The sequence below is a fragment of the Nelumbo nucifera genome, chromosome 3, assembly GCF_055504915.1.
Source record: "Nelumbo nucifera cultivar China Antique chromosome 3, China Antique-T2T, whole genome shotgun sequence".
In the NCBI taxonomy this organism is placed as follows: domain Eukaryota; kingdom Viridiplantae; phylum Streptophyta; class Magnoliopsida; order Proteales; family Nelumbonaceae; genus Nelumbo; species Nelumbo nucifera.
In genome coordinates, this window is record NC_142651.1 from 9525771 (window position 1) to 9813782 (window position 288012).

Consider the following 288012-nt stretch of genomic DNA (forward strand, 5'->3'; position numbering starts at 1 on the left):
CTTTCGGCTCTGAGAAATGGAGAAGAGGGTGAATGTTGTAGGTTCGAAATGAAGAAGAAGACGATGAAAAAAACCATTGGTTTTCATGAAGTTATTAGCCTATTAACTTCCACCATATGCGAATGAAGAAGTCCATAAGAATAAACACAAAGACAAAGATGGTTGTTATTCTTGTTCAGAAGTCAGAACCATTGCTTTTCATGAGAGTTCTGTTTTACTAGGAATCAGGAATGCAACATCCTTGACCTTGATCATACACCCATATTTTCTTAGAAAATTTGATGGAGGGAAATGATATTGGGTGTAAGAATGGTGATTCAAGGTCACCCCCCTCTTGCAAAACCCAAAGCATGACCATTGAAAAGTGTTACTTGTATTCGCTTGAATTCATTGGTTACAAGTTCTTCCGGTACGTATCAGAAAATCAAATTCAAATAGTATGCTTGGCTTGTTTAATTAAAGAATTTGACTATGATATCCTAAAAGTTTGTGACCAATGGACCTGTATCAAAAACATATTAACCAATCAGTGGTATTTATCAAAATTGACGGGTGGGTTTAATTAATGCTCTTCCCGTATCATGTGTTTCTGGTATCTCCCTTAATTAAATCGAATTCAAATACAGAAATTTTGAATCAGGGGTTCAATTATAATGTTGGAAAGATAAAAAGTTATAACCAATCAATTAGGTGGATCTTTATAAAAATCATCGGAAGAGTTTGATTGATCAAAACATGTCCTTCTGTCATCATAGATTTTTCTTATGTTGTAATTTGGATATACCCCTATGCGAATTGGATTCCTTCCGCCATTTCCCTTCTCATATTCCCATATTCAACTAACTGGTATGTATATGGTGGCTGCAGGCGTGATGGTAATATATATGAGAGTTTGCCCAATCGCCATTGTTCTCTTCTAATTCTATATCATGTGTAAAGACTAAAAAGTGACTGTTGACCATTTTAACTTTTGACAGATGAAATTTTTTGTTCTTGTTTGGAAATAATTCTGATTCTGGTATGAGGATTCTCATGGTGATGGCGGTGGTTGTTTGAATTTCCTTTTTCCCGTCTTCAGTCTTCCTGTCTTTTGACCTTGATACTTTTTAGCCTCAAACAGGACCAATGATAATATTGCATGCATATTCCTAACCGTGCCTTGTCCCCTACCAAAATATTCTTGGATGAACAGGAATCACCCACCCCATCAACCGTCTGTGTTGCATGGTCGAGCGATCGATCCACTGTCTGAATTTAGAACTTCAGAGATCCCTAACAGAACAATTCATCAATGGAAGAATATGCTGGCAACTCGTAGAGGTTGAGACTGAGAGAGTCCTTCAATGGGAAAGCTGTAATGTCTCATATGCATGTTCGGATCACCTGGCCAACAAAACACGTTCCAACCCTGTACCAACATGATTTTTACACCACACATCTCATACACGGCAGGTTCCAGTCTCATGGTGAGATGTGCAGTGTTAGATAACATTGGTAGAGGGTTGGAACGAGTTTTGTTGGCAGAAAATCTTAATTCCTTGTATGCATGACCAGGTTTCTTTGCTTGTTGTTTGTTTATTTATTTCCAAATGAATTCGAGCTAATTGTTTCCCACATTTTTTGATACTCTGTTTTTTTTTTTTTTCAGAATTAAATCAATTCTAGGGCAAATCTCTTAAATTTTCCTGAAATTGACTTATTCTACCCCTACTATTTACAAATTATCTTAAAGTAGTCCTAAATTTTTTCACAATTGATTAAATTCTCCCCTACCATCATCATCCGTTAAAATTCCATCACATGACGTTATGTGATGAATAATTTTTTAAAACCCAATATTAACCTTTTTATGGTCAATTATGCCTTTCTTTATTCTTCAAAGTTTTAAAATAAAACTGACTCTTGCTCAAACGAGGGATGCATGTGGACCCAATTATAGAAGCCTCAAACGAGGGATTTGTAGACTTGCCCTTGAGCACAACAATAAATCTAATTACTTCTCCGGATTTTGTTTTAGAGGATTGATGCTACTGCCAAGTTGTTTTGTATGTGGACTTGCATCTCTGTTGTACAACACTCTTATGCCATCTGGGCCAAATATGGAAGGGTTTCTTTTCATCACCCTTATTTCTTAATCCCCACTTCCAAACCTGACCCAAATCAGATACCAAACTGATCTAAAGTCCCATGCTTTAGATTTCCGATAAAAATTTCAACGTCTCTACCAAAACTGTTACTAGATTTTTTATATTAGTCTATGCAAGGAAAACTTTTGATATATTTTTTTTATAAACTCCATTATATTCAGAACTTTTGAGAGGGGGAGGATGTTTTATTTTAAAAATTTAAAGAAAAATGATGAATAAAATAGTTTTTTTTCCATTTTTCCGTTAACCCGTGTACTGTTGAGAGGGGGAGGATGTATTCAGTTATCAGAAAATTTAAAAGTATTTTAAGACGATAGCTGGCAGGAGCATGTGGAATGGAATTTAATCATGATGTCAGCAACTTTTCTTTTATTTGTTGATGGATTGGAGGATAAGGTATCCAAAAAAGTTTTTACTTTTTTTGTTTTTCTTTTTATTTGATTCAAAATAAAACTTAAAAAGGTTTCCAAAAAGTTCAACTTCAAACTTTGAAGGTCGAATCTTATAGGACCCACATAAGTCAAAAGAGAGTTGTTGACATTCTCCAGCTGGGTCAAAAACCCTCTTGCTTTCTCTCACAAATGACAAAATTAATCAATGAAAGGAAGCGACGAGTGCATTAGTTCACAACTCATCACATACAAAGCAAAACAATAACGAGGCACGTAATTAATCTCATTCAAATATCATCATCGTCATACAAATACAATACAACCACCACTGAACTGGATTGTACCATTCAAAGGAAAGCCATACTTGGTTCAACACTTGCACGAATGTTCATGCCTCATGATGTTATAGAATTAATACAAACACATCTGTTGGAGGTTGGAGATTATCTATCTAGTTACATGCATGCTCACTTGACCTTCTCTCTTCTTATCTGCTTCAAGTCATGGGTATATTTATTTTCCTTTGAAGTTGGAGATTAATTATTGATGAAACCAAGCTAGTAATAATCCACACTGCTGACTGCTGAGCTTAGTCAAGCATTTTACCACTCACTGTTAATAATTTTGTGTGTAATAAATAACCATATGATTTTAGCCATCCAATACATTCAAGTTTTCATCAAACATTATGTCTTGTGTGGTAAAGGCCCGAGATTCTTCTTGGCAAATTAAATGGGCCCCCTCACAGGGACTTAGATTGCTGGATGTCACTTATTCCATGGTAGAAGATAAGCCCAATAAACGTAACACCCAATGGGGGAATCACCTCAACCCTCAAGTTATAAAAGCCTCAGTTCCTTACTACGCCAAATATTGTCTATAAATACCCTCTCACGACCCTCCTCATTCAGCAGCAGATCCTCCAGTTTTCAGTTTTTAAATTTGCCTCTCTTGTGCGCATCAAAGTTAATAGCAGCTGCCATGGACAATAGAATTGAATCTTCTGAAACTCTAAGGTACTCTCTCTCTCTCTCTCTCGTATAATCTTCTGGGGTTTTATATATATACTCATACTCTCATAAATTAAAATGAGTGTTTGAAAAAAAAAAAAAACAGAGAAAAACTTACCCAAAGACTACCTTATTGCTACCTGCAGGAACAAGTGTGGTGCATGCTTCAGACAGTTTAACAAAGTGGAGCACTTGGTGGATCACATGAGGACCTCATATCACTCGGTTCATGAGCCCATGTGTGGAATCTGTAGAAAGCATTGCCGCTCTTTCGAATCATTAAGGGAGCATCTTATAGGTTGGTATCGATCGAGCATCAACCCAACCCAAACTAAACCAAATGCTACTACGACAACTTCTATCTTGAACTGGCCATGCATTAAGTTAACCTTTTTTTCTTTATATATGCTCACCTACGAGACACGACGACGCACTTACGCTTAGTTGCTTTTGAAGGCCCACTGCCAAAGGTGGAATGTGCAAGAATATTTGGCGTCAGAGGATGCAACATCTGCTTAACCATTCTCGACACCCCTAATTCTCTTAGGGCTCACCGAGGAGCATGCCAACTCTCCCGAGTGTCTCCCGTAAGCGCTGCTCTCGATCTATCTACCTCTGCAAATTAATTAATTAAGCATGAAAGCAGTAACTTATATTAATTCTATATATACAATAAAATAATTAATAATAATATATCTTCTGTTTCTGCTTCCAGCAGGGTTTGCTTTCTCGAATGTCCAACTTGGGAATAAAAGACGATCTTCTCAAAGTGGATGGTGGAAGGATAAGAGGTCCACAAGTAGTTGCACTAGGTTGCAAAATGGTTGGTGGTGGCCGTGATGGCTCACTGGATCTCTGTGCTAGAGTTTGCCTCATTGATCAAGATGAAAACATCATCTTCCATTCTTATGTGAAACCACAGATTCCTGTCACCAACTACAGGTATTTTTTGTTTGTTCAGATTTTAATTTTGATATATTATTAATTTATGAACCATCATATCATATCTCAATGCCATTGATGAAGCTCAAGCTTAATTATATACAAGCAAGAAAAACAATAACTACGTACGTACTGTAGGTATGAAACTACCGGCATCCGCCCAGAACATCTGAGAGATGCAATGCCACTGAAGCAAGTGCAAAGGAAGGTTCAAGACTTCCTGTGCAATGGCGAACCAATGTGGAAGATTCGTTCCAGAAGTGGGAAAGCAAGGATTCTTGTAGGCCATGGCTTGGATCATGAACTTGAGCGCTTAGGAATCGAGTATCCTGCACACATGATCAGGTATATATAGCTGATGATGAAGTTGTAACAGTTAATCCAATGCTCAAGAACAACTAACAAACGTTCGTTAATAATCTGATGTTTGTATGCTCAGGGATACAGCCAAATACCCTCCCCTGATGAAAACAAGCAAGCTCAGCAACTCACTCAAGTACCTTACTCAAGCATATCTTGGGCAAGTATTCTATGGTCTATACAGAAAACAAGAGCTATATTATCGCTCTAAGCATTTAATTTTAGTTTATAGATCAAAAGCTTGAACCTTGGAACGCTATTTATGTATGTAACACGTTTGACAGGTATGATATCCAAACTGGAATACAAGACCCGTATGAGGATTGTGTGGCTACGATGAGACTTTACATGAGAATGAAATCAAAAGTTCACCAGATGGAAGAGTACCCGCTTGCTACGGATGCACAAAATCGCAACAACTTCGCTGTTTGGAGGCAGAACGAGCTCGAGAGGATGACACCTGATGAGCTATTGGCCATATCAAGGTCCGACTACTACTGCTGGTGCTTGGATTCCATTAATGTGCCAGAACAGTGAGCACCTCTGCTTGTTTATCCGATGCGTCATAAGAAACAATATAATAAGATATGGGTAGGTATATTATATTAAAGTTTTATATATATATATATATATATATATATATATATAGAAGGTATCAGAAAGGTTATGTTGATAATAAACCTAATAATTAATGTGCTTTAAGCAGGTGTGTATTGAGTTTCTATGAAGAGTTAGATAATTGATTATTGATCTAAAAATGTCATGTCCTAGCTAGCCAGCATTCTCACTTTCGTTTACATGAAGTTAATATAAATTGACAAGCTTATATTATAAGGAGAAAATCGTGCAGATTATGATCCTGGAAACTGATGGATGGCAAACCGGTAGCTTATGATCAATGAAGTAATAGCACTGGTAGCTTACAATCTAATGGTCATGACATAACTCTCATAAGAGATAAAAAACAACATTAAACCATATATATAGGAGACAACCAAACCCGATACAAACCCACATTAATCTATTGCCATAAATTTGGATATGGGGTGTGCTACATGCATGATGCATCATGTTTTTTACCGGTCCGATCTGTTTAATGCCATATTCATTATTAAATTATCGGCACTTAAATCATTTTTTTAATATTTGTATCCGTGTCCTTTTTCTCTATCTTTGCCCTTTTAAATTCCTTCAACTGTAACAATCACTTTTTCTTATGGGTATTGGTGATTGTCTTCTATGCACATGACTAAACCATCTATCTACTTTCTCTCATTTGAATCTCATCACACAATTTATACAATAACCTACTATTCTCCCCGTAACACTGGATCAGTCACCACTCACTGATTTGGAACATCATATGAGCAAATTAATATAAAATTAAACGACAGAGGCAGTTTATTAGTTACTTCATTCTTTGAATTATATAGTACTTTCTCGTTAGACTATGCTATAGTAGTGTGCCCTTTGGTGCTTGTCTTTGCTTTATCAATCCCTACCCGAACCCATAGCAGCCTAGTCTGGTCTGGTATTTAGAGAGAGAGAGAGCGAGAGAGAGAAACCTTTCGGGGTTTTTTTTTTTTATTTTTTATTTTGGTGGTAAACATCATATTTTTAAGGATAAATTCCTTGTACTTAGGGGGTGGTAAGAGTAATTAGCCCCTCAAATTTGTTTTGTGACGAAGACTGTCCATTCAAGATTCTATAAGTGGACACCAATATCAAAATGATGAAAGTAACCATATTAAAAAACAAATTATTTCAAGGCATTGATGAACTGATCATTCTGCGTTTTCAAGATGAATTTAAAGCTTAGAGAAACATGTGTGGAGGTTTAGAAAAACTAGGTCAAAGGGCAAAATGCTGTCTGTAATTTAGTCCATTTCTAAATCCAATTCACCAGACCCGTACAACAGGTCCATCAAGAAAGGGTTCGGAGTTCAGACGGGGTGAATCTCAGGACCCCACCTTTCGTCTCTCTCTCAAAAAAAAAAAAGGTAATCAAATATATCATTTCGACGACAAGAATAAAGAAAAATACTGTTTAAGCAAGACTTTCTGCCCATCCCCTTAGGCCAAAGCCCATCAGGTATGAAGTTTGGACAAGCATAGGCCCACTTATACTTTATACTGAAATTTAATTAATTATAATGTGAGATACGGAAATTTAACACTTGATATCAAATAGACTCTAATGTCATCTCAAAGAATCATTCAACCTATAGAGGTCTCTGGATACAAGTATTTATTCCCTAACACTCATGTATGAGATGCAATAAAAAAAAATCCAAATGCAAATTTTGGCATTATTGAAATAGAGTAGGATAGTGTAGATACAAATTTTCAAACACTGCACTGTACATATTTAAGCATCTAGAGGCCTCTTACATGTTTAGGTAGTGCTTTTAATTTTAATAGAGTGGGATAATGGTAGTGACATCCCGAAAATTGCTTCCTTTAATCATGGGATTGGATGTATGACCACCTTACCGGTAGCTCTGCCAGTCTCAATGTAGGAAAACGCTTCTACAACTTGGGAGAATGGGAACGGGCCTTTGGGATCAATAACGGGTTTCACCTTCCCACTCTCAAAATATGGGTTTAATTTCTTCAGCACAGACCCATTGGAAGTGACCACAAATCTGAAACCAGGCGGAGTCACAGCACCTGTTAGCACCACCACACTCCCCCCTTCTTTTACTGCCTTCACTGATTTATCGCCTTGTCCTGTTTTTTTTTTTTTTCAAAACAAAGAAAATGAATCCACCCTCTTAGTCAAATATAAGAATCAAAATCGGAATAATACAAAAACGAAAGGCTGAATGAATTCAATATGGAATCTACATGCCAAAAATTGATCGGATTGGATAACATTGGCAATTTAATTTGTAGATGTAATTCATTAATCTTTTATTTCTTCTGCCTCTTGGCTTCTTTTTTTCCTTTTCTAAACGCACAGAAGGCTTTGCTTCACATGATAGAGTACTCGCGGAACTCATCCGACCCTTGCATGCAGCATGTTCAAATACCCTATTAATGCATTCACATTGGAATATTCCAAAAATATTCTCTTTTTTCATATTTGTTTTGAGGGAAAGAGGGGGATGGGATGAGAAAAAGATGGGATGCAAGATCCCAAAATCAAGGATTCGGAGAAAATCATTTGAAGGGATGTGCCTTATTCTTCTTCAACTAGAATAAGGCGACGAACCTCCTTATCACAGACCAGCGGTGACAGCAACGACAGCGAACAGTCCCCTTCCTTTCAACAGTGGCGGCGAACCAGCGATGAACAGTCTCCTTACCACGGACCAGCGGCGACGGCGACGACAGCGAACAGTCTCCATTCCTTTTGACAGCGGCAACAAACCAGATACTATTCATTGCCTTCCCTGATCGAACAGAGGAGGCGGCGGTGGAACAATCCTTCACTGTTTTCTTCACTGTGCGGCGACAACAAACCAGATCTGTTTCTTTCTCAGATCGCCGTCTTCTTCACCCCTTTGCATTTCCCTCTTTCTCTGGTCGCCACTGCAACTCTCGGCAGCAGCGATCTGCCTTCTCAGCACTCCCATCTCTCTCGGTACTTTTCCTTCTATTTTCCCATATAAACCAAACAATGGAAAGATCAATTTTTACACCATCCCATTTCATCCCATCCCATCCAAATCTTCTTACAAACCAAATGGAGCCTTACAAAACTTGGATGTTTTCCCATTTCCTGTATTTTACTGAAAATATTGACTTAAAGGCTAAGCAAGCTTCCCCAGAAAGGAGAAGCTTCATCTAGATATATCTAGGGTCCATTTGGTTCCCTGTGCATGGAAACAGAATTGGAATGGGCCATTCCCATTCCAACCATTTGTTTGGTTGGAATCAAGGTTCAAAATTTGGATATGTATTGGCTGATACATTTCGTATTGGGGGCTTCCCGATATGCCCTACAGGGGGTGTTTCGGGGTTTAACCTAGTTCAGGGGGTAGACGGGCCTTAAATCGCCCCTCAGAACCAGGTTTAAAAAAACTAAAAAAGATAGGAGAAATGAGCTTCATGGAGGCCAATATGCCCCTACTGGGTATATCATCCGTATCGATATTTTGAACCTTTTTGGAATGAGAATCCCCCAAATGGGGAATAGCCATTGTAGTCTCCCCTAGGCCCGAGTCAAGAGAAGTAAATAACTCATGACAAGAAACACTCAAAATCTTAATATTAATAAAATATTATTAAATTAATAATAAGACAATAATAAAAAAATAATTAATGATAAAATAATAAAATATTAATATAATATAATTAAATTAATAATAAAATACTAACATATTAACTATTAAATAATAATAAATTAATTTTAAAATAATAAAACAAAAATAATAGAATAGTAATAAACTAATAAGAAAATAATAAAATATTCATAAATTAATGCTAAATATTAAGATATAAGTTATTAAATATTAATAAAATAATAATTATATATTCACAAAAATATTAATAAAATAATAAATAGACTAATACAAAATTGAAAATTCAGTTGATTCTGATCCTCTCAGAGAAATATACAAAAGAAAATGGCATTTAGAAGCTTACCGACTGCATCAAATACCACATCAAATTTCTCCGGTAAATCTTCAAAGTTTTCTTTGGTATAGTCAATAGCCAAATCTGCACCCAAGCTCTTCAACAGCTCAAGTTTTCCTGTGCTGGATGTAGCTGCAACTTTTGAGGCACCAAATACCTGCTTTGCTAGCTGACAAACAAATATAAAGGGGAAATAAGTATGGATCGTTGAATCCACACAATCATCTAAATATTCAATGACGGTGAGAAAGAGAGTGAAGAAATTACCTGGATTACCAGAGTTCCAACTCCACCAGCACCACCCAATACAAGAATAGATTTCCCAGCAGAAAATCCAGATCTTTCAAGACCTTCATATGCAGTTTCAACAGCAAGGGGAAGGCTAGCAGCCTGAGCAAAATCCAGATTCTTGGGTTTTGGTGCTAAGAGTTTCTCCTCAACAGCAGTATATTCTGCAAAAGAGCCGAACTGTTTAGGGTTTTCCAGAGCCTTCTCATTGATATTCCCATATACTTCATCCCCCTCCTTTAGGCTCTGCACTTGGCTGCCCGCCTTTACCACTATACCAGCAACATCATAACCTGGAACAGTCTACACCGAAAACCCATTCAAAAGATGAAGATAAAATGATCAAAGAGATTTGAGAAATATTTCAGGATTCAGTAGATATACCGTGAAATAGGAATAGAAAGCAGAGAAGTTAAACATGTAAGTAAATTGAGGAGAACCCACATTTAGTTTTCAACCCCTAGTAGTCATGTACTCATGGTGTCCTACGAGAGCTGGAACCGCAAAATTAACAAACATAATTCACATTATTAGGTGAAACCATACTGCTTTGCTTTTACTCTGTAGTTTGAACGAAAAACAAATATTTGCATTTTGCAGATATCATAGCAACAAATTAGCATTCATTTAACAGCTGTCACGAAAATTAATAAATTCTTCAAAAAGCAAAAGAGTTGTCAGAAAAAATAAAATAAAATAAAAAGTCCTTTTCGCGATTTGATTTGTTCAAACCTCAAACCCAGGAGAACTATGTTTTTCAATTTTCATCATTAACAGCTTTAAAACGTCAATTCCAGAATGTGTAGTTCAAGAAACCAAATAAATACAGGACCAGCTTGCAATAACATCTAGATAGAATACCAGTAAAATCCTCTTGTGCAATAGAATTTTTTTGAACCCCAATTAAGAACACTTATATAACGCTCAATAGTGAGAAATCCCAAGGGTGAAGTTACAGATGATAAGAATTTAGAGAAACAAAAGACAAAATGGGATATAGAAAGAACTCACAGGCAGAGGGGAATCGGTTGCCTTGAATTTCCCCTGTCTTCTCTTGCCATCAACCGGGTTAAGAGCCGCAGCAACAACCTTGATCAAAACCTGGTCCTCCTTAACATCAGGCACGGAAACTTTTGGATCAAATTTAAGAACATCGACACCTCCATATTCCCCGTAAACCCAAGCCTTCATTTCAGAGGGTGTGGGAGAAATCGTAGAGGTCTCTACGGAAGCAGGGGCAGCTTGGGAATTAGCAGAGACTCTGAGAGGAAGAGGAGAAGAGTTCCTTCGAAGACGGGTAGTCGAACTTGTTTTGATATCTGCTGCTGCTGCCAATGTAGAAGAGAAAGAGAGGAAAGATCTAATGTGATGGGGTGGCAGCGGCGGCCTTGAGGTGGATGAGAGAGGGTGGTAGTGAGCGGCCGTAAATTGGGTTGTGGTGGTAAGAAGAGCTTCCATTACCTGCACCTGCTTATCTTCTCCCGCCCTTCTCAACTTCTCAGCTTCTTACTCTCATACAAGCGTTGATAAGCTTAGCGCATTTCACTTTATTATCGTGGCTGCGAGATGCGCACACGTGTGCATGCCTCGGATGCAACCACGTGTAATCAGGAAAGAGAACCATTGGCTAGTTGTTCGTACGGAAATGTTCCGGAACAAGAATTTCCACACGAACAGAAATAAACAAGAATAATGCCAAACGGGACCTAAAGCACAATCGTGCATTGGATTGGGAACATCTCACGGTCTTACCACAAAGAATAAGGGGAATTCGGATTGGTTGAAGGTGATTTTTTCGGCTGTGTAACCAATGATAACACCCCCATTTTATTGGAATCGGATATAATAGGCACACGTAAATAACTGTCAAAAGTAGTTTTTAATTTTTTCAAGTTAGGTTGGGAGTACTAAAAAGATATGGTGTAGAAAGAATTTTGATCAATCAAAACTCACTTATGAATCTTGATAAATAACACCTTATTTGTTATCATGTTTATGATTTCAATTGATTGTTAAATCGTTTTTCGGATATTATATCTTTTTCATAACATAGTTGAACCTATATATTTCAAAGGACAAGTGTCAAAAAAATTTGCAAGTGTAATGGGGTGGAAGAATTTGTTGGCAGGTAAACAAATTTTTGGAGTTAGATGGGCGGTTAATAATGGGGAGGAGATAGACATTTGGGGTGACCCATGCGTTCCAAAGATAAATGGTTATCATATTATTGGAAAAATGAGGTGACTAATCATATCCGTACCCAATATTGCCTCAAGGTTAAAAGCATTCGTCCAGGCAATCACAATTGGGAAGATGGGCTATCTTGGGACCCAGATCCAAAATGATAAATTTACTTTCAAATCTGCATACCATGTAGCCATTAGTATGTGTGAGAATAGAGAATTTGAAAATAGCTTAGATGACACGTTTAAAAAAGTGTTGGAAATGTATATGGAACTTATAATGGAAATCTTCAAGGTAGAGGCATTGGAGAAGATGGGTCTTGAAATGGAGCTGAAAAAAGAATGAGTTAAAGACTTTTTAAACCTCTCCTGATATTGTCGATTGGACTTAGTCCTCCCCTCTTAAGTTTATAAACTGTCATGTCTAATGGATAAAGAAAAATGACTAATATATCCCAAGTTAAATTTGAGATTAAATTGATTTTAATTAATTAAAAAAAAAAACCCATCATCTTCGACCTTAGAACAATGAGAACTTGATTGCTGATGGAGCTGCATCTATCCATCCACTAATCCACCTATCTTCCTACCTGTAAATTAGTTAAAACTAATCTGAAATCATAAATCTAAGCGCAAAAGGGTACATTTGGCGTTCACATTTGTTTTTATATATTTTAAAAAAACTGTTTGCAAAAAAAAAAAAAAAAAACATATATTTTTTGTTATAAATAAGACCCTTCTCTAAGGTTGCCTTTTTCTTGGTGAGGGGAGGTTTCTGTCCATATATAAGACACAACCAAATAAGCAAAGAAGTAATAAAGGGAAAAACTGGATTTTTTTTAAATGAAAGCACACATGATGTTATGTACTAAATAAATATGGATGGAGTGTTAATAGATGGGAGGGTTTTGTCTGCTGATGTCATCCAAGAGGGGGAGGTCAAGTACGAATGACAGAGGGTGGGTTCTGGGCAGCGATCATATTCCCGTCCCCGACCCCAATTTGAAATTAACCCCGTCCCTAATTCCGATCTTCACTAGGGATAAAAGTTATGTTTCATCCCTGATCCCCAAAGGAGATGGGCTTCCCGCAGGGACTAGACTTTCTGAAATTTATTAATTAATAGTATTTAAAAAAATAAATTTATTTAAAATAAAAAATAAATTTAAAATATAAATAATATTTTAAATATATTTTGATTATATAGTATAATAATTTAATAATATCATATGTATAATATATTTAATATAAATAATATTTAACACATAATTGGGGTCATGGCAGAGCAGGTACTTCATTCCACATCTCTGACCCCAACCCCAGTTGGGAATTCCTATCAATCTCATCCCTGACCCCATCTCATCGGGTCAGGGAGGTCGGGTATCCAAAGGGAATGAGAAAATTGCCATCCTAGGTCTAAATTCAATTTAAAAAGTGAGGGAATGTTTCAGTATTTAAGTCAAATATCAGAGGAGACTTATGTTTTTACCATTCAACCATTCATGCTCTTTTATTCTGTGATGTTGTAGCTAGAGCAATTTGGTTTGGTAGTGATTTTACATTTTAGTTTAAAAGCTGATGTTTCTGATTATAATATTTCCTCTGTGTATTGGCTTGCTGAATCTTGTGATTATTTAAAGGCAAATTCCTTAGATCCTTCTTTTGATTTCTAATGTTTTTTAATTTATTTTGTGGTCCATTTGTAATACTAGAAATGAAATATACGAGTTCAAATTAGCCCCCAACAACACCCCACAGTATATCCCCATATTAGGAACATCTCCCAATAATAATATAAAAAATGATGAAGTATCATCAGATATTCCCAATACACAGTGGGTATGTGTTATGGGACGTTGTGGAAAATTATCTTGTGGGGGCTGATTTCAACTCGAAATATGCTACTCTAAAGCTAATTTAGATTTGAGGTCTGCATTAAGTTGTATACATAGTTCGATTCAGAATCTAGTAAGCGGGTTCCGGCAAGGGACATCAGGAAAGCTGTGTCCAAGCCATTATCAAGTGATAAAAAATAGTTGCCATTGGCGGTCTCCGGAACCGGGTTGGGTCAAACTTCTAAGTAAATTCTGATGCAGGCTTTCCGTTTTCGGTATGGTGCCGTGGTGATTTACGATTCGAATGGTCTTCTAGTAACTGCATGTAGGAGTGAGCAAATGATTCATTCGATTAAAAATTAAATTGAACAAATCGAAATTTTTAAAATCAAAATTTTAAATGAAAAATCGAATTAAAACCAAAATAATCAAAACCGAAATTGTAGTTTGGTTTTTTATTATTTCAGTTCAAATCAATGCTATACATGATAGTGTGCGATCTGGATGCTCCTAGTTGTAGGGCAGTTCGAACGCTTGTCGTTAAGTAGATCGCTCGAACTGCAGGGAAATGGAGGTATCAAAGAACCCAAGGTGACTAACCCGACGAGCTCGCTCCGATGCTTAAGCCAGTAATAGTATATGCGAGCTGAGAGTTTGAGAACAAGGAGAGCTACAATGCACTAAATCGCGCGTACCTTCTGAGGTTGGAGGTAAGGCCTTTATATAGACATTGTTTGGCGTGGGTATCACACAGCGTGTTTGGGAAGACGTACTTAATTGCTCTGAAGTCCTAGGAGGTAGTCGTGCACATAGGCCAATCTTTGCGCCCTACTCGGTTTCCTCCAAAACATTCGGTGTGATAGATGACTTCCGAGAGACCTGGGAGTGATGGGATGCATGCAGAATTCGTCGGCGAGCACGTCTCGCAGGTCGCCACCTGGACCTCAATCAGGTCGGTAAGCCCTCGAGGGAGGTCGCTCCTCACGTCGAGATCACCTCGACCGGTACTGACGAGGTACCACAGGTTGGCCCTGGACGAAGTGCTGCTATCCGCCCTGAGTTGTGGACGAGGTCGCTAGCTAGGTTTCCACCAAGCCGGTGGAGGAGGCAGGTCGCCAGGCAGGTCATCAGGTCGGCGGTGGAGGTAGGTCGCCAGGTCGGTGGTGGAGGCAAGTCGCCAAGTCCGCAACAGAGGCAGGTTGCTAGGTCGGCGGCGGAGGCAGGTTGCTAGGTCAGCAACAGAGGCAGGTCGCCAGGTCAGCGGTGGAGGCATGTCGCCAGGTCACTAGGTCGGCGATGGGGGCAGGTCGCCAAGTCACCAGGGGCCAGTTGTGACTCCATCATTTTGGCTAAGGCAAGTTATCACCTAGGTGGTTCTGGGGTGTCACCCAATTGTTTCGAAATGCCATGTGTCATGATGTCAGTGGAGGGCCAAATCTGCCCTCATCAATTGCCCCCCACTCTCGAGCTGAGATCAACTTAGCGAATGGAGTAGATTTTTGCTTCATTGTAGGTCCTTTGGCTTGTTACCAACATATTTCGAGGTCGGCTTAGGGATCCTTGATGCAGAAAGTGGTTTGGCTTCCACCATGCGATATGTGTGTCGATGTTGGAATTTAAATAGCGGGTCAGTGACATGGCTGCACTGTGTCAGTCCTTTAAGGTGTTGGTCGTCTACTCCTACAATAAGCCACAAGGAGCTCAACCTGCGGGGGCAGCTTTACTAACTGTAGGTTGCCATATCACATTGGAACCTTGAAAGGCTCAAACCGCAAGGGCGATTGTAGTCCTTTGGCTGCCGGCTTCTGCGGGAGCCACGGAGGGCTCGACCTGTAGGGGCAAATAGGACTGACAAGGCTCGTCCAGGCTGATTACGCTCTAATCGCCTCCTTGGCATAGGCAGACAAGTCCTAATCGCCTCCTCGGCATAGGAAGACAAGTCCTAGTCGCCTCTTCGGCATGGGCAGATAAGTCTTAAATGCCTCCCCGGTATAAGCGCGACAAGTTCCAATCGCCTCTTCCGCTTGGGCAAGTAAGTAGCCCGTGCATGGACAAATCGGGTACATACCCTACAGTGTCCATCCACCTCGGCATATAGCAATACTGGGTTATTCCTGCTTGGAGTCCAACTCGTTAGCTTGACACTTCGAGATAGAGAAGAACAACAACTGAGCTCAGAGGCTCGGGACATACACTATGTAGGGGAGTCCAAGAAAAGAGGCAAGAAGTATCAATCGTCCCGGGGCTCTTCGCCCCTAGTAGCAATGTTGGTGGGTTGATCAGTCTCCATGAGATCGTTGGCAGCGTCGGCGGCACCACCTCCCTCATCCCCTTCCATAGTCTCCTCGCCGAAGAGGTCGTCGCTCTCCTCCTCCTTGGAGTCAGGGTCCTTAGCTACCTCGAGGGCCATCTCCTCGGTGATCTCTAATGTGGTAATAGCGCTGAGGTCAAGGTGAGGAAACTCACATCAGGTCAACCACCTGCTAAGTTTGAAGCCTTTGAGGTAGCCCGTCGTCCCGGTCGCGAAAAACAACTCGCATTGTTCCACCGAAGACTTATACTCCTCGACGGCCTTAATCTTTGCCTCCTCCATCGAGCAAAGCAGGATGTCAGTTCGCTCCTTCACCAGCTCCTCGAGGTTCTAGACCTCTCTCTTAAGGGTTGCCTTGTGCTCCTTCAGCTCCTCCTTCTCCACCATCAGAACTACCAATAATTCTTTATGAGCTCGTGCATCCCTCAATAATTTGTTGTTCTCACTGTGAACTAGGTTCAAATCGATTCCTCGGCTTCGAGAGCCCGCTTCAAATTCATCTCGGACTGGTAGACCGGAGCGTGGGTCGAAGAGTTCACCTGACAAGAGGAGAAACGAGATATAAGTACTGAGAAAAAATCTAAGTACAAAAAGGTTGAAGGTTGGTTACATACCACCATGCAGTGTGTCACCGCTTTTTCTCCGAACTGCACAGCCGGTAGCTCGGCCCACCGAGTAACCTCTTCAGGGAAGACCGCGTTTTTGCTCTTGAGGAGACCAAGCTTCGGGCTCAAGACACTTCGAGCTGTGACGTCGCTGCTCGATGGGATGGCCTCCTGAGCTGGTTGGGCCTCGGAGGATGTAGTTTCCTTTGGCAATTGGTGTGGGGAAGCCCTATCCTGATCCTCCTTGACTAGGTCGATTACCGGGGGATGTTCGGTGTCAGATGGAGGTTCGGAAGAGGTGGCACCAACGCCCGAAGTGGGAACCTCCTCTTGAATATGGGCCTTCTTGGAGGCTCTCTTTTCTTCTTGCACTTCAGCATTCCTTTGAAGAGCTCGTCAACAAAGAAGTCAACCATGATAACTGTAGCAAAGCAACAAATAGAGTCAGAGAAAATGTCATCGAAGCAAAACAAAATAAGAGAAAGAATACAATAGTTAGCAACCTACCGAGAGGACTTAGGCCGGCCTGCACGAGCTTCTCTTCGGTCACAAAGTTCTCAAACTTCAAGCCTAGCTTCGCCCAAGCCCGGACTTCCTCCCACACCTTTTTATCTAGCCTAACATCGGGGTCCTGGATGGCAGGTCTCCAGTGAGTTGGAAAAGGCCATCCTTTCGTGTTACAAACTACAAAATAACGCCTCTTCCAGGCCGGGACTTTGTTGAGGAGCTCGTGTAACAACTTGTACCCGGGGCGTGGAGACATGTAGTAAATATGCTTGTGCTCGGGTAGAACACAGGCATAATTCTTTTTGATGGAAAGGATCGAGGAAAAAATGTCGAGGACAAGAGGTCGATTATAGTCATGAAAAAGGGAGATGGTACCTACAATATTACGAATGGAGGTCGGGTGGAGCTGGTCGATGGCGATGTCAAAAAATTTGATGATCTCGAATATGAAAGGGTAGAGTGGAAAACGAAGGCCAGGTATGAGTTGTTCCTCGAAGACCACGATCTCGTCGTAACCGTGATCCCAAGGAAATTGGCCCAAGGGGATAATATAAACGAGATCGTTAGGAAGTCTATAGCGATCAACCAAGGATAGGATCCTGTCCACTGTCATTGTAAACAAACCGAAGCTGTCTGGCAGGCGACCTCGATGTGAGGAGGCCGATTTGCTAGAAGCTTCTCGCTCTCGCTGAGGTGAGACTACCTCAGACGGATTGGGGTCCTCATCCTGTGCCAAAGTGCCCACCTTAGCAAGATGAAGCCCCGCAGTCTGTGCTAAGGTACCCACCTCGGCCCCAGCGGACTCACTGCTCCCATCTAGAAGCTATCTAAACTAAGGCTAGACATATGAATAAAAAATGAACAAGCGAACTCGAAGTAAAGAGGGACAGAATAAGGCGAACTCACCGAAAGACAAAAGAAGAAGTGAAGTACCTCGGATACAAGACGCGAGCTGAAGAACGGATGTGCGACCTCAACTCTCGAATGCACTTTGAAGGACGAAGGAAAGGGGACCTGGGTCCCCCCTATTTATAGCCACCATATCCAGGAACTGATGGTTTAGATTGATGTGATCCTACGGCTCTCATGAAAACCGATTGCACTCCCTTCAAGGAAAGATTTTGGTTGAGCGCGATTTTTTGCGTCCATGGAGTTTATAAACCGCGCCGAGTCCGCGCGTCCCCGACACGCGATCTGGTTTCTCCCACTGACCCGCATGGGTTACATCGGTCCGACCAAAAAACCGGGAGGTGAACCAAGAAGAAATCGAGCCAACCTACTTGCGCAGGCCATGGACTCCCTGCACCGGGGTTGCGACCCCTGGCACGGGGAGTGGGGGGCAATTGATAAGGGGTAAGTTGGCTCGACCTAACAACCGAAGTACATGTTGACGCGATCAACCACTAGGATGACAACTCAGCAAGGGAGCCTTGCCAACAACTCGGGAGCTCGGGACCTTGAGCACCTCGTCATAAAGGCACCTCGGTACCTGATCCAATTCAGAGCCAAAGAACCGAGGTGCAAGATTGGGACCAAGGAACTGAAGCACCACGTAATCGACTCTAGAAGCTTCTCCAACGGACTCCGAATTCCCCGGGTTTACGGCATTCATTAACAAGGCTCATCCTCACTCTGCCCAAATCGAAGAGAATTGATAAACCTTATCAACTGGTGCATTACTCTCCTTCGAAAACAGAACGAATCTTATCTACACAGCTTGGAGATCCTGGAGCCTTTTCGTAGGATTCACGACTATTCAACTATATAAGGGCATCAATCCTCAAAGCAAAGGTACGCGCAATTATTTGCTCACTAGCACTCTAGCATTCAAGTATTCAGCTCACATCCATAATATTGTACTGACTTAAGTATCAGAGCGACCTCGCCGGGTTAGCCACGCTGGTTTCTCTGATCTATTATCCTGTAGGTTGGTCTAGCTCGTCACGCAACTGGTGTTCAGATCATCTTCCAGTTAGGAGGATCCAGATCGCACTCCATCAATACATATTTTAATATATATTGTATATAAAAATATGGTTTCGACTATGATATGGAAAAGATATGATATCTGGAAAACTTCTGACCAATCAATTGGAATCATAAATGTGGTAGCCAATCAAGTGTTATTTATCAAAATTCATGGGTGAGTTTTGATTGGTCAAAACTCCTCCCATACCATATCTTTTCTACATCATAGATTTTAATACATAATATATTATACAATGTATATAATAAATAATATATTTTAATACATAATATAATATATTTTATACATATTATATATATTATATATTAATATATCATAGATAATAAAGTCTCAGTTTTTTTGGTTAACCAAATTTCTAAACCTGAAAACCAAAATTTTACAAAACCGAAATAATCAAAAACTGAAAAACAAAAACCGAAATTTTCGGTTCAATTTTTTGGTTTTAACCAAATAATGCTCACCCCTAACTGCATGTCTTTATTTTGATGAAAGGTCTCCTTTTGCTTAAAAAGTTAAAAAAATATATAAAAAGAGAAAGAAAAACGTAGTAGTAGAAAAGTTATTTTGGAATCGGATGAAAAGTCATTCTTTGATCTTGATTAATGGGCACTAAAAATAGAGTGGAAGACTGACCAACCTAAGGATTCTATTTTCTTAATGAAGGATATTCAGCATTTGTGTCAAGACTTTGAAGTCAGATTCTCCAAAGAGATGGAAACTGTGGAGTATGAAGTTATAGGTCAAGGATTTTCAAGGCATGCTGACATTTTATTTGATCCTCCAGTCTGGTTGATAATAAACCGTCTAAAAGTTGATAGTTTAAATTGTTCTTCGTGTCTTGTTTGTTCGGGTTTAAATGTTGGTAGTTAGTGTTTGGTTTGATCTATTAGTTGTGCTGTGTGTCTTTTTAGTCGGTGTTTTGTATTGTTAGGGGCCACTTCTACGTTGTTGCCAGTAACCGTGCTCTTGGGTAGTGAATCACTAAGTTCACTACTGAATCTGAACTTTACAAGTAACAATTGGTTCCCAAATCAGAAATAATTAGGATAAATTGTTTCCATATGGCAGCAACTGACCAAGTATATACATACTGACACTGTTGGAGACTAAAATAAAAACAACTCTGTCCTCTCTATCTTTATGCGTGGGTGTATGTGTGTTGCGTGTACAAAGAAAAAACTTGGAATTTCTCTCGCATTAGCACTGAATGCGAATTTTTTTTTTTACTTTTCCAACATTTTCTCTAAAGCCAGAGAAATGGCAAAAAAAAACATGTAGAAGAGAGATACTGGATAAATATATAAATGGAAGATGACAGGGCTAGTGACATTTTTTAAGTGGAGTAGCGAATACAGAGGTAATAGCCGGAGATGAGGGAACTGAAAGCGAAGGCGATAAATGCAAGGAAAGACATCCCGATGGAAGCACTTGCCATCTCTGTGAACTCGTCTTTCCCCCAGTTGGATTGCCAATCATCTACCCGAGTCGCCGCCGATGATGATGCCGATATCAGAAGATATGTCAATATCTGCCCATTTACAAAACAGACTACCCATCTTCAGTTCATCTTCTACATGGGGTGGGGGCTTTGATCAATTATCTTCCAAAGTTTTCCCTTTCTTCCTTCCCGGGTGTCTGTCATCGGTCTTAGGAACCAGGATGGGAGCCCAATAGCCCAAATCTTCCACTTGTCCCGATTCAGGAACCAAAGAGGGGATGGGTCCTCCATCCTCCACTTCCACTAATCCTAATAGGTAGGGATTTAAAAGGATCCAATTCCATCATGAGATGGGTCCCAACTCTCAAAACTAGGCAGTAGCAAGTCAGATCATAGGCCCCCAGATCCATCCACTTTGCAAAAAGCCACACGTTTAAATGGAACCACCCTGATGATTACTGTGTATTGCATTAGCTGAATTAGATAGCTGTGGGACCAAATCATTTTGTTCCATGCCAGTCGTAAAATACAATGACAGATTAAGTGGTTGTGGGCCATATGGGCCATATATACACTTTTATCTTTACGACTGTGTTGGAGCCAAATGATTGTTCCCACACCTAAGTAAAACAGGAGTGCTATCTATCAAATTCAGTGAATCCTTTGTAACAGGCCCAAAAGATTCTCAAATTTTCCCTCAGGTACCCGGCCCACAGCCGCTCCTCACAGAACGTACCTCACAGCCTGTATTGGGAATATCTCCGTCCTTTGTGTTATTATTCACAGTAGGATGAAGTTATGAGGTGCGTTATGTGAGGAACAGATTCTAATTCACAGCCCACGGCCTTTTAAAGGAGTCGAAAGATCTGCTCCTCACAAATGAGCGTTTCATTGAGAACATCTCCCATGAATAATAATTAATAAGAGCAGATCGGTCTATTTTAAAGGGTCACCATTCGTCAGCATGGCCAAATGGAGATCGGGTTCGATCAGGGCAAGCCCGTGCTCACACCGTCACGGCCTCTTGCAACCTTGCATTTGCATGGGAATACCTCTGACCGAAGCAATAAAATAATAATAATTAAATCACAAAATTAATTAATATCACATTAATAATAAGAATCGCAATTATCAAAATTAGTAAAAAAAAACACTTGCCTGATCCATGGAGAAGTCAAAGAAACAGCGGAGTGGAAGAGGGATGACATGTTTAGCGGTGATCATGTGGTAGGAGAGTGTGCACGCCTGAAACCCAGCATACACAAATGCAATCACGGTCACGGATATGCAATACCTGCCATCGCCCATCAGTACATCAGATTAGATTATCAAATCATTCACTCACATGTGAGGAAGGGTTACTATAAGGCAGTGTTTGGTTTGAAAGAAAAAGGATAGAGAAATAAAAGGAAAGATAACTATAGGTCATAGGTTTCTTTACCTTTTCTTTCGAAACAAACACAGCCTAAATAAATAAAAATTCATGCAAAACAAAACTATTAACGTATAAAGTACTTGTATAACAAATAAACCAATAATAATAAATTAGGATCGTAGGTCAACATGTGGTTGGCTCACAGAAAAGGTCTCCTGTTGGCTGTAGCCTGTAGCGAAGACTTGGGATCGAATCCCGCCTTCGTCAGGGGTTTTGATTATGTTACTTAGAAGAACAAAGAACATTTGGGGGAGTAGTTTCAGCAGAAACGAACAGCGAAGCTCAACAAAAACGAGTTTGAGAAGTTCGACCTGTATTCCTTGTATCTGTCGAAGGAATCACCGGCCCAACCTTGCGTCTTGTCGGCGGCCATGACCGAAAATGACACCAAGCAGAACAGGGCCGCACATACCCTAAACCCTAATTCCGCCCTCTTCACCATCACTTCCCTCCTCGACCTCCGAAGAATGGATGACAACGCCCTCGATCGCCTCTCACCTCCTTCTTCAACGTTTCGCCCGTCTCCTCCCGAATCCACCTTCGTCGCCACCGATAACTCTTCCCGGATAGACCGGTTCACCACGATCACAGGAGAAGGGGATTTCACCGTCGCCGATGAAGGCACGTTGTCCGCCGGCGGCGAGACCGGTTTTTTCTCTTCTCTAGGAGTGGGAGACCGAAGCGGAGAGTAGCGCTCGACGGCGACGATCGCCTTGGATGGAGACTTCTCTGATTGATTATCTTGGGGTGGGCTTTCTGGAGGTGGGTTGTATTTTTCTTCTGGCGGTGACCGGTGTGGTGAAGAAGCCATCTCAATGTGGTTTGGAGATGATTGCTTTTGTATTTCCTCTCCCTTTATTCTCTCTCTCACTCTCTCTAAGTCTCTAAGCAAGCAAGGGAGGAGGAGGGAGGGAGGGAGGTAGCGTATGTTTGAAAAGTTGGAGCTTGGGAAGTACCGAAGTAGTAAGATAAAAATTTATGTAAGTCGCTGCGGGTGGGTCCTGGGTCCACACCACCACAGACATAGACAGAGAGAGAAATAGAAACACCAGAGGAGGGTGTCAAAGATTCTGTGTCTCGTAACACATAATAAAAAAAGAAGGAAGAGGAGGAGGAAAAAAAGAAGAGGAGGAAGCATCATCTGAGATTACCTAACAAATTACGTGTTATGCAAGAAAAAGATAGAGAGAGAACAAAATGCCCACTTTTCTGTATGTTATTAGTGTAAAGCCGCCACTCACTTCCTCATTCCTCTCTTTCCTTATTGCCTTTTTCATGGACACATTAATTTAATTGGAAAATTGTCAAAAATTCATCATCACAACTTTTTAAAATGTCCAAAACTCATCATATCATTAATTTGACATTAAAGAGGTTAATAGCTGTTAATATATTACCATTTTAATCTTTATAGAAAAATATAAAATATATATATATATTTTAATATTTAGATATGAGAAAAAGGAAAAAGTTTAAAAAATATTTTCAAATATAAAATATATAAAAACACAGAAATTAGAAAATATAAAAAATTATAGAAATTGCACACAAAATAAAAAAAATATATATTTTCAAATTATAGAAACTATAGAAATTGAAAAACAAAATTAGAAAATAAAAATTATAGAAAAAACACCAAAAATTATAGAAAAACACAGAAATTGTCAATAAATAGAAAAAGATACAGAAAATTTTATAGATTGTAGAAAATAGAAATTATAATAAAGCACTAAAATGTAAAAAAAAAAAGAAAATTAAAAAATGAAAAAAACCTTTTCCTTTAACTCACCATTCAAAAGTGATTTGGTCATAAAAATTGTTATTTATGCTAACATGGACACCTAAATTAAAAAACATTATCGGTGTACTAACAGAAGATGAATTTTAGAAAATAAAAACTTAATGATATGATGAATTTTAGACATTTTAAAAAGTTATGATGAATTTAAGAGAAATACTAAAAACTTATGATGAGTTTTAGACATTTTCCCTAATTAATTAAACTAGTTGTAACAGTATAAGTTGTTTTGAAGCCTAGACAAAGCCCAATTTTGGTTAACTGCTACCACCACGTAGGTGAGCCATGAGGCGGGTACTGCGGGTGGATCTGTCTCACACTCACAGATTCCACTTTACTGATTAAATTATTATCAAACATAAGATTTGAAATTGACGCGTGGACTTTAACAGTGACCTACTTACCACCCAAGGAACTAGTCAACCATAAAGAAAAACCCAATCCAGCCATCCAGGTGCGAGTTCTCTCTGTGATTTTTGTTAACAATCGGTAAAACCCGATTAACAACACGTTCAAACTTAACTTGCACAGTAAGTAGCAATCGTACAGCATACATATACTTCAATGAAGAAACAAAAAGACTTGCATGATGAAAAAGCGCTTTATTGAAGATTTCTTTGTTGAAGGGCTTTTAGATTCTTGATTTTGCGTCTCCCTTGGTTTCATTCCTTACTTTAACCTTTTTTCTCGAATCAATTTGTCTTTTTTTGGTTCGAATTCGATATCTCAATTCTCAAATCAATTCCAATTCATGTTCCTCCAAGGCCCAAGCCACCACCTCTTCCAAAGCAAACAAAAGAAAAATGGGGATTGGGGAGGGAATAGATAGCCAACCCAGCTCACATCACATGCTGGCTGCAGCTGAAATTTTAAAGAAACAACTGAAAAAAGCGGGAGCTTCTTTAGTTTTAGATTAGAATCATTCGATTAGATGCACTCGTTGGTACAAGTTCACGGCAAAGCCGGCAGTTGCATAGTCAGCTACAAAGCTAGCTAGAGAGTACACAACACAAAGAGGAAACAAGCCACATACGTGATAAAGAATTAACACATGTTATGTAAGTTTTAAAACAGACTAATAAGACTATTATTACTTCCATTTTGTCACTCTGTGGTTTATCAGCCGCAACATAATATACACCTCAGTAATTGCATGCAACAACACTATTAAACAGCACTGTATCGTAAACAGCCATTTAATTGCTACCCTCAAAACCCTGCTGCATAACATCTTCTATCCTATATACACGGATACCCTCTTGCATCCAAATTCTAAAGGGATTAAATGCATTTCCCCAATAGCACTCTCAGGTCAAAACAACTGACTTCATTCTGGAAGTTTCAGCCGGTTGAACAACACAAGGAAGCTTTGCTGTGGAACAACATAAAGGAATCCAAGGTCTGCACCTCTGGCATACGGCTCCATGCCCTGAGTATATATATACATATATAATCAACAGCTAGTTAATATTACAAAAATAAAGCCACTAAAATTAAAAAAAAAAAACACAAAAAGAAAGCAGAACAAACAAAAAACCTGATTCTAACTCATTTTGTGGATAGGTACTTGAAAAAGAAAAAACAAAAGCAGAAACGAACAAACCAAAAAAGTTCAACTCATTGTGGATGGTTACTGAGGCAAGATATGTGAATGTGAATTGTGGATGGTTATTTCATTTGCATTCATTTTCTCCCATGAGAAGACTATACCTCCTCTCTCATCCAAGCCCCCAATAAATGGACCATCAATCAGCCGAGCAATACTCTTCATGAGTTCGTCATGAAAGGTGAATTCCAATTGGCCTAATCATCTAATTGCATCGGTGAGACTCAACCATAAAGCAACAATCATGAAATTCAGAAGATAACTTTACCCTGCCACTAAGTTGGAGAAGTTCACCGTCAACCCATTGTGGATTCTTAAATCCAAATTCTGCTATTCTACCTTGACCTTTGTAACTTGCAACCTGAACAAGAGATCTTTCCAATCAGTTGCCATCAGAATATGCCTAAGCACTGATAGTTTCCCTACATAATCAAACTCACAAGAATTGATCATTCAAACGGATGGAGCACAGTTAATAGAGTCACATCTGATATTGAACTCCACATGCCATGGCTACCTGAATCCCAGCTTTCATCTAAAAAGAAATGAAAGACTGCTAGGGAATCTGGAAAACCATATTGAAATACACAAACCAAAATCTCCTATTTTAAAAATATAATTGGCCCATGCAGAGAAATCTACAGGAATATCATAATGCCTGCTTCAGACTGCTGCAGAACAAATTTGGGTAGGGGGAAAAAGAAGCAAGAACAGGAATTACCACTCCAAGTTCATCTGGATACATCCCACTGTTGGGGATACGACTCCCTTTACCAATTTTTGCCCGAAAAGTTACCTGTTACAAGAAATACATATTTGACTAAACAATATAAATGCATGTATATCGATGTAAAACAAATACGATGAAGTTAAATTCTACAAACCTGACCAGCAGGAACGTTCAAATCCCCTGTCAGCTTTACTGCCTCAACATACTCAAAAAACTCCACATCTGACCTTTTGTCTGTGTCATCCACCCCATTCCAGTCACCAAATTTACGCCTCAACTGTACCACCTCAGTGCCGTAAGGGCCAAAGGCCCCAACATAAAGGCCTGCATTTCAACCAAGCATTCTCATCCTCACAGAAATTGGTAGTTGTTTACATAGGAATCCCTGGTTATATTTGTTTTCACTCTTAAGGGACAGATAATATGGAGAAACAAGTTTACCATCAAATGGATCCAAATCATTTCTAGGGGTGGTGATCCAAGTGAAAATTGTAGTTCCAGATAGTCTATTTCGTTTCTGAGCCTGACTTACAGCTAGCTTTACAATTTCGCGCACATCTCTAGAAACCTAAAAGAGTTAGCAACCAGTCAATTTATTTTCAAGAAAATATTCATAAGACAACAAGTTTGCACCTAGATCATGATTGAATTTCCTTGAAATGTAGAATACAATAAAATTCGAAAAGGAAGCAACAATATCTCCTCATAAGAATAGTGTTCTCAATTATATATAACAACTAGTTTCCAGATGGTGACGGACCAGTGGCAGATGTGAGGTCTGGATATGGTGGTGCTCCAACAGATGGTTGTGAGGACAAAGGAAACATCTATTTGGATATTCAGGTTGTTACTCGTTAGTATGCTTAGAGGGTTCAATTTGCCTGCAGCAAGGGCATCAAGAACCTAATTGCAGCAGTAGATTTGGCCTCAATCACCATAGTGATTAATAGCAAAGCTGATGGATCATGGTGTTATTGGGTCTAAAAGCCTCACAAGTCACAAGGCATCATATTTCAGAGGCTGATGCTACTTGGAGGGAGGAAAACAATATGAAGATTTAATATCTTCCTTTATCTAGTAGGTTACAAGTTTTTAATGTATTCCCACTCCCAAAACTCTCTGACACACCCTGCACCTGTTTGTGAAAGCAGCATTGAACAGCTTGTATATCCAAGAATGTCAATATTTCCTTTTAACAATATACATACTCAAATTTACCTATAGAAAGATCTTAAACTTGTACATGGTCAACAAATGAACGAAATAAAAAGTTGATGTGGAATAGAATTTTTTATTTGATAATTGATATGGAATAGAATATTTTTTGCAAGCAACACCCTTCTAACCTTTAATAATTTCCAAAACTACATTGATAGAAAAATTAGGATGCAAAACTATCAGAAATGGACCATTCAAAATGTCAAATAATATCAGTTCTATATCAAAATAAAAGTATAAACTTCATCTTAACTCACCTTTGAAGGAACCTTGTCTACACCCCAAAATTCCTTAGCAACATCAAGAGGCATGAGCTCAGAAACACCATTAGTTGCAATAGCTGCAACTCTGACCCTAGACACTTTACGTTCTCCAATGTCAGAATCCTCACTTCTCCTTGGAACATGTAGTACAAATGAATCCTTTTCAATATCCTTTATTTCAGCTGGGAATCGCATAAACCCATCCTCAGAAGGGGTATCCTCATTGTTATGTAACAACCCACCAATAAAAACCTTCATGGCCATATTGTTTTCCTCTTCCCTTGTGTTGGTATCTCCTCCAGGAGCAACCCCCTCGTGATGAATTTCACCCAGGTCAACTTTGTCTGCAGAATTATCAGCAGATCCTGCCTTCTCATTGTCCTCCTGCATTGGCTGCTCCACACTGTCACTACCCTCTACTATCTCCTCTGGAACATTAATGTTCATGACTTTGACTTTTAATCCTGGAATTTTGTCTTTAAGAAAATCTATAACACTTTCTATCCCTTCTTCACTAGCATCCTTAACATTGTTTGCACTCTTTTCGAGTTTCTCTACCTCATCCTCTTCATCCACTGAAATATCTTCTGCAGAAGAGTCGGTGGCAGAAGTGGTTGGACCATTTGATGATTTTGATGTCGACAATGTAGAATTTGATGGCCTTTCTTTGGCTCGCTGCAAGCATACTACCTGAAAGAGATTCAATATCAAAAGCAGTAGGTATAAATTGCAATAGAAAACCTAGATTACCTGACAAAAAGGCCATATGATGTCTACTGACATGAAATTAGGAGGTAATAACATGCCCATAAGGCAGCATAAAACAACTGATGAATACCACTTAAGTAGCCTCTTACCAGTTACTTTAGTCACCATACAAAACAATGCAATAAATTAAATTTTTTACAATATAATATATTATTAATTTTCTGTCTTTATTTTTTGGTGGTGGAGAGGGGCGATATTTTACTCTTCACATGAGAGCAATGTTCTATGATACTGTAGTGAGAATGGGCCAAATAGGCCTTAGTGTTCTTTATTTCTTTTAAGTAGTATTTAAAAGTTATGTTTCTTAGTTATAGGCCTTAGTTATGGGCCTTATGGGCCTTCTTTTATTTTCTTTAACTATTTCTTTAGTTCTGGCCGCCCCATTAAGGGCATCCAAGTAATTGTACTCAGACTTAGAATTATTAATAAAAGTGATGAAAGGGGGCTAGAGAGAGAGGTTCAAATTCTTTTCTCTCTTCCCTTCTTTTCTTCTTCCACGACCTATTGCTGAAACTTCTTTCTCTTTCTCTCTTTTCTTCTTTTCTTGCATTATCTGAATTACTGTAAGTGTAATTTTCAACTGATACACCATTACAGCAAGTCCTTAAAGCCTACTTAATGGTTATTATAGAATTCTCCAAAATGATAACCGACATCCCACCTTATGTTTTATGTCTTGTTGGCATCATTTGACACACAGACATAACAAATGCATATGAAGGGTGCCACACAAAACCTATGGAACCAACCAATTGAAAAAAAACAAAGAAGTTATACATGTACCAGCTAAGTCCATTAGGACAGCCACTGCTGGTTCTCTGTTTGCAAGAGTGAGCCTAGTCAAATTTAGTATTTATCCAGTCAGCTAGAGACAAAAACAGATTCTATATCATCAAAACAGACTTCCTTGTGTCTCAAGCAAAGCTTTAATTAAATATGGCAAATACATATATTACCTGCATAATGTATGTATTATTGGAATCTTTGACAACAAAGATTTCGAACAATGGAGTCCCAGGAGTTGCGGTGACCAACTGCCTGAAACAAACAAATGTTACTGATGTTCAATGGTAAGTAAGAAATTAGATAGAAACATTTAAATTAACCTCCACCTTGGACTGTAACTCCTTGCCACAAATCTGCCTACACCAGGGGATATTTGTACTAATTTTCCAAAGGGATCATCAGAATCCTTTGAACAACCCACCCACCACCCTACCTGTAAATGAAGAGAAAAAGGACATTAATAAGTCATACCAAAAGCTTCATCTAGAGATATTCATTATTGTGATTTTCTGATTACAATGTACTATAGTCGAATTGAGCTGCATCTTTGTACTTAGCAAGTTAAAGATTGTCCACTCAAACATCTTGTCGTGGCTGCATGTATGAGCATGTGGCAGCCAACAGAGTAGGAGCTAACAAAAAAAACAACAAAACCAATTCAAAAACAGAAACTCCTGTAATGCTTAATTCGCCAGTTTTCCACAACCAGTTCGTTGAAAAGTTCCTCTTGAAAACACCAGTTCAACATACCATGTTACCAACTCAGCATATAATCAGATATACATGCTATTGCTAACATGTCCATGCTATTGAATTCTACATTTTCAAAGTTTTCTCAGCACAAGAACACTAACTAGTTAATAAAGGCCATTACCCAATGTTGGTTCCAGACTTCCAGCTACTGGGGTCTAGGGAGGGATAGACTGAACACAGTCCTAACCTTTGACATTTCTTGTACAAGCTACAAAGTGGTCACTCTCAGACTCGAACCTACTTTCTCACACTTGCTAACATGAGATTTTACCATTACACCAAGTAATGGAGATCACATACAGGTAAAGAAACAAGTGCCAAAAGCTAGCATGCATCAGCATTTCCTAAGCTCCAGAACATGCATACAATGCAAGCAAGCATCTGAGTAGCTTCAGTTAGTTTAGTGTCAATTCCAGGCCAACTAACATTAAATAGACACTTCAAAATGTGTATTGCACATCCATATTGGACATAGTATACTGGAAAACTTTATCAGGCACTTCTTGTGTGCCCAAGTTTGCCCTGTTGGTCATGTAAGAAAGAGACGATATTTAAGTTCTTTGTTTATAGGATTACAAGATATAATGACTAGAAAAATTACCAGACCACTTCCTGTGAGTTTACATAATACTGATGCATCACGGTAACGCTCTTCATCAATCGCATTCTGTCAATCAACAGAATCGTAAGATTAAATCTTAAAATATCATGCTAATTCATACATAATGCAACTAGTTCAATCAATGAGCTAACCTTCAATTGTAACATAATTTCAGCTATAGCATCCTTAGATGTTGCCTCAGCAATAGCTGCTTTCAGTTTTGCAGCTTCCTCAAAGTCTTCTTTCTCAATTGCATCTTCTAGTTGAAACTATAAGAAAAAAATTACTGTTGAGAATATGTGGAAAGAGATAAATTTTGGTATAGGAATTTATGCACCCCTATAAGTATGTTAAAAGTATCAAAATAACTCATTCATGCATGTGCAGATTATTTCATGGCAAATAGATAAAAGATCACCTTTTCCATAAACAAATATCATATTTTTCTTTAAACCAGAAAACCAGCATCAAACACTGAATCAGTGTTGCCAAAAACTGATCAAAATGTTTTATAATTCACATAATCATAATCAACCTATAGGGAAAATAGAATAAGTCTGTCCCTTTAATCAGCAGAAAGGTTAGTATTTAGTCTAAATTTTACAAACTTGAAGTATGCTGCAAGGCTGCAAAGACCATGGAAATGGAGAGGGCAAATTAGTGTAGAATGTCATATATATATAGGGCAGTAAGGGAGTGCAATAGAAATGGAGTGTTATTTAATCAGATCCTTGTACTCCCCTCAAGAATGTAAAGCATGTAGAAATGGAATCCAAAGTGAAGATAACTTCTCGATAGAAATGTTGCAACAAATAAATGAGTGTGACAGAGAGATCAGTTTTTTTATCATGTTTCACTGAAAATTTTGAGCAATAGAGAGATGCACGCTGATACATCAATGAAATTATTACTTAAGGTAGTTGAACCCAACAGACTTAGGCTTGAACACACAGTTGATCTGCCCTTTTGATTTCAACAGCATCAAGTTTGCCAATATTCTCATAACCCATGTGTGCACGGAGACCATGAAATTATTGCACCATTTTAGGTCTAGTGGTGTTAGAATTGATGGCGCCTGGCTGCACTAAGGAAAAACTTTAGCAACGGAAAGGACAGGGTTTACACATTAGGGCAGAACTCTGGGGAGCCAGTTTTGATGGGAGCTCTCTTGGAAGTCTGGGACTGCCAACATTGGTGGAATGTCCTCAAAGCCTAATGAATGTGGATATGATGAATGATGATGGACCTTAGTGTTGCAGATTCCACCAAAAACAAAGTTCTTTCCCTCTTAAAGGTACATGGATAGCCAACTAGCCAAGAGAGCAAGATTTGCTTATTTTTCAAACAGATTTGTTTATTTAGCAGTTCAGGGAATTTGACTAATTCTACAAGATCAAGCCTAAAGTTGGGAAGGGAATCATAGGATTTGGAACAGTATCTTAAATCTTAATGAAATAAGGAAAGTTTCAATCTCTGTTCCTACTCAAATCAGATGGATCCTCAGAAATGGACAGTATGATAGATGGTCTTGCTAGATTCTGGGAAGAGGGATATTTTATGGTGAAAGCTCTTTATCTTAGTTTTGTTTGGGGGAGGGAGATGCCATTGCACATTTATACATCCTTTGTTTAGATGTTAATGTATTTCTCCTTACCTTACAGAAAGAAAAGAAATTGAAAAAAGGGAAAAAATCTCTTAGAATCTAAATGCTTCACAGCTGAACTACACACCTATTAAGAATGTGGTCAAGCCTTTTATAACTCTCCTCTTTTTCCTTTCTTCTTGTTCATGGAGAAACTATGACAAGAAAAAGCTGTGCTCACATGGTGCAAGCCCCTCAGAATTGACCTCTATAGACTATAGCTTGAACACAAAATTTGACTTTGTAAATTGGTGAAAAGGGGCTACAATGGGCCTTGGTAGTTGTAGCGTTCTATCCAAGATATTAGATCCTTAGTTAGGTAGCACTCTCTTTATTTATTTAATTTTTTGTACAATAGCTTATCCCTGACCTTGCAGGAACCTGTCTCTCTTTTTCAAATAAATTCTTGAATAAGTATACTTGTATAAAGAGTTTGCCTGCGTTGGCTTTCAGACTTTATTAAGGATGACCTGCTCGTAGTCTAGTGTTTTTTGCTTTTTTTTTTGTTTTTCCAGTTTTTTCTTTCTTGTTTTGTTTGGTAGCTGGCTTTTAGCTTGTTTTTTTCTTTCGCAGTCCGTCTTTCCCTGTTGTGTCTTTGTTTCAAATAAATTCTTGAATAAGTATACTTGTATAAAGAGTTTGCCTGCGTTGGCTTTCAGACTTTATTAAGGATGACCTGCTCGTAGTCTAGTGTTTTTTGCTTTTTTTTTGTTTTTCCAGTTTTTTCTTTCTTGTTTTGTTTGGTAGCTGGCTTTTAGCTTGTTTTTTTCTTTCGCAGTCCGTCTTTCCCTGTTGTGTCTTTGTTTCTGTTTCTTTCTTAATACAATCAGTTGATTACCCAAAAAAAAACTATGATACTGGAAATGCATCATGTTTAAAAATCAGATAACCAATCAACCGGTATCATAAAAGTGGTAAATGGTAACCAATTAGCAGGTATTCATCAAAATTCACCCCAGGGGGTTGATTGGTCAAAGTTCTTCGACACCATACCTTTTCAGCATCATAGATGTTGCCTTGTTTACATAAATAATGTCTTAGTGACAATTCACCACATTGTAAAATATAATCCATGTTTTACTCCACAATCTATGCCTATAAATTTGAATTGAGAAACAATTGCATTGCATGCTTATTTTCCTTCAGCATCATGTAAAAGATGTACTTTTCTCTTAGGCTCTTTCAACATGCACTCTATGTTCTGCCAATTCTTTATCTATGTCAATGAGTACCGGAACTCTGCATTTATCCCCATAGATGTTCCGGAACTCTGCATTTATCCCCATAGATGTTCCGGAACTCTGCATTACATTATTTATTATTTACAAGGGTATCCTTTGACACAAGAAAAAGCACTAGCATTGATGCTTTTAGATTGCAAACGACAAAAATAAGCTTAATCAAGTAGCACCATAATTCATAAGCTGGAACTAAATTCCCCAATTGCAGTTAGGGACCCATTGGAGGAAAAATGCAGAAACCACACACAAATAAATAAATATATAAACAAACAAAAGAAAAATCCTAATAGACGAAATGAGAGGCCTAAGGAACTTCAAAACTAAAAACCTAGATGACAGAATTAAGGAATAAGAAAAGAATTAGATTATATTATTCATTTCGATGCACTCAGTAGAGGGTAAAAGGTGCCAAAAAGCAAAGCAAAGACAGTACGAGTAAAAACATTTAATGAAACAACAGAATAAGCAAGAAAATGGGAACCTTGAGAAGCGATGAAAAATTATCGGCCTGTTCGACTTCTGAAAAATGACGACTCCAGCGATTCCAATCCCAGTCCAAAGAGTTGCTGCAACGGCAAGAAAGGCTAGAATTCTTTACACTTCTCCACATGTATTTGTTGAGAATCGAACCCGCAAAGTTCAGATTACTCCCTTTGTTCACCACAGAATCAAAACATGAGCAAAATTGACGTGGCGGGACTGCGTTTCGCAGGCCCCATGCGTTAGCAACCGCCATTTGTATTCCTCCCTCAGCCTCTCCCTCTCCCACTGTTTGTCCCTTATACGATAATTTGAATGGATAGAGTTAGTGAGGTGGGGATATGGAATGGACCAAATGACTGGATGGCGCGTGTAGAACTGCAGAGAAAATTTTAACTTCTAAAAGGACTACTGGATTGGAATATCTACTAAAAGAATATCACTATTTTGTCTTGTGATTGGAATTACATACAAATACAAGCGTAACTTACTAGTTACGTATAACGCGGAAGACAGTTTGCAACTTTGCACTTTGCAGTAGGGTTTCTAAGAGAAGATACAAAGGATACCCCGAGAAAGAGAGAGAGAGAGGGAGCCCACCAGTGTACATCCTCTCACCCCTCGTTGCCGCGGACAGGGGAGTGGAGAGATTGTTCTTCCTTCTTGTCCATCGGAATCGAGCATCAGAGTGAAGTTGCTTCAAGGCATCAACGGCTAGACTAGAGAAGTAGAGATGAATCCTCGCTGACATTATTGGTGGAAGAAACCATTGGACTTGTCTCCATCATTTACCTTGGGTTTTAGCGCCTAAAATATCAACCTCAACCTACACTGAAGACTTCTTTTCTCCAGTTCTTCAAGCGCGGCTCTATTAAGTTTCGAATCCCCTGCAATCGGTAAGATCTATAACCTAGCAGCATCAGTCTCAAACCTGGAAGGTTCTATTAGGGTAACTGTCACAAGCTTCGATTAGGAGCTTGACCTCTCAGAATCTTGCCCCATTGACCACTCCAAGTTCTTATTGGATTTAAGATCACTGTTCTTGTTGCCAACCACAACCAACGACAATAAGTGAAGGAGTCAAGGAGAGGAGGAAACTCCTAACTTGATTGCGAAGGAAAGGAGATAATAACCGTCCACAACACACAATGGCAACGCAGTACAGTATCAAGCTCGCTATTAGTCTGATTTCTTCTCACTTTGGTGATCTCGTTGCTAAAGTATGTGAGTGCCTCCTGCGAAAAGGATCCCTAACCTTAGCAGACATAACTCGATTCACCGAACTCCCTCAAGCTCAAGTCAAGAATTGCCTACTCGTCTTAATCCAACACAATTGTGTTCAGGCTTTTTCTATCCAGATTGAAGGTGGCGTTGGAGCTGCACCTAAGGTAATTACTCAGTACACTGCAATTTTTGATAACATTCTTCACAGAATGAGGTTCCCTAAATTCTTGACAATTGTATCTGAAGAACTGGACAAAGAGTGCGAAGAGATTCTTGAAGGTTTGTTTCAACATGGTCGACTTACTTTGGAACAAATTATATTGCGAGCAGTATCAAACCAAAATGAAGGAAATTCTACTGTTCAGGATGCTGTACGAGAAAGCTTTGTTAGAATTGTTAGTTCCCATTATGTGGAACGTTGTCCAGCTTCTGAGCCTTTTCTTGCCCCACCAGATGAAGAGGAAAATCCTACCAAAAAACGGGCCAAGAGTGCTAGGTTGGCTGAGGAAATAGAAACTTTAGAAAAACGAGCTATATCAGCCGCGGCTCCCTTAGAATCAGAAAGATTTGCAGTTATAACAGATACTGGAACTGATGTGAAATCTGGAGATAGATCAGGGAGCCGTTTTCTTGATACAGCAATTGGAGAAAAGCGCAAGCATGAGGCTTTGGAGATGGATCGAGAAACTATGGCTACAATTTGTGAGAAAGAAGTTCTTTGGCGTGCTAATTTTGAGGCATTTATACGTCGTTTAAGGCATAAGGCTTGTGTTGCAAATGTCAGAGCAAGGATGGATGATGGGGCTTGCACTGTCTTAAATGCAATGCTGGAGGCAACAAGAAATGCAGAGAGCAGAATTAAAACAGAGAATTCAGTTCCCTTGTCAATGGATGCTATTTTAGCAGAGGTGATGAAAAGTGAAGGAGGCCGTAGTATGACTGTAGAACGTGTTAGAGCTGCCCTTGGACAATTGGGCTGTCGCTCCAGTCCAAGAGGAGCAGAAGATTCTCACAGTGTTGATTTGAGGAACATTATTGAAATTGCTCAAAATGATGAAATGGAATCAATTGTTCTGAAAAGATACGGGAGGGATGCCTATAGGATTTTCAGGTTACTATCCAAGACTGGCCGCCTGGTTGAGACTGACAAGATTTCAGATATCACATTTGTAGACAAGAAGGAAGCACCCAAGATTCTTTATAATCTGTGGAAGGATAATTACTTGCATATGGAGAAACTAACTTCACAAGGATCCAAGCAATCGGACTTTTTGTTGTGGAAAGTGAACAGAAGCTCTCTTTGGAAACAAATTTTAGATGAAATGTGCCATGCTGCTTTAAATTTGAGTCAACGACTAGCTTACGAGTTTGAACAAGAACATGAGATTTTGCAACTGCCAAGGGAGAAAAGAGTTGGAGCTCAAGGGAAAAGATTTGAACGCATAAGAAAAGTTAAGGTAATTTTGGAATCATCCCTTATGAAGCTTGACGATGCTATCATGCTCTTCCATGACTTTTGAATGTGCAACTCATATCAATGTTAGCTTAGTTGTTTATTTTTTTTCACTTTGTGTAGAAAATTACAGGTATGCTTGATCTAACACTTTGAACTATGGAATACATAGAATTGATTTCATGTTTAAATCTAACCAAAGATTAACACCAAAAAAAGAACATGAAGATGATAATATCTTTTATTATATATGCCCACACTCCACAGAAATGGTTTTTTTAAATCCACTCAGAATTTCAGATCTGTTTCACCATGAACTACTTGTCTGCCAAAAAAAAATTAATAAATAACTGTTAACTTAGTCAATGACCTGATGACCTGACCAATTGAATCGTTGTTCTTTGAATCATTTGACCTGGTCAATGGATCATGGGTTAGACATTAATTTTCTTATCTTTTGTTTTTCATATTTGTTATTAGTTCATTAATTAAAAAAAAAAGATTTCACACCTTCGTCTAATATGATGAATATATAATATTATATATATGCTTACTTTTTCTACAAATTTTCCGTAGTTATCTATAATATTTTTTTCCTTTTACCCATTTTTATATTTATTATTTAATTGTGAATGCACCCTTGTGTACATTCTAACCAGTAACCACACGGTAGCACTGGCCAAGTGGCCAGAGCGTATGCCCAGTAAACTTCCCATCCCATTCACGTGCACCTGTCTGGAAGCAGAAATTTTCCCAATTGAACTGAATTAATTATTGGCCAAGAAAGGATCTAATAGTAGTATATTAGCTCTCAACCTATAATCAGTATGTTGATTATTTGGAAATGGGTTTGCTAGCCGGGTCGTTTAGTAAACTCTAACTCGAACATCGCAAGAAATCTTCCACTTGCAAGTTAGTCTGAAGCTCGAAAATCACTTGAGACACATTAGATTAGATATGTTCAAGCATCCCAAACCAGGAATGCAGTCGAAAAGGCCCGATTTTCAGAAATGTTTACTTAGTCAAGCTTACCCTACATGTGTTAATGTGTGTTGTAACCAATAATAATTGGGATTGTTTAAGCTTGTTTTGATGTGATTGATAACAAAAAAAAAATGATGTGAAATAGCTAAGATAACGTTAGTTCATACTTAAAAGAACGTCATTTCATATTCAATATAAAAACAATGTTCTATAAAATAACTTGAGATGAAAAAGTTTGAATGTCTGTTACTAGTTGGGTAGTAAAACTCCTATACAAGATGGTGCATGGACTGAGGTGGACAAGAGATTAATATGTGCCTGATCCAAAGGGTCCTCTACCTGATGGACAATCTGAATTGGCCAATGGTTTGTCCTTGCGACAAACAGGTGGACTCATGTCCCACGTAGGGATGCAAACAGATTGGATTGGATCCGATCCAAATCAGGATATATCTGAATCCGATCCGATACTGTTAAGAGCCGATCTGATTCGATTGGATCTCACAAGTATTGTTTTGAATTCGAATCCAATGAAGAAGTTGGATTTTTGGATATGATCCAATCTGATTTAGATTTCTTAAAAATTAATAAATTATTAAAAGAAAAATAAAATATAATAATTTAGAAAAATAAAAACAAAAACAAAAAATACAAGTATCTTTTCAACTATTTTTAACATATATATACATATTTTTATAAAAAAAATAATTAATATAACAAATTTACAAAAATGCAATATAAATAATATATTTATAAATAAATAAATAGCATATATATCAGATCGAATAGGGGTGATTTGAATCTGATCGGATTGGATTCGAATCCAATCAAAAAGTTGGATATTTCTGATCTGGTCCGATCCGATTTGTTTTCTTTAAATTTTATAAATTATTAAAAGAAAAATAAGATATACCAATTTAAATAAAGAAAAACAAAAAATACAAGTTTTTTAATTATTTTCATCATATATATACATGTTTTTATAAAAAATAAATAATATAACAAATTTACAAAAATACAATATAAATAAATAAATAAGATATATATGTATTATATGTTTATATAAATAAATATATAACATATATATTGGATAGAGGGTAATCCAAATTCGGTCCGATTTCTGATTGGATCCTATTATCCGATCCAAAGATCCAAACTAAGGTGATCTGAACTTGACCAAATAGGATCGGATTAAATCATGATCCGATTCATTTGCACCCCTACAAGAGAGATCCAAATCCGACAAAATAGAATTGGATCTCGAATCCCGATCCATTTGCACCTCTAGTCCCACCCTCGTATAATAATCCACCATTTAAAATGCCCCAAAACCATATATTGGATTTTAACTATTTAATTATCCTAATATGTTTAGGAGATTGAAGAAAATAACTATTTAACATTCTCAAATGTCCCTGATAACATTAACACTAGTAATAATTGTCTCAAGAAAGGTTCAAAATTTTGTCACCTATCAACCGATATATATTGTATTGGTAGATCACTGACGCAAAATACAGGTGTTTCGGGCATTAGACCTATTTCAGTGGGTAGACAGACGTAAAACCTACCCCCTGACCTATTTTTGAAAAACAAAACAAAAAAAAAGGTAAGCAGATGATACTACTGATACACCCCTTGCACCTTATCAGGATATATATTAATGCTTTGAACCTTGGTCTCAACTCAAGGGAAGTTGATAAACCGAATATAACCCAGGCAAGCAGGAGTTCCAAAGACTTTCTACTGTTGGAGTGAACATGGATTGACCATGGATGAATTGTTTCCGTTTGAAGAATGTTTATGTTCTCAATTATATTTTTTCAATCTGAATCCTAATGCTCAGCTTGGCAAGAGTACAAATACAAATATTTACAGTGCAAAACATGTATTTTGTATTTCTAAACCTTGTTTCTTGATGCCTCCTATATTAGAAACAAGTGGTTCAAAACTGTAAAACCAACACATTTGTATATCACATAATATGATAATAGCAGCACATCATGAAAAACTTGGGGGTATCATTGTAATATGCCAAAATGCATACATATATAGTCAGTTGGGGTCTTAATTGGTTTGGAATAAATAACCAAACCAATTCCAATACACTTATTAGGAAATGCATTATGAGCCCCAGACCCTATGTAATTATGTCAGCTCTTCAATGGGTCTGCACATCCCATCGAGGCATTGACAGGCCTAAGAAGAAGAAAATCCTGGCTCGGCCTATTACAACTTCAGATTAAACTCCATCCATTAGTTCAAATGAAAACCATATAAAAGGTGTCCACAAACAAAAGTATAAATTCATCATAGCTCAAGCTCGGTTTTGAGGAACAAAAGGCGCAACTCTTTTACTCAATATCAAGGGTCAGTACAACATTAGCATATGATTGGCAAAACTTTCTTTAAATTTTCTTTGTGGGCCTGACTTTAGAACCCAGAAAACACAAGGCTGTATTGAAAGGAGGATTTAAAAGTGAGGTTGGGGTGAATGAACAGTGCATTCCATTGATGGTTCTGGGCCAGCTGGGACCTCTGTGCTAGAAGGATCCTGAATTACCACTGATAGTGCTCCATTTTCAGCACCTTCCAAGGCAATGGTATCACTGCCTGCCACAGCATTCTCTGTGCGGATTGGGCGCAAAAGGCCCTGCAACCTCAGTAGATAGCTCTGGCCAGGAGGCTGAGCTCGCATATAGCGTGTTGTAGTCACAACACTAGCAGAGGCATGACCAGAATCAGGACGAAGGTTGGATAGAGCACTGAGATCAAGGTTAGGGAAGACAGAGCAACGGCAGCGCGGGCACTTCACATTCAACCGAAGCCACTCGTCAATGCATTCCACATGGAAATTGTGCGCACAAGGGAGTCCACGAACCTGCAACATTTCTATTTAAGGGACTTGGAGCTCAAGAGTCTTAATGTTCTAGAAGGAAGTTTGGTGTCAACAAAATCCAGGTATTACAGTCATGTCCTTTTCTACAATTTACAAAATGGTGTCATCGTATGATGCAACCCAAAAAAACAGCATTTTTATGGTAGAAAGCATGAAAAAGACTGCTTTAATGGTCCAGCGATACAAAAGTTGGTTAGAGAATTCTTGATGAATAGTTTTTTGCTTCTGCAAAAGGATCACCTATTGGATGGACCAGATCAACAAAAATGTCCACCATGGTTATTGCAGATATTAAGGAACAATCCAAATCAGAAAACACATGGTGCGTTAAACTATATTGCTGCACAGAAAAAACCATCTCTATTGTTGAAGAAAAGAAAACAAAAAAAATGAGAAGATTTTGTTCCAGATGATTCATCGGAATATTCTCAAAATATAAAAACAACGAGATGTTGAATCATATGTTACAATCTCCATGGTATGGATGAGAGGTCATATGGATGATGATAGTATAAAAAGGAATATTTACCTCATTCCCAACACGGAACTCTTCAAGGCAGATGGGACATTCACTGCAATCAGTTGGGACAGCCTTTAGCCTGAACTTGGGCAGTTCCTGAATGAGTGCCTCCACTGCTTCTCTCTGTGGAATCAACAATAACAACCACAGACTCAGAATTGGCAATAAAAACAAATACAAATTTGGAACAAGAATTTAGGGCATCTTGAAGGTAGGGCATCTTGTCAGAGTATTGTTTGCACTACATGAGAAGCTTAGGGCACACAATCTTGTCTCATGATTGACTAGCGATAAACATCAATTAGACAGATCAACCTGAACCAATCAAGCCAAGCTCAGACAAACTTTGGCATGTTATGGCTTGGCTCGACTAAAATACTACTAGGTTCAAGTTCGATTCGAACTCTATTTTCCGGTTTGAGCTCAATTCTATTAAATATTCAATGAGCTCAAGTTCAGCTCGAAAATGAATATATTTTATGTGAAAATATATTTTACATAAAAATATTTTCTCATAATATCTATTATAAAAATATATTTTTAAGTCTATAATATATATTAGTATCAATCTTAATTGAGCCAGGTTCATGAGCTCTCAAGCCGAACTTTTTATTGGTCGAGCGCAAGTTTGAATAACTAATCGAGCTTACCTTGAGATTTGAACTTGATTATAATCAAACTCGAATCAAGTCTAATCGAACTTGAGCCTGAACTATTCGATTAGAACTCAATTCAATTGCAACCCTACCCTATTATAAAGGATGTGGAACAGGCCCTTGTTCTAAAAGGTAAATTCTAGGCCTCATTAGTGAGAGGATAACAATCAGAGTATCAGACTAGGATCAGGTCCATAAGGACCCAATCTGACGATGTAATATACTAATATCTTCAAAGAATATACCACTAGGGCTGCCAATGGGTCGGGTATGACCTGATGGACCCAAACTGATTGGACCGGTTCTAGTTCCAGGTCCTGATATAGTGTCCCAATTATTATCGGTTCGGAACTGGTTCCACCCAGTCCCAAACCGATTCAGACCTGACCCAAGATATATACATACAATATATAATATATTAAATAAAATATATATAATATATATAATGTATATAATATTTAGTATATATGTATATATTATTTATTATAATCAGGTCTGTCGGGCCAGACCCGATTGTCCTGAGAACCGATCCGTTCAGTTCTGGGTCTAAAGATTACAGACCTTATCGGATCAGGTTCGGTTCCGGGTCCACAATATTTCATGTCTGGTCGGTTCTGGTTCTAGCTGGTTCCAAACCAGACCCAACCCGTTGACAGCCCTATGTACCGTAGCTATTCGAGCCGGCTCGCGAGCCTCATGACATGAGCTGAGCTTTATTAGGCTTGAGCTCGGCTCGTGGCCACCCCTAGGCAACATCCTCTTCAATCTCTCCCTTGTTATGAACTGTCAAACCAAAATCAGGACAGACCCAATAAGTCCCATTAATAATAGGACTGATTCTGGGCTGGTTACTCACAGACCCTATAGGGTCATAGTTGGGATTGGATCCACCAATTTCCGTATAAGGTTAGGACCGTGTCTACCTCGATGTAACCCAGACCCAACACATTGACAGGTCTAAATTGTGATGCATAAAGATGTTTGTTGGAAGCCACTATATCAGATTTAGCTCTGCCAGTATCAAAATGAGTTTCTGCAATAATTTGAAATCAGAGCCATTATGCTTTAAGCTTGAAATCAGCAGCACATAAAGTCTGGTAATAACTACCACACCCAAAGTGATAACCATGGAAAAAAACAACATGCCTGAGGTGCAGTTAAGTAAAGTCCAGGATGATATGCAGCAGTGTCTTGGCCCATCCCTCTCATCTCTTGACCAGCAGCTTCAAATGCCCAATCAGGTACTCGGATCATGTCAACCAAAACCTTAAATGAGGAATGAAATTTCAATATAGTAATTTAAGCAAATAAATAAGAAGAAAGGACTAATGATCATTCTGTGATAGTTAAAATCAAATAAAGGTGTTTAAGTCTGGTATTCATCAAGTTGAAATTTAATTATGACAGTGCATCTGGAGAGGAGCACCTTGCATGGATGTTCTGTATCATGTAGAATGCAAAAAATATGGTTATTAGAAGACCTTGATTGACCAGTTACTCAACTTTTAAGATGGCCCACAATACCAAGGGAAACTTTAACTTAAATCAAAAGTGATGAATTTGGTGGCAGATGATTTGCTAATTCTGGAATTCTTGGTATGGTGATAGCTCCTTTGATACTTAGTTCTTCTTTCTTTGGAAGGGAGTTCTGATTTCCTTAAATTTTTTACACAGTTGCACACCCTCATTTATACATCATCTTTCTCACATTAATGCTACGCAATCTTTTTACCTTTTCCAAGGAGATATCTTGTAGGGGGTGTGCAACTTGGATGGAATTGGATTGACATCTATTAAATTTTGAAAGGGCATGAGACCAACTCAATGCAGTTGAAATTCTTCAATCAGGACAAAGTTCACTCTCCTTATAAGTAATTAAGAATCCAAACCAGGGAATTTGAAACCTTACACCATATTCTGAAATTGGAATTCCTTGTTGAGCACGTTGCAAGTGTGCCTGCCTTCGGGTCAGCCACTGCAAAATAAAATCAAACATTAGATTCCCACTAATTTTTCCTCCTCCATGATGCATGGGCTAAATCAGCTTCTTCTCATCATCATGCAAGTCTCATTAAAAAGAAAAAGAAGAGTAAATGGACTTTCAAGAGAAATAACCTACTAAGCATAGTCTATTCAGTACTTTTTTTTTATAAATCTATTCAGTACTTGTTTCTAAATAAGAATATTCTTATTTTTAGTATTTCTTAATTTTTTTTATTTTTAGCTTTCAGAACTTCATTAAATGTATAGAAAAATGAATATTTACAAGTATACAAAGTATTCCACAGAAGTTCAGGATGGCATCTGCCACAAAACCCAATTTGTTGTTATTTACATGCTTTCATACATGCAAATTGCCTCAAAACAGCTTCACTCTGCTCACCCCTTTCTGGCTAGCACATCAGCCAAACTATTTGCTGATCTTTGAATCCCAGAGAGAAGGGTTCCCATCTCCCTTGCAAGGCATCTAATCTCCCTCATAATGTGTCAATATTGCCATTGTCCTTCACTATTCTTTTTTATCCAGCCTATCACCACCTTTGAGTCCCCTTTTGTGAACTATTAGGTTTTTAATCCATCCATAATCTCCTAATCATGTAAGATGACATTGTGCATGTATATTTCCATTCAAGCAAGGGTATGTCACCACTAAAATTGAGAATATTTTTTAGCATATAGACATCAAACAAATTCCTTTCAATGGATAATTGTCTACAAATTTCAGTATTTGTTTTCATTGATATTGATAACAAAATGTTTTTTTATGTAGTACCAGAAAGATATAGGATTTGGTATAAGAATTTCTTTGAGTAAACATCAGCAGACAGAGAAGGGAGAACTAACCTTTCCAGTGGACATGCAAGCAATGCAGATGAGTCCACAGTAGCTGAAAAGCAACCATATAAGAAAACCCCATTTTTGGCCTTCTTCAGGCAACTGCAAGCATTTAAAAGAAATGGTTAATATAAAAGAAAAAAAAAATCACATGAGAATTATTTTCTCCCAGAAATAGGTACATAAATCGGTAACTTACACAGCTTCTTGCGCTTGTGAACCACAGAGTCCCAATCACAGTCCAAGCCCAAAGAAAAGGATAAAGCAACAGGGAAAGAATCGAAAGAACCACAATCCTTCCACAGAAGCGAGCATATCTTTGCTGCCAGCCAAAATCCCTGCATTATGTAAAACAGAGGAAGGAAGAAGGAACAATCTTATTATATGTAATCCAGGCTTAATACATATTATAGAAACAAATATGTTTATTGTGTGTGTGTGTGTATCTGGCTGACTAACTGACTACCTTGGAAAAACAGCAACAGCACCCTAGAAGATTTTTAAGTTTAATCAACTCTACTATTGTTTTTTAAGTGTTCATTTATCTTTTTTTTTGACAAAAAAGAGGAACTATTAACTTTTTTATAACTTGCTAAAGTTTTTTTTATTAATATTATAACTTGTTAAATTTTGTGATGCAGACAGAGTTTGGAACTCTGTCTTTATCCAACAACTTTTTAATCATTAACCATTCTTGCCCATCAGAAAATAAAATAAAATAACGTATCTACATATATAGGAAGGCCTAATTATCAGTGCCAACGGAACAAGATCAGTCAACAATACAGAAATTTTGCTGGTAAACAAATTATATTCGCAGATAAAACTTCATGGAGATTCTCCATACTGACTCTTGTCACCCAAAACGATATCAAAAAAAGGTTCCAGACTCGTACAGGGCAAATTAAAACAGCAATTGCAGAAACGTGGAGGACAGCAATGTTGAGCAGGAATAGAGGTTGAAGCTTCGCATATCTATCACAGGCAATCAGGTGGTAGATTTCACTACTAATCAAGGGCATAGGATTCAAGAAAGTCGGGAGGAGATAGGACCCAACCTCAACCTTTAACCAAATCTCAGTTAATAACCAGGGATGCACTACCCCCAGGTTTGATAGCAACTTCTTTCCTTCTTTATCCAAAAGAAAAAAATGGAGGTTGTGCCCACCTGAACCCCACACCCCCACCCATCTTCCTACATCAATCCTCAGTCATAGTCTTGCAATGGACTCAAGAAAGAAATGTTCATCCAGACAATAGAGCCATCTGGAATAAAAACCTTGCAATTATCACTTTTATCTTCCTACATCAATCCTCAGCTAGCTGCAAATTGCTTCACCTGGAATAAAAACCTTGCAATTATCACTTCACTAACAGTTGGAAAGTCACTCAAAATTTTGAATGGCATAAAAGCAGTGCCATGCTAAACAAAATAACAGCATCCCCTTCAGGGGAATCTCTATTTCCCTCAGACGAAATCCTTTCCTAAGCTATGAGTTCGTCCATAGTCAATGCACATTTATCATATAAAACATGTTATTTCTTGGCACATGAAACACCTTATGATGCACAATCCAACTCATGCTTTATATGGCACATGAAACACCTCCATGTGCACGTTATTTTTTGTTCACTTTTATCTAATTCCCTGCTGGTTGGTGAAATAGCATTCAGATGAAATCATTACAAATAAATAAATGAAAGGCGTTAACTACAATATCACTAAAGACATTGGATATTGACCAATACACTTATCGTGTCTCAAACTTCATAACCAACTTGTAAGGAGTTTAAGTTAGGATCCTTACAAACCCATTCCAGCGGCAAGGCCATTGTCTACGAACATCAACAACCGGAATACAAAGACAGTCGTATAGTCAACCTAACGCAATGGACAAAGAAAGGTAGCGGAACAGTTTTCTTCTACGACACAAATGTACAAACTTGAAAATAATGGTAAAGATGTCTTGTTTAATAAAGGAAGCTTACCACAATCCATATATGCAACGGGTATGTACAAAGATGATAACGCTTCCAATTAATAGAAACAATGATTCTAGCAGTCAATTTGTCAAAGACTACAACAAAACTTAAGGAGATCTACTTCAAATTACAAGTCGCAGAAAGTCAAGACTTCCCGTAACATGAAAAATTACTGGAACTACTATCAAGGATACACACTTGTCGCGAGCATTGACAAGAAAAACCCATCGTACCTGCAAAAGGAAAACCAACATTGGACATCAAGATAAAGCCCCATGTCAGAAGTGAAGAGGAATAACTTAAAAAAAAAAAATACTGGGAGATAATTTTGAGCAAATGGTTCTCCATTTCCAACAAATATTCGAACTTGCCACTTGAAATCGACGCCCCTCATAGCCATCAAATACGAACAACATCTAAATCCCTAACGCGCTTCAAGATATTGTAAATCAGAGGAACAAACCAAGCATTGAAGCATTCGAAAATCGTTTTCCACCAAAATCAATGCTTCATTTCAATAAAATCAAACAAACGTAGATAGATGGGCTCATAGAAAGATGAATATGAAAGAGAAGGATGAAGAAAGACAGCAGAAAATAAATAAATAAGAAATAAAAGACGATAAAATATTGGAGCGAAGGATTCTGTTCGGACTTCGGAGACAACGAGTAGACAAAGTGACTAGTAGATTGCTAACAGCGAAGTGAAGCAGAGAAGTCTTTTATACGAGTCGGGACTCGGAAGGTTGAAGCTTGAGGGCCCGTTCACCGTTACTTGACGGCGTTATGTCCGGCTCTGGACTTCTTTTTTACGAGCAAGAGTACGGCAGCAAGTGGAGACCACGTAAGATTAATTGCTGACGTGCTGGATTTTGAGCTCATTGAGTGGGGCTTATTAGGCTCGTTAATTAATGAGTACTCGAAAACGACCTATGCTTACCACGTGTCAACTTGTATTGCTTTACAGGAATGATCTAGTGTAAACAATCCTACTTATTATGATAAACGCAACTCAATCTCTTGTAAGCAATATGAATAGTCGTCGATTGTGCGTCAACTTGTATTTTCATCGTTCATTCATTATTTGACTAATGACTGTACGGAAAAGTGGGTGTACCGAACTGAAGCACGATCAGTGTTGTCAAACAGGGGATATGCTATCATTAATGCATCGAATTCGGATCCGATATAAGTCTGAAGTTAAGCATAGTTCGGCAAGAATATTAGTATGCTAGGAATCAGTGTTGTGAACATAGTTGGATTGACCTCAATCACACTTTGATTAGATGCAGAAACTTAGGTCGAATAATGTCATGTCAGGACTAAATGTCACAAAAGGAAATACACCACAAGATCTCCTGAAAGTAAAAACTCTGCATAAACTCTGAAATCATAACCATGGAACATTTTTCTTTGAATTAACATACATGTATGGAGACATTTTCAATGTACGTCTGAATATTGTGTAGACGGTGTTTTTTGTTTGGAAAAGATCTGGATTATAGAAAAATGTGATATTTGAGGAATTTTGATTTCATTATTATGCCTTTTTTGTCATCATAATCAAACCAATACCATGAAAACTTGTAACCAATGAATCGGATCATAAAAGTGGTAACCAATGAGGTTGTTGATGTAGCGCAATCCGGCTGTTCTTTACAGGAGATGATTTGGCTACCAACAACGATGGGCTCGATGAACTTGCAAGAGATGAACCAGAGAACCCGGGATTGTTTATCCAGCGGGGTTTTTTTTATGCTTAAGTTAGCACTTAGTTTGCGAGCTGAAAATGATATTAGATTGTGAGAGAGCTAGAGAGCAGAGGTTACGTCTCTCTCCACCCCTAGGGGGTGAGGGCTTTATATACCGAAGACCTCGCGGGTTTGGTGGAGTAATTCCTGGATCCCCGCTGTGATAGGATCTGTTTCCATGTTAGTTGGGGATAATGCCACCAACCGGTAAGGTTGCCATTTCCGCCTTAATCGGGGAGTGGGTGAAATCCTAACCGTTACAAGGCATGATCCCACAAGACATGGGGTACGGTGATGAGATCTCCGAGGTTTCCATGCGGTGGTCGGTCAGCATTGCTTGAGCTCGTGCTCTTTAGATCCGACCTGATACGAATGCCGAAGTGCCTTGGGACCGAGGTGGTCCTGATGTGACCTTGCACCGAGGTATACTCGTCCCGAGGTAGAATTGTCCCAAGGTGGTCTGGTTATCCGAGCTTGATCCGTTGCGGACTTATCGTGTCAGGCTGAGCTGCTATCCTACTAGTTAGGTCGCTAGTTCGGCATAAAGGTTGGTCACTAGGCCAGTGCCTGTGCTAGGTCGTCAGTTCGGGATACCATCATCTTGGCTAAGTTGTTGCCTAAGTGATTCTAGGTGTCACCCAGTTGTTCCAAGGTGTCATGTGTCACAATATCATTGGAGGGTCAAATTCGCCCTCATCAGTTGTATTTATCAAAATTCACAAAGGTGTTTTCATTGGTCCAACCTATTTTGAGTATCGTGTCTTTCTTTCTGGTATCATAGATTTAATTTCCTCCTTTTTAATTTACAATTTGACAATAAACTTATATATTTCTTAAATAATATATTTGTAACATCTTTGTCTTATTATGATATTATCTATTTAATTCTATACTATAACATCCTACTCAATTATTACCTTGTTATGAATTACCAAATTATGGTATTAGAAAAAAAATGTTACATTGAGTTATATCTTGATTATCAATCTTAAACAACATGTACCCTAATTTACACTTCTACTTATTATTTTTATTGTTGTTGATGCTTCTAACGTATTTGTCCATAAATTTAAATGTGCATCTAATCATTTATTAGTTTCATCAAATTATAACAATATTATTAACGGGCAACATGCACAATGGGCCCTCCTATTTGTGTACCGATCAATTCGTCTATGATCAACACAAATAAATAAGCACTAAGTGCTGAACAACCAAACTTGATTTCAAGTTCTCTTTTAGCCTACATTCATAACATGTCATATACATGAAACTTCAAAACAGTGCAACACCATTCATTTCTATTTAGTGCCACATCCACTGTTAAGTTGTTGACACTTAAATCATTTAATGCAACTTCAACCCTTGGCTTTTTTCGCATACTCCCAACCCCTTCTAACCTCATTCAACTTGCAAATTAAAACAAAAAAAAAAAGTTCCAATTTTACTTCACTCTTTTAAAAGTTCAATTCAAATAGTGATTCAACTACCGTAAGCTATAGATCGTCCAAGTTGGAATAAGTTGATCATCTAATATTGAAAAAGTCAACCTACAAAGAAATTAAAGGGGTGGACAAAGAGGAAGGTGCACATGAGGTTCACTAAGAGCTTGTAGTTACGTGGGCTTGAACCCACATCTCTCCATATTTGGAATCATGTTGAGTGACCATCTTCATGCTAATGCCATGGTTAAACATCACGTCATTATTCATGTGACTGCAAAAATCTATATTATATAGAAAGACATGATTCGGAAGGGGTATGAATTTTATAAATAACCACCTGATTGATTATCAGTTTTTAAGATACGATTGATTGATAATGCGTGTGTTTTGTTTCGTGGGCATTTCGTGATAAACTATGCCATGTCATTGTCAAATCAGCATTTTTTCCATCATATTAATTTGTATGCATTGATATTCATGAAATTGGGTTTTGATTTATGTATGTACTAATTGTTGGGGGAAGTTTCTTTTTAATGTTTCCCCCAACGGTTGAGCGTTTATTCACTGATCCGCTGATGTGGTGCATAATAGTGCCTGATGATGCCTAATTGTCTATAAATAGTTTATCAAATACTTTTATCAATTTTGAAGACAAATCAAGTACAAATGTTTATTTAATAAACGAAAGCTACCAAATAATTGTCTAAAACTCACCATGAGTTTTCAACATTTATCTTAAAACTCATCACAACTTTTCAAAATGTTTAAAACTCATCATGTCACTAACTTGACATGAAACAGACTAACGGGTGTTAATATATTACCATTTTAACCTTCATAGAAAAAATAAAGTATATACAAAATAAATTAACGGGTGTTAATATATTACCATTTTAATATTTAGACATGAAAAAAGGAAAAAGTTCAAAAAAATATTTTTCAAATATAAAATACATAAAAACATAGAAATTACAAAAAATATAAAAATTATAAAAATTACAAACAAAATAAAAAATTATTTTTAAATTATAGAAACTATAGAAAATGAAAAAAAAGTAAAAAATAAAAAATTGTAGAAAAAACACAAAAAATTATAGAAAAACATAGAAATTGCAAATAAATAACAAAAAAAACAGGAAAGTTTATAGATTATAGAAAATAGAAAAATGTAAAAAAAAACATAAATTATAAACAATATTGAAAATCATAACAAAACACTAAAAAAAGCAAAAGAAAAAACAGGAAAATTAAAAACTGAAACAGACCATTTTTCCTCTAACTAACCATTCGAGGGTAATTTGGTCATGAAATTTGTTATTTATGCTAACATGGACACCTCTGTTAAGAAGCATTAACGGTGCATTAACAGAAGGTGAATTTTGGAAAATAAAAACTTACTAACATGGTGAATTTTAGACATTTTGAAAATCTGTGATGAGTTTAAGAAAAACTTTAAAAACTCATGGTAAGTTTTAGACAATTTCCGTTATTAAAACTGAATTGTACAGTAACCCTGTTTATGACCAAGCGTATGTATTAACTAAGGTTTATCAAAAAGCATTTAAATCTCCCTTATCAAAATAAGATACCCGTTATATTAATTTGACAGAATTATGAAATAAATGCAGTTTTATCCTTTGAGTTTTAAAATGAACTATTGAATGTGAGAAATCAGTACAAAAAGCATTGTAATTGGTGAATGTGAGAAATTTTAAAAATGAACCATTGAATGTGAGAAATCAGTACGTAAAAAGCATTGTAATCAGTACGAAAACACACATGCATGCTGCATGCATGACAACAAAAACAGGTAAATATGTAGCGTCAAATTTTCAATATCTTATTTAATTAGTTTTATACATGAGTATGCTCTGAAAGCGCCTGCGATTAAATAAATGAAAACCCATAAGTGAGACATGAAGTTTTGTGATGGATGGATGGAGCCTGTGAGATTAGTGATTTCAGTGAAGACCAAGGTTTGGAGGTATAGGAGATCGCTGTGCATGTCGGCATATGCTGTGGAAGTGGAAGCTAATTTCGTAAATGAGGAGTTTAGTGGCACAAGCGCAGTTGGTTTTGGGGTGGCAAGAAAGTGATGAAATCCCAGTTGCAACAATCGGTAGTGTTTGTTGTTGGATTTTAATCTCATTAAATATGAAATTTAATAGGGTTTGATTGGTTAATTATATGAAAAAAATACACCTTCACATGTATTTTGATAAATATTTTATACATAAAAATCAGTTTTCAACTTGTTTTACATTGAAAATTTGTTAAATTAAGTTTTGAGTTTTTAAATAAGAGTTTATTTACACTTCTTAGAAATATAAGAAGAATATGGAGGCTTGCTATCGTGCAACGCGCATGCGTGCATGTATATGACACAATGAGGCGCACTTTGCTCACACCTACGTGGTAGTCGGTATAAGGCAACTTTGACTTTTGATGCAAGGTTGACCATTGATGTTTCACCTGTCACGATTCGATCGGGTGTGATCAAGAGGTACTATTTAAAGTTAATAATCATTACTATTAATTACCTTTTAGCAGTCAAATTTGTGATTTTTCAAAAAATTTTTTTCTGAACCATCACATTCCTCTACTCTATAACTCTTCATAAATTATTCAAGGAGTGAATCAAGCAAATTAACACAAGTTTTTAAAAAATCATTATTGTTTCTCTTAATTCAACCTCTTACTGTCTTACAAAAAGTTTATTCAAAAACTTCAACTTTGTTAGTTGCAGATTTTCGCTCAAGTATTTGTTATATCTTCTAAACAAATTTATCTATAACCCAACAGAAAACTCAGTAAAACTGAGTGGGGCAAATAATGTTCTAAAGATAATATCTTAAGACATGCTTCAGATCTTATCCTCTAAGTTTCCATAACCCCATTTCCTAACTGTTAGGATTCCAAGAAGCCAGTCAATTGGTTGGAACGTTCATCTCATGTAACATAAGGGAAGGCTTATGGTGGCTTTTCGTCCCTGATCGTGTTATGTTGATGCCTGATGGTGTGTATCTTATCACAGATCTTGGATATCTTGTTTAATACAGCAACGAAAATTAAATCCTTTATTCCTTGTTTCAATATTTTTAAGTTTTCAAGATATAAGTCCAAAGTGTAGACTTAGAATTAGAAGAACCCAATTTTGATACTGCTTGAAGTACGTAGATGACCACCAAAGAAACCTTCCACTCATTTTTTACATTTTTTCCTTGTTTCATAAGAAATAACCAAGATCGTCACACGGAACAAGCTAAATCTGTTAGAGAGGAAACACATGAGTTTGCCTCTTTATCTTTAATCTTCCAAATGAATAAGTAATTATATTGCAAGTGAGTTTGTTTAAATTTTAGTTGAATACGTGAACAGGAAGTTCAAATTTATTTTTTTTGTCTTTTTTATTTAAAAAGAATTGTTTTTTTTTTCAATCATCAAAGGGTAAAATTGAGTATTTGAACTAATATTATAAGGTAAACATGATATTACATGCAAATGAAATTATTTGTCCACTGGCATCGTTTTATAGGGCAAGGTTTTAAAAAATAGCTTGAAAATGAAACCATTTTAACAATCAATTTTTAGGTCAATGGTCAACCATCCGAATTTAATAGTTTAAAATTATAGTGGATGTTTAAGTTCTCTTATAAACTAGAGGAGAGCTTTACAAATTTCAAGAGAGTTTTAACAGCTGAAATGGTTGAACTGAAAAACTCAAATTTTAGGAATTCCAAGAGTTGAGATGGCTGAACTGAAAAAGTTTATTGCTTGGTCATATAGTGTATAAGGCATGGCTTTCAAAACTGGACCGGATGGTCGGACTGGAAAAACTGGGAACCAATTAGCTGATCAGTTCCATTTTTCTCCAAAACTGGATTTTTGCCAAAAAAAATGTTGAATTGGTCAATAAATCATTGACCCGAACGGTTAAACCATTTAAACTATTCAACGTTTTTGACTGTTTTTTATTATTTTTTTCAAAACGGGCCAACTATTCGACTTAGAAATTGGACCCTTGACCGGTTTATTGTCCAAATCGATTTTAAAAACCTTGGTATAAGGTTTTAAGGAGGCTGCTAGCTCCTTAAATGTTGAAGCTGAAGTTTTTTTTTTTTTTCATTTTTTGGTAAAAAGAAAGATTAATATTGGTCAACATAGTTCAAGTCTTTCAGAGCCAGCTCATGGGTCCGGTCCGGGCTGATCTGAAAATAGACACCACTTTCTGATAAACCTCTCTACTGAAGTTGGATACATTACTATACTTTTAAATATTACTATTTTATGCATTAAAGCACAAAGAATAAAAAGTTATAGTTCAGCAACTTCAACTTATCGTCTTTTACCCTATATATGATTAACTGAATGTTTTTGCTATTCAGCAGGCTGTGAATTAATCAACCAATAACAACACTTCACACTGATCATAAAAATACATTACCCCATAATCATTCAACATCTCATTTATTTGAATTCGGATTAGCTGAACACTTTAGCCGCGGGCTGGCTGAGTTCCACATCCCACTGAACAGTTAAGTCGTTCAGTTACGTTCAGTTATAATATTGGCGTAGAACCACATCATTAATTCCACAGCCAGATGAACAGCTAAAAGTTGCTTTATTTATTTTATCACAGAATTATAACGAAAGAATCAGTTTAGTGATGTAATACCTACCCTACCTAGGGCTCTAGCCGCAGATGAAATCATGCAATTGTAAAATACCAAAAAAAAATCATGCAATTGTGCTATTTCATGACTTCCTTTCTCTCTGCGCTTCATCCGTTTTTATCTTTGACAGCACCAATCCAGATAAAATCATCATCATTACTGCGACGACTTGTCCTTTTATTACTGCAAACATGCCGGTATATTTCCAGAGTTTGATAAAAAGTCAATCTAGACCTATCGTCTTTGGCCTAAAATCATCAAATCGGAATATTTTGCATCTTAGATTTTCACAGGAAGTATCGACGGTTTGTAACTAAAAATATAAGAATACTATCGGTAGGATAACCATACCTTATCATCAGCTGCTCCATGATAACGACAGTATTTGAGTTGTTTTGAGGTTTGACACGAGCAAAGTCTTCAACTGATCATCTCCTAACCAAGCAATCTCGGATTCATGGGTCACGACTGTCTGGAGGCTGGAGCCGTTTCGCGCGCGTAGAAGACCGAAGAAAGGGGAAAAACAAAAGAAAACAGATAAAGAAAAGAAGAAAAAAGAAAAGAGATTTAAATCATGAAAAGAAAATAAAGAAGCAGAGAAGGATCCCCCCAGAAATTTGCCAATCGGACATCACAAAGAAAGTTCTCGCGGAGGAACACTAATACTACTCAAAGCCCGCTGTTCACGTTTCCACATTTACTTGTTCCAGAGGGTTTGAATCATCTAAGTTCATATCGATCTGCAAGTTCCATGAACCTCGTGCTTAACATCTACCTCGGTTTCAATCGTTTTTATCTCATATTACTGGACTTGGTAGAGCTGCCTTAATGAAGCTGAATCCCTTCGTTTTCTAGTAATGGCAGATTACAGAGGAAGCACTAAGGGCCAATTAGTTTACACTCAAGAGACTCGATCCCAGTGGAACCCTGCGATGGAGAACGGAATCGGAGGCTTAGTTAACAGGTTCTCGAGATTGGGTGTCGACGATTCTTCGATGGAACACTTGGTACAGATCATGAAGGCAGTTCAAGCCGCTGAGGACACCATCAAGCAACAGGTTAACTTGTCGATTTTTCGACGATTTCTATTAGCTCGTCGCCATTTTCTTTTTAAATTTCCCCATTTTTAAAGTCCATTTCTACATGAGGGTTGTGATGCTCTCCCACCCCCCAAATGAAGGTTGACTTTAAAGCGTTATTGAAAACTGAGCTCTATTTATAAGGCTTGCTCTGTCTTATTTTGTACATATTTGGTTTGCTTAACGTTCAAGACTATCCTGAATTATCTGCAGTTGGGTGTAATTCTTGCTTTTGCAGTTCAATAATAGCCTGGGCAATTTAGTATACTTGTTATGGTAGGTTAAGCAAGCAAATGTTCTTAATTGTACAGTGAACCCTGCATGCAATCGTCAGTTTGGATAGATATTTGAAAGATAATAAGTTTTTTGTTTTTTTTTTTTTTCATTTAGGATGTGTTTGATTCGAAAGAAAAAAATGGGAAATGAAGGGGAGGGTTTATATAAATTTCCTTACCTTTTTTTTTTTTAATACCAAACACAGTAATTTTATACCAAACACAAGGCAAATAGGATTGTAATGGAATTGGATTTCGATCGGATTACTGAAAACTTGCATCCAAATCTGATTGGGTTTGAAAACTTCAGATTTGAATTCTAATTCTAATGGACTCGGATCGGATTCGGATTTAATCCGACTCTGCTTTAATTTTTTTAAATACAAAAAAAAAATTGTAACTAAAAATTCACAGTGAAAGGACAGTTGCTCTTACTTTGTGTTAATGTACAAGAAGAAGTGATTTGGGTCCCTTTGTTAGCTAACTCATTTTGGTTGACTCCCTTGCCCGTGAAGGCATAGATTGATAGATAGACAGGAATTAAGGTGGGGTCAATACTCGTTGGGATAAAACTGATAATGTTATGGGTTGGGGCTCTTGATGGAGCTGGATCAAAATTTTCTGCTTTGTTTTATTTCCTCTACTTATAAATTTTACAATGTTTGCATCCATGGTGTAGACATTGTACGTGTCTTTAATATCAATAAAATTTCATCTCTTACTGATAAAAAAAATCTTGGCACCCATCCAAATGTTTTTTTTTTTTTTAATTTTTAAATTTCTTTCCTTTTCACATATTTTCTGTTTGAATCTGCTTATATTGAAGATAGATGGATATTAAAAAATGGAGTTAAAGGGCACAACACGTAAATTAAATGATGAGGCAAGTTTGGTCATTGAGTCAAAATGACAATGGTAGTTAATTGTTTCTACTGTTGCTATAGTAGTCCGAACCAGTAAGGAGAAGAAGAAAGAGAAGGAGAAGAAGAAGAAGAGGAGAAGAAGAAGATGAAAGAACTGTCGAACCTGATAGCTAAACCCTATCAGTCGACCTCTTAATAGTGATTAGGCTCTAATTAAATGTACAAGGACTAAACTGCCCCTACTTAAGTATGGGATAGAGAACCTCTAATAAGACTGCCACATAAGCTCATAACTTAACCAAGGTGAGTTGACTAATCTACCCTTATTCGGCTAACTCTAACACTCCCCCTCAAGCTGGAGAATATATGTCATATAATCCCAGCTTGTTACATATATAGTTCACTTTCCCTGAGCTTAAGGCTTTTGTAAACAAATCTGCCCACTGATCACCTGAGCCTACATGTTCTGTGCTTATCTCTCCAGTAAGAACCTTCTCCCTCACAAAGTGGCAATCAATCTCTATGTGCTTTGTTCTCTCATGAAAAACAGGGTTGGATGAAATATGGAGCGCAGCTTGATTGTCACAGTACAACTTCATAGGTTTATCCATGTGGAACCCGATTTCTTGTAGGAGATTCCTCAACCACACTAATTCACATGTAGTGTGTGCCATGGCTCTGTACTCGGCTTCAACACTGCTTCTAGCCACAACCGTCTGCTTTTTACTCTTCCACGTCACAAGATTTCCTCCAAGAAATGTGCAGTAACCTGTAGTAGATCTTCTATCAGACACAGAGCCCGCCCAATCTGCATCCGTGTACCCAACTACTTCAAGTTTTCCTCCTGGTTTATACAATAGCCCATGGCCCAGAGCTCCCTTCAGATATCTTACAATTCTAAGAACTGCATCCCAGTGAGATATACAAGGGTTCTGCATAAATTGGCTCACCACACTGACTGCAAAGGAGATGTCTGGTCTCGTGATAGTCAAATAGTTCAGCTTCCCCACTAGTCGTCTATACCTTCCAGGATCATCAAATATTTCCCCTATATCACTGCTCAACTTAACATTTGGTTCCATAGGAGTCTCAGCCGGTTTTGCACCTAACAGTCCTGTTTCGTCCAATAGATCGAGAACATATTTTCTTTGGCACAGGTTTACACCTTGTCTTGATCTAGCAACTTCTATACCCAAGAAATACTTCAATGTCCTAAGGTCTTTTGTTTGAAAATGATTTTGCAGAAAGACCTTTAGTTTGTCGATCCCCAATTTGTCACTGCCAGTTATGACAATATCATCCACATAGACCACTAATAAAATCTTTCCAGCTTTTGAGTCATAGCTGAACACTGAGTGATCAACCTAGCATTGTTTCATTCCAAAATTCTTCACCACTTTACTAAACTTCCCGAACCAAGCATGAGGCGATTGTTTCAACCCATAAATTGTCTTTTTCAGTCTGCACACCTTACTAGCCTCCCCCTGAGCAACAAACCCAGGTGGTTGCTCCATATATACCTCCTCTATAAGGTCACTGTGAAGGAAGGCATTTTTTATGTCAAGTTGAAATAGGGGCCAATCATACATAACTACCAGGGAAATTAACACACGGACAAAGCTAATCTTAGCCACTGGAGAGAAGGTCTCCATATAGTCCACTCCATACAACTGTGAATAACCTTTAGCAACAAGTCTGGCTTTCAGACGCTCCACACTACCATCTGGGAAGTATTTAACAGTATACACCCATTTACAACCCACAACATGCTTACCAGGAGGAAGAGTAGTGAGCTCCCACGTGTGAGTATGCTTAGCAGAGAGTTCCTCCTCCATTGCCTGCCTCCACCCAGGTGAGCTAAGAGCCTCTTGGACATTGTTAGGTATGGAAATAGATGACAATAGTGAAACAAACTGGCGATGTGAGGCGGAAAGGCGAGATACTGAAACAAAATTGGAAATGGGATGGAGAGTAGAACTACGTTTACCTTTCCGTAAGGCAATGGGTAGATCAAGTCCTGAGGGTTCAGCAACAGGAGCAACGACAGGATCCGCGGACAAGGTAGAAGCTGGAGGAGGGGCTGGTGTCGTTCGACGTGTATACACTGGATGAGGTGACGAGTCAACTCCAACAGGAACACCCGGAACGGGATCATTGACCGGAAGAGGAAGAGGAAGTAAAGGTGGAGATGAAGATGCTTTAGTTCCTGAGAAGAAGGGAACAAACTCAAAAAAGGTGACATCAGGACAGACATAGCACTTCCGAGTAATGGGATTGTAACACTTGTACCCTTTTTGAGTCCGAGAGTAGCCAAGAAAGATACACTTAATGGAGCGTGCATCCAACTTGTCTATTCCAGGACTCAGATTGTGAACAAAGCACACACAACCAAAGATACGAGGTGTTAATGGAAAGGGAGACAAGGTGGGGAACAAGATAGAGAAGGGAGACCGACCATGAAGAATAAAGGAGGGCATCCGATTAATGAGGAAACACGCAGTAAGTACAACATCACTCCAAAACCGTTTAGAACACTCATATGATGAAGAATAGACTGAGCCGTTTCAAGGAGATGACGGTTCTTCCGTTCAGCCCCCCATTTTGTTGAGGAGTCACATGAAGTTTGATGAATGATGCCATGCTGTTCTAAGAAAGGAAGTAAGAAAATATTCACGACCATTATCTGAATGAAGAACTTTGATTGGAATACCAAATTGTGTACGTATTTCAGCATGGAATTTTTGAAAAGTAGAAAATAATTCACTCATTTCTTTCATTAAATAAATCCACGTCATTCTTGAACAATCATCAATAAAAGTGACAAAATACTTGTAACCATTATAAGACTCTATTTTGATCAGGCCCCAAACATCTGAATGAACCAAAGCAAAAGGACTCAACATATGACTTTCAACTCTAGGACTGAAGGAAACACGACGATGTTTCCCAAACTGACACGACTCACACTGTAACACTGACAAATGACTCAAAGACGGAACTAGTATCTTGAGTGCCTTGAGAGAAGGATGTCACAGTTGACAATGCCACTATAGAGGAGTGAGTGAAGTCTGAAGTGCAACTGACGATCCACCACTGTCAAGATAATACAATCCACCACCTTCATGCCCCCCACCAATCTTCTTCCCCGTCTTGAGATCCTGAAAAACACAAGAGGAAGGGAAAAAAGTAACAGAACAGTTAAGAATCTTGGTTAATTTACTAACAGACATAAGATTGAATGGAAACTTAGGGACATATAGAACAGATGATAAAGAAAGAGAAGCCATGTCAACATTGCCAACACCACAAATGGGAGAGGAGGAACCATTGGCAAGGGTAACAGTTTGAGATGTGGAAGTTTCAGAGAGAGAAGAGAACACACCTGGAGTCCCGGTCATGTGATCAGAGGCTCCAGAGCAATAATCCAAGGAGAGGTTTTAGATGACAGGCAAGCTATACTTGAGTGGGCAAGAGTAGCAGTAGTGTGCTGTGAAGTGGACTGAAGGAACCGCTCATACTCATCACGCGGTACACTCACCATCTCCCTTCCGGAAATAGATGTAGATGTGGAAGGAGTTAGGTCTGCCTGTTGATTATCACTGACATCAACCCCACCAGCAACAGCATGATTGGCCCATTTAGAGGGAGGGCGGCCATGGATATCATAACAAAAATTTATCGAATGTCCTTCCCTGCCATAGTGGGTACACTTCCTTGTACAGCTGCCTTTTTCTTTGCCACGGCCTCCCCTGAGTCACGACCACCACCACGGCCAAATATGGAACCACCACGACCTCCTCGGGAGGCATGTCCTCCCCCTTTTGTACCACGTCCACCTCCTCTGGCTGTCACAAAAACTGATCTATCAGACTGTGTGGGATTCTTTGTCTGTCCCAAAGAAATCCTGCGAAGCCGAGCAAACACTTCCTCAAGTGTAGGAAGGGTAGAGCCCCCCAATATTTGGGCCCTAACTGGTTCATACTCTAATTTCAACCCCACTAAGAACCTTGTGACATCTAGTTGTTGCAGACCAAAGTACTCAATGATAGACATTGAGTTCATTTCTGAGGTTCTTCATACTGGCATAGTACTCTTCTAGGGTTTTATTTCCTTGTTGCTGACCAAAGTACTCCTGATAGAGCTGATATACCCTTGTAGTATTATCTTGCCCAGAATACAGCTTCTTGGCATGTTCCCATATGTCCTTAGCTATATCTAAGAACATGAAGTTGGCACTTATTTTGGGTTCCATACTGTTCCATAGCCATGTCATGATTTGAGCATCCTCCTGTTCCCAATCATCAAACCCTGGAGAGTCAGCCGGTGGTTTATCTTCTTTCACATGCTTCACTTTTCTCTTTGCCTTGAGAAAAACTTCCACCGACTTGGCCCATGGAACATAGTTCTCACCATTCAGTTTAATTGAGGTCATCTGTACACCTAGATAGTCAGAGGAAACCACCACACTAGGTTTCTGATCACTACAGCCATCTCCCATTGCTGCCATGATACTCTTTCAATGCTGCCTCTAATCTGACTTCCCAATCACCAACTAAGTGCTGCTGTCAAGAGTTTGATGTTCCAGAACCTACAGCAGCCCCTAAACACAATGATAGATACACACGCTTTTGTTCTTATCCACACCACTACTGATTTCACAAAAAAACACAGACTACACCGACATTAATTCAGCACTTACTAACCACATGCAAGCTCTCTTACAACTACTCAACAGAGTTTGTGCATCACAAGCACCACCACACAGCCATAGCTGTCACACAATACAGACCTGCTTTAACGCTTTTAAGAGGGCACCACAAGACCAACAAGAACTCAACTAGTACCATTGCATTACATCTTGCACCATTCGGCCACCTACAGTAGCCCCTACACCATTCGGCCACCAGCAGCAGCCCTTACACCATTTGGTCACTGTAAACACAGCCTGTTCTTGGAAATTTTCCAAGAACCAGGGCAACAACCAACCCAGAAATACCAACAGCACAAAGAGAAGAGATAACCAACCTTCGTTTGAGAGCTTCAGCCAACCATTCACTGCTGAAGTTGTTTTCTTAGGAAAGGAGGTTCTGCGCACCAGAAAAAAAAAAGAAGAGCTGAGATGTTTCAGGCCTGGGACGAACCACTTTTCTCCATTGACAGCCCAGAGAAGAAAAGGAGAGAACTGAAGCACGAACTGAAGTTGTCACAAACTGAAACAGGTCACGAACCTTGCTCTGATACCATGTTTCTACTGTTGCTACAGTAGTCCGAACCAGTAAGGAGAAGAAGAAAGAGAAGGAGAAGAAGAAGAAGATGAAAGAACTGTCGAACCTGATAGCTAAACCCTATCAGTCGACCTCTTAATAGTGATTAGGCTCTAATTAAATGTACAAGGACTAAACTGCCCCTACTTAAGTATGGGACAGAGAACCTCTAATAAGACTGCCACATAAGCTCATAACTTAACCAAGGTGAGTTGACTAATCTACCCTTATTCGGCTAACTCTAACATTAATAAATCAGCCACCATCACGATCACGAGTGAAACCTAGCATCACTAGGAGATGCACTTCCTAGGTTTCCTTGGAGTGACATTGAAGATAAATAGTAAGCAAGTACGTGAAATCAATTGCCTTTTCATTGCCCAAACTAATCAGCTAAGTTGATCTCTAGTTGCCCGATAGAGTCCATGACATTGATAAATTGCTGATAGTCATTGGGGGGAGGGGGGTCTTGTGATGAGTGAGCTGGTTTAGGGTTCTCAGTTGGTGGAACAGATGTGTCGTTTGGTAATATCAACAGTGATTCCATCTTCATGGGCCTTGTCTGCCTTCTACTTATTTCTCTAGGAAATTCTATCTAATAAACTCCTTTTTTTTCTTTCTTTTCTCTTGGTGGTAACATTTTACTTTATTACTGGGGAAAATAAGTGCATTTGCAAAGGAGAAGAAGCCTTGTCACATAAACCTAGACACTTCACCATACATGAATAAAGAATCCAGAAATAAGTACAAAAGTTATTGCATCATGGAAGGTCCCTGAAAAAGCTTCAGTTTCCAAACTCCTTCACTTGCTAAGAAGTCAAGGGTTGACTGATCTAAGGACACAGTCGAAAAAAATTTCATTTTGGCTGCTAAATATCTAGCCAACTTGATACAATAAATACCAAGCCACTCAGAACACATTTTCATTTTTTTTTATTGGAAACGGTAACTTCATTAAATGACTTTAAAAATAACTTTCCAGATTTAAGTACAGCTGTCAACCCCTAAGTAGGTGTTGAGCCCCCAGTAATCTTTCTTACAAAACTGCCCAGAACATACTCTCCCTCACAGTCCCTTGTTTAGCCAACGTGTCAGCTAAACCATTAGCTGATCTCCTTGTCCATTTGAAGCATGCACCGATCTCCCTTGTTATATTGTGGATTTCCCTTATGGGTTGTCTATAAATCCAGGCTCCCAACTTACCAGATTGCAGCCACTCAATCAACAATTTGGAGTCTCCCTCAATCTCAATTTGGTGTAACCCCAACACATTTTCATTCATCATATGCCAACTTGAGAATTATCCTTTCACCTTCTGTTTTTACTAACATAACTTCATTCTTTTTATGGATCCCCCAAGAGAGAAAGGTTCTGCCTTTTTTTTTTATTTGAAGAAGAAAGAAAAAATACTTTTTTGTTTTTGTTTCACGATCTCATCATATTCTCTTGCTCCCTCCCGAAAAATAAAAAAGACATTTTTTGTTTATTTTTTAACTAGTAAAACTTTTTATAGATGAAAAATATTTCATGTCTGCATTACCAGATTATATACGTTTGCAACTAAATAATATTGTATACCTGTATCTGAATTTTATTTTAAAACTATCTTCATCGTAGAAACACCATTTTAAAACTATCTTCATTGTGTAAGTGATTGATTTGTAGCTAATTTGTTGGTCAAGTGGTTGGATATAGTTTCTCTGTTTGCCAAATAACCTCACCAATCTTTTTATATTGGTAATCATTGTTCTGTAGTTTGAATTTGTGAACTATTGCATTACTTGTATAACCACTGATATGCTTTCACTGTATGTAATTGAAGTTAATCTTCTTTTGGTAAATCATTCTAAGTTTAATCATGTATTCATGCTGTAGCTTTTATATATGTTTGTGTTGCTTGTGGTGACTATCATCAGTTATATTGCATCACATTTTTTGTAGGTGGAAGAGAATAACCGCTTGAGGAATGAACTTCAAAAGAGGGACCAAGAACTAGAAAAATATGTAAGTGCAATTGTTATTTTCTGATTGCTATAGAGGAATTAATATTTGACTGCAATTTAACTTACAGTTTAGAATATATGCAAGTCCCTTTTCAATAGTAAAAAATTGAACTTACACTAATGAAAGGAAGATAATTACAAGCATCAATATTGAGAGAGCACTTGCACAAACAAAAAGTGTCTCTTTAGAAGCATACTTTGTTTTGGATGGAGCAAGAACATACTTAATGTAAAACTCGTAAATTAATGAGAACATTTCATTGTGTGACTAACTTTTTCTTTCCCTGAAGTTATATTTTAATAAATCCTAGTTGTGTCATTTTATCAGAAACCAGATGATTCAACAGTTATTGGACCTCATTCAGAGAGAGGCAAGCATATCCATGGACCTTATAGAGCATGTCAATCATTTACTTCTGAAATGAGCCAAGAAGGTATGAGTAGACGGATAGATAATTTACCTCATTTTATTCACAGGGCACTCTAGCTCTCCATCAAAATTTAATGGCAAAAACTGAGGATCATGCCTCACAAAATCATGCAGAAAGTCAACATTACTCCGAGGGCAGCAAGGTAAATGGAAATTTGAAGGCACTTCCTAGGGGGCAGGCAGCTGTAGATAATGCTGGCTTCTCTCAATTTTCCCAATTAGATTCAAGATCCTTTTCTCCAAGCAGGTATCTTCACATCAGATATGTAAAAAGCATCACTTGAGTATTCCCTATTGCTCACATTATATTGGAAAACTAGCTAATATGACCACATACAACTTTGTTTATTAGATTTTCTTGTTTAATGCGTATGATAGGTACCAAAGAGAAGGTGAATTTGACACCGAATATGGCTCAGCTGGACGAGGGCTAATGTCAAATAACTCAAACAGTGTCTGGAAGCAGGTTTTATTTATTAGTTGTTTGTATGAAATAAACAACAGAAATTTCATGTAGTGATGCTTGATAGACGGAGGTCTACATTTGCCACAGGACCTCATTCTTAAGGTTCGGGAGCATGAAGAAGAGATCTTGCAGCTGAGGAAACATCTTTCTGAATATTCTATCAAGGTGAGAAGACATACTTAATTTTTTACTATTGCCTAGGTTGGTGTATCTTTCATATTGCTTGGTTCCATGTTAACTTGGCCAAGGTACATTTCACTGACAGGAAGCAGAAATTCACAAAGAGAAGAATATACTGGAAAAGCGCATTGCTTATATGCGTTTGGTAGGTGAAATTGCTTTAGCTTGCTTAGTTTCTGGTTAATTTATTGGCAATTTCTTAAACTGAATGCTTTCAACCAGGCATTTGATCAACAACAGCAGGACCTTGTTGATGCTGCATCAAAAGCTATCTCTTATAGGCAAGATATAATTGAGGAGAACATACGTCTTACATATGCATTGCAGGTATTATTTTTTGTGTTACTTTTATATTTTTACTTTAGTTTTATTATTGTTTTGGTGTTATCAGCATGATGTTTTCTCTCTTTGTATTCCACTTAAATAAATGAAGCTACATTTTTTTGAAAGAATTAGTAGCAAGAGAACTTTGTAACAAATAGGTGCTTACAAGGGGGAACAATAGTTCACCTTCAGTTGGAAGGCATCCTAGAGCAATAGGTTCACCTCCTTGTTGTGAATTTAAGATTCCTTCTCTCCAGCCAAATTTGTGCTGGTCTAATGTTATCTTGATACCTGTATAACGATTTCCTATTGTAAATTTCATATCTAATACTGTATCCATACGTGCCTTTACCACCTAAAATTCAAGCCTTTTGGAGGGGGCTGAGTGAGCTCATTACGGTATTAGCAGAGACAACCAACAGTGTCAAGACGGTGACGACCGGTGGAAAATGATCAATGAGAGGTTCGGTTGGCACAAACCCCATTTAGGGGAGATGAGACACTGTGGAAATTACCCTAGGAAGGCATATTACCAGAAGTCAAAACCCTTTGGCAGCAATGGGGGAAGAAGATACAGGGAAGGGGAAAATCAAATAGTGGAATCCTTTGCAGAGAAAGCAAAGCTCTGGAATGGACGAAAGAGGGAGAAGCCACAGTAAAAGTTGGAAGGAAAAACTTTTTTGTTGAAGTAAACAGGGAGGGAGAAGAAAAGAGGAAGAAGTTCCTGAAAGCATGCCTGGTAGGCTCGGTGGAGACATCTTACTCGGTTCCAAAACTACAACAGTGGGCGGCGAGAAAATGGAACATAGCTTTTGGGGTAAGAGTAAGGATATTATACGGGAAAAACTTCCTATTTATCTTCCCCTATGAGGCAGAGACACTCAGGGTATGGAAAACAGGGGCGAAAAATGGTGAAGGTTCTGTGATGCACTTAGTTCCATGGGAGGTGTACTCTGAGGGGCAAGGAAAACCACTCAATGACGGTGATGAATATCGGGTGAAAATATTTGGCCTTCCCTTACAGTTTTGGAGTGAAGCAGTGGTTAGGTAAATAGGAGAGTTATGTGGAGGGTATGTAGAAATGGACAACTCACAGGAGGCAAAAGAAACGACAGAATGAGTGAGGTTTAAAGCAAAGTGGAAGGGCTACCCACCGGCGACAACAAACATCTTAGAAGAAAGCGAGATGGTGGTGGTAACCCTGTGACCGGAGATACCTCCAAAATGCTGCAGAAAGACGAAGGATGCAAGGCAAGCGTTATTAGTGGAGAAACGTCTGATCCACTTGGCCTTGGCAGGTTCAGACATCGATTCGGAAGTAAGCCAAAAAATGAAGGGGAAAGTGGTGACTAGAGAGGAAGGAAGAAGCTTAACCGGTGCCGGAGAAGAGGGTGAGCTCAGGGAGACGGAGAGGGCAGTTGCGGGTGAGGTACAGGGGCACACGATGATAGCTGAAATCACTGACGTCAAAAAGGAAAGAGTGAGCAAAAAGAAAAGTCAGATAGAAAATCTGATCTGTAGAATGTTAGAGGGCAGGTAGACTAAAATTAATATACCCATTCAAAATTTGAATTTTGAAGAGTTGTGTGAGAAGTTAGTGGGGTGTTGTTGTGAAAAGTTGGAGCGATCTGGACCGTAGAAGAGGGGGGAGTAGGTCGAGGCGGTGTAGGAGAAGACACGATAGATCACTAATGTCACCACCAGAGTCCCTGGACACTAGTATTTTAAACCCAGAGGGTTTAGAGGAGGCCCAACACGTAGCTTCAAACATGGAGGAAACAAGGGCTACTCCAGCGCCGAATACAAATTGTGGGAAAACCAACCAACGGACTGGCTTGGTTGAACTGGTTTCAATCTGTTAGTGTCGACAGTACAGGGGTATTTTGGTCTTTTGGTTTATCTAGTTGAAAGTGAAAGGTCTTCTTTGTTCAAGTTTAAGTTATGTGTCCCATCACTTATAAGGGACAATACTGTCTTTTTGTAACTTAACCTATTCACTATAAATACAAAGTGGGTTGACTAGAGTGAGTAACTTTTCCACAATAGCCAAACCCTTCTTCCCTTTCTCTTCTTCTTCTTCTTCTTCTCCTCATACTTCAGGTCTGAACTGAATAAGATTGATTTACATGGTATCAGAGCGAACGTAACAAGTTCAGATCTTCTCGTTTTTTTTTTTCTGGTTTACCCAGTTTTTTTTATCGCCCTCTTTTCTAGGGTTTCACAGATTTCTCAAGAATTACTGGGAGATTAGGGGAAAGGCTGCAAAGGAGTGATCGTTTTTCTCTGTAGGAGGCCTTCATGCCTCTAGTGTGTGGTGCAGTGGTTGTTTGTGGTGATTGGTTGGAAGCTCTCTATTCGATGGTACAAAGAGAGCAGGTTCTGGTGGAACAGTGTTCAGTTGAGTACAGGTTGGTTCTGCAGTGTGCAGTGCAGGTGTTTGATTTAATGGTTGAGTGATTACAGCTCTTGTATTAGGTGTGTGATTGGTTCTGTAGTGTGCAGTGTAGGTGTTTGATTTAATGGCTGAGTGATTACAACTCTTGTATTAGGTGTGTGATGTGTATTTGGAGAAGTCGGTGGTGCTGAAAGTGAGTGGGGTAGATGTGTGATGTGTATTTTGAGAAGTTGGTGGTGTTGAAAGTGAGTTAGGGTTTTGTGGTGGTGCATGAAGTTGTGCTGAATATTCGAAGGTGAATAATTTGTTTATAACAGTGATTTCTTTGTGAAGTAAGGTGAATTAGTTAAGATGGCATCGACTGGAGATGGGAATGACAATAAAACAGGTGTTATGATTTCTCCAGATTACCTAAATGTTCAAATGACATCTATTAAGTTGAATGGTGAGAACTATGTGCCATGGGCAAAATCTGTGGAGGTATTTTTAAAAGTCAAGAAAAAGGTAAAACATGTGAGAGAGGAGAAGCCCTCCTCTGATTCTCTAGGGTTCAGTGATTGGGAACAGGAGGATGCACAAATCATGACCTGGTTGTGGAATAGCATGGAACCTAAAATCAGTGAATTTTATGTTCCTAGATACAACTAAAGAAATCTGGGACCATGCTAATAAACTTTACTCCAGCCAAGATAATACTACTAGGGTATATTAGCTGTACCAAGAGTACTTTAATCTGAAGCAAGGTAACCAAAGCTTGGAGGAATACTATGCAAGCATGAGGAATATCAGAAATGAGCTTAATGTATATCATCCTCTGACTCTGGATGTTCAGGTTCAACAACAATAATGAGAGCAGCTTGATGTGACAAGGTTCCTAGTGGGTCTGAAGGCTGAATATGAACCTGTTTGGGCACAAATATTGGGGGGTTCAGCTCTTCCCTCCCTTGAAGAAGTGTTTGCCCATCTTTGGGGGGTTCTTCTTTCTCGGACAGATCTGGTTTTGTGGTGACTAGAGGGGGAAGTCGTGGAAATAGAGGTGGAGGTGGTGGTCGTGGGTTTCCAAGAAACCGAGGTAGTTCTATGTTTTAATCGGTCTGGTGGCTGCAGTGGTGGTTGAGAGTTAGGGGGGGGGGGTCGTGGTAGAGGAAGGAGTAATGCAACTAGAAAATGCACATACTGTGGATAAGAGGGCATGCTATTAATTTCTACTATGATTTACATGGTCCACCCAACACTTGGGGTAACCATGCTGTGACTGGTGGCAGTGGTACAGTTTGTGAAAATCAACAAATTGATCAAACTCCCTCCACATCTACTGGTGCTTTTGGGAAGGAGATGGTGAGTGTACCATGTGAGGCATATGAGAAGTTCCTTCAGACATCATATCAGTAGAACCCAACTACTCTTGCCTAATCAGGTATGGCTTGCTTGGCTTCCAAACCTTCACACTGGATCATTGGCTCTGGAGCCTCGGATCATATGTCTGGGACTCCAAATGTATTTTCTTCTCTTTCTCAATCTTCCACATCCCAAACAGTTACCCTTGCTAATGGGTCTCCATCTCCCATTTGTGGTGTTGGTGATGTTAATCTTACCTCCTTATCTTTATCATTTGTTTTATATGTTCCCAAGTTCCCGTTTAACCTTACGTCTGTTAGTAGATTAACCAAGTCACTTAACTATTCTATAACCTCCATCCCTCTTCTTGTGTGTTTAAAGATCTCAAGACTGCGATGAAGATTGGTGGAGGGCATGGGGCAGGTGGACTGTATTACCTTGATGGTGGTGGCCCGCCAATAGCATTTCAGTCGTCTCTTACTCCTCTTCAATGCACTTTAGACTTGGTCATCCATCTCTCAAGGCTTTAAAGTTGCTGGTTCCATCCTTAAGTCATCTTTCCTCATTGGATTGTGAGTCGTGTCAGCTTGGGAAACACCATAGTCTCTTTTAGTCCAAGAGTTGATAGTCGTGTTTTGAGTCCTTTTTCCTTAGTTCATTCTGATGTTTGGGGTCCAAATAGAGTAATGTCCTATAATGGTTATAAGCATTTTGTAATTTTTGTTGATGACTTTTCAAGGATGACATGGCTCTATCTTGTGAAAGATCGCAGTGAATTGTTCTCCATTTTTCAAAAATTTCATGCTGAAATTCATAATGTTTAGACCTTGATCTATGGTTGTACCTCCTTTAGACCTTGATCTTCCTATTGCTTTGCGGAAAGGTAAACGTAGTTGTACATCTCATCCTATCTCTCACTATGTTTCAGTTGCTCACCTTTCTACTTCCCATTGCCATTTTATCTCCTTGCTATCCTCTGTTTCCACTGCCAAAACTGTCCAGGAAGCCCTTACCTCTCCAGGGTGGTGACAAGCTATGGAAGAGGGATTGTCTGCTTTATAGCACAATAACACGTGGGAACTTACTATTCTCCCTCCTGGTAAGCATGTTGTTGGATGTAAGTGGGCCTACACAGTGAAGTACCTTCCTAATGGCAGTGTGGAACGATTAAAGGCCAGGTTAGTGGCGAAGGGCTATTCTCAGTTGTATGGTGGGGACTATATGGAGACATTTTCTCCTTTGGCTAAAATTAGCTCAGTACGGGTATTGATTTCATTAGCAACAATGTATGAATGGCCTCTCTTGCAACTTGACATCAAGAATGCCTTCCTGCATGGTGATTTAGTTGAGGAAGTCTATATGGAGCAACCACCAGGGTTTGTTGCTCAGGGGGAGGATGGCAAGGTTTGTCGACTTAAAAAGGCAATTTATGGGCTGAAACAATCTCCACGTGCATGGTTTGGTAGATTCAGTGAAGTTGTGAAGAAATTTGGGATGAAACAGTGTCAGGTAGATCATTCCGTGTTCAGCCATGACTCAAAAGATGGGAAAATCTTGCTAGTGGTGTATGTGGATGATATTGTCATAATTGGGAGTGACAGTAATGGGATTGACAGGTTGAAGAACTTCCTTCATGATCAATTCAATACAAAAGATCTGGGTAAGCTGAAGTACTTCCTGGGAATAGAAGTTGCAAGGTCAAGGCATGGAATCAACCTATGTCAAAGGAAATATGTCATTGACCTACTTGAAGAAACAGGGCTGTTAGGTGCTAAACCAGCTGAGGCACCTATGGAACCAAATGCTAAGTTGAGTGTGGATGCTGGTGAGGAATTTGATGACCTTAGAAGGTATAGGAGATTGGTGGGAAAACTGAACTATTTGACTATCACACGGCTAGATATATCATTTGCTGTAAGTATGGTGATGCAGGTGAGGAATTTGATGACCTTAGAAGGTACAGGAGATTGGTGGGAAAACTGAACTATTTGACTATCACACGTCCAGATATATCATTTGCTGTAAGTATGGTGAATCAGTTTATGCAACATCCTCGGATTCCTCATTGGGAAGCAGTTTTAAGAATTGTTAGGTATCTGAAGGGTGCTCCAGGTCGTGGTCTACTATACAAGAGTGGAGGAACTCTTGAGATAGAAGGATATACAGATGCTGATTGGGCTGGTTCTGTATTAGGTAGGAGATCAATTACATGATATTGTACTTTCCTTGGTGGCAATCTAGTACCTTGGAAAAGCAAGAAACAAACAGTGGTGGCAAGGAGCAGTGCTGAAGTTGAGTACAAGGCTATGGCTCATACTACATGTGAACTAGTATGGTTGAATAATTTGCTACAAGAGATGGGATTCTCAGTTGACAAACCCATGAGACTATGCCGTGATAACCAAGTTGCTATACACATCTCTTCTAATCCAGTCTTCCATGAGAGGACAAAGCATATTAAAGTTGATTGCCATTTTGTAAGAGAAAAAATGATTAGTGGAGTGATAACTACATCTCATGTAAGCTCAGGAAACCAGTGGGCAGATCTCTTTACAAAGGGACTGTCTCGGGGCAGAGTAGGTTACATATGTGACAAACTGTATACTCTCCAGCTTGAGGGGGAGTGTTAGTGTCGACAATACAGGGGTATTTTGGTCCTTTTGGTTTATCTAGTTGAAAGTGAAAGGTCTTCTTTGTTCAAGTTTAAGTTATGTGTCCCATCACTTATAAGGGACAATACTGTCTTTTTTGTAACTTTACCTATTCACTATAAATACAAAGTGGGTCAGCTAGAGTGAGTAACTTTTTCACAATAGCCGAACCCTTCTTCTTCTTCTTCTTCTTCTTCTTCTTCTTCTTCTTCTTCTTATTCTTCTCCTCCTCCTCCTCCTCCTCCTCCTCATACTTCAGGTCTGAACTGAATAAGATTGATTTACACAATCCAAGCTGGAGCTCGAGAAAAGATAACCGGTGAATGGTCGCATTTCAGGAGGGAGATAACTTTGGACAACAGTGCAAAGAGTAGTAGCAGTAAAGGAAATATAGGGGAGGTCCAGGGGGAGAAAGGGGAAGGTGAGAAAAGGAAAGCATGAGCTCAGGAGGGACCAGGGTATCACCAAAGGATGGAGTCGTCCAAAGGTGGAGCCCTAATTACCGTGAGCAAGAGAAAGGGAAGAAGGGTTCGACTATTGTGGAAAAGTTACTCACTTTAGCCGGCCCACTTTGTATTTATAGTGAATGGGTTAAGTTACAAAAAGAAATTGTTATCCCTCATAAGTGATGGGACACAACTTAAACTTGAACAAAGAAGTCCTTTCACTTTCAACTAGATAAACCAAAAGACCAAAATACCCTGTATTGTCGAAACTAACAGATTCCTAGAAGGACTAAGAAATTTTTGAAATTTCGCCCAGCCATCTAGCATGGTTCGGCCATCCATATGATGGATCCTAACCCTTCCAACAGCTACCCCAATTGATACGAGTCACAAGATTTCTACTTCTAATGGAGAATTGTTGAAGGATATGAGAGTGTTTTAGAGGTTGCTAGAGAAACTACTATATCTATGTATGACTCGCCCTGACATTGCATATGCTGTTAGTAGCATTAGTCAGTTCATGCATGCCCCTAGAGATATACATATGGCAGCAACAGAGAGGATTTTATGTTACTTGAAGAGTACTCCAAGGAAATGTATTCTTTTTGCCAAGCATGGCCACATGAAACTGGAAGCATATAAAGATGTTGATTGGGCAGGTAACATTGATGATAGGAGGTCAACTTTGGGGTACTGTAGTATGGTTGTAGGTAATATTGTTTCTTGGAGGAGCAAGAAACAATTAGTGGCTGCTAGATCTTTAGCTGAGCCAGAATACAGAGCTATGGCTCATGGAGTTTCTAAGTTGCTTTGGCTTCGGTCCCTGATGGAGGAATTGGGTGTTGAGTATGACATGCCACTGATGCTATATTGTGATAATTAGGCTGCCATTAACATTGCCCACAACCCTGTACAACATGATAGAACGAAGTATATTGAGGTTGATAGGCATTTCATCAGAGAAAGAGTGGCTTCTGGAGAAGTTTGTCTACCTTTCATTGCATCTGAAGAACAGTTAGCTGATATTCTTACCATAGGAGTCTCCAAGGCGAAGCTACAACATGATACAAGCAAGTTGGGCATGATTGACATCTATGCTTAGCTTGAGGGGGAGTGTAGAGAAGATGGGCCGAATGTCCCATAACCCACAATTGTGCTTTATATTTTTTATGTTCTGTTATGTTAATGGGCCTTTTCTTATGGGCCTGTTAGCATTAGTTTTCTCTTGTTTTAATTAGCTAGCCGCCCCACTAAGGGCTTACTTGTAATTTTCTGATAATTAGTGATTAATCATTTTAATTAAAAGGATCAGGGAAGGGAGAGAGTGTACGATCAATTCATCTCTTTCATCCTTTTCTCTTCCATCGTTCTCTTCCTCTTCTTCTCCTCTTTGCTGTCTTTTTGCTTCTTCCTCCCTTTTTAATCAGATATCATTTTCTTTATTTGGGACTGTTTTTCTTCTCTAACTAAAGAGAACCTGGTTAATAGAGGCATAGAAGTGGCAGATTTGGCTTGCCCCTTATGCAATGCCATTATGGAGTCGTCCAGACATCTGCTGATCCATTGTGAGTTTTCTCACTGGATTTGGTTAAAAATGTTGGGTTTATTTGGGGTAACATGTCTACCAGAGGATATGAGGGGATTAATAGAGGCGTGGTATCTTGGAGGCTTAAGCAGGGCTGGAAAGGTCGCTTGGAGTATCACCTGCAGCAGTATTCTGGGTTGTATGGAATGAGAGGAATAGCAGAATGTTTGAAGGAAATCAGCACTCAAAGGAAGAAATTCTGAGCAAAATATTGGGAACGGTTCATTCTTGGCTGGCTGTCCATCCTCTATTTAGATCCAGACATGTTAGCTCTTTTTTTGAGTTTGATCTTCCTTTTGTAAGGAATGGATAAGTCTTTTTGGAGCTTTGTTTGGGTGTTATGTGCAAATCTGTACATCCTCTGTTCAGTTTTTCATTGTACAGGGGTTTCTTTGTATAAGCTTTTTGAGTAATGAAATACTTTACCTTACAGTTTCAAAAAAAAGTTTTACTATGGCAATACAACACATTGATGCAAGTTCAACCTACAGATATAATTTAAGATTCTCCCTTTAAACCAAAGCCTTGATTTTGTAATAGCATCCAACTTAGATGTTTGATGATGTTGAAAAATCTACCTGGACCTGTTGTTCATTCTTCAAGTCCTGGAAATTATATTGATTACAAAAAACATCCTGGAAAGAGAGTGTAGACCTGGATTTTCAATGGTACATCAAACAATATGACATGAAATAAAGTTTTGGAGTAGGCAATATTTATGAATGGGAGCTATCAGAAAAAAAAAATGGAAAGAACAACATATTTATGAACGGGATATGAGGATAGAGCTGACAGATGATCTTCAGGCTTCAACCTGGAAGCCAATCCAAGTTCCTTCTTGAAGTTTTTTGAGACAGGCAAAATGGATGACCCTTCTCTTGATCTTTTGGATTCTTTTTAAGTGCCAAGTAAGAATCAATATGAAGCATAACTGTATTGATTTTTTCTAATACCAAACATTTTCTAATGCGACATATAAAGAACCCTCATTTAGAGCTTGTCCTAGGGATCAGGGAGATTGTTACTTAAATAAGGAGTTTCTGGGGTCTGATTTATCTTGGATGGGAACTTGGAGGTTGTATTGAGCTTTTCTGTATGGTGTTGCCATGCCACGAGTAGCTGCAAGATCCTTTACAGTTCCTTTTTGTTCCATTTCTTTACTCCCCTCTGCTCTTTTTTCCCTTCTTTTTGTGTTGTTTATTTTCTCAGTGCGTACTTTAATTTTCACCCTGATTACATTTTTGTTATCGACAAAAAGAAATGGATAACAAATATGGGCGTATACAATTGACTAGTTGAGGATAATGATCCAGTGGTTTCTTGCAAGGCATATCAAATCAAAGAGGGGTAGTAATGTGGGTGTGGAATAAGAAAAAGAAGAAAGGGAGTGAGGGAATGATCTATGATCTAAGTAATTCCCTGGAGAAATCAGAGAATTTTGGTATGGTGCCTAAACTGAGGTCTGAAAATTGATTTCTTCCCAAAACTTGGTCTCATAGAGGTAGTTTCATGAATTTGGTAAATTTCAGATTTGAGTTGATTTTTGAATTTTGATGTTATTACTAGGTGTTGATCTATAAAGAGGCAAAACCATTTAGCGTTTTTACCCAATAGACCACCTTAATTGAAATGATATCCATGATAACTTCCTCGGTTCTTGTCTTCTCATTGGGGACCTTTCGATTTTTCCCTTCCCAAAGTTTTTCAGAAGACTACTGCCCTTGTCCATCTCTATAGAATTTCCCCTCTCCTTTTTGTTGGAGATCTTTCCCTTCTAAAAGACTTCCCACTTCAGTTGGGGGAGCTCACCTGCAATCAAAAAGAGAAAAGAACCAGTCCCAAATGCTAGATGCAAACAGGCAGGTGGTTCATAGATGGTAAGCAAAAGCTTTTTTGTATTGAGTCCTTGGTGCCATCTCATCACCAGTGACCAGTCTGTATGCTATGCTGTTTTATTTTAATAAAAATTCGCTGTTATTATAAAAAAAAAAGATGGTAAGCAAATTTTCTGCTTGCATTACAAAGGTCTGGGAACAAACATCAATTCATCATTTTTTTTGTAGGATTTTGTTAGTGTTAATCTTGAAATGTATTACCAAAATGTATTGCCTCCCAGCATAAATCTTTTTTTTTAGGTGGCACAATGATGTATGACTCATAGGGGGTCCTACAAATTTCCCTTTGGATCTGGTGGTGGGTACAGTGATGTGGCGAAGAAGGGGTTTTGGGTGATCGAGGATGAAGAATAGGTATGGAGAATCAAGTAGATAGCTTGCTTTCCACCGGAGAATGAGAAAGAAAATGAAATGGAGAAGAATTTCAGTTCAAAAAAAGGAGAAGAATTTCAGTTGTAGTAAACAGCAGAGAGATAGACCCACTAAACCAGAATTTTGTGGGGGAGAAGAAAAAATTTTTTTGAAGAATAAAAAAAATATTAAAACAAAAAGAGAAACAACAGGGAGGTGATAAGATATTACTGAGAGAAGACAAGCAAGTCTCAAAGACCCATTTAGACCCCAAATACACAGCTAAGGCAACCCAAAAATCCCCAAACCAAATCCTACTTGAGAAACATAGAAAACCCCAAATCCACGTTGAATCAGGGTCTCCACCAATTCAACGTTTGAGAATTTACTCCTCTTCCCTGACTTCAAGGATGACTTTTCGCTCTTCAAATGGAAAAACAGAAATCGAACACTTGAGCGCAAGTTTTTCCATTATGCTCTCCAGTATCCTCCCCCCACTCTATTACCTCTGTAGCTGCAGAAAGAACCAGCCTCTGTCTCCATTCTTCTTTTTCCATGTTTAAAAACAATTTTTGTCCGCCATTTGAACTAGCTAAAGTCAGTTCCGAGCATGTACTCACCGAATTTTCTCCCTTTGAAAACTTTCTAGAAAGGTGCGATTCATGTGTTTCTTTCTTTACATCACAATAAAACTTTTTTGTCTTCTGTAACCTTTCCTCTTGTCTTGTCAGCATCTCCTGTAAGCTATCAGCAAAAACCTTCCAACCTCTTCTCTCCCTGCCCTCCGGAATGCAAATCAAAAATTTTTTATAATCCCCAATGACCTCTGTAATGGAAATAAACCATCCTTTCACGTTTCTTCTCATCTCCACTTCATATGTCCTCCCCTGTATATCGAAAGAACTTTTCCAACCTGTAGGTAACCCATAGAAATGACCAGAATTTATTAAACCAACCTTATTTCTTCAAATCAACTATTTTAAATTTCAATTGCAATGACTGTATTTATAGACTGAACATATGAACTCAGATGTTGCTTCATGGGGTCCAATTTGGATAAGGAAACTGACCAAAATCAATTTCTAGTTGCTTTGAAACTAAGACAAATCTGTAGGTAACCCATAGGGACACTCAATGAGGACTCTTAACTCCTAAAGAACCCCAGTAATACCTTCTAATCCTACTAAAAATAAATTAATGTAAAGACGCCAGAATAGTGATTTTATAGTAATCCTACTAAAACTAATATTTTATAGTAATAACAGGAATTATTATAACAGCAGGTCCAAAAGTTACCATAAATAGTAATTTCAATATATCGATAACATTATGGAAAACTTAAACCCATATTTATAAGATGTCTACAACTAGAAAATAAAATTTAAAAACTCAAAAATGCCAACATCCTTATCACTCAAAAATTCTGAAATTGGAGTAGGAATTGGAAAATTAATTTGTTTTTCCATATATTCTTTCCTTTCTTCCATATCTACATTAGACAGGCCCACTCAAAATTTCTTTTCTCTTCTTATAGGGATTTATTCTCTAAGGATTTATTTGTTGATTATGTAATAAATTGGATTGTGATATTTTCCCTGGTGAGGTTATCACTATATTGGATTTTGAGGTAAGAGGGTGTTCTTTTCATTGTTCTGATATAGCTTAGGTGCCATAGTAGTTCTACTGATGGTAAATTTACTTGTAAGTCAGTGAAGCTTGACTGAATGCATGGGCTTGGAGTTAAGTTTCATTTTGTAATGCATTGGGTTATGTTATCAAGCTAAATCAAAATTTGAGGTTCACCATCTGGTTTCTCAGGCTGCACAGCAAGAAAAATCAACATTCGTATCATCTTTATTGCCTCTTCTGGCAGAGTATTCTCTACAGCCATCAGTGCCTGATGCCCAAGCCATTGTTAGTAATCTTAAGGTTCGTAACTTCGTTTATATTGCCTTTCAAATATAAGGAATAGATACTTCTTAACGCCTTTCTTGTTTTATTTTATATTGGTTTGGTTTGAATGCCTTTTAATGCTAGTTTTATCATTGATTTCTCCCTTCTTTAAATTCATAAATATTTTAGATTGATTATTGTCCTAATCTTTTAATACTTCTGGGGTAGATGTACAATAGTTATTTGGAAAATGCTTCTGATAATTTTTGCAAATGCCTTTGATCATTGCATGCTTTACCTTTCTCTCTGTATTTTTCTTGGTTAGTTCTCTTCTTTGTACAAGTGGCTTACAAGTTTTTTTCATTCTCCTGATAGGAGGAATACATATGATTTTACTTTTGTGTCAAGGATCAGATTAAATAATTCTTTAGAGAGTTATCATAGAAAAATGACAATCTTTGGAATTTGGAAAAATATAAAAAATGTGGGCTATGTTTTATTACTTCCATTGACAAATCTCCTTTGATCATTCTTGTTGATAAGAAGTGTTCTTAAATGTCAATCAAACCACCACTACATTCAGACTCTTGATGTGGCATCGGTGGAAAAAATTTATTTATTTTTTGATGGGAAACAGTAACTTTCATTAAAATTTAAGGAAGTCTAGTACAACTGTCACCTTCATAATCAAGGTGACCCCTCAATCATAAAGTAGATTACAAACACGCCCAGAAGAGGTTTCATTAAAATTTATGTGAAGTGCATTTACTCTTATGGGCTTTCTTTGTGTAGGTACTATTTAAACATCTTCAGGAGAAGCTTGTTGTTACTGAGGTATGTTTGAGAGATGTACCATGGTGTTGGAACCTTCCTGATTTTCATTTATAATCGTGTGGAAATGGCCCTTCTGTTTTGGACCGTTTACCTATTTTGAGTTGGGATATTTACCATGAAAATAGATGGTTAGACACAGAGCTTTTGATATTCTTTTGCATTTGTATTCATGTCATAGGCAAAATTAAGTGAATCTCAGTATCAGCTAGCACCATGGCATTCTGATGCATTGAGCCACTCAATTTTTCCTCTGAAGTCACCAGCTCATTCCATTGGTGCAGCACTGACTACTTCAGTATGATCATTGTCTTTATGCAGTTTCTTCTTCTCTGTCATTATTGTTTCATTAAACTCCTTTGTTTCTGTGTCAGAAAAAAAATGGGCTTGAACTGGTGCCTCAGCCAACATATTCTTATGGCCAAGCACTGGTTTCTTCTCCTTCCAATGCTCAGATTACCACAGACTGGGACCCTTTGGCACATCATATCCATCCTTCTACTTCTGGTGGTGCCACTACAAAAAGTATGGATCCTGATAAATTGGTCAGGTCTTCACCATCCACAAGCAGGTCAGTTGTCTAAATATCACTAATTTGGAGTAATATATGCAGTGTACAACCTTCTCCTTCTGTTACTTGATCAGTTTTTTACATGGCCCTATTGGTCAGTGACATATTTATGAATTATGTTCTTAGGTTGTATGCTTGTAAAGCAAATATATGAAATATTTTTTTTACTATTCTACAAGAAGCATCCACATCTGCAGGAGATGATAAATAGACTTTGTTCCTTAACCAATGAACTGGCTTTTCATTGTTTGAGGTTGCAAAGAGATTAAGTATCACTTTTTAAAATATTGTCAACCTTCCTCAGGTCATCCTTCAGAGGTGCTGCTTTTATTTCCTTACTGTGTTTGGATTTGTATACAAAAATGGGTGGTTTTGGAAAACAATCCATAGGGAACTTTGGAAGAGACATTTATAAGGATGCTTGAGGATAAAGTGCCCATTCAATCATATCAAGGTTAAGGTGCTTAATTGGGATTTCATAAGAAATTTAAGGGTATTAACCACTGATGATGTCATACATGTTTTTAGGGTTGGGAGGAATTTGTTATTTGATTTTCTCCTTGGTGCTTGTGTCCAACTTGGAATGGATATCCCCTAGAATCAAACTGTTGAGCTTACATTTGTTTTTTTTTTACAAGGTGCTTGCTACTAACCACTGAACTCTGCCAGAGACATCACTATGTTTTTAACAAGGATATCATACATGTTGGTGTCTGACAAAGTGGTATAATTTGTTTTCCATGGAAACTTCAGAAAAAATGGAATAAGTTTCTTGATGAAGTGTTAGTCTGGGCCATGCAATGCCCAAAATGTTTTATTTTATTTAAACTGAGATGCATGACATGGGTTCAAATTTTTTCTTCACTGTTGTGCCAATTGGTGGAAAATTCTACTTCTGCCAGAGTCGGTCTTCTTTGTGGTTCTGTCCCAGTCACATTGCAGTCTATGCCCGAAAGGCCATTCAATTTGGATTGCTTGAGCTACAATGCTGTCTATCCGAAAGAACAAAAATATAAATTCTTCAGACTAGGATAGATAAAGAGAGAAGAGAAGAAGAGCTACATACATTTGTTGGAAATTAATGGATGAAACCATAGTGCGGTAAATAAAATTATCTCAGAATGAAAACATTCTGTCATACAAAAAATTCCCTACACAGAACAAACATAAACACCAAATAAAAAATAAATTAAAAAAAAAAAGAAACCAGAACCTTGATGTTGGGAATTGCAACCATTAGTATTTTCCAGTTATATTTTAAATATTTTCCTAATTAAAAATTGATTGTGACTTGTAGTAATGTTCTGAGTTTGACTTTGGATAGACTCATGCTTGAGGATATTCCATTGTCTTTGGATTGGTCTAGAATTTGATGGTTTGTGTGATCTTGTTGTTCTCATACATTCTACAATCTTCTATATAATTTGCATATCTCCTTTGTCAACAGTAGGGTAATCATGGCATTCTTGCGTAGTTGTATTCTGATTTGAAAAGGTCCTTTTTTATATTTTCCTTTCCTTTTTATTTCAAGAATATGATATGTTTGTGACATTTATTGGGGCAATAGCCAATAGGTATTTCTGGTGATGTTTGTTCTTCCATGTCAAAAATGGCTGGTGGCTCACCCAGAGTTTGAAGATTTGGGAGGTCTTCTGGTTATGATTTCTGTCGTACCTTATATACTGGAACTAATGCTGAATAGTGGTCTTTTTTTGCTTTCTTTTCTTGTTAGTGAAATCTCGTCATCTTGTCTTGGAACATTCCTTTTCCTTATAGTGAAATTCTTCCTTGTGATAAAAAAATAGGGGCATAAGGTATGCAGAATGTAGTGAAAGAAAATAAATCCACAATGAGTAAAAAATGAAGGTAATATTAAAGTTGCTTATTTCCTGTCTTCATGGGCATTTCAAAATTATGATTCTCTGTGACTGAAAAGAAAGACTTAAATTGCAAAACTGGTCACTCATCAAAAAAAAAAAAAAAAAAACGTGAAACTAGTTAATTGCATGAGTTATTGGTTTATGATGCATATTTGGTTATAATGTTTGTGTCTAATTACTAGTAGTGTTTTTTAAATTTATATTTTTTGGTAATTGTTTGTCTTGTGAATTAGCAGGTTGTATTTTCTCTTGAATGTTGATATTATTGGTAGTTTGTCTTTGATAATTGGCTAAAGATTTGGTTTTCCTGTTTGATGCATATTTTAGGGATATTGCTTTATAATTAAAATTAACATTATCTAATTTTAATGAAAATATGGCCTGGTGTAAAAGTAACAAAAAACTCACTGACTGCATCATTTTTTTTTGATAGGAAACGGTAACTTTCATTAGATAAAACCAGAGGAACAACTGTTGCCTTCTAAAGTAAAAGGTGACCCCTGTATAACAAATAACTTACAACACTGCACAAAACAAAACCTCCCGATTCACCCCTTGTTTTGCTAGGTTGTCAGCTACTTGCTGACTGCATCATCACAACTAACAAGTTATGTCTCATATTGGAAAAACATATGGACCAATAAATGAAAAAAAAAATTTGGGAAGGGAGTTGCAACCTATGATGCCCAGGTATCTGTACAAGGGTGTTGTATCCAAGGTTTAAAATGTCGATCAGTGGAAATGTCGGTTATCCAAATATAAGAAACATGTTGGAGATGTTGGAAATATTGTAAAATTATAGATAGGGTGGAAACATTATAAAATATGCAAAATATAGAATGATATTTTATGAAATGATAAAAGAAGCATAGGAACACCTTTTTAAATTATTACTCCAAATCATTAAACAAAGCTAAGAAACTAAGGTTATAGAAATCAACACTTGGGCTAAAACTTTGGAGTAGATTACTAATAACAAATGGTGGTGTTTTTCATCTAAGGTTGTGAACCATAGAGAAGGTAGGAAGGTTAACTAAGTAAAGCGGTTGATAAAGATCTAAGATAGCAGACTCTAAGGAAAAAGATGGAGAGGTTTGTGGAAGCTTCAAGGTGGAAGAGAAGTCTAAAGGTTGAAACTAAAGACATTTTATTCGAAGAAATGAGGATATGAGGACTTCCAAGTTTAAAGATAAGGGAGGCAAAGAGAGCTACGGTCCTGTTGGAAGGAGCTGGAGTGATGGAATGGCTGAAGAATTTTGTAAAGGAAGCAAGTTCGAAGGGTAAGCAAGCAAACTAGAGGAGTTTGATTTAGAAGGAAGGAGAAGGTATGTGGTAGAATGCAAAAGTGTAGAGAGACTGGGCCGAATGGGCCCTAGCCCATTTCTATCTTATTGATTAGTTCTTTTTGTTATTTGCTCTTAATGGGCCTTTAATTCTCTTTATGTTTTCTAAGTATGCTGCTGAGGTGGATGCCCACTTAAGGGCAGACTTGTAATTTATGTAATCTTAGTAAGATTAATAAAAGATTAGAGAGGAGAAAGAGGAGATTATCGAACTCCTTCTTTCTCCCTTCTCCCTTCTTGTTGTCTTCTTCTTCTCTTCCTCTTCTGCTTTAATTTGAAATATTTTTACTATTTTTTATTGGTCTGAATCACATCTTGGTATCGGAGCAGGTCTTCTTTCTCTTTTATTTTTTCTTTTCTTTTCCCACACACCTTTCAATTAGAAGAGTGTATAGAGAGATAAGTTTCTGATTATTCAAAGAACATGAGTCAAAATCTGGTTGTAGATTGCCAAGAAAGTGGGGCTGTTGATTTTTTTTGCCCAAAACCCTAGCCGACTAGAGAGTTTTCAGTTACAGGTTAAAGAGACTGTTTGGGTGTGGCGCTCAAGGCTTGGAAGGTTCCTTTTGATCTCCAAAAGTGGGCAGTTGCAGTTGGAAGAGGTTTGGGAAGCTCTGGTTGGAGTAGCTACTTCTCTCTTTCTCCCCGGAGGCCAGGTATAGTGAAACCCTAGTTTTGGGATTTTTAAGTGTTGGATTGACCTTAGTTAGGTCTATAAAGCTTGAAAGCCTTGTTTTTTTTTTTGTTTGATCATTGGAGCAATCTGAAGCGAGATGAAGCAGATCCCAGTGTCGGGGGTTGGTTCCATAAATTCCATTTTGACAGGCATGACTACAATCAAACTTGATGGAACAAATTATTTAACTTGGGTACAATCTATAAAGATTCATGTCTGTAGTAGAGGTAAACTAGGGTTTCTCACGAGTAGTAAGGAGAAATTGAAAGAGACTAATCCTACATATGAGAAATGGATGCAGGATAGCTACACAGTTATTGGATGGTTTGGCAAATTCTATGCAGCCCCACATAAGTCAACATTATCTTTGGATGACTTCAGCCAAGGAGATATAAAAAATCTGAAACAGGGGGAGAAGAGTGTAGCTGTCTACTACTCAATGTTGAAGTCACTGTGGCAGGAGATTGATGTTATGGAAGCAGTTGTATGGGAAAGCACCAAGGATGCAAAGACATTCAGGAAATTTGTGGAAAGAAACAGGGTGTTTGAGTTTCTTACATTATAGGACTCTACCTTGAACTAGTAGCAGTGAAGGTAGAATTTGAGAGATATGGGAGGTTAATTAATCACTTGGAGACTACTGTTGCAACTTCCTCCTCAGGCAATACCTCTTCATCTGCACTTGCCCATTAAGGTATTTGTGCTTTTGCAAATCATGCTACAGCCTCAGGTAATCATAGAATTCCTTGGATTATAGATTCTAGTGCATTAGACCATATGACCAGCATATCTAACCTTTTTTGTTCATACCAGCTCCTCTCTGGTAGAGAGAAGAGTTTCCTTGCTGATGGGTCTCTTGCTCGCATCTCTGGCAAAGGGAATATTAGAGCCTCTGACTCCCTTGTTTTGCCCTCTGTCCTTCATGTTCCCAAACTTAACACTAACCTTTTATCTATTAGTAGCTTAACTAAATCAATGAATTGCAGCGTAACCTTCTTTCCTTCTCATTGTGTTTTTCAGGACCTGAAAACTCAGAGGATGATTGGGAGTAGCCCTGAGGTGAATGGAATATATTTGTTGGATATCTCTGATCGAAGTCCTGGACCACCTGGTGGAGTCTATCTCATCAGTGGAAAGCAATGGAAAGTTGGCATGCTCGCTAGAACGTTGCAACCCGAGGTCAAAGAAACCCCATGCGACGGTCAAGGTGTTGTCCTCTGAAGATTTGGAGACATCAAGCGATGAAGAGTGTTGCAGATTCCTTCAAGTCTTCCAACATAGGCAGTGTAGATGAGGTCTAGACGCTGAATCTATTTGAAGACAAGAGCTTCCATACTGAGTTACTGTTCATAGAAGAAAGTAAGGATGCACAAGCGATCCAAGAATAGGTCGCTACTACAAATGGACTGTTGACAGATGTTATTGTATGTACTGTACACAGATTTAGTGCCCGCAGGGGTATTTTTGTAATTTCTATACCACTTGTGTTGTACGGCCAGTATAGTATAAATATAAATGCTTCACTCGCATGAAGCAAGTTCTTTTGAGGCATTAAGTCCGCCAGCCTCTTCTCTCTTCTTCCTTCTTCTCTTCCTCTTCTTTCTCTTGCTCAACATGGTATCAGAGCGGAACCGTCCAGGTCTGGAAAACAACCACCTGAGGTCACTATATTCCTGATGTTCAAAGGCAAGGAAGAGAAATCATTCTCCAGTGCTGCGGTTAGTCTCCAATGCTGAGTAGAATCAGCTTGACTGTTCAACTTCCTAGCGCAGAAAAGGGTTCTACTCGAAGTTTTTTTTTTTTCATCCTCCAGCCCAGGTGCTGGTATCTGTAGTTGCTCGGCTGAGAAGACTGTAGAAAACTATCACCTGATGTACGAAGAAGGGTTCTGGCTTGCAGAGAAGATGGTGTCCAAGAGTGTACTGCCTATCCACTATTCGGGCGACCTGGTACTCAACTGAAGTTTTTTTTATTGCTCTCTTCGATGGACTGTTAATGCCCTAAAATCTGAGTAGGGTGACTGTTCAGCTACATTTTTTTTTTCTCTTCTCTTGTGTGTTACTGCTATTCAGCTACTCTAAGTAACTGTTGATGCCCTAAACACTCAGCGACTTTTCGGCTGCCCTGAAATTGGTATCAGCCGATTAGGTGTGTGGTGAACTACCACTTTGTATTTCTGTTCCTACTGAGAAGTTGCATGAAAGTTGTAAAACTGTAGGTCATTCAGACCTGGTTACACTGCAAGTGCAGTGTTCGTATGTTGTTCTGTGGACTCCTACAAACTGTAGGTCATACAAACTAGTACTGCAGCTGCAGTGTTTGTGCTTGGTTCTCTGTGAAACTGAAAATCAGCAAGTGCCTAGTTGTGGACTGTAGCAGCTCTGTAAGGCAGTGTACCTTGGGTTTTGTGTACTCCTAAACCTGGAATCATGAATAGTGAAGATTCAGCCACATCCGGAATCTCCACAATGCTGAATGGAACGAGTGTTCGTATGTTGTTCTGTGGACTCCTACAAACTGTAGGTCATACAAACTAGTACTGCAGCTGCAGTGTTTGTGCTTGGTTCTCTGTGAAATTGAAAATCAGCAAGTGCCTAGTTGTGGACTGTAGCAGCTCTGTAAGGCAGTGTGCCTTGGGTTTTGTGTACTCCTAAACCTGGAATCATGAATAGTGAAGATTCAGCCACATCCGGAATCTCCACAATGCTGAACGGAATGAGTGGGGGCAGTGACCTATCCTTCCCTATGGCTGTTGTTCCTCTTGATGGGTTAAATAACCTAGAGTGGTCAAGAGGGATCAAGTTATACATAACTGCAAGGGGAAAAATAGGCTATATAAATGGAAGAATCAAAGAACCACCTTCTGGAAATGCTGAACATGATAGATGGAATCAGGAGAATAGTATGGTTATGTCGTGGCTCTTGATCTCCATGCAACCACAAATAAGGAAGAACTTCATGTGGGTTGAAACTGCAAATGAGATCTGGGAACAGGCAAAATCCACATATTCTGAACTACGACACTATGCCAAGATCTATCAACTGCAAGCAGCATCATCTACTTGTCAACAGGGGGAGAGAAGTTTATCAGTTTATTACTCTGACTTGACCTCTGTTTGGAAGGAGTTGGACCATTACCAGAATATTGATTGGAAGTGTGATGAAGATGCCAAATTGTATAAGAAACTCGTCTCACAGCAAAGAGTGTTTGCCTTTTTGCATGGTCTCAATCCTATCTATGAATCCATCAGAGTACAAATTCTCAGTTCTAAGGATCTTCCATCAATTCAGGAGGTCTATGCTCTTATCCAGTCTAAAGAGAGCAGGAGAAACTTGATGAACAGCACCGGAGGGGATGCAATTGTGTTGGCGGCAAAAGGGGGTGCCTCTACTAGTGGTGGATCTTCTTCCAAGAGAGGGGATCTTTAGAAGAAAACAGAAGATAAGGAGAAATTGTGGTGCACTAACTGTCAGAAGCCCCGGCACACCAAAGATACTTGTTGGGATCTTCATGGGAAACCAAAATGGGCTCAAGATCTGCCTAAGAAGCAAGGCTCGGATGTAATTAAAAGGCCCGGGCAACAAGGTACCAAGAAACACCACATGGCCAACATGGTTACCCAGGAGAATCAGCCCTCCACTTCTACTATGACTCAAACACCACATGGCCAACATAGCTACTCTGGATCTGACCCAAGGGAGGATATTGTAAACTCCTTCCGTGACCATCTAGAGCTTTATGGTAGAACAATTCGCCAGATGGATGCTCCTCCCACAACCTCATTTGCATCCACGTCAGGTAATCCTGCCACAGCTTTCCATGTTGCTTCTCACAACCTTGACTCTCCATGGATCATTGATTCCGGAGCGTCAAAACACATGACTGGTATGTCCTCTTACTTTCAAACTTATCACCCTCTTTCTGGAAGAGATAAAGTGAGACTAGCTGATGGATCATACACTTCCATAGCTGGTCAGGGAACTCTCTCTCTTCCTCTTGGCCTTACACTTTCTGATGTTCTTCATGTTCCAAAATTTCCTATGAATTTGTTCTCAGTCAGTAGTGTTACAAATTCCTTAAACTGTTCTGTGACATTTTTCCCTTCCTATTGTGTGATTCAGGATCTGGCCTCGGGGAGGACGATTGGTAGGGGACGTATGGTTGATGGACTCTATATGCTGGAGAATATGGCTGGCCTTCATGTTACAGAGTCTATGAGTCAGTTCAGAAAGAGTAAAATGTATTTGTGGCATTGTCGCCTGGGTCATTTGTCTTTTGAGTCCTTGAAAGTTGTTTTTCCAGAACTGTGTAAGTCGGTGTCTGTTTCTGATTTCTCTTGTCAAACGTGTCAGTTAAGCAAGCATTGTAAAACTCATTTTCTTCAAAAAAATAGTAAATCTAAGTTTCCTTTTCACATTGTGCATTCTGATGTGCAGGGCCCTGTTACTTTACCTTCTGAGAGTGGCTACAAGTATTTCATTACTTTCATTGACGATTATTCCAGATACACTTGGGTATACCCAATGCGAACCCGTGAGGAAGTATAAAAAATTATCCAAGATTTTTAGCGGATGATCTTCACCCAATTTCAGACCGAGATACAAATATTTCAGTCAGACAATGCAAAAGAGTTTTTTCATAGTGACCTCACGGAGTTCTTTGCATCACATGGCTCACTTCATCGGAGCTCTTGTGCCCGCACGCCACAACAAAATGGTGTGGCTGAACGGAAGAACCGACACCTCCTTGAAGTGGCACGGGGTTTACTACTTCATATGAATGTTCCCAAACGATTTTGGCTTGAGGTTGTTCTTTGTTCTACATACCTCATTAACTGAATGCCCTCTCGTTGGTTAGAGTACAAAGCCCCGCATCAGCTTCTCTTCCCTAAGGCCCCTCTTCTTTCTATCCCTCCTCGTGTTTTTGGTTGTCGGTGCTTTGTCCAAAACCTATCTCCCACTCGGGGGAAATTGGACTCTCGTGCTATCCCGTGCATATTTCTTGGCTACTCATTCTCTCAGAAAGGGTATCGTTGCTTTGATCCTGTTTCTCGGAGATTCTATGTCTCCATGGATGCTACCTTCTTTGAAGATGAGCCCTTCTTTCCTGTTTCTCCTCAGGGGGAGTGTAGGCATGAGGAGAAACTGGTTCAGCTTCCTCCTCTTCCTAATACTTCTCCTTTTCCCCCTTCTCTTCCTGATCCTCCACCTTTCTGTGTTTTTTCTCGTCGTCGTAAAGGCCAACCAAGTTCAAGAGCTGTGGAGAATCCAGAAGCTGTACCTCAAGTGCCATCAAACTCCTCGGGGGAAGATCATACTCACTCAGGTAACTTGACTCCCAATGATGGTCCTGACCTCTCTGTTGCTAATGATCTTGACCTTCCTATTGCCTACAGGAAAGGTGTTAGGTTGTGCACCACTAAACACCCTATTTCCAACTTTGTTTCCTATGAGAACATTTCACCTTCATTTCGTGCCTTCCTTACCTCCATTGACAGTATCCCTATTCCCAAGAATGTGGTAGAAGCTCTCTCAGTACCAGAATGGACAAATGCCATGAAGGAAGAAATTGATGCTCTTCATAAGAATGACACGTGGGAACTTGTTGATCTCCCTAAGGGAAAGGATCCAGTTGGATGTAAATGGGTGTTCACTGTTAAGCATGGGGCTGATGGAACCGTGGAGAGGTATAAAGCTCGTTTAGTGGCAAAGGGGTTTACTCAAGTATATGGAGTTGATTATGCAGAAACCTTTGCCCCTGTTGCCAAAATGAACTCTATTAGAGTACTTTTCTCTCTTGTTGCTAATCTGAATTGGGATCTACATCAGCTCGACATCAAGAATGCCTTCTTGAATGGTGACCTTGAAGAGGAAGTTTATATGGTTCAACCCCCCAGTTTTCTACCTCAAGGAAATGAACAGAAAGTGTGCAAGTTAAAGAAGTCTTTATATGGGCTGAAGCAATCACCAAGAGCTTGGTTCAACAGATTTCATACTGCATTTCAACAGAGGGGATACAAGCAATGTCAGTTAGATCACACACTATTTGTGAAAAGGGGAGAAGGTAAAATGGCTGCCCTAATAGTATATGTGGATGACATAATTGTTACTGGTGACTAGAAGGATGAAATTCAAAATTTGAAGGGTTTCCTTGCCACTCAGTTTGAAGTGAAAGATCTAGGACCTGCCAAATACTTCCTTGGAATTAAGGTTGCCCGATCAAGAAAGGGTATCTTTATCTCTCAAAGGAAATATGTCCTAGACTTGCTTAAGGACACTGGAAAGATTGGGGTTAAGCTAGTTGACTCTCCCATTGACCCCAACCATAAGTTAAGTGACAGCCAAGGTGAACCTCTTAAAGATGTGAAGCAATTTCAAAGGCTTGTAGGGAGATTGTTGTACCTCTCTATGACCCGTCCAGACATAGCATATGCTGTTGGTGTCCTCAGCCAGTTCATGCATGCACCTAGGACCACTCATCTTGAAGCAGCAGAGAGGATACTGCGGTATCTTAAGAAGTTCCCTAGTGCTGGCTTGTTATTCCAGAAGCATGGACATTTGAGAGTTGAAATTTATACAGATGCGGATTGGGCTAGATCTCAAAGTGACAGAAGGTCTACTAGTGGTTACTGCACCTTTGTAGGAGGGAACCTTGTTACTTGGAGGAGTAAGAAGCAAACGGTGGTGGCTAGATCCAGTGCTGAAGCTGAGTACCGTGCAATGGCACACAGAGTAGCCGAAGGTATGTGGATAAAGAATCTGTTGGGTGAGTTGGGTTTTCCAGTGGACAAACCCATGACTCTACTCTGTGATAACAAGGCAGCTATAAGTATTGCTGCTAACCCGGTACTACATGATAGAACAAAAAACATTGAAGTTGACAAGCACTTTATCAGAGAGAAAGTCATCACAGGCGAAGTATGCACTCCATATATCAGCTCTGAAGACCAACTAGCAGACATCTTTACAAAAGGGCTAAACCATTCCAGACATCAAGATCTCTGTGACAAGTTGGGCATGATTGATACTATGCTCCAACTTGAGGGGGAGTGTTGATAGATGTTATTGTATGTACTGTACACAGATTTAGTGCCCGCAGGGGTATTTTTGTAATTTCTATACCGCTTGTGTTGTACGGCCAGTATAATATAAATACAAATGCTTCACTCACATGAAGCAAGTTCTTTTGAGGCATTAAGTCCGCCAGCCTCTTCTCTCTTCTTCCTTCTTCCTTCTTCTTCTTCCTTCTTCTCTTCCTCTTCTTTCTCTTGCTCAACATGGACCAAGTCCATCTGAGAAGGTGATGACAATTGGTGCCGAGGCTAATCAGGTCGTCTCTCCCAACCAGGGAAAATCCAAGCCTGAGATGCAGCATATTCAGGAACTTAGTAAGGGATTGTTAACTCCAACAAATCAGAAAAACACAGAACCAGCAGGGAGGAAGGAGAACAAGGAAGGTCTCTCTGATTACTTAAGCATTACAGACCCTTGAACTACTGACCAACAGCTCCCCTTAGGGGAAAAGGTTGTTGTACCTGAACCTGTCTTACAATCTCCCAGTCCTGAGACGACCCTGGATCCTCTATTACCAGGTATGCTAGTCAATTTGTTTTGTGCTATTGATGGTGCTCTTGTGCCTGTTACAGATGCATCTGTGCCACTGCCATTCTCCCAGCTAACTAATCGTGCAGAATCCCGTGGGTCTGTGAAGAAAGGTGTGGAAGTAGTGAGAGAAGTGGAAGAGAGGGTAGGGGTAAGAGAGGAGACTGATAGGATTTATCTGATCTGCTCTGAGCTCGAGGAACATAAGAAGAAAGAGCTGGAATCGGAAGAATGGGATGAGTTTTTTTTTTTTTTTTTCATCAATAGGAAGAATGGGATAAGTTGAGATCAGAAGTGGAGAGACAAAAGAAAGATTGAATAAAAGAAGAAAAAGAGAAAAGATAAAGGTATTCTATAGGAAGAATGAAGAAAAAAAGAAAAAGAGAAAAAAGAAGAGATCATAAGTGGAGTGATTGAAGTTAGACATTGAGGGTGACTAGAGTTTAGTGGCAGGGGTGAAAGGAGGAAAATTTGTCAAAGCAGAATTATGAAGTTAATTAGTTCGAATGTTAGAGGCCCGGGGAGTGCAAGGAAAAGAAGAGTTATAAAAGACCTACTTCGAAGGGAGAACCTAGATATTGTCTTGATACAAGAAACAACAATTTTAGAAGTGGATAAGATTTTGGATCAGAAGTATCTGGGGTTCAGGAGGAATTAGGTGATCTTGTAGTCCTTGTGGGGCCTCATAGGTAATTGTTTCAATGTGATAAGGTTCTCAAATGAGTCTAGTAATCCAAACCAGCAAGTGACCTCTAGTATGAGGAAGTTCAATGATTTCATACTCTTGTGAATTGAAGGGATTCCCTCTCTTATAGACTAGGTTCACTTGGTCCAATCTACAAGAAGTTCCCCATTGCTCAAAATTGGATAGGTTTATGTTTAATGAAGAATGGGAAAACCATGATGAGAACCTAGTATCTAGAACCTTACCTAGAGTCACATCAGATCACTTCCCTATCAAGCTAGGCCCTAAAACCTTTTTAAGTGGCACCACCCCGTTTCGTTTTGAGAACATGTGGCTCACCCACCTAGATTTTGTAAGGAAAGTAGAAACATGGTGGAAGGAGGACTTGGGTGATGTAAGGTTAAAAGGTGTAAAGTTTCATAAGAAGTTGAAGAGGTTGAGGGGAAAATCAAAGAGTGGAATAGGGATTAATTTGGAAGACTAGAGGAGAAAAAGCTCAATCTTGTGTCCACCAAGAGGAATTAGATAAGAAGGAAGCACAGGGGACTATTGTTGTTGAGGAGCGATCCATGAGGTGCAATTTAAAGAGAGTTGGAAGAAACCTTATTAAGGGAAGAGATCAATTGGAGACAAAAAATCTAGATGCAAGTGGTTAAAAGAAGGGGGCGGTAATACAAAATATTTTCATGCTCTGGCAAATGGGAGAAAGAGGAAGAACTATGTGGCTAAATTGGAGATAACCAACCAGAGTGAGATTGCTAGGAGATTTGTAGACCACTTTAAATCCATCTATGGAAGACCTTTGATTGATAGAGTGGTTATGGAGGACCTTGATTGGACTTGCCTGGAATCTGAAGAAGCTTGCTAGATGGAAAGGATTTTTGAAGAAGAGATAAGAAAGGCATTTTTCTCGATGAACAAATCTAAAGCCCCTGGGCCAGATGGTTTCACTATGGCCTTCTATTAGGATTGTTAGGAAATTGTGAAACATGATCTAGTTGAGGTATTCATCGAATTTTCGGAAAAGGGTTTCATTAGTCCAAGGATAAACACTACCTTTTTAGCTCTTGTCCCATAAAAGCCCGATGCTTGCCACCCTAAGGACTTTAGACCGATCAGCTTAGTGACCAGATTGTACAAGATTATTGCTAAGGTCCTTTCCACAAGGCTAAAAACAGTTCTTCCTACATTAATCAGTCAACAACAAGGGACTTTTGTAAAAGGGAGAAAAATAGCTGACCAAATCCTCATTGTGAATGAGTGTGTAAAAGAAATGAAAAGATCTAGGAAAAAAAGTTTTTTATGTAAGCTAGACCTTGAGAAAGCTTATGATCTGGTGGATTGGGTTTCTTAATTGAGGTAATAAAATCATGTGGATTTGAGGAGAGATGGTGTAATTGGATCTTTGGATGTATTAAAACTTGTCGTTATTCGGTTTTGGTCATTGGGATTGTGAGAGACTTCTTTCCATCTCGTAGAGGGTTGAGGTAGGGAGACCCCCTTTCACCTTTCTCTTTACCCTAGCTACGGATGTCTTGAGTATAATGATTCATAAGGCTGAAAAGGAGAATAAAATTAGTGGTTGGAAGGTTGGAAGGGATAGGTTATTTATTTCTCACTTACAGTTTACAAATGATATTATAATATTCTGTGAAGGAGGAGATCAACTTTTGGTGAGGAATTTGAAGGACTTGCTTAGGAATTTTGGACTTGACTCCAATCTTAAAATTAATCTTGAGAAGAGTTGTATTGCAAGACTTAATATGGAAGAAGGAGACCTTATAGCTATTGCCAATGTCCTAGATTGCTCCATTTCAAGGTGGCCTTTGGCCTACTTAGGGCTTCTTCTAGGTGCAAATCCTAGAGAAAGTAGGTTTTTGAATCCAATCTTTGAGAGGTGTACCAAGAGATTAGCAACCTGGAAAAGGAATTACATCTCACTTGGGGTAGGATTACTCTGATTAAGTCTACTCTGGCCAATTTTCCAATCTACCGCTTGTCGGTCTTTAGGATCCCTAAAAAGGAAATAAATAAGATAGAGAAACTGATGAGAGATTTTTGTGGGAATTGGGAGAAGGTAAAAAAGACCACTTGGTTAATTGAGAGACTGAGTAGAAATCTAGAGGCGGGAGGACTAGGAATTGGGAATGTGGATAAAATGAATTTGGCATTGCTAGGGAAATGATTATGGAGATGGCCATGGGAATAGGACAGACTCTGGCTCAAGGTGGTAGCCAGTATTCATGGTAGGTTGAGGAATGACTGGGATGCAAGTGTTTCGAACCGGGCTACATTAGCATCTCTGTGGATGGCAATTCATGGCATTTTGCCCACTCTTCTCCAATTTGTTAGGTATGATGCTTGTTCAGGGGATACTATTAAATTTTGGGAGGATATCTGGATTGGATCTCATCCTCTAAAGGATCTCTTCCCATCCCTATACTCAGTTTTTTTGTACAAAAATGAATGTATCTCTAAGGCTTTCTGGGTTTGCTTCAAATACTTCAACATGTGTGTTTTGATCCTGATAAGTCAGACAAGCGTGTTTGGGCCCTCATCTTAAGGGTCTGTTTTCTTGTGCTTCCTTTTTCAAGTCTCTTTGTGATTCTTTGCCCTCTACTTTGGTTCCTTTGAGAGAGTTCGGGTGCAAACCTATACCCCCTAAAGTGCTTTTTGTTGGGAAGTAATTCATGGGAACATTAAATACTTTGGAAATGCTATAGAAGAGGAGACTTGATACTCCAAACTGGTGTTTTTTGTGTAGATCTGATAACGAGAATTGCTATCACTTACTGATTTCTTGCTCTTTTGTTGCAGATATATGGAATTGTTTTTTTTTTCTTTGTTTGGGTGCAGGTGGTCCTTACAAACGGAGGTTTACTTGCTGTTTGATCCTTCTATGTTTACATGACCAAAAAAGTGGGGAAGAATAATGTGGAAGTGTGCTAGAGAAGCCTTGGTTTGGACCATTTGGGAAGAGAGGAATGCAAGAATCTTCTCTGATAAGGTAAGAAGCAAGGAAGAGATAAAGGATTGTGTGATGGTTAGAGTGATCCATTGGATCAAATCTTTGGACCTGTTTTCTCAAATTTCTCCTGACGGCTTATGGAGGAACTGGGAATGTGTTGCAAGAAGCTCTTCTAGAAAGGAAAGAATGAATGTTGCATGGCATCCCCCACCTCAGGACTATGTAAAACTGAATTTTGATGGTCGTAGCAGGGGGAATCTAGGACCTGCTGGTATAGGGGGTTGTGAGAGACATGGAAGGCAAATTAATAACCTTGTTTTCTGGTCCACTGGGGTATGGGGATTCTCTCAAGGCAGAATTGCTTGCAGCCTTACAAGGAGCACAGATTGCAAATGAGCTGAACATAACCAATTTGGTGATTGAAGGGGACTCAAAATTGGTGGTGGGTTGGTTAAAGGATCTAGAATCTGTGATATGGTGCTACAGGGATGAATTAAAAAGGTTTTTATTGATCACCGAGAATATGAATTTGAGGATACAATGGGTGAGGAGATCGGCAAACGGATTAGCTGATACTCTAGCCAAGCAAGGGGTGAATGGACAATCTTTGTTTTGGGCTCACTTGTAATTTTTCTGTTTTGTTTATAAAGAGGTAGCATCTCGTGCCTCTCTAAGGGATGATTGTAATGATTATATTTTTCAGAATTAATAAAATCTAACTTCACTTATCAAAAAAAAAAAAAGAACTAAGGTTATAGACAAAAGAATATGTTCTGATGTTTCCCTGTAAACCTTAAGATCCAGAGCTTCGTGATAAAATGAGTTAAAGCAAAATTTTGACTCATAGAAAATGTAAACTTTTGTTATAATACCATCTCTTGGACTCCCCATAGTACCAGTAGTGTTCATTGGGGAATATGTTGATTCTAGTAAAATTTCATTTCACTACCCATGGAAGTGCAAATGGAAATATGTCGTGGAAACTATCTCTTGTACTCTACATAGTGCTAATAGTGTTCATTGGGGAAATGTCAATTCTGATAAAATTTTGTGTTGCTACCCATGGAAATGGAAATATGTCGTGGAAATATTAGGGAAATTAGGGACATTTTGAACCATGGTTGTTTCGTGTTAGATACTTCAATTTTTAGTTCAAATTTTGGGAGAGGATTTTGTTTGAATTAGCAAGAAGATATTGTTCAATATTTTGCTCTTGTTCTGCTTTTGGTCTAGTGACACTGAGGTTTTTACACAATTATTGGCCCTCTTACTTTGATTTCCTATATGTTAGTTTCTTTAATTTTATAAAGTCAAGACTGCATCTTCTCTTTTAATAGGGCAGGATCACCTTATACTATTTCTAATATGCATGATTTTCATGAAATTGTAATGGGTTTCTATACTGATTGGTGCTAGCTTCTAGCTTCTGTTCCAAATAAACTTTAATGACAGTATACTATGGTTATTCCAGTGGTTTTATGACATGTCTTGCCAGACTAAAAGCTTCTGATGTAACTCCAGGAATTCTGCAATCCTAGATGCAGCTGTGCAATTTACTGCTGCTCATGGTGATTCTCAAAGTACACGTTTTAGTGAAGCGACCACCCATTTTGTTAGTAGCAATGAGATGGTTGATTCAGATGCAGTTAGGCACCAAAATGAGAGAGAAACTTCAGCTCATTGGGGATCTGGAAACTCTGCTTACTTGACTCCCACACTTGATGATCCAAACTCCTCATTTTCACCCTATTTACCTGCAGTACTTGAGGAACCTTCTTCCTCATTTTCTGAAGGTAGCTAATTGGTTCAACTTTCATTTTAAGTTATATTTATGCATTGCTATCTCATGTTCATTTCACATTAACTATCAAACACATTGCAGCTGCAGATGATGACCCTTTACCAGCTGTAGAAGGCCTTCAGATCTCAGGTGACGCTTTTCCAGGCCGAAAACTTCAGGCATGTGGATACTCCATTAATGGGACAACCAGTTGTAATTTTGAGGTACTGTTTTTTTTTTTTTTTTGAATTGTTGCTGTTATTTCATTCCTTGGATTTTATTAATTAGGTTATTGATTATTGGAAATACAATTAATGTGCTTTAAATGCCTCTTTTAGTGAAGTTTTATTGACTTTCAGTTATAATTTGTGTATACTCTTTCCTTTGGCTATACCAGTGGATACGCCATATGGAAGATGGATCTGTAAACTACATTGAGGGTAATACCTCCCCATCGTGTCCTCTATTCTCCTTCCCATGTAGTCTTTTCTGGCTTTTTTTCTTTGTCCTTGTATGGCATCTCATCTCTAAAGACTTTTTGGCTACAGGGGCAAAGAAACCTACCTACTTAGTTACTGCTGATGATGTTGATTGCTACCTTGCTATTGAAGTCCAACCTCTGGATGACAGAAAACGCAAGGTAGTTCTTGTTCAAGTACCAGACTAGACTGTCCCATCTAATTGTTCTTTGCTAGAAATTTTTTCCAGTTTTTCTATTTCTGTAGCTCACATTGTATACAGAAGCATATTTTGTATTATTTACTTTTAATTTTGGGACACGGTTCCCTTTATCATGGTATTGATTGAAAATTTCCTTCAACTTTGAGCATGAACATCTCATTCCCATAGTTATGAGGTTGTCTATTGCAAAGATGGAGTTTTCTGCCCAAAGACATGTTTCAAGACAGAGTTTGTATGACAATCTAACTAGATGCAATTTAATCTACCAAAGCTCTGGAGAATTAAAAGAAGACAAGGATGAGAAGAAAATTGTTGAATTCTAGGTCCGGTGTGTTAATCAGGGATTCTCAGTAAGAACAATAAATTTATATACAGAAGACCTTGGACATTATGTGGCTCTGGATCTTCACTAATCTTGATAGTCAAGGGAAGTTCGTATGGCGATATGGGCTTACTTCAGTCCTTTGGAGCATTTGGAGTTGTTAAGCATAAGATATTAGCTAGATGGTGCCAACTGGCTCAGTTGGTAGGGTCTCTGGCTGGTTGTAGTGGAGACTTGGGATGAAATCCTGCTGTCACCAAGGTTGGGGGGTTATGGTGGGGAGCTGAGCTACCCCTGTTGTGTGGCTCCATGAAGCCAAAAAAATAAAAAATAAAAAACATAATATATTAGTTCATTCAGTTTCATTCTGTTCATCATTAACCTATTCAAGTTTTTGCTTTTTTTTTGAGAAGAGATAGAGTATGATGTATATGTATATTTATACATAATACAGAAATCTTAGTTGTGTTTGTACACATGCATACAGGTTTCTCAATTTATTCTAAGTAATTTTCTTCTTTTATCCAGGGTGAAATTGTAAAGGTCTTTGCAAATGAGCAACGAAAGATAACTGGTGGTAAGCCAGCCAATTTGTTATTTGTATAGATTTTACAACAAAAATGTTTACTTATTTTTTATTATGTCAAATGTATGATTGTTTTCCCTTAAAACCATCATATTCAAAACAGGGCCTCAATTTATTCATTGACTGAATAGTGAAGTTGTAGCAAATAGCACAAATCATTCCATGGGCATCAAGACCCATGTTTTCTAGGGAAGTATTTTGGAAATGTTGATCTGCACACTTTGAATTTTATAAGATATTGTGGGGAATTGTAAGTTGAATTCGTATGAAAATTGTAAACTGTTATACTGTGATTTAAAAGGCGTGCCAAGGCGCACAGGTGAGGTACATTTCAGGGCCTGCACCTCGTCTAGGCTCAGGTGCAGCCCCTTTACAAAGGTGTGTGCCTTGCACGTAGGCATGCACTTGGTACAACTTGCACCTGCCCAGGCATGCACCTTTTTATTATTATTTTTTTGTGCCTTTTGTGTTTTTTAAGCATGGTGGCTGGGCCAGGGGCTTCACCCCCCAGACCCCTAACGAAGCCACTTCCCCCTATTCGCTAATGTTGTTCATTCATTCATTCATTCACCCTAATAAAAGATATTTTTAAAAGATAAATAAAATTATAAAATCAATTTTTTCTAGGGATTAAGAATTTAAGACCCTAAGATGGATTTGTTTGAGCTTGCCTCAAGGGGCTTGGACCACTTGGTACAAAGGCAGCTCTTAGAATTAGGAATGAAAGATGCTAATATTGGTTATTGGAAATAATGCAATTGGGAAAGATATATAGAAGTTGAAAGTTTAACATGCTTGAATATGTTTTATATGCTATTTTTTATTTTATATTTGCATTTTTCACTTTAAAAATGTCTTATATGTTATGTTTATGTATTTTAATTTGAGCTAATAGGCTTTCTAAATCATCTAGTTTAAAATTAAAGGTTGATTTTTTAATTAATACTATTTTTAATGTTTTTTTAATTTATTTTGATTTTTTACATTTTTTTTTATTTTTTTTTAGATTTTGTGTTTTTCTTAAAAAAAAATAGGTGCATGCCTTGCCTTGCGCCTTGGGTGCAAAATGTCCTTTGCGCTTTCTTTTGTGCCTTGTGCTTTTAAAACACTGCTGTCATAGTATTCAACAACATATTAGGATAAGCATTAATGCAAAATTTAAGTGAATATGTTTCTTTAACCATCATATTAGGTAAGAAAAGGACATAGAGGCTTTTTGATCAGTAGATGTAAAAGGATTATTAATTAATGTAACCGTTAATGTACCTGGCAGTTGTGTGATGGTCAGCCTCAGCTAACCCTCATTATAGGTTTTCAGTATTGATTACAATTCCCCAAAACATCTTGTTCCTTGCTACCCCCCGTTAGTCAGTCCATTTGCTAGAATGTTAGCAGATCTAGGTACCCACCTTACGACTAACCTGGATTCTTCACCAATTCTTTTGCTTCTATTCTGATATCTGTGTTGCCAAGGATCCTCATTACTTCCTAACTATCCTGTTCTTATTTTAGACTTTTAGAGTTCCCTTCAATAATCAGATATCTGTAGCTCATAAGTTTAGACCTTTTCAAACCTATTAGCACAGCCATAAGTTCTTCCCTTATTGAATCCCCCACATTAACAGGTCTAAAATAGATAACCAGAAAGTATCCCAAGTGATTTCTGGTCACTCTCCCTACTCATGATGGTCCAGGGTTACCTTGGCTGAAATAATCAATGTTCAGCTTTAAGAGAGGGAACTGTGGTGGGCACCAATCGGCAAGCATTCTCATCTGGTCAGAGCAGAACCAGCCACTTCTCTCCAATTATTTATTATGTCATCTGTTGTATAAAGCTCCGTGGTTTTAACCCAGTGTTCCACCTTGACAGAGATATTATTAATGATGTTTATAAATCCCTTTGCCTTATTGTTAAAAAATTGAGCATTCCTTTCTTCCCAAGCATACAGAGGAATTGCCACCATCCTTACACATCTCATAATTCTAGCTCTTTTCCTTGGGTGGAAAAAAAAAAAAAAAAAACAATCCTCAAATATGTTTTTTTCATAAGGAGGCCAAAAAATTCTCCCAAATAGCAGACATGAAGTTGCAGGAGATTTGCAGATGAAAAGAATTTTCGCTATTGGCTTTGCACAAGAGGCACGTATCAAGGTCAGGTGAAAGACACCAGAAAGGTCTTTTCCATTATAACATCTCACATTTGTTTATGTTATTATGAAAAACCTCCAACAGAATGCTTGAATCATTGGTGGTACTAGTCCTCTCCAGATGGCATTAGCGGGAAGACTTCAGGGGGTTGTGTGGTACCATTGGTGTTTCAAGTGTAAAAGCTGCCACATCATCACCACATAGGCGTTTTGAGTTTAATGGTCCATTTTCTGTTTTGTTGGAGACTGTTTTAAGTTATAACAATCCTAAAACAATAAATGAAATTCTGTGCTAGGAGGTGTTTCAAGAAACATCAATTTGATTTTTCCTCCTCTGGAAGCAAAGTGTCAATGCCCAGACTGATGTGGCACTGATGTGGTGTTGACAGGGATGAAAAACACACATTTCTCTCCAAACAGGATTTGAGTACAAATAATGGTGTTTGTGTTTCAAGTTTCAACTCAAAACATTGCAGATTGAAACACCAATGGGCAATGGCACCAAGCACAACTTAAAATTAAGAAAAGGACATAAAATTAGAAGAGATATTACAAGTAAAGTTGCATTTATGTAACTCAATTATGTTAGTCCTTTTATTATGGTTTCTTTGTGTAACTGGTTATCAGTGATATATTTGTAATTTTTCCTCTTGTTCCCAACAGCTAATATATAAGATAGTGGGGGCACAGATGAGTCTCATAACTGCTGTACTACTGTTTTTATCTTTTTTTTTTTTTTTTTTTTTTTGATATGCAACTGCTGTTTTATCATGCACAGTTATGAGGAGATATATGATAAAGTTCAAGCTGAGGGCAAGCTTGTGTATTAGGACATGTCATATTGTTAACTGCTTGTAATTTATGATTTTTTTAATCATTTAATGGATGAATTCCTTTCTTTGTTGCTAATATATATATATATATATATATATATATGTATATATATATATATTGTTGAAGATTAATTAGTTTTATGCTATTTTTCTGAGTAGATTTTTATGTTAGTTGTTAGATAGGAGGTGGGGACCACAGTAGTTATGTGAGTCCAAGTTTTATTATGTTTCTGAGTGTTATATATGCTGTTTTATGTTTTGCCGCCCTATAAGGGCATAGTTGTCTTTGTACTGTTCTATTATTTTAGTATAAATAATAAGTGAAGGGGGCGGCCAGATTTTTTGCTCTCTTTTCTTTTCAACTTCTCTTCTTCTCCTTCTCTCTTCCTTCTCTCTTCAAGAAACTACTTTCTTTCATATTTTTTAATTCAGCAGATTCCCACTTGGTATCAGAGCATCGGCTAGGGTTTCTTGAAGAATTCTCATGCAGCCCTAGATTAGCCGATTGCATGAAGTAGTAAAGGGCTGATCGATCTGCTATAGATTGCCTAGTTCTTGGAGTTTTTGGTGGGATCTAGACATCAGGAAGGTGATCTACTGTTTGGCATCAAAATCAGGAAGAACTGGAGTACGGGGAAGAGTTTTAGAAAAGTTGGACTCTTTGTTTTTGATCTGATCTTGGGCACCCAGGTATTGTTAGTTTTCTTTTGATTTTCTGAAGAGGGCGGTTTGGTTTCTGAAATTTTCTAGGCCTCCTGGAGTGATCGATTCACTTTTCTCTCTGTTGGGAGGCGTGGGGAGGAGAGAGATTTCCCTCCAGCTAGGGTTTTCTTCTTTCGGAAGGGTTGGTTTCTGTGTGTGTGGTATTAAATTATTTTTTGAAGGTCTTCAATCTATTTTTTTCTTACTGTTGAACTGTTTGAAGTAAAATGGAGAGTTGGAATACCGAGATGAAATCTACCGGTACTGTGGGACTGGGTGTTGGAGATATTAGTGATATTTTTTGGTATGTGATCATTACTACAGTAAAACTTGATGGTACAAATTATTTGGAGTGGACACAATCAGCTAAGATGGCTATTGGTGCCCGTGGAAAATTAGGGTATCTCACTGGGGAGGAGAAGAAACCTGATACAAACTCTTCCCGATGGGTGCAAGAGAATTACATGGTAATGTCCTGGCTGTGTAATTCTATGTTACTTCATATTGCAAAAAAATTCCTATGGGCTAATACTGCTAAGGAGATTTGGGATGGAGTGACTGAAACCTACTCTCATAAGCAAAATGAAGCCAGAGCCCATCAGTTAAGAAATCAGGTGATAAGTATGAAACAGGGAGAAAAACCTCTTGCTATGTATTTCTCCATGCTGAAAACCCTATGGCAGGAAATAGATCACTTAGAAACTGTGGTATGGGAAAGTGTAAATGATGCAACAACTTATCATAGACTGGTAGAGAGGAATAGGGTTTTTGAGTTCTTGGCAGGGCTGAACCCTGAATTTGACATTACTAGGCAGCATATTCTTTCTAGGGAGGGTGTGACACTCTCTCAGGCCTATGCTTTTGTCTCTGGAGAGGAGAGTAGGAGGAATGTAATGCTAAGACAGCCTGGGATTGACCAGTCGACTATGGTTGGTACAACAAAACCTAAGCCGAATGGAGACAGGGGGAGTAGTGAGACTAGAAGGGAAGATAAGGACTTGGTGTGTGATTATTGCAAGAAGCCTAAGCATACCAGGGACACTTGTTGGAAGCTTCATCCAAATCTTATGCCTGCTCGAATAAGAAACAAGAAGGGAAATGCAAATGTAGCCACTACAGGAGACTCTTCAGCCCCTCTCTCCCAAATTGATTGGGTCCATTGCAATAGCAGCAGTGAGAACAAAATTGGAGAGGTTTGGACAGCTTATGAGTAAGAAAGGTTCACCCAGCTCTAGCCTTCCAGATGGACAGCAGAATGCAGGAGCCAACTACACCACAAATTTTGCATCCACTTCAGGTAAGGAGGGACCTCCCTAGATTATAGACTCAGGAGCATCTGAGCATATGACTAATGCCCCTACCATTTTCAGTTCCTATCAGTTGTGCTCTGGTAGAAATAGAGTCTCTACAGTAGATGGTTCACATATGCCCATTGCTGGGAAGGGGACAGTTAGAGTGACCAATGATATAACTCTATCTTCTGTTTTACATGTCCCTAGACTTCAAACCAACCTACTGTCTGTTAGTTCTTTGACAAAAAATTTGAATTTTTCTGTGACCTTTCTTCCTGGTAATTGTGTTTTGCAGGATCTGTAGTCAAAGAAGATGATTGGGAGTGGTCGTGAGGTGAATGGAGTTTGCCTTTTGGATGAGATTCCGAGACATCAGGGCCATCATGTTAGCAGCAATAGTAGTAGTGGGTCAGAGTCAGTGAACCAGATTATGCTTTGGCACAATCGCTTGGGACATCTTTCTTTTAGTTCTTTGAAATGTCTTTTTCCAAAGTTGTTTGAGTCTGTTCAATTATCTACTTTGGAGTGTGAGAGTTGTCAGTTAGGAAAGCATTGTAGACAATCTTTTAAACCAAGTAATAAAAGAAGTACTTTTGCTTTTAATATTGTTCACACTGATGTATGGGGGCCATATCAAATCCCTTCCATGGGAGGATTTTGTTATTTTCTCTTGTTTGTGGATGATTATACACGATATTCTTGGATATATTTGATGAGATCACGTGATGAGGTTCCTAACTTAGTACGACAATTCCACCAGATGGTTCTCACACAATTTGGAGTGAGAACTAAGGCTTTTAGATCAGATAATGCCAGAGAGTACTTTGAGAAGGACCTAACCACGTATCTCTTAGAACATGGTGTAGTTCATCAGAGCAGGTGTGCATATACAGCGCAACAGAATGGAGTTGCTGAGAGGAAAAACAAACACATTTGTGGAGGTGGCAAGGAGTCTTATGGTGTGTGCTTCAGTTCCTGTGCAGTTTTGGGGAGATGCAGTTCTTATAGCCATACATGTGATTAACCGTGTTCCTTTATGGACTTTGGAGTTTAAGGTGCCATTTAGCCTTCTTTTTCCAGATGGAGAGATATTTCATATACCTCTAAGGGTTTTTGGTTGTGTTTCTTGTGTTCACATTCTTGGCCCCCATCGCAAGAAATTGGATCCTAAGGCCAAGAAATGTGTTTTTCTTGGGTATGCTCAGAACCAAAAGGGGTATTGTTGTTATGACCCAGTGTCGAGGAGCGATTTGTCACTATGGATGTTACCTTTTTTGAATCCACATTCTTCTTCTCGAGTGGTTCTCCTCAGGGGGACAGTTTTGGAGAGGAGAACTCACAATCTGTTCCTCTGCCTGTTTTTGTGGTGCCTCCATCAATTCAGCCAACATCTACATCAGTTCAGCCAACACCTGCACCTCCAGTTTCATTACCTGAGGCACTACGGGCAACCTCACAACAATATCAGCGCCGGCAGATGATGTTGACTCCACACATCCTCGACCCACACCACTCTCTGTCAGTCCTTCTGAAACTCCAGATTCGGCAGATATAGTTCCAAGTATTCCTCTTGAGCCTATTATGTTTTCTGATGATAATGTTTCTGTCCCTAACACCATTGTTGCAGCTGATCCCACTAACCTTGATCTTCCCATTGCATTTCGTAAGGGGAAGAGAAAGTGTACAACCCACTGCATTTCACACCATCTTTCCTACAGTGCCTCATCACCCTCCTACCGTGCTTTTCTTTCTTCCCTGGATTTTGTGTCTATACCCAGGAATGTTATTGAGGCTCTCTCCAAACCTGAGTGGAAAACAGCCATGCAAGATGAGATGGATGCTTTGGTCAAAAACCAAACTTGGGAAATAGTTGATCTCCCCCCAGACAAGGAGACAGTCGGATGTTGATGGGTATTCAGAGTGAAGTATAAGGCCGATGGCAAGATAGAAAGGTACAAGGCAAGGTTGGTAGCAAAAGGGTATACTCAGACCTATGGTGTTGATTATCTGGAAACCTTTGCACCAGTAGCTAAGATGAGTTCAGTTCGTATCCTTTTATCTCTAGCAGCCACCTATTCATGGCCCTTGTTCCAGCTTGATGTCAAAAATGCTTTCCTCAATGGTGACTTACAGGAGGAGGTATATATGGACATTCCAGCAGGCTTTTATGAAAATGTTGGTAAAGGAAAGGTGTGCAGACTCAGAAAATCTCTGTATGGACTGAAACAGTCACCTAGGGCTTGGTTTGACAGGTTCAGAGGGGCACTCATCCGTTTTGGATACACACAGACACAGCCTGATCACACCCTCTTTGTGAAGAGGAGAGATGCTTTGGTGTCAATTCTGATTGTGTATGTGGATGATATAGTGGTAACAGGAAATGATCTGGAGGAGATTGATGATCTCAAAAAATCATTGTAGCAAGAATTTGAGATCAAAGATCTTGGTGAGCTCAAATACTTCTTAGGGATTGAAGTTGCAAGATTCAAGCATGGGATCTTCATTTCACAGAGAAAGTATGTACTTGACCTACTGTGAGAGACTGGGAAGCTGGGGAGCAAACCAGTAGACACTCCTATTGATCCAAATCACAGAATTAATGGTGTGGATGGTGAATTGGTAAAGGATGTGGGGAGATATCAAATAATGGTGGGCTGACTGCTGTATTTGTGTATGACACGACCAGATATTTCTTATGCTATCAGTGTTGTGAGTCAGTACATGCATGCACCTCGGGTTCAGCACTGGGAAGCTATTGAGAGAATACTTGCATATCTGAAAAAGCACCCTGGCAGAGGCATTCTTTTCTCAAATCATGAGAATCTGAAGCTAGAATCCTATACAGATGCAGATTGGGCAAGATGCTTAGATGACAGGATGTCTACATCCGGAGTGTGTACCTTTGTAGGTGGAAACTTGATCCGGAAGAGTAAGAAGCAAGCGGTTGTGGCAAGGTCAAGTGCAGAGGCTGAGTATAGATCCATGGCTCATGGTGTCTCAAAACTTCTTTGGGTTAGATCTCTTTTGAGTGAGATTGGGGTGAAAGCAGAGGAACCAATTCAGCATTATAGGACAAAACACATTGAAGTTGATAGACACTTTATAAGAGAAAGGGTAACAACCGGAGAAGTTTGTTTGCCTTATGTCTCTTCAGAGTTGCAGTTGGCTGATGTTCTCACTAAAGGGGTGGCAAGGAACAAGTTTGAACGTGATCTACGCAAGTTGGGAATGTGACATTTACTCCCAACTTGAGGGGGAGTGTTGAAGATTAATTAGTTTTATGTTGTTTTTCTGAGTAGATGTTTTATGTTAGTTGTTAGATAGGAGGTGGGGACCACAGTAGTTTTGTGAGTCCAAATTTTATTATGTATTTGAGTGTTATATATGTTGTTTTATGTTTTGCTGCCCTATAAGGGCATAGTTGTCTTTGTACTGTTCTATTATTTTAGTATAAATAATAAGTGAAGGGGGCGGCCAGATTTTTTGCTCTCTCTTCTTTTCAACTTCTCTTCTTCTCCTTCTCTCTTCAAGAACCTACTTTCTTTCATATTTTTTAATTTAGCAGATTCCTACTTATATATATATATATATTGAGTTTTTAATTTTTTTCCCTTTTATTTGCAGATTCTGAGATGAAAAATCAGGTAGAAAAGACCCTTTATAGTGGGCATGCTTCTTATGAAGTTATTTTATTGGTATGATTGCTGTAGAAAGCACCTTAAGTTCTTCCTTTGACTTTTCCTTTTCTATTTTTGTTTCTTCTTTTGTTAATGGAAATGCAATCCCTCCCCCCACCCCCCTCAAAAAAAGGCCATTGCTAGTGGGGAATTTAATGGACTAACGTTATAATGTTTTTTTTTTTTTGATAAATGACTAATGTTATAATGTTATAATGTTTTTTTTCATAGTTTGAACATCATGATGTCTGGGAGCCTGCTATTTTGGCTCTTAAGAAGGAAGGGTTTAGTATCAAGTGCAAAGGAAATCGGAGCGGTGTTTTCACAGAGAAGTTTCTACAAAGCACACTTGTATGGTTCTCTACTATTTTTTTTTTTATTTGTTTTAAGTATGGAAATTTAAGATTTACTGTATAGAGTTTTTGAGGATATCCAAATAATCTGCTGCAAAAGAACTTTCTCTTTATCTTGTTAACCTTTCTTTTTCAATGAATAGCTATAAATTGCATTGTAGAAATATGAATGTCTAATGTCTTTAAGATGTACACAAGTGGACAATGTCTCTCCAGAAAGCAAAGAATTGCCTTACAAGCATCTCTATTAATCACAAAATGAATCTCCTTTAACCCTTAAATAAGTTCTCCCAACCGAGATTGCTGAACTCCATTGGGGCAATGTGACACTGTTAGCAGTGATGTTGTTACTATTCTAGTGGTACATTGGGCATACAAGATACCAGTTCGGGGCATGTCAGTGATTCAGGCATAGGTGGACTTTCATGGGACTTACAGGGGAGATATTGGTACTATTCTTTGGCCCAATTGGTGGCAACAGATCTGTCAAAATGGAGATTATGACATTAGTACTGAGTCTTAGATTGACTTTCTTGTTGAGATATGATAGGAAAGGATCAAAATTTCACAATGTATTGGCCTGATAGTATATGTCGATATACTCTAAATAAGGGTCTTTTGGGGTTTTCGACTAGTTTCAGGGGCTAGGCAGGCATAAGACCGATCCCTAACCAATTTTGGGAAAGAACTAAAAAAAAGCTATGATCAGTTGAAACACTTGATATGCAGGTTTGTGCATATCGGGTGTATCGATACTTTGAACCTTGATGATAGGGTCAAGATGGAGGGAGATTCCTAGGTAATTAATGGATGGATAGCAGACTATTCTGATGGCCCATGACATTAGGGGACATTCATGGCTTGGTGACTAGAGCTAGAGTTAGGAATGTTGTATTGGGTGTCTTCAATTCTTTGGTAATTTTTTAATTGTTTTGTACCTTTTTGTGTTTCTTTTCTATAGTTAAATGAAATATATTTGTTTACAAGCGAGAGATATCAAAGAAGGAGAAGAGGAGAGGAGAAAGAGAGAAAAGGAAGAGAGAAGAGAGACAAAGAAAATGGATTCAAACTTGTAGCTGGCAGCTCCAGCTTTATCTTTTATATTAGGGTGACCCAACTAATAATAAAATGAAAAGGAAATTACAAGAATGCCCCTGCGGCACTAAAGAACAAAAAAAACATAAATAAAACGCCTCAGAGAAGTGGCTAACTGATTCCAACACTCCCCCTCAAGTTGGGACATAGATATCAATCATGCCCAATTTGTCACATAAATCATTGTGCCGCGGATGATATAATCCCTTGGTAAAGATGTCTGCAAGTTGATATGTGGAACTGACATATGGAGTGCACACTTCCCCATTTATAATTTTCTCCCTAATAAAGTGCTTGTCAACCTCAATATGTTTAGTTCTACCATGGAGCACTGGGTTGGCAGCAATGTTGATAGCAGCTTTGTTATCACAATACAAGGATATGGGACCATCAATAGGAAATCCCAACTCATTTAACAAGTTCTTTATCCACATAACTTCAGCCACTCCATGGGACATTGCTCTATATTCAGCTTCAGCACTAGACCTTGCCACAACATTTTGTTTCTTGCTTCTCCACGTGACTAGGTTTCCTCCCACAAAGGTGCAATACCCACTAGTAGATTTTTTGTCATCAACTGATTCGGTCCAATCAGCATCTGTATACACCTCAACCTTCAAGTGACCATTCTTTTGGAAAAGTAAACCAGCCCCTGGCAACTTCTTCAGATACCTAAGAATTCTATCGGCTGCCTCTAAGTGAGTAGTCTTAGGAGCATGCATGAATTGACTAAGGATACCCACAACATAAGCAATGCTTGGTCGTGTCATAGACAAATGTAATAGTCTACCCACAAGTCTCTAGAATTGTTTCACATCGGTGATAGTCTCACCTTGACAATCACCTAATCTTTGGTTTGGATCAATGGGGGAGTCAACAGGCTTGACTCCAAGCTTTCCTATATCCTGTAATAAATCTAGGGTGTATTTTCTTTGAGAAATGAAGATCTCCTTTTTCGAACGCGCCACTTCAATTCCAAGAAAATACTTCAAGGGACCTAGATCCTTCACCTCAAATTGAGTGGCTAGGAACTCCTTTAGTCTCTGAATTTCCACCTTCTTGTCACCTATGATCACTATGTCATCAACATACACTATCAAGGCTGTAATTTTCCCTTCTCCCTTTTTCACAAATAGTGTATGATTAGTCTGAAACTGTTTATAACCAATTTGCTGTACAACTTAGGTGAAACTTGTTGAACCAGGATCTCGGTGACTGTTTTAGTCCGTACAAGGACTTCTGTAACCTGCACACCTTTTCTTTTTGATCTTGCGCATAGAAGCCAGGAGGTTGCACCATGTACACTTCTTCAAGATCACCATTCAAGAAGGCATTTTTAATATCTAACTAGTGGAGATCCCAATCAAGGTTAGTAGCAAGAGAAAAGAGAACTCTGATAGAATTCATCTTAGCAATCAAGGTTCACCACCAACCGAGCTTTGTACTTTTCTACTGTACCATCAGCCTTGTGCTTTACTGTAAAAACCCACTTACACCCTACCGGTTCCTTTCCCACAGGGAGATCCAGTAATTCCAATGTACCATTTTTATGTAAGGCATCCATCTCTTCTTTCATTGCATCTGTCCATTCAGGTACTGAAAGAGCTTCTGTCACATTTTTGGGGATAGGAATACTATCAATGGAGGAGAGAAAAGCACGAAAGGAGGATGAGATGTTTTCATATAAGACAAAGTGGGAGATAGGATGTTTGGTGGTACAAGACCTAACTCCCTTCCTTTGTGCAATAGGGATGTCAAGGTCATTGGTAGAGGAAGAATCAATAGCAATAGGATCAGGAATGTCAATGGGAATAATAGTACCTAGTGGAATGTGATCTATCCCTGGTGAATCTAATGATGTTGGTCGTATAGTTTCAAGTTGCTCAACAGCTTTTGAACCCGGATGGTCCTTGCAGCGATGGAGAAAGACACGAAATGGAGGAGGGTCAGGTAGAGGAGGTAGTACTTGAAATTATTTCTCCTCCACCCTATTATCCCCCTGAGGAGAAATCGGGAAGAAGGAATCACCCTAAAAAAAAGGCACATCCATAAAAACCTAGTATTTTCGAGAGACGGGATCAAAACAACGGTAACCCTTTTGAGAAGAAGGATATCCCAAGAAAACACAAGGAAGAGCACGAGGGTCAAGTTTACCATGGGTAGGAGACAAGTTTTGAACAAAACAACGGCAACCAAATACACAAATGGGAATAGAAAAGAGGGGAACTTTGGGGAATAGGAGCTGATGAGGGGCCTTGTACCCTAACACCCGAGATGGCATACGGTTGATGAGATAGGTAGCATATAACACAGCATCCAACCAAAAACGTTTTGGAATACTCATATGGATGAGTAACCCACGAGCCACTTCAAGTAGATGGCGGTTTTATTCTTTCTGCAACACCATTTTGTTGAGGAGTTTTGGCACAAGAGCTATGATGGATAGACCCACACGAAACAAAGAACTCTGTGAGATCACTGTGGAAGTTGTTAAAATAATTTAGTTGCTGACGTTAGGGTCTGTTTGGCTAATTAAAGTGTTTTTTATTTCGTTTTTCTTTCTATTATGTCTGTTATTGTACTCAGGGGCACAATGGTCTTTTCCCTTGTTATTTCTACCGCCCTATATATATTAAAATAAAGGTTAGCGCCGCCAGCACTGTTATATTGCAAAATCCTTCTTTCTTCTCTCCTCTCTTCTCTTCTCTTCCTCTTATTTCTGGCCGGCTATACTATCAAGAGAAGCAAACTGGGCATGATAGATATATTCAGCCCAACTTAAGGGGGAGTGTTGTAAGGCTTATTTAATTGTTACTTTATAGTTGTTGTTAGTAGGTTGTCCTCTTAAGATACTGTCAGTTAGTTATTTTTCCTTTTTTCCTTATTAGTTTGTTTCTAGGGTGTGCCGTCAGGGGCATACTTGTAATTTCTATTCTTTTTTATTAAGTTAATATAAATAGTGAACTGGCGGCAGGCAGAGATGGTTTTTCTTTTTCTCTCAATCGTATCTCCATTTCATTCTCTTTCTCTCTCTCTCGTCTCCCACTCTCCATGAATGATTACACTCACAAAAGGTGTTGCAAAGAACAAACTGAAGCATGATCTACGCAAGTTGGGAATGTGTGACATTTACTCCCAACTTGAGGGGGAGTGTTGAGTTGGGCCTAGTTGTTTTTTATACTTATTTTAAGCTATTTAGTTAGGAAGTTATTGGGCTTTAGGCCCATTAGTTTATGTTTTTAAGTTGTGACTGTTCAGCTACATTAGTAGCCGCCCTACTAAGGGCATCCTTGTAATATCTCATCCTTTAAGTATAAATATAATGAAGGGTTGGCGGCTAGGGTTAATTCAAGAATCCTGGTTGACTTCCTACTCTTTTCTTCTCTACTACTGAAATCTTTATCTTCCTCCCCTTTTCCTTTCACAAGAAATTCCACTAAATCTACAATCAGTGATTTCTACTGTAACATTAGTAAACATGATTGACAAAACTGCCCTTCTATTAATAAATGTAAATAGTACAAAAATGCCCATCTACAATGTCACACTATTGGTTTTAGAGCATACGACCAGCATTTTCACGGCCATAGGAGCTTGTATATGCCGAGAATCTGTGAAGTTCATGATAGACCTTTTTGTTGATATTGATAACCATTTCAGACTTTTTTAAATCCCCACTTTTCTGCTGTGATGAGATTTGATATTTTGCACACACACACACACACAAAACTTGGTACAACTAAAGCCCAAAAAATAGATTGCGTTCCACCTCTCCAACAGACAAAAATCTCGATATTGCTTTCCTTCAGAAATTGTGTTTTCTTTGCTTCCATATGCTTTAACATATTGTAAATGGATACTGAAGTTGCACACATTCATTGATCTCCCTATGTAAGATTAAGATTTTGAACTGTAGACACCAAAGAATCTCCGTCTTTTTTATCAATGCAATAGCTAACCTTGATGTGTTTGGAGCTGAGCCAGTAAAGTCTGGGTTGTAAGTTATTGTTAATACAAAACGTACAAACAAATGGTTTTCATAGGATGTTATCCCATTTCTACAATATTGGTATCAGGGCATCCCAAGACAACTGATCTATATTCTTGAACTCTTTCAAAATGGTGGACCAGTCCAAAAGAATATTTGAAGTTGTTTTTCTTTCTAAGTGGGTTATATCAAATGTTTTACTGTGGGCTAGGTGCAAATTCTCAGTTCCTTGCTCATTGTCTCGCACCCTACATAGGTATTTTATGGATAATATGGTTAGATGGAGTTTCGCATTTCCATACCTGCAGGAATGACAAAGAAAAGGTGGACTGACTTGTTAAAGACAACATGACGGTTGTTCGTAATGGAGATCTTACCTCATATTTTTCTTTCTTATAACTTGTTTCTTTATATTAGCAAGTAAAGAAGAGTTCCTTGTGTATCTTTTATTTCCTAGATGTCATTATGCACAGGGCAAGAACTGTAACTAGTCTGTTTTGATGATTTGAATAATATGCCAATGGGGTCATGAAAGTTGTCACATTCTTTAGTGTTGCATCAAATGATCTTTCATCTCATCTGTGCCCCCAGCTTGTTATATGATGTACTTTTTCTAGATAAAAAGGTAATCGCTTCAACATCTGGAGAAGTTTCAGTAGGATGTTTTGAGACTTTGTAATGTGTGGAGAGTCTAGATCACTAGAAACTATTGAGCATTGACTTCTTGTTTGAGGAAGATGGGCTATAAGTTGTTTACTAATGGGATTTTTTAATTTATCTAGTTTTTCTAGGTAGAGATAGAATTTATCTATAAATAATGGAGTGCCATACACAATATGTAACCCACATGTATATATTTTTTGCAGGTTACAATTCCTGTTGAACATGCCACTGCATTTTCAATACTTGGTTCTGGTGGGACTGAATATGTTTTACAAACAAATGATGATAGTAGCTCGTAAGTGTCACTTGACTGTTGAACCAGTAGATTGGTATCTTTGATTAAGACTCAACTCACAATGGCTAAGAAAAGAGTAGAGGGAACTTCCCAGATCTGAACTTATAATGAATTTTAAATTACTTTTATGAGGCTGAAAGTCAAGGAATTGGATTAGATTAGTAGAATAGCCCTCAGATATTCTATTAGGCCTCATCAAAATAAGTCCCATAAAGGAGTCCTTCCTGGAATCCAGTACATCAGTTTTGGATATCTCTGTGCCAGAAGTTACAGGTAGTTAATGTTTACTGCATGAAGACTATATAGCTGTACATTTGGCTTTCATTTACAGAATTGGTTCTGATGAATTTTGTGATTCTAAGAATCACTATTAAATTTGAATTTTATGAAAAATTTTGGAACTAATTCTTTTTCTGGGCATTATTGATAAAAAAAGTCTCTTTCTGGGCTCAAAAGTCATTCTAAGAGTTAATTCTTTGAAGCTAAAAAACTGAGCTTAAAAAAAAAAAATATTTGGCTTGGAACTCATTCTTCAAACAGTAATTCCTTGGAGCAGAATTGCAACCAAACATAGCCTACTCAGATACAAAAAAAAAGGTTTTTACCAACGTTTTCAAACCGCCATTGACCCAGATGGTTGGACCGTTTGGCCCGGGAACCGTCCAGGCAACCAGTTCTGTTTTACCCCAAACCTGGTCCCTGGCCAAAAACCGTTGAATTGGTCAATGATCCGTTGACCCGGGCGGTCGAACTGTTGACCCGTTCAATGGTTTTTGGCCATTTTTTGTTTTAATTTTTATTTTTTTGTTGGAACGGGCCGTCCGTTTGAACTGGATGGTCGAACTATTGACCTGGAAACCAGTGGCCAAAGCGGTTCCGGATCTGGGTTGGTTTTTACATTCATGTCATATCTGGCAGATTTTTTATTGGTAACTGTTAACTTTATTGCTCAATGAAAAAGAATAGGTTACTTAGAATATGCCTGGTATCCTGAAGTATGGTCTAGCAGTGTTTAAACCAGCCCAATATGCTTTAGTCTCAAATATTATGAACTTCCTTGGTTCCTCCATGAGAAGCAATCCCCCAAAAGAGTTATTCCCCTTTTGCCCCTTCTCTTTCTAGCCTATCAGCCATACAAGTGACTGATCTGTGTGTCCATAGGAAGATTACTCCTACCTCCTTGGATGATCTCCTTACTTCCCTAGCAGCATGTTATATAGCTGTGGATCTTACACTCTGCTAAGAGACTTCAATTTTCAATATAAATTCCATATGAATGCCATATCCCTCTGTGTGTCTGCAGTATCTAGGTTACATAGATGTCTTTGTTATATCAACATTTCTCCAACACAAGGGAAGGACTAATTTTAATAATTCTTTGAGATATGTTGCTTTATTATCTATTTCCACAGTGGTTTGTAAGAGTGATGCCTATTCAGTATTCTATGAGGAATTATCTTGAGTTTTTTGTCTTCTCTTTTTTCTGCAGGTTAAGAGATACCATTGTATATATCATGAGATTGTTCATCAAGCGGGTATAACTTTAACGTACAATTATAAATTTCATCATTATGTACACTTAGAATGCTGATATTACTACATATTTTGCATATAATGTTGATGCTTATCTATCGGCTAAAGAGTTTAGCTTCTTTGCAATCCATCTAAAATGAGAGAGGTCTGCAGAAAGCATAAAACAAAAAAAAAAACAAAAAAAACAAAACAAAAAGCAAAGAGAGGTATGTAGACATCTCCTGGATCTCATTCAGCAGATGAGCAAATCTCCAAGGGCCCCAACCCCCAATCATGGTTGGAAACCCATCTAATCGCATTCCTAGAGGAGGAAGATTTATACTATTTATGAACATATTATTTATAGTAATTCCCATTATTACTATCTATAGTAAAATTATGACTTACTATTCATGGTAAAAACCAGATTTCATAACAGGAACCCCAAGAGTAGGAAGATTTAGAATAGGGAGATCAAAACTAGGGGAAGATCAAAGGAACCAAGGGAACTAACAAAAATTAAATGAAAACTGACTAGAAAATAGAAGAAGAAAGAACAAACAGCAAAAGAAGCTAACAGTTCACTACTGATCGTAATCAACTTCAGATTTGATCATTCTCTATCTTGTTTATCTAGTTCAAAGAGGAGAAAGTAGAGAGAAAGGAAATTGAACTTATCTGGGCATTAGCCCTTTCATTCATACACACAACCCAGTTCCTTCAGGACCCATTCAAATTTTGACAAAATCCCAACCTGATCCCGCCCAAGTTGCACCCCTAGTTTATTTAGAGATTATACTGGAGATATCATGCTTATCTACTTAGATCCAGCATCAGAGTGTTTATGCGTTAGCTGGGCCCAAAGGAATCTCTTTGAGGGAAGACCTTGCTCATCTCTAGGGATCAAACTGGTGTATTCTTCTGTTGGGGTTTCTGGAATGGTTTAATACTGAAAAGAGGTTACCAATTGGTGATTGGCCAGATCTCATCAATGGTAGATAGCTCTTAATCTCCTTGATATCTGATAAGAGAAGCAATGCCTTCATTCATCTTACATTTCTTGAGAAATGGTACAGTATTAAATTAGCTAAAATAACATGTACAACAAGTTGATGTACACAGGGATTATACAACCGCTGCCCATGCAACCTTATAACCCCTAAATGCAGCATTACAAAAATATTATCATATAAAAAAGGAGTTGTAATTTTTATCTTTAAACAACTTGTTTGCAGCAAGATGGGAAAACATTTTTCCCATTATTTTCTGAAACACTGTCTGCAGAACTTTTTTTGTTCTTGAATGTCCTTGCATTTATCTCCTCCCAGATGCACCAAAAGACCGCTGCAGGAGTGATATTCCATGCCAATTTTCCCCTCTTAGATAAATCTCCAACTCTCCAACCCTTTACAAAATCCACCACTGATTCTGGGCAGCAGCTTGTCACTTCAAATAAGTCCTAGATTTGACCATATTTCAAAAGAAAAGCTGAAATGCAGCAAAAGGTGATTTACTGATTCTATTTACTCCTCATAGAGTGAACGGATGTGCTTATAGACATTTATTGGATGTAAACGAGGAGTTGAAAGAGGGGGAGAAAAGATAAATGGTAAACTTTCATTTAGTGCATGTTTGGCTGCAGAGATAAGGGAGGAACTGACATGGATGAGCATGACCAGGATTCAGTTGACCATGGGGGAGGGAATTTAAAGAAAAAAAAAAGAATAATATTTTACAGATGGTATGTCCCTTGCTTCCCCATGGTACCGGTCTTATCAATTATAAAGGCTACCTTGCAGCCAGATATACATTATTCTCACAATGATAAAGTGCATCTATTTCCATATATTGGTAAGAAATCTTTAAGCTGCACCATGTAATTTTTTATAAGCAATTTTTACCATGTAAATTAAACAGATGTTGGTTTACTTACTGTGCTATTTGTGGAACCAGGCATTAGATAACCAACATGTTGTTTGCACATTGCCATATGACTTTGTTTCAATGTAAGAAGGGGCGGAAAAATATATACTTTGAAATGTTTTAGTTAAGTTGCCCCTTTTGCGGTAAAAACTCTGTTTCTGCTCCTATTAGATTGAATCAATTAACCTATAAATACTGTCAAGTAATGGAGTACATTTCAGTGTGTTCAGCCTTCACGGCTATCTGGAGCATAATCATATTGGATAAGCTACTGTCATCATTAGGGATCTAGTTACTGTCTTTAGCTTTACCCTGACCATTTGAAAAGTATAGTTACAAAGACTGGCATTTGTCACAGGCTGGTGAGAAAAGGAAAGGGAGGAAGAAGGTTCTTTTCTTCAACAATTAGGCAACAACAGCTATAAAAAAAACAAGTAAGGAACATTTCTTTTTTCTTCTTTTCATCCTTTCCTTCTTTCTAGCTATAGGGCGTTTGTTGTAAAGAGTGTAATTACATAGTTGTGCATGTTATATGAGTTTACAGTTGTAGATTTTTCTTCTACAAGAGTAGCTATACATGATTTGTAAGAACCAAAGGAAATTTTTCATGAAAAAGGGAATCAAAGTTTTGTTCAAGCTATTCTACGTATTTCGCCATATTAGTCTTTCTCCTCTACGTTTGCACACCATGTCACAACTGCTACTAAACCCACAATTCATTTCACAGCGGTAAAGAAGACGTTTGGGACCGGTGCATTTCACAACCGTTCTGTTTTACTAGTGGGCCCCGATTCACAAGTGATTTGTTTCATCTGTTTTTTTGAGAAATACAAAGAAAACGGGATATAAGCTGGCTGGATGTTTGAAATGATTTGATTTAATATTATAATATATTTATAATGACAACTGTTTGACATCTAAAAAAAATTGTCAGCTTTTTCAAATTTAAATGTGCCATGTTACCAGGTGATTTAGGATCACTCTCCATTAAAGAAACAAAAATTTGGTATTTCAAGAAACTCTTTTCTTGAATCCCAAAGCTAATTATTACAAAAACATTTTCTTAAAAAACAAGGCTATTAATTGCCATTTTTTATCAATTCTATTTATTTGCTGATGTGGCACGTATGACACATCAGCAGAAATGGACTACACCTGTCTATGAATTGCAGTTTTGCCTTCATTTCTAAGGGTATTTTAACACATTTTCCCCTAAAAATTAATAATTACAAGGAAAACAATTGATATTGATCGAGTTAGTGCCAAAATCGGAGGGTCCTTTAAGTAATTGAGGCATGTTATTTTCCAGGCAATATCCAATTTCGACTTTCAACGAGATTAGCATGCATTTCATTGGATGGGCAGCTCGGATTGTCCTCAGGTAGACCGTAGACGCTATTAGGGCCCTGATGAACCGGATATTTGAAGTCAGTACTACTCAATCACGCATCTTAGCCTTTACTGTCCCACTTAATTTTGCAATCATTGCCTAGGGCTGTTTTAGGTTCACTGACTAACCGGCCTAATGCTGCAATCATTGCCTAGGCCTGGTTCACGTGGGGTTCTTACTGTGAGATTGGATCTGCTCTTCACATGCATATCCTACCATTCATTGGGAACATCTCCCATACTTAAAATTATTAAATATGAGGAACAGATGTGCATGTGAGGAACAGATCCCGTTCCTCTTACTATACTATTCGGTATCTTATCTCCACAGTTGGGTAGCAGCTCAGAATTGAGACTAATTTAGGGTGGACATGGTATTAGTAGTTCAAATCAGAATTCCGAGGTGGAATGAAGTCTAAAATTCCCATTTCAGGTTAACCGACTAACCAGCCTAGTTTGTTGACAATGAGAAACATAAAGGCAACTGGATTTGCTCTTCACAAAGTGATCCTCACACCAACCACAGTATTTTCAACCTTATATTGGGAATATATCCCTTGCATGTCATTCATGGGAAGAAGTTTTTAATGCACCGCTGCAATGTGTTGTAAGATTGGTGTGAGATGCACTTTATGAGGAGCTAATTCGATTTCAACACAAAGGGCCATCAACGCAGCATGAGTTGTGAGGATGGTTGAGGACCTTGTGGTTGTGACGCACGTTATGGTATTTACTAAAGCCTAGCTGATCTGGTTCTGCCGCTTAGAAGCACTCGAGATAAGCTATTGAAAGAAGCTGAACCCAACAGCCCTCTAAATAACTATCAAAAAAAAAAAAAAACAGCCTTCTAAATCAAGGTTCAAAATATCAATAGGCTCGATATGCCGGTAGAGGCATATCGAGCAATATTGATTGTTTTTTTTTAGTTTTTTTTTTAATCTGGTTCAGAGGGGCTGGTTTAAGGTTTGTCCACCCTCTGAACCGGTCAAAACCCCGATACACCCTCTATAGGGGCATATCGGGAAGTTTCCAATATGATACGTATTGGCTAGTATCGACTGATACATGTCGATTTTTTGAACCTTGCTCTAAGTAGCTATAGAAAATACAGCCCTCTAAATGACCGACTGACCACAAATTTGTGCTATCTGGATTTTTCATCAAACATTCTAGGGGGTGTTTTTTTTAGGATTTTGAGAGGGGAGAAAGCTGGTCAATGGGATTGTAACCAAGAATCCATTGTTCTTTTTTCAGATTTATGTGGGAACCAGAGAAAATTTATTTTCCTAGGTATCACTTACTTCCCTTCTCCCAAGTGGATAAATAACTTTTCCACCTGTAAAATAGTTGCCAACACTTGGATGAGATAAAAGTGCCCCCCCTTTTTAATAATGAATTTTTTGACTAAAATAATCATTGTCTTATTTACATGGAAAATAAAAGAAAATAAATAAACACACTTATCTGGGTAAGTGTTTCTCAAGTAAATAACCGAAAAGTGAACAAAACCCTTAAAAAATCAACAAACAGCTTATATGTTGTTTGTGTTGGGCCATCTCCCCAAAAGCCGCTGCCTTTCAGCCCCTCCTGAACGGTGTCCATGCTCCACTCCACCCATCTTGTGATAGATTGATAGATGTGATATGAACAATCTTTGTATTATTGTTGAGATCTTTACGTTGTTTAAATCACTAATCAGTAGAATGAATGTCTTTAACAGACTCTGATACTCTGGTATCACTGTATGAGTAACCCACTGGTAATGCAAATCGGGCGGAACTTTTAAGATTAAGAAGCGAACCAAATACCCTACGTACCCAATCCAAAGAGGATAATAATCGATCTATGAACCAATTGCAAGTCAGCCGAATCTGAGCAATGTGAGTCTCATAGTCGTAGCAAGGATCAAGGGATTTATATGCCAACTCTTTAATGGTATTGGACCTATTGGTAGCTTACGTAGAGGCACAAAGGAATCTACCTTCTCGGCCATTCCTCTGGCATGTCTAATCAATCAAACCTTGCAGGTTGCAACAGTGCAACTTGACCATAAAATGCTCCTCACGTGCAATTTGAAGTCAGCCTAGATTGATGGTTTGGGGACCAAACACACTTATTTGGTTAGACATGATTTAATGGTAAAAATGCTTGGTTTTCACATAAGTACGTTAGGTCCGAATCACATCACGTGCACATAGTTTTGTTTTTACATGAAGAATTTAAATAGAGTTAATCATTTGTGTTAGTGATTAACGAAAATCAATAATTATAGTTATTTCATTTGAACGGACCATGGTTGAACCGGCCAGTTAGAGATATAAAAATCAGATCAGACTGGTTGATTCTATCAATGTTAAGTTTATTGTTTAAACCATTCTAACCATTTGATTGTGTTCAGATTCCAGCTAATTCAGGTCATGAGCCATATTTGTGCCAAACTCTACCTAGAATTTATTACAGCAATGGATTTTAAGTTGAGTTTATGCTAGCATAAATAGTTTCAGTTAATAATTATTTCCAGTTATTAACCAGAATTTTATGTAGAAAAAATCTATGGTACTAGTTGGTTGGTTGGTTAGTTGTAAGTTTTTTCAGTATAATGTCTTTCCAATGTTAGAGTCAAACCCTTTTATGCATTAATTATAAATTGAGAATTAATTATGCTAATTATGAGTTAACCAGTTATTTGAATTACCCATGGTTTTCAAAATTGGACTGGACCGGACAGTCGGACCAAAATCAGAATTTTTCCAAAAACTGTTGATTTTGGTCAATAAACCGCTGACCCGAACAGTTAATCATTCAAATGGTTTTGACCATTTTTTATTTTTTTTATTTTCTTGTCAGAATGGGCTGACCATTCAATTTGAATGGTTAGACTATTTGACCCGGAAACCAGACCCCTGACCGATTTATTTTCCGAGTCAATTTTACAAACCTTAGAATTACCAACCGATAAGTGGCTCAATTGGTACGGTCATTGGCTCGTTTGAGTAGAAAGTATAAACCCGTTGCCACTAGGGGTTGGTGGTTATGGCTATAAGGGTTTCTTAATAATATGCAAACTATAAGGTAAATTAAAAAAAAAAAAAAGCATCATTTGAATTTAAATGAAAGGCCAACAGGAATTGATGAGGCAAATTACACTTGGATCTTTTAGCTATTAATCCCCTAGATAATCATAACCCAACTCATTTGAATCGACCCAATAAGTGATTCAACCTATTTTTCAAACCGCTCTGTAAATAGGCAGGTTTGGCTTATTGGATATGCCAAGGTGGTCTTAAAAAGGAAAATTAGAGGATCCAGACTTCACCAAGAAGCCCACTTTGACAATAAGAATAAATCTACTAAGAGGTCTTTCCCAATGTAGGTGGTATGTTTTCAAGATAATAAAAAACCTTTTCTTTTCTTTTTTTGTTGTTGTTGTCTGTTTTATTTTTAGAAGTGGGTCTCACATGTTACACCAAGTAATAAGTAAAATAGATAAAAAATGACTTCTTTGATACGTATCGATATGGTTGTTCCAAGTCCCAAATTCGTCTTACATTGGAAAAACTTGGCTGTTTGAGAAAAAAAAAAAAAAAAAACAGTCTGAGCTGTTTTGAATCTTCACTCAATTCTTTGCTTGTCTTTTTTTGCTAAAAGAATATTGGTAATAAGCATCAGTTTTTTATCTTATTGATATATTAAATACAAAAAATAATAATAATAATAATAATGAATATATTCCCTCTTTTATTTTATAGGTTTAAAATAAACCCCTCTTTAAACGGCCACCCAATGAAGTTTCTCGCTTGTCCTATTAAAAGCTGTGATTTCCACAAACTAAAACGGACTCTTATTATTGACATTTAAAATTTTTATTAGTCAAGACTTGAACATGTTCAGTATCTCTTGATTTCTACATATAATTGTCCGTCAATCCATCATATCGTTTTTTTTCAAGGGTCATCTAATAAAGCACTCCCTATATGCTGCATGTATTGAATCTAATATTCTTCTCTCTCTTATTTAATTTTGGCAACTTTAATATCACTTTTAATAACATATCATTAAAGGCAAATTAAATATCATATCTAAGATAATATTCAAATTCAAATTTGAATTTGAATTTGACATACCATTAAATTTGTCTATTAAAAATCAAAAATAAATAGGGGATAAAAAGGATTATGCCATACCCTAAGTGTTTGGTATATTAATATGTATTTTAATTCTTAATTAAACTCTCTTTTTAATGGAAGATTGTCAATGAAAGATAAAATTTATTATTAAAATATATAATAATAAATATCAATATTTAGAGAATTGGACAAGGCAACAACCTAGAAAAGAGAGAGGTTCACATTTTAGAGCTTCAATCATGCGCAAATGTGTGTATATATATTAGATTATACTATTCAAAATATATAATTATATTCTTTTATGACATATATTTTTTAGTTTTCACTTTTATATTAAGAATTAAGATTTAAGGCTAAAAAGGACATCTTTTTAGCAAAAAAAAAAAAATAGTGGGGTAAAGCGCCTATCTCGAAAAGTTACCCAAAATAAGAAAAGAAAAAGATCACCCCAATTGGACATCTGAGTGCAAAGTTATGACCTTAGAAATTTGCATTTATGTACCCAAAAAATTCAAAAAAAAAAAAAAGCTTGTTTTCTAAAATTGGTTCACCACTTTTTCAGTTCAATTGGTAGGGTCAATAGTTTTAAGGGAAAATTCCTGATTAGTACCATGTACTTTAGTTCGAGTGACAATTTGGTCCCCAAACTTTAAAATGTGACAATTCAGTACCCAAACTTTCAAAATAGACACATTTAAGAGTTGGGAGACTATAACTAGACAACCTCCAAAATTCAAGGTAATGATCAGGAATTTTCCCTTTAATTTAAGATGGGCCGATGGCAATAAATCAAGGGCTTTGATTTATAGGGTGTTTGGTTCCGTTTATGTTTATTTAGTAAACGTTTTGTACTTGTATGACTGCAAAAATCGAGAAACACATTTAATGAGGGTGTTTATGACACATAGGCGCCATTAGGCACCACATCAACAAAATGCCAATAAATGCCTAACCGTTTTAGGAAGCTCCAAAATGAAGCTTGTTGAAACAGGAGAGGCGCACAGAAATCGAAGTTTACTTTTGAAAACTTCGATACACACAAATAGGGTTGTTCACAGGTCGGGTTGGGTCGATTTACTGAGATTTTTTCAACCGACCCAACCTGGTCAGGTTACCTGAAATTGAAACCGAAACCGACCCTGTGTTAAGCAAAACCAACCTGGTCGGTTTGAGTCAGGTTGGGTCGGTTTCGGCTCTAAGTTCAACCATGGTAATAAAATTGGTAGATTAGAGAAAAAAGACTGAAATTTGATGTAAAAATTGACACATAATTCTACTAGAGAAAGAAGACTGAAATTGGTAGAGGGCGAACCAAGTTAGAATATAAGTTATCAAGAAAATAGAAAGTCAAACTGTATTAGAGAAAGAATACTGAAATTTGTATATTTCAATAAACCTTATAATCTAAGTAAAAAAGGACACCTAATTCTAATTGTAATTGGTTGCCTATTTGGTGTAAAAGACCATAAAAACTAGGATCATTTGATTATTTTCTTTAAACTTTTACAAAAAAATTCATTGTCTAGTTGTCTTACAATACTTGCCATTAGTGTCATTCCTAACTAGAAGACTAGAAATTAAGTTAGGTTGTAACTAGGATGGAGACAACTTAGTTAATTAGGAACTAATTAGGTTGTAAATACTAACTAGGAACTAACTACTAACAAATATGTCTGTTCGGTTCAGGTCGGTTTCGGTTTTCATAACCTGAACCATCAATTTGGTCGAATTGGGTCTTCTTATGAACAACCCTATACACAAATGCAATTAATGAGACATTTGTTGATGGGGCACCTATGTGTTACTCTCAATAAGCGTTTACTCAATAAACGTAAACGAAACCAAACATATACTTAATTATTTCAAATGTAGGTTGATTCATCAAGAGTAGGGCATTCACGGCTTTTTTTTTATGGCTACACAAGCCAAAGGCATTCACAGTTTAATGCATAGCTAATAGCATATTTGAATCGGGTAAAATGAGGTTGTACTATAGCAACTTTTTAGGCGATGTTCAGCACCGTGAATATCTTGTGGACCACGGGATTTGGCTGGGTGCGGATGGGACTGGTCCACACCAATATAGCATGGATAGGTCCCGTCTACATCCCAATATATCGTTAATGGAAAAAACTCGTGGATACGCTCCATCCATCGTTTATTTTTTATCCCATGCTTCAAGGAGCAGGGGTCAAAAAGGTTGTGTGGTCTAAGATAGACTACATATACACAGAGATACACCTTCAGTTTTATCTATGAAATTCCTGTAGTTGCATTTCGGTTGTATGATCTAAAATATGAATTATTTTACTTAATTTTTATAACTTTGTAATGGTTTTATCAATAAAATAATATTTTTAAATATTAAAAATATATTTTTTATTTTTTAATTATTTTACTATTTTTTATAAAAAAAATAATATTTATTGCAAGGTTTTTAAGACCGACCCAGAGAATGAACCGGTTAGGGGTCCAGTTCCTGGGTCGAATGGTCGGTCTGTTTTGACAAAAATAAGAAATAAAAAAATGGTCAAAACCGTTGAACAGTTCAAATGGTTCAACCATTCGGGTCAGTGGTTTGTTGACCAAATCAACATTTTTTTTTTTTGCAATTTTTTGATTTTGGAGAAAAACAGAACCGATCACCTGGTTCCTGGTTTTTCTCGTCCAACTATCCGGTCTGGTCCGATTTTGAAAATCATGATTTATTGGTTAATAACTTAATATTAATTCATTGATACATTTTTTTAAAATATTATCATATAAAATACAAAAATTATATATTTATGATTAAATATATATATATCATTATATATAAGATACATAGAATCAAAAAATTATGATATTAACTAGTCCAAACCATCCATATTACAGAATATGCCAATGTAAGTATTCACGGTCAAAACTGCTGTGGACCGTGATACCCACTAATTTTTCATACACATTACAAAACGCCCCTTGCTCATCGACCGGGTGTTAGAATTTCGCGTCGGAGCATTTCACAAGTGTTCCAAATTTCCGTTTCTGCACGTTTTAGTTTTTATCTCTGTATTGTTGCCAAGTGTGCTATTGCTAACCATCAGATCCAATCAAGCTCCCTACTGAGCAAGTTCGACGATGTATCACGTTAAAACCGTGTCGGGGCAACCAAAAACGTCGACTGTCGAGTCTCCTCAGGGTCACCTTTCAGATATTTGGGAAGCCATATCCTACAGTGATACGTCTTGTCCACTTTTTTTTTTCTTTTGTATTTTCCTTTATTTTTTCTTCTGGTAGATAAGATAAGATTGTCAAAGTCAGTGACACGTCCTGTCCGAATAAAACAAAAAAGAAAAGTGGAGAAGAAATTGTATTATAACTCTCCTCCTCCACGGATATGGCCGCCGCTGCCGCTCTGATCGAATCTAACAACACAAGTCAATCAAATGAGGTCAGGTGTTGACTCCACGCACCAATCATACGCGACGATTTGCAGCGTTGGACAAAATGCTGTGAGCACAATTTACATCCAAGTATTTACGTGTAAGGCTTTAGTTTAGTTACACGTTGGTCATGGACTCATGGGAACTGGTGAATAATTAGTTAAATTACCCCTAATTTCGCGTATTAATAAAATACAAGATATTAATGGTGATTGGATGGATTAAAGATAATAGAATAAATACGTAGAAGAAGACAACAGATAGAAGAATTATTCACAATTTTTTTCTTATTAGTTTCTTTTTGAATGTATCCAATGTCCTAAACCCCGCCTGTGCCTGTGCTATACTACAAATGCTATAAATTATAGAGAGAAGAAATGGGATCATATATGGCCATTACATACCACAGCTGCAACCGTGTTTTCTGAGTGAGACGTTTTTAAAAGCAAAAGCAGAGAGAAATGGCGATGAGGAGGGCTGCTGCTTCCGCGCTTCGAACCGTCTCTGCTTCTCGGTTTTCGGCCACATCGCCTCTTCACAGATACCTCCATGTATGTACTTCACTGTTCCTTGATTTTGTTCTCCTTATTGTTACTTTGAGTCCCGTTTTCACCATTCAAGCATCCATTTTTAACTCTCAGCTCTTTTTGTCTTTCTATCTCTTCCTCATCGCATGCCTACCAAGTGGAAACATCCAGATGATGTTTCGCATCGATGCCAATTCCTTACAGCCGATCGGCACATTAACCCAAAAGACCAGATTTTTATAATGTTCCTCGTATATTTGTCTATTAAAATATGTTTTTCATATTTTATTAATTTTTAATTTCTGAGTTTATTAAGTGCTAATAATCCGATTATGAAATCTCACTCACTCCGGCGGACGGATCAACTGCTGAAAGTCCACCACGAGGCGATCTCTTAGGAAAGCTGTAGGTTTGAAATTAAAGGTCTGGGTTTCTGATTACATATAGTACAACTCAACAATCAGCAAATTGAATGTATCTTAGTAATGCCTACTGATGGCCAGCCGCTGCAAGTGGCCCTCTGTTTCTCTGAGCGCCCTTGTGTTGCTTAACGTTAACGCCATGTAATCCAGTCGAAGCGATATATTCTTATTTCTGTCCATATTCATCCCGTCCAAACATAACCCCACCCCCCCAAAACAAAAGCCGGAAAACGCTCTCGGTGTCCGGGACGGGACTCCCAGTAGGTAAACGCAGGTAATTAAATCGTTGTTACTGATTTGGCCAGGTAACAACTAAAATACGAACTCAACTGAAGAAGAAGAAGAAGAAACCTTGAGGACCTGTGATATATGACTATATGAGTTCTCCTGGCCTAGGGCTTAATAAAGAAGAAATCCGGACTGTCCAATGAACTGGTTAGAGCATCAAATGGTAGGATTTAGAAGAGGAACTAAAATGCGTGACTATTTAGCTCCTCCCGTATATATAGAAGAGGAACAGGATCATCATCACATAATTGGTCCCACATAAGAGATTCAATGTTCAGAAAACTAGCATGACTGACTGAACTATTTTTAACCATGTGATTTATATTGCAGTTCTAGAAATGTAATAGGGTTTCTTCCCACCGTCCAAATCATCACATCAAATTTGTCAATTGCAATCGTTCAATCAGGTGGACTTTTGGTTTGGTGTGACCCGTTTAATGGTGGGTCCTGATCCTCAACAAAAAGCCATTGATTTTAAACCAACTTTTTTTTTTTTTTTTTTTTTTAACATCATTGTACCACTTGCAATCTTTCAAACTAATGCATTTTGAAGGGCTTCTTCCTCCCGGATTTCATGTGATATGGTAATTTTACATCTCTCCTAGTATTTTTAGTATTTCTTATGCACCCCCGTGTTATCTAAACCATTTGCATTTATACCCCCCATTATACTAATAATACAATTATGAAGGTTTCAACTTTTGCTCTTGGTTCAGTCATCAGTCGTCTTAGATGATGATAAACAACCAATTCCTTATTATACGTACATCAGCACAAATGATTGGCACATTTTCCCTTGTTGGAGATGCCCAAGGCATATATTCTCCCTCTGGTAGTAAAGATTAAATAACCTCTAGCCTAAGCTGGGCCAAATGAAAGACTTGCTAATTCTCTTTGTATATTTTTTTTAGTATGTGTTCTTTTAGTAAGCATCTTTGTTGTGTATGCATGTGTGTGTTTGTATTTGTGATGTGGCAAGGAATTGACTGTTTTGCTCTTAGGTTTTTCCCCGCTAAGGCATCGGCTTCCATGAAACTAATTCATTCTGTCTTGTGTGTTTTCTTGATCCTCTTCTACTTCCTATTGCTACACAGGCTTCTCCTGGGAGCAAGAAGATTGTTGGGGTGTTCTACAAGGCTAATGAGTATGCCTCGATGAATCCCAATTTCGTAGGTTGTGTGGAGGGATCCTTGGGCATACGCGATTGGCTGGAATCACAAGGCCATCAATACATTGTAACAGATGATAAAGAAGGTCCTGATTGTGGTCAGTAGCATCATCCTTATCTGGCTTATGTTCCCACGGATTGGAATTTGGAAAATTTTATTTAGTAGAATGAAGCTGTAGTACAATCACATATCACCTTCGCTGTGATCAAACAATAAACGATCTTTTTCATGGCACATCAAACATTATAATAGCTTTAGCTACTTGTGACATTGTCTAGCCAATGCTTGGCCCATACTCTGTTTTAACACAACCAGGCAAGTATGGTGATGTCTGACCTGTTACCAAACTATCAGCTGTAAGCAATGCCTTAGATTCTAACTACATGTTGTATTGGCATTTCATAGCTTCTAATGGCATGCTATATTGGTTTGTGTAATTAATGACAGCATTGGTATTTCATAGCTTCTAGTATCTCTAGCCTCATGTTCAGGTTTTCGCAAATTAGGATATTAAATTATTAGTTGAGCTTTCTATTGATGAATGGCTTGGTTACTTGATCTCTATTATCTTCTTTTCTTCCTTTTTCTTTTTCAGTATAGAGGAGGTTTATGTGGAACCACATTAGGCCCGGTTTGGAAAGAGTACAAATACAAATATGTGGAGTGCGAAACCTTGTATTTTGTATTATTTTGTGTATGCATTTGCATTGTGCATACTTGTATTTGTACTTCCAAACTGAGCCTTAGCGAAAGTGAAGCAAGCAGAGAATGTTAAAAAAATCAATAAACAACAGGGAGGCACATGGTGGATTTAATTGAGATTTCAAGTGTGCTTACTTTACCTGAAAATTTCCTCAGTCCTTTTAGCTTTTTACAGATTCCTGAATCTGGCCATGGTATTTAGAATGTTAGGGACCTTTTCAGGATAATTTTAGCCACAGAGTTCTCTGCTTGTGTTCAGCAGGAAGCACATGGTGGATTCTGAACATGATCCATGTGAACTACTGCTATAAGACAGTTCAGTTGGGGGTAGAATTCTATTGTTCTATGATAATCTAAATGTGATTACTTGTTGCATGTTTTTTTTTTTTTTTGCTTATTATTGGTCATTAATATATTTTTCAACTAACAACTGGACTATTTGTTTTGTTTTGGATGTGTATTTTTTGTATGCAGAACTTGAAAAACATATTCCTGATCTTCATGTCCTAATAACAACGCCCTTTCACCCAGCCTATGTTACGGAAGAAAGGATCAAGAAGGCCAAGAATTTACAACTTCTTCTCACAGCTGGAATTGGCTCTGATCATATTGATTTGAAAGCTGCAGCTGCTGCCGGATTAACTGTTGCTGAGGTCACTGGAAGTAATGTAGTATCAGTTGCAGAAGATGAGCTCATGAGAATCCTCATTCTTGTGCGGAATTTCTTACCTGGTTATCATCAAGTTATTAATGGGGAATGGAATGTGGCTGGCATTTCTCATAGAGCTTATGACCTTGAGGGCAAGACAGTGGGAACCGTTGGTGCTGGACGTATTGGCAGGCTTTTGCTCCAACGTTTGAAGCCCTTCAACTGCAATCTTCTTTACCATGACAGAATCAAGATGGATCCAGAGTTGGAAAATCAGATTGGGGCCAAGTTTGAAGAGGATCTTGATGCAATGCTTCCAAAGTGTGACATAATTGTTATCAATACACCTCTTACAGAGAAAACAAGGTATGGACATCATCTTATGCCTGTCCTTTCCTCGGCAAATATGCCGGTTTTCTTTTGTGTTTGGTTGCATTCACTTGTGGGCAATGGATAGACTTTTGAAACCTTGCATAGCAGAATAAGCAGATATCATAGAGCATTTCTGCTCACAATCTGCCTAGTGGCCTTGGTTTGGTGTGCTTCTTGACTTGATTTACATGAAGAAATAGGCAAATAGCTTATTGGATTTTGCCGTTTGCATGATTCTGATGTTCCTTTTGTAAAAGAAAAGAAAATGCAGTAACATTTTTTTGTTATGTAATAAAAAAAATTATTAAAAATAAGAATGAAGGTATAAGGTATACAACAAATTATGATATAGTCTTCAACAATTTGCAGTATACTATATCTACACCAAAACAACAGACCAGATAAACACAATGACCATTCTCTTTAAAGAGCTAAAGTCTTTAAAAACCAAATCCTAATCCATGACCAGACTACTGGCAACTGCAGAAAGTCTCGGAAGATTTATCTTCACCTTTGAAAATATGATGATTCTTCTATTTCTAAATGTATCAACAGATAATACTTGGAACCATAGTCCACAAGATAGCACCCCTAGAGCCAACTGCTGCAGAAGGCAAGACTAGAGAACCTCTACTACTGAGTAGTGAGAAGACAAACATTGCAGAACAAAATGATGAAGTTTTCTCAGAGGAGCTGTGTTGGTCCCAGCTATGGAGTCTTGGGAGGGGTAGACTGGACATGGTCCTAACCTTAGGCATGTTTTTGCACAAAGTGACTGGTCTCTGACTTAAACCTTTGTTCTCATGCTTGCCAGTCGGGATTTTTCCATTATGCCAGGCAATGGCCCCTACAGCACCTTTTTAGATTATTAATATGACATCTTTGTTAATTGAATGGTTCACTGCAAGAAGAAAAGCAGTTACATGTCTAAAAGCATACTTCTGTTTTGCACTATTGTGTTAGTGAAAATTTGTAATTGCAATTAGATTTTTTATGATAAAGAGCTTGTCCCTTGTTTATGTGAAGAACAACGGTTTAGATACTGTGGTTCCAGGAATAGCCAATGTTTGAGTTTAAGAACTTACTTGGTTTGTGATCACTCGTTACTTTTTAGTAATGTATAAACCATTAATATCACAAGCAACATATATATTTCTGGTATGCTTATTGGCTGAACTTACTCTGGTTTGTGATCTTATGTTTCAGAGGGATGTTTGACAAGGATAGGATCTCAAAGATGAAAAGAGGTGTCCTGATTGTGAATAATGCTCGAGGGGCAATAATGGACACCCAAGCAGTTGTTGATGGGTGCTCCAGTGGGCATATAGCAGGTAACTCTTGGTTGTACATGTAATGTGGAAAGAAGCTTATGGTCATAAACGACTTAGTAAAGCAAGCTTGCCTATCAAAAAGAAAAAACTTGGTGAAGCAAGCAAAAAAAAATGATAATAAGCCTTTTTTAAAGATATCCTCCTGTTCTCCAATTCGAAGTTGTCACTAATTTTGTTACTGTTCACCACAGGTCTGGAGAAGGGAGGGATAAAACTAGAATTAAGGACTCTTATGATGTTATTTTTGGGGGGCTTATATCTCTTATACTGGCTATCAAGTAAATGGCACCAGGATGTCATAATAACATAAGAAATGTTATCATGTGTTTTCTTGTAGTAATTAACAGTCTGAATCAATTTTCTAAATTTTAGGCTACAGTGGTGATGTGTGGTATCCACAACCAGCACCCAAAGATCATCCATGGCGATACATGCCGAACCAGGCAATGACACCTCATATTTCTGGTACCACCATTGATGCTCAGGTATCTACTCTGGAATCTTTCCCATTTGCTTATCTATTGGGGAGTTTTATTTTTCCCCTGTTTCATTGCATTGTTCTGATTTAAAGTAAATGGAAAATGGTACAGCTACGGTACGCAGCTGGAGTGAAGGACATGCTGGACAGGTACTTCATGGGAGAAGCCTTTCCCCCACAAAATTACATTGTCAATGAGGGAAAGCTTGCAAGCCAGTACCTCTGATTCTACTCTTCCATAAATATTTAGAAAGCCTTACTGGCTAGTTGGTGGATGCAGCTCCCAGTTCCCACCGACCTGGGATGGGATTGAATACCGTCTTCATCTTTTTCCATCTCCCCACCCCCAAGTTTACCTATCAAAATAGTAGTGGGATCTCTATCATGCAAATAAAAGCAATTCTGCAATAACAGAGTGGATATGTTGGAAGGTTCCGTCTCTTTCTCTTTTCTTCCCATTTCCTGAATTCAGTATGTGAGGGTTGAGAGAATTTCATCATTTGTAGTCGATAAATGAGCCATATGGAAATACTAAAGAACTATGATGGGTTTTAATTTATAAGAGCATTTTCCCTCGAGGATTTGATAATTTACCGTGAGACTGATTTTCTTAAGTCTCAGTTTTATACTTTACATATTTGTATATTTGTACTCCTTCCAAACTGAGCCTAGCAAAAATGCGTGATAGAACAAGGGAAACTTTAATACTTTTGCTCCAACCAGATTACCATAGTAGTATAGAGTTCTTTCAAAATGCGGATAAAGAGTGAAAGATGAACAGTCACTGATAGATTGAGTTTGTGCTTGATAGATTGAGTTCTTCAATAGTGCTTAGCTTCGAAGGGGGCTCCACCTTCCCAGGCAGCCCAAGCATCTGCTTGATTAATAGTATAGAAATTGAGTTCGTAAGCTTTAACATCCAAAACACGACCTAAGGCTCAGTTTGGAAGGAGTACAAGTACAAATATGTACAGTGCAAATATATATAAAATAATACAAAATATAAGATTTTGCACTCTATAAATTTGTATTTGTACTCCTTCCAAATTGAGCCTAAGTGATTAGGAGCAATACACGCAATAGTGCACTGCCCATAATTAATGCAAAAAGCATCAAAGTTTATTTTAATAGTACCAGGGATTGGAGGTTTCCAGTTCTTTAGGCTCAGTTTGAAAAGAATATAAAAGCAAATTTGTAGATTGCAAATACATACAAAATAATACAAAATACAAAGTTTTACACTTTACAAATTTGCATTTGTATTCCTTTCAAACTGAGCCTTACTACCAGGGGTGGAGCCAGGGGGCACCCACCCTCCCCCCTATGGCCCAAAAATCCCCACTACTCCATATAAATTTCCCCTTGCCCACTCCCCACCAACAATGGGTTGGCACCCCTTAATTATTCTTCCCCCTCCCCCCAATCCACCAAACGTTTTTGGCCCCCTCATAAATGCCCTTTGCATTTTTTTTTTGGTCGGGGGGGGGGGGGGGGGGGGGGACTTCTGATTTATATTCTTCCATAGAGCCCATAAAATGAAAGCCAATTTTTCTCTCACCAAAAGTTTTTTGCTTTCTTTATTTTTACCTATCCTAGTCCACCAGTCAAGTTTTGGTCATTGTCATTTGGATCCTCGAGAGGCGCATTACTGATTGTTCAAATTTGAATAGTGTGGGAGCAGTTTTTAAAAGATGTGAATGTATCTTCCCCACCATAAAAGTTACATGAGCTATCAATGTCAAAGCCTCTTTCACTAAGCTAGTTTTTATGTAAGGAGCTTGTTTATGAGAAATTAGTTTTAATTTTGGAAGGGCATTTAATGTTCTAAATAATTTCTAACCACCTCGATTGAATTTGGATTTCTTTTTTTGTTCAAAAAAGATATCTAAAAAATGTTCACCATACTAACATGACACATCAGCACACAACAAAAAGATAAGCTTCAGCACGGGATACATATAATAATACTTAGACCTACTACACTTAACTAGTAAATATATATATACATTTTTATGTGGCAGTTTCTCTAAGACAAAATTATTTATAATTCATGGACAATTTCTCAACAGTTATAAATAGACAGTTTCTAAAATGAGAGTAAATGACATATATGTCCTATTTATGTCTATTATATATTTAGATGAGGGGATAGAAAATGTCCAATAAAAATTTCAAAAAAAAGGGGTGTTCACTCCTTTATAGATAGTATAAATATAAATTTTCGCTCCTGCCCACAATAACTCTGCCCATACCTATCCACAATATATTATCTTTCTTGAGTTGGGAACATCTCCCCCTACATAATACTATACAGAAGATGAAATATTTTTCATGTGTGACAACGTGAACAGAGTTCTCGTAGGCATGAGATCCGGACTCGTTACGGAAATGGTGTGACGATGGATTTTGTGTTCGGACAAAATCCGAATTCTGTATTCTAGTAATAATAGCCAATGAACCACCTGCACGCACCAGGCATTTCATGATTGCCCTTATTGTCAGATTCTGGAGAATTCAAACGTAATAAAGTTTGGATCTGCCTCCCTCCCACATGACACTGCAGCCGCACATCGTGAGAATCATTGTGTGCCCGTTTGGAAGGGCTGAAGTGTAATGGCGTTTGGGCGTTTGGCTTTCTAGGATGGGCCAAGCAACCTGTAAGTTATGTTTGGTGAAAGTTTCCAAGAGCCCAAATCCGCCGTCAGGCGTCGGTCAGTAATCTTTGAATTACTTATGCCGTTCAACTAGCTTGCCAAATCTTCAGTTCAGCCTTTCCAAACGGGCCATGTATGTGTATACCCAGTGGGCTGAAGCCATTCATAAGCGCCCATGTGAGGCAAAAGGGAATAGGGCTGTCAATGGGTTGGGTCAGACCTGTTAGACCCGATGGAATCAGACCGATTGAGGCGGTTCTGGTTCCAGAATTTGTCCCGATGGGTCGGTTCTGGTTCTTAAAAATTTCCAACTATTATCGGGTTGGAACCAGGTCCACATTGTCTCGAATAGATTTTAACCCAACCCAACCCCTATATATACTATTAAATATATATTATATACATCAATACAGTTATTATTCTTTTTATTAGTTTCCTTTTTAGCAGGTTTTTTTATTGTTTTTAGCAGGGCTTTCATTGCATTTTAGGTTTTTACAGGGTTTTTATTGCATTTTTAGCAAGGGTATTATTAGCATATATATCAAAATCGGGTTGGACCCAATTGTCTCAAGAATCGATCGATTTGGTTCTGGGTCTAGAATTACATACCCTATAGGGTCTATGTTGGTTCTGGGACCGGTTCTACCTGGTTTTGACCCAAAACCGATCCATTGACAGCCCTTAAAAGGATGTAATTGAACCTCGGAGAGAGTTCAGATTTACTGATAATGAACAATTGTATCAAGGTTTTTAAAATAGGACCGGACAAGGAATCATTTTGGATCCAGTTTCTAGGTCGAATGGTCCAACTTTTTGGACCAAATAGACAGTCCACTTTGACAAGAAAAATATTTTAAAAAAGTAAAAAAAAAAACAAAAACTATTATTCATGTTGATAGTTTGATTGCCCGGGTCAGCAGTTCATTGACAAAATCAATAGTTATTAGCCAAAAAACGGTTTTAGAGTGAAACGAAATTAATCAGGTGACCAATTTCCAAATTTTCTGATCTAGTCCAATTTTAAAAACAGTGATACTTATGTCCCCAACTTTCATTTAGTCATTTACGATAGAGAATTACCCGTACTTAGGCCCTTTTTTGTTTGTCGGTATTTAGTGGGAGATAAATTGGTCAGTTGGTAAGTTGACTATGATCCCTGTGTGTATTTGTCATTATGTTTGGTCCAATGGTAACCAAAGACACTGGACAGTAATAGTTACCCGGAGTCCCGAATAATGCAAGGTGAGTAAGCAACCTATTCGTGCACCGACAATTCTCTCTCTACTTGGGGTAACTTGTACTGCACAAGTACAATTGTTTGAATAAACATACTTTTTAGGTAAGTAAAAAATGAACATGCCTTACACATATTCAGGACTTGTAATATTGCAAGTATTATACTCAATTATTTTTCGAGTTGGGCTTAGAGTTTTTAAATAAGTCTGACCCAAGCCTATAATGTAATTAATAATAAAAATTATGTATTATTATGTACATCTGGCTTTGGGCTTTATTATATTAGGATAGGGGTTGGGGTTGAGATTGGATATTTTCTATTATAAGTAGGAAGCCTGACTCGACCTCGATGCATGAACATGTTTATTTGTCCATAAGACTATAATCCCCCATCTTAGGTGTAGACGGGATTCGATCCCAAGTCTTTGCCAAAATCATTAGGAGACCTTATCAACCAGCTGATTGGCACCTTGGATCGTTAACTTGGGTGTTTGATATCTTGGTATTTATTGTATGATTCAATTTCAGTGGCATATCAGTATCATATAGGCAATTATGTTTGAATCTTGCTTGATTGGCTGGTCAGGTATAAGCATTTTGTTCTTCTTCTCAAGTTATGTGAAAATCACTTTGAAATGGAGCATCATTTTAAAGTTTCCATTGTATTGTTGTGTTTATGTTTGCCTTGTGCTTATGTGTAATAAAAGAGAAAATACAATTGTTGCATGGCACCTTGTGTCCAAACTTTGTTTTTGGGTTATGTTAAAAACACTTCGAGATGGGGGGAGGGGGGAGGCCTTATCTCCCAAACCCATAATTTACATTCTAAATGTAATTATATAGTGCAAATACAAAATTTAAAAATGTAATATGCAAATTTTTGAGAGAGTAGAAATATAAACTGTACACCGCAAATAGACGTTCCCAAACTAAACCAAGAGAACGAAGGAGAATCGTACGAGGTAAAGTACCTTCTATCTTGTTAGTTGGTCACTTGGTCTTAACAAAATTCAAAACTGAGAAAATGCTATCCATGGAAATAGAATGCTCGAAAATAAAACTATATGATATATAATTGGTGAACTCTCTTCTTTATTTTCAGAAAAAAAAAATCATATTTTTAATGTTGGAGAATAGGGCTGCAAATGGTACCCGATTATCAGAATTCAAATCTGAGTTCAATCCTATTAAGGCTGCTTTGAATTCGATTTGTATCGAATATGGACCCACCCCTATCTAATCTCATATAATCTAATCCGATCTGATTCAATTTAAGTATATATGTTCATAGGGAAATGCGTTTATCTTGGCAAACAAACTTTCAATGTTTTTGTACACTTAGTGAGCGTTCTTTTTTTGGATTTTGAGAGGGGGAATGTTGGTCAATGAAGTTTTGGTTTCCATTGACCAAGAATTAGGGGTGATCATGGGCCAGGCTTTGCACTTATGATAAGGGCTATAGCTTAGGCCCGGGCCGGGTCTGATTCCGGGTCAATGTCACTCATATGCAAAATATTACATATCTACATATTAAATGACATAACATGCATATAAACTTATTTTATACATTATATAATATAAATTATACATGTCATATTATAATATTTATATATAAAACATATAATATAATATAAAATAACATGTATACATATCGATACATTATACACAAAATGTGTAAGTTTAAATATATACAGGTCGAGCCAGGGCCGGGCCTAAATACAAAACCCAGGCCCAAGCCCAAGCCCAAGCCAGGCTTGAACACAAAACCCAAGCCCAAGCCCGGAATTTCCGGATCGGGCTGAAATGATCACCCCTACTAAGAATCCCATGTTCACTTTTCATATTAATGTGGGGACCAGGGAAAGTTTATTTTCCTAGGTATCACGAGTACCCAGGTAAGTGATACCCATCTCCTAGGTGGGTAAATAATTTTCCCACTTGGGAGAAAAGTTGCTAACACTTGAATGGGATATAATAATACTCCTTTTAATAATGGATTTTTATGACTAAAATGATCATTACCTTATCCTTATTACATGAGAAATAAAAGAAAATAGGTAAATGCACTTACCCGGATAAGCGTTTCCCAGGAAAAACTTACACAGGTAGTTGCATTTACCCGGGTAAATAACTTACCGAAAACCGGATTCAGTCAGTGTAAGGCATGTTCAAACAGCCTTTATAGCCTTGCATCGAGAATATCTCCCATAAAATAAAATAAAGTACAAAATTTCAAAGGTATTCCCAATGCAAGGCTGTAAGAGTTGTTCAAATGGGTCTTGCACTAACTGAAGCCCATCTTGGTAAAGAGAGGGGTGAGAGGGCAAGAGTGATTATGGATGCGGTTCCTAGGGGTGCAAGTCGAGTGGGTTGGGCTGGGTTTATGGTCAACCCAGGCCCGACCCTAAAATTTGGGCTTAAGGCCCGAGCGTGGCCCGATCCAGAGGTCAAGCCGGATTTTTCCAACCTGAGCCCAACCCGCCCTGTAATTTGATGTACTCGGGTTGGGCTCGGGCCCGAGCTGGGTTCCGGTTAGTCAATGAACCCACTCTAAAATTATACATATATAAATGCATTTATGCAAATACATATACATATATTTATGTATGCAAAATATCTATACAAATGTTATGGGAAAATCTATAATACGGAAAAGATATGATATGGAAAGAGTTTTGACCAATCAAAACCCACCCATGATTTTTGATAAATAACACCATGTTCTCTACCACATTTATGACTCTGGTTTATTTGTCATTTATTTTTCCGATACCATATCTTTTTCATATCATAGTCGAACCCTAGATGTTATATATATATGGTATCGGAAAAATATATGTATAAATGTATATAATTGACCGGGCTCGGGCTACCTAAGGACTAGGCCCGAAAAATAAAAAACATGGTTTCTTGGGCCCAAGCGTAGCCTGAGGACCGAAAATGTAAGCCTAGCCCGTGTAAAATTCCGGGTTAAGCTGGTTCGGGCTCAAGCTAGGCCCGCCCAAATTGCACCCCTAGCGGTTCCACAAGATGGGTACTCAAGTCAAGGGAACCTAATATCCTTAGAAATCCTCATTTACTGAGTCCGGATTTGAAGGGATGAGAGATCCATCGTATGGACGCCCAAATCTTGTGGAATAAGGTGGGCGAATTTCAAAAAATTTCTCTCCCTTCAACTGGGAATCGCATTCCCCATTTAGAAAATCATATTTTCAAGGATCATTCTTGAACCATAAACTGAACCAGATCTGAACTAAAAGGAGTAAGAGAGGATTATACCTGATACGAAGAAATAGTATCCCCCAACGAAGGTGTTCACGCCCAAGGAAGGATCCAAAGACTGCTCCCACTGAAGATGGCGCAGTGCAGGATGGAGTAGAATCAGTAGTATTCTTCTCCAAGAATTATGTCCTTCGCAAGAAACAACAGGATGGCACGTGAGCACAGCTTCCTATCAATTCTTTCTCAAATAACTGATGTCAAGATTGAATCTTGACTTCTCCCACAACTGGAGATCGAACTGGATGTCTGGCGGCTGTAGGAAGGAGGCGGCAAGAAAGATCTTTGCAGGGATTGCAGAAATCTTTCTTCTCTAGTTTCAGCTCTAAAGAGGATTTGATTATGTGATTCTGCTAAAGGCTGCCGCCCCCTCCTTCTTTTGTAAACCCAAAGGATCAGCTCCTAATCCAATTAGGAGCTGCTTATCCAAGTCATATTTGAATCAATCTTCTCTTTAGGTGATAAGGATAAACCCTTATCTTATCTATAGATTAGATCAGCCTTCTCCTAATCTCATTAGGAGGTTTCTAGATCTGAATATGAATCTGGACTCTCTGAGTGGATAGGGTCTTAACCCTATCCTATCTGCTAATCCATCTCAGAATTCGCCCATATTTAACTTATTAAATAAGTCCAGTTCGAAATGGGCTTTAGGCCCATTAAGCTTATGTGCTCACTTAACCTTCCTAACTGCTGCCCAGTTGGGCTTCCTTGTATGGCGTGGGACCCAAGCATTGATCTACACATCCGCCACATGGGTTCAGCCCAGCCTTTGTTATAAGGCCTGGCCGAATACACTGTTATGGACAGTGCACCCCCTGAAACCCATCAAATGAGCTCTATGGGCCCAACACTTGCCCTAAGTGGTCCCTGAGACAAGCCACCTTATAACACCCAGGGACTGTGGGCAGATGCAAAATTAGCCCATCAGGTATTATCCTCAATGGTCTTACACTTAACCTCTCAGCCCATAATGATCATACACTGCCCGACAAGAGAGGACCTCTCCCTCGGCTGTAAGGAACAATGTTGCACTTTCTACTTATATGGATCCCGGGAATTAAAACATTCTTGCAAACATTTTAGAAACCATAATATATATACTTTTATATCTCATATAAAATATACTTTGCAAAACAAATCTCAACGATTGAAATCGATTGCCGGTAGTCTTGGTTTCCATCAGTGAGAGTGCATCCCCGATCATTACCTTTGTCCGACAAAGGGGTTGATCCTGTCACTATGATCACCCACTTAGATGAATTCTCAGACTGTCCCAACATACCCAGGTTTTGACCCTCGCTAAGGATCTCATTGATTGGTACATCAAAGATAGCCCAATCCGACACCTAGTGCAGTATCATAATCGAGTCTAGGGGTCGGGTGTAACTTTCCAGTTTTGCCCATCAATCTCCAAGGTCCAGGGCAATATTGGAAATTTGGTCCAGTTCAAAGATTCAATTAATCCTACATTGTATGTGCCTAGGGTCTCACCCTGGCAGCTGAGACAGGCCACCCCGACCGACTTGGTGGCACCACAGTGTCAGCCTTGTCATGATAGATCTCCCCAGACCGACCCACTGGCTATGAACATTCTAAACTAACACGAGTCTCATTAAGTGTCTAGTTTAAGGGTATTACACAGAAACATACCAAGGGAACATGAATCAAATATGCACTTTTATTCATTTACAATAAACTCATAAAGTACATAATTTTGATTGAAGCTAAGGGCATACAAAACTGTCTAACAAGATTTGCTCTTCACAAAGTGTGGCTCAGACCTCACAGCATGCCCTAGTTGCACATCGGGAACATCTCCCATACTTGTATTTATTATTCATGGGGAGATGTTTCCAAATGCAGGGTGGATGTGGATGTGGCTGTGAATTCAGTGTGAGGCGCTTTCGATGAGGAGCAGATCCCAATTCTCATTTACCCCCACCCTTTTCATACAGATAATTTTTAATTCATTTTTTTAATAAATGTAATATTAAAGACTTCTAATTCATTTTATTAATAATATATAATATTTTGATCATTTATTTATACTATTTAATACATTATAATCCAAATTCGATTTGAATCTGCTGGACATGATTCTATATCCAATTTGATTCATCCGTTTGCAACTCTATTGGAGGAGACCGGAGATGGAGAGAGCACAAAACTGAAAACTAGGTTCGACTATGATATGGAAAAAATATGATATCTGAAAATTTTCTGACCAATCAATTGGAATCATATTTTTTCAGGTATTATTTATCAATCTGTGTTATTTATCAAAATTCATGAATAGGTTTTAATTGGTCAAAACTCTTCCCATACCATATCTTTTCCACATGATAGATTTTTCCCTGAAAACTGTTACTACGTGTCTGGCCTTTTTATTTGTCTGTTACTGGTAGTAGTAGATCCGGACTACCTTGGAAAGAACTCTGGCAGACTATGCAACAACGTCCACATGTACGACTGGGATTACTTCATGAATGGTCATAGATCGACGGTCATGAACGCCTTAAACTTAATTCTAAAGTGAAGTTCGACGGTGGCTTCCTATTCAAACAAACTACACAGCACCAACTAAGATCTTTCTCAGTCGCTGCTCTGCGTTTGTTTGTTGCCTCTGCAATTAAGGTGATTCTGAATTCTATCTCTTCATTTTCCTTTTTTTTTATTTTTTTATTCTTGGACTCTTTCGACTGGATTAAGAAGAATGTTCAATGTTCATTTCCTTCGATTTGAAAACTAGGTTTTTTTATCATCATTTATGGACCGAAAACTCAATTTCTACTTTTTTTCTTCCATGTTTTCTGACCAACGTAATGCGAATGTTTTTGTTGCTTTTTTCCTTGTGGAATTAGGGTTTTGATTTGGTATTTAGGGTTTATTTTGTTAGGTTGCACTTCTAGTGATTTGCTTCGATTATTTATTTATTCATTCTCTGTCCCAAACTGAGAACCTGATGGATCGGTATGAAGATAATAAATACCCAATAAGATTAGAGGTTGTGCTGCCAAAACACGCCCAAAAAAATGATAAAAAGGAAACGTAGAAGAAAAAGAAGTGGCTATTGGAAGTTCATGCGAAGTATGGAATTCTTTTCCACGTTTAAACTCGTTCCTTTCTGATCCGGAAATTTTTATTTTGTAAATCCACTGTATCACGTCTGATTATTTTCTTCTTGTTTTAAATTTTGAATCTGTTGATTCCAAAATGTTTTGTCCCTGCCCCCTTGATGTTGCACGTGTTGGGGTTTTAAGGTTATTCTGTTTGAAAAGTTTTCTGATTTTGGCACTTCGAGGTTGTTTTGCAAATGGCTGAGGCAAAACCAGGAATGAGGAAACCAGTGTTCATCAAGGTTGATCAGCTTCGTCCAGGAACTAGTGGACACACTCTTACTGTAAAGGTGGTGAGCTCGAAGATGGTATTGCAGAAAGGCCGGCCTGATGGGCCTCAAGTACGTCAGATGCGCATTGCAGAATGCTTGGTTGGTGATGAGACTGGAATGATAATCTTTACAGCCAGAAATGACCAAGGTTTGGTTTTCTATAATTGATTATACTATGCATTGGTGTTTCCATGGTTATATACTTATATCTAGTAATTGCCCATTATATTGCATGCATATGCCATATAGAAGTCTAGGTTGGTGTTTCTAGAGGTGCTCAAGGCCTCAAGCTTTAAGTCTCAAGACTCATGGTATGCCCGGAAGGTATCTGAAAATATCCAAACAGTTCTATAGATAATAAGCATATAAAATATGAAAAAACATTGAGTATGATAAGTAATAAACGAAAAGAAACATATTAATAATTGATCTGGGTAAACACCACATTTGCATGGACTCTCCTGAGTGGACGATGTGTCTGTATTGGATAGACACTCCATGGTTTCTTGGGGACACTTTTACATGATATTTCCTTCCAATCTCCAAGCTTATTTGACATAATAAATGAACATATGATGTACAAGATGAATTCCATTTCTTTTTTATATCAAACATTAATTGGTAACAAAGACAACGCTTCTTACAGGTATAAAATGTCTGAGCCCAATCCATGTTTTCTCATTGTGCCCAGTCAAACTCTTTTACATGTGTCAGATTCTGATTACCATTTCCATGTCCATGCAACACTAGTAAAGACGAAAGAAACTTAGATAATGAGGGAATACAAATAAATAGACAGGTATTTCTAGCAAAAAATACAGCCAAATAAATTATGTCCATTCCACTTTATTGAATTCTATCACACTCCATCAAAAGGTGTGGAAATTCAACGCTTCCAGTTTTGGAAGGAACTATTTATCCCCATTATCGTTTGATTTGAACACGTTTTTTGCCTTAAGCATGCTTACTGGCCCATTTGCACATAAAGAAGATTTGTTTCCATGCTCATGAGCAATTTCTAGTTTCTTGTTTGTATATGGGTTTTACTTGGTTTGAAGTTTTTTGTTGCAATGACTAGTTCATGTAATGAAGGTGCTAGATAGCTAGCTAGTTAGCTAGTTAGCTGGTTGTAGTGGGGACCTAGGATGAGTCCTGCCTTCACCAATGTTGGGGGTTCTAGGGGTTTCAGGGTTTGGGGGATGGATATGCCCATTGTGTAGTCCATTTTCCCACCAGAAAAAGGATACAATAATTTTGGTCCACATTCAAGCCCAAAACGATGATCAATGATGGATTCTCGACCTGCATGCGACATGAGCTTAATTTACTTAACCCTGAATCTCAGGATCTCACACTTATGGCTATACTAACATAATAGTTGATAGTTGATACACAAACAAGCCCAACCATAGCTAATAATTAGCTACAAATAGAGATAAGGGTGGCAAACTGGCAATTAGGCAGGTTTCGGACTTTGGATAGAGATGCAACCTATTCATCTAACCTGCTAACTCATTAAGAACCCATTTAAATAAAATTAAATGGGTAGACCCCCAACCAAAACTTGCCTTGACTCAATCCAACCCGCCCATTCCATTAACCTTGTAATGATTAAGGGATGTGCTTTGGGTCATTGTGGTCTTACACTAGTGGTGATCATGGGCCGGCTGAGGCCAAGCTTAGCTTCTACAATAAGGGGCACAGTTTGGGCTAATGCCTGGACCAGCCCGCACCCCAGCTCTTAAATAAGATCCCAGACATACATTATTAACACTAAGTCCCAGTTTCAAATGACTATAAATATTGTATAGATACATAACAAACACATAATAATTTATGTCAAGTGTAAACTACTGAATATGTGGAAAATAGAAGAAGAATTAAACCAGTGTTGTAAGATTTGAACCAGATTGAATGGTTGAACTGGTGACCCGGTGACCTTTTTGGGTCCTGAATAAATGATGATTTTCACTGTTTGAATGGGCTTACCACCTGGTTAATCTGGTTAATCAATAAAACTAAGACCAATGAGCATTTTGGTTTATGTTTTGCCTGAATTTTATTACAGCGATTTAAATGTGCATGTATATCTAGGAAATCAATATAAATTATATTGATAATGAAAAATATTAATTTTACATTTTATATGAAGGTGCTGCAAAAGTTAAATAACTTATTATGGCATGACATAGTGGTAAGAATGGTTGCCTTTCATGTAAGTGTTATGGATCAAATCACTTCATATTTCATATGATTTTTTACATGTTGAGTTAAATGTATTGCATTAGTGGGTGTTAGTTGTTTTAGTTATCTATGGCAATGAACTGGGTATTAGTAGTTTGGGTTAATTATTAACTATTAGCAATTATCACGTTTTGAGTATTATGGCTAGAGTTAATTAGTACTTGGAATTAATTACATGTTGAGTTAATGTGTTATTTGAATTTAAATGGAGGGACAATGGGAATTAATGAGATAATGGAAGGTAGAGTTAATTACGGATTTGAGAATTAAGAGAGAGAGAGAGAGAGAGGGAGGGTTAAAGCCTGTCCAATGGGTGATTCAACCCATTTTTAACCTGCTTAGTAAATGGGTGGGTTAGAAATTGTCACCCCTAGATAGAGATAATGCTCGACTAGTTCTTTCCAAATTTCTTCCACGCTTTTTGATGTGGTTTGGAAAAGGAACCTGACATGTTGTAGTGCCTCTAGTAGGTGGCATCACTTTCTTCTGTTCCTTGTTAACTATGATGTAATGTTCATGTGAGCATTTTTACATTCTCTTTTTCAAGTTACAGAGCAAGAGTGTGGCCTTGCGGGGATATTTTGTTCCAATTTTCATCCTGATGACTCTATTAAGTGGATTTTTCCTGCAATGTCTCGTCCTCTTTGTCTCTTGTTACTTGAGTTGTTTTGATTGGTTATGCCATAAGTCTACAAGTTAGATGATAATTCAAGAGGAATTGGAGATTCATTATACTGAAATTCTGAATTTGCAGAATCACCTGGAATGGGTTATTATCATGTCCTTGTATTTTATCCATGGGTTAAAACTGTGAACAGCATTTTAATTATTAAGATTTCCCAATTGATATTCATCATCATCTAAGTCTAAGCTTTGTCCCAACTATATGGGGTTGGCTACATGAATCCTGTTTGGCCATTCTGTCCTGTTTAGTACCTGTATCCATTCTGTCCCAACTATATTGGGGTTGGTTGCATGAGGCATGAACCTGACCATTGGTTGTGAGGCATCAAGGTTGGCTTTTGATATGATGTTCTGGATTGTGATTGCTGAAAACTACTCACCGAGCTTCACCCTTTGTTGGCAGATAGAGAACGAAGTTGTCTCAAAAGAGATCCTTCTTGGTCATTGGAAATGCCCTACGTTTGTCAATGAGCTTTTCTTGTCAATTTCTTTTTGTATACAGATCTAAAATGCTGCTGCTCATGAAGTAGTAGGCAAGGATTATAGAATGCTGAAAATGTGGTTAGATGAACTCCAAAGTTGTTGGCTTCTTTCTTGAATAGATATCTAGAAAGTCAGAGCGGTGTAAGGCGGTAGGATTTTAGGATTCGTGCTTGGTCTATCTTCTTGTTTTGTATTTATGCTTTAATGGAAGTTTGAGTTAGAAAAAAGGCAACCATTGATTTAGTAGCCTCCACCCAGTTAAGACGCGAGGTTGTAAAGTGCAAAGTTAGGTTAAGGAGTCGTGTTTTGGTCAAGCTATGCCCTAGCTGGGTTCCTACCAAGGTTTAAAATTTCGATATGATACACCCGATACGGGGTGTATCGTATTATATCTTTGAAAAAATAGATACAGGATACGCATGGAAATTGGACGTTTCGTCTTTTTTCATGCGTATCGGACCCATATCGGGGGCGTAGTGGGGGTGCATCGGTACGTATCGACGAAAAAGAATAGACCAAAAACTAAAAAAATTAAAGGGGGAAAGCAAGCTTCTTTTCCCCGAAATAAGCCTTCTTTCACCCCGAAATGATTCTAAAACTCCAAACTTCATTCCTAGAGTGCTAGATTTGCAAAAGTTTGCAAGAAACTAGTGTGAATCGTTAATTTTTTAAAGATTTTTCAAAATTTGAAAAAATATGACAAAAGTAGGTAAATTTTTTCAAATTTTTATAATATCTTGTGATTTCTTTTTTTATTGAATGTTTAAATTTTTGTTGGACTACATTTTTTACATTCAAAATCACAATTTTTTTTGGGCTATCAGTATATTTATGGAAATTTCATGAAGATATTTGGGGAAAATATAAATTAACAAAAATTTTGAAAATGTAATTTTTTCTCTGCCTGTAAAGACTAAATATGTTTTAGATCTATGGATTTATCTATCATATCCATAGAGCAATTGAAATCTCTTCTTTAATACTTTTTTGATTTTTTATATTTTTAGAATTAAAAAACAAATAATAATTAATTATATTTTATCATTTGATCACAACAATTGAATATATTATAATTCTATGGATGATCTATCATATCCATAGAGCAATTGAAATTTCTTCTTTAATACTTTTTTGATTTTTTATATTTTTAGAATTAAAAAATAAATAATAATTAATTATATTTTATTATTTGATCACAACAATTGAATATATTATAATTCTATGGATGATCTATCATATCCATAGACCAATTGAAATTTCTTCTTTAATAACTATTTTTTTTATATTTTTTAGAATAAAAAATAATTAATGAATTAATTATATTTTATCATTTGATCACAATGATTGAATATGTTATAATTCTGTGGATAATCTATCATATCCACAAAGCAATTGAAATTTCTTCTTTAGCAACTATTTTTTGAATATATTATATAATGTTTATTTATTTTTTATTACTTTTGGAAATGTCTACTAAAAAGTAATTATTCAAATAATAAATATTATTAATTATATTTTCACATAGAAGTTGTGCCAATGCATGTTTTATGGTTGGATAGGAGAGTTGGGTTTTCCTATCCCATAAAACATTAAAACTTAAGAATTATAATTTATAAATTATAGTTAGTCATAGGATTTTTAATAAAATTATAATTAGCTACAATATATTTCTTCATAAAACCATTAAAATATATTAATTTAATGTATATACACCTCATTGAGGTTATATATGTAGTGTTGTTGATGTATTTTTATGATTTATTAAAGTATTTATAGTGTTTCCAAGTGTATCTATGCGTATCTTAGTTTTCTCTGATACGCGTGTGTATCCAAGGTGTATCCCGATACGTCTCTTAAAATTGCCTTTCCGATACACTTGGCATTTCCGATACTTAGAATCTTGGTTCCTACATCAATGCATGAAATGGTTGGTCATGGTTCAAACCAATCAGTTGAGTTACCTTGTTGACATTCCTCAAACTTTAAGTTAGAATTATGATGTGTGTGTTATCACACACATAAGCCTTTAGCATCTACATAGCCCTGAAAAGAGAATCTGAACTCTGAACTCATTTTTGTTTCTTCAATTCATTAGCTCAGGAGAGTGTATTTGACTATGAGATAAGCTTACCAATGAGGTCTTTTTATTTTTACTGTTTGTAAATGTTGCATAGATTAAGAAGGATTGTTGTATTAGAGTTTCAAAACCAATGTGTGGCTTGAGAAAGGTTGTTATATTAATAATCACGTTGTATTAATTCTTTCTGTCACAAGTGAATGAGGTTCTGGGCTCATTTATGCATATTCTTGTTTTAGTAGGGTGAACTATGTCAAACAATGGAGTTCTGGGAAAAAAAAGCTGATTTAAGGTTAGGGTTGATATCAATTTGGTGAGCTTGTAACTGGTCATGTAGGTATTGCTAAACCATTCAAGTCGCATTGATGTCAAACAAATATTGAAAAAATTAGTTCCGAGTTAGAAAGACCAAATATAATCATTAGAATGTAGAAAGACGAGCATTCTTGCAGATTAATTGTGAAAAAGTCATATTTTAAACTTTTTTTTTTCCTTTGAAACTTGAGATACATCTCTGGCCATCTTTTTTTTTTTTGATCAATAACACCATCTTTAGGGAATATGGATACAAAAGGGGAGATAAAATAACTTAGCTCCCCAAAAACAAAAAAACAAAGGGAATGCAAAGAAGAAAGATTAAAAACTAGCCCAAAAAACAGACTCCCTATTCACTCCTTGCTTGGCCAACCCATCCGCAAATGAGTTGGCACTCCTCTTCACCCAACTGTACTGAATCTCAATGTCCCTACTGTTGAAGTTTGACCTGCCATAGAATTCTGTCTTGTTCGTTGACTGTAGAGTAAAGTAGACAGCAAGAAGTAGGAGAGGAAAGAAGAAAAGAGAGAAGAGAGAAAAGAGAGAAAGGCTGGTTCGAATTAGGGAAAAAAGTTAATCCCTTGATTCGGCAAGACCTATTATTATATTATTGACTTATTGAAAAAGACTTGAGTGCCCTTCTTTAAGTAAGAGGCACTCGAACTAACATAACAGTACACATCAGCATTCTCAACAAGTACAAAGACTGAAATACCCCTTCACTAACACCACTAACACTCCCCCTCAAGCTGGTGAGTATATATCATATAATCCCAGCTTGTTACATATGTAGTCCACTCTCCCCCGACTCAAGCCTTTTGTAAACAAGTCTGCCCACTGGTTTCCCGTACTAACATATGCAGTTTCTATCACCCCATTCAGCACCTTCTCTCTCACAAAATGACAGTCAACTTCGATGTGCTTGGTTCTTTCATGAAACACTGGATTGGAAGAGATATGAACCGCTGCCTGATTGTCACAGTAGAGCTTCATTGGAGTACTGATGTCATATCCTATCTCCTGTAGAAGGTTCCTCAGCCACACTAGTTCACAAGCAGTATGTGCCATGGCCCTATATTCCGCTTCTGCACTGCTTCTTGCCACAACTGTTTGCTTCTTACTTTTCCATGTTACCAGGTTACCTCCCAGAAAGGTGCAATAGCCTGTGGTAGATCGTCTATCAGACATAGAACCTGCCCAATCAGCATCGGTGTATCCTTCTACTACCAGTTTTCCACCACTTCTGTACAGCAAACCACGACCAGGAGCTCCTTTCAGATACCTCACAATCCTTAGCACTGCATTCCAATGTGGGACCAAAGGTTTCTGCATGAACTGACTCACCACACTAACCGCAAATGAAATATCTGGCCGAGTAATGGTTAGATAGTTTAGTTTGCCTACAAGTCGTCGGTATCTTCCAGGCTCTTCAAACACTTCACCTATATCACTGCTCAGCCTCGTATTTGTTTCTATAGGTGTCTCAGCCGGTTTAGTACCCAACAATCCTGTTTCTTCCAGTAAATCAAGCACATATTTCCTCTGGCACAAATTAATGCCATGCTTAGATCTTGCTACCTCTATGCCCAAAAAGTATTTCAACTTGCCAAGGTCCTTTGTCTGAAAGTGTTCCTGTAGGAATGCCTTCAATCTGTCAATGCCCATTTTATCATTCCCAGTCACAACGATATCATCCACATACACCACCAATATTATTTTACCTGCCGAAGAGTCAAGACTGAAGACAGAGTGATCAACTTGGCACTGTTTCAGACCAAACTTCTTGACCACCTCACTGAACCTACCAAACCATGCTCGAGGGGACTGTTTAAGTCCATAAATAGCCTTCTTAAGTCTACATACCTTACCATCCTCCCCCTGAGCAACAAACCCAGGTGGTTGCTCCATGTAGACCTCCTCGAGCAAATCCCCATGCAAAAAGGCATTTTTGATATCGAGCTGATGGAGAGGCCAACCAGACATAGCTGCAAGAGAGATGACGACACGAACTGACCCTATCTTAGCAACCGGGGAGAACGTCTCCGTGTAGTCAATGCCATAGGTTTGGGAGTACCCTTTGGCAACCAGCCGCGCCTTCAGGCGCTCAACACGACCATCTGGCAAGTACTTAACACTATACACCCACTTACAACCGACAGCCTGCTTCCCAGGAGGAAGAGCGGTGAGATCCCAAGTGTGATTATGATGCAAAGCAGAGAGCTCTTCTTCCATAGCACGGCACCACTCTGGAGAGGTAAGGGCTTCCTGGACATCCTTAGGAACAACCACGGAGGATAACAAAGATATGAACTGGCGATGGGAAGCGGAGAGGTGGGTAAGTGAAACAAAATTGGAAATAGGGTGAAGGGTGCAAGTACGCTTACCTTTCCGTAAGGCAATAGGAAGATCTAGGTCGGAGGCTGGTGTCGAAGCTGGAGCTGGATCTGTCGACGGTGATGAAGCTGGAGGAGCTGCAGCCGGTACACGTGGGCGATGTGTATACACGTGACGGATGGGTGGACGGTCAACCAATGGTGGCACCGGAGGCAAGGACGTAGGCATGATTGGAACCAAAGGAGGTGGATCAGCCACAGGAAGAGGAAGAGGAGGTGGTGATGTGGGGGAAGCAGCAGCACCGGACCCCACGAAGAACGGAGTAGACTCAAAGAATGTAACATCAGCACATACCAAGGAACGACGAGAACTAGGATGATAACACTTGTACCCTTTCTGAGTTCGGGAATAACCAAGGAAGATACACTTCATGGAACGTGCATCTAACTTGTCAGTCCCGGGACTCAGATTATGAACGAAGCAGACACACCCAAATACCCGAGGAGAAAGCGGAAACGGAGACATGTTGGGGAATAAGACACTAAAAGGAGAACGACCATCAAGGATAGACGTGGGCATCCGATTAATTAAGAAACAAGAGGTGAGCATTGCATCGCTCCAAAAAGTTTTGGGAACATTCATGTGGTGCATGAGGGAGCGTGCCGTTTCTACAAGATGGCGGTTCTTTCTCTCAGCAACCCCATTTTGTTGCGGAGTATAGGTACATGAAGTTTGGTGTATAATGCCATGTTGGTCCAAGTATTCTCGAAAAGATGAAGACAAGTATTCACGACCATTATCAGAACGGAAAATTTTGATGTGAACACCAAATTGATTATGGATCTCAGCATAAAATTTCTGGAAGATGGAAAATAATTCACTTCTTTCTTTCATTAAATAGAGCCACGTCATTCTTGAACAGTCATCAACAAAAATAACAAAATATCGGTATCCATTATATGACATCACTTTATAAGGACCCCAAACATCTGAATGAATTAAAGAAAAAAGACTCGACACACGGTTATCGACCCTAGAACGAAAGGGAACACGATGGTGTTTCCCAAATTGACAAGACTCACAATCTAAAACAGAAAGTTGACTCAATGAAGGGACTAAGGACTGCAACACTTTCAGCGAAGGATGACCAAATCTACAGTGCCACTGGAGAGGAGAAATGGATGACTGAAGAGCCGTTGACGTTCGTCCACCACCATCAAGATAATACAGTCCACCGGCTTCATGCCCTCCACCAATCTTCATCCCCGTCTTGAGATCCTGAAAAACACACATAGAAGGGTAAAAAGTGATGGAGCACTTAAGTGACTTGGTCAGCTTACTAACAGACATAAGATTAAATGGAAGCTTAGGTACATATAAAACAGAGGATAGGGATACAGGGTCTAGGTCAACATTACCAACACCACAGATAGATGACGTGGAGCCATTAGCAAGGGTAACAGATTGTGATGTTGAGCAATGAGTGAGAGATGAAAACACACCTGGAGTTCCCGTCATGTGATCGGAGGCTCCAGAGTCAATAATCCAGGGGTTGGGTGTGGATGCCAAACAAGCCATACCTGAGTGTGCAAAGGAAGCTGTGTTCTGCTGCGACTTGGATTGAACAAACCTCTCATACTCATCACGAGGAACACTCACCATCTCCTTGCCTGGACCATCTGAGGGAGTAGAAGGCATCGGGTCAGCTGACCGTTTCTCCTGTGTAGGGCTGAAACTGGTGTCACTAGTCATGGCATGGTTGGCCCACGTCGAGGGAGGACCATGTAAGTCATAGCAGTAGTTAATGGTATGTCCATCCAAACCACAGTGAGTACACTTCCGTGGACCCGAGCCACGTCCTCTACCACGAGCTCCCCCTGAATCTCTGCCTCCAGTACGACCACCACCACGGATATGTGTAGATCCACCACTACCACTCCTGCCAGGCTGGGTTCCTCGAGTCCCACTTCTGCCACCTCGGCCTCTTGACACTGCAAATGCTGATTTATCGGAGACATTAGAGTCCATAGATCCAATGGAAGCCCTCCGAAGACGAGCAAACACCTCCTCTAAAGATGGAAGAGCAGATCCCCCTAGTATCTGGGCTCGTACTGGTTCATACTCAGACTTCAGCCCCACCAGAAACCGTGTTACATCAAGCTGCTCTCGCTGTTGCTGTTGAACTTTGACATCTGAAGTGAGAGGATGATAGACATTTAACTCATTACGGATATTCCTCACATTGGCATAGTACTCCTCAAGGCTCTGATTTCCCTGTTGCAGATTGAAGTATTCCTGATACAGTTGATATACCCTAGTGGTATTATCCTGACCTGAATACAGTTTCTTGGCATGATCCCACACCTCTTTGGCTGTGTCAAGAAACATGAAGTTCACACTGATTTTGGGTTCCATACTGTTCCACAACCATGTAATGATCTGTGCATCTTCCTGTTCCCAGTCTTCATACTCCTGAGAATTAGCGGGGGGTTTCTCCTCTCTTATATGCTTCACTTTCTTCTTCGCCTTCAGAAAAACCTCTACAGACTTGGCCCAAGGGACATAATTCTCTCCATTCAGTTTAATGGAGGTCATTTGGACATTCAGGTAGTCAGTAGATATCATGACACTAGGTTTACTATCACTGTTATCTGCCATTGCCGAACTCCCTTAATTCTGAGCACTGAATTAGGAGCACTACACACTGCACACTACACACAGACACTTCATCGAAATCTGCACACTGATTTCAACAGCTGAGAACTGCAACACCACAAACCCTACTCACCGAAGTCTGTACACTGATTTCAGCAGTATTAAATGTTGAAAACTACAACACCACAACCCCTACTCACCGAGGTCTACACACTGATTTCAGCGATATCAAAAGCTGAAAACCACACTTGTAACACCACCAACATTAATCCACAACTATAGGAAGCTTCACCATTAAGTAGACACTATTGCCATTCGAATCACACACAAACCAGAATAAACCCTAGCATAAACCCTAGCATACTGCAATCTAAAAACCCATCATGCGAACTGTACTACACCTCTCATGTATTCCATAACAAAAAAAATATATAAAAAAAACTTTACCTCATCGCCTGAAGGCCAACCATACGAAGGGCTGAGACACCACTGCACCACACGTACCAGCCCTAACTAGGGCTTAGAAACCACAGCAACCAATCACCAACGACACAATCGGAGGCATAGAGACCTCCTAGGGAAGAGGGCGATCACTCCTTTTCAGCCCTTTTCCCAGTCTCCAACTCACAACTGAGAACCCCAAGTGAAACCCTAATTCGAATGCGCAGAAGGCAGAATTCTAGCAAGTCTGATTTGGTGAACCTAGCTCTGATACCATGTTGAAGTTTGACCTGCCATAGAATTCTGTCTTGTTCGTTGACTGTAGAGTAAAGTAGACAGCAAGAAGTAGGAGAGGAAAGAAGAAAAGAGAGAAGAGAGAAAAGAGAGAAAGGCTGGTTCGAATTAGGGAAAAAAGTTAATCCCTTGATTCGGCCAGACCTATTATTATATTATTGACTTATTGAAAAAGACTTGAGTGCCCTTCTTTAAGTAAGAGGCACTCGAACTAACATAACAGTACACATCAGCATTCTCAACAAGTACAAAGACTGAAATACCCCTTCACTAACACCACTAACACCTACCCAGCCATAAGAATTGTTTTTTTTTTCATTATTAAAGTTCCACAAACCACTGTCCTCTGTCTTCAACCATCTAACCACCACCTTCGAATCACCTTCTAGGATCAAACGGCTGATATTTAGTTCCTTTGCTCTTCAAATTCCTTCAAGCGCTGCAAGGATCTCAGCCCTAAGAGAGTCACTTTCTCCAATAGGGCCAAAGGATAAAGCAGTAACAATCCCTTCCTCATTCCTGAAGACTCCTCCAATCCCAGAGGGCCCTGGATTCCTTACACTATTGCCATCAAAATTCAGCTTTATAAAGCCCGAGGGGGGAGGGGACCAAAACGGACAAAGAGTCCTCTTGCATCTAGCAATGGAAGCAATCTCTTTCTAGTTTCTTAGCAAGTCATCCACAGGAAAATCTGAAAATAACTCCATAGATTTTAGCCAATGGACAACCCTTAAAAGGATTCGATCTAACAATTCTTCCAATGTTCTTTCCTTGTTGGAAAAAAATGCGTGAGTTTCTTTCTTCCCACAATGACCAGCATATCGCTGCCCTAATACACCTCCACATAGTCTTCCCTCGCTTCCTAGGCCAACTGAAAAAAGGAGAAAACAAACCTTGGACAGTCTCCGGAGGACACCAAGAACACCCAAAACGGGAGAAAACCCACTCCCAAACAGTTTTAGCAGCGTTACAAGAGACCATGAGGTGGTAGCCAAATTCCCCATCAACTTTACAAAGAGCACATCTTTTAGGAAGTAGACAATAGTTGGGTCTCTTTCTTTGAAGTAAGTCTAAAGTGTTGATTCTTTCCAGGAAAAATTCCCAACAAAAAAAACCAACCCGAGGAGGAATAGGCCTGCTCCAAATTTCCTTAATTGGAAAGGACAACCCAAAGGGGATAGGAGGTTGAGTGAAGGTTTCAATGAAAGAAGCACAAGAAAAGGTACCAGAGCTAGAAAGGGTCCAACATTTGGTGTCTTCCTTAGCAGGGTTTAGGAAGACAATCTCAAGGGAGGCTAGCAAAGTTACCAAACTATCCATGTCTGTATCCTTAATTGCCCTATGCGGGCCAAGGTTCCATCCAAAGCCAGAAGTGGAGGCTGAAGGGACCAAGAAAGAAGATATGGGTTCATTTTTCAAGTCTGATAGAGCATACAAGGAAGGAAACTGGTCCTTCAGAGGAGAATCCCCGACCCAAAGTTGTTCACAGAATTTTATTCGGTTACTAGAGTTTAGACCATACCTGATCCAAGGGGAGAAAACTAGAAGCAGATTGTGAATGGATTTCCAAGGAGAAGCAGCTGAAGCCCTTGCCAAGATTCCAGAATCCCAGCCATTGTCTTCCAGCCCATGAATGCTAGCCACAATCTTCATCCACAATTTATCCCTTTCCATTGAAAACCTCCACAACCACTTTCCAGTAGAGCCATATTCATTTTCTTGAAATTACCAATCCCAAGACCTCCTAGTTTTTTACACCTAGTGACCACCTCCCAACTCACCCTATGATCTCTCTTCTCCTCTCTAGGCTCCTAGAGAAAGTTCCTTATTAATTTTTCCAAAAGATTTGAAACCTTTGAGGGGATCTTAAACACTGACAGATAGTAGACAGGTAGGTTATCTAGGGTAGACCTAATGAGAGTGACTCTCCCACCTAAAGAAAGATAATTTCTCTTCCAGGCCGCCAGCCTCTTCTCAAACCTCTCCACTATCGGAGCCCAAAAGCTAACACTCTTAGGATTATCTCCTAAAGGGAGGCCCAAATATGTCAGGGGCCAGTCCGAAATTGCACAACCTAGCTCACCTGCAAATTCCCTTAGGTCCCTTTTGTTCACATTCACTCCCGCCACACAACTCTTATCAAAGTTTACCTTGAGGTTAGATATCTGCTCAAAGAGTTGTATTGTCAAATTTAGATTCCGGATCCAATTGAAGTTCCCTCCTTCACAGAAAAGGATAGTATCATTTGCAAACTGTAGAAGTGTTAAGGGAACCTCCTCCCTTCTTACTCTCCACCCTCTTATCAAATTCCTCAAGTCTGCTTTATGGATCAATCTCCCAAGCACATCAACAATCAGGGTGAAAAGAAATGGGGAAAGAGGATCTCCTTGTCTTAGACCTCTCAACGCAAGTCAACCACAGTCCCGTTCACCAGGATAGAATTATGACAAGTCCTAACACAGCCCCAGATCCACTTACACCACCTGTCTCCAAAACCAAAACTCCTCAACACCTCCATCAAGAAGACCAATCAACCAAGTCATAAGCCTTTTCCAAATTTAATTTGCAAACCACTCCCTTCTTCTTTGACTTTCTAAAGCTCTCCAATCTCTCATTTGCAATGAGAATCTGATCGGTGATCTGTCTTCCCTCCACAAAAGCACATTGGTTGGGTGCAATAATAGAGGGGAGCACCTTCTTTATCTTGAGAGATAACACCTTTGCAATGATTTTGTACAAGTTAGTCACCAGACTAATAGGTCTAAAATCCTTTGGTTGAGAAGCATCTTTCTTCTTTGGGACTAAAGCAATGAAAGTTGAGTTCAAGCCCGGGCTTATTACACCCCTCCCGTGGAACACCTCAAAAACTGGTCTAAGATCATTCTCCAAAATATCCCAACAATCCTGGTAAAAGGCCATTGTGAACCCATCTGGACCCGAAGCTTTTGTCCTATCAATTGAGAATACTGCTTCCTTTACCTCCTCCATATCAAACCTTTTTTCTAACCACTCTCTCTTCTTTGCACTTAAAGTCGGCTTATCCAATCCCTCCAACCACACTCTCCCATTCATAGGCCTTCTAAAAATAGATTTGAAGTGGTTTACTAGAGCCTTTGCAATTTCTGCCGGGTGGGACAACACTCCTCCATCAACTTCCAAATTAGAGATGAAATTCTTCTTTCTCCTCCCATTTGCCACTGAATGGAAAAACCTTGTGTTTCTGTCTCCCTCCTTTAGATTCTGAACAGAACTGATGCTAAGGTTCTGTTGTGCTAATACTAAACTACAAACGCCCTCTATGTATGTTCTATGGATGCAGTTTATGGGAGGAGTCTTACTTGCCATGGTTTTCCATTTCTGCTTACTCCCCATGCCATATCATTAATGGGGAAAGGTATATCCTTGGATTTGTCTTTTACCAGTGCTAATGATAATATATATATATTTTTGGCCAAGTAGCTGGGGCCTGGGGGTTGCCGGCAACTATGATTTCATGTATCTAATTTTTATGTTGATATACGCGTATCCGCTCATGCAAATTACTTTTTACATGTGCATTGAGTTCTTGTATATGTCAGGCCCAAAGAAAGTATTGTTGCACGTGCCAATAGAGATTTGGTTGCACGCTGTATAAACGTGCAAAATCTGATTATGTATGGAGTGTTTTATGTTTTTTCTATGAATTACTAGTGCTATCATTTACAGTGAAACTTTGTCTAATTTCCAGTGGAATTGATGAAACCGGACACTACTGTTATCCTGCGGAATGCAAAGATTGACATGTTCAAGGGTTCGATGAGGCTTGCTGTGGACAAATGGGGCCGTGTTGAAGTGACTGAACCTGCAAGCTTCACAGTGAAAGAAGTTAACAACCTTTCGCTGGTGGAATACGAGCTGGTGAATGTTGTTGAAGAGTAAATGAAAAAAACAGCTTGCTCCTCACTATCCCTGATTGGAATTTTAATGAAGCAAGATATGGATTTTGTGGTTTTTTGGTTGGCAAAGTGGAATGTCTGTTGTTTCCTGGGCATCTGGGTCCAAGTTATCCATGAAGATTCTCTTTTTAGGAAAAAAAAAATCTCGAAGCTACTACTAATTAAGGAAGTCAAATGATACCTAAGCAGCAGCTAAGGCAGCTGGTGGAACTTTCTGGAGATAACTTCAACACAGATGGTGCTTGCACTCAAAAGACTAAGATACAAGGCAGCTGCTTATAGAACTTGTTTTCAGTTGCTTCTTATTTTAGGACAGAAATTCCTTCTCGGGTAAGAGACAACATCTATTGAAATTGAATGTTTTCTCAAGTTTGATCCTAATTTTTTGCCATACTAGTCCACGCACAGGGGCTGCGCTACTATTACTCGAACCCCTTTTTTGTCTAAACTCTCACATGCTTCCTTTTATTTTCTGTATTACCGCCAGAAATATAATGATAATGATAAAATAATATATAAAAAATATTATTTGTTTAGCCTTTTTTTTTCTCTCTAGTTTATTTAACAAAAAAAATATTATTAAAGGTAATTTGTATGATGCCGGAAGAAACTTTTGACCAATTAGATCTCCCCGTTCTATTTTCATGAATACCAATTGATTGGTTATTAGGTTATTAGATATTACGTCTTTTCGGTATCATAGTTAAATAATACAAAATTTTATTACTAAACAAATTCTCAAAATTGGGCTGCAAACATTGAAATCTCTTGCTGCACTCCGTGTACTATACGAACTTTTACAAACAAGATTTTCTCACTATACCCTTGAAATTCAGCATGGCTAAGTGGCAAATAGAAAAGTAAATTTAAGCACATTTTTACGTTGCACTCCTATCGGTGCTTGTTGATATCCAATCATAAACAAGGTTCAAAGGGTGTATCGATTTCTATCGGTGCTTTTTTTATGTTTTATTTATTTTTTTCAAAATTGGTTCAAAGGGATTGGTTTAAGTCCTAGTTACCTTCTGAACCATGGTCTGACCTAATACAACCCCCATAGGGGCGTATTGGGATGCCATTGGCATGATACTCATCGGATGATACGGGCCAATATGTGTCAATACAACCCCCATAGGGGCGTATTGGGAATGATTTTATATGTTCCAACTTAATTAAAATAAATAACAGCCAAAAACCATTTAACGGGTTGACCGTTAGATTATCCGAATAAGAAAACATAGATCCAGAATAAACCAAGCCCCGATAAGATCCAATCCGGATTGGGCTTTCAGGTCTAAGCCGATAAGATCCAATTATATTTGATAACCTATAGTTTGGTATTTGACAATAAACCTATTAATTTTCTTTCTTTTTAATTTTTCAAACATCTTACGTATCCCCTATAAAATGATAATTTTATGGAAAAATACATGTTGCTGAAGCAAAAAGACTTGATAACTGAAGGGCTTTGACCAATCAAACCTTCAATTTGATAAATAACCACTACCACTTTTATAATATCAGTTGACTAATCACAAGATGTTTTTCCAATATCATAATTGAACCCTGATTTTAAATGTTTTATATGAATAAGTTATTACAGATAAATCCATGAGAAACATGTATAAAATGTTTTGTGTATTTTTATCACGTGTCATATATACCTCAATATGTAATCACTATGGATTGATGTTTTAAAAAACGACCTGGAACCATTCTAATTCAATGCAGCTTTGCATTAAATAAGCCAGCTCTAAGTAATTAAGTGGTAGTTAAGCCTATGAAACTCGATCTGATCATAAAAACTTTTCCACCTCTATCAGACTGGGTTTGATCCCAGATATAAATTAGGCTGCAAATAGTTAAGATTATTTCACGTATTATGGGCTGGATCTGGGCTTGGATTTGTATGGCCAATTTAGAACCGTTGAACCGGCCTGTCCATAGTTCACAATTCACATACAACCCGGCCAGCCCATTGACAAGCAGCAGCAACAACACGGTTCTTGCCTCTCGCCCTCCAAACTCGAATTTAGGGTTACACCACAAGGTTGGAGCTTCTGTAACTTGTAGGCTGCAGGGCAGTGAGGGAGAAACAAAGAAAAGGAAGATAGAAAAAAAATGGCTAGTAGCTGTGCTAGACGAACTCTTCTAAGCTCCTCTGCATCTGCAGCTACCATTCTAAATGGTTGCAGGTCATCGTCATCTTCACATATCGCTTCAGGGGCGACTAAGCTTGGGGGATTCGCTTCAACAAGGCCCACTTCTGCTCGTCTTTCTCGACATAAGCTTCCCTTATTCTCCAGGTTTATATTTTCATGCCATTGTTTTGTTTTTTATAAATTTACAAGTCTAATTTCGGTATTGATTGGTAGACAGTTGTTAAAAATCCTACATACCCATTTGAAATCAGTGGAATATTTAATGCTTCCTTCTTCTTTTTCTTTACTTTGTTGCATCTAAGAAAGAAAGAACCTTTTAATAATCTTCTGTGAAGTTGTACATCTCCTGTTTTATCCAGAATGTCGTGCTTATTGACCATTTACATGCCATCCAAGCCAAGTTGTGAGCTATGTCATTGTTGGTTCTACTTATATATTAAATGTTTACATATTCAAAACTACCAAAATGTTTATAAATTATACTAAGTAATGGGATTTTAATCTATCTGCCTTGTTTGCATTCTTTCTTCGGGTGTTCTGCTACTACCCGTGCATCCATCTTTAACCTCAGCTGCTTGATTGCGTACTCTCAAGCTGTTTGCAGTCCTTTGATGGTTGCCCAGTGTTCTGATTCTTGACTTCGGTTTGCTGTATATGGTTGGCTTGCTGCTACAAGAAAATCTTTTTTTTTTTTTTTTTCTTTTTGCTGTTAGTATCATAAAACAAATGCCTGCCTTCCCAGAAACTGGATCATATGAACCATCAATATAAATTTGAAAACTATTCCGAATGTTATTGTCAGCTCAATAATTGTCATTTTCTTCCTCCTCCGATACCTGTTTGTTTTCTATGGTATATACTATTTGATACTTCCCACTACCCAGCATGGATCTTGTTCTTTGTTTGTGTGCAGTTTGCCATTTCTTGCATCCCAAATTAGTGTAAATATGACGAGGAACCTTCCCCCACCATGCACTTTATTCCTCTTTTGTGATTCAATAACTTAGTTTTTTCCCCATTCTCCACTATTAATTGAAGATGAGTATTTATTTGTTCAGACTTCAGAATTCAGTCCCAGACGAGTTTGGAACCAAACTGCTTTTGCAAAATCACATTGGAAAAATAGATGATGGGATGCCTCTATCACTTGATTACAGAGATCACAGATTTGGCCCATTTCATTTGGAACTCCTTTTATTCTTTCTTACCAGCAGTCTCTTTGCTGCCTTTTCTTATCATTCATTTCATTGTGGTTACCCATTTAGGATTCTCTCAATTCTTCTTGTCATAATCATCGTTATCATGACTGCTATTGTTGTTGTTCTTATTGTTACCTTTTCTTTTAAAACTGTATTTAAGTTTCCCTGTTCTTCTTTCCTTCCCCCTTCTTTCTCATTTTTGAAATTGCACTTTTTGAGTCTGTACACTGATAACTCATTTGAGGTTTTTGTTGGTTTTTCTTATTTTTCATGTGTAAAATTGTTTTTACTTTGCATTTTTTTTTGCATTATCCTTTCTTATTGTTTGTTTTTTAGGCATTGGGTGTTTATCTCTCATTCTTATAAAAAACGGGCTTCATTAAATGAGATTTCAACTGTTAAAGTCTAAATGATTTGATGATGACACTTGATGGTGCGCAATCCGGTCACTCCTAGTTGGCACTTGCGTGGCTTCCCAAGAAGTACCTGAGAAGAGGAAGAAGAATCCTCAGGGGGTTTTCCCGGCGGGAACGCTCCGACGATTAAGTCAGTATTCTGAGTAAGAAGCAAAGAGAAGATAAAAACTAAGAGTGAGGTAATGCAAGAGATTTCAAGATGATACATCTGTTCCTTGATATTAACTCCTTATAACAGAAATCCGTTGTATCAGGCCCACAGGCCTTTGACAGGGCGGGTATAACCGCCACTGTCAGCCTGCCGCAGTCGTTACTGGCAGGGCTGAGGTGGCACGTGCGGGGCCGTCGCCGCAGTGTACGTGCCTGTCAGGTGTAAGGCACCCTCTGGAGGTGGCAGACACGACGCTGTCTGACGAGGGATATGGCCGCTGTTCCCAGATTTGTCGGGTACGGTGGTCGGCAAAAGGTCTTCTTGCGATGTGACGGACTCCCCTTCTGCGAACTACCCTGTGCCGGGTTATCCCGTAAGCGGCGTGCTGCCTGTGGAAAGCTATGCCGAGCTGGCTGACCTGAGGTGTCTATACCTCGGGGTGTCCAGAGATGGGTTGGTGCGTTCTTGTCTAGGAGTGGCCCGAGGTCCATTGGGAGGGGCTCGGGCCTCAAGAGAGGTCAAGGTACCCCGAACTCGGGGCGCCCCAAAGTGCCTTAACCCCGGGGATGAGGTGCAGGTAAGGTGGCTCCCAGCGTGTATTTTATCTGTCCAGTTGCCGAGCTGAACTCGATGGGACCTTCCCTCTGAGTTATGGTTGCATTCGTTGCGCTGTCATGCTGAGTCACTGTTTGAGTAGGGTCACACCCACGTGTACCCGTGCTACGAGGTCGGGCCAAATCACCCTCTATCAATTGCCCCCCACTCCCTGCGCTGGCGGCGATGACCCAGCGCAGGGAGGTCATGACGCGCCGGGTGGATTTGGCGTTGGTACTTATGCCACTCCATTTGCGCGCTCCGTCCAGCTAGACCAGCCTAGTGCCCGGTTCGATCAAAAGAGACCCAAGTCGCGTCTAGTTTACGCGCGGACCTCACGCGATTTGGACTTTGCGGACGTCAGAAACACGCTAAACTGTTTTCACCTTGAGGAGCCTGCAGCTGTGGCTATAAATAGGGGGGACCCTTGGCCATTTCTTCGCCACAAGGCTTTCGTCGTTGGTGTTTGAGCTCGTGCTAGAGGTCTCTTAGCTCGGGTCTTCCAGTTCGTCCCGTTCTCCCAGTCCGGTCGCGTTCCTTTGGTGAGTTCTCCCGAGCTTCCTTTCCCCTTTCAGTTTGTTTCTGTCTGTCATGTCGTCTAGCGTAGGTAGCGTAGCCGATGAGCCCGGGGTGGGTACCTCGGCCCTGGGTGGCTCTTCGGCTGCTCCGCCACCCGACGCACGGGTGGCTTCGGGTAATTTGGCGTCTACCTCCAACCAAGGTCAGGTGTCGGACCAGTTCGACCCTTCCACCATGACCTTGGAGAGGCTCCGGGACCGCATACAGAGGTTCCATCTTCCTAGGGAGTACTCATACAGTCTCCCTACCGGCAACTTCTCGTGGGAGCACGGTCCTGATGAGATCGTGGTCTTCAGGGAGCAGTTGGTAGCTGGACTTCGACTCCCTCTCCACCGTTTGATTACTGAGGTGCTGGTGCACTTCAACATTACTTTGGACCAACTTCACCCGAATTCCATATGAAATATAGTTGGGACCATTTCTCTTTGCTTTGACCGATCTTTCCCTATCGACCTGGACATTCTTAGCACCATTTTGGCCATAAAGAAGAGTGCTTCGGGCACTCTCCCCGGGCACAGGCAGTCTTACTACCTGTCTCCCCACCCTGGTTTCAAGCTCATGCTCAGACTCCCGAGTAAAGTCCTGGCCTGGAAGCGGGACTACTTTGTAGTTCGGAGCAGCATGGGGTGGCCCTTCCCTACTGACTAGAGGGTGGCTGTTCAAGACCCCGGTGTCATCTTAGACGGGAAGACCAAGAAGGCACTCTAGATGCTAGCTCAGCTCGGGTTAAATTATAAAGACTTCACATCCGAAGAGAAGCTCGTCCAAGCCGGCTTGAGTTCGGGTAGGTTTTGCTTTACTTCGGCTTTTTGTATGTATGTTTATTTCGGGATTGCTAATGTCGAAATTCACTGCAGGCCCCATGGAGGCAGAGAAGATTGACAACCAAAGACTCTTCCGCCAGATGAAGACGAAGAAGCGCGTAGCCAAGAAGGCATGCATTGAGTCTTCCCAAGCCTCAACCGTGACTCAACCTCCGTAGGCTTCGGCTCCGGAGCCCGAGCTCCCAGGCACTCCACCTGTCATCGACCTGGAAGGAGACGCGGTGCCTCAGGGGCCCGAGGTGGTAGCGGAGCCCTCTGCTAGGCCCATCGAACCTGCTGCTGAGAGCGTTGCCGAGGCTCGTGCTACAGAGGCTGCTACTAGGGCTCATCCTACTGATGCTGCCGCTGAGACTTCTGAGGAGTCCACTCAGGATGTAGAGATGACGGCGTCCAGCTCGGAGGGTCAGGGGAGCCAAACCGTCTTGAATCCCCAGTGCAGTCTGGAGAAGAGCAAGCTGGCTGCATACCCGGGGGAGGTCACCGCGTGGGCTGATCTCACTCCTGGTCAGCTCGGTGCTCGAGCTGCCACCCATACTATCAGCATCTGAGGCGGGCTCTGGAGGTTGAGAAGTCATCCCGCGCAACCCATACCGAACTGAGGGCAGTTCGCGGTCAGGTCCACCGCCTAGAGAGTGACGCATTGGCTTAGAAGAGCTTCATCGAGGTGCTGATGGCGGAGAAGGGTGAGCTGGCCCGAGACAAGGACAGGTTGTGGGCCGAGGTGAATGGGCTCAAGGTCGGCCAAGAGGCCTTGGGGCTCGAGGTGGACAGCCTCAAGGCTGAGCGAGACGCCCTGAAGCTCGAGATGCAGGGTCTCAAGGAGGCCAAAGGGAAGCTGGAGTGCGAGGTGGAGGACCTCCAAGAAGATATTAAAGAGAAGGTCGCCATCTTCGAGGATGCTCTCAAGGAGGCCAAAGCACAGGCCGTCGTCGACTATGTCATCTCTTCAAGGTTTGACGATGTGATGATCGAGGCCTACCGCAAGGGCTTCAAGCTCAGTCGGTGGCTAATCAGGCACCTCCACCCCGACCTAGATACGAGCGCCATCACTACTTCGTGGATCACTGACGACATCGTGCGTCAGTCAAAGGATGATCCAGATTCTGAGGATGAGGGCGTTGAAGATGAAGCAAAGGATGCTGACCCAGTTACTGCCCCCAACGAGGTCTCTGGCAAAGACAGTGAGCCTCCCAAATAGCTCGGGCACTGTACTTACGTGCTTAGTCTTCTCTCTATTTTTCTTGCAACAGACTTTTGTAACGACATTTACGTAAATAAAAAACATTACTTTGTTGAGTATCTGAGCAAGTTTTTCGTTTGTTTGTCGATGTGGTCGCTTTGTTCTGAACCGTTAGGCTATTAGGCTAATTATGCGAAGCGGGAGTTCCTCAACCGTTGTGTTCCCGAACTGTACTCCATTACTTAGTAGGGGTAGCCTTGTGTACACCGAGGTGGGTGACATAGTAGGGTATATGCCCGACCTGTTTGCACCCGGGGTAGGTTGTCATCAATTGTCCATAACAAGTTGAACTCGTTGCATTCCGGGGCGGGCTATTCACTACAAGGTTCGTGCCCGAGCCGCCTGCACCTTGGGCGCTGCAAGTACTTAGTTCATGCTGATGGAGCGACTAAGTCTTGTACGCTACCGAGGTTTCCTTATTAGCTCGGTGTTTCAGCCCTTAGGCTGGAGGAGTGGCTCGTGGCCCACTCTCGGAGTCTGCCCATGCCATAGAGGCGATTGGGTCCTGTTGTGTCGAGGTCATGTTAGCTCGGTATTCTGGCCCTTAGGCTTTGGGAGTGGCTCGTGGCCTACCCAATTCTTACAGATAGTATTGTCTTAAGTTGACAATATTCCATGCCTGAGGTACTTGTTTCCTTTCGAGGGTCTCAAGCTCGTACATTCCTTCCCCGAGCACTCGTTTTATTCGGTAAGGACCTTCCCAGTTGGACCCGAGCTTGCCAGTGTCGGGCTCCGGTACCATAACTTTACGAAGGACTAGGTCGCCCACGCGGAGGTTCCGCTTCTTGTCCTTGGAATTATAGTACCGAGCTACTCTCTGCTGGTAGGCTGCGGTCCTGATGTACGCGAGGTCTCTTACTTTGTTGAGTAGATTGAGGTTGGTACGTAGCTCATCTTCGTTTGTCTGATCATTGCATGCTTCTAGTCGCAGCGTAGGTACTTCGATCTCTGCAGGGATCACTGCTTCGGTGCCGTAGGTGAGATTGAAGGGTGTTTCTCCCGTGGTCTGGTAGGCCCATAGAACACTGGGTAGTTCATCTGCCCACAATCCTTTAGCTCGGTCCAGTCGTGCCTTTAGTCCGCGGAGGATGGCTCTATTTGTGACTTCTACCTGACCGTTTGCTTGAGGATGTGCGACTGAAGTAAATTTCTATCGGATTCCTATGTCTTGGCACCAGTCTTGGAATTTGATGTCCTCGAATTGCTTGCCGTTATCAGAAATCAATACCCGAGGTAATCCGAAGCGGCACACGATGTTCTTCCAAAAGAAGTTTTGGACATTCCGGGCTATGATCGTTACAAGGGGTTTAGCTTCCACCCACTTGGTGAAATAGTCCACTGTTACTACTAAGAACTTCCTCCCGCCCGTTGCTGGCGGGAACGGCCCGAGTAGATCGAAGCCCCACTGTGCAAAGGGCCACGAGCTGGTGAGATACTTGAGGTCGACAGCGGGTTGGTGGTGAATATTGGCATGTCTCTGGCATTTGTCACATTTTCTAACAAGCTCAATAGTATCTGCCTTCATTGTTGGCCAATAATACCCATGTCGAAGTGCTTTCTAGGTGAGGGCCCTGCCCCCCAAGTGCCTGCCGCACAACCCCTCATGAGTGTCGCAGAGTACGAGCTCGACTTCGGTAGGTCGCAAGCAACGCAGGTAAAGGAGCGTGTAGGATCTCTGGTATAGCCGTTCGCCTATCATGACGTATTTGGCTACCTGGCGCTGCACCCTTCTGGCTGCATTGCGATCTGTAGGGAGGGTCCCGTGTAGCAAGAAGCTCGTGAGCGGGTCAATCCAGCTTGGCTATGCTTGAACGATGGGAGCGACCTCCTCTGCCCCCCTGAGAATGCTAGGCCGAGACAAGTCTATGTACACGGTTCTCATGGTGATGTCGCGGGCGCTAGCTAATCTGGACAGGGCGTCGGCCTCAGCGTTCTCCGACCTTGGGATTTGCCTGAAAAAGTGTGATTGGAAGTTGAGCAGTGCCTCTCTGACTTTGGTTAAGTAGGCTATCATGGTTGGCTCGCGAGCTTTATACTCACCGGTGACCTGGCTGACCACGAGCTGGGAGTCGCTGCAGATAACAATGTGCTTTGCTTTCACTTCCCTGGCTAGAGCTAGTCCAGCTATCAACGCCTCGTACTTCGCTTCATTGTTAGATGCCGCGAACTCGAAGCTTAGCGCGTACTCCAGTTTCGTGCCACTTGGGCCATGTATAACTATTCCGGCTCTGCTGTCCTATTAGTTCGAGGAGCCATCTACGTGAAGGATCCATGGCTCCTCATCCCAGCTCGTGCTTGGCCAAACTAGGAGAGATGCCACACTGGCTGCTACCTCACGGGTTTCAGACTCGACCGGCCTTAGAGCTTCGAGCTCACCCGAGTTGGGAGCTTCGTGCTCAACCGGCCTGGGGACTTCGGAGCTGAATGTGCATTCGACTATGAAATCTGCTAAGGCTTGGGCCTTAATGGCAGTTCGTGGCTTATACTGGAGGTCGTACTCGCTGAGCTCAACGGCCCACTTCGTCAACCGACTAGAGACCTCAGGCTTAAGTAAGACTTGCCTCAGGGGCTTGTCGGTGAGAATGATAACAGTGTGAGCCTGGAAGTACGGGCGGAGCTTCCGAGCTGCAATTACCAGTGCATATGCTAGCTTTTCAATCTTTAGGTATCTCGTTTCTGCTCCCTGCAATACTTTACTAACATAATAGATGGGTAGTTGAACCCGATCTACTTCTTGTATTAGTACCGAACTGACCACTTCGTCGCTTGCCGAGAGGTACCATTCTAAAACATCGCCCTCCTCGGGCCGGGTTAAGATCGACACACTAGCGAGGTATTTCTTGAGCTCGTCAAATGCGAGTTGACAGTCTTGGGTCCATTCAAACCCTTTGCTTTTGATTGCCTTAAAGAACGGCAGACAACGGTCCGCTGATTTGGACATGAAGCGGCTCAGGGCAGCTATGCGGCCATTCATCCTCTAAACCTCCTTCATCTTTCGGGGTGGTCTCATATCTAAGATGGCTTTAACCTTATCCGGGTTGGCCTCAATGCTGCGCCGGTTAACGATGTATCATAGGAACTTGCCCGAGGTCACACTGAATACACACTTGTTTGGGTTCAATCTCATAATAAACTTACGCAAAATTGCAAAAACAGAATGCAAGTCTTGTATTAGTTTATGCGAAAATTGAGTTTTGACGACCATGTCGTCTACATAACATTCTACTTTTCTGCCAATTAATGGCGCAAACAACTTATTTACAAGTCTTTGAAAGGTTGCCCCTGCGTTCTTCAACCCGAAGGGCATAACCTTGTAACAGTATAGATCGAACTCTGTGACGAAGGCAGTCTTTTCTTCGTCCGCCGGGTCCATCTTTATTTGGTTATAGCCCGAATAGGCGTCTAAGAAACTCAACAACTCGTGCCCTGAGGTCGCATCCACCAAACGATCAATTCTAGGGAGTGAGAAGTAGTCTTTTGGGTAGACTCGGTTTAGGTCGGTGTAGTCAACCCACATGCGCCACTTGCCGCTAGCCTTCTTTACCAGAACGGGGTTGGCTACCCAGCTCGGGTAATGGAGTTCTCTTATGAAGTCAACTGCGAGGAGCTTCTCGACCTCCTCATCGACTGCTCCGGGGCTAGGTTGCGTTTCTTCTGTCTAACGGGCCTAACTACAGGATCAGTGTTGAACTTGTGAGTTATAAGGTCGGGGTCTATACCGGGCATCTCTACCACGGACCATGCAAAAATATCTAATTTTGAAGTAAGAAACTTACCAGTTCGGATCGTAGTGGTTCCTGGACGGAAGCACCGATTTGAAGCGTCCGAGTTGGGTCTGTTGTTGAGGTCGGGATTGTGACTGTTTCTTTCGTGGGCGCGACTTGTTCTTCGCCTTGCTCCGTAGGCCGCTCCAGCTCAAGTTCGTCGGCTACCTTGGTCTTTCCCTTCAGGGCGGCGACATAGCACTTGCGGGACTCGAGCTGGTTGCCCCGCGCTACCCCCACACCAAAGTCTGTTGGAAACTTCATAGCCAAATGATAGGTGGAGACCACCGCCCGTAGGACATGGGTGATCGGCCGGCCTATTATGGCATTGTATGGGAAGGGGGTCGCGACCACCAGAAAGTCGTGGCTGAGTCTGACTACGCAAGGCCATGTGCCGACTTCCACAGGTACTGTTATTTTCCCAAGGGGCCGGACTTCTTCTCCGCTGAAGCCCACCAAAGGAGTGTCCACAGGCTTCAAGTCACTTCTATGCAACTGAAGCTGGTCGAACGCAACTTTGAAGAGGATGCCGGCCGAGTCAACGAGTACGCGCCTGACCTCGAAGTCGTTGATCCTCAGCTTTATCACGAGTGCGTCATCGTGGGGGGTAGTGGACCCTTCGCGCATCATCTTCCATGAAGAAAATTGGCCCTTCTGTCCTCGGCCGCTTCGGAGGATTCTGTTCTTCACGGGCGGCTTCACGAACTGATGTCCGAGCTGCTGTTGAAGTTCAACCCGCGACGATCGAACCTCCCACTATCATGTGGATGGTGTCCCAAACCGACCTCTCTTCCGGAGGCTACCTCTGCGACTGTTCGGTCGGCCTGCTGCTGGACTCGGGAGCATCCTTACCATGCTCCCCTTGTTGACATGTTTTATTACTATTATTATTATTTTGTACAAAGTTCCTTAGATATCTGCGACGGATGAGCTCCTCAATCTCGTCGCGGAGGTTTTCACAATTTTCGGTACTATGACCGTGATCTCTGTGAAAACTGCAGTACAGATTCTTATTTCTCTCACTGGTATTTCCCCTCAAACGGGGTGGCCACTTCACATACGGGGCGTCCTTGATCACCATCAGAATTTCGGCCCGCTTCGCGTTCAGTGGGGTGTAATTAGTTTAGTCCACCAGAGGAGCTCGGAACGACTGACCCGACTTTGCTCCCCGAGCTGCTTCTTTTTTCTTTTGATTGTCCCCTTGGCCAGAAGGCTCTCCTTCCCTTTTCCGCAAGCTTAAGAAACTCGGTTATGGTCGCCGGTTGGTTGACGACCATGTGCCATTTGAACTCTTTATGCGTCACACCTTTCTTGGCTGCTGTAAGGCACACGGCGGGGTCCAGGCGCGGTATCTGCATGCACGCATCGTTGAACTGCTTGATATAGCCCCGGATAGACTCTCCCTCTCTTTGCACTATGTTGAGAAGGCTTTTTTTAGTTCGCGGGCACCGCTTGCTAGTGACGAAGTGGGACGTGAAGGTTTGCGCGAATTGCGCCCAACTTCTTATCGACCCAGGTGCCAAGTTCCGGTACCATGTATGGGCTACTCCTCTGAAAGTGGTGGAGAAGGCCACACACATGCACGACTCGCTGGCTCTCGCCAGGTGCATCTACGACTGGAAGGCATCTACGTGATCATTTGGGTCAAATGACCTGTCATACTTGTCAAGAGGGGGGAGCTTGAAGTCTTTAGGCATTGGGACTACCAGGAGTTCGGAAGATAGGGGGATGGAACTGAGAGGAGGGGAGCTTTGACTTCGACCGAGCTTACCTCTTCTTTGCCCCCGAGCTCGAGCAAATCGCGGGTGACAGATCGGCGAGCTCGGCGGCGGCGTCTCTGCTTCTTGGTGGGCTCGGCGTTCGTGCTGCTCACCTCTGCACTGTTCAGAATGGTTTGTGCGGGAAGTAGCCCGGTCCGCTGGTGACGGTTGCGGATGGAGGGATCCTGCTTGGAGTCTGCTGCCAGGATCTCAAACCGGTTCTCAAGGAGCGGGGTTTCAAACTTCGACTGCCGAGGTGATGTAGACCTGGCGAGCTGGGGTCCTCCCGACCTGTCCGCCCGCGGCGAGACCGGGGTAGCCGACTTCTCTTGTCTGCTGCGGGAGGAGGCCTGGTTTTTAGGAGGGTTTTGGGGGGCCTCTCCTTGGCCAGAGGGGCACTCGTCCTGGCGGCGAGACCTAGCTTGCTGGGAGGCTGGGTGCCGAGGCGGGAGTTGCGGCTGCTGAAGCTGAGGTTGAGGCAGCTGAGGGAACTACTGCTGGTAATGGTACTGGGAGACGTGGTGCAGCACTTGCTGCTAGTAGAGCTGGTGTTGCTGGAGCTGCTGCACTTGGGCTTGCATGGCCCACATGCACTGCATCAGGTCGTCGAGCTGGCTCTGGCTGGTCGCCAGAGGAACAACAGTCGGTTCAGAAAAGGTCATTTCTACAAAGGATGGAAGGGGAGCACCCATAGGCATCGTTGCTCGTGGCACGTTCAGGCTGGGGACTTCGTCCACCGAGAGAGGAATGGTGAACTGCCCTATGCAGACCATGGGAGCCTGGGGTTGTTCCCCGGAGTTATCCATCTCCATGCTTCGTCCGACGTTGCTTGAGGAAGCCATGAGTGTTGAGTTTTTTTTTTTTTTTAAAGGAAGAAAGAACTGTGAAGGTTTAGAGAAAGGCCTTTTGAAGCGTTTTCCACAGACGGCGCCAAATGATGGTGCGCAATCCGGTCACTCCTAGTTGGCACTCGCATGGCTTCCCAAGAAGTACCTGAGATGAGGAAGAAGAAGAATCCTCGGGGGGTTCGCCCGGCGGGAACGCTTCGACGATTAAGTCAGTATTTTGAGTAAGAAGCAAAGAGAAGATAAAAACTAAGAGTGAGGTAGCGCAAGAGATTTCAAGATGATACCTTCGTTCCTTGATACTAGCTCCTTATAACAGAAATCCGTTGTATCAGGCCCACAAGCCTCTGATAGGGCGGGTATAACCGCCACTGTCAGCCTGCCGCAGCTGTTACTGGCAGGGCTGAGGTGGCACGAGCGGGGCCGTCGCCGCAGTGTACGTGCCTGTCAAGTGTAAGGCACCCTCTGGGGGTAGCAAACATGACGTTGTCTGACGAGGGATATGGCCACTGTTCCCAGATTTGTCGGGTACGGTGGTCGGCAAAAGGTCTTCCTGTGTTGTGACAGACTATCCTTCCGCGAACTACCCTGTGTCGGGTTATCCCGTAAGCGGCGTGCTGCCTGTGGCAAGCTATGCCGAGCTGGCTGACCCGAGGTGTCTATACCTCGGGGTGTCCAGAGATGGGTTGGTGCGTTCCTGTTTGGGAGTGGCCCGAGGTCCATTGGGAGGGGCTCGGGCCTCAAGAGAGGTCAGGGTACCCCGGACTTGGGGCGCCCCGAAGTGCCTTAACCTCGGGGATGAGGTGTAGGTAAGGTGGCTCCTGGCGAGTATTTTATCCGTCCAGTTGTCGAGTTGAACTCGGTGGGACCTTCCCTCCGAGTTGTGGTTGCATTCGTTGCGCTGTCATGCTGAGTCACTGTTTGAGTAGGGTCACGCCCATGTGTACTTGTGCTGTGAGGTCGGGCCAAATCACCCTCCATCAACACTAATGTGGCACTGTTTCTTGAGGAAAGAATTCACAAGCCCATGAAGGTGGCACCATTTTTTGAAGAAATGGCCATGGTACCAAACATGTCCACGTTTACAAACCCATGGATTGATGAAAGGATGGCATGACTCAATTAAGGGGGTGTTTTGTAGTGTGGATGAGAAATTGATGGGTGTGGATTAGTCCACACCACATCCTGTGGTAGGGATCAATCCACACCACACCACAGTCCATAATTGTTTTGAACTGTGAATAGACTGTGTGGAGGGTGGACCGGATTAATTCACATTCACGGTGGTGTTTTGTAAGTGTGGTGTGGATTCCATGTATCTCATATACGTTCTAGGGGAAATCTAAAATCTACATAGGCGATCATAAATATCTAACCTTTGCATTTTATATGGTAAATAAATTGAAAAAAGACATCAATAAATTAATATGTAGGCAAGAATTGCATTTTTTAAATAATTAAAAAAATATTATTTTAAATATTAAAAAATCATATTTTATTGATGAAAATATTAAAATTAATATTTAAATAATAAAAAAAAAGAGTGGAAAAGGAGAACCATAGGACTTGTGCTCGAATTAACATTAAAAATTATTATTTTATTGATAAAATATTAAAAAATATTAAAAGATTAAATAAAATGAGAGTAATTGGACTAACGTAACACAGGTGCGTTATAATAAAACCTTTCCACAAACTGTTCACACCATAGTTGGACCATCCACGAGAAAATACTGTGAAGATAAATTGGGGTGTGGTTTATCTATATTCATGCTATTTTACGGATGGGGAGTGTCCATACAGCAGAACACCATATCTTATCGCGAACAGAACCAAAACGGTCCCATCCAAATACACAAGACAATGACAATATAAAATGTTGAAAATCCTAAGAAATACATAAACCCATTTGAAAAATAAAAAGCCTATGATACTAGAAAAATATGGTTTCAAAAGAGCTTTGACCAATCAATGCATCTTGTGAATATGATGAATATCACATGAAAAGTCATTTTTTTTATGATACAGGTTGATTCTATCTGCAATCATGTCTTTTAATATCATAATAGAATCAAAATCTAGGAATAAATAGACTGTAGTCCCCCTCAAAAATCTGAAATTGCAGGCACTTCCTAGTCTATTAATCGCCCCCCTATAAACTGCATCTTACCCATAAATTTAGCATCAATCCATGGCCACAATTCATTCCACCCCTAAGGTGGAGCTCTAGGGGTGGACTGAATAGTTAAAACCCCCAGAATCTATTTGAAAAATTCATAACAAAAATAAAAAATGATTTTGTTTCTTTGAATATTCCTACAAATTAATACGAAATTACGAATATTATCATTTGGTTATATACCTAGTTCATTCTTACTTGATTTCTTTTTTTTTTATTTATTTTTCAGAATTGAAAAGAAGGAAAAGACTTTAGTTTGATTGGATTTTGGAAGGACTTTTAGAGAAGTACCGATCAGTGGACTCAGAGTTTACTAGCTACGAAGTACAGAGGAAATGCATCCTGACCGTGAATTGATACTAAATTCACGAGCAGTATGTCGTTTATAGGGGAAAGAGGGTTAATTGTAGGGGGTGGCTGGAATTCAAAATTCTGCATCGTGTGTATTCGTACTTTTCCCTTCAGTAGAGCCTTCTGGATGACCAAACATCCTGAGCGTCAACACGTGATTATGTTTCTTTCTTTAATAGAAAATGAAAACTATTGAATTATTAATTATATAATTACACTGATCAGTCATTCTCCCACCCAATAAAATACGCTTAAGGGTCATGTGATTACGTCAGCATGAGAAAAAAAATCTCAAATACTATATTATATTGGTTAGGTGTCATCCAAGTTCACTTTTGATACGACGCGGTTTTAGCTTTTAGTTTTCGGTTCAAAGTTCACTGCACTGGACCTTTGATGTAGTACCATGGGCCCCATCGTGAGTCGTGACGTCTTGATGGGGCCACTCTAAAGCATCGAAGGCCATGATATTCCGTTTTAGCCATGTGCCACGAATTCTCATTCTATGGTCGAGTCCGGCTTTGACTAACAACCTTTACAGCTTTATGTTGGGAATATCTCCATACTTATAATAATCTTTATAGCTTTATGTTGGGAATATCACCGATCATGTAATTTACTTTTATAAAAAATAGACGTAAACTAAAAGTTGATGTGAGAACTTGTTTGGCAAAATTCTATTTAAAGATGGATACTCGTAATGGACCGAATGGTCACAGAATGTGTTCTACGCTATCTGTTTGGTTGCGAGAAATAGTGGGATGGGATAAGAAAAAAAAATTTATTTTCTCATTTTGGCATTCTATGTTTGGTTGCTGAAACTAATTATTCTACAAAATTTATTTTTCAATTTCCAATGTTTGATTGTTGAGAAATTTTTGTAAGATGCTTGATTTCATTCCTATTCAACCATTAACAACAGTGGAACATGAACATCCATGATTGTCTCCAAGTTCCCCCTTCAACCATGATACATGATGATGACAGAAGTTTTCTGCAATAATAAATCGTTCTACTTAAGCAGAGGTTCAATGATAGCAAATCTGCAACGATGGTGATGGCCAAGAAATCTAACCAATATATTATAAAAAAAATTACAAACTTGTTAGACCTGCAACGATGAAATCTACCAATATTTGGTTATCGAAAGGCTAAGAAACCACGAATGGGAAGAAAAGCAATGAAGTTTTAGAGAAAAAAAAATACAGAAAATAGTTTACCAGAGAGAAATGTAGCATGGATAAGTCTTCGTTGGAGATGAAGAACAGTGATTGGACTCTTTGGCGCTTGGGGTTCTGAAGCTTAGCTAGGAAGAAAAACAATGAGGTTTTTGAGAAAAAAAATACAAAAAGAAAAGGTTCAATGAAAGAAAACGAAGGAGATTCAATGTCCTCACCAGAGATTAAACACCCTATCGATAGAATCTGAACCTCGACTTGGAAGATAACCGATAATGAGTTTTCAGAGAAAAAAATACAAAATGACCAAAAAATGTGAAACAAAGATGGAGATGGTGAACGGAGGTCTTAGATTCGTTAGAGGTGAATAAAACAGTGGTTGGAGATTTGATCGTAGGGACATGTGAATGGAGACGTCGCCTTCGACAGTGGTTGGAGGTGAATGGAGATGTTGCCTTCGACATTTTTTTCTTACCGACTTCTCATTGTTTTCGTTTCTCACCGGGGTTACACCGTGTCTCTACTTTAAGTTTTTATCCCATCCTATTGTTTCGACTAAAACAAACGAGAGAAAATAAGAATTTTATGCGAATATTCCTATTTTCTCGTTCCGGTCGCGACAACCAAACATACCATGAAAGGGAAAGGGAACTCGTTTTCATGTTTGGTGGTCAACAGAAAATTCTGAATCCAAAGAGGATTTTAGCATACTTCTTCTGCTTTGGGTTAAGACCCTGAATCACGGCCTTCGATTTCAGCACGCCACTGGGCCCACACTTCCCTTGTTAAATCATTTCACGAAGGAAGCAAAGGGACGAATGTTTACCTTGAAATTGACTCGTTCTCAATCCTAACTTCCTATAAACCAGGTGGAGGCGACTGGTGAGGCTACAACACAAATTACCGGCTTTGGTGATTCTTCTTCTTCTTCTGTACGTGTTTGTGAGCGTCTTTGTGTGCAATAATGGAATCGAGCAATCGTGAAATAGCGTATGAGTTCCCTCCCCGCTCCAAGCATAATAGTTTTCCCGTCTTCATTCGAGTTTACAGGGATGGGAGCGTAGACAGGTTTGTGGGAACTGATATTGTTCCTCCATCGCTTCATCCAGTGGCTGGTGTTTGCTCCAAAGACATTGTAGCCATACCAGAAACCGGTGTCTCTGCCCGCCTCTATCTCCCCAATATCAACCCACTTCGGAAACTTCCACTTCTCGTGTACTTCCACGGTGGAGGCTTTTGCATCGAGACCCCCTTCTCTCCCATATACCACAGCTTCATCAATTCGTTGGTAGCTGAAGCTAATATTGTTGCCATATCAGTGCATTATAGAAGAGTCCCCGAGTACCCTCTTCCCATAGCCTATGATGACTCATGGGCGGTGCTCCAGTGGGTGGCTGCGCACGCCGAGTCGAGGGTAGATGATGATGCATCTGAGAGTTGGCTGAGAGACTATGTAGATTTTGACCGAGTGTTCTTGGGTGGGGATAGTGCGGGTGGGAACATCGCCCACAATTTAGCACTGCGATCTGGGGCTGAGGAACTGAATAATGGTGGGATTAAACTTCTTGGCATGGCTTTGATCGGTTCTTACTTATGGGGAAAGGAACGAATTGGTTCGGAGGTGATGTAACCGTTTTTGGTCACGTACCATTTTTTGGGATGTGTAAAATTTTTTGGCTAAGTACCTCGTGTTTGACCTGGTGGTGACGTGCCTTGGTGATGAGCTACTTGGTGGCGAACTTCCCGGGGGAGAACTGCCTGGTGGCGAACTGCCTGGTGGCGAACTGCCCGGTGGCGAACTGCCCAGTGGCGAATTGCCCAGTGGCAAACTGCCTGATGGCGAACTGCCTGGTGGCGAACTGCCTGGTGACGAACTGCCTGATGGCGAACTGCCCGGCAGTGCTCCCTAGTGGTGAACTGCTTGATGGCGAACTGCCTGGTGACGAACTGCCTGATGGCGAACTGCCTGGTGGCGAACTGCCTGATGGCGAACTGCCTGGTGGCGAATTGCCCGGCAGTGCTCCCTGGTGGCGAACTGCCTAGTGGCGAACTACCTGGTAGTGTTCCCTGATGGCGAACTCGTCACTTGACTTGCTCCTAGGCGGTCTGCAACTCAGAGGATGGTGGAGCTCCCTGGTGCAGCGCTACCCGACTACCCCCTGCGTGAGGTGATTTTCTCTCCTTTGTAGACGGCGGGAGCTGAGGGACCTGCGGGAACTGAATCAGAGGACCCGGGGGTATTTTCCCGGCAGGGACTCTCTGATGCCTAAGTTAGCATTCTGATTACAGAGGGCTTGGAGAGAAATGAGAGAGTTAGAGAGCGGGGGTTACCATACTCTTTTTTCTCCTCCGTTGGCTTTGGGGGTCGGAGTCCTTATATAGTGGTGCCCTCGCGGGTTAGGTGGGTAAAAAGCCTTCAAATGGTAAGACGTCATATCTCGTCAGAACCGGGGTACGGTGATGAACTCCTCGAGGTTGTCAGGTCGGCGCCCGTCAGTCGACGGGTCGGTGTCCGGGCCAGGTTGCCAGGCCGGCGCCTGTGTCTCTCGGCGGGTCGGTGTCCGGGCCAGGTTGCCAGGTCGGCGCCTGTGTCAGGGTCAGGTCATCAGGTCGGCGCCTGTGTCCGGGTCATGTTGTCAGGTCGGCGCCTGTGTCCGGGCCAGATCGCCAGGTCGGCGCCTGTGTCAGTCGACGGGTCGGCGTCCGGCCAGGTTGCCAGGTCGGCGCCTGTGTCCGGGTCTTGTTGTCAGGTCGGCGCCTGTGTCCGGGCCAGATCGCCAGGTCGGCGCCTGCGTCCGGGCCAGATTGCCAGGTCGGCGCATGTGGCAGGCTCATCCGACCAGGTCGCGCAGGTCGCACCAGGTCGCGTGCAGTTCGCGCAGGCCGCGCGCAGGTCGCGCGCAAGCCGTGCCAGGTCGCGTGCAGGTCGCGCCAGGCCAGCCAGACCGGTGCCCGGGGGGGGACCAACTTGGTAAGTTGTTGCCTTGGGGCTTACCTAGTTGTCACGAGGTGCCACGTGTCGCAACTTCACTGGAGGGCCAAATCTGCCCTCATCAGGAGGCAACAGATCCTGAGAAGTATATAACAGAAGAAACGACATGGCTTCATGCATGCCCTTCGGCGAAGGATAACGATGATCCGCGCATAAATCCAGTTGCTCCTGGAGCCCCTAGTCTGGAGGGCTTGGGGTGCAGGCGGGTGCTGGTACTCGTTGCAGGAAAAGATGGGTTGAGAGACAGGGGATGGCTGTATCATGATTCACTGGTCAAGAGCGGATGGAATGGAGTGGTGGAGATAATGGAGACAGAGGAAGAGGGTCACGTCTTCCATCTATTCAATCCAAACTGTGAGAAAGCGGAGTTAAGAATCAAACGTTTGGCTTCCTTCCTCAACCAGGTTTAGCTATTTCCGTATTAGGATGAGCAATTGAGCATCGTCGACGATATGATGAATTCTCAGTACTTATGGCATGGGTAGCTTGTATGAGAAAATAAATTCGGAAAATAAGACAATTTCTATCTTCTTTTTAATATGCTCTGGTGATAGTGTTGTTGTTTTCAATTTTCATCCCCCGTCCATTGGGGCATGTAAAATTCCCTTTAATTTCTTCGATGAAAGATGGAAGAGTAAACTACTCATACATACCCTATATTTTCATAAATTGAATTGCAGCCCGATTGAATTTTATAAATAGGCTTAGGGTCCGTTTGGTTTTCAGGAATAGGGGTCTTGAATCGGAATTAGAATTGGAATAGGTTATTCTGATTCTAACTGTTTGGTTGAGCAGAATCAGAATTTCATTACATTCTTCCATTTGAGGGAATGGCCATTTCTTGCCCTTCCTTTGGAAATAAAATCCTATTCCTACTGATTTTAATTCTCATTCCCATTCCTGTCTGAACCAAACAAACTATAGGAAAGAACTAATTAAATTCTGATTCTAGAAGATTCTAATTCTAATTCCCACTATGAACCAAATGAACCCTTAAAATATATAGCTTAACTTCTTAAATTCATCCAATACACCAACTAGATTATTTGAAACACTAAAACAGCGCCTACATTCTCCCCCTCACTCTCCACCTCAGCCAGTCAGCCATCATCAAATCAAATATTTAAACTTGGGCTGCTACCCATCTCCCTATTGCGTTCAATGAGATCATTTAAGTCTAATTGAAAAACTCAGAGCACCTTTCAAGTCGATTAATAAAAAAATACCCAGGATATGTTTAAATATTTTAACCAAAGATAAATCATTTATCACTTATAAAATACAAACAGTAACAATTGATGGCGCTCATTCAGCATTGTGGGACCGAAAGTTGCCACTTTTTTTTGTTTATTTTTTGTGATGCGTTTGTCCCATCTTTATTACTTTAACGATGCCTCCAAATTATGAATTCACATCGGTGCCCACAAGCGTGCTTTAGATACATCCCAACCGTGTATTAAGAATATTTTTCAGTGATAAATATGGGTATTGATGTGGCCTTAATGCATAGTGAGATGTAAATGTGAGACACCTGTGGGATGCGCTCTGTGGGGTGCTGATGTGTTTTTTCAAAATATGAAGGACATACATCATCCTAGAATAGACCTGTTCATGGGCCGGGCTGGACTGGGTTCGGGTCGGGTCGGGCTTTTACTCATTATTAATAGAAATATGCTAGTCCCGAGTTCGAGCCTGGCCCGACCAATGGGCCTATAACTTGGGCCCGAGCCCGGCCTTGATAAAAAGCCCGAAGCCCGACTTAATAAAAAAAATTACAATTTTCCCTATTCAAATTAGAATTAAAAATTCAGATGGTTTTTTTTTTATTATTTAAATGAACAATGGTCCTATAAGATGGTTTTTTTCCCTTTCTTTTACATTTTAAAACACAGTTTTACATTCTTAAATCAAAAAATTTATTCAAATGAATATAATCACATAACCATTTTTAAGTCTAATTTTAGGTCGAGCCGAGCTGGGCTCGTGCCGGGCTATTTTGACAAAACCCGAGCCCGGTTCGAATTTATTGCAAGCCGAGCTTTTTGACCTGAATTTAAGCCTGCAAGCCTATAAACATGTTCAAACCCGTCCGGAGCCGGGCCACCCGGCCCATGAACAGGTCTATCCTAGAATGAAAAAAAAAAACAGTGTAAAGTTCTATTAAAACTTATTGTAGAATGAAATTCTATGGTGAGAGGTAGCCCTTCTTATAAATGGTGCGTGACATATATGATGTGGTAAAACATAATAGGGATGAAAACAGATCAAATCGGATTCAATAAAGATATATCTGATATGATTCAATAAGAAATATGGATGATCTGAATTTGATAAGAATTTATGGGATTTCTAAGATTAAGATTCAAATTTAAATATTTTTAATTTATTGAATATCTGATTTCAATCCAATTTAATTTAAATTATGATAAAAAACTTGTTAATATATATATATATATATATATATATATATTATTGAATCTAAGATTAAGATTCAAACATCTCTCCTTGTTTGTTCACTCCCTCCACTTCCAACCTTAATCTGAGGTTGAACATAGTGGCCGCCTATGACTCCAACCAAATGCATTTCTTGGTGCAAAAATGGTTGCAAATCGCAATGGATGCTGGCTCCAGTGATACAGACTCTACTGATACCGTCTTTAATCAAGTTTCTTTTCCTTCGTCACTCCTTTGTATTCGTGGGTATACTCGATTCATTTTTGGTACCAGGGTATACTCGATTAGAGTACCATGGAAAAACTCTCAAAACTTACTTTAAGATGAACTCACAAGGAGATTCTTCACCTTTTCGTTTGCTGTCAAGTTTTTTGTGAGGTTAGGAAATGTATTTGAAAGATTTTATTTTTTTAAAGTATTAATCACTGGCAGTCTACAGGGGCCGTTACAGCGTTACTAATAGTACAACATAACATCAATACTTATTTTTTAGGGTGATAATGTATGTGTTAGGTTGTGTTTATGTTTAATGAGTAAATGGTGCCACATAAGCGTCCTGTCAGCAAAGACTTCATTAATTGCGTCCTGTAAGCAAAGACTTCAGAAAGTTTCCTGGAACTGGAAGACATTTATTGATACTTTGCTGATGTGGTGTTTATGTCATAAACGTTTCATTAATTATTTTTTCAGTTTTATAGCCATACAAATATAAAACGTTTTACTCAATAAACATAAACAGAATCAAACACCCTCAATAATAGCAAGATTTGAACCGTATCATAGACTGTAACAATTCATCCAGCACACCAACTAGGCTATCCCACAATTGGAGTCTACCAAAGAGTTCAAGAATTGGATTGAAATATGATTTATATGTTGAGACTTCATCTGAGAAACTGAGAAACTCGAGTTTGAAGGGAAAGATATTCTTTCTCTGTTTGTTATTTCAACCGAACATTACAAGATATATATAGAGGTAGAGTTAGCTCCCTCTTGCGATTAGGATACAAACTCCTACATGAACAATGAAAACCAAAACAAAGAACAACTAAGATACATACACCAGATAAGACTCGTACAGCAAGAAGGACAAAGCTACGCTAAGAAGGCGCGGGCTCAATACCCCCCCTCAAGTTGGAGCATGTAAATGGGAAATGCCCAACTTGGCAAGAAGATGCTCGAATGGTTGCCTGCCCAGGGCCTTCGTAAACATATCAGCAAGAAGATGCTCGAAGTCCTGACGTAGGAAGGCCGTATATTCCCATTCTGAATTTCATTGCGGACAAAGTGACAGTCTACTTCAATGCGTTTAATCCTCTCATGGAAGGCCGGATTCGCAGCGATATGCAAGGCTGCTTGACTATCACAGTGTAATCGCATAGGATCAGGATGACCAACTCCTAATGAATGCAACAACCCTTTTAACCATTTCAATTCACATGCAGCTGTTGCCATAGACCTGTATTCCGCCTCAGCCGATGATCTGGATACTGTAAGTTGCTTCTTTGTCTTCCATGAGATAGGTGCTTGTCCCAATAATACAAAGTATCCAGTGAGAGAGCGTTGTGTCAGTCGACACCCGGCCCAGTCAGAATCACAGTAAGCATACAACCGAATATCACTGTCAGCCGAAAGGAAAATTCCCTATCCCGGGTTACCTTTCAAATATCGCACCACACGTAAAGCCGCCTCCCAGTGTTCTTCACGGGGGTTCTACATAAATTGAGCAAGCACATGTACACAGTAGGACAATTCAGGACGGGTAATGGTTAAGTAATTTAATGACCCACAAGCCTCCTATAACTCTCTGGTTTCATCATCAGAGGACCATCTGCCAGAGCTAGTTTATGATTTTGTTCCAGGGGAAGTCCAGCTGGCTTAGATCCTAACAATCCAGTTTCTGATATGATATCAAAAGCATACTTTCGCTAACAAAGAACAATACCTTTCTGGCTTTTGGCGACCTCCACTCCTAAAAAATACTTCAAAGCTCCCAAATCTTTCATGTGAAAGCATTGGCTCAGATACTTCTTGAATCTCCGTATGGCATTGCCATTATTTCCAGAGATGACACGATCATCCACATACACCAAGATGTTCAATTGTTCCTGCTTCCGTTGAAGTGTAAACAAGGAGTAATCAGATTGTGACTGGATAAAGCCATACTGTTTTAAGGCTATCGTTAGTTTAGCAAACCAACAACGAGGGGCATGCTTCAAACCATAAATCGACTTGTGCAGCTTGCACACCTTCCCAGGTAGTCTTGAAGCAAATCCAGGGGCATCTTCATATACACTTCTTCTTGTAGATCTTCATATACACTTCTTTCATTGTAGTCTATCCCTTCAACCTGTTTGTTTCCGAATATCACCAAACGTGCCTTGTGCCGCTCTATTGTGCCATTTGAGTGGTACTTTATCTTGTATACCCATTTACTTCCGAGAGCCTTTTTCCCTGGCGATAAGTCCACCACTGTCCAGGTTCTGTTGTTTTCTAAGGCTTCAATTTCCTTTCTCATTGCCTCTCTCCAACGAGAGTCCTTGACAACCTCTGAATAGCTCTAGGGCTCATGATTAGCTGTGACAACTGCTAAGAAAGAGCGGTGTTGCAAAGAGAATTTATCACAATTCACATAATGTGTTATAGGATAGGGAGTACCTGAGGAGTGAAATTGGCGAGATGAACTGGCAGAAGGGCTCAGACTGTGGTCGAAACACCATGTGGTGTGTATGACGTAATCCTTGAGACGGGTGGAAGGATGCTTCACTCTATGGCCTCGTCCAAGTTGCTCATTCCCTGCATTCATTTCTTCCATAGAACCCCCCCTTACTTCATGCTCCCCTTCATTATTTTCATTCCTGTCGCCTTGATCTGTCTCTCTCATGATCTCACGAGTACCATTACCCCTTCCTCTCTCACTATCCTCTTCGCCATATTCTTCAGTCTCCTCCTGGTCATAAGCAAAATTACCATCATCGGGTTTGCGTTCGACTTGTTTTTCTTCAATAGCATAAGGAAATTCAGTTTCTGAAAACACCACATCCCTAGAAACAAAGTATTCATTATTTTTTAAGTCATAAACTCTCCATCCCTTCTTGCCAAAGGGGTATCCCAAAAAGACACAACGTTTAGCTCTACTGGCAAACTTGTCCCCGGTCCGATTCAGGTTTCGTGCATAACACAAACATTCAAATGCGCATATATGTTTGTAGCCTGGTTTCTCCCCATACAACATCTCATACGGTGATTTACCGAAAAGGAGAGTGGAGGGGGTCCTGTTGATCAGATAATCGGCTGTCATAACACATTCTCCCCAAAACTCAATAGGGAGATTGGCCTGAAATCTAAGAGCTCTGGCAACATTTAGTATATGTCTATGCTTTCTCTCGACACGTCCATTCTGCTGCAGTGTTTCAACACATGAGGTCTGATGTATTATACCTTGCTCAGAGAAATATTCCTTCAAGCAAGTAAATTCAATACCATTGTCGTTTCTAACTATCTTCACCAATTTTTCATATTGGCGTTTTACCATAGTGAAGAAGTTCCGCAGTGTTTTTCCTACTTCACTTTTGTCATTAAGTAAGAATACCCAAACGGCTCTTGAGAAGTCATCAACCACGGTAAAAAAATACGGGGCACCACAAGACGCCCGTACCGAGTACGGACCCCATAAATCACAATGAATCAAATCGAAAGTCCCTTTAGCATTGTTTTCACTAGAATCAAACGCACCTCTTGTCTGTTTGGCTTTTGAACAAACACCACATATCCTATTTCTACTATCACATCTAATGTTCAAATCAGGAAGAAGTTTAATTACTTTCTCAGAGGGATGACCCATTCTCTTGTGCCATAGCTCATATGAAGCTTCAACCTTTGCTTTGTGAACTTTGCTTGAGCGCGCACCTTTGAAGCAGTAGAGCCCTCCGCGTAGTTCACCCGCACCAATCACCATCCTCGAAGTGCAGTCCTGTATAACACAAAATTTATTAGTGAATTGGATATTACAATTTGACTCTTCTAATAATTGCGACACAGATATCAGGTTACAATTTAAACGAGGAACATAAAGCACATCTATAAGCTTCATGTGCTCATTCAAAATGACGATCTCTTTCTTTATTGCCATGACATGCTTTCCATCGGGCAATCCAACCTGACAACCGGTCACGGTCTCAGTATTACGCAAGAGGTTCAGGTTTCCTGTCATATGGTGTGAAACTCCGGTATCAATTATCCAATTCATACCTGTCAACTTCTCGGTTGTGCTGTGTTTGCAAGAATTCAACAGATTAAGGAAAGTGGACCACACTTCATTAGTCAATCCACCGAGTGCAGTGCGAACTCCCTCTGTCACGTGGGTCGGTTCAGAAGTTTGCCCTACCGCTTGTGCAGCATTCGCTCTCTATTCGCCTCCACATCCACGACCAGGTTTATCTTATGTTCCCCAGCCTCGAGCTTTCCCATTCCCAGTAGATCTCGGCCGGTCTCCCCACCAGTCCGGGTAGACGATAAGTTGGAAGCAACTCTCGGCCTCATGTCCTGTTCGTTCGCAGTTGGTGCACACTCCAGATTTCTCTTTTGTATCGTGTCCCGTTCTTTTTGTGCCACTTTGTGGTTGCACAGCAAAGCTCATCGCTTCTTTTCTCTCTTCTTTGCTAGGGGTCATGGTTTTCAGCCGCTCCTCTTGTATCACCATGGCATAGGCTTTGTTCAAGTTTGGCAGCGGATCGGTGCCTAGAATATTGGAACACACTGTTCCATATACTGAGTCATCTAAGCCCATTAGAAACTGATGAACTCTTTCTTCTTCTCGTCTCTTCTCCAGTTTTGGAGCGATGTTGCAGTTGCAGCCTGCATAGACGCATGTCGGAATTTGCTCGTAATTAGCAAGTTCTTCCCAGATTTGCTTCAGTTTGCCATTATATGCCACGATTGGGAGACCGGCTTGTTTGCTGGTCGCAAGATCTGCCTTGAGTTGCTGAATTCTTGGCCCATTGCCCATTGGAAACCGTTCTTTGATGTCGTCCCGCAGGTCCTTCACAGCCTCCATGTATGTGACTGTAGAGCGTAGGCTTGGTTCTATCGTGTTGAGGATCCATGAAACCAACATCGAGTTTACAGTCCACTAGTCTTCCAACTCCGGTGAATCGTCCGCGGGTTGAGATATAGTTCCATCGAGAAATTCGATTTTCTTCTTGGCTCGGAGCGCCATTCGCATTGCTCAAGCCCATTCCTCGTAGTTCTCTCCTTTCAATTGGACTTGGGTAATTATATTACTTGGATTATCGTTGGCCGCCAGGTAGTACAGCGAGACTACCTTTCTGCTTCCGCCCTCACCTTCATTCTACTTCTCTCTTCCATCCGCCATGATCGATCGGCCAAAGCAAGATGTTTCCTTCTTGATTTTAGTGAAGAACAACTACCGGCTTTGACTGACTGTTGAAAAGAGAACCCTGCAGAATCCTCAGAGATCCACTTCACGAGCAATGATCGAACAAAAAAACAAATATCGCAGCCTCCAGTTTTGACGATCGAAAGAAGGTAGAGTTCTACAAACTCTTCAGCGATCCGCTCCACGAACAGAGGTTAGAGAAGATCGAACGAGCAAGTTCAGAAGGCGGTGCGAAAATCGAACGAACCGCGCTTTGATACCATGAGAAACTGAGAAACTTGAGTTTGAAGGGAAAGATTTTCTTTCTCTGTTTGTTATTTCAACCGAACATTACAAGATATATATAGAGGTAGAGTTAGCTCCCTCTTGCGATTAGGATACAAACTCCTACATGAACAATGAAAACCAAAACAAAGAACAACTAAGATACATACACCAGATATGACTCATACAGCAAGAAGGATAAAGCTACGCTAAGAAGGCGCAGGCTCAATATCAATTGATATATTTGTAAAATGTGGCGAATAAAGTGATGTCATAAACTTTTTGACAAAAAAAAATCTTCATTGGTTGATATATTTTCCCATTTTATCAAAAAAAAAAAACGACAGGTCATCATAGAATTAGAATGCCTTGATTACAAGTTACATGAAAAATGGAGCAACTCAAATTGATAATGTATGTTCCAAAGAAAGCCAAAAGAAGCATTGTTTCTCAGATTGCTATAACATCTGAGTATACTGAGAATGTTCTCGCAGAGAAAGCACTGAGTTTGTTTATTGAGGAGATGTTGAGGGTGAATTAGAAGTAAAGCCCAACTGAGTGACTATCATGACACGAGTGTCCTTCGAGCGTATAGTGTGCTCATTCAGCTGCTATGGAGGATGGGAAAAAGATAAGTGAGATTGGTTTGGACGTAAATTTTTCTGTACAAACTAGACTCATTTCAATGCACGCCAAATGTGGGAGCTTTATTGTTGATGCCTTGCCTGTCACTGTTTTGAGAAGATACTTGAGAGGGAGAAGAGTTTGATTAGTTGGAACACCATAATTTCCGCGCACATATGTCATGTGATGTGAGAAGAGTTTGCTCTCTTATCTTAGAGGCTCTTGTGATGTAGGCTTAGAATACTTTAATTGTATTTGTATGCCTAAATCTCACTCTACAGTTACAGTACATTAATCACAGTAATTTTTGCTATTTTTTTCAGCATTTTATGTGTTTTTTTTTTATAACTTTGGTTATTTTTTATAATTTTTGTTATTTTTGGTGGTTTTTCTATGTTTTTTCTAAAATTTCTGTTATTTTCTTCATTTTTTGTGCTTTCCTATATTTTTTGTTATTTTATGCATCTTTATTATTTTATGTAGTTTTTATATTTTCCTGTAATTTATGTTTTTTTTTTGCATTTTTATAACTTTTAAGATTTTTCTGCAATTTATGGTTTTCAATGGGTCTTGTATATTTTCTGTAATTTCTGTTATTCTTCTTTCATTTTTTTTGTGTTTTTCTGTAATCTTTGTTATATTTTTTATTATTCATTGTAATGTTATAGTTTCCTTATTTATGTTTGTTTTCTGCATTTTCTGTGTTTTTTATAATTATTTTATTTTATTGTAATTTATGTTATATTTTTTCTAGGGATTTTGCATGTCTCATTTAATGAATAAATTAGTATAGGTTGGGTGGTCTGGATTTGGTTAAGGTGGACTTGAGTTGAACTCAAGTCATTTAATTATTTCATCAAAACAGGTCATTAATTAACAGATTGACTTGAAACTCTATTAAATCAAACCCAACCCTCCTCAATCCGTCCAATTGCAACCCCTAAGAGCAGCAAATCTTGACCGGCTTGATGGAATCTATTTTGGGAGTAAATAGTAATAGCATTACTATTACTATACAGATGGTGCCAAGCAGATGGTGCAAGCAGCAGATCCAGACTAGGTAACGTAGCCCATGATACGTAATGGTGCAAGCAGCAGATCCAGACTAGGTAGAATCTAGCATGGGAGTAGTTGCAAGAGGCAAGAGCCAAGAGGTGGGGATAGAAAGGAATTCAGATTAGCTGAACGCTTGGTTGTTCAGCGGGCTGTAGAATCTGATGAGAACGCCAGTAATAAATTCATGGGCCCATTGTCAAAGATGCAGGTGAAGTCCACGGGCCATAATAACAGTGAGATGTAACAGTTTGACAAGATTCATCTCACACCTACTCCCTTGGAAGGATGTTGAGTGGACATCTCAATTATTTATTAGTTATGGGATGCTCATCAACTGCAAACCAGGATGTGGGGAAGTATGAGACCCAAAACACAATGCTATTATTAATTAGATTTTTCAGGTCTGACATGATAAGATTTTGACCTAATTGTAGTTGATAAAACTTTATTAACTTGGTATTTTGACAACAAACCTGTCAATTATATTTAGAGCTTTGAGCCTTCGAGACTTACAACTAACAACGTGAACTCTTTGATGTAATTATATCATTTAAGAAAGCTTTTATTAATAAGCAAGCAATGTAATTTGGGATCAATATAAATATATTGGATTAGGGCTGCAATTAAACAATATTCATTTAACAAAACATAGATTTGAAAATTATCTGATTAAAAAAATATGGGTCCACCCCCATGTGATATTTTATATTTAGACTATTCTTTTACTCACATAAAATTAATATCTATTTTTAGTTCAGTTCATTGATTATACAGAATGCTCTCCCTCTCTCTCTCTCTGTCCTGAACACCACCTTAACCTACAGTACTGCTGCAACGTATCAGTCGTGGGTTTAATGATAAAATTAGATAAACCCCATCTAGCATTTCGTTAATAGATCAAAGCAAAGGTCTGAGTAAAAAAAAAAAAGGCTTGAAAACAAAAATTTCAATACTGGTTTGTTAGTGGTTAAGCAGGTGGAGCAGGGACTACCATTTTAAGCAGCCGACAGCATAATGTCTGCTTTATCTCTTTTAACGAGAGTCAAGAGGAAAATTGAAAGCGGGTCCAAGAGAATACTTGTCTAGACATCAAAAACTAAAGTTGGTGGTGTGTATACACGAGAATGATGACCTCAACTTTTGACGCATCCATTGATCGATGGAAGGAGTTCGTCATACTTGCGTTATCCATTAGTCATTACCATATGTGTTTATTTAGTCTGGATCTCCAATACCCTGTCAACATGATCCGACACCATACATCTCACTATGAAGTTAAGAGGGTAAGATCGGCAAGTATGAAATGTGCGATCATGTTAATAAAGTATTAGAACATGTTTTGTGGGTAGAATATCTTAAGGTCATGTTTGGGAGTGTTTAAAAATAAAAGTTTATTTGGAATATTAAGCATTTATTGATATTTGAAAAATAAATAAAAAAATAAGTCCTTATAAGAGTAAAAGGCTACCAAACGTCCAATATAAAATAAGTGTTTATTTTAATAAAATAAGCACTTGAAAATTTTGGGTACCAAATACAAATAAATGCTTATTTGAATAAGTACTTATTTTTAACTTAAGCATTCTCAAACATGGCCTAATTCATTTTTTTTTTTAATTTTTAATAAACATCCCCCAAAACCACTGTTGATTTTTATCCATGTTCAATTATTAATCTCACTGATTTCTTTCACTTTCAAATTAAAATTGAAAGTCATGGTTTTGACTTGATTAGGAGAGCTGAGTGAGAAGAAGAGACTTTTTACATGATTCCTCAAAGTAAGTGTCATGTCAATTAATTAACATTTTTTGGTGTTAACTTAACTTATTAGTTTTCATTTATCTATATATACAATATAAAAATTAAAAAATAAATATGTGCCTTGGTTTTAGTGCATGTTATATAAGTTATATAAAAATATTAGGAAATTGCCTAAAACTCACCATGAGTTTTCAGCATTTCTCTTAAACTCACACATGAAAAAAGGAAAAAGTTCAAAAAAATATTTTTAAATATAAAATACATAAAAATATAGAAATTACAAAAAATATAAAAAATTATAAAAATTGAAAACAAAATAATTTTTTTTTCAAATTATAGAAATGAAAAACAAAATCAGAAAATAAAAATTGTAGAAAAAACACCAAAAATTATAGAAAAACACAGAAATTGAAATTAAATAACAAAAAATACAGGAAAGTTTATAGATTGTAGAAAATAGAAAAATGTAAAAAAAATAGAAATTATAAAAAACATTGGAAATTATAACAAAACACTAAAAAAGAAAAAAAAAACAAACAAAATGAAAACTTAAAAAGACCACTTTTCCTCCAACTCACCATTCAAGGGCATTTGGGTCATGAAAATTGTTATTTATGCTGACATAGACACCTCTGTTAAGAAGCATTAACTGTGCACCAAGGGAAGGTGAGTTTTGGAAAATAAAAACTTATTGAGATAGTGAATTTTAGACATTTTGAAAACTCATGGTGAGTCTAAGAGAAATGTAGAAAACTCATGGTGAGTCTAAGAGAAATGTAGAAAACTCATGGTGAGTTTTAGACAATTTCCATAAAATATTATATAAGTTTTGCCTATCTTTATTTGAAATCTTGAACACATGCATAGCAGGAGTTCAAAATTGCTCATAGAAAGCTCCTCACACTGACCTCACAGTGTGTTTCAGCCGCACATCGGGAACATCTCTCATACTTGTATATCATTATACATAAGAGATGTTTGCAATACATGATGGGATATGGTTGTGAGGTCGGTATGAGGAGGTGCTTTGTGAGGATTAGATCCCAATTCACATAGCACATATCTTAAAAGTATTTAAGATACTTGAATTGGTTATATGCAAATCATAAAAGTTAAATACAAATACCATATATCATATAATTAATAGTTACAAACATGCATACCACGTACTCTTACACTTGTATAACTGCAACATGTAGTAAATATTATTCCAACAAAATGTTATATAAGAAACCCTTACAGAAATCAATATAAATCGGAAAGGGAAAATGATTTTATAAACTTGCATCTTACTTTCTCAATGAGTCTATTTCAGTGTATAATGACCATGCTTTTATTTTGAAGGTAAAATATTTCACTTTCAACAATACAAGATAGGAAAAGATAGGAAAATATTTCAGTCTAGCAGAAACACAACACATTTAGGCTATGTTTGGTTTGAAGGAAAAGATAGGAAAAGGAAAGGAAAGACAGGAAAACCAATACAAGATTTTTAAAGGTCTACCTTCCTTTCCCTACATTTTCCTTCAAACCAAACATAACCTTAATGTAAACATTTTCCAAGTAAAACATGTTAAAAGTATTGGTATTCTTCTATCTATCTAAATGGACCAAATGTTAATAGATGTATTGACATTTTATTTTAGCCTTGCCACAACGAATGGCTAACACGGTTTGAATCCTCTACACCCCTCCCCAATAAAAAAGTAAAGCATATAAAAAAATTCCTTTATTCACTTTTATGTTAATTTTCTTCATTTTTTTTAAATAATAAAGTTTTTAGAAGCCCACGCTCGAAATAAAAAGAAGGGAAAAAGGCCCCAGTAATCATTTTTACCATATTTTGAATCCGAGATTGATCAAGAAACCTTATTTTAATAAAATACAATGCTTCAGAGTGTTAGACCAATTAGGAGCATTTGAGTCCAATTAGTGACCTTACTATTTTGGTAAAGGTAGGTATTGCGGTCTATCAATAAACCACTGTACAAAACCAATTAAAGTGAATTGAATAAATTATCTTTAATTTTCTCTCCTCTCTTCTTCTCCTTAAATTCAAGTTTTTTTCTTTTTCCCTTTTCTTTGAAGAAGACAGTACTCATTTTCCTTTACGCTTCCCGCTACATTAATTATTTAAGACCTCTTTGTAATCACATTTCCCTAAGTCTGTGTTTGGTTTGAAGGAAAAAGTAAGAAAAGGTTGGAAGATCTTTATAAACCTTGTATGAATTTTTTTACCTTTCCCTGCTTTTTATTTCAAACCAAACATAGCCTAAAAGCATTCGACTAAGATAAGATTCCAAAAGAAAAGACGGATCATGTGTAGAAATTTCTTCATTTCCTAACACCAAACAAAAAAGTTGGTGGGTCTCATCAGCACCTGTGGTGGTCTCAAGATGAAGCACTCAGCGCTCCTTGTTGGGAAAATAAGTCCACCAGTCAACCCTTCTGCCCTATTTTACCAAAAAAAAAAAAACTTCTGCCCTACCACTACCACTACCACTTTATATATATAATTATAAAGCTTTGGGCTAGTATACAATTGGTGCTCATCTTGTTGCCTGTATTATTATTGTCCTCTCTCCCTTTTATATGATGGAATATAATTGGTGTACTATTATTGTATGTAAAACCATTCTTGTGGGCTGGTATTTAATGAATCATTTTTTTTTTTGGTGAACCAACAAGAATATGTATCTTCTATGGATTGTTTATAAAAATGCTTCACCTGCCAGAGTAGAAGAGATGAAACACAGTTCACATAGGCCAAAATCCCTTAGGATAATAGTAGTAATATTGCTGAACCAAAAAAAGAAAGAGAAAAAGGAAAAAAAAAAAAAAGCAGTAATGCTGACTTTCATTTCAATGGAAATATTTGTTATTCTATTATATGTGACGGATAACCAATTCTCTTGTACCCACAATCCCTTTTTCGAACACAAGGCCAAGAATTCCAACAGATTTGATAAAGGAGGGATTGATCTCTTGCCCATACTAACCATCACCCATGTGCATTGTGAGACCCATTGCGAGAATAATCTCTGGCTTTGTTGCAAGTTTGGACACAGTCAGAGAAAAAATGGAAGCCACACTTGGTTGAAGCTTAGAGTAGTACTGATTAGCCTTTTTTCCATGTTCACCACAAGTGTAAATCCAGAACCAACACAAGTGATAAGGGAGAGATTGACCTCTTGTCCACATTAACCACCACCCATGTGCATTGTGAGATCGAGATCCCCATTGCAACAATTATCGCTTTTTTGCAAGTTTTAGACACATTCACAGAGAAGAAAGAGGGGAATACACTTGTTTTTGGGTAAACAGAAGTACACTTACTTGAAGCTTTAGGTTGTTGTGTTGTGGTTTGGCCTTTTTCCTTTGTTCATCAGGAGTATAAATCAAGGCCCACTTGGGCCAATAATGGGCTGTACATATCCTACTGAAACAGGAGACCTCGAGATCTTTTGTTCTTTTGCAATTGTCGTAATGTTGAAGATGATGGTGAGTTGAGACTTGAGAGAGGTCCACATGTAGATGTAGATAGTAGAGAAGTTGCTCTAGAACATGGACTTGATGACCTGATGAGATGATTCTGGGAGTTGTAAATCGGGCTAGGTTTGTCGATATATATGAATTCGGATCTACTTTTTATTAGTATTTTATGAAGAATTACATATTTTTATGTTGCATACAATTAAAATTATTGTATTTAAGAGAATATGTTGAAAACTGAAACTACTGACAATATCTATCCATCAAAACGTACAGCTAAGGACTAATAATTATAATAATGTAACTTTAGGTAAGTTTGGGAGTGCTTATTCTAAGAAGTGCACACGAGCGTATGGTGAAAAAGCACTTATTTTACATAGGGGTATTATATGTTTTTTCAAAATGATGTGATAGGCTTTTTTTCTAACTACATATAAATATTTATTGGTGTGCTCCTGGTTCAAAATAAATGTTTATTGTTAAGTACTTCTAAATTAAGCCTTATTTTGATATTATGAACTCAGTTTGCATGAGAGAAGTTCTAGCCAAGGTTTAGAATATCGATGAATTGTGTATCATGTGTTCAAACAAGATTATGATAATTCACAAATAAATCAACTGAGAACCAAACAGATTTTCTGTCAAAACATGGAATTGGCCTAGAGAATTCGAGTTTATATACTTAGTTTTTAGAGTTTCCAGGTCAGCTTAGAATCTTAGGATTTGAAGACGCTACTGGCCTACCTGTGTTAAGAGACGCTTAATGCTATGGGTGGGGCCCAAGAGCTATATCTTTTCCAGTAATTTTTATAATGGTTAATAAAATTTTAAGACGAACACCCCCCACCTAGAATAAATTAAATTTTGGAATTAAAAAAAAGAAAAAAAGAAAAATAAAGCAACTGAAGATACGCATTAACATTTGAAACCATTAAAATGTCGGAGCTTTCATTATTTATCATAGGAGTCTCAATACCGATACAATGTCATATGTATTAATTAATACCTTCTAAATCTTGGTTCTACGGCATTTAGTCAACAACTCATCTAATAGTTGGTCCCACTTCGATCGATCCCCTCTCGATATATTTATTTTGATTCATTATATTCAAACATTTTATTAAGAATCTGAAAAAGAAAAAGAGGGGGCATGAGATCTTACCCTCGAAACAATAACCAAGAGAAGAAACTTGATACAAAGAACGAAAGGATAAAACATAGAACAAATAAAAACTTAAAGAGGAATATCAGGGGTTGAAAACCCTTATTTAATCTAAATGATCTACAAACAGTTTTTGATTGATTCGTGATGGGTTGTAAATCACCCTGGTTAGCTGCCACGTGGGTGGCAGTGTAGAACATGACGTGGAACAACACAACATTACGGCCAAGGACATGTGATTGGCCCGCATTTGCCGCAAAGATAGGCATTGGTGCACACCGTGAACCTTGGACGACCAAGAACACGTGGCAAATGCCAAGCAAAGCTCAACCGGTCGAATCTATTTTCTTACCTCTTAAAAGTGTAGAACGCACTCTTAGAACCTCAGTTGAGGACTACCTTGGGACCCGTAGTGTGTCCCTCAACTCGATTGAGGAGTAGAACGACACTCCCCAATAGGTATTTAAAGGCATGCTGCCCAAGGCATTCTTTCTTTTCTCTATTTTTAGCATTCTATCTAGTTCTCTTCTTGCTCTCTGGCTTACTTGTTTTTCAAACTCTGATGCTCGGTACTACCACACTCATCCTAAACAACTCTGCCCAGCCGACCTCCACATCGGCTTATTGACTCGAGCGTTAGACTGCTCCTGCCCAATTTACAACCTCGGGGCGTCTGACACTCTTCTTGTAGGTCATCGAATCTACTACAACTCATCCGACTCATTAGAACATCATTTGGTGCTCCTTCACCTTAGCTCTAATAAAACGAATCCAAACAGGTGTGGGATCTGATGAGTCAGTGGTTGTTAATCCCTAGTGAGGCGGATCCTGACATGAGGATATGGTGGATTAATTTATTGAGGCAGAGAGGAAACATAATAATAATTTATTAGAGAGGAGTGCTTACGTGTTATGATAGATTTGGAAGAATAGAAATAAAAGCATTTTCTAATATTTCTGTCCCTCCCCAAATCGTAGTAGAGAAGGCAAAAAAAAAAAAAGAAAGAAAAAAGATGAATATGTTTTTATTTTGCAGGTTTATGGAATTATTGAAGCAAAGAAGTGGGTGGGTGTTTCTTGGCATCCACCAGATCAAAATCAACTTTGATGCATCTTGTTCGAATGATGGAAGGTGTTTGGTTGCGACTGTGGCTAGAAATCACCTAGGCAGAGTTTTGGACATCAAGGGGTACAATATTGGCATCTCTTCCATCATTGTTGTGGAGGCCTGGGCTGCGTGTGAGGCCCATAATTTGGCAACAAATTTTGCGGAGCAAGAGATTATCATAAAAAGGAGCTTCGATATAGTTATTTCTTGTTTTAGAGGTCAAGTTAAGCTTCCCAAGATACTAAGAAATATTGTGAAGGAATGCTTAATAATCAGAGACCAGAGACCAGCTTAGGCATGGGATGGAGTAAAGAAACATGTTTAAAGAAGCTAATAAAGCGGCAGATTGGATTGCAGTCGAGGCACATTCAGGTTGGTAATAATTATATTTCTCTTAACCTCTGTAATCCCCCCTTAGGACCTCAATTTAATTTGGAGTGATTTGTGGGATTGTGCTACCCCCGTGTTCTGTAGCACCTCCTTGTTTTATCAAAAAAAAAAAAAAAAACATCAAATCATCTCTTAACTATTATTGGATTTAGAATTTTATATATAAATAGAAACATAATATTGTAATAAATCACATATTTTTTTGTATTTTAGGCTCAGTTTCATACGAGTACAAATACAAATACATAGAATGCAAAATATTATATTTTGTATATATTTACACCGTATACATTTATATTTATGCTCTTATCAAATTGGAAATAATACAAACACAAATATATATACAGTACAAACACATAATATAATATAAAATATAAGGTTTTGCACTATATGTATTTGTTTTTATACTAGTCGTAAGTTTGACTGACAGAGTCCTTATAGAATAGCATGTTTTTTTAAAAAAAGTTCATGGATCCGAATATGGAGTATAGAGAGGCAAAAGTGGTCTCTTGTTTGCGCATCACCATCCACATTGTACAGTCTAGTGTTGTCAGACTCGGACTGAACATCCTGTGCAATCTGAGTCTCACATCAGTGGTAGACCATTACATGAAATCTGAATCCAGTAATTATTTATATTGTGATCAGAAATAATAAAAGAATGTCTTCGCGAGTTTCGTTTCTTTCCTCCAGTGTGATAATATATATATATATATATATACAAATAGGTGGTGTTCATATTTCCGATGTGCAGCTAAGGAGCTAAGGACCTAGCCACTTAGGAGCTAAGGAGCAGATCCGGACTCGTCAATCTAACTCCTGCAAAGCCAAGTACGTACAATGGTTCCATGTGAGCACCCTATTTGTTTATAGATTAACAGACCAACATTAACCAAGCTAATTAAAATATACATAGAATCCATACGAACACCACAAATTTATATATATGTTTATATGATGATGCCAGGTTACTGTGTCACTTGTAAAGTTTAAATCATTGACTTGTGCAATATATGAGTTCAAATCAACCCCCCTCCAAATTACATGGCAGGGATGTGCTGTAGGATGTTGTGGGGGGGCTGATTTACTCTCGCAATATATAAAAAACAAGTTGGAAGAACAACTCTACTCTACCATGTTGCTCTCTGCATTCTGCAGCTAGCTATCCATAGGGATCGTCTAGCAATTGTAGGAACAGGATTTAGGAAGCCTGCAGACATGTTGAGTCCGATCCACCAATTAGCCAGTACTCCCTGTTCTTAGTTGAAATAATATTGTTTCTTGAGATGCAATGCACACAGCTGTGAAAGTCCTCTGGTGGTAACTTTGGTTGATGGTGAATTGGTGATGTTAATTAGTCCTTTCGAATCAAACAAGAAATATCTTTTTTTGCTTAAGACAAGTCGTGGCGGGGAGTAGTAGAAGCTAGCAAAATAAGAATCTCCCCCTTTTTTTTTACTGCTCACTACAGTGTGATTGGTTTTTTGGGTCAACGGAATTGCTATAGCTACGTATAGTTTTAAGCACCAACAATAAAAAAAGTAGTTGATAAAATATTGATTCCCTATCTCACTACACAGTGTGCTTCATCGCCTTTAAATCCTAAAGGATAAATAAAATGAAAGCAAGATGCGGAAAGCGAGAACAGTGCAGAAACGGAGGTCGCCCCGACACCCACACACACTAGATTGGTTGATTAATTGTTTTACAAATAAAGTTGATTATTTGGGTTGACAGATCAACTTTTGTTGAACTGATCATGAAAGTTGAGGAGCACTAACGCTTTTATATATAATAAGTTTTCCAAAGAGAAATGGATAATGTTGAAGAAGTTTTCCTAGCATTCAGGAGCCATTCACTTCACTATGCTGCCACTTTGCATTTACCACAACCAGCTAGCGGGATCGATGGAACAAAAGCGAACTCATTCCCCGGCCGCTTATTGGTTATTGACTTATTGCCCAATGCCCACCCACCTCAATGCCTCATCATCAGCTTGATTTTATGGCTACGTTTGTTTCATTGTAGAAACATTTTCAGATTGGTTCGCCTCTTTTATGATCATGGGAATCCTTTTCGTGTTTATTTACATAAAAGCTAATTAAAATGAGTGGAAAAAAAAAAGATTTTTCCCTGTAAAAGTGGAAAAATAATTAAAAAAAAATCAGCCTTAAAAATTTTGTACCCACATTTTAATTAAAGTGAAATATACACAGCAATTAAGAGAAAAGCATGACAACCCCTTCTGTGCTGCCATAATCCTGAGGTGGTCGGTTCACCTGCTTATTAATTAGCAGTAAGAGTGTTGCCAATTAAACCGGAAGCTTTGTTGGATGCAAAAGTTGGTTTTTTTTTTTCAGTAGTACAAATTACACATTACAAGGATTAAGGGATAAGAGCAGAGTGCACGTGAGGTCCATATTCAGATGAATGCTAAGTGATTATCTCAGTTATTGAATGTTAGCACGAAAATAGAGAGTCACAAAAACAAATGTACTCCAGAGCCCCAAGCAACACTATCCCTCTAAAGAAAAGCTCTTGATCTTTTGGAATTCTTCAGGTTGCTGTAATGAATCTTTAATCTTATTTCTCATGCATTATACATTGATTGTAATCTCTGCAGTAATGGATCTGTTTTCGTTTGGTGCATGAAAAAAAATATAAAATAAAGAGAAGGTCAAAAGCTGTATTTAAAACCAAAAGTCTTTGATCTTGATATATTTAATTTATTAATTGTACAAGTGTGTAAATTTTGGCTTGAGTGTTATAATTTCAGGAATCTACAACTGACAAGACAAACAACATATGGCGTGTGACAAATAAGAGGAGGGCTGAACTTAACATCCATGGTTCAGCTGGTTTGAATTGTTTTAATTTGGATAAACTATCTAAATAGGTTGAAGTGAACAGCCCAATATACAATTGATTGACAGTTGATCTATATATATATGAGTAAGATTGACAATTGATTTGGGCTCTCTGGATTGTTCATTAAGCAAAACTTAAAGAAAGTTAGCTGTATAGGGCCCTCCTTGAAAATCCAAAAGCCGCTGCACTTCAACCTTCGAAGAGGTTGAAGCGTGGACAGACCTTCAATTGACAACTGATTGGGCTCTCTCAATTTTTAGCCAAACATAGATTCTAAGTTTTCGGAAAAATGATATAAGCAGAAGTTTTTGGATGATTAACCCTTTTTTTTTCATTCTTGCAATTTTTGGGAGTTTCATTGTAACGGTCAAAGCACCACATTTGATGAAAAATCTTTATTTATTTTTATTATTTCAATCCAATTTGGGGAGCTTAATTATATGCTATTTTCGAGAACAATATGAATCCAAGAGAAAATAGGAATAAATGTAGAAACTATATCATTTTCACCAGTTCTCCAGATAATTGAAGACTAAACAACAACACAAAATTAAAAACCTTCCAAAGCAAAGGTGGACTACCAGGAGGCAGGAACGATATAATTTATCATGGGACAAAAGCAGATCCAATGAGGATCATATGACGAAATAGTTCAATACCATATATTAATTAATAATTATCCACCCAACATGGACACACATACACTCAATCTTTTTTTTTTTATTTGAAATCGCTTAAAAGCATCATATTTCATTCAATCAAGAAATTGATACAAAAAAGGCCGATGAGGTCAATCAGAAAATCCAGGAACAATTTCTCATGGGAACAAAATAAGACAATGGATGAAGGAGGATTTAAAGATCTTCTGCAAATAAAAAAACGGTGAAGTTAAATCACCAACAGAAGAAAACAAATTCATTTCCAATCCACCACAGACTGTGAATGAAGCTGACAGAGGAGGAATCCAAAAGACTGCTATCACAGGAAACTCACTATGAGCAGCATCAACCGGAGCCCACGAACGGGATTCACCAAGAATAGCAACTGCTAAAGAACTGCGGGCTGATAGAGGAGGAAATCAAAAGACTGCCTTCGCCAGCGGACAACGAGCTTGAGCAAGAACTTCGAACAAAATCAAACCACGAATAGAGAAAACTCAAGAGAAAAACCTTAAGAAAACTTGAAAGGAAGGCTCTCTCAAAACAAAAAGACAGATAAGAGAGAGAAAAAGCAGAAGGAGGAAGGTGAAGGAGAGCCTAGATGGGCGGCTTCCTTCAAGGGATCCTGAAGGGAGCCGCCCCCAACGAAATCCCTTTGAGAGCGCCTCTAGCGAAGAAACCCTAGATTTCCATAACTAGCTTTGTTATCAGACGGCTGTAGAGGAAGTGATTATTGCATCCTAGTGCACACACTCAATCACTTGGTACCACATAATTTACCTAATTATTTAAGTATGCTCCTTTTCTATCCCTATCTCTATTGATGGGTCTTTTCTGCCCACAAGCCAGTGGTAAGGCCGGAATTTATTACCAAATGGATTGGATCGAATTTGGTAGAGGGTATATATGATCCGAATCCCATAAGAATTCATTGGATTTTTAAGAATACGATTCAAATTCGAATATCTTATCCGATATCCGATTCAATTAGAATTGTAATAAAAAGTTTTTGATATAATATAATAATATATTATAATTTATAATATATAATATTTCATTACTAATGGATCGAGGATCGGGATATATCTCGTTAAACGAATCAATCCAATCCGATCAGATTTATTAGAATCAATGGTAGGTATTCAAATCTGGCTCTTATCAGATCGAATTTGAATTCAAATCAGATCTGATCTGATTGAGGCTGTGGGTAAGAGAATTAGAGCTGTTGGCCCAGCAACTTTGAGCCATGATATGGGCTCTTCTTCTTCATGCTCCTTAATTAGTCAGGCACCCGTTCAGTAGTATGCATACTTTCCGATGCAGAAGCTTTAGTTATAAGGATTAAAGCCTCATTCGCTTTATGATAAGTTATTTACCCATGTTCTTTTATTTCTCAGGTAAATAAGGGAAATGGCCATTTTAGTTATAAAAATCCATTATTAAAAGGGGCATTTTTGTCCCATTCAAATGTTAGCAATTTTCTTTCTAAGTGGAAAAGTTATTACCCACCTAGGAGATGGGTATCACCCAGAAAAATAAACTTTCCCTGGTGCCCACATTAGTCTGAAAAATGAACATGAAATTCTTGATCAATAGTAACCAAAATCTCATTGACCAACTTTTCCTCTTCTCAAAATCCAAAAAAAGAACATCACTGATATTTTCAGGGGCCAATGAATACATCAATTAAAGAGAGTATGGATCGATCATATGATTGTAACGATGATTTGGGATCAATCCCGTCCTCAACTAGGGGTGGGGGGCCATGGCCTTATGGGTTTGGGGATGGGAATGGGAATGGGCAACCCCGGTTGTGTCATGTGTGTAAGATGATGGTCCACGACCATTTATTCCTCAAAATCCACCACCATGTAATGTATATATGGACCACCACCACCACCATTTATTCCTCAAATCCAATGGACTGGACCCTACACAAGGTCGACGATATCCATGTGTGATGCTCATTATGACGATAACGTGACGATGATCATTCACAACATCCACTCGGTGATCACCACTCCTGCTCATCACCACTCGCAGAGCCACAGTTGGGAAAAAACACGCCACAATCTTCAAATTTTTAATGACAAATTCATTCACATTCTGATCGCCTTATTCTAAGAGTAATGGATCGTGATGAAGGATGATTTGACCCGATTTAGCAAGGGGGGACACGTGGATTCGATTCTTCAGCAAAGCCACAACTCAATGAAGAGAGACTTTTCAGCAGGTCAGGAGCTTAGTGATTGGTCACCTTGATGCAAAGCTATTATGGTATGTAGCCGCCTTGGAATCAGGTCACCTTGGTGTCCCGACCAGTTCGTGACATAGGAGCTTAGTACGAACTAAAGGTATTTAGAGAGAGGTCGGTTATACTCGTGGAAGAGTGAGATCATACCAACAATAGTACAGATGGAGTTTGGGTGAAGCTGATCGATGGTGATGTTAAAGAACTTAATAATTTCTATGATGAAGGGGTGGAGCGGGAAGCGCAGCCCAGCTACGAGCTGTTCCTCAAAAACTGCGACCTCATAATAGTCATTGATGATGTGTGATCTGGAAGCTCCTTGCTAGAGAACTTCTTGGACGTACTTGCGTGGCTACTTGGATCAATATGCAAAACAATGCTCAGAGGGACTGGGGTGGAAGACCCAGTGAGGTCACTCCGATGCTTAAGTTAGTATTCTGTGTGTTTGCGAGCTAGTATGGATGCTAGAGAGCTTGAATGTGAGTAATCGCGTGTATTTGGACCCTGGAGGGGTTGATTCCCTTACTTAGCTGAGCTATCATGGATCTCGCGAAACGGTTCTGGGATCTTCGCTGAGTTGGGTGAGATCCATTTCCGCTTTAGTCGGGGAGTAACGTATCAATCAATGAAGTTTATCGTTGCCGCTCGATCCGGGTAGGGAGAGGATAAGGCCTACTATTATGTGGCGTGATCCCATGATGTTCGGAGTCTACTAGGAAGCTTTTGGAGTTGATTATATGTCACTTCGGTTCCTGGGCCCTGAACTGGCTTAGGCATCGATGTACCTTTATGCCGAGGTGACTTTATGCTGAGGTGGCCAAACATTCGAACTCTAAAAACTGCTGACTAGGCTCCCCTTGCTGAGTTGTCGTTCTATAGGCAGATTGTGTCCAGGTGACCTTTACTTACTAGGTCGTGCCAAATTACACCTCATCAGTCATGATCCCAAGGGTATTGACCCAAGGGAATACTGAAGACAAGGGTGTCGGGGAGACGGTAACAAACCATTAAGGACAGTAACCTGTCCGAGGTCATCGTGGAAGGATTGAAGTTGTCTGGGTCCCAACCTCGAGTAGAAGACGAGACCCCCTCCCCGGAGGTCGGCCGCTCTGCATGAGGATCGGGCCCCTCAAACCGAGCTGGTCCGACTCCGGGTAAAGACACTTTCCCTGAAAAATTCAAGGAGGAACTTTCCGACGAAGAGCTAGCCTCACCAGCAGGTGTTGAGGACTGCATCCCGGCACCCTCGGGCTCACTAGAATCTCTAAGGAGCTTATTTGTGCTAAGACTAGACATATTGGACAAAAAAAAAAGAAAAAAGAAAAAGGGACAACTAACGCAAGAAGGCAAACTCACCAAATAAAGCGGAAACGACCTCGGACACAAGAGGAGAGAATGGCAAGCTGAAGAACTTCGACGCGAACTCAAGAAAGCTTAGTCACAAAATTTATGGCGAGGAAGATGGCCCTTTGACCCCTATTTATAATCCACCACATTCGACAATCAACGGTTGTTATCTGCGCGATCCGACGACTCCCATGGAAACTGGTTGCTTGCTACCCGAGTACGAAATCGGTTGAGCGTGTTCTTTGACGCCCGCGGAGTTTATAAATAGTGTGACATCCGCGCATAGCCGACACACGATCTAGGTCATTCCCTGGTCGAGCCGGACGATCAATAGAACCACCCCCTTGTCACTTGGTCATCGTGCCAAATCCACCTGGGCTTGTCATGAACTCCCCGTACCAGGTCGAGACCCCTAGCACGGGGAGTGGGGGTAATTGATGAAGGGTGATTTGACCCGACCTAGCAAGGGGGGACACATGGATACGATCCACCAACAAAGCCACAACTCAGCGAGGAGAGACTCATCAGCAAGTTGGGGGCTCGGTGATCGATCACCTCGGCACAAAGCTACCTCAGTATGTAGCCACCTTGGAATCAGGTCACCTTGGCGTACTGACCAGTTTGTGACATAGGAGCCAAAGTGACACATAATTGGCCCTAGGCGACTCCGAACCCCACAGGATCACGCCGCACGACGGTAGACCTTATCCTCTCTCCATTCGGATTAAGTGGTAACGATATGGATCGTAAACTGGCACAATACCCTCCGGATAAAACGGGAACAAACCTCATCCTTCCAGGCCAAAGATCCCAGAACTGTTCTGTGAGGTTCATGGCAACTTTGTATATAAAGGCAGCAACCCCTCCGGGGCTCACGTATGCCTAATATCATCTACACACTAGCACTCTATCTAATTTCAACTCACAGTCTACTACAAGAATACTAACTTAAGCATCAAAACGATCTCGCCGAATTAACCACCCCAGGTTCTCTAAACTCATTGTTTTGTAGAATAATCAGCTTGTCACAGAGCGAAGTTCCAATCATCCTCCAAAAGGCAGCATCCAGTTCGTGCTCCATCAGGTCGGGTGAATGGGAGACTTTATTGATTGATTTCGACTAGAAAATGGATTGGATCAGTTTGTTGGACCACATGTGCCTGTTACTGCCGTGTGTTAGTAGTTCTCTTAAGTACTCTTAAATTTTAACTATTTGGTGGTCCTTCTAAATAAGGAAAAATCCATCTAAACAATAAAAAATTGGTAAAATATAAAATCCTCCCTTAAGCTTCTTTTGGGTAATCCGATGTGTTTGGTTTGAAGGAAAAAGTAGGGAAGGAAGGGAAATTTTTACAAACCTTGTATAAATTTCCCTACCTTTTCCTGCAAACCAAACATAGCCTCAGTAAATGTGCATATTAATATCGGTTGAGGATAACTTTGTTATTTAAAATTTTAAAGCATTAATCAACATTTTTCTTCTGGAAAATTTACGGAAGGGATGTATTTGCAAAACATATGAGAGAGGTTTTTGTCGATGCAAGGCAAGGCATGGGAGGTTTATAGGATTGTAAAAAAATTCAGGGAGGTTTTTATACTTTACCTAAAAAATGTTTTACCGTAATAGTTATTTTTGGGTTAGGACCACAAGAAGACCCTACGGCTACGGCTCCACTGGAGAAAGAGAAAAAAAAGATCCAAAACACAAAAGCAAAAGTTTTAGTAAACGTGATTTGATCCTGATTTTCGGCTAAGAGATCCCACCAATTAAGAGTTAAGACACCATCAGTTGGTTTGAATTAAGAAAACATTAAGTTTAATCCAATATATAATCACGTACAATCAAGGGCTCAGAGAGTGCAAAAGGAGATCGAGCAGCGGTGAACCTTTTTGATTCTTCAACCAGAGATGTAAATAAAGAACAAGCTTGACAGTGAAGATGTCACACAAAAACTTCGGGCGAACCACTCCACTCAAACGCAGACTGCTTGTTCTGAGCGAGCCGTAGAGCTTTTACATAGATCTGAAATTCGGACATCCACCGTTGCCATCTCTAACTAATCAACATTCTCCCTCCATCTTATCTTCTACTGCTGAATTTGCCGTTCTAAAGCAAAACCCTTCATTTTAAACTTGAAAGTGAAAACAAAAACTGAGTTTTACTTCTCCTTGTAGTTTCAGAACTTTACACAGCCACCACCTATTTATATCTCCACCACCTCCAAAGAACCTACCAACCTTCTCATCTCTTTCTTTTCTTTTCTCAACTACTTGAGAGAAAGAGAGGGAAAAAAAACAATGTATAGACATTTCAGGCTTATTAGTACTCTAATTTCCTTCTTTTTTCTCTTCCTGGCTCTTTCATCTTGCAATGTGAGAATCGATCACTCATCTTTTATTTTTCTTCTTCTTCTTCTTCTTCTTCTACTTCTTTTATTTATATTGCGCCTCCTGGCTTACCAAAGCTTATTGTGCATCAATGCAGGTTTGTTTCGCCGAAAGCGGTCAAAATTCCGGCAAGTCTTCGGCCGGAGAAAACCCATTTACGGCTAAAGCTTTCGTCATCCGTTACTGGAGAAAACAAGTATCCAACAATCTACCCAAACCATCTTTCCTTGTTTCCAAGGCCTCTCCATTAAACGCCGTCGACTCGGCACTTCTCACCAAACTCGCCGACCAAAATGCTCTTTCTTCTCACTTTTCCTCCTTCTGTTCCTCTGCCAATATGTTTTGCTTCCCTGATATATCTCCGAGCTTGGAGAAGCATGACAAAGATGCCAACTTCGCTTCCTATTCGAATATCAACTTCACTAACTATGGAACTTCTCGTGCCGGCGGGATGGACTCATTCAAGAACTATTCGGATAACTTCGGAGGGCCCATAGACTCGTTCAGGCGCTACAGCCGAGACTCTGCCGGCCACGACGACAAGTTTGCAAATTATGCCCCTAACAACAACGTCATCGAACAGGATTTCAACACCTACGGCGTTAGCGCCACCGGTGGTACGGGTGAGTTCAAAAACTACATGAACGAAGGAGTGAACGTCCCGAACCTCCGGTTCTCTACGTATGAATCAGATGCTAACGGCCGCGAACAATCCTTCTCAAGCTATACGGACGAGGCAAACGCAGGGGACGAATCGTTCTCCAGCTACGGAAACAACGGCAACGGTCTGCCACTCGAGTTCAAGAGCTACGGCAAGGACTCTAACGTCATGGGGTCGTCCTTTAAGGCCTATGGCGAGGAGGGTAATGGCGCAAATGACTCGTTCACTTCTTACGGTGTGAACGGCAACGTACCTGAGAACAAATTCGTTAGCTACGGCGACGGTGGAAACGCCGGGGTCGATAGTTTCTCCACTTACAGAGATCAATCAAATGTGGGTGACGACTCCTTCCAATCTTACGCCAAGAATTCGAACTCAGCCAAGGTCAATTTTGCTAATTACGGAAAATCTTTCAATGAGGGTAGCGATACGTTCAAGGGCTATGGAAAGGGAGCAGTGGGTCAGGCGATAGGCTTCAAGACGTACGGCGTCAACAACACATTCAAGGACTACGATAACAAGAAGGCAATCAGTTTCGCCGCTTACACAAACCCAAGCTCTGCGAAAGCCACTTCTTCCTTGGTGGGAAGTAAGAAACCCACGAACAAATGGTTGGCGGAACCTGGTAAATTCTTTCGCGAGTCGATGCTCAAGGAGGGCATAGTCATGCCGATGCCGGACATCAGAGACAAGATGCCCCCAAGATCATTCTTGCCCCGTTCCATTACGTCCAAATTGCCATTCTCGAGCTCTCGCATTTCGGAGCTGAAACAGATCTTCCACGCCGCTGAGAACTCAACAATGGAGAGAGTTCTGCAGAACACGCTGGAGGAGTGCGAGAGGGCTCCGAGCAGGGGCGAGACCAAGAAATGCGTGGGCTCGCTCGAAGGCATGATCGACTTCGCTGTGTCGGTTTTGGGCCACAATGTGGTGGTTAGGAGTACGGAAAACGTGAATGGGTCGACGAAAAACGTAATGATCGGAGCAGTGAAAGGGATCAACGGTGGACGAGTGACCAAATCAGTGTCGTGTCATCAGAGCCTGTTTCCTTACCTGGTCTATTACTGTCACTCTGTTCCTAAAGTTCGGGTTTACGAGGCTGACATACTTGACGCCAATAGCAAGGCCAAGATCAACAACGGAGTTGCCATCTGTCACATTGACACGTCAGCTTGGAGCCCAGGACATGGAGCCTTTATCTCCCTGGGGTCGAGCCCTGGGAAGATAGAGGTCTGTCATTGGATCTTCGAGAACGATATGACCTGGACCGTTGCTGATTAATTAATAAGTTTGAAGTTTCCCCTAAAAACTATTTCCTTTCTTCTATATTTTTCTTTTCTGATGTCGGTACTTGGTAGACTATAAATATGGGTGATGGGGATAGGGTCAATGCCGAACCCATGATCTGAATAATGGAGCAATGGGCTGGACCCGAGGCTACCCAAATTAAATAATATGTCCGAATAAGTACTAAGTAGGTTTTTTTTTTTTTTCTTTTTTGGATGAATCGAGTAAAGTTGGATTTGGAGCATTTGGTGCGTGCGGATCTTAGGGTGTGTCGTTTTAATGGTGTCCTCTCCTGCTGTAAACGAAGCATGGTGACAAAGCTACGATGATTTTATCTTTTAAAAAAATTGAATCAAGAAGGTTCCTTTTCTCTTTGTTCTATCTATATAACGATGCATGTATATATATACGATTACACGAGAGAAGAGAGAGATTATTGTTAACCAGGTTAAAGGAAACTTGTGATAAGAACAGAGCGATTAAGAAAAGAAATTGGAAAAGAAGACAATTGGCAATCTTCAGCAAATGAGATGTACATTACGCATGAGGGGAACAAATACAATATAGGTGGGGAGTGGGGATAAACTAACGCCATTTGGATTTTGGACAGACACATGCATTCATATTTGCATTGCATGACCCTCCATCAATATTATTATCATCCCAAGAATGTAATTTCATCCTTGAGTTGAGATTCTGATCATAAGATAAGGGACGTCATCTTGGAACGTTCAACGCCTAGCCTATACCTTACTTTGTTTCTATGGTTCATTTGATACATAATATGAGTGATTCTTTCCCCTGGTGATGGGCCGGGTGGCTCAACGGGCCGGCCCGATCCCCGGACGGGCTTGAACATGTTTATAGGCCCACGAGCTTAAATTTGGGCCAAAAAGTTCGGCCCGCAATAAATTCGAGCCGGGTTCGAGTTTTGTCAAAATAGCTCGGCCCGACCTAATATTAAACTTAAAATTAGTTATGTGATTTTGTCCATTTGAATAATTTTTTTGATTTAAGAATGTAAATTTGTGTTTTAAAATATAAAAGAAAGAGAAAAATACCATCTTGTAGGTCCATTGTTCATTTAAATAGAAAAAAAAATACTATTTGAATTTTTAATTCTAATTTGAATTGGGAAAATTGTTTTTTTTTCAATTAGGTCAGGCTTCGGGCTCGGGCTCGGGTTTCGGGCTTTTTACCAGGGCCGGGCTCGGGCCCAAGTTATAGGCCCGTTGTCGGGCCGGGCTCGGGCTCAGGCTCGGGCCTAGTATATTTTCATTAGTGACTAGACTTGTTCATGGGTCGGGTGGCCTGACGGGCCGGCCCGGCCCCCGGACAGGCTTGAACAGGCTTTTTGGCCCGCGGGCTTAACCTCGGGCCAAAAAGCCCGGCCCGCATAAAATTCGAGCCGGGCTCGGGCTTTGCCAAAATAGCCCGGCCCGAGCCCGACCCGGCCCGACCTATAGTTAAACCTAAGTAAAAACCCTATGTGATGTCCATTGAATAAATTTTTTGATTTAAGAAAGTTGTTGATTCACTTGTAGGCCCATTGTTCATTTAAATAGGGGAAAAAACATCTGAATTAAAATAGATAATACTCATTTGAATAGGGAAAAATTCAAATTTCTTTTATTAGGTCGGGCTTTTTATCAGGGCTGGGCTCGGGCCGAAGTTGTAGGCCCGTTGGTCGGGCCGGGCCTAACATTTTTTTGTTTATAAAGAGTAAAAGCCCGGCCCGAGCCTGGCTCGGCCCGGCCCATGAATAGATCTATTAGTGACAAGTGAAAGGCTGGCCCGGCCCATGAACAGTTCTACTGGTGACTAGCTATTTTAATTATTACCATCCATCCAAAAGGATCCATTGACTAACACCTCTATAAATTAATTGGTCGAACTTGTTCGGACTGCTAAATCATTTGATCAGGTATGGACCGGCTATGATTTAGAAAACCGGACGGATTGGGCCGATTGACTCTGCCAATACGTTTGCAAATTGGATGTTGAACCGGATTAGATATGGACCGAGCCATACTTATGCCAAATCCAACCATTACCACCCCTTTTTAGGGGGAATTCATGTTTAATATGTGCAGCCATAGATGACATTCAAAGCTGGTAGCATTTTATCGGTAATAGGTATGGAGATTTGCAATTTACTGTTTCACCACCCTGGTATGGGAATACTTTTTCCCAAATAACACAGCATGGAGATAATTTTAGCTCCTTTCTTAGTGTTTTGTTCTTTTGTCAAAAAAAAATTAATTAATTAAAAACTTTGCTTTTAATTTGTTGAATGTTTACTGATGGGTAATTCAATTGATATCAGATTTGCTTCTCACAGAGCGTACGCTTCATACAACACGACAGTAGGGCAACGATGTAATATTACGTTGGTGTGAGTAGGGGTGCAACTTTGACAAGTCCAATCCGATCAGAATCGATTCAATTCAAGTTTTGCATAGGTTAGGCTTAAGTTTAATTTTGGGCTATGGCTTGGGTCTGGATTGATAAATTTGGGCTTAACTTTGGGTTAGGTCAAACCCAAACCTGAGATTCGCAGTTTTGCACCTTTACGGTTGGGCGTAGATTGACCACCCATCCCACCCAGCCAAATTGCACCCTACGTGTGAGGCATGCTCTGTGAGGAGCAAGTCGGGATTCGTCCAATAGAGATTCCAGATCAAATATTTTCTACCAGCAGGGCTAGGGGGTTATGTGTATGGTTATTGAGAAATGGGCTAGTCCAATGAAAAAAAAAAAAAAACACATAAATGTGCTCATGATTCTGTTAATCAAATCATGATCTATTTTTTGAAATTAAACTGGTAATACCAGTTTTTGCAATTCCTCAAACCAGTACCACCGATTAATCAGTTTACTAATTTGGTTCTTCGGTTTTTTGAATTTTTACATTTATAATACATATAATAAATAAATACATAAATGTATATAATATTTTATTGTAAATAATAAAATGATATTATCAATAGATAATTATAAATATAATATATATAATAATGCATATATTTATATATAATATATGGATAATAAATGACACTATATAATATAAATATATACTGGTCAATTTAATTAACCATCGATTTTTTTCTAGATTAACCAAAAACAAAACCGATTCTTTAATTTTTCAAAAATATCAAATAAAACCAAATCGATCGATTCAATTACCATATTTTTTTGTTCAAAATTTTCGATGCTTTATAAGGAACATCCAGCATGACCGATTGTCCTCAGCAGTATTTACCGTAAGGTCCCATTGAATAAAGGATAGTCCACTCCAATGATCCGATTACTATAGTAATATGAAAGTTTGATGAACCATTCGTTGTACTAGTTTCATTACATGTCATAAGTATCTAACTTCCACTTTTATCCAAAACTTCTTGGGTGGGGTCTACAAACATTCATAGCACATGCTCATATATTTAATATAATAACCTACCCTTCAAGCCCTTAGATCCGCTTAATTAAGCAAAAGGGTATTACATACGGAATTAGTTGAATGCGATAGCTGTTCAGCTATAGAACCAACGATGGAGTTCCATCGCGTTCACCATTTTGGGCATGAATTTATATGTTAAATTAATAAATTCATGCCCAAATGGTGTGGATATAAGGCTGGATGCTATGCTTTCAGCACACAACCTGTCTCACTTTTACTATCCAAACTCCACGTGGGTTATTATAATACATGATGGTCATAGCCCTCATCCAAAGGAAAAATAAATAAATAAACCAAAAACACAAAAAAGAAGATTCGTTCTTCGTGCGCTCAACCTTCTTTCTTTTCTTTGAAGTAATAAGAGCATGTGTCTCAAAAGAATGTTCTCCCTCTACTTTTCCTTAGAAAAAAGAATATGCCCTATTTGAAAACCCATGTTGCCATGGTCCTTGTAATGATAAATCTCATAGTGGTTTATTAATTTACCTGTAAAGTTAGTTCGATGAGGTCACAACTCACAATTTGCAAATTATCACTGTGGTCCAGTCGGCATTGCGCTGAATTTGGCCTTTTCGATTAATCACCCTAATTCTACTTAGGATTTCAACACAGAATTTTGTAAGATCTATTTCGAGTCCTGATCTCTTGCACTCGGCTTAGTTAGTATATGCTGGGGGTTCACTTCCTATCACGGTGTTATGCATCATATACTTCACACGGCACCTCACATACATGTGCAGCAACTCCTATTATTTTAAACTTTAAAATAATAAAAAAAAAAAGGAATAGTTATTCTCTAGTTCAGTGAAATGAAAGAGGAATAGGCGAAACAAAAAAGCTGCATAACAAAGGTTAAATCATAAGGTTCTGTTCAATTTTATGAAAATTATTTATTTATGTTTTTTTTTTATTTTTCAATTTTCAGTTAAATAAGATTATAACTATTTAAATCATAAAAAACTATTATTAAAATGAATAATTTTATCTTATCAATTGTTAATAACTTTTTTTTCTTATATGAGAGTTACTTACTCAAGGAGGGTATCACTTACCCCACATGATTCTTAAAAAAAAAGGAATATAGGTATCTCTATTAATAGGAACCAAAATCTCATTAAATAATATTTTCTCTCAAAATCCAAAAAATGAGCATGACATAAATGCCTCCACCAAGGAGCAATCATCCTTGATTAACCGAGATTTTAGGTCATGTTCATTAATAAACCACTAAAATCCCATTGAACAATTATTATCGTAGGATAATCCTGAAACCCCTCAATAAAATGTAAATTAAAAACATTGATGTTATCAACTGGTGTTTGATTTTAAACACTGATATATTCAAATTTCACAGGAATCTCATGTGACCAGAGAGTCACAGGAAATATTAGTAGTTCAGTTGGTCATTCGGCAACTCGACATCTCTCCCTTTGAAGAGGCACAAGTGCAGGTGCAGCCTCTCCATGTAGCGAATGCCTATTAAGGCATATACGTGTGCCCTGCCGTCACTTAACCCACTAACCTTGCAAATTGTGTCTAGGTTTGGCTGCACTTTGAAGAAGAAATTATTTACATGTACCAAAGAATCTAGGTTTGGCAGGAAGACAGTTTTTGACAAGAGAAAATAATTTCCTCTTCGATCATCAACTTTGAGCCAGTTTGGACATGTCAATTTTCTCACAAAATAAAAGCATTTAACATAAATAATGCTGATATGACAAGTTTATATTTTTTGGCAAGTGTGTGCGCATTATTGGTTTGGACATTATTGGCCAGGTACATCACTGTCATGTCAAAAATCACTAAAGAATCACACCCAATTCTAAAAAGTTATCCCCCTTGATGGGAGAATCACCTCTGAATATAAATATTTAGGGTAATTTAATTCTTACAAATTGGCTCGCCAAATAGAATTTCTTCAAAGTGATTTTCCAAATCAACCAATGCAACAAGATGAGAAAGGTAATTTTTTGGCAAACACATTCCCCTTACAGAAGAGAATTATACATGTTGTGCGCATAATATCTTATAGGTCAGGAACAAATTAATATTATAATTATAGATCAGAAACAAAAGGGTTTTTTTTGCCAAAAAAAAAAGAAAAATTATATTAATTTCTCAAAAAAATTTACATCCATCCCATTTTCAGGTGGTTGGAAGCTCCTATCCATACCCCTCTTGCATACTTCATAAGCTATTTTATGGGCTAATCTATTTACATTCCTACTTATGTGGCAAATATTACATATTTCAAGCCCCTAAGTTCTACACCTCAGTCCTGTACAACTTCTTTTCCATTTCCATTTGCAGTTTTATGGGCCCGTATAGGCCAGGCCCAATGTACCTTCAAGGCAGAAAAGCAAAATCAGAAAGGTCACATCAGAAATTATTTTTAACCGCCTAATCTAGGCAATATTCGCACAGATCGATATTTCTTTACTCACTGCAATTGTGTTTAACCTCTCCAAATGAGTAAATCCAGGATTAAAACTCCACTTGGACCGGCTCTGTCGGAGAAACAGCACAGCCCTTGTGCAGCAAGTACCACAGTCGGGCCCCCTCCATAGTTGGCTTTCCCCAAACCCCAATTGCCTATTCTGGCTTTGATCAATGGAAGGTGCATGTACTACTGTGTAATCCTCAGTCAACAACTCTCAAGTGAACAGATACATCGTGTGCATAAATACAAAGCAGCTAGCTGTTAAAAGCTCAGACACATAGTTGGGCTTTATAGACAGCCATCTATCCTCTCCATTCCAAAAAGGCTTCAAGTCTTCAGCCCACTTACAGCATCAGATCAGATCATCATCTCATGGTGAGCAAATATTTCTTTTATTGGTAGAGCTAATTTTATGAGCAATAAGGTGTATGTTGTTGTAATTAAGACAAGATCAGTGGAGTGGGATGACTGATGACTGATGAATGATGAGATGAAATGTAAGAGAGATTGCACTTTTACCGTGCCGACAAGCACAAGTGCGGTAGGGTCGGTCGAGCACTGAATTTCACAGATTTGGGTCGTCATCAATGAACCTACTGAAATCGATTTATTGCTTTTGACTATGGATTTGTTTTCTTTTCAAGCACATACAACAGTAGCTACCTGGCCTTCTCAATAGCAGTTGACACTAGTAATTAGAATTCTGCCTCTTGTAGTCTTGTGTTGGCAAAAATTCATCATTTATAATTAGATGCCAAGCCAACTGAGTGTTATTTGAGTGTTGGCATTCTCTCTCTTGACAATTGTTTGTACCATCTGATTCCACTCCTGACAAATTGAAGGAGCATTTATGCACATCTGTACATCTAGAATTGATATGCAATATTGCAAGGCAGCTGGAATGAATGAGTGAATTGAATAATGTCCGGACGAACCACAACTACTCAAATATCCCTACATTATGTATTATCCAGTCGGTTGAGATGCAAAGATGCCCTCCTCGAATTTTCAGCTTCTCCACTTGGAATTGAGCGCCTGTTCGATCACTATATATATATATATACGTCTGAATTTTCCAAGAGAAATATAATTCTCCTGATGAATATTGGAAAGCTCTTGTCTTGTACCTTCACAAGAGTCTCGTTTTCAAATCTCTGTGGCTGGGGGTGACAGTCCGATCAGGATAAATAGAAGCCACATGGAAGATACTTTCAGAGATCGAATTTAAGTAGAGATTTGAATCATATTGTCCAAGTCCTTGCTTATTTTGGGGCAATTTTGTTCCAAGTAATCTTCAAGGGTTGGACCCATTAAATATTTGGTCACGATCATCCCAATCTTGGACAAATTACAGGGTTAATCATAAGTCTCCAGAGTCCAGACCGGTTACTCTTCTCGATCTGGGCCTGGACCCCAAAAGTTTTTGCCTTTGTTATTTTACCGTCCAGGGAATGAAGTTGAAGTTATAAACTTATACTGCATGGGCCCCTCCCTAATCCCTATACAGTATAAATACTGCTATTCTACACTGTTGGTCAAAAAGATAAATAATAATGCATTGAAGGCCCATGTACTTACTATATCGATCGATTGCAGAATCAGAATCCATAACATGCTTTGATTCACTCAAATGGTTTACCTAATTGAGTGGATTGAGTAGGTAGCTTTCCTCGATGACCCACTTTATTTTATCCTCTAGCCCAAGAGCCAATCCAATTTCAATTTTGCTTTGGCCACATGCATCAAACTTATTCTAATTAATCATGAGTTTCAAATTTGTAAACAAATAAATGGGCTTAATTAACTGGAATTGGAAGATGTGACGAGATCCTTTGGGCCCATTCCTTTGCCATGAAAATAGAAACGGTGGATGAGCATGGGTATGGAATATGGATGGGTGGGGGTGCTTTTGAGCCCCAACCTAGGTAGATCGTCGTGGTGACTGGTGACGTGGGAGTTTCTATTGATCATTTGGAATTCATCAGTAAATGTCCCCATAACTTTTAATTTGATAATTGGAGTTTTTCCAAAATTGAGCAATGAGCATGGATGGTCACAGTGCATTCTCATATTATAAATTTTCACATATATACTTCTCAGCTGCCGTAGTATAGTAAAAGCGATCGATGTTTCACTTCAAAAGATACTCGCATAATTGTATCTTCAAATATCTCCATCCATACAGAATTGCAGATAAGATGAAATAGACGAATTTACATCTCCATCCCCACAGTACATCATCGTCATGTATTAGGAACATCTCCTGTCATCATCGGGAGATGTTTTCAATACACGGCAGGACTGTGCTATATATGGGACGTTGTGGGGCGGAGATGTGATTCAGAAACAAACGACCCAAAAAGCTATCACGCTACAATGTAAGTAATGAGGCCCATGAGGAACATGTTAATCCCAGATTCTCACAGCCACCCAAGGTTTTCAGTTTTTCATTGGACCTTAGTAGAGGGCATTTGTAATGCAATGATCCTAGTTTGTCTTTTGGGCAACCAACCATTTTAAAAGCAACACCTTATTATATTCTCTACTATAACGCAAATTTTAATTTGTTCGTAGTCCAATGGCTAAACCCGGTCAGGCTGATTGGATCGGGTATTATGTTTAATTTGGTTCAACAATTGGCCTGATGGGGATTACAGGCTTGGAATTCGAATATACTCTTCACAGAGCGCGCCTCACTCCGACCTCACAGCACGTTTCATCTGTGCAATATGAATAAATATTTTTTAAGTGGAGAGATGTTTCATATTAAACGAGCTGTGAAGTTGGCATGAGGCGCGGTCTGTGAGGACCAGATCCGAAGTCGGAGGTTTGAAGTTTGAACACTAATAATTCGACCCAGCGGGGTTTATGCTGAACCATGTGATCAAGACCGGTTGAATTCGGCATCTTCGAAGCAAAGTTATGAGTTTAGTACGTCCGGTCGTCCGGTAAAAATGTCTCATGTCTGAGTGTTTACGGACATGGGCGGTGAAATGTCTGTAACAATCTGACATTACTCAAATTAGCCAAACCCCGGGACGTGAATGGGTGAATCCTGAAAACAAAGGCTGGTGCTTACGCGTGCTGACGTTTCCTGTACCGAGTTTCATTCTTTCGAGTGTCGTGTCACAACCCCAGCTAACTCTTCACTTTAGTCTTCAGAGTCGAGACAGAAACAAAGCCCCCAACGTTCAGAAAAGCTCGAATCGTCTGAAAGATGCTGACCCGATCATCCAGATAAAGCTATAACCGTAGACACACTGCAGAGGCTGGAATATTCACCGGGTCTGAGTAGAGTACGTACCGATTCCTAGCATTTAACTACTTAAATCGCCCCCCAAAACGTACCATGATGAGTTCAACACAATGAACAGCTTTCATCCGGTTCAACCAATAAATTAACCACCACACCACCACCAGAGAGGGCTCTGATCAGATCAAACATCAAAGGCGATTTCTTTGGCGCGGTTCAACCATCTCTTCCGACCACATCACTGTATTTGCAGTTGAGGTGGGGGAAATCTGTTGGAGCTATATATACAGTTGAGTTACGTTTGATCATCTTAATTAATAATTTATCAGAGAATGAAGTCTGTTGAAGCTTGACAATTAATAAACTATAGAGCGGAATTAAAGAGAAAGTTGCAGAAGAATGAATCGAAGGCCGCAGGGGGGTCATTTGCAATTTGGACAAGTGGTGGAACTGAAGCAAATTGGGGCCGGGGGTAGCCGAAATTGAGATACGATTGGTTAGCGACAAACAAATAAAGTTATAAAGCAACAGAATGCCAACTTGATTCCTAAAAATTATTCATTTTGTGGGGCACGAATAAGCTATACGTAGATTTGGCAGCAGGCAGCAGGCAGCATCTGAGAGCCTCGTTTTGGTTTTAGGAATATTCTTTCTTTTCTCATCTCTCCATTTCCATTTTGTCGCGTCATAAATCATAATAGACCGGGGGGCTTCATATGCATTCTCGTTCAGAGAAGATTCCCTTGTTAACACAGCATGCCTTAGTTTTTATTTTTTTCACTATATATGTAATAATAATAATAATAATAATAATAATAATAATAATAATTGACTATGTAAATTTAAAAGGGTATTTGGTATTGTAGTGTTTTCCTGTTTTGAGCCAAATATACAAATTTCATTCTTCAAATACTCATATTACAATCATAGGGAGAATAATCAACAAGAATAGTAAAAGAAAAATGCCAAAAAGGTCATGAATAAAAGCAGTAATTATATTGTAATCTGTTCTTCACACCGACCTCACAGTCGCATTCCTAGTGTATTAGGAACATCTTCTCATGAATATTAAATATAAGTATGAAAATTATTTCCTATGTATGGCCAAGATATGTTGTGAGGTCAGTGTAAAGAGCATTTTGTGAGGAGCAGATCCGGACTATTAAATTAGGGAGATTCCTTGTAATCAGCCTAAAAGTCAAGAAACACCAAAAGGAAGGCCATCTGCCTCTAATAGAGATCAAATTGATGATCACAACTCCCATGGCCATACTAGCAGCAACAAGCTCAGGTTTAAAGAAATAGATTGCTATGGCAATCCTAAACCCTAGCAAAAAGGTCATTAATTAGGAAAGGGATCTGTTCCTCACACTTAGGCACCTCACATGCACATCCACTGTGCATAAGAAACATTTCTCGTGAAAAATAACTTATAAGTACAGGAGATGTTCCCAATGTATGGTAGGATGTGCGTGTAAGGCGCGTGTATAATGCCCTATGTGAGGAGCAGATCCGGTCTCCATTAATTATACCCAAGTTTATCTATATTATTATAAAAGCAAAACTAATTTTTGACTTGGTTTTGATGCACTTAGATCATAAATAGTTATATTTGATTTAATAATATGTTAATTTATATCTTTTATCATTTACTAGTACACACTTGCAAAAAAGCCCCCACCCCCTCCTCTAATCTCCCCATGAATTGAAAGTGAACCATCACTTTAATTGCAACTTTTAAACTTAAATGGTAACAATTGAAAAACTACAATGTTTTTGGGCTGAATATGTTATATATGGTGTATAATGGTTTATTAATTATAAATTTAAACATCGAATGATCACATAAAACAACATGGAATGATCACATAAATTCAAATGCAAGAACTGTCTTTTCAACTTTTCCCGTGACATTCCACGCACATGATAGAATGTACGTTGTGGTGTGACCATTTGAAAGTTAAATCTTGTAAAACCAAAAAACAGTTAAAGGTACGTCAAATGACCTTTATGGCATTTAGGTAGAATTAAAATGGGAAGGAAACACCATGTGCCAAACACAACCTTAATAATCATTTTGGTACGTCAAGTAGACAAGAAACCTGGATCAAACCTTTTAAATTTCATTTTCTTAAATACCACCCTTACAATAATGATGGTGATGATCTATTGAAATTTGAAAGATAGCTCGTAAACACACATTAGTTTGAGACCATGAGAACCAAGGTTAAACAAGAAAAGGGAGGCAGGTTGGGCCTACTTCGGCCATTGAAAACATCAGCTCAGGCCTCAGGGTAGCAAACCCATGGCCATGCACTCAATTAGGGATTACCCATGGGCTTGGAAGAAGCAAATTTCTTACTAGAACGGGGAAAAAATTATAGGAAAGTGTATACAGCGGACCATAAACTCACATTCAATCCAAGTCTTAATTCTGAAAGTTCTTACCTCTCACCTAATTGCAATCCAATTTGTTGTTTGTTAATCATGATGGATGGTGAAATGGAATAGTGATTAGACCTGTTCATGGGCCAGGCTCAGGTTAGTGATTAAAGCTATTCATGGGCCGAGTTCAGACTTGACTTTTGCCAAAATTTTAAACCAAAACGGTGAGATGTAACATTTTCTTTTTTTTATGTTCCTTTTTCTTTTGTAAACAATGAAGATTCAGATGAAACGTATGATGATTAACAACTTATATTACGGGCGATGCACAATTTCATAATGTAGCCTATCGACTAATAAAACGTATGTTATTGGCAGGAGATCCCAACTCGTAGGAAAGAAGAGCAGCTTGAGCGTTGGGTTTGGGCTCATTGCCAAAAGCTTCGCTTTGTTGTTGGGGGCCCAAACAATTGCTACCGACGGGTTGTTTGAGCTCATTGATAGCCAACAAGAGTGAAGCGCTTCACATCCTCTCCCTCTTCGTATGGCTACGGCTGACTGCTGCTTTGGTCAGGTAGCATGCATTCCTTCAACAGCACAATGAAAATTGATAAGAAACGGATCCTTTGTGTTGTGGCCAACGAACGCAACTAACCAACAGAATGAAAACTAATTCAACCAATTCTTCTTTCTCTCATAGAAATTGATCAGCTTCAATATTAAGGACGCGTTTTTTGTTTGATCCAATGGGCAGACCAAGCATTTCTCGACCATATACAGCGCCTAACTCCTTTTCTTTTGCAATCTATATTTCATTTACGTAAATAGGTGAAGTAACAAAATGGCGCATGTATTTCAACATTGAAGATCAACTCTTCTTATTTTATATAATCTGATCCACAATATTATTAATTATTTTCTGCGGGGTAGACCTGTTCATGGATTGAGTAATCCTGACGGGTTAGCCCGGCCCAACCCATTCTATGTTGGGTTTGGAAAAACATTTAAGCTCACGGGCTTGAGCTTGGGTTCTAAACACTGGGCCTAATTATGTTTTGGGCCGGGCTTGGACTTGCCCAAATAAATTTGGCTTGAGCCCAAGCCTAACTTATAAGAGTATATACACAATAAAATATAATATATATTATCTGATATATAATATATTATTAATAATATATAACTCATATATTACAAAATATCTGCCTAAGTCAGGCTTAAGGCTTTATATAGGGCCAAGTTCGAGTTTAAAATCTAGGCCTAATGGCCAAGCCGGGCTCATGCTCAAGCCTATCATTTTCTGTTTATAAAGAAGCAAATCCGGCCTGCATCGACCCATGAACAGATCTGGTGCGAGGGTAGTTTACGATTCAAGAAGCATAGGTTTGAATGTATCTCTGAATGCATAATTCTCTTAACAATGTAAATGGAAACCCTAGAGAACGCCATCAATCCCCTTGGGGATCGATCCACAGGCGTTGTTGACCTATGCATCATTACTCAATCTGGTATCATTTTGACTTCAGTCATCCTTAAGAAGACTGTGATTGCTTAGAAAGCCCTAACTCTACGTTGAGATGAACCCTACATCTTATTTATTGAAGAAAAGATACAAAAATCTTTGGATCCATTGTAGTTTGCCTTTGTTGGTAAATGCATTAACAGGAGATTGCCCTTCCTTGAGATTAAGGTGTTTCTGGTAAGAACTTTTCACCTAAAGAAAAACCTAGTTATTACTACTTTGGATTCATGCAACATTCTCATTAGATTTGCTGTTGACGATGATTTTTTTAAGAGTTTAGTTGAGTGAGTTCTTTCAGATTAGGGAAAATTCCTTATCAGTATTCTCTACTTTGGCTCGAGTGACAATTTGGTTTCTAAACTTAAAATGCGACAATTCAGTACTCTAATTTTCAAAATGCAACAATCAAGTATCCGAACTTTCAAAATGTAATAATCCAATATATGTCATTAATCAGCCATTAAGTGACATTTGAAAAGTCAAAAATGCCCTAAGAATGCCATATAATGTTCTTTATCAGCTATGCAAACATTGACAATAAAACGAACAATCCCAAATTCTAAATTCTTCTAAATAATCACCAACTTTTTTGAATAGAAGAGGCTAGTATTTGGGACTGTTTAGTTTTTTTGTCAACATTTGGATGGTTGATAAAGAAAAATAGATGGCATTTAAAGGGTATTTTTGACTTTTCAAAATGTCACTTGACGACTAATTAACAGTAGGTACTGGATTGTTGCATTTTAAAGTTTGGAGACCAAATTGTCACTCGAGCCAAAGTAGAGAAAATTTTCCTTTTAGATTAAAGATATCAGTTTCAGCAATTTAAATGAACTCCAGCGTTTGATCTTGGGATCAAGCCCTCTATAGTATTGATTTGGATATCGTTCCCCAAACTTCCTCTCAATCTTTATAATGAATGCGTCCTACGAGCCATCACAAGTTGTAGGTCAAGTGCTCAAAATTGATCCTACTAACTTGAATCTTACCAATACAACTAAAGCAAGGGTTTGTGAGGAAGATGATGATGCGCAATCTGGCCGGTCTTTGTTGTCAATGACCTTGCCTTTGAATCGAGTAGCGGGGACCTGAAACGGAGGAGATGAAGAAGCTCCGGGGAGAACCCGGTGTAAAAGCTCCGAAGCTTAAGTTAGAATCTTTCAAAGGCAAGATAAACCAGATAGCGCAAAGTTTGCCTACCTCCTCTTTGGGGGTGGAGCGCCTTTTATAACCACCTCGCGCACTCACTCCTAGGCTCCTGTCAGGTCGGAAATGAGTATTTCCGTGCTTCTACCAGTCCGGGCGTCATCGCCTCTGCTTGGGCAGAACCGTCACTGCTCCTTTTGTCGGAGCCGTCTCTGTAACTGGAGGCAGTGGTGACAAGTGGCCGTTGGAAATGCGGCCGTCAAGCGTCAGATCCCAAATCAGTCAGGTGCGCCGCCCTCGGATACGGACTCCTTCGGTGTCAGGTACGGCGTGGTTCGTCTAGTTCAATGCTCCGGAAGCGAAGTGCCTGGAGTGGTGCGTAAGGCAAAGTTTCGAGTTCGGAGAAGGGGAGGCCCCGAACTGTCAAAAGGGCCCGTTCGGGTCTCTGCTTTGTGTGACGGGGTCAAAAGGGAGAGTTCGGGCTCCTTGCAAGGAGTCCGATCACTAAGTAGGGAGTTCGGGCCTCTTGCTAGGGAGTTCGAACTCTAGGTAGGGAGCTCGGGCACTAAGTAGGGAGCTCAAGCACTAAGTAGGGAGCTCGAGCCTCTTGCTAGGGAGTCCGAGCTCCAAGTAGGGAGCTCGGGCCTCTTGCTAGGGAGTTCGAGCTCTAAGTAGGGAGCTCGGGCCTGCTGGTCCCTTCCCTTTGGCGTTTGTACCCTCGGTATGCTGTCTTGAATGCCGAGCTGCTTGCCTTTTTTGCCACGTGCCGTGATTTGCGAGGTCGGGCCAAATCTTCCTTCATCAGAAGAGAAACAATTATTTATGAGACCCTCAAAGGCTTTGGATAGGTAGTAGATAGATGGATTTTGGCAACCAATTATTTATGAAAACCTCCAATATTACTGTAACTTTTGTATCAATGTCGGTCACATAGAAAACCCCTGTTAGTTGAATAAAAAAACATGAAGAGAAACAAGATGATAAGGAGGAGGATGTGAGGATGAAGCAAATATCGGTGCTCTTCCTAATTCATCTAAGAAGATGAAAAGTGATGAGAGTAACCTAGAGTGTTCTTAGATTGGGGATCCTACAGTTGCTGTGAGTGTTGAGCCAGAGCAACCAGAGTATTCTAATCCGCATCCTATTCCTGATGATCAATATACTATTATTGGGGACATGTTAGGTGTTCGGGTAAATGGCTCTATGAACAATAGTGCAAATTAAAACACACCTGCACAAGTTCCAAAATTAAGTGAGATGAAATCAACAAAATGTATTTGACAAAATGTCAATAAGGACACATAAAAGGAACCTGACTGGGTAAAGGGAGGTAAGCAAAAGCTTTCTGACATAGAATCGCAATAGATGATGCAAATGGAACAAGAAAATGATTAGAAGAGTGCAATGTTGGCATGCTGTATTTTCTTTAGCTAAGGTTAAATCAATGAAATTGTGACACAGGAGATTGGAATCCATGACAATGTATACTTCCTTCATAGTAAATGTCGTCATTACAGAGATGGGGGTGTTTTTGATAATATATGTGTAATGACCTTTGTTTATATGGCCACTTCTGCAAAGAAAGCTGAACCTGTATTGAAATTGCAGGAGACAAATAGTTCAAATTAGGATTGGGTTAAAGTGAAAAAGTAAGAGAAAGAAAAAAGAACTAAATTCTAAAGGATCTAGAAAGTGCCTCGTTAAGAAAGTGTTCATAGATCCTCTAAAACAAGCAAAGGCTACCACCCGTTTATTAAGGATGTCAATCATATTTAAAAATTCAATTTTAAATTTGAGATTCCACATAATCGAATCAAATTCGAAAAATTCAAATATCTAATCGGTTGAATTCGAATATTCTATTCATATCAAATAGTTAATCGTATTCGAATTCGGATATGACTTGATTTGATTCGATAAATATCCAAATTCAATCAATTATTTAATTCTTATGTATAATATATAAAATATTTAAATGTTTTATATAATACATATAATAATTTATTATATAAATAATTTATATACTTTATATAAATAAATATTTATTTTATATATTTATTAATTATCTAAAATAATTAATCGATTAAATTCAAATCGAATCGAATATTCAAATATTTAATTGAATTCGAATATCAATTTTTAATATCCATCTGATATCGCATTTTTTGTTTACCCATATCTGTCATTCTTAAATTACTCTTGTTGTTTTATTTTCAGCTTTTTTTTATCAAACTCCAGCTCTTATTTTTTTTCAAGGATAAGGTCTCATCTCATGCCCCCTCATTTTTATTATTAATAAAATTTTCTGTTTTTTCTTACAAAAACTATTTTGTGCATGGAGTATAGTCTCTCTTTTTAATTTAATCAAATTCCTTTTTCTTGCTGAAAGGAATAAGACAAAAAGAGTTTGGAGGAAGAAAGTTGTATTATATGACCTGTACAAGCAACACGTGGCAAGTTATTTATGAAGAATGGCAACACCCAAGCAGATATAATTAACATAATGCGCCCTTACTCTCGCTTAATTAGGTTGTAAGACACACGTATATGGTTTTCAGATTCAAATATAAATATATAATCAGAGTTGGGTTGTATACAAGAAGAGAGATGCGGTGAGAACAGAGGACTTCGATATCAGAAGAAATGAGGAGCGACGTGCATGATTGTCGAGAGCAACCGGTTTCAGTTTTCACACAGAGGATACTACTTACTAGCTATAGCTAATTAAGTAGCTACTTCAAATCGGGTTCAGTCATCGGTGTGTTCCATGCCAGAAAAATGTCTGTCGTGCAGGAAGAATATTGAGAATCAAATTAATGAGTTAAAACTGCTGCGAAAGGCCATTGACCAATTGGTCAAGAGCATGCAATAAACGGGAGATAGTAGCCCCTTGTCCTACTCCTATACAGCCTGTCCATGAGATAGCCCCTTGTCCTACACCAATTATACATATAATCTAACTAAGGAGTGCAGCGTGGATTATGGGAAAAACTTTGGGTAGGAGCCAAAATATTTTCCGGGAGAGAAGCGTGGATTAATAGGAGTTAAATATTTTCCGGCTGTTGGGGACCAACAGTCAAAGATCAATAGGTAGACTTTGACATCTACGCTGTCTTTTGGTTTGATAGAAAATAAGAGCTAGAGAAACGGAATGTTGACGGAAAGAATGGTTTTTTTCCATTCCAAATTCGCTAGACTTTGACTTCTCTGCATGACCGATCCCATATCTGCCATTTCATGTGCATGATTTATTCAATATAGCATTAGCACTATCCATTAGGATGGCAAACAGATCGGATCGGATTAATTGGTAAGGGGTGTATTTGATCCGATTTCTTAATAAATCCATCCGATCCGAATCCGATAAGACTTCTTTGGATCCTCGAGAGTATATTGAAATCTCAATATTTTATCGGATATCCGATTCAATCATAATTTAATAAAAAACTTAATAATATAATATAATTAATATATTATATCATTTATATAATATAATAGTATATTATGATATATAATATTTCATAATTAATGGATCGAATTGGGTCATGGCGGATTGGATTGGTATATATCCAAATTCGGTTTATTAAGTGAATGGATCGACTTATCCGATCTGAACCGATTTGTTTGGATCAAGGGAGATATATGAAACCGGTTCATATCAGATGGAATTTGGATTCAAATCGGATCTAGTTATTTCGAATGTTAATCTTAGAACATGCATATATTTAATAATTTGATCAAATGCATAATATTTGATTCGAGTAGTAGGTGTAAAGTGTGCACATGTTTTGTACATGACAATTTTTTATGATGATGATAATGATGCTAGTAAATAATATGTTTTCAAAACTTTCTACATTTTTTATAGTTTTGTCTATAAAAATGATTCTTATTTGTCACACTACATTTTGTTTAATATGATCAATATATGATGTATATTAAAGGTGTGCCCAAATCTTTTCTATATTCTTTTTTTGTATTTTTTATACTTTTGTGTGTTTGTATCTTTTAACTTTTTATTATCATTTAATTATGACATTTAAGATTGACACATTTGATGCAAAAAGTTGAACTATTGACTTGCCACCAAATAGGAAAACAACTCCATTTTTTTGTTGATTTTAAATTTGTATTTTTTTATCATCAATAAAAATAATTATTCTTTGGCACACTTATTTTTCTTTAATATGATTAATTAATATAGGATTTAATGAAAGAATGGGAATTAATACCCTAAGTAATAAGACCCCGTTCATTTTTTGGGAAATAGGAGGGAGGAAAGTGGTTCCTGACTTTCTATTGACCAACTTTCCTAGGGGCCCTGCAATAAAGCTACTTTCCATGGATAAGTGATATCCATCTCTTAGGTAGGTAATTAACTTTCCTACCTAAGGGAAAAGTTTACAAAACATAATAGGACAAATTTGTCCATTCTAAAATTAGTTTTTGTGAATAAAAAAAGTCGTTGTATAACTTAACTATGAATAAAAAGAACATGGGTAAATGAGCTTACTCCAATAAGTGTTTCTCAGGAATCATTTACTTGGTAAGTGCATTTACCTAGAGTGAATGGCCTCTTGAAAAACAAATGGGGTCTAAAACTTAATGAGAGGAAATTGAATGAGGAGAAATGTAATAGTCCAAATTACATTTGTACCCCCCTAATTAGAGAGGGACCAAGTTCAAAAGTAGGGGTATTCTAGTCAAAAATAGGATTCAATGAATGTTAATGGGAATTAATAACTTAAATATAATACTTAATGAGATGGATTTGAATAAGGAGAAAAGTGATTGTTCAAATTACATTTTTGTCCTTACAATTAGAGAATGGACCAAATTCAAAAATTGAGATATTTTAGTCAGACAAAAGTTCCGTGCTATCACTCACACTTTAATTTTAATAGTAGTATAGATTAATATCTTATATTTGAATAGATTTATTATAGAAATTAAGAAATAATTAATATTTTTATAACCTTTTAGTTCTTTATTTTATAGATATTAATGTGGATTCAAATCGAACATGTATCATACCCGATTAAAACCCTTGGTAGAAGACCTTGTTTGGTCAAACATACAAGCTCTTGTCCACATTGGCTTGTTTCCCTCCCTATATTCATTTATTCTACAAAAAATATTGACCAAGCCAATTTGTATCCTACAACAAGTGTCTCATTATTAGAGGATAAAATAAATTAAAGAACCTCTAGTTACCATTTTGAGCACAAGTCAATTTGTCACATGGAGATTTGGCTTTGACCTCACTTGAAAGACCCATTGGGAATAGTAAATGTGCATGTGCTTTGTACATGGCAATTTTTTATGATGATAGTAAATAATATATTTCCATTTTTTTACAATTTATATTTCTATGTCTATAAAAATTATTCTTATTGTCACACTTATTTTTGTTTAATATGGTGAAATATACGATATTAGAGATCTGCCCAAACCTTTTTTATATTTTTTTGTATTTTTTATACATTTATTCAGTGTATTTATCATTTTTAACTTTTATTATCATTTAATTATGACATCAAATGGGATGACACATTTTCCTTAATAGGTTGAATTGTTGGTTCACCACCAAAGAAGAAAACAACTCCGTTTCCGAATTAGTTTTAAATTTGTATTTTATTTCTATTATCAATAAAGATATTTTTTTGTCATATTTATTTTCTTTAATATGATTAATTAATATAAGATTTTATGAAAGAATGTGAATTAACACCCTAAATATAAGACTTAATGAGAGGGAATGGAATAAGGAGAAATGTAATAATTCAAATTACATTTGTACCCTCACAACTAGAAAAGGACCAAATTCAAAAAATAGGGGCATTCTAGTCAATAACATGATTTAATGAATGTCAATGGGAGTTAATAACTTAAATAAGAGTTAATGAAAGGGATTCGAATGAAGAGAAAAGTGGTTATTCAAGTTACATTCCTATGCTTTCAATGAGAAAGTGACCAAATTAAAAAATGGTATATTTTGTTCAAACAAAAGTTCTACACATTCTCGTTACACAACAAGCTAAGGTCAAGAATTCATAAATTAATTTCTTCAAGTAATATTTGACCATATGAACTATAGAGTGGGCTTAAAGACTCAAATTTGTGGTGGCGCTTTCTCAGTCTTAGTCAAGCCTTTCAATCTCTTCCACTTTGTTTTCTCTACATTTTCTTCATTCCATTTTTTATTTAAATAGAAGACGTGATGTTCTTGTTCTCGTTGTTGTAGTTGTTCTCTTCTTTATCTATCTTCTTGTTTATTGTTAGGCTTTGGGAAATGAACACTCCTAGTGGATCAACTAAACCCGACCGTAAAACTATTTAGAGAAACAGAAGAATTCACATGAAACGTCTCTGCTTAACGCTTGATTCTCTTATCCCTAAGCACCAGAACGTCTATAGGGTACTCTCTCTCTCTCTCTCTCTCTCTCTCTACTGCAAGTTCTTATGATCTTAATAATCAAACTGGAGAAATATCTCCACACGGACGATCTGAGTGTATTGGGAGCTTTTATTTATAATTTGTTCTGTAAGTGCATGTTACAACGGATCAGCATTGTTATGTAGAGATAGAATTCCAGTTTCCAGCTGATATTTATAATGTGGGTGTGTGTGAAAGCAATCATGCTTAAATTCTTCTGATTTTTTTTGTGTTTCAGGATGCAACCAATCAAAGAGATCGGTTAGATAATGCCGCCAGTTATATAAAGCAATTACGTGAAAGAATAGAAGAACTGAAAGAAAGAAAGCAATTAGCAATGCGTATAAAAGGAATTAATAGCAGTATGAGAGATTCCATGAAAACTGATGATGTGGGACTGCCTGTACTTGAACTTAGAGAATCAGGTCCTAATCTTGACGTCGTTTTGATTAGCGGGTTGAATAAAAGCTTCATGTTTCATCAAATAATTTGTGTTCTTGAAGAAGTAGGAGCTGAAGTCGCCAATGCCAGTTTCGCTTGTGTGGGAGATAGAATCTTCCACACAATTCACGCTCAGGTAGTTACTCATTGCTTCCTCGATATTTTTTTCTGAAGTTGATCAGATAAATTAATAGATTCGAGAGCTAAGCTGCTAACAAACTATCAAGCTAAGGTTGCTTTATTTGATTGCGTCTATCTTGTAATAATTTAGGTCAAGTGCTATAGAGTTGGTATTGAAACTTCAACGATAAGTGAAAGATTGAAGGAGGTGGTTCATTCAAGATCATTTGCCTACAGTAGCAGCATGGGAGGAGAGTCAGGAGACAATCAACCAATGCGAATTAACTAGCTAGATAGTTTAATTTGATTTTAGAGCTATATAAAGTGTCCGATGGGTATATCTGCGCCCAATAGCATCGCTTATAAGCTATGGCCATTAGACTGTACTGAGTTTCTTCCTCGTTAAAAAGTTGTTCAGGAACCCTATTAGTGTCAATTAATGGTTAATTTATCTCTCAAATGATTGTCAACAACCTTAATTGTATCGATTTTAAAAACAATAAAAAATAAGAGAATTTTAGGGTCTGTTCGGTTGATGAACAGAATTAGAATCTGATTCTTATTATATTTCTGGTGGAATGACATTCCCCTATTTGAGGGAATGAGAATCCATTCCAATCAATTCTGATTCCAATTCCAATTTAAACCAAATAGTGGGGAATATATCATTCTAATTCCGATTTCGATTTTGATCCAAATGGACCCTTAATAGTATCAAGGTCCTACATTGAATGATAAATGGGTACAACAACATATGATATCTCCTTGGCCTATAACCTATTATTAAAGTAAATTTATGGTTTACTCCCCTTACAAATTTTTATTTATTTTAATATATTGTCCCATGTAAAAACCCCTAATTAAAAGAATCTATAATTAATTAATGGGATGTTATTGGACCAGAGCATGATTCCAAGACCAGTATGTTCACAGGAGGGGTGCAACTTGGGCGGGCTCAGCCCGAACCCAAACTGGCCCAACCCGGAATTTTATATGGGCTAGGCTTGGATTTTCGGTCCTCGGGATAGGCTTGGGCCCAAGAAGTCGGGCTTTTTTATTTTTTGGGTCGGGCTCGGGCCTAGCTCTTAGCTAGTCCGAACCTAGCCCAATTATATATATTTATACATACAAACATACGTATATGTGTACATACATATTTGTATGTATGATATATACAAATATGTATATATATATATATATGTATGCAACATTTACATACATATATACATACATAAGTATATGTATATATATTTGCATATATACATTTATATATGTATAATTTTAAAGTGGGTTCATTAAACAACCTGAGCTGAGTGCATCAAATTACAGGACAGGCTGAGCTCACACTAAAATGATAATAAGAATTGCTCCTCAACATATTGAGCCAAAAAAAAATCCAAAGGTCCAAACTCTCAAAGAACTTGATGACCTTTTCCCTAGCTATTCAATTGCATCTCATCTTGGTTCCATGCCAACTTTATTGTGCAAATAGACCGTATCGGGACCAAATGCATCCAAGTACGTCGTGTAGCGTACTTTTTTTTTTTGCTACGTGATAAGATTTTTATTGAATAAATTAACGGGATAAACACTCAGGTGGACTGGTCGTATAGCGTACATAGACAGCACTAGACCTGTTCATGGGCTGGGTCGGGCCGGGCTTGAGCCGGGCTTTTACTCTTTATTAATAGAAAAATGTTAGGCCCGAGCCTGAGCCCGGCCCGACCAACGGGCCTACAACTTGGGCCCGAGCCCGGCCCTGATAAAAAGCCTGAAGCCCAACCTAATAAAAGAAATTCGAATTTTTCCCTATTCAAATGGACATTATCTATTTTAATTTAGATGTTTTCCCCTATTTAAATGAACAATGGGCCTACAAGTGAATCAACAATCTTCTTAAATCAAAAATGATATTCAAATGGACATCACATAGGGTTTTTACTTAGGTTTAACTATAGGTCAGGCCGGATCGGGCTCAGGCCAAGCTATTTTGGCAAAGCCCGAGCCTGGCTCGAATTTTATGCGGGCCGGGCTTTTTGGCCTGAGATTAAGCCTGCAGGCCAAAAAGCCTGTTCAAGCTCGTCCGGAGGCCGGCCCGTCGGGCCACCCGGCCCATGAACAAGTCTAGACAGCACAAAGAGCATTTGCAAACTCTCAAGGCAAAGACTTTTCACATTCTCACCAGTGTTCGGAAGTGTTTAACGCTTGAAATCACAAAGATGAAAGACCCCACCAAACAGTTAAACAGCCTTGGCTGCATGGAAAACTTTTCAAAGTCCTTCCCAACCTTTTAATCAGTATTTTTGGGAAAAACTTTGGCTGTTGGGGGCCAATAGTCTTTCCTGTTGAGAGAGTTTCTGAGTTGGGCACGTTAACATGAGAGTGGGCAAATTAGTAATTGCCTTTTGATTTATTTTGAGTAAAAACAAAAGCATGCCCATGAATTGGTGAATTGTCGTGAATGTGCCCAACTCAGAAACTCTCTCAATAGGAAAGGTTATTGGCCCCCAATAGCCAAAATTAACCCCTATTTTTGATAGAGAGCTCTTCTAGAATCATGGATAACAGCATCCGGGATATAAATCTTTGAAAATGTCAATGTCTGTTATAAGGGGCAAATAAGCTACATATTCAATGAATTCGAATGAGGGCATCCCCCATATGCCAATTTCTGAATAAGATCGATCTATACACATATATATACATACTAGTAAAAGTGTACATGCGTTGCACGTGACAATATCAAATGATGATGATTATAATAGTAAGCAACCAAATGACCTTATTGGTTGAACCATTAACCTATTTAACCAGGAAAATGGACTATGATTTAAGACTAGGGGTGCAAATCGGGTTGGCCTAAGTTAACAATTTACACTATTTTGGGCTCGGGTTCCAGGTCGGGCCTATTGAAATTTTGACAAAATCGTAACCCTAACCCAAAAAAGTTGCACCCCTAATTAAGGAATTAATTCATTTTTTTCTTTATATTTTAGTCATTTTTATTTTTACTAACAATAATTCTTACCTTTTCAAACATATTTTTGTTTAATATAAAGAATATATAATGTTAATGAATGTTTGAATTTTTCTATAAAATTTATAAAAAATTCTATATTTTTATTTTCTATTATTTAATTTATGAGATAATAAAAAATACTTATTTATCAAGAGGAAATGCAATTCCAATATATTGTTTGAATGTTGGTTTTTAATATTGTGTTCAAATCAATTATTTATATATATATCATTTATATATAATATATATGTTATTTATTATTTATTTATAAATAAGTTATTTATATTGCACTTTTGTAAACTTCTTATATGATGAAAATAGTTGAAAAAGTACTTATATCTTTTGTTTTTTATTTCAACTATTATATTATCTTTTCCTTTTAATAATTTATTATTTTTGTAAATTAAATAGGGCCTTATCAAATTCGGATATCCAACATATTGATCAAATTCAGATTTGAATCAATATTTTTGAGATTTGATCAAATCTTTGGATTGAATCGAATTCAAATATACCCCGATTCAAATCCGATTTGATTTATTTGCATCTCTACCAAACCACTTGCCTACAATGACCTAGTTAATTAAATCATTGAACCATTTGACATGGTTAGTGGGGTCATGTGTTAGACATTAATGCTTTTTATTTTTTTACCCTAATTTTTATCCAATTTCTATCGTTAGTGAAAATAATTCTCAATAATCACACTTTTTTATATGATGAATATATGATATTATAAAATGTATCTAAAATTATCTACAAATTTCTATATTTTCTAGAATTTTATGTATTTTATTATTTAATAATAGCATCATGTGTTGATCCATTTGACATGGATAGTTGAACCACTAACCCACCACTTGGATGGAAAAACCATTTTATATTTTCAGTTGATTTTAAATAATGTTTTACATTTTCATCATCAATAAAAATAATTCTTATTTCCACATTTATTTTTGCACGTGACAGTATCAAATGATGATGAAGATGATGATAATCGATAACCAAAGGACCTTACTGGTTGAACCATTAACCTATTTAACCAGAAAAATGGATTATGATTAAGACATTAATTCATTTGTTTATTTGTATTTTAGTCATTTCTATCTTTACTAACAATAATTCTCATTTTCTCAAACTTATTTTTGTATAATATGAAGAATATATAATATTAATGTTTGTTCAAATTTTTTTATAAAATTTTTTAAAAAATTCTATTTATGTTTTTTATTGTTTAGGTTATGAGATAATAAAAATTAATTATTTACCTAGAGAAAATGCAATTCCAATATATTGTTTGAACATTGGTTTTTAAATATAGTGGTCAAATCAATTATTTATATTATAGTATATATATTATTTATATATAATATATACATTATTTATTATTTATTTATAAATGTGTTATTTAAATTGCATTTTTGTAAAACCTTTTATATGATGGAAATAGTTGAAAATTACTTATATTTTTTGTTTTTATTTCAATTATTATATTTTTCTTTTTTTTAATAATTTATTACTTTTCTAAAAATTAAATAGAACCATATCAGATTCGAATATCTGACATCTTGACCGGATTTATATTCGAATCAATATTTATGAGATTCAGTCGAATCTTTGGATCATATCAGATTTGAATATACCCTAATTCAAATATGATTTGATATGTTTGCATCCCTACCAAACCACTTGCCTACGATGACCTAACTAATTAAATTATTGAACCATTTAATATGGTTAGTTGGGTCATGTGTTAGATATTAATGCTCTTTATTTTTTATATCATTTCTATCATTAATGAAAATAATTCTCATTAAGCACACTTTTCTATCATGAATGTACCCAAAATTATCGATAAATTTCTATATTTTCTAGAATTTTATGTATTTTATTATTTAATAATAACATCCATCTGACATGGATAGTTTAACCACTAACCCATCACTTGAATGGAAAAACCATTTTGCTTTTTCGGTTGATTTTAAATCATGTATTCCATTTTTAACATCGATAAAAATCATTCTTATTTTCACATTTATTTTTGTTTAATATGGTGAATATATAACAATAGAATTGTATCAAAATACTTTATACAAATCTTATATTTTCTTTGAGTTTGTATGTATGTATATATTTAATATTTGTTATGTCATGACATCATAAATTGACTCATTTAACCCATAATGTTAGATCATTGACCTACCCACCATCTAGATATGGAAAGTGACTTCATTTTCAAACTTTAAATTTTGCATTTCATTTATATCATTGATAAAATAATTATTATTTATTATACTTATTTTTGTTTATGTTATTAGTTTATAATATTATAGATGTGCCCAAAATTGTTTCATATTTTATTTTACTATTCTATTTTAAAAATTTATTTTTGATTATACATCGTGGGTTAACCTATTTGATCGGAAAGGTTGAACCACTAACCCACTCCCTAGATAAGAAGATGGTTAAATTTCTCATCGGTTTTAAGTTGTATATTTGATGTCCATCATTAATAAAATTATGTCTATTTTATCATAGTTATTTTTTAATATGACAAATATATAATAATAGAAATGTGCCCAATTCTTTTGAAATTTTCATTTTTTTTATATTTTTTGTATTTCTTATATTTCTAAATTTGTATTATTTATTTATGATATCATGAAATTATCTATTTGACCCAAATAGTTGAAGGTACTTTACCCACGACCTAGATGGAAAATATGATTCCATTTATAGGTTAATTTTAAAAATATAAAATTTTATTCTATTAATAATTATTGTGTATGGATTAATGGAATTTAATGATGATAAACAAATGTATTTTTTATATTTCTAAATTTGTATTATTTATTTATGACATCATGAAATTATCCATTTGACCCAAATGGTTGAACTACTTACCCACCACTTAGATGAAAAATATGATTTCATTTCTATGTTTATTATAAAAATATAAAATTTTATTCTATTAATAACTATTGTGTATGGATTTAATAGTGGAATTTAATGATGATAAACAAAAGTTTAAATGTTGGAATATTCAATGAGAGAGAATGTGATTTATTTAATGACTAAAATGTGAGACCTAATGAGAGGTAATTGAATGTACTTAATGGTATTCTTTTAATTATATTTTCTATCCTTTTAATGGAGACGAACTAAATTCAAAAGGAAGGGCATTTCAGTAGAGAAAAGACATGCAATTTAAATGATCATCAATTGTTAGAGCAGAGAGATCTAGAGAGAGGATAAGTGATTCGGTTACACTGTAACGGCAGATGCCATAGAAGAGAATTTTCTCATTAATGGCATAGAAACAAGAAACAACCAGAACGGTACAAGGATCTTAGAAGAAGATCCAACCTCTCCATTTTCCTATGATAAAACAAGGGAGACATAATCAGTTTTGATGGTTATGTATTACAAAATGAAATTATCTATTAATGTCGCAACTCGCAAAGTGAAAATTGTAGATTGATGATGAGGTTAACATTTTGGTTTGTTGATGGATGTTGTTTTGTAACGTGGATGGGAAATTGACATTTTGATTTAGTGTATCTCATATATAATAATAATATATGAAGTGATCTATCATTCTATTATAAATGTCTAATTTTTGCATTTTATATGATAAATAAATTGGAAAAGACATCGATAAATATTAAAAAACAATAGTAAAACATTGTTTTATTGATAATATTAACCAATAAATATTAATTTTAATAAATACAATAGTAAAACATTTAAAAATTAAAAGTTATTATTTTATTGATAAAAACATTAAAAATCATATTTAAAGAAACAAAAATAACAAACTATTGTAAGACAAGCATAGCACCAAATTATTTGTTAAACTAATCAAACAAAATAATGTTGGGTAGTTATGGAGAAGGAACAACGGTGGTGGAGAAGCTTCCAATTGTAAAAAATAAGAGTGAAAATAATGCAGGGCAGATGTACTATATAAAAAAAGAGTGAAAATATTGTGGACCAACCACATCCACAATATTTATGTGTTGAGGATATTTGGGGATGTGGATGGGGCCAATTCACAAAATTGGATGTCATTGCCATTCCGTGACATGGACCAAAATGGTCCATCCATGAGATGACCACGGTTTTGAACACTACCTAAAACACCCCCTTCTTACACTAGGTCCATGCCCTTTTACTATTTTATGAGTTACATTATCATTCACTATAACCTAACCTCTAGATAGATCTTGATGGACAAAGCATTAAGCAAAATGGATGAAAACTACAAGGGGTGCCTTATGCAAACTAATTAATATGGTACATGTGTTGTCTTAGTAAATTGACCCTTGAATATATTCTAGTGTTAATGTTGTTTCAAATCCTTTGAAACTCATATGAATATTGATGATACACGATCTGGCAGCTCCTTGTTGGAGGGCAGCTTGGATGTCGAGCTAGCAAGTTTGTTAGGTCGACCTGCAAAAAGATATTATTAGAGTACCTAGGTTGCTTTATCCAAGGTGGACACTTTGATGCTTAAGCCAGCAAACTGGAGATTTTGAAGAGAGTTAAAGAGCAAAAGAGCTAAAAAGTTGCAAGAGCTAAATTGCGCATAACTCTTGAAGTTGAAATTGAGACATTTATATAGGTATTGTTTGGTGTGAGCTCCACGCATTGCGTTCGAGATCTCCGGGAAGATGTGGCTGACAGGTCCGAAGTCATTAGAGGTAGTTTCACATGTAAACTAGGCTTTTGTGCCTTCTTTCGGAACATTCGGTACGAGAGCTGACTTTTGGGAGACCTGGGAGTGACGGGATGCACGCAACGAAGGTCGGCGAACACATTTCGCTTGTCGCCACCTAGACCTCAGTCTGGTTGGAAAGTTCTCGAGGGAGGTTGCTCCCCACGCCGAGGTCACTTTGACCGGTACTAACAAGGTACCACAGGTCGGCAAATCCTCGTAGAGGTTGCTCCTCAAGTCGAGATCCCTTGGACCGGTAATGACGAGGTATTACAGGTCATCTCCAGATGAGGTGCTGCTAGTCGCCCTACCAAAGTGCCCTTGATGTATATGAGGTGTCCTGGACTAATTCTGGGATGCGTCTCCTTGACTTGACGAGATACACCTCTATCCATGTGGCACTGAGATGTCAAGCGATGAAAACAGATGTCATATATCACTAGATCAACGGAGGGCCAAATCATCCCTCATCAACTACCAAGGGTGACAACGTCTAATCCACTAATTAAATACATAATTCAATGATTATCATATGTGTTTTCCTTGAGGGCAAATTAAATTTGAAAGAGCGCATAACTTCAACCCTGAATTCTAATGTTATTGTCTCAATTCTTTAATGATCCAAACACATTTAAGGCTGCATGTGTTTGTACTACGGAGAGGGCAGCAAAAGTAGTGAACGGATTTTCCCTCAAATTTCACGCACTTTGCATTCTCTATTGTGGTTTCTATAATGGTGTATGCCAGAATCAAGAAAGTAGCGGCAAGTCTTTAAATTCTCTGGTTTGGCCTCATAGATGCATGGGAAAACCCAATATTCAACGTGATGGTAGAAAGAATAAAAAAAATGTAAACATATATCTTTACCCCCAAAAAAGAATTTTTTATCTAATAAAAATAGTTAAATAGATAATTAATTAATTTATTATTAATATAAATAGAATTTTTATATTTTTTAACAATTAATCTAGGATAATATATTTACTAACAAAATGGAGCAAATCTTTTTTAATATCATAGTTTTTTTTTTATCTCTAATCACTACTAATATAAACTAGGGGACCATTTGGTTCATAACAGGAATTGAAATTAGAATTGGAATCCGAATCAAAATCCCATGAAATCGGAATTGGAATGATCTATTTGACTATTCCCATAGTCTGTTTGGTTCAAATAGGAATATAAATTGGAATAATTGGAATAAGTAGAAGTGAGATTTTATTTCCGAGTGAGGACTGGCCAAATGGGAGAATATCATTCCTTCATGAATGGGATGTGATTCTAATTTCATCAAATTAAACAGTTGAAATTGGAATGACTCGTTCTGATTCTGATTCCAGATCCCTATGCCTGCAAACCAAATGGGCCTTGAATCAATATATTAATTAACTTAACCACATAAAAGAAAAATTAACCTCTAATTGTTTTTTACTTCAGTATAAACTATGTTAACATAGCTTAAATTATATTAATTAGATTAACATATCAAATCTAGCGCCGGGGGGGGATGAGACGTAATGACCCTTGTAATGCATAAAACTATAGGAGTACCTAAGAAAATGGACTCTAATAAAATTGGGTCTGTTTGCTTTGCAATCAAAATTGGAATGGTCTATTCATCCCACCTGTTTGGTTCAGGAAAATTGGAGATGAAATCAGTTGGAATGGATTTTTATTACTAAGAGAGGGGATGGAATGGCTATTCACCAAAATAGGGGAATGTCATTCCACCAGGAATGAAATTTCAATCCCATCCAACCAAACAACTGGACCATTCTGAGTCCGATTCCAAACCCCCGTTCCCGTGAATCAAATGGACCCTAGAAAACCTTACACCAAATCACCTACTGAGGGCCCATTTGGTTTATAGTCACCTAGTCGAAGTTGGAATCAAAATTGGAATCAAAATTCCTTAGAATAAGAATTGGAATTATCTATTCCCATAGTTTATTTGGCTTAGACAATAATATAAATGGGAATTAAAATAAGCAATAATGGGATTTCATTCCCAATGAGAGGGGGAGGGAGTATGCCATTCCACTAGGAGTGAGAATGGGATTCTGATTACGCCCAACAAAATAGTTAGAATTAGAATGGGCCATTTTTTATACTGATTCTAGACCCTTATTCTTGCAAACTAAATAGGCCCTAAATCTATACTACTTTAAAAGCACGAATGGCCTCAAGAATATTTCTGGAATTTTCTAAGGACAAAATTTACCCATCTATATTTAAATTTATTGATAAAAAAATGAGGGTAAATAGGGCAATTGGTTCTTGATATTAAATGAGTTAAAAAGAAGCAATTTAAAGATATTCAGTTCATTCATTTCTCTCTCATTAAATCCAACATTTAAGTTATTAACTTGCATTCATATTCATTGAATCATATATTTAAGTTATTTTTGTTTATTCTCACCATTAAGTTCTATTAATTAAATTCATACTTAATAAATTAATAATTTCAATAACATAAAAGCTTATACTTTTAAAATCTACCTAACCAAAATAGTGTTTTCATCTAGGTGGTGGTAAGAAATTAAATCATTTTGGGTCAAATGGGTTAATCCATGTTTCCACAACTAAATAATAAAATAAAAAATAGAAATTCAAAAAAATTGAGAACATTTTTAACATACATATTAAACAATAATAAGTATGAAAAATAAGAAATGTTTTTATTAATGATGGAAATATAATGTAAAATTTAAAACCAATTGGAAATAAAAATATTTTCCTATTCTCTCTCATTAAGTCCTATATTTAAGATATATTTTTCTCATCATTAAATTTTTGTAATTAAATCCACAATATTAATTTTAATAGTATAAAAATAAATATTTTGAAAAGTACTTGAAAATAAAACCATTTTCTTCACTTCCGGTGGTAGGCAAGCAATTTAACTATTTGGGGTCAAATGGATTAATAAATAATGTCATAATTAAATAATAAAAAATTAAAATAAATAACTATGAAATGTAAAAAGTATTTTTATTAATGATAAAAATGGAATGCCAAATTCAAAATCTACCTAGAAATTAAATGATGTCATAGTCAAATAATAAAATTTTTAATAATAGAAAATACAAAGAATCACAAAAATAAACAAAAAAATATAGAGAAAAGTTTGGGCACATATCTAATGTTATATATTTATAAAAAATAAAATATTGGATACTAATATTGTGCATTCATTATATTAAACAAAAACAATTTTTATACATAAGAAATAATTTTATCAATGATGAAAATGTTATACAAAATTTAATGTCAACCTAGAAATCAAACAATTTTTATTTTTAGATGGTGGGTTAGTGGTTTGAGTCAAATGATACCATAGACAAACAAACATTAAGTGTGAAAAGTACAAAATATTTTATATAATGTAAATGGAATATATAATTTAAAGGGAAAATTATAGTCAAAGTCGATCGTACATTTAAAATTAGGTTGCGGGTTGGTCTAGAAACCAACAAAACTCTGACAACCAGTTCTACATTTCAAATTATAAAAAACCCTGCCATGTCATCGGAGGCTTATGTGGTTGTTGCCAACATGGGTCTTTTAGTCCATGTTGGACATAACAAAAAATTTATACCGAAAATAGGTTTTTAGTTTCTCTCCCACTCCCTTTGTCTCTCAATCTCCCTCCCTTCTCTCTCACTCTCACAGTCATCTCTTGATCTCCCACTCCCTCTATCTCTCCCACTCTTAGTTTCGGTCTGTAGCTAAATCAAAACCTCTCTCTCTCTCTATTGTTTTCCCTCAATCTTTCTCATTCTTCTCCTTCACTTTCCCTCTCAGTCAATATCTTCTTCTCCCTCAATCTCTATCATTCTCCAATTGGTGTAAATTTCATAGCCAAGAGTTTCTTGTAATTTTTTTATCAAATTGGTGTAATAATTTTTGAACCATACCAAGTTGGTCTCATGTTCTTTTATACGATCTGATTAATACCATATAAGTGTGTAAGAAAATAAAACAAAAGAAAGAGGGAGCAGGAGAGAAACTGAAGGAAAACGATAGAAATTAAGGGAGAATGAGAGATCGACCAAGAAAGAGAATGAGAGAGATTGAAGGAGAACTATAGGTAGAGAGAGAATGAGAGAGATTGAAGGAGAACTATAGGTAGAGAGAGAATGAGAGAATTGATATAGAGAACGTAAATACAAAAACCAAAAACCATTTTTATTTATTTTCAAATCACATAGTCATTGAACAGATAAAGATGAATGTGAGTGAGATTGTGAGAGGGGGATTGAGAGAGAGAGAGAGACTAAAAACCCTTCTTTTTTTTTAATTTTCCAATCACCCAATATTAAAGGGCAATTTCAGTATAAATTTTTTGTTGTGTCCAACATGAATTAAGAGTCCCATATTGGTAATAGCCGCATAAGCATCCGATGACATGGCGGACATTTCTCTAATTTGAAATGTAAAGCTAGTTGCCAGAGTTATGTTGGTTTGTGGACCAACTTGTAACCTAATTTTAAATGTACAACCAACTCTGACTATAATTTTCCCTAATTTAAAACTAATCCAAAAGCAATGCTATTTTCTTATCTAAATGGTGGGTCAATGATCCAATTTTTCTAAGAAGCCCATGATGTCATAATTGAATAACAAATATTTAAGTTTATTTTTAATCGTATTATTACTTTTGTTAATTTTCAATTTCTATTTTAACTATTATATATCTAAAATTCAAGTAATTAATATGAAGAAAATTTTCTCACGTGCAACACATGTACTTAATTACTAGTAAATAAATAAATACTTTTCATTTTTTTGCTCCATACTCAAGGACTATCAAATAAACCATTGTATTGTTTTTACAGCAATCTATATCTACATTAGAAAGAGGGAAGAGAGGATGTACAAGGCCTTCTCACCATGATGCTGACATGGACTTCTTTCCCCTCCTCTTTCTCATACATGTGGTTAGTTACTTTTAAATTAAATTATAAAAGATATAAAATGTCAAAGTAAAAAGCCTCTCAAGTCCTAATTGTCTATAATAAAGTCCATTATTACTCAAATAGTCAAATAAATATACTCAAAAATCTTAATTGTTCCTAATAAAATCCATTATTACACGCTCTTTATCCATTAAATCCCTAATTTCCTCACAAGTCCCGGCCTTGAAACATAAGCCCAATCATGAGCCTACATTTGTAGCCAGGCCAGGCATGAAATATTAGGCCCAACCCAATCCTTAATTTTGCATGCTTGATGTGCGCTTGGCCCCGGCCAGGCTGAAAACAATCAGCCCTAAACCTAAACCTAACCAAATTTCTACTAACCCATGCACTGACTTGTTAATTTCTATTATAATGGATTAGGGATTTAGGGTTCAATTAACAAGGGAATTGCTACTGGCATACTACTGCTGAGTGCCAAAAACTGTGAAAGAAGCTATATTGAATTGGTTGATTAGCACAAAGAGTTTTCACACAATTATGTAAGTAATTTTCTCCTTTTCCTTTTTCCTCTTCCTCCTTGTCGTCTTCTTCCTAAACAAAAATAACGTTCTTCCTCTTCTCCATGTTTTATGAGACAAATCAAGGCTCTACTCCTTTTTTCTTCATTGTTTTTTGACACTAAGGCTCAGTTTGGAAAGAGTACAAATGCAAATGTGTATAGCGTAAATACATATAAAATAATACAAAATATAAGGTTTTGCACTCTACATATTTGCATTTATACTCCTTCCAAACTCAGCCTAAAAGACGCAATCCATTGATATAACCCATATTGGTTTTTTTGGATAACCTCGTGTTCCTTCCTGCTTCGAGAAAGAAATAATGAATAAAATGAAGCCTTCTCATGGCAACTACAAAGGGGCTATTATTTTGTTCACTTATTTATTCTTGTAAAATAATTACCATTAGGCCATATTTGGTTTGTTGCTAAGGGCCTCATTTTTTCTATTCTTACCCATTTTAAGAAAGAATGGGCAAAGGTTGAATCAAATGAGGGTGTTTGGATAAAAAATTATTGTCATGGAATTCATTCTTTTCAGAATGAAAGTTCGGTCATTGACAAAAAAAAGTATGTTACTTCCAACACAAAAAATATTTGTGTTTCACTCTATTCATTCTAGGGGTGTAAATGGATCAATCATGATCTGATCTGATTAGAATTAGGTCATATTTTGTTGGATTTGGGTGATCTTTTTTCTGTATTTTAGATTGGATCAAATTGAATAATGGGATCCCATTGAAAAATTGGATCAAATTCAAATCACCCCTATCCAATTCGATCTGACCTATACACACATATTTATTTATAAATATATTTATATTGCAGTTTTTATAAAATTTATATATATATATATATATTAATATACATGATAAAAATAATTGAAGAAATACGTATATTTTTTTCTTTAATAGGATACGATCAGACTCGCATGTCAAATCCGAATCAGGAATCACCATTTGTAAGTTAATATCGGATCGGATATAGGATGCGTGCTATCGGATCGAATTCGGATATATCACGTATCGAATCCGACCCGATTCGTTTGCATCCCTACCTCTTCCAATTATTCTTGGACTCTCTCTCTCTCTCTCGATCGCTCGCTCGCTACGCAGCACTCTCGCCCGCCCCCCCCTCTCTGCACAGCACGAATGGTTGCAGGTAAGATCGATCATCCCTCTCTCAGATTCTCTTCTTCTTTTTCTTCATCCTCCGCCTCCTACCCTTCTTCTTCACTTTTACAAGTCGATTAATTTGTGTTTTTCTGCCATTTTAGGGCATTAATCGGTGAAGGGAGACAAACACAGTTGAGGTACAACCGACCTCACCCACCTTTAATCTCTGGTTTTTCTGCCATTGAAGATTAGAGGTGTTTGTTTTGTTAGATTTTGTTGTGTTCTGTTAAACTATGTATAAAATCATCTAGGATTTTGTTTTGCCTGTTTATACAGCTTGTCAAGCAAACTTTTGTTAATAGACAGTACCATTGTTATTAGCATTATATTCTCTGATAAAGCGTGTACTTGTAATGTGTGCTTGAATCATCTCAAATATAATACGACCATTATATGATGGTTATGAACTTCTTCCATCATCGGGTCCTGGAGTTACTGGCCGTGGGATTCCGAAAATTCTGTAATCAGGTTTTCAGATAAACAACATGCATATTTCAACAATCCCAAGGAGAAACCAATAATAATAGTACACGAGCCACTGAAAAATTAATGGAACAACCATAGCAACTTAGATACTTGTTATATCATGTCGTCTTACTAGGCATTTGTTTAGTTTTCTATTTGGAAGTTAGAGCAAAGAACTATGACAACATTTCAGTTTACCTGAATCATGAGCTATGTAGAAACACAAGATGATATGAGCTCCAAAGGTATTTGTGATTCACTTGGGTTAGTAGCGTTTGACTTCTGACAAGATACCGGAACTCCTGTTGTTGGCTCTGATGTGCTCGAATTTGATTGATCTTGATAAGCCAAACCCCTTTTACTGGATCTCTAACAGTTGGTACAACAGAATTAGTTCCGAAATACCGATTACTTGCAGCATCTAAAGCCTCTCCAATCCTTGCAAAAGCATCTTCCCCTAACTTCAATGAGGATATAACCTGATTTTTTTTTTTTTTTAGAAATGAAATTAGACTACCTATAAAGTATTTGAGAAAAGTACTGCAAGTAGACACCATAACAGATTTGAATTTGAATTTGAATTTGAATCGCTGTTTAATAGGATAGGGTAGGACGATTTTACTGAAATAACTCATTAATCTAACACCATCTAGCAAATAAATTAACATCTTGGACAAGTCACAGCTCAAGCTGTCCAGTCAGATGATCTTAACAGGCCATCCGTTCTCTTGTTTATGAGTGGACAACAGAAATATGTGGCACAATTCATGAAGAGGTCCATTGATCAGACGGTTGTGATGATCTGTAATGCAACTTTCAAGCAAAAAGGTAGCCCAACCTATGTGAAAAAGGGTAAAATGAAGCATAGTGACTCCATATTTAAATCTAAGATGCACAGTTCCAAACTTCATCACTTGGATGATTAAAACCTAAGAACACCGGACCTACAGAATGAAGTTCAAATTCCATAGTTAATCTTCACAAGTCTAGGAACAAAAGAGGGTTTGGGATAGACAACTATCTGCTTTAGATTTTTAAGTTCAAAGAGATTTTCCTACCTTCATAGTTCAAATTCTATAGTCAATCTTGAACTCTCAACAATTTTGGCCACATAAGATCCCAATTCTTGAACAAAAATGCAGTATGTTTGAAGGAGCTTGATCCAGCAGGGCTACTTGAAATGGGTATTGCCTTATTCCATGGTGGTGGAGAATTTCCTTGGTAGGTATTGTATTGTCTCAAGTAAAGCAGAGCAAGAAAAAGAGTATGAACTGAAATAAGGTGCGAGGTTGACCAAGTTCATGAAAGCCACATGCCTGATCAGTGGCTTCCTGTAGCTGTACAAGAACTGTGGCATATTGCTTCTTGAAAGATTCAGAGTCTTTGAGAGAGTTCCTCTTCATTTTTCTGGTTTTCCAATACTTCATTATTCATGTGTCTCAGCTCCAACAGCGGTGCTTCCTACTGATATATGAAATAGTTTTTTAGTGAACTTCCAGACTATTGTTCTGATGAGAAAAACATAGTCAGTGAAGTAGGAAAAGTTTCAAAACAAAAGCTACTGGACCGCAACAAAAGAGGAAGCTCAAGGGTGAAATGAAACATAGGCATAAAATGACACCAAGATCCTAGGCAACCATTTGTAGTATTTTGTTTTATGAGAATTATTTTGACCCTGGCACATGGCACACAACCTTCCCTATGTACCATTTGTAGTATTTCATTTCTGGATTTAACCTCTGTCTATGGGGTCAAACTGATTTCCTTTGAGAATGACCCTTATCCTCAAAGGAAGATACTTTTTATGTGATTGATTTTCTGAACTGTTGATTGTTCCTGATCATCATGCATACTTGTATGGATCATGCAATCTTGCTTCATCTTTCCTCTTGTTTCTCTTGTACCAGCAATTGGACCTGACGAAAAGGGGACGGGGTCTAGGGAGCGAAGCCCCCCAGCCGAAGGGGCAGGGGGCAAACCACTTTCTTTCCCCTTATCTTTTCTTCCCTTCCCTTTCCTTTCCTTTTCTCTTTTTTTCTTCTCTTTCTTTTTCTTTCCCTTCCCTTTCTTTCCCTTCCCTTCTTTTCCTTTCCTTTCCTTTCTTTTTTTTTTCTTTTTTCTTTTTTCTTTCTTCCTTTTTTTCCTGTCTTTTTATATCAGATGTGCAGCGCATGAGGTGTACGCCTCTAGCATGCCTCATGAAAAAAGCGCAAGAGGTGCCTCAGAGGTGTCAGCGCCTCTGGCATATGCCTCAGGGCGTTTTGGGAGCGCCTCCAGGTGTATGCCTCCCACGCCTTTTAAAACACTGCTCATATATACCTCTTAGAGTCCATTTTGACAGATCCAGAAATATAGGCAATGCTTTCCTTTCCTTTTTTATTTAGCCGTGCTCTGGGTTTCCCTGCTTTTAACAGTGTTCACTTGGAATGCTAGAAATATATCATTGACCTGGTGGCAATGAGGTAAGATCATTTTCTTTTCTTTTCTTTCTTTTCCCGCCAGGGGGGGGGTGCTTAGGGAGCAGTGGGAGGTGGAGGGCAGAAGCATTTTCTCTACTAACCTGCTGATTGCCAGTCAATCTACTTTTAAAGGGATTATTAATTTGTACCTTAGATATTTCCTCCTTTTAATGAGTTTCTGATGTTACAAATATAAGGGGCAAATTTAACATGTCAAATTGACAACAGTTTAAGTCACAGCTCAGTACTGTGAGTTACAGGGATTTATTTATTGATCAAGTCATCATCAGCTGAAATCTCCAAAATTCATAAATTTGGAAGTATTTGTCTTAAATAATAAGTCTGTTTCTAGTTTTTTGTGCATCAAATGTGATGAGTGATTTAAAATGAAATGGAAGTGGTGTTCTGTGCTTTCACATTGGTTGTAGTTATCAAGGCATCAATTATTACAATATACTATTACTAATGATAGAAGGACAATATCATTGTATCTTGTTGGCAGGAAGTAGATCATGTATCCAGGAAAAGAAAAAGAAACACATATGAGTTTAACCATGAAATAGGATATACCCTCTTTCACCATGAAATCACAGGGGCTTTGTTAATAGGAGATGGAATTAAGCTTACAGCATAGACAACATATACATGTGTATGAAACAAAGAATAAAAACTTACAGCTAACTCTTTGGAGCTTGATCATAACAATAGTTCAAACTAAATTTACAAACAGAAATAACAACCTGAAAATGGAATTAAGACTGCTGTTAGGTTGATTGCTAATGTGTGCTAACAGGTTGTCTCAAGTTTGTTCTGTGACATCGATTGCAGTAGATGCAAAATCAGATTGCCATTTGTAGTTTAATCATGTATGCCAATCCAAACTGTTCATCTGATGCACAACCATCTATTTGGCAAGTGGATGGAAGCACAATTCTTGCTAGTTCAGATTATGTCTCTACTCTTTACCTTATATAGTGGTCTCAGTACAGAGTATGAGACTTCTTGGTCATGTTGCGAGTTCAGAAGGTTCGTCAGAGAACTAAACTCAACTAGGTCTTATCCTAATTAATCTTGGGTTGGCTATATGAATCTTGCTTTGCTGTTCCACTTTGCCAAGGGCCAATTATTCATTTTTAGAGTAGGCAAAACTTATGGTGTTTGAGAGAAAATAAATTAGAAGTAGTACTTAGCATTCACATTTGCACCATTCTTTGCAGCTATTATTTAAAATGGGGTAAATCACTTAGTGTTGGTTTCTCTCTCATTGATCCTCCAAATAAAGAGTTTAGGCTTGGCATGTGAGTTAGGAAGGTGCATTGTAGATTAGGCTATGATCAATGAAGTTTGCTGATGGTGAAGCTATGGTGCTAGGTCTTCCCGTTGCCATGCAGTTTGCAACACAAGCATGGATCTTGACACTGTGAAAGGAGCAATATAGAAAGGAACAAAAATTAATAGAGCCATGCAAGATTAGCAATGGGCTGGCTCTAATATAAAAAGTGATATACTTACTTTTTTCTTTAAATAAAGTCTTTCTTTATTTACCATAAAATATATCTATATCTATATTCCATATAGACTATACTGTAATATGTCCATAATCCTTCCCCTCTTGATGCATTGTCTTTTACTTTATCAGCATCTCTGGTTTGCACTTCTCAATTATTGCTTCCTATAAGGTTCTCAAAAACTGCACTTGCTATCAGTTTAACAGTGTGATTCCTTTCACAGTGAAACACCAATCTCTTTGTTCTTATCTTTGTAATTTTTACTGGCTGTGAAAATGTGGTAGTTAAGTATTTGGATTAATTTGAGTAGTCTTACTTCAACAGGTGGTTATTCACTTTTCTTCTTGATAGATTTTAACCTGTGGTAGAAGCCTAGAACGGCTATTGAATTCTCAAGCAGCCATTTATTTGAATGTTCATCAGTATGATAGGACCCCTTCTAGATAAATGAGTTGTTTTTACACGAGACACTGTATCTTCTTTCTTTGGCACTCTCTCTCTCTCTCTCTCCTTACAGTGTTGCAGATGGGGATGGGTCAACTGATTTTATTATACGTGGTCATGGGCTCTTTTCTGTGCTGTTATTAGGCACTGTTTGTATGACTGGGTAAATTGCTATTAATATCAGTTTTGCATCCATTTGATTGTCAATTTGATTTGCACTTCTGCCTACAAGAATATACTAATCTCAGACCATTCTCTAAAATATAGTTATAGAATAAGCATATAAAATGTTAACCTTGCAGAAAACACAGACATTAAGCTACATTTGGAGCCTTCTAGTTTTTCTCTCTGATATTTTTTCTTTGCCTGCAAGAGCTACTGGTTTATCTGGAATCACCCAACATGGTAAATAATAAGACAGCTCAATATGGCTTCTTACAAACACTAGAAAATACATGGGTTGTCAAGATAGTATTTGACAATCTCTAGCTTTCTCTATGATGATGAGTTTGATGACAAAGAAAAACCTCTTAAACCATGTATCTAAACCAATAAACAGTGTTGGAGTATCCATTATATATCTTTTTCACATTGTGTTATTGATGTGGGGCCTACATGGTTGATTTGTATTTTATTGGTGTGGGTCTTGCATGTTTCCACTCAGTGATTTAAAAGGTGCGTTTAGGTGCACAGGTGAGGCACATTTTAGGGTATGCGCCTTGCTCAGGTCCTAGGTGCACCCCTTTCAAAAGGCGAACGCCTGGTGCGCCTGATGCACCTTGCGCCTCAGCCTAGGCATGCACCTTTTTAAAATTCTGCACTTTTTGCTTTTTTTTAGCCCAACGGCTGTGCCCGAACCCTCGACCACACCCTCGAGGCAAGTCCGAACAAGTCCATGGTGGGGTCTTAAATTCTTATTTCTCACATAAAAAATAATGATTTTATAACTTTAATTGCCTTTTAAGAAGATATTTTATTAGAATGAATGAATGAACAACATTAGAAAATAGGGGGTTCTTGGAGCTTCAGTGAGAGAGCGAACCCTAACATGGACTTGTTCGGGCTTGCCTCGAGGGGCATGGTACAAAGGTGACTCGTAGAATCAAGAATGCAATATGTTTTACATGACATTAGCTACTTGAAGCAATGCAATTGAGGAAAAAAAGATATTGTGGGTTTTACATGCTTGAAAGTGGTTTATATGTTTGCTTTTATTTTTAAATTTTCATTTGAATACGCTTTACATGTTATGTTTATGTATTTTAATTTTAGATAATAGGTTTTTTAAAACATTTATTTTAAAATTTAAGTTTGTGTTTTTTATTAATATTATGTTTAATATTTTTTGCATTTTTTTAATTTTGGCTTTTTTTTTTGTATATTTTTGTGCCTTGCCTAAAAAAGGCGTGTGCCTTACCTTGTGCCTCAGGCGCAAATTGACCATTGTGTTTTTTTTGTGCCTTGCGCTTTGAAAACACTGTTTCCACTATATATCTGCTATTGAGTGTTGAATATTCTATGCTATTATTTTGATTAATAAAAAAATGAATGAGAATGAAATTTGTAACCAAATGGGTTAAAACTTATTCTCATTCTTGCCACAAAGGAATTCTTTTTTTTTAGGAAAAAAGCATTTGGTTTGTAGCAATATTTTCTCATTCTGCCCATTTCTGCTCATTCTTTTCCATCTTAGAATTTTATCTTGGGTAAGAATGAGAATTGAACCAAAACATGGTCTTAGTTGTCACAAATTATATTTTCTTTTGTGATTGTAATTCACCTAGGCTACATTTTGTTTGATAGAAAATATGAGAGAAACAGAAAGTTGAGGGAAAGTTATTAGCAAATTTTGTGAAATTCCTTGAGAACTTTCTCACAACTTTCTATTTCTCTCTTATTATTTATGAAACCAAACACAACCCTAGTGTTAGTTTCTCTTTCCCCAATTTATAGTGAGTGGGAATTGCTAATGCTTGTTTTTTCATAAAATTTACAGGTTATTAGATCAGGCACACAGGCATTCTGCTTGGACCTAATCTCACTCAGAATGCCTGACAGTAAGGCTACAATTGGCCTTACATGGGAACCAAAGTTACCCTCACTCTCATCTGGAATACAAAATGGGTCTGAGAAACTGCAAAAGCTACCTGAAAGTGTGACATGGAAGCCTGACATTGATCTTGTTGATGGACTATTTGTTCCACCCAATGACCCCAGGAAGTTGAACAAGTTGATGCAGAAACAAGTGAAAGATACGGCTGGTAAAAATTGGTATGTTACAACTGACAGTCTGACAGATTGTATGTTGAACTGTGAATAATTATGTTACTATTTTTAGGGTTCATATCATGGTGTCTTTTTTTAAATGCATACTTAGGTTTGAGATGCCTGCCCCAACTATCACACCGGAGATAAAGAAAGATCTTCAGATTCTTAAGGTACAACCATTGTTATTTCTAATTTGGCATGTATGGACTAGCATTTTTCTGCTTGCAATTGCAACCTAGGCAGTTTAGGCAGAAACTATTATGTTGTGAACTGCTGATACGGTTAATTGTAGCTTTTGACAATAAGTGATATATGTAATTCTTGTAAGTGAACATTGAGAGAACAAAGACAAATGGAGGAGTTAATAATGTGGAATATTGTTAATAGAGTAATTTTCCTACTTCTCAAGTTATTGAAAGTGCACATGGGCCACTTTTACTTCATGGTCATTGGATTTAAAATAGGTTTCTTTTAGTTTCAAAGTTCATTAAAAGCATTTGTAAATAATGAAACAAGCAGCTTTGTTATGTGAGTCTCATATGTCACTCTCATATGCAATCCTATTGACTTTTAAAAGGATTTAAGCGGGTTGTTTAAGGGTTATGATTATATATAGTTTTCGAGTTGTTAATGGATCAACTTAAGGGAGAAATAGGGGTAGGCTATTTGGTATTAGCATGAGTTTAAGGGCCTGAAGCTCTTAAAACAGAATTATGATAGGTTCAGACCATCGAACAATGTTGTAGGAGTAAAGATTACATGGTTCCTACTGTTAAGCTGTTGACTATTATAGTTAGCATTGGAAAATTGGCAAGAAAGCAGTAAGCTTTGGTTTGGTGTATTGGGGTTATTAGTAAGGAGTAGAAAGATCTGCATGGAACTAGGGTTTGAATTTTGGAATAGTATTTTAAAAAGCATATGAGGCTCAAGCCTTGAGGCTTCAATGTGAGGCTCAAGCCACATTTTGCACAGTCCATACTCCATAAAGGTTTTGTTGGTTTATACTGGAAAATTTAATTTAATTTAAATTTTTGTGGTTTTGAGTAATAAAGTTTCCTTTTGTCAATAAAAAAATATACAGGAAAAATTTTAATTGATGGTTGTGTAGTTTAAGCCAGTGATTTAAAAGGCACACCTCAGGTGCACCTAGGCACACAGGCAAGGCGCATTTCAGGGTAGGCGCCTCGCCCAGGTCCTAGGCGCAGTCCTTTCAAAAGGCGCACGCCTGGTGTGCCTTGCGCCTCAGCCTAGGCGTGCGCCTTTTGAATGACTCTTTGTGTGTGTAAACTGAGAAGGCGCCTGAGGGGCCTTGCAAATATGATTAACACGTTAACTTAAAGTAGGTGCCTGATGCTTGAGATGTTTATTTGTTTAGCTGTGAGAGATGAAAGTATTCTTGGTATTTACATTGAAGTGAATGGGTTAGGGAGTTTTGGTTTGACCTATCATTCATTGGTAATATTCTTTGACTGACTTTTACATTGTCCAAATAATTGTTACTCTTTGGGGAATTCAGCTAGTCTAGTTTGCAGCCTTCAGGTATTCTTTAGTACCTTTGCAGTTTGAATCTTCTATCTAGTGTTCTTGACTCTCAGTTTTTCTCTATTTCTCACAAATCATAAGAAGTCAAATATGCCAAAGTATTTTACGGTGTATTATAGAGCAGCTGTTAGAAAAATTGATCTGTTACAAGTTGAAGGAGCTAAAAGAGCTAGGGGTATGGCACTGAACAGAACAGAAATGGCGAAACATGATTCATATAGCTAACCCCATATAGTTGTGACAAAATTTAGATGGTGATAATTATCTACAGGTTTATAAACCTGATATTTGGTAACTGGCAAGTGTTAAAGCCTATATTTGATGGTTCATCCATTTGGGAGGTTTCACTTGTGATTTTCAGGATCTGTTTTACTTGATAACATGGTCATATATTCTTCTTTGTTTGTGTTTGTGTGTGTGTGTGTGTGTGTGTGTGTGACATTTAATTATTTATTTTGCAGTTGAGGAATGTTATGGATCCTAAAAGGCACTACAAAAAGGGAGACTTAAAATCAAAGGCACTCCCCAAGTATTTCCAGGCAAGTCTTTGTTCTAGTAGAATGAATCATTCTGCTATATATCTTTATTTTTGCTCTATATTATTCTCATTTTATTTGCCAATTGATGAATTAAAGTCTCTGATGAACCAACCAAAATTTATCAATCAGGTGGGCACCGTAATTGAATCTGCATCAGATTTCTTCTCAGGAAGGCTCACTAAGAAGGAAAGGAAGGCAACACTTGCAGATGAGCTGCTTTCAGATCATTCCCTTAGGGAGTACAGGTGAGAGAAAGGCACAGATACCATCATGTTCTGTTTCAACTCAAGTAGGAGTCAACTTCAATCAATCCAATTCACAAATTCCAACCTTTAGTTGGGTTGATTCAACACTTCTAATCCTCTGGTTGGGTTTACCCCTTCTGAGGTGAGGTTGGATTTGTATGCTAATATTCCTAATGTATATTTGGTCCTAACACAAGAGGTAAAGGCTGAAATTATATACCTCTTACATGTGCATGTAGGATGTATTTGGTGTAGCAGCGTTTAGATAGACTTTGGTTTGGCCATGTGAAACCATTGAGAAAGATTGATTTGGTCCAAGTCGAATGTTCCAAAAGCACCAGGCAAAGGCCACAAAATAAAAATGGGTTTGCAATGAGTTAACATCCTCTGCACACTTGGTTCTGTACCAGTCCAATAGCAATCTACCACACCAGCCTGTTCTTCCCATTTCAAAAGTAAAGTGATTTTTAAATGGTGTGGCAGATTGCTATTGGTTTGATACAGAAAATTTTCTGTACCAAGGGTACAGAGGATGTGATTTCGTTTGCAACAGCCTATAACTAAGTGTAGGAGCAAATTTGCTGCTCTAGAGCCACTAAGGATGGACAAGGCCAACTGTAGGGATGGCTGTGATAGTAGTAAGGATGGACAAGGCCAACTGTAGGGATGGCTGTGATAGTAGTAGCTCGGTTGTTGCTTTGGGTGTAAATGGCTTTGGGTCAAAGGCTTCAGATTCCTTAAATTGCTTGTAATTTAGATAATTTGCAATACTGAGATAAAGTAGAGCAAGTTGACAAATCCAACTTCTGTTTGGTTGTATAAGTTAGACATGAGATGTGCCTTGGGGTGTCCACCCACCCAACCTGTGAAATTTTCAGACAAGCACATTTTTTATCACATGTTTACAATTGAAGAATAACAAGATATCTTTCTAACCTTGCTATTAGTTTCATTGATTTTGTTTCTGTTGCTCAGTTCCTGTGACTTCATTTTCTGCAGGAAACGCAAAGTTAGGGAGATTGAGGAGCAGAACCGTTCAGTTGGGGTTGAGAAATGGAAGATCAAGGGTAAGCAATCGTGGAAACGTGCAAAGCAAAGAAGGCATGATTAAGTGCCTCCAAGCACTAGAATGCCTGTTCCAATATGCTCATTTACATCCTACGATTTTTGTTACTTGTGAGTTGTGAAAGGAAAATATCCGAATTTCATTTCTTGTGTCAACTACTCTCATTTCTAGACGTATTCCAAATCTGGCACGAGCTCTTGCAGCATCAGATGATGTGAGGAAACAAGATTCCATCAATCTTCCAGATAAAAATACGGTAATTCAAACAGGCCTGATAGATTTTCATGATCTTGGTTCAATTTGTCCATGTACTTGTAAACTCCTAGGCTTGAATTGATAACTGACATAATGAAGCCCGAGAAAGAGAAACCTGGTGACTACGCCTGATACCTGAGTTTTGGCCCACTCGTTGAGGAATGAAGTTCGAATTTTATTTTATGGATTGCTTAATCTTAGGCCCCGTTTGGTTCATAGGAATGGGTCTGGAATCGGAATGGGCTATTCCAATTCCAACTGTTTGGTTGGGCGGAATTGGAATCCCGTTCCCATTCTTGCTAGAATGGCATTCCACATTTGAGGGAATGGCCATTCCCTACCCCTCCTTTTGGAATGAAATCCCATTCCTGCTTATTTCAATTTTCATTCCCATTCTTGTCTGAACCAAACAGTTTATGGGAATAGACCATTCCGATTCTGATTCCAAAGGATTTCTATTCTGGTTCCAACTGCTAATCAGTCTATGGGAAAGTGCGTGTGTGTTTGTGTGTTATAGTGATTGCTTTGTAACTCTTCTTTTGATAAAAGAAAACACATACGCACAACGAGATCCCACAAATAGCTTTTCTCTACAGAATTGAAATGTAGGAAGAAACCAGGTTATTTCTTGTGGTCCGTTTGGATTATACATACAGATTCTAGTATCAATTCTGTACTTGGCCTTTATTTACACTAGGATTTGCATGCAACTATGCAACACTCTGATTTTGTGCATTTTGGTATAATAATCAGAATCTCAACAACCTAAAATCACATGGGTTTGGGATCTCACAGGGTTGGACACTGGGTCGTGAATGTATAATAAAACCAGATTTTGCAACCAAACGGCTTTTAGCATACCTAAGCAATGTTGTCAGGCCCGGAGTAGATCTAAAACTGTTCTAATCACTGACTTCCAGGCTCCAGCTATCACTCTATCAGATTTTGACTTTGACCGAGACATGGTTATCGATGCCCCGGATGCACAGATCGCGTATCCCAGAGTTTCCAACAATCGATACTCTTTTTTAATTCACAAATGGGTATTAATTTAATCCTGTTAAGGTTCTAATTCTCAGTATTTAGCATGTTATTGATCTTTGATCCTCAAAATATCGATAAGGTCGATACCGATAGGGGCGTATCGGATGAATCAATACTGCATTTTGTGCCTTTTTTTTAATTTTTTTCACAACTGATTCAGGGGGGCCTGGTTTAGGGCTCCTTCACCCTCTGAACCGGTCAGACCTCTGATATATTCACTGTAGGGGCGTATCAAAGAGGTCCCGGAATGATATGTATTAATCGATACAAGTCGATATATATCAGTACTTTAAACCTTGGGTATATTATGTTTTGATACTTTGATCGACTCAAATAAAAAATGCAGAAAAAGAAAAAATAAATAAAAGTAATACTTTTTTCAGATTATCTTTTGAAACTATTTTAAATAAGCTTTAAACAATAAATATAATAGGTTATAACACCCAGTAATACATGTATTAGGGTGAATTTGACCAAGTCAACATTTCTTAGTAAACAATTCAAAAACCGTTTTGGCTATCATTCCCATCTAGTCCAGCTGTCCGGTCCGGTCTGAGTCGGACACATACCCGAGTTTTTTTATTCAACATAGTTGATGAGTCTTGAATGATAATCAAACTCGGTCATTGATTGAAAATGCAACCTGATGAAACATGTTTTCAAATGCTTCACAAACTGGGACCCATTGTTGAAATGATATTTTCAATTGTACTTATATAAAAGTCAAGAATAAGAGCACATATATGTACGTGTACAAGTAAGTATTAACCATATTTTGATATATGATAATTGGATTTATTTTTAATACTTATATGGAATATAAGGCAAATATCCACTCCATATATAGAAAGGCATTTGATTCACTGGTTGACTGGTTTCTTATGGATGTCAATGATTGGGGTCAACTTGATAGACTTGAAACAACGGGATCCTATTACGTACGGTTTGGGTCTCATTTTGAGTTTCAATTATCAATAGGGTTGGACCGGTTGGTTTTAGGTTTGGATGTTGATATCCAATCATAAACAAGGTTTAGAGGGTGTATCGATCTCTATCGGTGCTTTTTTTATGTTTTATTTATTTTTTTCAAAATCGGTTCAAAGGGATTGGTTTAAGTCCTAGCTACCTTCTGAACCATGGTCTGACCTAATACAACCCCCATAGGGGCGTATTGGGAAGCCATTGGCACGATACGTATCGGATGATACAGGCCAATATGTGTCAATACTTTGAACCTTGACCATAAAGGCCTGGGAATGGTTTTATATGTTCCAACCTAATTAAATCTAGAGCATGGTTTTTGAGCCGTATATGATCCCGACGATCAGACCGTTTGGCCAAGAACCGTCCAGGCAACCAGTTCTGTTTTACCCCAAACTCGATCCTTAGCAAAAAACCATTGAATTAGTCAATGACCCATTGACTCGGATAATCTAACGGTCAACCCGTTAAATGGTTTTTGGTTGTTATTTATTTTAATTTTTTTTGTCAAAATGGGCCATCATTCGAACTGAATGGTTGAACTGTTGACTCAGAAACCAGTGGCTAGAACGGTTCCGGGTCGTTTTTTAAAACATCAATCCATAGTGATTACATATTGAGGTATACATGACACGTGATAAAAATACACAAAACATTTTATACATGTTTCTCATGGATTTATCTGTAATAACTTATTCATATAAAACATTTAAAATTAGGGTTCAATTATGATATTGGAAAAACATCTTGTGATTAGTAAACTGATATTATAAAAGTGGTAACCAATCGGGTGGTTATTTATCAAATTGAAGGTTTGATTGGTCAAAGCCCTTCAGTTATCAAGTCTTTTTGCTTCAGCAACATGTATTTTTCCATAAAATTATCATTTTATAGGGGATACGTAAGATATTTGAAAAATTAAAAAGAAAGAAAATTAATAGGTTTATTGTCAAATACCAAACTATAGGTTATCAAATATAATTGGATCTTATCGGCTTAGACCTGAAAGCCCAATCCGGATTGGATCTTATCGGGGCTTGGTTTATTCTGGATCTATGTTTTCTTATTGGTCCCATGTCTACTATGACCTGGCCCAGATTCCGTTTGATTAAACCCAGTTCAACCATCTGGCTAAGATCAGGATTCAAAACATGAATAAATGTACTAATTTGTGGACTGAAAAACCAAAATACGAAGTTGTTTTATGAAGTTTTAGTAGAATAGGTGGCTCTTGCTTGAATTAAGTAGTTTTTTTTAGTAAAAGAGATTCAATGCAGCTTTGCATTAAATAAGCCAGCTCTAAGTAATTAAGTGGTAGTTAAGCCTATGAAACTCGATCTGATCATAAAAACTTTTCCACCTCTATCAGACTGGGTTTGATCCCAGATATAAATTAGGCTGCAAATAGTTAAGATTATTTCACGTATTATGGGCTGGATCTGGGCTTGGATTTGTATGGCCAATTTAGAACCGTTGAACCGGCCTGTCCATAGTTCACAATTCACATACAACCCGGCCAGCCCATTGACAAGCAGCAGCAACAACACGGTTCTTGCCTCTCGCCCTCCAAACTCGAATTTAGGGTTACACCACAAGGTTGGAGCTTCTGTAACTTGTAGGCTGCAGGGCAGTGAGGGAGAAACAAAGAAAAGGAAGATAGAAAAAAAATGGCTAGTAGCTGTGCTAGACGAACTCTTCTAAGCTCCTCTGCATCTGCAGCTACCATTCTAAATGGTTGCAGGTCATCGTCATCTTCACATATCGCTTCAGGGGCGACTAAGCTTGGGGGATTCGCTTCAACAAGGCCCACTTCTGCTCGTCTTTCTCGACATAAGCTTCCCTTATTCTCCAGGTTTATATTTTCATGCCATTGTTTTGTTTTTTTTTGTTTTTTATAAATTTACAAGTCTAATTTCGGTATTGATTGGTAGACAGTTGTTAAAAATCCTACATACCCATTTGAAATCAGTGGAATATTTAATGCTTCCTTCTTCTTTTTCTTTACTTTGTTGCATCTAAGAAAGAAAGAACCTTTTAATAATCTTCTGTGAAGTTGTACATCTCCTGTTTTATCCAGAATGTGGTGCTTATTGACCATTTACATGCCATCCAAGCCAAGTTGTGAGCTATGTCATTGTTGGTTCTACTTATATATTAAATGTTTACATATTCAAAACTACCAAAATGTTTATAAATTATACTAAGTAATGGGATTTTAATCTATCTGCCTTGTTTGCATTCTTTCTTCGGGTGTTCTGCTACTACCCGTGCATCCATCTTTAACCTCAGCTGCTTGATTGCGTACTCTCAAGCTGTTTGCAGTCCTTTGATGGTTGCCCAGTGTTCTGATTCTTGACTTCGGTTTGCTGTATATGGTTGGCTTGCTGCTACAAGAAAATCTTTTTTTTTTTTTTCTTTTTGCTGTTAGTATCATAAAACAAATGCCTGCCTTCCCAGAAACTGGATCATATGAACCATCAATATAAATTTGAAAACTATTCCGAATGTTATTGTCAGCTCAATAATTGTCATTTTCTTCCTCCTCCGGTACCTGTTTGTTTTCTATGGTATATACTATTTGATACTTCCCACTACCCAGCATGGATCTTGTTCTTTGTTTGTGTGCAGTTTGCCATTTCTTGCATCCCAAATTAGTGTAAATATGACGAGGAACCTTCCCCCACCATGCACTTTATTCCTCTTTTGTGATTCAATAACTTAGTTTTTTCCCCATTCTCCACTATTAATTGAAGATGAGTATTTATTTGTTCAGACTTCAGAATTCAGTCCCAGATGAGTTTGGAACCAAACTGCTTTTGCAAAATCACATTGGAAAAATAGATGATGGGATGCCTCTATCACTTAATTACAGAGATCACAGATTTGGCCCATTTCATTTGGAACTCCTTTTATTCTTTCTTACCAGCAGTCTCTTTGCTGCCTTTTCTTATCATTCATTTCATTGTGGTTACCCATTTAGGATTCTCTCAATTCTTCTTGTCATAATCATCGTTATCATGACTGCTATTGTTGTTGTTCTTATTGTTACCTTTTCTTTTAAAACTGTATTTAAGTTTCCCTGTTCTTCTTTCCTTCCCCCTTCTTTTCTCATTTTTGAAATTGCACTTTTTGAGTCTGCACACTGATAACTCATTTGAGGTTTTTGTTGGTTTTTCTTATTTTTCATGTGTAAAATTGTTTTTTTTTTTGCATTTTTAATTGAGGAAGATTCTTTTATTTATTATCATGTTACTAACACAGCATTATTATACCATTCTGTAGGCTTCCTGTGGAGTTAGGTTGTGCTCAGTCTTTGATGCCATTGCACAGTGTTACTGCTTCTGCATTGCTCAAATCAATGCTTTCTTTAAATGCTGGAAACTGGGGATGGCTTTCTGAAGGTATTCCATGCTCCTTTCTGTATTTCGTTTCTTATCCACTATTTTCTGCCTTATGTTGCACGTTACTGCCAATTGGTAAAACTTGGTTTTGCTTGGGCCTGTTATCCAGAATGTTTAATCTTGTAATTGGACATATCTGTTTCAGTAAGTTTATCCTTCTTTGCTATTCTTTTTAGTCCCATCTAAATAGGAGGTATTCATATCATATTCACTAGAAAGATAATCATGCATTTTTAAATTATATTGGCATAAGATCTATATAAACTTCTTAATTAAGATGGTTCCCAATTTTGTATTTTGTAGTTTTACTTGAATGAAGAGTGATGACATAGTCAACTAACACATTTGTAATATGAACCAACTAAGCATATTTGAGTTTTATAGGATGCACTGAAAATAAGAGAACTCTTAAAATAAGAAAAATATAAAGAACCGTATAATTTATGGGGACATTCAGGTTGCATTCGACACTAAGTCTTTGATTCAATGCTAAGAAGGCAGATGATTTTCAATATGAAATATTTTGCTTATATTTCTACCCCTTTTATGTTTAAAAGAAAAACAGCCTAAATATTAAATCTGTATATGTGAACTACTTTTTATGTTATGTGAATTTTAAGAGTATAATTTTTATAAGGTTGCAAAATGCATTATAAATGTGTATTTTTCCACTTCATAGTGGAACAAGTAGAGGACAATCAGGGAATTTGATTGTTATCTGTTGATTAGTATCACAGATAATCACTATCAGTTCCATTTATCCATCTGATTATCTGATTGAGAGCTTACACTTGCTGGTGCATTTAAAGTCATAGAATTGTTAAGTAAAAATGACATAATTTACAAAGTTAAATAGGATATAAATCTCTGTGTTAATGGCCTTGAAAGACTTGCTGACAACCCCTAGAAACCTGTCTCTGGCAATTTATACTTGTTCCTGATGGTATTGGAATCTTACCAGTTTTTCTATGTGGTGCTCACAATTTAGTTAGTAAATGTTTCAGTTACCAGAAGGAAGCCTAAACTTTTTATTACTCACTAAGCTTTTTTGGAAGAAAGAAAGGAGTTAATTAAAACTTAATTATGAATATCAACTTTAATCTGGGCCGGACCTTAACTGGTACTGAATAACAATTATATGAGCATAAACATTAGGACTCTTTTAAAGGAAAATATTTATCAAATTTTAAGATGTTATTTTCCTTTTTTTTTCTGTTTTTATTCCAATATAAATGTTTGAATTTTGGAGCTTTTTCTGTTGTAAATGGATGAGTGTATCAGGTCTGGAACTGCATGTGCCCACACAGGTCCTGGCTTGGTGCATATAGTATAAGGGTGCAACTTAGGTGGGCTCAAGTTGGGCATTTGTTAAAATTTAAGGGGTATGGCCTGAGGGCCTGGGCCTAGTGTAGTGTAAATTCTTCAAATTGAGTACCCTACTTGCACCCCTAATATAATTTAGTCCAGGTATGGACATATATGAACATGAATTTAGTGCCATTGTGCTTAAACTTCTAATTTGAAATTTGGAATTGCAGCCTGAAAAGTTCATTCATGTTAATAGCAATTAAAAATCTAGTACAAATTAAAGGTTTTTAATGTGATTAGCATTCATTATACTACATTGTTATTATTTAATTGGTAATGCTGCATTATTCTTTACCTTGTATTCAGACTTGCACAATCCTTGATAAGATTTTCAGGAATTGGGATTGGAACTATTTTCATCTTGATTGATATTGTTTGACATGAAATGGCTGTTTTCTGATTTGAAAATATGATTTTACCACCTTACCGAGGAATCCCTAAAGAAAAATTAGCAATGGGTAATTTAGGTTCTAAAGATAGACTAAAGAGTGATAACTTGAGTTACTGTGGGTCAACAAAGTAAGGCAAAAGAGGGTAGCAAAATCGAAGTGATGGGAGTTGGAATTATGGTGAAAAGTAACAAAAGGGAAAATTGGGTAAAAATAGTTGGTTGCTTATGCAAGAAATTAGGAAGAAGAGGGAACTAAATACCAGGTATTTATGGTGAGGTGTATGAGTGGAATCCACATACTATTGTGTTCTTTAGGGCTTGATGTAACCGGAAGCGTGTCGTTAACCACTTTGGAACACCAGTTTAGAGATTTATAAATTTTTCCAATCCTCACGTAACCTTAAACAACGTAGTACGTAGTGAGAAAAGGGTCGAACCCACAGGGAAGTGAGGGAAAAATTATTATTTTCTCGTTTTGGACAAATAAAAAGAAAATGAAACTGGGAATTGCAGAAAATAAGAAAATAAAATCTATTAATGCTGAAATTAAAGGCTTGAAATTAAACAAGACAATAATTAAAATTCAGAAATTAAAGGAGTACTGAAATCAACAAAAAAAATAAACAAAAGTGATCCAAAATTCGGATCCAGTGGCGGTAGCTGTAGATTGGCCAGACAACTTGCAGGAACCCCTCTTGACAAGATCTGGGTGCCCTTCCCTTCTTCAGCCCTCGAGACACCTTAGCCTTGAACCGGACGAATTCAGATCTGCAAAGCACAAAAGCGAACATAAATTAAATCTAAAAGGGTGCTGGAATAAAAATAACAGAAATTAAAATAAAGAAAATAAAAGGTGGTTGATCAGATCCAGTGGCAGTAGTTGCAGATTAGTTGAATAGCTTGCAAGAACCCCTCTTGACAAGAACTGGGCGTCCTTCCCTTCTACAACCCTTGAACTCCTCAAGAAACCTTAGTCTTGTGAACTGGGTGAATTGACCAACCCCCTCTCCAGGGCCCTTGGGGTCCTTTTTATAGAGAAGGATGGATAAAACTGGGATTAGAGAGAAAGAGGAGGTGGCAGCTGGGTTTTAGCAAAAATATGGGCGCCCTAGGGTTTAGAATGAAGGGTTAGGATGGTTTTAGGGTGATCCTAAGGCTGAGAAGAAAATGAGAGGGTGCCCAATATTATGTAGGGCTGAGATTTGGGCGCCTAGAAATGGATGGTGGAGATTGAGGTGCCTAGGATTGAAATGTGGAGATTAAAATGAGTGGGTGGCGCCCTAGAGTGGATGGCTGAGAAAGAGAATGGATTAGAGGGCTGAGATTTAGTGGCTAGGGGCTGAATGGTGAGGATTAGGAGGTAGGTGGAGCCCTAGGGTTAAAAGCTAAAAAAGGGTGCCCTAGAATGAATGGTGGAGATTAGAAGGGATGGAAGGTGGAGATTTAGCAGCTAGGGGCGGCTAGGGTTTGTTAAGGATGAAAAGATTAACTTAGAAGGCGCCCTAGGGTTTGCTAAGGAGAGGGGAGCATGCTAATACAGTAGGAGGGGCGCCATTTTGGGTTTAGCAGAGATAGGAAGTGCCTTCCTATGCTCAGTTTTTCACAAAAACACCCCCTCTCTCAGTTGGACTTCACACCAACTTCCCAAAAACTGCATTTCTGCTATGAAACTTCCCCAGTTTTCCATAAGATTTGCACAGAGACCCTTAGAGGTCATAATATTGAATTTTACTGGGAAAATGGGACATTTTGACTATTCTAAGGCCTAAAATACCCCTGAAATGATGCCCTTAAGGCATCAAAATATAGAGTTATCAGGGCTCAAAGTAGGTTGAGGATGATTGGTTGTCATCGGAATTGGATGGTGAGAGAGATGGTTTTGACAACCTTTGAAGTTTGTCACATTTTATCAGGGAGGTGAAAACCTCTATTTCCAGAGCAAACATCTCATTCAGGTGGATTCTCAGGACCTTCAACTCATTGGTCAACGGTCTGGCTAATGGGTGATCCAGAAAATGTTTGCATTCAAAAATTCAGATTGTAAGATCCACCCTGTAAAATCCCATTTTATTTTTTGGATTTTGATTATTCTACCACTTTGGGGATCGTTCTACCAAAATCCACTCCCCAAAAATCCATGATCAAGTTATGGATGGGTTTTAGAGTTGGCCACATTGTAGAATTGACTACAGAATCTCATTGTAAAATCTGAAGCAAACACCTCAAGTTCTTCCCAGAATCTGATTTTGGAAAGAATTCAAATTCTAGAATGCTATCCAATAACCCCCTAGGTAGGGATTAGGAAGTAGAGTTATATTGAGGATCATTCTTGTCGTGTGTGATTCCTGTTGTTAAGGTCTTTGGAACCGTTCTCCTTTTACAGGTTGCTGGTGTTTGAATTTATTTTTTGTTCCTTATTTTTGTGCATGCTTTATCTTTTTGTCATGAAGAGAAAACTGAAGTGAATTAAAAAAGAACAGTTGGACCATTGGATAAAGAAGGTTGTTCCTGCCACCAACAGTATGTACTCTTAACTCTTAAGTCAACTCTAAATACCTATTAATCTTAATACTCCAATTAAAACTAAGCAAGCCAAATTCAACTCCAAGACAGACAAATTAGAAGCTTTCTAGTCTTGTCATTAGAATTGAAGTACATATCTAGCTTACACCTTACCATAAAATGGCCGTATTTTTTCAAAAAATGCATGGTTTACAAGATTTTTTTTTCTTATTGGATAGGTAATTGAAGTACATATCTAGCCACACTAAAATCACATCAAACAGACAAGTTTTGACTGTAAGAAAAATGATGTTATTATAACCACAACTCAAATTTCTAAAAATCACTTCAAGGCACTTTAAATTATATGACCCCTCTATGATGACTAGCCCTAGCCTTATAAAACTAATTAACTAGAAAAATAATCTTTGAAAAGCTCTAATTGACCAAAACTATGAAAATGGAACTGATGCAAAATCTATTAAGAATCAGAATCTTCTTTCATGGTTTCTTTCCTTTGTTCCATGCCTGCATCAGCTATGCTACATGAATATACTTTCCATTTGGTATTTTGTTGCAAGGGGTCACTTTAAGAAAAAAAAAGAAGAATTTGTTGCAACGGATGGCGATGTGTTCTGAGAAATCTATCAAATTGGATCTCTCTAAGCAGACTGTGATTATTAGCTTATTGCTGAGAAGCATGTGCATTAAGTTGTTTGTAGCACACTGGTTTCATGAAGTACATATCTAGCTTACACCTTACCATAAAATGGCCGTAATTTTTTCAAAAAATGCATGGTTTACAAGAATTTTTTTTCTTATTGGATAGGTAATTGAAGTACATATCTAGCCACACTAAAATCACATCAAACAGACAAGTTTTGACTGTAAGAAAAATGATGTTATTATAACCACAACTCAAATTTCTAAAAATCACTTCAAGGCACTTTAAATTATATGACCCCTCTATGATGACTAGCCCTAGCCTTATAAAACTAATTAACTAGAAAAATAATCTTTGAAAAGCTCTAATTGACCAGAACTATGAAAATGGAACTGATGCAAAATCTATTAAGAATCAGAATCTTCTTTCATGGTTTCTTTCCTTTGTTCCATGCCTGCATCAGCTATGCTACATGAATATACTTTCCATTTGGTATTTTGTTGCAAGGGGTCACTTTAAGAAAAAAAAGAAGAATTTGTTGCAACGGATGGCGATGTGTTCTGAGAAATCTATCAAATTGGATCTCTCTAAGCAGACTGTGATTATTAGCTTATTGCTGAGAAGCATGTGCATTAAGTTGTTTGTAGCACACTGGTTTCATGAAGTATATATCTAGCTTACACCTTACCATAAAATGGCCGTAATTTTTTCAAAAAATGCATGGTTTACAAGAATTTTTTTTCTTATTGGATAGGTAATTGAAGTACATATCTAGCCACACTAAAATCACATCAAACAGACAAGTTTTGACTGTAAGAAAAATGATGTTATTATAACCACAACTCAAATTTCTAAAAATCACTTCAAGGCACTTTAAATTATATGACCCCTCTATGATGACTAGCCCTAGCCTTATAAAACTAATTAACTAGAAAAATAATCTTTGAAAATCTCTAATTGACCAAAACTATGAAAATGGAACTGATGCAAAATCTATTAAGAATCAGAATCTTCTTTCATGGTTTCTTTCCTTTGTTCCATGCCTGCATCAGCTATGCTACATGAATATACTTTCCATTTGGTATTTTGTTGCAAGGGGTCACTTTAAGAAAAAAAAAGAAGAATTTGTTGCAACGGATGGCGATGTGTTCTGAGAAATCTATCAAATTGGATCTCTCTAAGCAGACTGTGATTATTAGCTTATTGCTGAGAAGCATGTGCATTAAGTTGTTTGTAGCACACTGGTTTCATGAAGTACATATCTAGCTTACACCTTACCATAAAATGGCCGTAATTTTTTCAAAAAATGCATGGTTTACAAGATTTTTTTTTCTTATTGGATAGGTAATTGAAGTACATATCTAGCCACACTTAAATCACATCAAACAGACAAGTTTTGACTGTAAGAAAAATGATGTTATTATAACCACAACTCAAATTTCTAAAAATCACTTCAAGGCACTTTAAATTATATGACCCCTCTATGATGACTAGCCCTAGCCTTATAAAACTAATTAACTAGAAAAATAATCTTTGAAAAGCTCTAATTGACCAAAACTATGAAAATGGAACTGATGCAAAATCTATTAAGAATCAGAATCTTCTTTCATGGTTTCTTTCCTTTGTTCCATGCCTGCATCAGCTATGCTACATGAATATACTTTCCATTTGGTATTTTGTTGCAAGGGGTCACTTTAAGAAAAAAAAAGAAGAATTTGTTGCAACGGATGGCGATGTGTTCTGAGAAATCTATCAAATTGGATCTCTCTAAGCAGACTGTGATTATTAGCTTATTGCTGAGAAGCATGTGCATTAAGTTGTTTGTAGCACACTGGTTTCATGAAGTACATATCTAGCTTACACCTTACCATAAAATGGCCGTAATTTTTTCAAAAAATGCATGGTTTACAAGATTTTTTTTTTCTTATTGGATAGGTAATTGAAGTACATATCTAGCCACACTTAAATCACATCAAACAGACAAGTTTTGACTGTAAGAAAAATGATGTTATTATAACCACAACTCAAATTTCTAAAAATCACTTCAAGGCACTTTAAATTATATGACCCCTCTATGATGACTAGCCCTAGCCTTATATAACTAATTAACTAGAAAAATAATCTTTGAAAAGCTCTAATTGACCAAAACTATGAAAATGGAACTGATGCAAAATCTATTAAGAATCAGAATCTTCTTTCATGGTTTCTTTCCTTTGTTCCATGCCTGCATCAGCTATGCTACATGAATATACTTTCCATTTGGTATTTTGTTGCAAGGGGTCACTTTAAGAAAAAAAAGACGAATTTGTTGCAACGGATGGCGATGTGTTCTGAGAAATCTATCAAATTGGATCTCTCTAAGCAGACTGTGATTATTAGCTTATTGCTGAGAAGCATGTGCATTAAGTTGTTTGTAGCACACTGGTTTCATGTTAACTTAGTTTTTGTTGGTATTAATCACTGCCTGACACCCCCATAGGGGTCCTTACTCTTTTAAGAGAACAGTACAACATCACATTGACAGCTCTTCTCTTAACATAGTTGATGCTTAATATTCTGTCACTAAGTAAAGAGAACCCCCTTCATATTCCTTTCGACGTCTTTTGTTATTGATAAGAAGTGTAGGTGGGGAAATGCATGATTGAACTTTTGGGTTTTGCATGGTCTACTTGATGGTTGATAGCTACTAAAACAATATGAATTGTTGGTATTAAGAGAGCATATTTAGAGCTCTAAACTTTAATCTTCTAGGAGTTGCATCTTATTGAGGTCGACAAGACCCCCCCCCTTTCAACTAATGTTATGCATCTTTATTCTTCTTAATATAAAAGATTTTTATTAAAAATAAAAATAAAATGAGATCCCCCCTTCCTCTTCATCCTGCTCCTAACCCCCCTCCTCTTAAGGAGGTGTAAGCCTCCTTGTGTTTGAGAGGCTTATGCCTCTTGCGTTCTGAACTATGCCTCACGCCTCTAGGTAGTGGAATGCCTCTCGTCATGCCTCCGCATTTTAAAACATTGTTTGAAACCTTAAACCGTAAAGCACCTTTCCATTGTTCTAGTTTTGCATTCAGCATATCTTTTAGTCTTATAAATCAACACTATATCATCATCATCATCAGGAAGCAAAAACAAAAACAACATGGGAGCTCTTCCTATGTAGTTGAGCTAAAAGTTAAAGACCAAGTGCCAACTCTTGGTAAGATCCACTGTGATTGGAAAGTTTCTCTACCCTTCCTAAGTTCATACACTGGTCACTGCCCATTAATGCATGTATCAACCTCCTCCCCCTGAAAAAAAAAGGAAAAAGAAAAGAAAAAATCACCAGGTGGAAAAATATAAATTAATACAATATCAATATAAAATTTAAACTTTGAAAGAAGCAAATCCTGTTAGCTCAATTGGTTAAAGCAACATGTTATTAACAAAAAGGTTGTAGCCTCATTGATCAGAAAAAACAAAAAGGTTGTAGCCTTGTGCATTCAAGTCCTACATAAAAATTCTAAAACCAAAGTTATAATGTACAAGGTCAACTCATAAAGACATGGCAACAAGTCAGGGGAGACACACCTAGGTTCAGGTCAGGCACACCCACAAAATGAGTCTTGTCTGTGAACTGCGCAGACCTTTTAAAACACTAGCTTCCATGTGAACAAGGCTTTCAATCTAGAAACCATATCTGATGGTGAAATATTAATTTGGATGCTGGTTCCATGGGAAAAGAAGCATCCCTGGTGGTGGTTGTGTTGCAAAGTGGAAAGGATGATCTGATGATGAAAGTTTATGTCCCATTAACTTAAAGACTATCTTGAATGATCCAGTGATTTAAAAGGCGTGACTAAGGCGCACAGGCAAAGGCGCATTTCAGGGTATGCACCTCACCTAGGTCCTAGGCGCAGCCCTTTCAAAAGGCGCACGCCTGGGCTAAAGGCGCATGCCTGGTGTGCCTTTTGAAAATTTGACGCTTTTTTGCTTTTTTTGAATATAGTGGCTGGGCCAGGGGCTCCGCCCCCGATCCCTGTGCCACGCCCCTCGAGGCAAGCACAAACAAGTCCACGTTAAGTCTTAAATTCTTAATTTTCACACAAAATAATGATTTTATAGTTTTAATTGCTTTTTAAGAAGACCTTTTATTAGGATGAATGAATGAACAACATTCTTCTTAAAAAACAATTAAAACTATAAAATCATTATTTTTTGTGTGAAAACTAAGAATTTAAGACCTAACGTGGACTTGTTTGGGCTTGCCTCAAGGGGCATGGCACAAAGGCGGCTCGTAGAATCAAGGATGTAATAAGTTTTACATTACATTACCTACTTGAAGTAATGCAATTGAGTGAAAAAAGAGATTAGAGGTTTTACATGCTTGAAAATGTTTATATGTTTGATTTTATTTTTAAATTCTCATTCGAGTATGCTTTACATCTTATGTTTATATATTTTAATTTTAGATAATAGTTTTTTTTAAATATTATTTTAAAATTTAAGTTTATATTTTTTATTAATATTATGTTTAATTTTTTTTTTGAATTTTTGGCTTTTTTTTGAATTTTCTGACAATTTTTTTTGATTTTTTAGTTTTTTTTTTTGTATTTTTGCGCCTTGCTTCGAAAAGGCACTCGCCTCGCCTTGCACCTTTTTTGCGCCTCAGGTGCAAATTGACCCCTGCGCTTATTTTGCGCTTTACACTTTTAAACACTGGAATGATCCTTGAGGCTTGTGTCTGCCAGCATTCTTTTAGTGTATTGTCATCACCATCCTTGATGGTAAGCTTCGTAGTAGTGCAGTTTTACACATGCATGATTGAGAAATTTTATGGTTTTTTTTTGGCATGAGAAGGTTTATATTTGTGCAACCTTTTTTTGGGTGGATGTGTTCGCATTCTATTTATTTATTTATTTTTTCGGGGGGAGTCTGCTCTCATTTCTTTCTATTTTTCTAATATCTATAATCACATTCACATTGGGGTTGAGAAAGAAGGGAAATCTTTAACTTTGCTTCTCAATTGGTTAGAGTATCTAGTTATTAACACAAAGTTATGGTACTGGTTAAAGGCAACAAGAACTCAACTCAACTCATTCCAGCCTTAATCCCAACCATTTACTATTGGGCTACATGAATCCTGTCCTGCCATTATGTTTAATTACTAGCTCCAAGCAACCCACCAAGGTCACAGCCTCACATGGTGAATGCAGACCACCACTGTTGTGATAAGGCAAATGATGGTGATATATTTGATGTTGATAACGATGATCGGTTTCTTTTGTGGACTTTAATAGTATTTGCAATTTATGGGTCATGACATGATAACGAGAAAGGTTTATATTCAAACTTTGACATTGCTTCTCTGTTGCTTGGTTACAGGATTTGCAACGCCTCTATAGCAGGGCTAGTTGTCCCAAGATACAACTGAAGACAATCCAATCATAAGGAGATGCTTTCTGTTGTCATGTGGAATACCTTATTTCAATTTTCAGAGAGATTTTGGGTCGAGTGCACCGGCAATAATTCTTGTTTCTGTTTCTGGATTTTCTAATTAATACACTTATTATTTCATCATCCTATCATCGCTAAGTAGTCTCACTTTTAAAATCCTTTTCTTCTGAAGGGTGACGTTACAAGGTTAGCCAAGATCTTTCCCCAGGGAAAAAGAGAAAAAAGAAGAAAAACAAAATAATAAGAGATGTGAATTGCTAGCTGTGTAACCAATGATAACGTCTCATGCCAATAAAAAAAATAGATGGGCTGAGAGGTCGCCTGTTTACAGTGGGTTGAGGGAACCTGCAGATGAAATAGTCTTAATCATCAAGCCTTGTCCAAGTCTCAGTCGAATGGGGCCGGTTACATGAATCCTGTTTTGCGTTGGTTAGTTCGTTCTATTCACTATTCGATGCCATATCCATTCTTAAATTATGGTCGCATTTGTTTTTGAGAATTTAGTCCTGCCTCCGGTCATGCGATTACGATTAGATTGATTGCAGGATCTTCTATGTTATTATTCGTGGGAAATGTTCCTGATACACGGTGGGATGTGACTCTAAGGCCCATGTGGAAAGCTCTCTATGAGCAACAGATCCCTATTCAGTTATTTGGATGGGTTGCTGGGTCATAAAACCAGAAAGCTAGTCTATTGCCTTGGAGGTTAGCTTTATGGTGTATTATTATTAGTTTATTACTGGAATAACTGACAAAAATGGATTATTGGTGTTCAAATGAGTAGACATCACTTTTGAGTCATAGTTGATTTATCTAAATAAAATTAATTGCGTTCCATGCTTACATGAATTAAATGTTGCCCAGTGCAACCTGGGTGGAATCAGGTAGAATAGTTTTTAAACATGGGATACATTTGCTTTATCAGGTAGCCAGGCATACTATAATATTATTAGGAAACTATGTTTAGGGGAAATTAGAAAAATATCAAATTCTTTTAAAGTAAAATCAAGGTCATTGATACGTCAAACGGTTCAAATCCAAACATTTGAAGAGGTTCCAATGATTTTAAACATTAAAATCCCTCTTAACATAGCTCTCCAATTATTGCACCAAAAAAGTGTTTCCCAGTTTTTTTAGATGCTAGTACTCAACTATATTAGGGGTGCTCAACGGAAACTGGAAAACCAAAAAATTGAATCGAAATGAAAAATCCAATTAATCAAACCAATCAGTTCCATTTCGGTTTAGTGTTTTTTAAAACCCGGTGGTGCCAATTTGATTTCAATTATATCCAATATATATTATATTTTTAACTATTTTTTTATAATATATAATAAATTATATATATATATATATATATTTGTATTTATATTATATCATAAATATAAAAAATTGAAAAACCAAATCAATAAAAATATTGGTGGTACTAGTTTGGCTTCAAAAAAAGGGCCCATTACTTGGTTAACCGAACTTTGAGTACCCTTAAGGTATATCGATGTTTTGAATGATGATGAGGATGAAAGGAAGAGTTTGGATCTGCTGAGTGCTGATCACATTCACCCAGCCACGCATCAGAAATATCGGTTGTACTTTACATCACCAATGTTCTTGATGTGTGATTGGATGAGCGTGGCCAACAATGTGTTGTGGTCAAGAGATCTGGACTCTGAAAGGAAACAACCATTTTGTTCATTTGTGGAAACTGTTCCCCACATTTCTCCTAAAGGGTGGAACATAAGGGTAGGGATCTGCTACCAACATGCTCCCAATCACCACAACCACACATTGGGAACATCTCCCTTGTAGTTCATGGGAAAATGTTCCCAATGTATGACTGTAATGGCTTGTTGGAACAGTGTTAGAGAAGATCTGAATTTTAAACATAATTGTTACCTTTAAGCTATGTTTGGTTTAAAGGAAAAGGTAGGGAAAGAAAGGAAAAAGTAAGAAAACCTATAAGGTTCAAACAATATCAAGAAGGGAAAAAAATTATATATATATGCACGTCTAAGAGAGATGGATAAGATTTTTTGATATAGTGGACTGGATGGATGTATGTAAACCATGGAAAAATAAAAGAGAAACAAAGAGCATGTTAGAGGAGGGCGAGAAGAACAGGAAAAGAATGTCTTGAACCGTTTAACTTCCATTATTGTATATTTTGGAGATCAGAACCTACAATGAGATTGAACCCTTGACTACAAATTTGTAATTTGTTTCTAGTGCCTATTTCTATTGTGGTTTCTTTTATAGTTTTAATTTAAAATAAATATATTTTTTGGGAAAATTATACATAGGTATCACATACTTTGGGGGTAATGATATTTAAGGGCTTCAATGGGAAAAATATACTTATTGACCAATTTTCCCAAGCTTATTTTATTTATCATTAATTTATGTTTGATTTGAAGGGAAATGTAGGAAAACCTATACAAGGCTTGTAAAATTTTTCTTACCTTTCCCTACTTTCTCCTTCAAACCAAACACAGCCTAAATTAACAGGGCCTTAAGTTCAGCACTATTAATCAATTACATTGAGAATTTGAGTGGTTGAATTACAAAATAGCTCATTTTGAATTACTTTTGTGCGATCCTGATAATAAATTCCTTGAGCTGGTTTGAAGGAAACCCAATAAAAAAACAAATGTAAAGGAGAAAAACATAACTCATGAAAATTTTCAGACTTTACCCATTTAATCCACCCATTTGGTGGGTGTGATTTTATTTTGAAAAACAAAAGCAACTGCAACATCACCAAAATTATATTGTTTTTTTTTTTTGATGTATCAATTGTTTTAATAAAATAATTGTAAAAGAGAAAATCATACTTAATGAACATTTTCAGACCTGACCCATTTAGGGGGTGTTTAACAATATGATTAATTTTGTTTTTGAAAACAAAAACTGTCACACCATCAAAAATGTAAAATTGTATTATACTTGCGATGTGGCAATTGACAAACAAAACCAAGCATAGTATGGAAACACCCACCCCCACCCCTTCATATGGCCGGTTGTAAATAGGTTAGAATCGCCCATTGTACCGTCCCATTTTTCTTTCTCACTTTGCGTTTTGTTTTTCTCTGGTATTAATGAACTGGATTGGATCTCTCTCTACTTTTTTTTTAAATGATAGCGATTTCTCTAGATCCTCCCTTTTATCAAACCATTATTGTTACATTGTCTGCTGATTGATGACCGTCGTCACTCGTCAGGGTGCAAATAAGTATATAAAATACGGAGAAGTACGGATACATTCGATGCAGATTTATGAATCACTATAAAAGAAATATTGATCTTTAGCGACAGTCAATTAAAATCGCCTTCTTCCCGCCCTCTTTCTCTCAGTCATCTCTCTTTCGCTCTCTTTCTCTCAGTCATCTCTCTCTCTCTCTGTATCCAATCTCACCTTTTAATTTCTCTCTGTTTTCCACTGGACAACACCAACCGGCGATGCCTAGGTAAATCAAAACCCAAATTGATCAATTCATCATCGGAGAACATCCTGTCCTTTTTTGTTCAGCCACTCTTCAACTCTTCAATCGATATTTTCTCTTCTGAATCAGTAAGTATTCAATTTTGGTATAATGAGGATAATTACTCAATCAACACGAGGTTTTAGAGCCTTTCCTTCTATTTTCTGACAAGTTTTGGTGTTTATATTAATCAGAATCAGTTCAGCCAAACTGTATGCTCAAGTTGATTTCATAAAATATCTAGCTATAGAGTTTAGGTTTGTGATTCTTGTTGTATATCTGATTCTTGCTTTTGTTCCTAAGAGAACCTCTCCCACTCAAATAGGTATGAGCTAGCCCACGTGCCATGTAAGGGTTTGTGAGTTTGTAACTTATTTAAGTTAATGGCCAGACTTGCAGTTCATGTTTGTAGGTCGTGCGGTTATTTTGAAGCCGGAAGCTCTGGTAGAGTCCATGTGTATTGCTTCGACGAAAGTCTGAATCTCGTTCTCATCAGAAAAGATCTCGAGCTCTTCGTACAGGTAAGCTTGTGCTTTGATCAAATAGTGGAAATAGAAATGGAATTTGATGCAATGCAACTTTTCTTTTTCAAAGAGGATCTTTTCAAATTACTATTCCAAGGGCCTATCTGACTCATGGAATTCGAATTGGATTGTATGATTCCATCTCTTAGAATCGAAATTCAGATTTGCAGATCTGTTTGTCCTATGCGCCACAGTTAGAATGTTTATTAGATCTTTTAGATTGACGTCCTGAGGTTGGAATTTTACTACTTCTTTGTCTCCTTTTGAACAATTAAACTTGAATTCAAATAGTAGGTTTACGTTCGGATCGGAAGTAGAAGTGGAATTTGCTCGTTGTAATGCAATGGGTTTCGGGAAGATTCTCAGATAACAATGGTAGACCCTATTTTGTGCAAGTTATTGGGATTGAATTGGAATAGAGTATTAGATTGCTGCAGTGAACTACATAACTAGAATTCCCTTCAATTTCTTTAATCCTTGGTTTCTAATTTTCTACTGTTTTCCTGGCTCTGGTTTAGACAATTACAGGTTTCTGGTTTTGGGGCTTGTCTGCTAGGTTTTCTGTGGTGTTTTATTTGTTTTAAACCATAGACACTTTTATCCCTTCTAAAATTCTTTACCATATAATGTTGATACTTGCCTTGGTTTCATGACAAGATGAACATCAAAAAAGTTTTTCCTCTATTTAGAAAACCTATCAAAATGCTCTTTTTTCTTCTATGTCTCTGGCTTCTTGCTTTGTTCTCTGAATGTTTCTTGCCTCTACATTTTTGGCCCATAATTAAAGATAAATGAAGACATTTTTATGTCAACATTTATGAGGCCCATCCTATGATGTACATGTCTATCGTGCATGCTTTACTATGTCCATTATGGTTCATTGTTGTTGCAGAAAAAACTGGGTTTGAGTGCATATGCCAATGATCCCCAGAAGGCTGCAGCTTGAGAAAGCAGAAGATGTTGTTACTAAAGAGTTGTGTCACAAGACACCTGATGAGAGCGGATTTGGCCCTCCAATGATATTGTGACACATGGCACATCGGAACAACTAGGTGACACCCGGAACCACTTTGGCAACAACTTGCCTTAGCCAAATTGATGGTGTCCCACCAGGCGCGACCTGGTGGCCTGGCCCAGGCGCCGACTTGGCGACCTACGAGATGTGCTCACCGATAAATTCGGCATGCATATTCTAACACTCCCACAATCCTTGGAAATTGGCCCATGTGTCGAACGATCCAAAGGGTGGTCAACGTGTATGGCGGTTACCTCCAAGAATCTCGAACCACTTAGATGACCTCGCTGAAATCTCGGATATGGTGCATGAAGCCCACGCCAAACAATGCCTATATAAAGGCACCAACCCCAATGGCAAGTAGGCAAGTAAGCAAGTAAGCAAATTCTAGCTCTCACACTTTGTGAATTTTAGCTCGCAGTCTACTATGAGAGTATTGACTTATGCATCGGATAGACCTCACCGGGTTAGCCACCCCAGGTCGTCTGACATTTGGTTCCTTGCAGGTCTCTAAAGAGCAACGAAGCTCATCAATCCAGCTCGTCACCAGGCAGCTCGGCACCTGGTCAGCTCGGCACCTCCCAGGCAGCTCGGCACCTAGTCAACTCGGCAACTCATAGGCAGCTAGCCACCAGGCAGCTCACCACCAGACAGCTCGACACTAGGCAACTCGCCCCTAGGCAGCTCACCACCAGGCAGCTCCACTTCAGCCTGAGTCATCGGCCACTTGGAAGCAGACCAAATGACAAGGTACTTAGCCAAAAAATTGATACATCACCAAAAATCGATCCATCAATTGGCGCCGTCTGTGGGAAACGCTACAAAAAGCTAAGTTATCATCCTCTAAAAGGCTAAGTCCTCACTTTTTAGAAACTAAAGCTCTTGCTTTATAGTTTCCATTTTTTATGAACTCAACTTTATTGCCAATATACTAAGCGGCTCTACCAACTTTATTTCAACTTAGATAAAACCTCATCAGTCCTCTTCACGAGGTACCCTCTACAAAGATGAGCTCTGCGTGGCTTCCACGGGAGTAGGCGGCCAACAGACTGCATGGACGCCCCTGCCGGTCGAGCCTTCCAAGGCTCCCGTGCGAGCTGGTGACCTAAAGTCAGTAGTGCTGCCCCCGTAAGTCGAGCTCCTAGTAGCTTCTTGTAGGAGTGGGTAACCGACATCACTAACAAGGCTGATGTAGCGTAGTCGTAGCTCTAAGGTGCCGACCTGGCAGCCCAGATGCGGCCTGGCGCGACCCGGCACAGGCGCGACCTGGCACAAGCACAAGTTGGCAGCCTGGCATAGGCGTGACTTGGTGGCCTGGCCCTGGCATGAGCTAGCAGCTTGGCCCAAGCTCGACCTAGCAGCCTGGCACAGGCGCCGACCTGGCGACCTGGCCCAGGCGCGAACTGGCGAACTGATAAAAGACTTCCTCACCATATAAGACCCAGTTGCCTCTTAAGCATGGGCAAAATCAAGGAGCGGACTGCGAGTCGCTCCCAGAGCCTAAGGAATTGAATCGACGCTTACGAGCTCATCGAATTATTCACTCCAGGCCAAAAGGAGAAATCTACTCCCTTCGCCAAGTTACTTTCGGCTCGGGAGTGGGGGGCGGCAAATGATGAGGGCGGATTTGGCCCTCCAATGATATTGTGACACATGGCACCTCAGAACAACTAGGTGACACCCGAAACCACTTTGGCAACAACTTGCCTTAGCCAAGTTGATGGTGTCCCACCAGGCGCAACTTGGCACAGGCGCGACCTGGCCCTAGTGCGAGCTGGCAGCCTGGCACAGGTGCGACCTGGCGGCCTGGCCTAGGCGTCGACCTAGCAGCCTGGCCCAGGCGTGACCTGGCGGCTTGGCACAAGCGCCGACCTGGTGACCTGCGAGATGTGCTCACCGACAAATTCGGCATGCATATCCTAACAATCCCATGATCCTTGGAAGTTGGCCCACGTACCGAACGATCTGGAGGGTGGTCAACGTGCATGGCGGTTACCTCTAGGAATCTCAAACCACTTAGACAATCTCACAGAAATCTCGGATATGGTGCGTACAACCCACGCCAAACAATGCCTATATAAAGGCACCAACCCCAATGGCAAGTAGGCAAGTAAGCAAGTAAGCAAGTAAGCAAATTCTAGCTCTCACACTTTGTGATTTTTAGCTCGCAGTCTACTATGAGAGTACTGACTTAAGCATCGGAGCGACCTCGTCGGGTTAGCCACCCTGGGTCCTCTGACATTTGGTTCCTTGCAGGTCTCTAAAGAGCAACGAAGCTCATCAATCCAGCTCACCACCAAGCAGCTCGGCACTTCCTAGGTAGCTCTCCACCTCATAGTCAGCTAGCCACTAGGCAGCTCGGCACGAGGCAGCCTGCCACCAGGCAGCTCGCCACCTGGCAGCTCCACTTCGGCCTGAGTCATCGGCCACTTGGAAGCAGACCAAATGACAAGGTACTTAGCCAAAAAATTGATACATCACCAAAAATCAATCCATCAACACCAGTCAGAATTGGGGTGTGTACTTATGATATATTTTTTTCATTTTTCTGTTATAAAATATTTAACCTATGCAAGTCTTTCATACCCGTTGTCCACTTTGATTGACTTCAATGCATATTTCAGGAAATGACAGGTTTGAGAGCATTGGAAGGTGATGCTTTAGATAGAATTTTGCAAGCGGCAAATCTCATGTTGTTCTCCCTTTGATTTCTTGACTTAGTTTAGTGTGTATATGCATATGTTTATTTTTCCTTTTCTTATAAACACTCAAATAGGTACTCCTACTCATGGTTTAAAATACTTTGTTTCTAGGTCAGGGATTTTCTTGAAGACAAAAGTTCCTTGAAGTCAAAACGAGAGTGGGTCACCGTTCTGGATGGAACTCAGCAAGGCGCTTTTCAGCGGGTATGCTGTTTTGAACTTCACTCTATATACATACAGATTCACAGATTGCATCACAAACTACCTTAGTGGACTATGAAGGAATAAACTGAATAAAATGAAATGAAAAGAATCTCAATACGGCAATAGAGGAGAAAATAATTGATTTATACCTCATCTCCCCTGAAAAATCAAAATGATCACCATTACTATATACAATCTGGAACTTGAGAAATATCCTACAATTAGTGGAGCTAAAAGCAATTTATTCCACTATAGCCATTTTCATCCATAGAATACCTATAGTTTTCTGGTCAGCATGTTCATATTACAATATTATCATCCTTTGTTCATCATTTTTTTTTCAGTTTAGGAAAGAAAATGATAGAAGTTAAATAGGGTCATGCAATTAGTGGGTCAAAAATTTAAAACTTGGATTGGTACCAATCCCAATCATCAAATAATATGGAAAATCCCCAAAAATATTATCTTAATATTTGTATTAAGTCATATTTATCAAAAAAAAAAAAAAAACATTTGTACTAAGTCAGAATGGGAAATGCTTGGAAGATTTTTTCAAGTATTCACTATGTTTTCAAGTATCCACCTATAACACCCATACCTGCCCATCAATTGGCATCAATTCCGAGCTGGCACCTACCCCCAACTGTATGGTGGAGATAGGATTTCTGGGATGGACTGAACAATAAAAACCCCAAACTTTTAACCACATGGGCTGTTGCTTTCTAGGAATTTCACCTTATGGTTGGGATTATCATTCCTAGCCCAGCCTAGAAAGCCTGGCCCATGTATATTATGTACAAGTCTTTAGGCCTGGGTTTATATTTCAGACACTGTGTGCAGGCTGGGCTTGGTCTTACTTGAAGTTCCTTATACTAGGTGACAAGCCTGGCCCAGCCAATGATCACCCCTACCTTCTGGATAAAGTTTTTATGCAGTGAATGGTGACTATATCCACACTTTCAGACACCTGTTGCTTTAAAATATATCAACCGTTAATGGAACAGTTTCTAGGATATCTAATCCAACAAGTTGGTTCACTAGATTGCTTTTTTGGGCACTGCATCCAAAGATCATGTAAATATCTAGTTAAAGCAACACATCTGTGTATGAAAGCTGAGGGATAAAGAGACTCCCACATGGAGAAGATTCTAACATTATCACCTGGACCACTCTTTTGAGAAAACTGATTTATAATATATAAGTCTAGATCATAGTTTCTAAATATATTCTGTATACAATTAAGCAACAGCTGGAAATGTGCTATTGCTTCTATTGAGGGTTATAGGTTCTTAAAAGCATTGTTTGTAGCTAAGATACAGCAATGAACAGGGCAGGTTGTTGAAAACCATCCGAGTGGCTAAAAAGCAGATGGTTTTCAATGGTTTGTTGGGTCAAAGACAGGACATCTGATTCTTCTTAAGTTAGAATTGGACCAGTCCAATTCATTGTATTCTACCATATGCCATAGTCCTAATAAAAGACAAGTGAATAATCATAATCACATTATTCTTTAAAGTTTATTTTCCAAAAAATCCTGGTTAAGCTATGTGGTAGCTATCTTGGCAATTTAAGGTTAGGATTGAATCATTAGTTCGTTGATGGATATTTCTATTCTTTGCATTATGACACACTAAAGAGTTCATTCCCCAACTAATTAATAGATGGATTTTAGCCAATTAATTAACAATACAATACACATGGAATTCAATTAGGTTTCCTTCATAATTAATTTGAAAACCAGAAGCATAAATATCATCCTCTAGATTCGAATCATTTTAGATAATTAACTATGTTATACTTAAACATCGGGTTTACACTGCAGTTGTACATTGTGGGATATAGCCTGACACCTCACTTAATCTATTTGAAACACCTCTTCCACTGACACTTGTGACTCGATATATGGAAGGTAGCTGACGTATGTATACATGTCTTCATAACAGAGGATTCGCTTCTCATACCTTAGAACAGAGGAAACTTAGTTCAGCATTATGTCTTCATAACAGAGCATAATTTGCTAAAAAATAAAAACAGAGACAGTATAATCCCATAAATGTATTTGAAGTTAAGCAGGGATGCATATAGACACCATAATACCTACCAGTAATACAAACTTGGCAGAGTTGAATATATATTATGTATGTATATATGTACTTCCATCCATGATGAGATGGTTCCATTCCCCCTAACAGTCCTTTCCCCTTAGAAATCCTTGCTCCACTATACAGTTGGAGGTAGGTGTTAGATCGGAATTGATGCCAATTCACGGGTGGGTATGGATGTTATAGGTGGAGGTGTTTATAAATTTGAATTGTTGTAGGTCTGCAGTTCAAATCAGAATTCTGAAGTGAGAATTCTAACTACTAGCCCTCTCCCCCCTATAAACCACATTTTGCCCGTGAATTGGATATCAATCCATGGTCAGGATGCATTCCCCCTATACTATGGGGCTATAAAATTCTGATCTGGGCTGATTGGTCATTCTCCCTATAAAATATAACTGGCTAGAAATATCAAACCGTACGTCGAATGTGGAAGGAGTTTCCATCCCGACACCAACGCCCCAGTTTAAGAGGTACAACCAAACAAGGGGTGAGATCTTAAAAATAGCATTTTCAAATTCAGACCTCTAAAAGGTGCAATCAAATAACACCTTAATTACTACTTAATGTATGATCCCAACACTTAAAATAATTATTTGTTAAAACAAGTGCTTAGTCCAAGTGAAATCAAACAAGGCCATGGTCGCATTTACATCACAATAAATATAAGCAAATGCTAAAGCTTTTACACTTTAACATGACATCTATGAGCTACCTACACATCCCCTTGGCCTTGCCTGCCAGCCTTTATGAATTAAGAGGCTAAAGTTTGAGTTAAAGTTTCCTTCCAACAAAAAAAACCGTTCCCACATGCATGATCTGTGTGTGTCCGATACACACACAGCTCATACGTCCCCGACTCCTCAAGATTGTGTTTACGTTGAAGTGACTTCACTTCGCTGTAATATATAGAATCCGTGAGATCAAAGCCTCCCCCCTCCATATGTACGGACAATCCATGTATCTTATAATCAAAACATCACAACGTTCTCTTTGTCATTTTGTCTTTCTCTCTCGTCTTTTCTTTGTTTGGATTTTTTTTTTTTTTGTTTGAAGTAGATTGATTAGTGTTCTTTGGGGTTCCGATTTTTCATTGAACTAACTAGCTAATAACAATTTATTTACAAATTTAAAATTTTCTTTGTTTGGCATGGACACAGACCTGATTCGAACATATTGAAAGAGATTTTTGTTGGTAGGAAATTTAGACTTGTAATGAAAGATATCAAAATTAAGAAAATACATAGGGATGTTAAATTTAGACTGGGATAGTATCAACTAAAGAAAATCTACCATGACAAAAAGATATAGTATCAAAAGAGTTTTAACTAATCAAAATCCATCAATTTTGATAAATCCCACCTGATTGATTAACATGTTTATGATACAGATGGATTGGTCATAAATTTTTAAGATATCAGGTCTTTGTATATTATAGTGGAATCCTAATCAATTAATATCCTTGTTCGTTCTACATGGGTATCTTTGAAAGAATCGAAGGATTAGTAATTGAGAATATGGTTTTACGATGCAGTTCAGATCTCTTATTCACAAGAATCTTATCCATATGACACTACAGTATATCTATATAAATGATAATATGTAAATATGAAAGATGTTCTCAATTTTATTTGTACTAGTATAAATCATGAGAGTGAAAATGAAAAAATGCAAATTCTCATTTAATTTTATTATATTTTATATCTTAATTTACTTCATTTATAATGCAATCAAATAAAATAAATTAAAAATTAACACCAAAATAATTAAAATTTACATTAAAATCATTTGTACTGTCATAATTTTACATCAGTAAAAATTTATTTGCATTGCTACCAATTATAACACAATGTACATATAGTGAGGCATTGTTAGGTGTGGGTAGGAGATCGGTTTCATTAGGTTTATGATCATTTAACGACAAATTTGACCGGTCAAAGAAGTGAAAGCGCGTCTGAACCATTCAATCACTGGTACTGAGTGGTCGAGTCCTTGGGTAATGGGCGACTGCTTGAAGTGAGACCAGGAAACCAGATGGTCCACTTTATGATTCTTTATTACTTTAAGTCTTCTGCTTTGTCTTATTCCACAAAAGTCGAATTTTTCGAGTACAGTTGTCAAGTTGCAGCGCAAGCGCTCGCTTTGCGATCTCCGTTGACACGCCAACACGGGTTTGTTTTGATTTTTGAATGTATTTCGACAGCTGGGACCGGCGAGTGACATAAGAATGGCTAATTGCAGCCTCCAGCATTATAGGAGTTAGCAAATGGGTAAGTTTAAAATGGAATCAATCTCGAACAGGTCTTGTATCAATCCTATTCAATCTATCATAATGTAGGATCTGACCCTAAATTCTCGGAACTAATTCCGGTTTTGATTGATTTTAATGGAATCAACCTTGAAATTGAATTTGTTTTTAAATAAACTTTAAAATATTTTTAAGAATATAAAGATTTAAAATCAAATATTCGTTGTTATAAAAGTTATATCTCACTTAACCATTGAATTATTTAAATAATTTGATCATTTATTTTTATTTTAATATTTGAATATATATAATAAATAATGTAAAAAATAATATTTATAAAATTTAAATTATAATATAATAAATTTCGAAACATATGTTAATATATTATAATAATTTATATATTAAATTACACAATTTTATCATTGAAAATCAATTTTTTAGAGAATATATTTCATTTTTTTAAGAACAGGTTCTAGAATAAACCCCAAAACAGACCTCGAAACCGTCTAAGCAAAAACCAACCCTAGACCCTGGGAACAGGTTCTGCCATAGAACAGAATCGAACTGATCCATACTCATCCCTATGCAGCAACTTGCTAAGAAGTGTCACAGCAGCTAGCAGATGTCAAGATAGGTAAGTGACGACCCACCTGTGTGCATGCACATTGACCTTCGGAGCCTGTTGACGCAATGACATAGGAGTACAATTAGGATACGCTGGTAAAGGCCCCCTTCTTTGCTTAGAAGGATATAACATTCCGACCCTTAGTCTACTAACGAAATAAGTAGATTCCGTTTAGTGCATTTTTTGCATGGTCTTTTGACTGTTTACAAGTTGAGAAGACCGAAAATTGGTTTATTTTTATTTGATATGTGGAAGATTTTATCGTCAAAAGATGGGGCGTCAAAAAGATATGAAAAACTCATTTTTAATTGATTTCGAGAAGCTTCAAATGAAATTTTCCACTTTTTCTGTATTTTAATCTCGTACAGAAAGACCCAGAATGATACAGAAAAATGCATGTTTGAATTACGCAAATCTTATGTCAAAAACTCATATCTATTAACGGTTAGAACTAGAGAAGATCTCAAAAAAACTTGTCAAAGGTCTGTCTGGTCTGGTAAATGGCCATTATGCATGGTCTGTCTGTCTGGTCTGGTAAAGGTCTGTCAAAGGTCAAACGCCCACCCGATGGGAGAAAGAGCGGTCATGGCCATTATGCATGGTGAGTAAAAGGTCTGTCTGGTCTGGTAAATGCATCAAACAGTTGGCGATGGAAAAGACAAGAGAAGGAGCTTATTGAACCTTATAATAAGCGACTTCGAAACACTGATTAACCTGGGCCCCCAAAACCAAAACGATGAGAAATGGATATCATGAAGAGCCACCCACCACCCAGGCACCCACCATTAGCGGGGCCAGGTCAAGGTGGAACCGTGGAAGATGTCTTCCCCCCACTCTCCTGTCCTCCTCCTCCGGTCCAGGAATAGTATGCTTTGTTGGCAGTTGGCACGTGTGATGTGAACCGTACATATATGTATGGTCTGTCTCACCAACACCAAGCTTGGTTAAAAACGGTAGATGGGTTATATTTCAGCCTAAAACATTTGAGACAAATTAAGCTTCGTTTTTGGTTTTTTTTTTTTTTATTCAACAACACTACTGCATCTCATTTCATGGCTTAATATAAAAAAAAAAAAAACCTTAATGTCCCATTTTATGGGAGTTGAGGAATCAAATTGGGATCAAGAGTCATAATGTGACACGCATATATACAAAGAGTTGTGTGGCCACAATCGATTTTCATAATTCATATGGTATAGAATATTCTCTTTCACATATTAGAATTGGCATATAGTTTTTCAGAAAATATCATTTCTCAAATAGACTCTGTCCAATCACCTAGTAATCGACAAAATCAAAACAATCCTCTCTTTCTCTCTCTCTCGTGACAAAATTCATGTAGATGGTGAATTGTAATGATTTTATACTGCATAGAGATGACACAAAAATCGATTTTATCCTACTCGGTACATACTCATTTCATGGGGTGTTTTTCTTTTTTCTTTTTTCTTGAAAAATAGATTTTGGGGTCCGACAGATTTTGGGATTTTATAATCTATAAGTATGGATTGGGTACAATATTAGTCTAAACCCGACCCTTCGAATTTTATGTAAAATAAGGGTGTAAACGGATCGAATTCAAATTAGATCAGACAATATCTAAATTTGAATTTCATTAAAAACTCTGATATCCAAATTTAATTCGATATTTGATAGATATTAAATATTTTATTTATATAAAGTATATAAATAAAATATTCCCAATGAACCACTTCCATACCATTCAAATTTGACCAATTAATTATTTTAGGTAATTAATAAATATATAAAATAAATATTTTATTTATATAATTTAATTACTGTATATATAAATTATATAAACCATTTAAATATTTTATATATTATATATAAGAATTAAATAATTGGTCAAATTCAGATATTTATCGAATCGAATAAGGTCGTATCCAAATTCAATTCGATTATGTCGAATCTCGAATTCAAAATTGATTTTTCGAATATCGTTGACAACCCTAATGAAAAGGACAATTAATAAATTATGTGTTTCTTATATGTTTTAATCAAATAATTGAAAATTTTGACATTTATTTATATTATTTTACTTGTTTATTGCTTATATATAATCAAGGGCAGAGCTATGATTTTTTATTGAGGGCCAAAAGCTAGTAAGCATGGATAGGGAACGCCACAGCTAGTAAACAGTGCTAAGGGGGCCAAAAGCTAACTGGGACTTAATAAGTAATATGGAGATTTTCAAGGCATTGGCCCCCCTCTACCACCCCTGGCTCCACCCCTGTATATAACAAGAAAAAAATATGAAATTAGATGCGAGTTATGGACCCAACCCACCCCACCCTCAAATAAACACTCCCTAAACCCACCCCATTGCCATCCCTAATCCTATAAAAGTATTCTTATGTAAAACTAACTAGTAATCATCAATAGTTGTCATTCTATTGATTAGTTGACTTGAGTCTACTTGTGCAACTTGCACAAATTGGCCACATATGAGCAAGTTGTAATCGAAAGAAGTTAATGAAAGTGATGTTGTTGGAGTTGAGATGGACGAACAATAGATCAAATGTTTGGATGAGCTGGACAAGTTGAACTGGATTTGACGACCTGCAGAGGTGGTTCCTTGGGAAGGAGCACTTAGTGAGAAGAATGAGGAGGTTGACTAGGCCAAGTTGGTCATAGTCGAGCAAAGGAGATCATAAAACAAAAAAAAAAAAAAGAAAAAGAGTAAGAGAGAGAGGACATGTGTTGTGCCCGAGGTTGCCCTCAATTGAGGTTCTAGGAGTTGGTTCCACACTCTTCACGCAAGAGGCAGAGCGTAGGGTGAGTTGGGGTCCGATTGATCTTTGCCATGTGTCCCTCTTTGTCTGAGGTCCGCAACACGCACCATCACCCCCTTCTATGGCTAGTAAATAGCATGCCGCGTCATTGTTCTTCTCGTTGACATGCTGCATTACTTAGCCAAGTATCATCCACATTAGCATCTACGTGGCAGTTCAACCGAAGTGGTTTAAATTACCCCCATCATAAAGATTAATGGTATTTTTTTTCTCCACTTCAAAATTTAGATGGTATCTATAATATCTATATTATATAGTGATAGGTCACGTCAACTGTCCTCTCCTTGTCCTGTTCCCCCTTCCTAACCATGTAGCCATATCGAGACTTCTCTTCTTCACTAGAGTCTTCATTCCAATTATCCCTCTCTTTCTCTCTCTCTCTCATTTTTTAAATCACTTAACCAACCCTCCTTTAAAATTTCTCCTAAACTATCTTTTTCATCTAAAATTCCTCCTAAAACATTTCTTAATCTATATTACATGCCCAATAAACCATCTTAAAACAAAAAAAAACATGGTTAAATTAACTTGAAAAATATTTTTGATATTTTCAATAATTACTAATATTATTGAATATTATTCAGTAAATATCAACACCTAAGCTATAATTTCTTTTTGTAATTTGTGTAAATCGGAAAATTTAATTACTAAAAAGTACTTGCTGGAAATTACTGATTTTGGTAAATTAATTCAGAATTTTTGAAAATTAATTATTGAAATCAATAATTATTATAAAAGTAATAATTAATTAAAATATTAATAAATACAAATTAATAATTAAAATTTATCATTAATTTTTCACTGGAAAGTTTATTTCAATAAATGTAAATTTATTTTTTGCAATTTCAGTAATTTTGATATTATCAATAATTTTTAGTGGAAAATTAATTTCAATAATTATAAATTCATTATTTATATTTTCAATAATTTTGGTACTTACTATAATTTTTAAGCAATAATTAGTGATTTTTGTATTTTAATTTAGTGAAAGTTAAATTATAAAACTTTCAATTATTCAAATAAATAATTGGGCAGGTTGATTTGGGGGATGACCCACAGGTAGGAATGGCAATGGACAAATTTGGGCAGGGATCATATACTCCCCGTCCAGACCTTGAGTTTTAAATAAATCCATGTCTCTGACTCTGATCCTTGTTGGGAGAAATTTAGCCTACATCCCTAGTCCTTGATGGAGACGGGTTCCCCATTGGGGATTTAAATCCCCAAATTTTTTAATTAAAAGTTTATTTGTAGAAATGTATTTATTTAAAATAAAGAAAAATTAAAATATAAATAATATTATATATTTAATATATATAATCGAGATCGGGTGGGGTGTGATCTTCACTCTCCATTCCCGTCCCCATTCTCAATCGGTTATTCCTATTAATCCTATCTCCGCCTAGTCCCACAAAGGCAGCCTCCATTCCCATCCCGCCTGATCGAGGAGGCTGGGTACTCGGTGGGAATGGGGAAAATTGTCATCCTTACCCCCATATTGTATAGCCCATAGAACAATAAATTTTAAGCCAAATAAACCCAAACATCTTTTCCTCGCGCACGCTCACGGGGGCATGCTGTATATGTGAACCCTGAATTATTATTAGCTATTTGCTTACATATGACCAACTTGCACAAGTAGACGCAATTAACCAACAAATGAAAACTAAACTCCTCTTTCTCTAATTCTCTAATACAAATCCTTCTTTTAACATGGTGAACAATTAATTGTACGACCTGTACAAACAACACGTGACAAGTTATTGATGAAGAATGGGACGGTGCTCTCGCTTAGGTTGTAAAAGACACAAGAGATGAATATAGCTAGGTTTCCGGTTTCACACAAATTAATAATCAGAGTGTGGATCGATACAAGAAGAGCTGCCGTGAGAACGCCTTCAATATCAGAAGAAGAAGAAATGCGAAGCAGGCGGGCGGCATGCATGATTGTCAAGAGCAACCGACGACTCACTAGCTAGCTAATTAAGTACGTAGCTACTTGAAATATTATCGATCAATCTATCGAGTTCAGTCATCAGTGTAGTGTATTCCATGCCAGAGCAGTAGGGTTAAATAACAGCGTGCATATATAGTCTGTTGATCAGATTGATCAAAATTATTGATATATTTAATGGTTTTTTGTCGTTTTTTTTTTAATTTAGAACTATTCAGGCAATTGGTTCTGTTTTATCCTAATTTTTTTCCCAGGCCAAAAATTATTGAATCGGTCGACGACCCATTAACTCAGGTGGTCGAACCGTTGACCTGTTCAATGGTTTTTCGTTATTTTGTTATTTTTTTAATTTTTGTTGTCAGAATGGGCCATCCGTTTGAACTGAACAGTCAAATTGTCGACTCAAAAATTGGTGGCCAGAACGGTTTCATTTTCAAGTCGTATGAGTCACAAGCTCGTATGACATAACACGTATGGTATTGCTTAATGGACCTTACACACTTAATTTTTTGCTTGTAATTGTTTTGGTTAGAACGGGTTGTCCATTTTTTTTATATTTTTAATTGGGAAACGTCCAGGCAACTAGTTCCGTTTTATCCCAATCCCGGTCCCTAGCCAAAAACCGTTGAATCGGTCAACGACCCATTGACCCGAGTGGTCAAACCATTAACCCGTTGACCCATTTGATGGTTTTTGGCCATTTTTTTATTTTTTAATTTTTGTTGTCAGAATGGGTCGTTCGTTCGAACCGAACGGTTGAACCGTCAACTCAAAAACCGGTGGTCAGAACGGTTCCATTTTTGGGTCGTATGAGTCACACGCTCGAATGACATAACACGTATGATACTGCTTAATGGACCTCACACACTCAATTTTTTGCTTGTAGATTTTGTTGTTAAAATGGATCATCCGTTCGAACCGTCGACCCGAAAACCGGTGGCCATAACAGTTCTATAATTTTTTGCTGGTAATTTTTTGTTATCAGAACAGGCTGTCCGTTCGAACCGAGCGGTCGAATTGTCGACCCAAAAACCAGTGGCTAGAATGGTTCCGTTTTCGAGTCATATGAGTCACACGCTCGAATGACATAACACGTATGATACCACTTAATGGACCTCACAAACTCAATTTTTTGCCTATAATTTTTGTTGTCAAAATGGACCATCCGTTTGAACCGGATGATCGAACTGTCGACCCAAAAACTGGTGGCCAAAACGGTTATGTAATTTTTTTCTTGTAATTTTTGTTGTCAAAACGGGCCATCCGTTTGAACCAGACGGTCGAACTGTTGATTGCCAGAACGTTATTAACAATGTTTATCAATAATAGTAAGTAATTATACTATTTAATTAAATAATCATTAATGATAGTTTTAATAATATTATTTAGTTATTTTTAATATAATAGTAAATATTAAATTTATGAATAGGATTTATTAGCAATATTCATTAAATTAATAATTACCAAAATTAAGTTAAATTAACAGTATTTATCAATAATAGTCAGTAATTATAATATTTTATTAAATAATCAATAACAATACTTTTAATAACATTTTTAATTATTTTTAATATAGCAATAATTACTAAATTTATTAACAGTATTTATTAATAACAATATTTATAATTTTAATTAAAATTAAAATTAAAGTAAATATCTATTTATTAACAATATTTATAATAATAATAATTATTAATTATAAT

General features: G+C 38.2%; 14 protein-coding genes, 1 long non-coding RNA gene and 1 pseudogene across 23 annotated transcripts; 11 read left to right on the forward strand and 5 right to left on the reverse strand.

Moving 5' to 3' along the window:
- The first annotated feature begins 3118 nt into the window (after nucleotides 1-3118).
- Nucleotides 3119-5468, forward strand: LOC104593205 (uncharacterized). The gene is made up of 7 exons (XM_010252964.2): nucleotides 3119-3555; nucleotides 3696-3847; nucleotides 4006-4136; nucleotides 4265-4491; nucleotides 4630-4836; nucleotides 4931-5011; nucleotides 5136-5468. The coding sequence occupies exons 1-7, from the start codon at nucleotides 3353-3355 to the stop codon at nucleotides 5386-5388; spliced, it is 1254 nt and encodes a 417-aa protein (XP_010251266.2). The 5' UTR covers nucleotides 3119-3352; the 3' UTR covers nucleotides 5389-5468.
- A 1662-nt stretch (nucleotides 5469-7130) lies between these two features.
- Nucleotides 7131-11248, reverse strand: LOC104593206 (NADPH-dependent alkenal/one oxidoreductase, chloroplastic-like). 2 transcript variants are annotated; one of them, XM_010252966.3, is made up of 4 exons: nucleotides 10732-11247; nucleotides 9700-10023; nucleotides 9442-9601; nucleotides 7131-7581 (listed from the first exon to the last, which is right to left on the reverse strand). In XM_010252966.3, exons 1-4 carry the CDS (start codon nucleotides 11176-11178, stop codon nucleotides 7316-7318), a joined length of 1197 nt encoding a protein of 398 aa, XP_010251268.1. In that variant the 5' UTR covers nucleotides 11179-11247; the 3' UTR covers nucleotides 7131-7315. The 2 variants fall into 2 exon arrangements, with proteins under 2 accessions (XP_010251268.1, XP_010251269.1); XM_010252967.3 differs by lacking the exon at nucleotides 7131-7581 and adding an exon at nucleotides 7873-8449 and having other exon boundaries at nucleotides 10732-11248.
- An 8919-nt stretch (nucleotides 11249-20167) lies between these two features.
- On the reverse strand, nucleotides 20168-22982 carry LOC104593207 (CASP-like protein 4A3). 2 transcript variants are annotated; one of them, XM_010252968.3, is made up of 3 exons: nucleotides 22333-22968; nucleotides 21745-21880; nucleotides 20168-20676 (listed from the first exon to the last, which is right to left on the reverse strand). In XM_010252968.3, the coding sequence occupies exons 1-3, from the start codon at nucleotides 22830-22832 to the stop codon at nucleotides 20482-20484; spliced, it is 831 nt and encodes a 276-aa protein (XP_010251270.1). In that variant the 5' UTR covers nucleotides 22833-22968; the 3' UTR covers nucleotides 20168-20481. The 2 variants fall into 2 exon arrangements, with proteins under 2 accessions (XP_010251270.1, XP_088756121.1); XM_088899995.1 differs by lacking the exon at nucleotides 20168-20676 and adding an exon at nucleotides 21051-21640 and having other exon boundaries at nucleotides 22333-22982.
- A 1738-nt stretch (nucleotides 22983-24720) lies between these two features.
- LOC104593211 (protein EXECUTER 2, chloroplastic-like) lies at nucleotides 24721-34222 on the reverse strand. Its single transcript, XM_010252972.2, has 11 exons — nucleotides 33909-34222; nucleotides 30697-30813; nucleotides 30545-30610; nucleotides 29517-29623; nucleotides 29361-29442; nucleotides 27631-28326; nucleotides 26597-26723; nucleotides 26310-26479; nucleotides 26147-26221; nucleotides 25694-25786; nucleotides 24721-25248 (listed from the first exon to the last, which is right to left on the reverse strand). The coding sequence occupies exons 1-11, from the start codon at nucleotides 34161-34163 to the stop codon at nucleotides 25147-25149; spliced, it is 1890 nt and encodes a 629-aa protein (XP_010251274.1). The 5' UTR covers nucleotides 34164-34222; the 3' UTR covers nucleotides 24721-25146.
- A 158-nt stretch (nucleotides 34223-34380) lies between these two features.
- Nucleotides 34381-36775, forward strand: LOC104593209 (RNA polymerase III subunit RPC82 family protein). Its single transcript, XM_010252970.3, has one exon. The coding sequence runs from the start codon at nucleotides 35056-35058 to the stop codon at nucleotides 36649-36651; it is 1596 nt and encodes a 531-aa protein (XP_010251272.1). The 5' UTR covers nucleotides 34381-35055; the 3' UTR covers nucleotides 36652-36775.
- Nucleotides 36776-39797: 3022 nt separating this feature from the next.
- On the reverse strand, nucleotides 39798-47179 carry LOC104593208 (E3 ubiquitin-protein ligase SIS3-like). Of its 2 annotated transcripts, none has more exons than XM_019197002.2 (10): nucleotides 46778-47179; nucleotides 46656-46694; nucleotides 46468-46534; nucleotides 46287-46360; nucleotides 44678-44816; nucleotides 44488-44580; nucleotides 43553-43618; nucleotides 42790-42909; nucleotides 40997-41110; nucleotides 39798-40449 (listed from the first exon to the last, which is right to left on the reverse strand). In XM_019197002.2, exons 1-10 carry the CDS (start codon nucleotides 46807-46809, stop codon nucleotides 40042-40044), a joined length of 1152 nt encoding a protein of 383 aa, XP_019052547.1. In that variant the 5' UTR covers nucleotides 46810-47179; the 3' UTR covers nucleotides 39798-40041. The 2 variants fall into 2 exon arrangements, with proteins under 2 accessions (XP_019052547.1, XP_010251271.1); XM_010252969.3 differs by having other exon boundaries at nucleotides 39853-40449; nucleotides 46833-47178.
- Nucleotides 47180-54747: 7568 nt separating this feature from the next.
- LOC104593212 (uncharacterized) lies at nucleotides 54748-117037 on the forward strand. 4 transcript variants are annotated; one of them, XM_088900183.1, is made up of 23 exons: nucleotides 54748-55387; nucleotides 63752-63814; nucleotides 64142-64247; nucleotides 64358-64490; nucleotides 64622-64709; nucleotides 64797-64874; nucleotides 64975-65034; nucleotides 65112-65216; nucleotides 77693-77803; nucleotides 78560-78601; nucleotides 78780-78896; nucleotides 78973-79169; nucleotides 95845-96116; nucleotides 96206-96327; nucleotides 96501-96543; nucleotides 96652-96743; nucleotides 97635-97683; nucleotides 106291-106361; nucleotides 106575-106694; nucleotides 112646-112737; nucleotides 114227-114272; nucleotides 116531-116606; nucleotides 116900-117037. In XM_088900183.1, the coding sequence occupies exons 1-22, from the start codon at nucleotides 55187-55189 to the stop codon at nucleotides 116579-116581; spliced, it is 2259 nt and encodes a 752-aa protein (XP_088756309.1). In that variant the 5' UTR covers nucleotides 54748-55186; the 3' UTR covers nucleotides 116582-116606; nucleotides 116900-117037. The 4 variants fall into 4 exon arrangements, with proteins under 4 accessions (XP_088756309.1, XP_010251275.1, XP_010251276.1 ...); XM_010252973.3 differs by lacking the exon at nucleotides 116900-117037 and having other exon boundaries at nucleotides 116531-116808; XM_010252974.3 differs by lacking the exons at nucleotides 78780-78896; nucleotides 116900-117037 and having other exon boundaries at nucleotides 116531-116808.
- An 8300-nt stretch (nucleotides 117038-125337) lies between these two features.
- FDH (formate dehydrogenase) lies at nucleotides 125338-131637 on the forward strand. Its single transcript, XM_010252977.3, has 6 exons — nucleotides 125338-125661; nucleotides 127442-127613; nucleotides 128693-129233; nucleotides 130446-130570; nucleotides 130943-131055; nucleotides 131161-131637. Exons 1-6 carry the CDS (start codon nucleotides 125572-125574, stop codon nucleotides 131272-131274), a joined length of 1155 nt encoding a protein of 384 aa, XP_010251279.1. The 5' UTR covers nucleotides 125338-125571; the 3' UTR covers nucleotides 131275-131637.
- A 9063-nt stretch (nucleotides 131638-140700) lies between these two features.
- LOC104593214 (uncharacterized protein At4g28440-like) lies at nucleotides 140701-157451 on the forward strand. Its single transcript, XM_010252978.2, has 3 exons — nucleotides 140701-140854; nucleotides 141522-141756; nucleotides 156863-157451. Exons 2-3 carry the CDS (start codon nucleotides 141534-141536, stop codon nucleotides 157051-157053), a joined length of 414 nt encoding a protein of 137 aa, XP_010251280.1. The 5' UTR covers nucleotides 140701-140854; nucleotides 141522-141533; the 3' UTR covers nucleotides 157054-157451.
- A 17682-nt stretch (nucleotides 157452-175133) lies between these two features.
- Nucleotides 175134-177987, forward strand: LOC104593216 (putative carboxylesterase 2). Its single transcript, XM_019197039.2, has 2 exons — nucleotides 175134-175933; nucleotides 177373-177987. Exons 1-2 carry the CDS (start codon nucleotides 175277-175279, stop codon nucleotides 177712-177714), a joined length of 999 nt encoding a protein of 332 aa, XP_019052584.1. The 5' UTR covers nucleotides 175134-175276; the 3' UTR covers nucleotides 177715-177987.
- Nucleotides 177988-184199: 6212 nt separating this feature from the next.
- LOC109114304 (uncharacterized) lies at nucleotides 184200-184814 on the reverse strand. Its single transcript, XM_019196654.2, has one exon. It carries the CDS (start codon nucleotides 184812-184814, stop codon nucleotides 184200-184202), a length of 615 nt encoding a protein of 204 aa, XP_019052199.2.
- Nucleotides 184815-204082: 19268 nt separating this feature from the next.
- LOC104593217 (polygalacturonase 1 beta-like protein 1) lies at nucleotides 204083-206852 on the forward strand. The gene is made up of 2 exons (XM_010252980.3): nucleotides 204083-204511; nucleotides 204624-206852. The coding sequence occupies exons 1-2, from the start codon at nucleotides 204437-204439 to the stop codon at nucleotides 206466-206468; spliced, it is 1920 nt and encodes a 639-aa protein (XP_010251282.1). The 5' UTR covers nucleotides 204083-204436; the 3' UTR covers nucleotides 206469-206852.
- Nucleotides 206853-226969: 20117 nt separating this feature from the next.
- LOC104593317 (transcription factor bHLH162-like) lies at nucleotides 226970-228042 on the forward strand (annotated as a pseudogene).
- A 13894-nt stretch (nucleotides 228043-241936) lies between these two features.
- On the forward strand, nucleotides 241937-252873 carry LOC104593218 (rRNA-processing protein fcf2-like). Of its 2 annotated transcripts, none has more exons than XM_010252981.2 (7): nucleotides 241937-242055; nucleotides 242171-242206; nucleotides 248942-249216; nucleotides 249323-249383; nucleotides 251217-251294; nucleotides 251424-251539; nucleotides 252539-252873. In XM_010252981.2, exons 3-7 carry the CDS (start codon nucleotides 248993-248995, stop codon nucleotides 252648-252650), a joined length of 591 nt encoding a protein of 196 aa, XP_010251283.1. In that variant the 5' UTR covers nucleotides 241937-242055; nucleotides 242171-242206; nucleotides 248942-248992; the 3' UTR covers nucleotides 252651-252873. The 2 variants fall into 2 exon arrangements, with proteins under 2 accessions (XP_010251283.1, XP_088758295.1); XM_088902169.1 differs by lacking the exon at nucleotides 241937-242055 and adding an exon at nucleotides 247019-247108.
- A 3545-nt stretch (nucleotides 252874-256418) lies between these two features.
- LOC104593219 (protein NUCLEAR FUSION DEFECTIVE 6, mitochondrial) lies at nucleotides 256419-268769 on the forward strand. Its single transcript, XM_010252982.3, has 3 exons — nucleotides 256419-256737; nucleotides 258168-258286; nucleotides 268575-268769. The coding sequence occupies exons 1-3, from the start codon at nucleotides 256553-256555 to the stop codon at nucleotides 268592-268594; spliced, it is 324 nt and encodes a 107-aa protein (XP_010251284.1). The 5' UTR covers nucleotides 256419-256552; the 3' UTR covers nucleotides 268595-268769.
- A 2907-nt stretch (nucleotides 268770-271676) lies between these two features.
- Nucleotides 271677-278378, forward strand: LOC148800947 (uncharacterized). Of its 2 annotated transcripts, XR_016083674.1 has the most exons (4): nucleotides 271677-272643; nucleotides 273539-274037; nucleotides 274168-276177; nucleotides 276286-278378. It is a non-coding gene; the product is annotated as an uncharacterized LOC148800947 (long non-coding RNA). The 2 variants fall into 2 exon arrangements; XR_016083673.1 differs by having other exon boundaries at nucleotides 274168-278378.
- Nucleotides 278379-288012: the final 9634 nt, after the last annotated feature.

Excerpts from the sequence above, each read along its gene's own strand:
- LOC104593209 (XM_010252970.3), top strand. The coding sequence starts at position 35,056 with ATGGCAACGCAGTACAGTATCAAGCTCGCTATTAGTCTGATTTCTTCT.
- LOC104593211 (XM_010252972.2), bottom strand. The coding sequence starts at position 34,163 with ATGGCGGTTGCTAACGCATGGGGCCTGCGAAACGCAGTCCCGCCACGT. Across the intron at positions 30,814-33,908 it reads ATTTTTCATCGCTTCTCAAG|TTTCAACTAGAAGATGCAAT; the intron begins GTTCCCATTTTC and ends TTTTTCTTATAG. Across the intron at positions 26,480-26,596 it reads TGATTTGGATCCATTTGATG|GCCTTTATGTTGGGGCCTTT; the intron begins GTAAACTTGTTT and ends GTTGAAATGCAG.
- LOC104593208 (XM_019197002.2), bottom strand. The coding sequence starts at position 46,809 with ATGGAGAACCATTTGCTCAAAATTATCTCCCA. Across the intron at positions 43,619-44,487 it reads CTTGCATGTCCACTGGAAAG|TGGCTGACCCGAAGGCAGGC; the intron begins GTTAGTTCTCCC and ends TTTATTTTGCAG. Across the intron at positions 42,910-43,552 it reads TTCCAATTTCAGAATATGGT|GTTTTGGTTGACATGATCCG; the intron begins GTAAGGTTTCAA and ends TCCTCATTTAAG.
- LOC104593216 (XM_019197039.2), top strand. The coding sequence starts at position 175,277 with ATGGAATCGAGCAATCGTGAAATAGCGTATGAGTTCCCTCCCCGCTCC. Across the intron at positions 175,934-177,372 it reads AGGAACGAATTGGTTCGGAG|GCAACAGATCCTGAGAAGTA; the intron begins GTGATGTAACCG and ends CCTCATCAGGAG.
- FDH (XM_010252977.3), top strand. The coding sequence starts at position 125,572 with ATGGCGATGAGGAGGGCTGCTGCTTCCGCGCTTCGAACCGTCTCTGCT. Across the intron at positions 129,234-130,445 it reads CCTCTTACAGAGAAAACAAG|AGGGATGTTTGACAAGGATA; the intron begins GTATGGACATCA and ends CTTATGTTTCAG. Across the intron at positions 130,571-130,942 it reads CTCCAGTGGGCATATAGCAG|GCTACAGTGGTGATGTGTGG; the intron begins GTAACTCTTGGT and ends TCTAAATTTTAG.
- LOC104593218 (XM_010252981.2), top strand. The coding sequence starts at position 248,993 with ATGCCTGACAGTAAGGCTACAATTGGCCTTACATGGGAACCAAAGTTA. Across the intron at positions 249,217-249,322 it reads GATACGGCTGGTAAAAATTG|GTTTGAGATGCCTGCCCCAA; the intron begins GTATGTTACAAC and ends ATGCATACTTAG. Across the intron at positions 251,540-252,538 it reads CATTCCCTTAGGGAGTACAG|GAAACGCAAAGTTAGGGAGA; the intron begins GTGAGAGAAAGG and ends CATTTTCTGCAG.
- LOC104593205 (XM_010252964.2), top strand. The coding sequence starts at position 3,353 with ATGGGGGAATCACCTCAACCCTCAAGTTATAAAAGCCTCAGTTCCTTA. Across the intron at positions 3,556-3,695 it reads GAATCTTCTGAAACTCTAAG|GAACAAGTGTGGTGCATGCT; the intron begins GTACTCTCTCTC and ends TGCTACCTGCAG. Across the intron at positions 4,837-4,930 it reads TATCCTGCACACATGATCAG|GGATACAGCCAAATACCCTC; the intron begins GTATATATAGCT and ends TTGTATGCTCAG.
- LOC104593217 (XM_010252980.3), top strand. The coding sequence starts at position 204,437 with ATGTATAGACATTTCAGGCTTATTAGTACTCTAATTTCCTTCTTTTTT. Across the intron at positions 204,512-204,623 it reads TGGCTCTTTCATCTTGCAAT|GTTTGTTTCGCCGAAAGCGG; the intron begins GTGAGAATCGAT and ends GCATCAATGCAG.
- LOC104593207 (XM_010252968.3), bottom strand. The coding sequence starts at position 22,832 with ATGGCTTCTTCACCACACCGGTCACCGCCAGAAGAAAAATACAACCCA. Across the intron at positions 21,881-22,332 it reads GACAGATACAAGGAATACAG|GTATTGCATATCCGTGACCG; the intron begins GTCGAACTTCTC and ends GGGCGATGGCAG. Across the intron at positions 20,677-21,744 it reads TTGACTTCTCCATGGATCAG|ATATTGACATATCTTCTGAT; the intron begins GCAAGTGTTTTT and ends GTAAATGGGCAG.
- LOC104593212 (XM_088900183.1), top strand. The coding sequence starts at position 55,187 with ATGGCAGATTACAGAGGAAGCACTAAGGGCCAATTAGTTTACACTCAA. Across the intron at positions 64,248-64,357 it reads TTCTGAAATGAGCCAAGAAG|AAAGTCAACATTACTCCGAG; the intron begins GTATGAGTAGAC and ends AAAATCATGCAG. Across the intron at positions 114,273-116,530 it reads TGAGATTGTTCATCAAGCGG|GCTGGTGAGAAAAGGAAAGG; the intron begins GTATAACTTTAA and ends CATTTGTCACAG.
- LOC104593214 (XM_010252978.2), top strand. The coding sequence starts at position 141,534 with ATGGCTGAGGCAAAACCAGGAATGAGGAAACCAGTGTTCATCAAGGTT. Across the intron at positions 141,757-156,862 it reads TACAGCCAGAAATGACCAAG|TGGAATTGATGAAACCGGAC; the intron begins GTTTGGTTTTCT and ends TCTAATTTCCAG.
- LOC104593219 (XM_010252982.3), top strand. The coding sequence starts at position 256,553 with ATGGCTAGTAGCTGTGCTAGACGAACTCTTCTAAGCTCCTCTGCATCT. Across the intron at positions 256,738-258,167 it reads AAGCTTCCCTTATTCTCCAG|GCTTCCTGTGGAGTTAGGTT; the intron begins GTTTATATTTTC and ends ACCATTCTGTAG. Across the intron at positions 258,287-268,574 it reads CTGGGGATGGCTTTCTGAAG|GATTTGCAACGCCTCTATAG; the intron begins GTATTCCATGCT and ends GCTTGGTTACAG.
- LOC104593206 (XM_010252966.3), bottom strand. The coding sequence starts at position 11,178 with ATGGAAGCTCTTCTTACCACCACAACCCAATTTACGGCCGCTCACTAC. Across the intron at positions 10,024-10,731 it reads CAACCGATTCCCCTCTGCCT|ACTGTTCCAGGTTATGATGT; the intron begins GTGAGTTCTTTC and ends TTTTCGGTGTAG. Across the intron at positions 7,582-9,441 it reads TGTGGTATTTGATGCAGTCG|GACAAGGCGATAAATCAGTG; the intron begins GTAAGCTTCTAA and ends AAAAAAAAACAG.
- LOC109114304 (XM_019196654.2), bottom strand. The coding sequence starts at position 184,814 with ATGGAGGCTGTGAAGGACCTGCGGGACGACATCAAAGAACGGTTTCCA.